The sequence below is a fragment of the Castor canadensis genome, chromosome 10 (assembly GCF_047511655.1).
Source record: "Castor canadensis chromosome 10, mCasCan1.hap1v2, whole genome shotgun sequence".
Taxonomy (NCBI): Eukaryota; Metazoa; Chordata; class Mammalia; order Rodentia; family Castoridae; genus Castor; species Castor canadensis.
In genome coordinates this window covers 13,456,611-13,744,968 of record NC_133395.1, presented here as the reverse complement: position 1 = coordinate 13,744,968, position 288,358 = coordinate 13,456,611, and the positions used below count along the sequence as shown (strand labels likewise).

The 288,358-nt window shown below is 40.2% G+C and overlaps 2 protein-coding genes and 1 long non-coding RNA gene across 13 annotated transcripts; 2 read left to right on the top strand and 1 right to left on the bottom strand.

The window, feature by feature from the left end:
- The first annotated feature begins 54,770 nt into the window (after positions 1 to 54,770).
- On the top strand, positions 54,771 to 199,002 carry Mbnl2 (muscleblind like splicing regulator 2). 11 transcript variants are annotated; one of them, XM_074043108.1, is made up of 10 exons: positions 54,771 to 54,981; positions 101,703 to 102,394; positions 147,587 to 147,751; positions 155,571 to 155,771; positions 158,550 to 158,813; positions 165,103 to 165,156; positions 165,811 to 165,967; positions 172,566 to 172,601; positions 173,856 to 173,950; positions 196,184 to 199,002. In XM_074043108.1, exons 2-10 carry the CDS (start codon positions 102,221 to 102,223, stop codon positions 196,196 to 196,198), a joined length of 1,161 nt encoding a protein of 386 aa, XP_073899209.1. In that variant the 5' UTR covers positions 54,771 to 54,981; positions 101,703 to 102,220; the 3' UTR covers positions 196,199 to 199,002. The 11 variants fall into 11 exon arrangements, with proteins under 11 accessions (XP_073899209.1, XP_073899208.1, XP_073899211.1 ...); XM_074043107.1 differs by lacking the exon at positions 173,856 to 173,950 and having other exon boundaries at positions 101,781 to 102,394; XM_074043110.1 differs by lacking the exon at positions 165,103 to 165,156.
- Positions 199,003 to 210,565: 11,563 nt separating this feature from the next.
- On the bottom strand, positions 210,566 to 245,272 carry LOC141411435 (uncharacterized). The gene is made up of 3 exons (XR_012436166.1): positions 244,937 to 245,272; positions 217,398 to 217,519; positions 210,566 to 211,555 (listed from the first exon to the last, which is right to left on the bottom strand). It is a non-coding gene; the product is annotated as an uncharacterized lncRNA (long non-coding RNA).
- Positions 245,273 to 246,042: 770 nt separating this feature from the next.
- Rap2a (RAP2A, member of RAS oncogene family) lies at positions 246,043 to 283,606 on the top strand. The gene is made up of 2 exons (XM_020163628.2): positions 246,043 to 246,624; positions 279,932 to 283,606. The coding sequence occupies exons 1-2, from the start codon at positions 246,311 to 246,313 to the stop codon at positions 280,167 to 280,169; spliced, it is 552 nt and encodes a 183-aa protein (XP_020019217.1). The 5' UTR covers positions 246,043 to 246,310; the 3' UTR covers positions 280,170 to 283,606.
- Positions 283,607 to 288,358: the final 4,752 nt, after the last annotated feature.

Below are 288,358 nucleotides of genomic sequence, written 5' to 3'. Positions count from 1 at the left end.
AGGGTAGGGTAGGTAAGGGAGGGGGTGGGAGGGAAGGGGGAGAAATGACCCAAACATTGTATACATATATGAATAAAAGAAAAATATATAAATAAAAACAACAACAAAAAAAGAGGTACCTGTTGAAGTCCTAACCCACTACCATCAGAAGTGACCTTATTTGGAAATATAGCAATGGCAACTATAACCAGTTAAATTCAGATGAGATTAGAATGGAAGTAGGTGGGCCCTTCACCCAATATGACTTGGAACTTTCTAGGGAGAAAATGTAGACACAGACAGGAAGAAGGCATCTTTGTGACCACAACAGGGGGGAGAAATTTGAATGAATCACTTACAAGCCAGCAATGCCCAAGGGTACTAGAAGCTGGACCACAAAGAAGGCTCCTCTAGAGACTTCAGAAGGAACAGGCCCTGCTTTGGTTTGGTTGGTTAAACAACAAATTCTGTTGTTTAAGCCACCCAGCTCACGGAAGTTTGTTAGGACAGCCAATACAGTAACCATTATCAAACCTTCTCTACACAACTCCCTGCGTGTGGAAGTGTTAAGATTTCTATGTCTTTTGGTGCTGCTAACTCATGATTCTTCCTATTGTCACTACTCTGCCATGTTACCTGTTAAGTCCTGGCACAGTGCCTGGCTCTTAGGGGTACCAGGCATAAATACAGAATAAACAGGTGACTGAGTGAACAATTGAGAAGGTTCATGCAAAAGGAAAACTTTGTAAATGCTTAATTACAGGCTTGGGAGAGGCAGCTGTCATGATATCATGGAAGATATAAAAATGGCACGGTAAAAATATCCTCACCGAGCTGTAGCCCAATAGGAACTTTTTATAAAGTATACTTTATTGCATTAATTTTTATATCCCCCCTCATAGAGAGAGCCAAATTTAGACACACTTTTTACCATTTAGTAGAAGATGTTTAGTTTTCCCTATTTCTAAATAATGCCAAGAGGAAAAGTACCTCTTAATTCTAGAGAAATCCAGTTCTGATTTTACCAACCTGATACCTGCCAATAACCTATTCTCCTTGACCACATAAAAAGATTTGGTAGGAGCCTCCAGGGGGTAAAATGTCCCCACACTTAGAAAAGTAAAACAAGCTCTATTTACAAAACAAACTTTAAGGGGTTGTGCAAAAATATAGCCTGAGGGTAATGAAGAGAAATGAGAATGTTTATAATAATCCCTTAAAGCGGGGTAAATGTCATCTTAATTTAATTGGGGCTTTGCTATTACATTTCTCTCTATCTGTGACACAGTTAAACTCTATTATCTGAAGCACTGACCCAAGATGAGCTACTTTTCCTCAAAAAAAAAATCTTGACATCATTTTTCCAATGTCTTTTGTGAATCCTTTGGTTCTGAATTAATTATTCAAAGGAAGAAAGAGTAAATCAGTTTCAGTTGGAAGGTCTGGGGCATGTGCAGATTGAAAAGCACATTCAACATGGTAATATACATTTATTCCTAGAAAGACAATTTAAATATTTTAATAATATAAATTATACAGACTAGTAAGTCCTCACTAATAAGGATACACAAATGGCAGACATGGGAACAGCTAACTCTCTAGCATCTTGGATGCCCCCTGCAAGGATGCTGGTTATCAGGACCTTGAACTTGAACCCACTGTGACATATTATTGCAACCAGCCATATGCTTTAAAAAAATAGATCACCCTATCTAATTTACTTTCTCTGCAAGTAATTAGTGCAGCTGTGGCACATGGAGTCCACCCCTAGGGATGTCTATTGTGAAACTGGGAGCTGTACCTACCATTTTGGGTAAATGTTCTCCACCATTGGCCTTGTACCTGCCTCCTCTATGGCTACTGTTTACCAGTGTCTACAGACAAGTCAGTAAAAGTACTGTCTGACTGTCAGAAATAGCTGTTATGCAAACACAAAGCAGCAACCACAATTTTTGGAACAGATCTAGCAGGAGTAGAAAAACTACTATAGAGTCTCTTGGAATATTAACACAGTATTCCAGGTTGGTTAAAGGCAATGCTATGTAATGGAACCTATAAAAGTTGTTTTAAAAAAAGGGGAAGGTGAAAAGAAAGAGTAGTAGAAGGGTGACTATAATCAAACTCCATTATATGCATGTGTGGAAATACCACAATGAAACCTTTTTGTATAATTAACATATGTCATAAAAAAAGACAAAGCTAGAAGCAGACATGATTTTTTTAAAGTCATGTGTATTGTTTCAAATGTTTCCTCCTGATTTGAGCAAATATTTAGATAGCTCATGAATCATATGAATTCAAAAATTCCTTTTAGAAGGTCTATTAACCTATTCATGTACTTAGAGTAGTGGGTACTTTTTATCTTCTTCTCGGTTCCAGGTGTGGATGAGGCAGGTAGATGAGGCATAGGGGACATCCACTGTGTAAGCTGGCGCTGCTCTTTCCTCTGCTGGGTAATTCTGGATCTGTAACACACAGAGAGGAAAACCACAATGACCCAAAGTTTGCACTCTCTCCAGGGCCTTGTAATCTGCCCTGATTCTCCCTATTGCTCTGCTCCAGTAATAAAGTTGAGATAGAGAAATGCCTTATGTGTCACCCAATCCATAATTAAGTGCTCAATAATATTTGAAGTAATGAAGACATGAACAGTAAAATATTAGGCAGCTACCTGACTACATCAAGAAACTGGTTTATAGAATGGCATAGCAAGGAGTCATTCGATTAGAAATCTCAGGAGTTGAACCCAAATAATGAAATAGATCAAACAGAACAGAATTGGGGGAGAATCTTCAGCTTAAAGAGATGGGTAAGTTGAATCACTGTCAAAATGGCTTCTCAGTTGTGGAACTCATCTTGTGCTTCACAATGTTGACAGTGTCATTGTCCAAACATGGGGAAGATCAATTAATGCTTTATGATTTTTTAAAAGATGGAGCTGAACAATAGGAACCATAAAGTAAATTATTATAGGAAACTCTGAAGAGTAAAGAAGATAAGGCATTTAAAAAAATTATAGGAAATGAGTCACTTACATTCCTACAAATGTTCACCTTACTATTTTCCAAAAAGTAAGATTAATCTCAAATTGGACTCATGTGCTATATTTTCTTTTTAAAAAGTAAACTGGCTTGTTAAACGCACTCACACAAGTTATGGCTGAATTTTGTAATTAATCATGAAGCTGAGTTTTAAAACGGGCATCATTCTAGGATAATAGATGTGGTCTTAGAAGTGCAGTAATGTTTTCCCACTCTTCAGAGTCTCATTGTCCCAGAAAGAAAGAACATTTTGAAAAATAGAAAATGAGGTCAGAAGAGTGAGGTCTTCCACTGTGTTTCAGAAAGGGTCTGTATTATCTGTCCCTTTTCCTATATTCTTATCAAATTCAACATTGACTAATACCTGCCACATTACCAATATCATTACAGGGAAAAAAGAGAAGTCTGGAAGTTTCTGGTGGCATATGCTCTTGTTAGAGAAAAAAAAAGTGATTTGAGAGTGTAAGAGGATCGACTTCAAAACATGTCAAGCTCAATTAATCCCCAAATTAACTTCCATTTCCCTTGTGGCTCTCCAGAATTATCAAAAAATGAAGAAGGAAGAAAGAAAGGACAAATATGTGAATAGATATGACTATGAAGACGATATAAATATCGCACTCCCATCCCTATCCCTTCTTCCTTTTTCCATTTCATTTTTTAATATTCTACATAAGTTTTACCTTTATCTTCCTATTTCCCTTATAGAAAGGAAATTCAGTGAAGGTGTGGATCTTGCCCATGTGTTTTCTGATGCAGAAGTGCGTAGTGCTTGGCACACAGCAGGCAATTTATAAGTATTTTTTGAGTGGAATAAGCATAAGAAAGCTTTAAAGATAAACTATAAACAAATGGTCACCCAAAATCCAAATCTTCTATCAGCATCCATTTAGAATAGAACATGTGGGTGGTATCTCTTCAAGCAGTCCCAAGTCATGTTTTGCAGAAATGATAAACTTAATTCATTTCTGTAGCACTTCAGCAATTCACAAGGTTCTGTTCCATGCATTGTCTCATGTGATCCCCCAGGACTCTCTTGGTAAGCTTTTTTCTAGTCTTATCATGTCACAAAGGAGGTGACTAGCCCTCAGTGAAAAGTCACTAAACACATAAAGTGCTGGATCCCAAACTTCAGGCTGCATCTTTTGAAAGCAACACTTACCTACTGTCCCTTCAGTTGCATGGCTTCCCAGTTCTGGACTTCTTCCAGACTTGTACACACACTCTGAGTCAGAGCAGCTGTCTTTGCAGAATCCATGTGAATGACCATTTTGGGGGGCCAATAACTTCTTATAAAAATATCCAGGACAGATTGCTGAGTGTTCCATTATCTGTGGTAGCTCCTACTTGAATACCTAGTTCTTATTGCTATTGGATAAGACTTTGCCAAATCAAATAGAGGACCTAATTGTCTCAATTGGTTTCATTTCCTTTCATTCATCTCACTGAACATGAATTGAAAACAAAGTAATGCAAAAAAGTGTCAGACACTCTGCTAGACCCTGGACATAAAGTGATCAACCAAGAAAGGTTTGAAGAATGATGGTTTCATTTCTTCCTCTCAGTGTTTGGGCTCTTCTCCAAATGTCTTCAGCCAGAGGTAAATTAGACTGGAAATTTCGTAAAAACAAGATTTCTCTGTAACTCATAGTTTTCTGAGAAAATTCAAGCTGGCTAAAGCCAAATATTTTATTGTACTTTAAAAGCTTTTTGTGTCCTACATAGCATCATGAATTCAAAATGATTATTTAATTGTCTTTTGCATTTCAAGATCCCCATCTTCCCCAGGGTTTATGGTTGTGTTTGCAAGATGGTCAAATTAGGAAGTACACGCTACTCCTGCAGGCTGACCTTTGTGTCTAAGCCACCTTTCCCAAACTTGTCTAATGTGTGGCCCTAGAAAGAGTGCCCCTATCTCATAGGTTGTTGATGGGGTGCCTTTCTGGAAGTTTATTTCTTTGTGGTGTGGCTACATTATTTGATGTAGCCCCTCGGCATGTGTCTTAGTCCATTTGTGCTGCTGTAAAGAATGTGAGACTGGATAATTCATAAATAACAGAAATTTATTTCTCACTTATGGAGTCTGGGAAGTCCAAGTTCATGGCACCATCTGGTTAAGTGCCCATCGATGGATCGTCTTAAGATGGAATCTTCATATGGCTGAGGTCAGAGGAGCAAAAGGATCCTAAACTGTTTTGCTCCAGGCATTTTATATAGCATTCATCTTTCACAAGGGTGGAGCCCTCATGACTGAGTCACTTCCCCGAGAAGCCCCACCTGTTAATGCTACCACAATAGGGACTAAGTTTCAGCATGAAATCAGAAGGGACATTCAGACAATAACAGCACGGAGCTCACAATGGCACATTCAATCTCATAACCTTAATCCCAGTGAGATGGCTGCAATTTAGTGCATTTTGCAAAAGAAATCCAGTTGCTACAGGGGGAAAGCATCTGGTCATTCTTTACTTACGTTGCAACCACATCCTAATAACTACCATCTTAATGCATTAGCCCTCCAAGGCTGAAGTGCTTGTCATTTTAAGTGGCTGGCTGCTCTGGTCATCTTGACACTGCATATCATAGGCTTATCCTGATTTCCTTTCACTTGGGGTATTTTTCTGTGACTTGGATGTAATTTTTCTTGCTTACCTGAGCTCATACTGCATCCTACATACCAGGAGACCATGTAGGTCTGTGATGATGCTTACAGCACATGTGTTTATGTGATTGACACTAATAATTATCACTCCCAATTATTGAGCAGTGATGATCCAGTCATTATGCTAGGTTCTTCACACAGGATGTCACATCTAAAACTCCCACTTAATAGTTGTGGGACATAATTGTCCCCAGACTAAGTAACTTGCCCAAAGTTGCAACATGGAATCACTGGACACCAAATGTCTAGTTACACACTGTCTCTACTCCAACCCTAGGATTTTTCTCCAGAGCTCAAGCATGCCCTTTTATAATAACAATAATAGTTAATACAGAGCAGTCACCATGAGCCAGGGACTGTCAATGCTTATGTATTATGTCACTTAATACTGATACATTAAATAGGAGCTCTTACTGTAGTTGAGGAAACTGAAGGAAAGAGTCAGTGGTTAAGGATTTTGCTCAAAGTCACCCGGCTTGTAAGTCAAGGAATTGAAGTTTGAAATCAGACAGCTTAGTGCTAGAGTCTTTGCTGACAGTCACTGTATTACATTGGCTTCGCAGCTTATTAAATACTTTTGAAGACAGTTTTGCCAAACTATTATAGCTAGGAAACTTTTCTTTGAAGCTACCTGTATTCAGGTGTACATATAATACACATACACACATGCTTGCACACTTCACTTTTCTTGATACCTTCACCCTTGGAATCACTTACTAAATATAACCCTTCTGACTACACCTAGAATTGCTCACCTCATTTAACACAGATTCCTAAGGACACCAAGCCAAGAAAATATGAAAGAGAATTGGCCTTGTGCAATTCACTGTTGGTCCCACCATTTTATGTTCATTGGTCCATTGAAGGATGAGGGCAGAGAGCATATTTTTATGGTACTCTCCAGGATCATGGAGGGCAGAGCAGTCCTCTGTCCCAGGGGACAGAGGGCTCAGAGCTTTGCTGATGCTAAGTCAAGTTTGTAAGCTCTAAGATTGCCGCACACTTTTCCAGAGCCCTCTTCCACCTAGTCCTGAGCGCACTCCTATCTCTTCTATTTTGTTCTCCAGGTAAAGTGCTAACAATCTAATTAGGGCAGAGCTCTGATCTGGACGTCAAATAAAACTGATTGATTTTATGTTTCTATAAAGGTCACCTCAAAAGGTGAAATGATTTCTGCAGCAGAAGAGCACCCATAAATCCAAGCTGTTTGTGACAAATCTGGTCCCACTGTAGGAAGATGGATTCTTGGATCTGCATAAAATGCTAGAAATGATACCAAATTTTCTGCTGGATTTGGTTTAGGAGCTCATAATCTTGAGGTAGTGGGAAAGTTTATGTATATTGAAACAGCCTGGTCAAACAAGAATTTATTGTCAGTGGAGCTTAAAGTAGAATTGCAAAGAATGAAAAATTAAATTGCCACGTTATTCCTGTTTCAAAATAAAGGACACCTGTTATGTTTTTTGGCTTCATTATCACCATCAGTTAAGGCCCCTAGGACATGAGGCCTCCAAATAACTTGAGAAGGCCAGTGTGTGCCTAGAAGATGTCTCTCCATCTCCTCCAAAGCCCCATGAAGGAGGGGCCTTTCTTCTTTGACAATTTTCATTTTGCTCAAAACTATACTTTTTATCCTTAAAAAATTAAGTTCAATGAATATATGAGTTTCATGAAATTTTCAATTCATCCTAAGTTTCTGGGTATCATCAAATGCCTTGCCTTGGCAATTCCTTGGTCACATGGAGGAAGGGAGCTTTAGGAAATGGGTGAATATGGTTGAAAACTGAAGGAGCGAAGTGTTATTCAGTGTGTATGTGTGTGTGTGTGTGCACGCATGTGCGCACACATCCTCATGTGTGAGTGTGTGTGTAGCATATAAAAAAATAAAGCAATAATGGATATTGGAGTAGTGATGTACACGGGTCTAAAGCAAGAAGATTTGATGTTGAACTTTCATTCCAATTTTCCTAAAACAATGACTAATCAAAGATAAGACACTGTGGGGGAGGGGTACTGGAAGTTAAGCATGGAATGAGGAAAGGAAAAAAGCTATTGCTGTGTGCCCAGTGCTACACTGGGCCCAGGTAAATTATGAGTGACCTCTGTACTGCATGGAACTAACCAGAAGACAGAGTCCATAGTTCTCACCTTGCAGGAAGGAGGATGAATGGCTCCATCCACACACAATCGGCTGCATGGTGCTTCTAGCCTAGGCTTTGGCTTCATAGGCTGCCCTGGATTCTTCTCAATTCCAGTGATCAATGAGAGCCTGGTGCAGACCCTCATTGCCACTTGCAGCCTGCCCTGCCCTCTCTTCAGTGCTTATAGCCTAAGAAACAATTCTAATGCCCAAATCACACAAGCCACTCCTCTTTTTTAATTCCCTGAGGGAACCCCATGGATCTCAAAGAGCCTATGGTTCAGCCCTGGCCCTCTCCCCCTCTTTTCTAAAGCCACTCCTAGCCTTCCCTTCCCCTTTCTGCCTCTAAGTTCCCTACTTGCAGCAGGGTATTTCTCACCTCCACAGGCTTGTATTCTACTACCTCTTTGTGGAACATCTGCTCCTCCTGTCTGCCTAACTTGGAATAATTCTGCAGCACAGTTAAAAATCTCAGTTCCTCCAGGAATCTTGCCTGGTTCCTGGGCTGATTTAGAGGCCCTCTTCTGTGTTTCCATGGAATTCTCTAATTCCTGTGCCATAAAAATTTACCACATTATGTTAAAATAGTCTTTTATATCATCAATCTCATAGTTTATAGGTATCTCATAGTTTATAGGTTCTTTAAAAATACGAGACAAATACTGCCCAGATCATTGCACACAGTACGTGTGTGTGTGTGTGTGTGTGTGTGTGTGTGTGTGTGTGTATGTAACAGAGAGAGACAGAGACAGAGTTGCTATGTAGTACAGGCTGGTCTGCAACTCATTATATAGACCTGGCTGGCCTTGAACTTGCAATCCTCATGACTCACCCTCAGGAGTACTGCAGTTGCAGGAATATACCATGAACCCAGTTCATCAACTACATTTTTTTAAAGATGCTTTTCTCTAACAGAAATACAAAGAAAGTGGAGATTTCTCATAAAATAAAAAATGTCATCAGTGAACTCTTCTATAATGACACTGCTGAGTAGCAGGGGGTATGAGAGAAGACATGCTTTCAATAGTTAAAATATAGTAGGACCAAAAACAAAGCAACAAAAAAAGCAGGAGGAATGGCCTCGACCTTCACCCCATAGCCACGTACTTGTCAGTACTCAGTTCTTTCCACCTTTCTTCTGGCCACATAGAAGAACTGGCCTTTCTCTTGACTAAGGTTGCATACATTCTTCACATCCACGCCCTCTCCAAAGTCCTCATTATCAACAGAGTAAGAAAATAAATCCCAGACTGAAAGAAAATACTTGCGAAACCCATATCTGATAAAGAACTGTTATCCAAAATATATAAAGAACTCTTAAAATCAACAATAAGAAAACAGACTCAATTTAAAGAATGAACAAAAGACCTGAGTAGATTGCTCACCAAAGAAGATAAAAAATATGATAAGTAATCATATGAAAGATGTCTGACATCATAGGTGCTAGGAAATTACAAATGAAACAGTAATGACATGAAATACCATTACACACAATTAGAATGACCAAAATCCCAAACAATGACACACCGAAGGTTGGTGAGGCTATAAGCAACAGGAGTTCTCATTTGTTGCAGGTGGGAATGCAGAACAGTACAGCCTCTTTGGAACACAGCTTGGAAGTTCTTCTAAAACTAAACATACTCTTAGCATCCCAGCAATTGCACCCCTAGGTACTTACCTACACAAAAACCCACCTACACATAATCACAGCAGCTTTACTCATAATTCCTCAGACTTGGAAGCAGTAAAGATACCCTTCAATAGATGGTTTATAGACTTTGGTAATCCACTGAATATTACTCAATGCTAAAGAGAAATGAGTGATCAAGCATGAAGAGACATGAAAAAAACCTAAATGATAAGTACTAAGTGAAAGAAGCCAAGGTGAAAAGGGAACACATGGTAGGATTCTAACTGTATGACATTCTGGAAAAGACAAGACTCTGGGGACAGGAAAAAGATCAGTGGTTACTATGAGTTAGAGAGGAAACAGGGATGAACAGGCAGAGCACAGAGCATTTTTAGGGCAGTGGAACTGTTCCATATGACACTACAATGATGGATACATGCAATACATTTGTCAAAAACTATAGACTATACAACACCAAGAGTGAACCCTGATGTAATGCATGAAATTTGGGTGATGACAATGTGTCAAGTTGGATTTATCAACTCTAACAAAAACATCACTGTGGTTGGGGACATCAACAGTGGGGTCAGGGAATAAGTGAGAACTCTGTACTGTCCCTTCCCTCAAAGTGAACCTAAAGTGCTTTTAAAAATAAAGTTTAATTTTTTAAAGACAAAAAAAAGAGAATAAAGGAACACAAATGATGCAATATCAGTAGAACAAAGAAAATCAGGAAAGCAATCTATAGGGGATAAGAAATGTCTACCACTTTGGAAAGTAGGAAGAGGATGGCTAGATGGCTGTTGACATAGCAGAGGAAACAGCTGGAAGCTGTGTGTCTGCACAGGAAAATGGTAACCAGAAGCAAATTGATTCATGCTGCAGACCTCAATAAAGATTGAGGGACCGGAGACATGGGTGCCTTGGGAGACAGGCTCACAGAGTGTGGTGAAAGCAGGACTGGATGTAGAAAGGGCAGGCTGTAGGCTCTATCTTCAAGCTTACAGCCAAGGAATAACCTCCCTTATTTCAGCATCAGAAGGTGCCTTCCTAGAAAAACTGAAGCAGACAGTCTCCAGTGACCAGAGGAGAGACCTGGTGAGTTACTGCCCTAGAAACAAAGGCATCCAGGGAAAATGTACTCACTGATGGTGGCGTCCTCGGTCATTCTCCCACTCAGCTCACAGACTGCAAGCAGCCAGACCTGGATCCTAGGAAGGAGACCATAGGATGGTGTCTAGGACCTCGTGCACACTAGGCAAGTACTCTAACCACTGAGTTGCATCCCTATCCCTAGGATTCTTCTGTTGAGAAATAACTACCTTACGTAACTACCTTGTAGTAGCTGTGAAAGTGCACCTTGGGTTTCCCTCAAGACAGTCTCTGAGGAATAATCACATCTAACAAATATGTCCCTGAGCTACATCTAACTAATGGCAGGATGGGTCTGAGCCCAACAGGGACTCCAGCAGGCAATCTTTCCTCAGAGTCTTCCCAACAACCTGGTGAAGACATTCCCAAAACTTCTCTGCAAATCATGGTCTTCTCCTGCCCAATCCCAACTTTCTCCTCTCCTGTCAAAGATGCCAACCAACCCTGCACTGAGGTCTGCAGGCTCCTCCCACCTACTCTGACTCCCTCTTCCTTTACCCTTCCTGGGCCTCTCCCCCCACTACTCTCCTACACATCTAGTCATGACTTGAGTTCTTCTCCTCAAAGGATCTGAGCTGACATAGTGGTATGAAGAGTGGATTGAGAAAGGTGGTACTGAGATAGGGCTTGGGGGCCAGCTCATTCACTTCCTCACTGTAAGGAGGACCCCATTCTCAGCCCTTCTCCGGATGGATCATAGAACATGGGTAGTTGCTGGCATGAGGTGATGGTCTACCCACTAAAGATCTCACTGACTGTTCCAGGAGAAATGAACACCCTTCCAATCACTTCAGCTAATCTGGCATTTAGAAGCTAAAAGAACAATAGCCACAACCACAGTGGAGTTGGCTGGTGATTGCTAATTTGTTTTGGCACCCTGCAGAGGGATGCTAAGAACCAGAGAGCAGTAAGCACACAATTAGAGGCTACATGTGAGAGCCAGAGGCCCTTCTCTTGCTGCAACTGAAGAACAGACACAGCCGAGGAGTAGACTCAGAACCTGAGAGAGATGCAGAACTTTACAGATGTCTAAATGCACCAGCCAGGAGGGATTGTTATACTGAGGTCAGGGTCGTGTGTAGGAAACTCCTAACCCAGAATGAAGACATGGCGGTGTATTCCTGTAAGTACTTTGGATCAGCACACACTCCTGACCACTCAGAACATGGTGAATCAGCACTCCCGTCCCTACTTAAAAGCATTTCTCCCGCCATGCTGCAGGATGCCCCTGGGCCTTTTCCTCTGCGAGGCAAATGCCTCCCTTCCCCTTCTGTCTGTAGGCAGATAACTCGCGTTAAATCCCAGTGTAATGGCTGGAGACCTGTTTAAGCCTCCAGTAGGAAGAGACTACTCGCCAATGAAGCTGAAAGAATCAGAAGGCATCAATTAGGAGGAACCAACAAGGGTACCTGAGATTATATTTGGAGCATGATTTGATCAAGGGACCAAAATATAAAAATACATAAACAAAACCATATTGCCCTAGGGGCACTTTCTTAGAGTACTGGATTAAATATTTTGCTCAATATCCCGGGGTTGGGGTCAACTCACTACTAGAGAAGCTTGCAATGCTTGGTCTATACTGACTAATGTGGAAATACCTGAATTTCCCTGGAAGATGGAGCGGGTAGAGGCATGCAGGCTGAGCAGTGCAGACCTGTTGGACTGGAGACACCATGTAAGGCCTGAAGTCCTTTCTGAGGATTATACTTTTTTGAAGGATCAGAGGATGCAGCACTCACATAGGCCTACAGGAATGGTCTGGCCAGAGGGTGAACACTACCATTAGGAAGTCAATCAGGGAGCACCAAAGTCAGAGGATGAAGGGTGGCAACAAAATGACTTCAACAACAGTAATGATTATGAAATGAATGGATTTATTTTTGTGTTTGACTGTACTGAAAGGAGTACTCAGTTCTGTTGGATATTTTGTGGAATAACAAATGACCAGCACAGAGAAATTTAATGAAAAAACAAATAAAGAAAAGCAATACTCGTATACTTTGTGGCTCAACATGAATAATAATTATAACAGAATACTGAATATTTATTTAAGTAAAAAAATTGTTGTATAACCATTTTGGGAAAACAGAAGAAATATGTGGGGGGACCATAAGATTTCTCCAAAGGTGCTTCAATCTCATCTCTCACAGGAGACAGTCAGTAGAAATGTCTAAAATGAACATTACTTAGAAATAATGATAGGTATCAAAATCACTAAAAAAAAAAAAAAACAAGCAGTTTAGTGAATTTCTGGGAAGTAGGTTTTGGGGTAGACAGTTGAGGCATGGAATGATATATTTATTCTTCTTGGACTTTGAGTTTGACTTTTTAAAATTTGGTACCTGTATTCCTTTAGACCTAATCACTTCCACAACAGGGAAGAACAGGGAGTAACTCACAAACTAAGCCCGTGCCAGTCACTCCCTTTTCAAAGCAATCAGCAGCCCACCTCCCCTGGCATTCTGGCCTCCTCAATCATACTGCTTCATTCACTTCTTAATCACCCAAACCCACTTCAGTGTGGGATCCTCTCTTTCTCTACTTCTTTCTGGCCACTAGTAGATCGACCCACCATTGTTACTGGATTCTTCGATGTTCCAGCTGGTGAATTCTCTTTCCTTATTTGACACTGTTAAGTAGTCTCTTTGGCCTTACCTACCACAATTTCTCCTACTTTGTTGTCCTCTGGTTGCTACTGCTCATTTTCTCACACCCCTGAAAGAGTTCTTCTTTCTGTATTTGACACTAGCAAACTCATTCCCTAGGTAGCATGTTGTGTTCTCCTAACAGGCTCCCCTCTGGACTATGTTCTGGGGAGGATCCTAACAAAGTGTTTTCCTCCTGCTTCCTTGGACTTACTTGCTTTCTTGCTTCCTCACCTTCAGTTATCTAAGATGAGCTCCCTAGATTTCCTTGCACAGTATATACCCAGAATTTCTCTGGGTCTTGGCTCATTTTTCCACCCAGTTCCCAAAGGCACAGTGAAAGAAGCCTTGGGAGGCCACAGAAGAGAGAGTTGAAGGGACAGCGACTAAGGATGCTGCTGGAAAGATGGGCAGGGGCCATACGATACAGCTGAAATTGAAGATGATAGGGACTGATCAACTTGCAGATTTTTGCCATCAAGACCAATTGAAAAATCACTGAATTGTTTGGAGCATAGACTACTTATTATCAGATTTTCATAAAAGATGAGATTGAATGAAAACGTAGATGTGGATGTATAAAATGGGAATGAGAGAAAAACCAGTTAAGAATGGCACAGATGAAAGGTATTTGTATTTGTATTGAGGTGATGATGGGGAAAGCTGGGGAAACCGAAAGAGATGTACAGTGTTAAATCAACAAGACTTGATAATGACTTGGCTAGGGATGATAAGGAGAAGGCAGTAAAGATGACTCCAAGTTTTTTTGTTGTTTTGTTTTGTTTATTTATTTACATGTGCATACATTGTTTGGGTCATTTCTTCACCCTACCCGCCTCCCCCACCTTCCCCTCCTCCCCTCCTCAGTTCCAGGCAGGTCCTGTTCTGCCCTTATCACTGATTTTGTTGAAGAAACGACATAAGCATAATAAGAGAGACAAAGCGTTTTTGCTAGGTGAGTTAAGGATTGGTATACAGAGAGATTCGTACTATGGCTTTCATGTACCCATGTGTTACGACCCATGTTGATTTAACTCTAACTGATCTTTACCTTGGTTCCTGATCCCCTGCTCATGATAACCTGTCTGTATTAGTTCCTCTATACCCAAAGAAATGCAACACAGGTTACTCCAGAGGCACCTGCACACCCATGTTTATTGCAGCGCTATTCACAATAGCCAAGTTATGGAAACAGCCAAGATGCCCCACTACTGATGAATGGATCAAGAAAATGTGACACTTGTACACAATGGAATTTTACTCAGCCATGAAGAAAAATGAAATCTTATCATTTGCAGGTAAATGGATAGAACTGGAGAACATCATTCTGAGTGAGGTCAGTCAGGCTCAGAAGACCAAAAATCCTATGTTCTCCCTCATATGTGGACATTAGATCGAGGGCAAATGCAGCAGTGTGGTTGGACTTGGATCGCATGACAAGGGGAGAGCACACACGGGAGATACAGGAATAGGTAGAAAACCTAAAACATGAAAGTGTTTGATGTATCATACTTAACGACTCCAAGTTTTTTACTTGAATAATTGAGAAGATGATGGTGCCATTCACAGATGAAGAGGACCAAGGGGGAAAAGTCACACATTTTTGAGAGTGATGTGTCTGAGGCAGCTTAATGATGGTTTTTAAGAAAAATCAGCAGTTTATGCAATACTGGAGCACAAAAGAAAAGTCCAAATTTACAGATAAAAATGATATAGTCGTGAGCACACCAGTTTCCTTGTGGTCAGAATCTATTTTAGTGACTTCAGATAACGCAGAGCTATTACAGTTCTACAGGTTAGCAGTCCAACATAGCTTTCACTTGGCTAAAATCAAGGTGTTGGCAGAGCTACATTCTATCTAGAAGATCAAAGGAGAGATCTGTCCCCTTGCCTTTCCCAGCTTGTGGAGGTCACCTAAACTCCTTGGCTCATGACATCTTCTTTCATGAAATCCAGCAGCATAATTTAGCATCTTCAGGTCTCTCTCTCTCTCTCTCTCTCTCTCTCCCCCTCTCTCTCTCTCTCTCTCTCTCTTTCTCCCTCTCCCTCTTCCTCTCTCCCACCCCCATTCTCTCTTTCTGACCTCTGCTTCCATGTCATCTCTCTCTGTGACCTTCACCTGTGGCCTCCTTCTTATAAGGATCTTTGTAGTTACACTGAGCTCATCTCAACATCCTTCACTTAATCATATCTGCAAAGTTCCTTTCACCATGCAAAGCAATAGATTCACAGGTTACCTGATTAAAATATAATGTGGAACCATTAGTCTGTGTACTACAGGTGTAGTGACTTATCTTGAAAATGTTTATTGAATAGGTGACTTTTAAAAAAGAAATGAAGTACTTTATTTTATTATTTATTTGTGTGTGTGTGTGTGTGTGCGCGCGCGCGTGCGTGTGTGTGTGTGTGTGTGTGTGTTGTGCTGGTGACCAAATCCAGGATCATGAGCATGCTGGGTGGCTCTTAGTTTATTCTTGCTGTGTAACCCAAGCTGTATTTGAACTCAGTCCTCCTGCCCCAGTTTCCCAGATGCAGGGATCACTGACTTGTGCCACCGCAGTGGGCTCAGGAATGAGGCAGTTTACATGAGATGTTGTTTTCCCCTAATCTAACCAAATAGAACTCAGAAAGACAGGGAATTATCATGGCTGAACATGGAAAACGATGAAATTTGTAGTATCATTGCCTCCTCTAGTACATCCAATGAGCTGTTTGTGAAGGCTTTTTTTTCCTGCTCCTGTAACTGGGATCCTGTTTTAGAGAACTATACTTCATCAGGGGATACAGAATGGTTCCCAAGGAATCTTGTAAGCTAGTTAGTTCAGCCTCCTCACACTGCACAAACAAGCAAAGAAGGATTAGAGTTTAGCTGGTACATTTGACCCTGACTGTCTGGGATAAACTGGGGCTGCCGCCAATGTGGAAGGAAAGATGTGTGGATGGAATTCCAGCAACCCCATAAGTGCTACCTCATGATACCATATTCACTGTGACTCACACAACCAAACAGATAGATCCACCTTAGAAATAGATAAATGGCAGAGCCCTTCAAAGGGAAATCAAAGTAGGAGGTGGAAGAAAGAAGGCATACTCATGTAGAAACTAGTGACAAGTACAGAAATAATAATTGCAGCTCTTACTCATTTTTCTCTTTGTAATGCATATACTAAATTTTATTTGATTTGCATTCTCTTCCCTCTCCTTTCTTCCACTGTCTTATATAGTGAGTCTACATCATTTAGCTCATAGGTAGAAGACTATTCATGAAAGATCGCGTTGGAACAAGAGGAGGAGTAGATATCGCTTGGCTAATCTAGACTTGGAGACAGATGGAGTAGTGGCCAGAATTTTGGTTATCTTTCTTCTGAGAGAGGAGATTAATACATTTTTGATGCAATGAGAGATTTAACTTATGTTAGCCTCTTTGGGACTTCAGACCACAACCAAGAAATGGACTTCATGAGGCAGCTTATTGTTTTTGCATGGTACCATTCACCTTTCAAAGAGAACCTTGAATTCTACCTTGGGAATGATTCTTCTCCATTATGTATTTGGTCTTGGTGAAGTCCTGAGTTCAAACCCCACCCAGTCTCACCAAAAAATAATTGGACATGTATTTGGTCTTGGCAAGGAAATTGGGTTGATCTTAGGAAGCAGAATGCAGGCTGACAGCTAAAAAAAAATGACTCTAATTTGTAAGTAAGTTGCACCAAGTCTATTACTATATTTACAGAATAATTAAGCTCAAGATTTTTACAATGTCAATAAATACAAATGTCTGATTTCACTATTATCGAACACCATTTCCTGTGTCATTACTATTTAGTTACATAAACATGAATGCAGGTGTATGAAATCAAATGTTACACCACAGGGCTCTGATGTCATTCAGTAAGGAATTCAGGAAATCTTAATGGAAACCTAACTTCAGCTAGTTCCCCAACTTGGTTTACTGTTCTGCTTCTGTTGTTCCACTGATCTCTGTACCTCTCAGTAATCCAAGTATTTGTTTCTTCTAGTAGAAATAGCAGCAAATTTCATCTCATGGTTATCACTCAAAATTCAGCAGTTATGTTTCTCAAATTCTAGGTACCTCTGTTTTTAATTACACAGGACTTAAGAAGATTCCTTCTGTTTCCATTGTACCCATAAAATTCCTTCCCTTTACTTAGCCTGAGTCTCAGGTCTCTCTGTTTGGGAAGTACAGTTTGGCAAACACCTTTTCACTGTCCCACTGATCACTCCCTTACCTTTCTAAGCCCTCTCCAATCTGCCATCGCACTCTGCCAACTACCTGGTGGGAGCCTCCCTCTGCCCAGATCGCCATTTGCAACCTCTCAGCACATAGCAGCAAACACCTGGTGTTTTACTGTTGGACAATTTCAAGTCCACAGTTGGGTTCACCTCAGAAAAAACCTGAGCCAGCTCTGACCAGCAGGTAAAAATGTGCAGTGTCCAGTGTGCCTTCACTTCCCCTCTTTTCTTTTATGGTAATTTTCAGTCCTTTGCCTAGGTGGATATTATGTGCTTATCTGCTTCCCAACATCAATAAGAGGGAATTTATTGTACTATCCTTCTTGCATTACCACTTTTTTTGTGTGGTTGAATTGCTTGCATGAACCTACTTCCAGGCAAGGGAGCTGATTGAGTATGTAGCCTGTGCAAGAATGAGACATTTGAATACGAAACCAAATCCCCAGCCTCTTCCTTCCCCATTATCATTCTCTGACAGTGAAACTAAGTCTGTTGAAATGGAGCTCAAGGCTTCCAAGATGGAAATAAAACATGACAGCCTAAGTGGTCATGAGAAACCATCTGAACCAAACCCACGTTTTAAAAATGAGGAACCTGAGGCTCATCAGAGGGAAGTTATCTTTCCTACAGCTAGTCAGGGAGAAAAAGAATGATTCTCACAGTCATTCTGCTACCAGGCATAGCGTCTCCTTCTCACGAGATACAAAGTGCGTCTTAGGAATACTTAGTGTATACTCAGTGTATCTAACACTTGTCATGCAGATCTGCCTAATGTTTTGGCAAGAATTAAGAATAATCTCTCTTCTCTTTAAAAAAAATAAAAATAAGAACAAACTAAAAATCTCCCAGAGCTTCCATGATGTTTGACCCTCTTCTTCCCTTCTTAAGCAATGGTCTCCAGGTCCTGTCCTTGTGGTCCATTTGTCATAGGGGCTGGTGGATTAGCTCAAGTGGTACAGCACCTGCTTAGGAAGCAAGAGGCTCTGAGTTCAAACCCCAGTACCACCAAAGAGAAAAAGAAAAAAAGATAACCCCCGTCATTTCACTGCATTCCCACCTGATCCCTGACACCGTTCCTCTACCACCACCACCCATGACCATCTGACTTTCCAATCTCATGACTCTCCATTCTCATTGTTTGTCATCTCCTTTATACAGTTAGCACTAATGACTAGTTCCTCCATGTCCTCCCTGAGTTAGACACTTAATTTTTATCCCGCCTTTTAAAAGCAATTTTAATTTTTAAAAATATTAAACAATGTTTGAGAATTAGAGGACTCTAAATTATAGAATATATTCCTGATTTTTAATGAAACAATTATTTGTTTAATGTATTTCCTTTGATCTAGTCTCACCTTTCACATATGTTATCTTAGTTATTTTGAGAGTGTCTGCATATTTTTATGCTTTTAATTGTTGTATCATATTCAATAGCATATTCATACTTTCATTTACAATGATAAGTGATAGCCAAGGTAAGGAATGAAGTTCATATCCATGACATCTTCAATTTCTCTAAGAATATTCCCCAAATGAGAGTTAAGTACAAAGTATGATAGCTCAAAGTTGACCTAAAATAAATAACTCAGTTCACAGAGTAAATAATCATTTTAAGGAAGAGATACAGACAATCCCCAGCTTACAATGGTTTGATTCATGACTTTTTTTTTCTTGGCTTTACGATGGTGCAAAAGTGATACACACTGACCAGAAATCAGACTTCATTTTTTAAACGTGGGTCTTTTACCAGGCTACCAATATACACTATGACACTCTAGCAATGCCATGTGGTGGCAGTGAGCTGCAGTTCTAGTCAGCCAGGCCATCAAGAATGGAAACAAATGACTCTATGCGATGAACTGCATTGCTAAGCTAGGATGTTTAGTATCAATTTACAATATTTTCAAGTTACCATGGGTTTATCAGGACACAACTCCGTTACAAATCAAGAAGCATCTGCATTTCTAACATCTGGAATGTCTTGGAATGGGATTCAGGTTGTCCAGGTTAACTCTACATCCCTACATTAGGCTGAACCACCACATCCCAAAGCCTGTGTTCTAACCCCTGTCACCTGTTACTGTGGTATCTTACATGGCAAAATGGAGTTGACAGATGAAGTTTGGGATCTTGAGATTAGGAGATGATCCTGAATTATCTAGACCCGGCTCAGTGGAATCACAAGGGCCTTTGTAAGAAGGAGGTAAGAGAGTGAGACAAGGTAATGCAACAGTGAAAGATGAGGTTGGAAGCATGGACTTTGAAGATGGAAGAGGTCATGAGCAAAGGAATGCAAGCACTCTCTAGAAGCTAGAAAAGACAAAGGAAGAGATTCTCCCTCAGAATCTGCAGGAGGAATACAGGGTTGCCAACATCTTGACTTTAGCCTGTAAGGCACATTCAGTTTAATCTCCAAAAGTACAAAGTAATCTACACCCATATGTGCACTTTAAGCCATTAAGTTTCTGGAAATTTGTTATAGCTGCCCCAAGAAACTAACACAATCCCCCTCCATGCTGAAGGCCAAGAGTTTAGGAGTGCCATAAACATACCTGTGACTTGGCTTCAGTGCTCAGGGTTTCCTGTAGAACGCCACCTCTCACCTGTCATTCCATCGCCTCTCCTCATTTTGCTAACTTTGCCCCATGCCTAGGTTTTTCCCTACACCCAACCCTTTTGGATTTGGATTAGTGAACAAGGTTGACTTAACTCAGATCTGCATTCTTGAAAACTCAGCTTTTCTCTCTTCAATGCCTGGCCTTCATACCTGGAATCCCACATTGAAAACAGTAGTCTGAGCTCAGCACTTGTCCAGAAGAGAAGATTACGTAAGGGTTTCCTGATCCATAAGCCATGCAATTTATCATTACTCCCAGGCTTCCTTGAAATGTAGGCCCATATGTTCAATCACTTATTGGATATATCTACCTGGATATTCCCATAAATGCTTAAATTCAATATGTCTAAAACTGAACTCATGACCTCACCACTCTTGTTTCTTCTTCTGGAACCCCAATTCTGCTATTGGCAACAACTAGTCATCACCTCCACGAACCTGAATGAATTTGCAACCCGCCATCTTCCTGTGCAGCATACTCCAATCCCAGACATCAATATGGAGAACTGCTCAGTTGCTTGTCTTGGTTATACGTGGTTTTCTGATTTAAGTAGATTTTAGCTACTATTTTACTGAATTTAGCTATTATTCTATTTTAGTAAATATGGTATATATTATATATTGACAAATATAATACTGAAAGCATTTTGTCAATTAATGAAAGAGGCTAGGTTGACTATCTAGCCATAGGAAATATGTAAATTCTTAGACATGTAATACTGTTGCTCTTCCTAACTAGACAATTATATTGGGCCATTGCTGGTCTAATCACAGTCTCTTCCCTCCCCAACTGTGGGCACTTTTCAACTCTTCTGGAAATCATAACAAATCATCCTTTTAAGATTAGTCTAGTGTTACAGGAGGAGTTATTCCTATTCTCCTGTTACGCTGATGAACATTAAAAATGATCACTCTCTATCATTAATATTTTGATCATATGCCATAAAAGAAGGGGTGACACTCCACATAGGTCATCTCCAGTGCTCAAAAAGTATTATCAGGTTAAGATGATATTTTGAAATTGGATCCCAGGATCTCCCCCAAGCGAACGCTCAAGGACAAAGACTTTTATTTTTGGTAGGGACCCAGTGGCTTTCATGACTTAGTTCCACCCTCAATTAAAAACAGTGAGAATTCCATCTGTAAACACTTTCCTGTCTTATGTGCTTTGTCATACCAGGGATGACACTCTTTTTTTTTTTTTTTGATACTGGAGTTTTACTCAAGGCTTTACACTTGTGAGGCAGGCACTCTACCTTTGAGCCACACACATCCATACGCATTTAGCCCTTTTTACTCTGGTTATTTTGAAGGGTCTCACTTCTTTTCCAGCTTCTTACCATGCACCAACATGCCCTACTTTTTTTCCTTTGAGATGGAAATACTCATATCATGTTCTTTTTGGAGGAACTAGAGAATATGCAATTATTTTATTTTTCAAAATGAGTTGCAATCTTATAGGTGTTTTTAAAAAGTATAGTCCCATTATCAAAAAAGTATAAACTAAGAATAGATAGAGATATACAATAGACACCATCTTAAACTCATCACTGAGATTTAGTCACTATTTATATTTGGTTTATATTCTTCCAAGAGTCTGTCTAAGTAGCAGGTAACACAAAGGTTTTTGTTTATGCAGGGGGTTGGGAGGATGAAACAGAGAAGCTAAAAGGTTCAAAAATAGGAAAAGCAATCTCCTATTTGTGCTGCGGCAGCAAATGTAAAGAATCAGAGCCCAGAGCCACACAGAATGCTCCCTAATGTAATTAGGAAGCCAAACCTATCTATTTCCCTCTGCCATTGGGAACCCTCAAACTATGCAACTGAAAAATAAAATGAAACAAGCACAATATCTTTCCAGAAATTCACCAAGACCCGAGGATCCCAACCTACAGAGGATTGATGGAGTTCTTGATTTACCAGCAAAATCTGCTGGGGACATTTTGTTTCTCATTGCCACCAGTGGCAGATTCATGCTTAGAGCAAGGCTGTTTTAGACTTCAGAGGGAATATTTTCCCTAAATTCACCCACAGAGTAATTGTCCTTAAAAATGAAGCTACAAAAGGTGAGCACATCCGTAGGAGGCACTTGGTCTGACGAATGGCTCAACTGGGGTCATGATCAAGGAAACAGAGTGGTCCCATCCTCTTGCCAGACCTCCGCTCTCTCCTCTGCACAGTGGGACTAGTCATCTATGTGCATGACACCCACAGAATGCTTCCCCAAATGATGGCCCACGAGTGGCGATAAGGACATTCCCAGATGAGTACATTCATGCACAAATACCAGGAATTAGCCTCACTCCTGGTGCCGTAATCATACCCACCATCTCAGGTGTTGGAAGCTGCTGGGGACCCACACACTTCCTCTCCCCTTGCATTTCTACTCAGCTCACAGAACCTACCATGGCCACAGGCAGATTGAAGTGTGCATAACCTGATCTCCTGCTTCTTACCGCTCTCCAAATCGACTGCCAAGGTGAACCAAACATCTGCGTGCACCTGATACATGAATAATTTCCTCAGAAGATCAGCACACATGAAAACAAAGCCAAAGAAAAGGAATCCAGCAGCAGGAGAATGCATATCTTCCAAGTGTAACTAAGTCCACCTTGATTTCCTTCAAGCAAGGGGTCAATGCTTTTTCAAGCGTCCAGTCTAATCTGCTTATCCTGACATCTAGTGTTCTCCTGTCCATCTCTTCTGTCTCATCCTTCACCATTCCACACTCTCTCTTCTTCCCCCAATCCAGGATTTGCTACTTCCTTCATTCTCAGTCCAAACTACCTCAGGTCATGAAGGTGGTTCCATATCTTTACCCACACAGCTCATCGCTGTCTCTCTGGGACACTTCTCCTTCTCCCCCAACATTATCTCATCCTCTAAACTCAAGCATCTGTTGATCTCCAGAGTCCACTCTTGTCACGCCGAGGAGGGTAGTGTGCTCTACACTTCCTGCTTGTACCAATCAAAACACCACCTGTCAATGCTAAAGGCCAGGCGACTTGCCTGTGTCTCTCGGCAGCCGAGGAAGGGACCGTGACCTCTAACTACCTTGTTCTGCAGGGACTGGGTGTGTAGTGACACTCAACAGATGCCGATGACAAAGAAGAAGGAAGAAGGAGGGACTGAGAGAGGGAGCAAGAAGGAAGGTCAAAGGTTTTGTTAAGATGAAACTGAATGTTTTAGTAGAAGCAGCGAAATAGTTTTTCTTATCTCTGTAAGGAAGAAAATACATATAGATAGATGTATATGAGTGTGTATGTGCGTATGAGCATGTGTATATATATATATATATATATATGCAAAAATGTGTGCATATGTATATATGTGTGTCTATATCCCTCGTATTTGTATATACACGTGTGTCCATATATATGTGCACTTATGTGCACATTTAAGCATGTGTGAATATGGATATGTATTTACTTATGTATCTTTGATCTGTGTACAAATAAATGTATGTATGTATGTGCATGTTTATATGTATATGTGTGTTTGTATGTGTGTGTGTCTATGCATATTTGTACAGATACACACACATACACATATACAAAATCTGGTCTTCCTTACTCATCTATCAGCCTATCTACAGAACCCACACTACACACAAATAAAATTAATATAATCCAACTTAAAGGGACAGATAAGGTCTTTTAACCAATTTTCAGCAAATGGTTATTGATGTTTACTTTTGGAACCACATGCACAGCATGTGCAGCTGGTGACGCTGTGTGGGCCACCTGCTACCTAGAGCTTTTTCAATCATGCTTGATTACAAAGACGAGGGAGAAAAATACCAGCTAGCTCAACCTGATATGTATTTTTTCATTCCATCTGCATTTGGGCAAAGGAGTTCAAACCAGGGGTGTCAGCAACATGGAAGATGCATGGGGCTCTGGCCACCTGCCACAGCAGGTCCCTGGCGTGGTGTCCATGTGCTCTGTTAGCCTGACAGAAAACAAAGTCCAACTGGCCGCAGTAGGTGAGAGGAGCCAACACTTAGCCCTTCCTGCAAGGACCCGGGCCTTCGCTGATACTGACAGTGTTTGAAATAATTTTCCAGTTCCCTTGTTCTGTGCAAATAAATTTGTAAAAAACAGCAATCAGCAGTGATATAAAAACACTTGATGAAGGCCAGCGAAGTTAACATTCCCTTCCCTTGGACAGCACTTCACAGTTTGTTCAGTGTCTTGCATGGAGCTTTTGTTTTTGTCTATCACAATAGGGGAAAGAAGAAGGAATGATTTTGGTTTTGTTTTCATAACAAAAAAAGAAGATGAGCTCAGAGAAGTAAAGTGGATTTCCCTCCCATAATTATGCATGATAAACCTTGAGAAGCCAGGTTTGTTACAGATTAGGTATTTATTCCCAACACAAGTACAGCCTAGTACAAAAACAACAGACTTTGAGGTCCCATTTGTCCACAGACAGCTACATAACCGAAACCAATCATTTACCTTCTTTGCATTGGAGGATCTCATGGACAAAATGGAAACACCTACCTTTTGCATGTCCAGGGAGATGATGCACTTAGAGTAACAGTGAAGGTTAGCCTGTGCCAAACCCTGGAAGGGGTGCTGCCACCATCCCTTCTCATCTGCTGTCACTTCTGTTGTTTATGGACCAGAGAGTTTGAAGCCCAAGTCTGGACTTAGAGTGTCACAGAAACATCAGAGAACAACAGGTTGCCACTTTGTGAATCAGAACCTGATGTTATCTTTCAATGTATAACTTATCAACTCTTGGCTAAAACTTCTGTTGCTTTGAATAGAGATTATAACACAGAGTTTTCATGAGAGCCAGGCACTTTCATTAAAAGTAAATCAAACAAAACTGAAAAAATAATTCATTTATTTGGAAATCGGTGTTTGTAATGAAGTCACAATATCATGTATGCCACAGGAATGATTAGCTCTGATAAAAGAACTGTCAACAGTGCTCTATGGCAGAGCATTTTCCAACTTACATGAGAGCCATGTCCAAAAGTTCACTTACAAGTTGGTTGTTTGAAGTTTTATGACTCAACTTACACAGAAAAACCTATTAACCAGGTTAGGCCAGCCTTCCCATATCTGTGTAATCATAGCATGGGCAAAATGTGAGAGTTATAATTCTGCTGTGCTTTGAATTAAAAAAGTTTCCGTGGACTGGCATGGCTATTTGTTCACTGTTCCTATTGGCCGATGTATCGACGAGTGGTAATGCAAGATGCTGTGAGTAGACAATCCCATTTTCAGGACAGCTGGGGGAAAAGGCAATGCTGCTGGTAAGAGGAGGCTGGGGACAGGAGGCTGCCCCACAGTTGTATTGAGCACTTGACTTCTGACTGGAAGGAATCACCCACCTTGAATCTGCTGTGACCTCTCCAAGAAGAAAAATAACATGTTCCAGCCAGGCGCTGGGTCCAGACAAGATATTCCTGAATAAAGGACACTTGTAATTTAGGTGTTTATAGGTCAGGGAGTGGCAGTGATGAATTTCCTAATCTTTCTTCCTTGCTATAGATACAAGCAGTCTTTAGCTGTAAGATCTATGACACAGAAATAACCTGACCCCAGGGTGATCAGACGTGTTTCTACGGCAGCTTGGTTGGCCTTTATAGATTAACATTCAAATCCTTAACAGGAAAAAAATAGTAAAGGAAAATATCTTCAGAAATTGAGAGAGAGCCAATATTAAAGGATATTTATATGGGAAAAAAAGAGAGAGATCATCTTCATTATTCAAGCTTTTGCAAAAAAAAAAAATACACCAACTATTAAATTTATCTTCGATCTGACTCTGCCTCCTGCATCTGCAGTGTTATCTTTGCTACTAGAATGGATATGACCCTGGCTAGAACTGATCCATGGGCTAAAGGAGATAAGATCAGACCTGGTCCACCTGGCAAGTGTCAAATGCAAACAATCAGAGGCAAAAGTGAGACCGAATAATTTACAGTTGAAGGCTAGGTGAACAGCAGTGCTTAAGAAAATAATTATTACCCCAAGGCTGAGACTAGTTGGAAAGCAGAGAGAATTGAACAATTCAGTATAGACAGAGGGCTCCGAGAATCACTGGATCTGAACCATCTTCTGAGTGACCAGGTAAGCTGCTTATTTACCATCCATGATTTGGCAATCAGAGGGGCTGGGAAGAGCCTTTCGACACCAAGGATTAGACTTACCCAAGTGCTTACCAAGTAGAGATTGTGACTCAATTGACTTAGGAACTGGTACACTGCACTTGGGAAAACATTGTATTGAGCAATGGTAACATTTCATCCCCAAGTAGGGAAGCTGCAAGTCCTTTAAAAGTGGAAGTGAAGAGGAAGTCAAGTCAAAGTGTGTGTGGGTGCCCAGTATCAACCAGACCTCTTACTTAAAGGCTGGAGCAAGTCAAGGAAGCTGCAGAGGAAGAAAAGAAATTAGTTTACAATTCTGGGCTTTAGTCCCAGGACAATTTAATCAAGAGACGTTTGGTGAATATATTGCTGTGATAACTCTGCCCTAAGCAGCTGTCCATTTTGCTATCCAAAGATCCCTGGCCATTTTTTTTTCAGTTGAATGGTTATACAGAGGCTAGGTACTGTTTTTGAGAGAAGGTGACAGGCTGGGACATGGTGTGCAGGGTCAGAATGGATGTAAATTGTCAGGACAAGGTTGGAAAAGAAGGAAAAAGAAGTCTAGAGATTAGGAAGCTACAATGGCTCCACTGTCCCAGAGAACTTAGCCATTCTCCAGCTACTGTCTATCCTAGATGTGCCAACCTTCAGACGTGCTCTATCAGCATGTGTGCTGGCAGGGCCTGAGTGGTGAGACTTCAAATGGTGGCAGAAATTGAAAGACATAGATAGATATTAGTGGTAACACTGATCTGTCTTCTGAAACCTATGTAGGTGACTTCTAGCTTGATGACCTGGACAACTTTGCCAATGGTGATTGACATTTTCAAAATAAAACCTTGCTGTGCTGTGGTAGATTTACTAAGCTTTGAGAGTGTGTAGGTGGCAGGGGGCAGGGAGTATATGTAGAAAAACAGGGAAACTTCCAAATACTGAAAGAATTTACATTCTAAATTTAAAGAGGCTGACATGACAAATGGGGCAAATTACTATGGTAGGGACAAACACAGGTGAGAGACAAGGAACCCAGAGTGGAAGTAATAACTGTGTGGAGACCGTGGAGGGTGTTAAGAAGGTTCAATTTATTTGTGGAATGGAGAAACAGGTGAAACTCCTGAGTGGGTGGGAAGAAGGGAGGTGGGCTATGAAGGAGGCAGTGAGTGAGCCCCAGGGGTGGAAATACTTAGAAGTCTGGCAATAAAATCTTCAGAGACCCTGGCAAGACTGGATGAATGGAGGTGGGTGGTGGAGTGAACGGTAGGTGAGGAAGGTCCAGAATAGAGTTGAACCTTTTAAGCAGCTTCATTTTTAAAGTGAAGTTGGGTTGGAGTGTGAAAACACAGAGCCATCCGAGCAGGTACATATGCTACATATGCTAAGAGGATTGAGTCAAGAGTCTGAGAGCGCTTGAGAAAAAAGGAGGGTGATTAGTAGAGAAAGAACTGAGAGGACAAAGAACAAATCCTTAATATAGCCATATCCATCTTCCATAGCCTCTCCCTCTAATTGCCAGTTACTTTTCCTTGCTTCTCATGTTTAATCCTCACAAAAATCCAAGATGTAGACTCTATAATTATCTGCATGTTACTGAAGAAACAACAGGTTCAAGTAGTTTGCCTGTGGTTATTCAAGCCAGGATGGGATAACATCAAGATGCCAACTGGGTTCATCTGCAGGACCTGCTCTCTTAACCACTACGTGGAACTCTCTCCCACTTGGTGGCTTTAGTCCCAATAGAAGCCAACTATCTTGTAGATCCCTGCCAGTCCAATGTCCAGCAAACATACCCTTCAGTGTCCTGCTTTTCCACCGTGCCTATCCCTTGCCTTCAGGTCCTACTAACATACATCAATTACAATGTGTACTTCTTTACTTCATTCAAATTATTTTACTTTCAATATCTACCACATCCCCTTTATAATCTAAGTTCCACAAGAATAGAGACCCTTTCCATTGGTTTATCCTTTTACCCTCAAAGTGTACCACAGTACCTGGTCCACAAGTAGTCTCCTTAAATACTTGCTAAACAGCTAAACTAATTAAAAATTTCAGTGATGCCCAGAGATTACCAGACACAGGTCAGACCCCCATTCAGCCCCTTCTCCTAACATCTGTCTGCATAACACTGGTATTGCAGCCATATCAATTCCTAGGCAACCTTTATATAGACATCCTTTCTTGGGATATTACTTGTACTTGGAACTTCCCACCTTGAGAACTGAGGCATTGTCTCATCTTACAGTTCAACCATTCCTGCCCACCCTTCTCACACCTCAGACCCCTACATACTAACGACTTCATGCTAACGACTGTATGACCTGGTTCCCTGATTGAAATTATTTATCTCTCCACAGCCCTGCTCTCCTTGGACTATGTGTGCCTCAAGGACATTTTATTTATCACTGTGTCACCAGAATCTAGCACCTTATATAGCACATAATTGGTGCTCAGAAAAATTTGTCAAATTAATATATGAATGAATAAACATGCCTTTCTGTAAGGCTCTTAGAGTAACTGCTTTAGACTACTCATTTTTTACTTTTCCTGCAATCAATATGTTGACAATTTTAGGCCAGAAATTCAATATGGCACACAGGGGAATTAGTATGCTGCAAGACATGGTACTAAAATTATATATAATAGCATAATTATACCTGGTATCAAATAATTAGATGTGATAAGTGACTTTAGGTGATGGTTGATTCTCGGTAATCTTGGACAATTTCATATTGTCAATTAATGGGTAACTTTGTGATGATCTGTTTTGGTTGTAAAAGTTCCTATTCTGCAATATGTTGTTTTTTCTCTAACGGCACCACAAGGGTAGTTTAATCCTTCATTACACTGGACAGCCTCAGTAGAAGGTGACCAAAGGATAACCTCCAAGGACTTCTACTGCCCAGCAAGACAAAGGTGTACAAGTGTTCGCTCAGCCCAGAGAACATTCATTTTTAAATTAGCTCAACCTTAAACTTTCCCATGCCATGCCTCATATCAGTTCCATAAAACAGGAACAAAGTTAACCCAGCTTTTTTTGTGCCCTGCAATGCTGAAACCCTGCACCTCTGTTACCCTCCATGGGCATGAAGGAAACCTCAAAGGCTGAAGCTCATATAAGAAACCAAACAGCGTTACAGATAGCCTGTAATTCACCAATGATTTTGTCCAGAAATAATAAGATTACACTACATCTGAAGTATCATGGAACATATTCTGTGGTCTATAAGACTAGACAGTCTCTACCCTTCAATTTTTCTTCCCCTCTTAAATATTACTTAGCACTCATGTCATTCAGGCAAGCAGAATCCACTTTAAATGGCTCAGAAAATTTTAAGGAAGGAGCTATGTATAGAGCGATAACAGAATAAAGGCAACCTATATGAGATACTGAGGCACCCAGAGATTAGTAACAGTGGGAGCCCCCATCTCCTTTAGGTCTGAAGAAGGGAAAGGAGGAGGTGCAGCTGAACCGTGGAGGAGGCCATGCAACAGCTAGAGCTACAGAGTCACAGTGACTGCCAAGAAATGAGGCTCAAAAAGCAGAAGCACAATACTTCTTCCTGATGCCAGGGCATTGAGCCCATAGAGGATCAACCTCTGGGCACAGATAGGTGGGGATGAGAGAGAAACAAAAGGAAAATAAGCAGTCAAGTTCCACAATTGCAACAATATGACAACCCCTCCCCCACTTTCTCCTGAACCTTCTTCATTTCCCAGGTATCCTTTGACACCACATGGTTCTGGAAGATCCATCTTTAGGAAGCAGCAGCCTACAAAGATGCAATTTAAATTGAATGTCCCTCTAAAGTCCCTTTTGTGATCTTTGTTATTCAGATTGTTTACAAAGACCAAGGGTCACCAATTACTTTGCCCCCGGGAGCTAGATTGTGGAATGCCAGGAAATTGCTTTCAGTGATACTGAAAATTAAAAAGCGGAGTGACAGAACCTCCAAAGACATTGATTATCCAGCCTGTGACTTGAAGAGGGAGGTCAATGCCTCCTGTATTAACTCTCCAACTGTAAACCCTGTGGAATGTTTTCTCTAGTTTGAGTAACAAAAATACACTTTATTTCTTAGGTAGATAAAGTGTGTTGATATTGTGACTCTACTTTTGTTAAAAAATTATTGATCTTTACACACACGATTGTTCTGCCTTCTGTGCTACACTTTTACTAGTCAGAACAAACTGTAGAATAAAGTTCATAATCTCTGCAATAAATTCCTATCTTTGAGATGACCCACCACACATCCTTGGTTAAAGAATGATTTCTGGTTCCTGGCCATTGAGTTCTGTATTTACCCATTGGTGTGTCAAGCTCAGCTTCATGTTTATTCATTTTCTTGGCACAATATTGGTAATCTCTCCAAGGTTTTACTACTACAACTTGTTTTCTTTTCACTTGTTCCACAGTTTTCATCTGTCCAAGAAATTTTTGATTAGCTATTTTTTCCAGTAATTGTGTTAATTTTCTAAGCTTTCTTTCTATTATTTAACTCTCTTGATAAAAATCACACAAATAATGTGTGTTCTTTGACCTACAAATGCACTACTACTTTATTTGAATTATTTATAATTCCCCTAATCTTCATTTCAGTAATGTACTGTTTCCCTAGAGAAAAACATTGTTGGGTGTTTGGATTATATTGGAATCCAATTAAACTAGTTAAAGTTATTAACTGCTTAAACATTCACCTGATTTTTGTCCTTAGGTTTTCCCTTTCTGTGGTTGTGTATTGAATTCTGTATTGTGAATTGAGCTATTTAGCACTGTCAGATCCTTATTTTAGTGTAAATAAGACTCCAGGATTGTATCTCTCTGCTGAACTTGAGGCTCATATTAGGTCACCTTCCATTGAACATCCAGCAGGCATCCAGAATTTTTCGTTTTATATGTCAACTTGAATGGGCCATGAGTTGCCCAGATATTTGGTCAAACATCATTCTGGGTATTTCTGTGAGGGTGTTGTTCATTGATATTACAGTTAATTCAGCAGACTGAAGAAAGCAAATTGCCCTCCATTATGTGGATCAGTTGAAGGACTAAATAGAACAAAAGACTGACCTCCCTGAGCCAGAGGAAATTCTGCTGGTGACAGTCTTCAAACTAGAACGTTGATTTTTATTTTTTCCTGTCTTCCCGCTTGAATTCACATCAACTCTTTCTGGGTCTCAAGCCTGTTAGCAATAAGGCTAGACCTGTCTGGATCTCCAGCTTACCAACTCGGCCTGTAGACCTTGGGACGTCTCATCTTCCATAACCACGTGAGCCAGTTCTTACAAGGCAGCCTGTCTTTCCCTCTCCCTCTTCTTCTCCCTTTTCCTCTTTCTCTCCTTCTCCTCCTGCCTCTCCCTCTCTTTCTCTCTGTCTCTACTTCTATCTCTATCTCTTTCCCCATCCCCTTCCCCACTCCCTCTCTTCCATGGTCCTTCCTGTCTCTATAAACGGTAACTCCGTCCTCCCAGGTGCTCAGGTCAAAATCCTTGGACCCATCCTTGGCTTCTCTCTTTCTATCACATTCCACAACAATCATTCATAAAGACCTGTTGGATCTATCTTCAAAACACGTGCAGACCCTCCACTTTTTGCCCTCTCCACCCCTACCACTCTAACCCAAGGCACCACTGTCTCATGTCTACTGCAACAATCACAGCTTCCTGATTGGCCACTTTCCTGATCATTGTCACCCATTGGCTATTAACATGTGAGTCATATCTGTCAGTCCTTTGCTTAACCTCCAGTCACTTCCTGTGTGACCTTAAAAATCACTTACAGAAAGCCCAGCATGATTTGTTTGGCTGTCTCTGTGACCTTATCCTCTTCAGCCCTCTGCCTTGCCCACATACACTGGCAGCACTGGTCTCTGCTGTTCCTCACGCAAGCCCAGCCCCTTCTTCCTCAAGCATTTGCTGTTTGCTTTTTCTAGATTCTCAAGCTCTAGAGCCCTCCTAGCTGGCTCCCTCCCTTCTCTTATGTCTCCACTCAAGTACCACTTGTCAGAAAACCCATCCCAAACCACCCTTTGGAAAAGGACAACACTCTCCCTGTGGCAATTCCATCTACCTTATTCTCCCCACAGCAGCTGTCACCCACACACAGTACCATACACTCTGATCTCCTGTCTCTGCCACTAGGATGTAAGTTCCAAGGAGGGTCAGGAGTTTGTTGACATGCTCCCTGCTGGACCTCCAGCATCAAGACATGTGCCTGGAGCAAACCAGGTACTTAGCAAATACTTGTTGAGTGAATGAATGATAGCATGCATAGGAGACCACTGCTGAATGCAGAATGCATAACTGATGTACAAAACTTATGGAAAAAAAACACTAAGGGCGTGAAGACGAAAGAGACAGTTTCATTCCCCAGGAGCAATTCTCCTTGCTGTGGAACGGGATGCAATGAGATATAAACAGAATGGGCTGCTGTCAATACAACACTTGAAAGCTTGGGCTTCCTCTCAGACAACCCTGGATTCAAGTCCTGACCCTGCCACTTATAAGGTCTTTGACCTTTGGCTAATCTCTTCACCTGACCCTCCATATTCTTCACTGGAAATATGAGCAATAATGCTCATTTCCTGAGGTTAACATGGGGTTGAAGGAACAGTAAGTGTCATGGAAACCAGGACCTGACACAGCAGGCAATCTCAATGCACGGTAGCTCTTGTTAGACAAGCAAAGCTGAGGGAGGCAGCTTTGTGTATGGAGGCCAAAGAAAAGAGTCCTTGGGCTGGGGGTGTGGCTCAGTGGTAGAGCACATGAAGTCCTGGATTTAATTCCCAGCAACGAAAGAAAAAAGAAATCAAGAAAGCACAGTGCTAGATGGGGAAGCAAGGAATGCTGCCTGTGATGAGACAAATGACTTGCTCTTTTTGAACTTGGTGGCTTCCAGAAGGAACATGAGACAACAGTGAAGCGTAGATAGTTGTGGCCTAACTGTTGAGGGACTGGAATGACAGCTACAAGTGTGGGTTTTATCCAAAAGCATCAAGAAATCCTGGAGATACTGAGTAGAACATGGCTGGAATGTCCCAGAGGAAATACACCAATGCTAACCAGTAGGAAGGAAGGACTGAGACATTCATGTGTAAGCTACACCATACTGACCATACCGAGGAATTTAGAGTAAGACAAATCTGGCTTCCAGCTCAGGTCTGCAACATTCTAGTATGTTATGAGACATCCCTCAGTCTCTTCATCTGCTTTTGGAGATAGGAATGGTGGTAGGAAAATTAAATGTGTTATTACATGTAAAAAGCTTAGGCCATTCTGACATACCAAAATTTCCCTAAGGTGAGATGTTGGGAATAGAAAGAAAAGAACAAATTCTTAGGAGTTTTTGACACATAAAAGCAACAGGACTTAGATCTTGCAGCTGCTTACAGCTGAAGAAAATTCTAATACTTTTCTCTTGCATACTCACATCAGTCAGCATCTTTGTTTACAATTAAGAGAGGCTGCCCTAGCTGGGCAGAGCTACTAACCCTACCTATGTAAGTCACACAGTCTTCACAGTGCCTTGAGGATCGGGTCTGGAGACTATTTAAGAGGAACAGTGCACAAAGCATACTGGAGAGACTCTCCTGTTGCCATGGAGAACAGACGCAATTCACACCTCTGAGCTGGGTAATAGGAGCCAGAACCTCTACCCTTGCTTCTGGGAAAACAGAAAACCTCTGATGGCCACCTCTGCAAGAAGTGAATTCTCAGTGGTACCTAATCTTGTCCATTAGTGTCCTCTAAGTGGAAGTCTGGTCTATTTCAAATTATAAGGACGTAGGAGGGATGCACCTCAGTGGTAGAGTGCTTGCCTGGTGTGCACAAGGCCCTGGGTTCTATCCCTAGCAACACAAGAAAACAGAGAAAAAAATCTCAAATGATGGGCATTGCCTAGGTCAAACTGTTACCAGAGCCCTAAGGCAACCGGGACAGAGTTTAAGGGGAACTGGTGATGGATGATGGCGGACTTCCCCAGACATAGGAAGGGATTGAAAAGATCCTTGGAGGCCATGAACCATATATGACAAGTACCGTATCACTTCCTGCTATTAGCAGAAATTGGGAAGCCAGGGAAAAGAGCACACTGACTTGGAAGTAAAAGAATGCTGAAAAGTTGACTTTGGGGTCTAGATCCCAGTAGAATATTCGGTAGGATCCATATAGCAGACATTTGGAAGTGATCTGGAAGTGAGGAGTGGTATTGCAGGGAAGTCATCCAAAAATGAAGACGGATGCTTCAGTGCACGTGCATACATGTGTTTGCTAAATTCTTGATGAGTGACTTGTATATTTCTCTCTCATTTTATTTCTTTAGCTTTGAGAATTTATTTATAGTTAGTAAAGAAAAATATACAATGAAGCTGAAATTCTATGATATTTGATTTAATTAAGAGACAATTTTATCTTCCTGTTAGCTTTGTAATGTCAAAGAAATTGAGAACCTCTAGAATTTTTAAATTTTTGATCTGTTAGTCTTAATGGACAGATTATTGATTAATAATTATGTTGGTGCATTGAGAAAAATCAGATAAATTTCATATTCAGTATTCTAATTATTTGTCAATTTGGGGGCCATTTATAGGAATTTTGAGGATATTTTTTCTTCATGTGCTGAATAAATTTCAGCTTTTGAAATAGTTTTCCTACTCACAAAATTATATCAGTCAAAGCTTGATCAAGAAGCAGTTACTCTCTTGTACAACATAAAGGAGTTATGGCAGTTATACCTTCATGCCTTTGTGGAAGTTGAGGGCGAAGCAATCCCTGAAGGCTGTCAGCTTTTTATGTGCTTTGTATGTGGAGCCTTTGAGTCTGCCAGACTGGTGTGTGGGGAAGAAAGCTGGATGTGGCTGAGATCAAGGGCAAGCAGGAGCCTGTCCTGGTGAACTAGAGCCCCACACAGTCTCCGAGGGTCTGTGAGACACACTGGAGCCTGCCACTCTTTCTCATGACCTCTAACCTGGATGCCTGTGGGACCTTCAGGAGGAGCCTGTGTCTTGCAGCACAGAGTTGCTCACTCACCTGCTCCAGCCTTAGAGAAGCTGAAGGAGCAGCTCTTGTGGGAGTTCAAGGATAAAAGGCTTGGGGTTCTGAGTCACACGACAGGTCAGCAAGCAGGTCAGCCATGATGGCACAGATTGCCACTCTACCTGGATCCTGCATCGACCTTCAGCATGTAGGAAAGATGGGTGGTGGGCCACTGCACATGATCTCATGTCAAATACCTATCGTAGCCAGCACTAACTTAGCACCTTGCAAGGAAGGGAATCTGGGGAATCACAGCCTCCGCTAGCTAAATTGACATACCACCTTTGTTAGAATTTCTACCCATAATATGTACATTTTATAACTCATCACTCCACACAGAATATTAATCAATATTGAACCACAAAATCCTCTTGAGTTACACTTTTCATGACTTGACTAGAAACAGCTTTAAAGAAATTTTAACTACATCTCTTAAAAATTTACTTAATCCCCCAAACATTGCTTGCATTTGAGTATATTCTTTAATATCCTAGCACCTACACACGCCACTGAGAGATGAATGGAGCCATTATGGAGTGTTTTAAACTAAATAGACGGCAGCGTTGCTTAGTGCTCAAGAAGCACAATATTCTGGTCTCAGTTCCTGGAGGCAAATTCCAGCTGCTCCAGGGAGGTGGACTGAGCGACTCCTTAGGGAACCTGGGCTGTCTGACCTTCCACCCCAGATCCTGCAGTAGCATGCTCTTACTTATTTCCTTTTAATCTCTACCTTTGCTTATGAAGATTCATTATCCATCATCCTGAGCTTTTTTTCCCTACTCATGACCTCAGACTCTCTCCTCTCTCTGAGATTTCCTCTCTCTCACTCATAAGGCCAATGGACTAACTGGGGGGGGGGTCTTTCCTTGAAAGCCACTTCTTTCTTGAAGTCCTTGAGTGATGAGCTTTTAATGATCTATCACTTTCTTCTTGGTGAAAGGAGGCTGGGGGTCAGAGTCAACTAAACACACAAGAAAAGTGGAACTTCAAAGGCCACCTTATCTTTAAATGCATTCAGGCCCTCCTGTCTGTCTCACCTGGGTCTCCAATTATTTCTTTTTCTTTTTTCCTTCATATCACAAAGCAAATCAATCATACTTTACTTTTTTTCTTTCTTTTTTTGGGGGGGCAATCCTAGGGTTTGAACTCGGGGCCTTGTGCTTGCTAGGCAGGTACTCTACTGCTTGAGTCATACAACTAGCCCTCAATCATACTTTTAATGTTATTCTTCACATGCTTGGTTACTTTGTGTTCTGTAAGACATAATAGTTTCTTACAGGGCTGGAAGTGTGGCTCAAGTGATAGAGCATCTGCCCAGCAAGTTCAAGGTCCTGAGTTCAAATCCCAGCAGTGCCAAAAAATTTAAGGAATAACAGTTTCCTTACATGTATTATTTTTAAAACTACTTATAGACAGAGACAAATCTTAGTATACATGTGTCTTAGTATATATATATATACTAAGAACGTAGATGGATGGATGGATGGATAGATGGATGGATCAATGGATTGGTGGATGGTTAAATAGACTGACCATCAGAACAAAAGGAGCTATGGGAAATCATTTACCTGTTATTCTTTTTGGGCACTGACAATTTCACTTTTGCAAATCCAGAAAGATTCATCCATCAAGGAAATTTTATTTGTTAAGTAAAATCTTTTGGAAATTTATCAGTAAATATATTGAAATTAAAAGCATCAGAAAGGTCTAGCCTTTGAAATAATTAAATTATAAAGCACTACTAATTCAAACTCCTCATTGTATGCATAGGAAGCTAAGACCGTAAAAGAGCAAGGGATCTGCTTGAGCATAGGAAATGTAACTTGAACTCTTTAAATCCTGTTGCTTTCTACTGTGCCAAGTGGAGAAATATTACACAATTTACATGTGAGCAGCTTCATTTGATCAAACACTGTTGAAGTGCAATGCCGGAATCCAAATGATGTGATTAGCGGGCTGCTAGATTTACTTTTGCACCTGAACAAAATCATACTACACCCACAAGATTACAGTTTTGTAGTTATACCACAGCTTGAGACTGGACCTTTGAACCTGGACACTGTTAATGAGTTGTCACTAACATTTTCTGATGTGAGAATGGTATTGTGGTCATAGTTCTTAAAGTTCTCTTTTAGAAACACACCCTGAGATGTTCACAAATGAAGTGGCCCGGTGTCTTGGATTTAATGCAAAATAATTTTGTGTTTGGGGTTGGGGGAAGAACAGAAGAAGCAGGACTGGCTTTATGTGATAATTATTGGGACCAGGTGGTGCATCTGTGAGGGCTATTACACTCTTCTCACTACTTCTGTTAACGTTCGGGGGTTTTCATGACAAAAAGTTCTCTGTAAAACACTGCTGTTGGAGCACTGAGGTGACAAGAATAAGTTGCAGAGTGCAAGACTGTGATTCTAGATCTAGGGGATGAGTATCCACCTTCTATGGCTGTAAAACTTAAATGAAATAATACACACGAAGTCCTAACCACAGCCTCTAGCACATTTGTAGTCACCAAACTTTTCCCTAATAGTCCATCACTTTCTGTCATTACCTAAAAAGATGCCTCATCTCTGTGACATTCTCACCCCCTCCTCGCCAACTGCAATGTTTAAAACCTTGCAGTGTTCAATCAACAAAACAAATGAACGCCATTGGTCTAGGCTTTGAGGTGAAAGAATGCTTACTAAGGTTTCCAGACAGCAAAGAAGTCAAAGTTGATGCAGAATGGAAGAGAAAGCACAGGAAGTGCTCCTCATGGAAAGAAGAACGGAACAATCATGTGACTTGCACTCCACTGAGGAGTGAGTGTCACCCGTGGATTTGGCCTGGGGCTGCCACAACTAGCAGCTTTTGCTCGTTCCCAACAAAGTTGTCCTATATGGACCCTCTTGGGTTCCTGTTCCTGTGTCTTACTTCACTTCCTTCCTTGGAACGCCTTCCTCTGATCTTGTCCTTCCTTTGTGGTGAAGTGACATGTTTAGAGTAGTGGGCACACAGGAAGTATCTGTCTACAGGGCTGTGCTGGAGATGGGTACACTACAGAAAAGGATGCCTTCAGCCTGAACTAAGGGGCCAGCAGTTATTCATAATATTGACCATTGTCACATGGAAAGGTCAAGGCCATTGCTTTATAGGTGGTATTCTTGTGGATCATCGGAATACATTTTAGTGTCCATTGATGACACTTTTAAATATATGGACATGGAAACAAACCCCAATTAATTCAATGGTAGGTTGGTAAATATTGATAACCTTGTGAATAGAAGTCAAAGTCTCCAGATATTGCCTGGGCCGAGGCACTGTGTGGAACACCATTGCCACCCAACATGGGTATTGGTCTGACCTCTTCTTGCCACTTCTATCCCCTCTCTGTTCTAGTAAGAAAGACTTCACCTTAAGATCTTTTCTGTTCCCTCCATCTCAAAGTCTGGCCTCCCAGGTGTTTCTCTGGTATGTTTCCTTATTTCCTCTTACTGTTCCATCAGGTAGAACCTTCTCCATGTGCCTTTCCCTGATGACTGACACTATCAGTCAATTGCCTGACCCTGCCTGCCTCGTCCCACTTCTCAACTTTACTGTTCTATGTGACATGTATCATCTTTGAGTACATTATTAATAAGTTAGTTGGCTAGTTAGTTGGTTGGTTAACCAATCTCCCCCTTCTCCATAAAGGCATGCATTTATATCTGTTTTATTCAATAGGTCCCCAGTATCCAGAACCCTGCCTGGCACATTGTCACCAGTAAATAAATATCTGTTTACTTGAATGAATGAATGATGAATGAATGAACCAATAAGGGGAACAAGTACAAAAATGTAAAACTTGTAATTACAAAGTGCAGCTTGATATTTTTTTCAGTATCTATTCATGTCAAAAACTCTTAACAAATTAGGTCTAGACAGAGCGTACTTCAACGTAATAAAGTGTATATATGACAGAGCCATGGTCAGCATCTTACTGAATGGGGAAATGTTGAAAGTATTTTCTCCCAAATCTGGAATAAGATGAAGATTTCCACTCTTACCACTTTTATTCAACCAGAAGCTCTAGCCAGAGCAATTAGGCAAGGGAGAGAAACAAAGAGCATTCAAATTGGAAAAGAGGAAGCCAAATTATTCGTGTTTGCAGACAACATGATTTTATATATAGAAAAACCTAAATATTCTACCCAGAAAACCTGTTAGAGCTGATAAACAAATTCAGTAAAGCTGCAGGAAACAAAATCAACATACAAAAATCAGTAGCATTTGTACACAACAACAATTCACTAGCTAAAAAGGAAAACAAGAAAGTTATCAGCCGGGTGTGGGGGCTCATGCCTGTAATCTCAGCTACTCAGGAGGCCGGAGCTTTGAGGCCAGCACAGACAGAATTTTAGCAAGATTTCAATCAACAAGCTAGGTTAGCATTGTAGTGGACCACTGTGTTCCCAGCTACCCGGAGGTATAAGTGGGAGGATCAAGGTCTGAGGTCATACCAGACAAAAATGTGAGACTGTCTGAAAAAAAAAAAAAACAGCTAAAACAAAAAAGGACCGAAGGCATGGTTCAGTTGGTAGAGCATCTGCCTTGCAAGTTCAAGACCCTGAGTTCAAACTCCAGTACCACCAAAAAAAAAAAAGGGGAGTGGGGGTAGAGAAGAAGAAAAAAACCAAACAAGTAAGTAATCCCATTTGCAATAGCTATAAGAAATATCTGGGAATAAAATTAAACAAGGAGATACAATATATGTACCATGAAAAATACATGAGATATTGAATATGACACCAAAAAAACAGAAAGACAGTCTTTGTTCATGGATAAGAAGAATAAATATTGTTAAAATATTACAATTATACAAAATATCTACACATCCAATCCCTATTTAAAATTTTTCATGGTATTCTTCATAAAAAAAAAACCCTAAAATTCATATGGAAGCACAAAAGACCCTGAATAGCCAAAGCAACACGGAGCAAAAAGAGCAACGCTGGAGGCATCATGACAACTGACTTCAGGACACGCTGCAGAGCTGGAGGAGCCCAACAAGTCGCTTGGTTTGAAATGGCAAAGTCCACATCCCTGCCCTGCCTGCCTCAGTCCTTCCTGCATTCAGCTGTCAGTCTGAGGATCCAGTTTGTCTCTGACATTGGCCACAGTGACACACGTGTCCTTTCTGGGAGACAACTGCACTGTGACCGTCTCCTGTCTGTCACACACACAGGTGATCATTTTCTTAGCATCGTGGGTCACACTTCCACATGGAAGACCACAGGTGGGAGGAGAACAGGTGCAGGAGGACTGGGGTTTCTCCACAGAGAGTTGCATGCTCTGGTTAACTGCCAGGCATGTTGGCATACACCTATAGTCTCAGCCATTCAGGAAGTGGAAGTAGGATCATGGTCTGAGGCTGGTCCCAGCAAAAGTACGAGATCCTATCTGGAAAAAAAAAAAAGACCAAAGCAAAAGGGGATAGAGGTTTGCCTCAAATAGTTAAGTGCCTATCTTGCAAGTGCACAGCCCTGAGTTCAAACTCCAATACATCCAAAAATAAGAAATAAAAGGAAGAATATATTAATCATAGAGCAATTACATGTTGGACCAACTTATTCAGGGAAGCTTTCTCAAGGAATACGAAGTGTGTTGCTGCCCAACCCATGCCAGCCTGACTGCAAATCTCCCTAGGAGCCCAGTCCTCCAAATCAAAGCAGTTGTCTACAAGGAATTCAGTGGTTTCTGCAGAGTAACATTCTGCATATAAAATAAAGGGCAGAGGCCAGGTGTGGTGGTGCATGTCTATAATCCCCACCCTGGAAAGGTAGAGGAGGAAGAATCACAAGTTCAAGGTTAGCCTGGGCTACATAGTGAGATCCTGTCTCCAAATAAGTAAGTAAATAAAACTGAAAAATAAAAAGGGTATAATCACAGCATTCTCTTGGAACTTCTTCCCTGCACTAACATTCCTCTGAACAGAAAGGAAGATCTGTAAGACCTGCGTTTTCCAAGAGTCTCCTGGTAACAGATTCTAAATAGGACATTGCTGTTGATGACAACTTGTGTCAATTTTTCTCTGTAAGAAAAGCCCCCTTCTAAGCAGTGCCTGTGAGAAGGTGACCGACCGCTGCTTGGGTTGGATGTAGCGTTAAATAAGTCCGTAAGTAAACAGTTCTAAGATGATTTAATAAAGCTCATTAATGCTGGTGATTGACACACAGCTGACCCAGATAGCATCACCACCCCACTCTGCACTGCAGTCCTGTGTCACCGACAACTGTGGATGTATTAAGTGCATTGCCAACATCCAACTTTAATTGTACATTTAATCAAATTGGTTAAGACAAAAACCAGAACCCAAAGGGAGAAATACGGGGAAATCTTTTACGTGTATTTCCATTGTTTTCTGACATGTCAAGTGTTCATTGCTGTTCATCAGGAAAGTAGTAATGGCTTCACTTGTACAATACACACACCCACACACGCAGTTATTTCTGAGATTAAATTAAAGCCGTGAGATCCATCAATAGAAGAGCCAAAGAGAAGGTGGATGGAGTGGGCCCTGGGCGGAGTGACCATCCTTCACCTCTGTCACTTGTATCCACCGTAATGAGTCACAGGAAGCATTTGACCCAGCAAACCTCCCCAACCGTGGGAACCGTGACCAGGCAGTTCTGCTCCTCAAATCAGGAAGGACATGGGGATGTCTTCTGTCCCCACGCCTGTCTCTTTCCCTGTGAGTTCACTGCACAGTGACTGCGGGGACCACGGAGGCGACTTCGTGGTTATGTGACTCATTTTTCATGTATTAAGCTTTCTCGGCCCTCTTTCAGCTTCGTGGGAGTGGAAAGGACAGGACTTATGTTTTACATTTGGTTCCAGCAGCTCCCGAAGGACTGCAAGACATGTAAGATATGAGAATTAAGCTATGAATGGCAGTCATAGACACGATTGCAATATTTATTGAGGATTTAGGATTGTCTGAACACAAAACAACCCTGAGGATGGCCACTGCACACTACAGAAAGGAAGAGATCTAGGGACAAGAAGCCCAAGGCAGTGTCTGTGCCAGTGCTCAGAGAGGTCAGCTTAACTCTTGACCGGAGTCTTCACTCAAGTACTACACCACAATGCCTCTCTGTTAGTCACTTTGATAACAATGTAATCATACACTAAATGTAATAAAGTGGAAAGAGTGTGGGGATTTGGGGTCGTCAATATGGGATCAGTTTTTTTTATTAGGATATATTTATTATACAGGAGAAGGATTCATAGTGACAATTCTAATTAGACTTATATTGTACATTGGTTACATTGACCCCCATCGTCTCTTCCCCTCAACTCCCTCCCCGCCCCCACTTAAAGCAATTGCAAGAGCTTTCTTTGTTCTATTTTATACAAGTATATGAAGTCCTTCAACCTTATTCCCTCACCTTATCTCCTTCCTTCACCCTCCTGCCTCCCACTAGTACCCCTCCACCCACACACACTGTACCTATTTTACAGTCCTGGTTTTCGTTATTAATATTTAAGTTGATGTTCAAAGGGGTGTCTCAATGTATGCCCTGTGTGGATGTGCTTTACTTTGGTCCATTCAACCCCTTGCATTACTCTCCCCTACTCATTTACCTACCACCCCCTATTTTTCAACAGCTTTCAGTACACACCCTTATATCCTCTACCTTCACATCTTATGTTTTATGATATTACTGAGGTCCTATCATTCTCTCTTCCTTTCCCTCTTTCTGGGAGTTCCATAGAGAAGCTCCCCTGTTACAAACATGTTCTACATCTGAGTTTGTACATGATCATGCTTGTTTTTGTGTATGAGAAAACAGGTGGCCTGGCTTACTTCACTTAACATGATGTCCTCCAATTGCATCCATTACCTTCAAACCCCATGTCATTATTCCTTGTGGCTGAGTAACACTCCATTGTGTATATATACCACACTTTCTTGATCCATTCATCAGTTGTGAAGCACCTGGGTTGTTTCCAAAGCTTGGCTATTGTGAATAGTGCTGCAGTGAACATGGGTGTGCAAGTGTCTCTACTGTATCCTGTCTTAGATTCTTTTGGGCAGATGCAACATGGACCTGGTTTACAGTTGTGTTCCAAACTAATCGCGTGAACTTAAGAGAGTTATAAAACTTCCCTAGGCCTTGGTTTACTCATATGCAAAATGGATTTAATAAAAACAAGGTCAAGCAACAAGTTGCCTTCCTTGGGTGCCCTTGGTCCCTCCCTGTGTCTCCTTTCCCTGTGCTCACCACCTTCTCCCTAACTCTTGACCCCTCTCCCCGTTTCTCCCCTGCAGGGGGGCAGCTGCACTCCAGCTCCTTATACAGCCAAGGAGCCTGTGAGTGCCTGTAACTGACTGTACATCCTGGAAGGATGCTGAAATCTAGCTAGCCAATGAGAGGGAGGCCAGTGGAGAGTCTTAAATGATGGAAAGAATATTGTTGGTTGAACTTACTTTTGGGTTTATTGTATAGATGTATTTCTCAGGGTGCATTTTTTACACAAATAGGAGTTACCAAGAAAAAGCAAGAAAGAAAAGAAAAAGTTTAAGGGTGAACGAAATTAAATTTTTCTCTCCTGCAGTACTTCCTGCAGAGCCTTTAGTGCTGTAATACAAAATATGAATCCCAAGGAAACATTCATCATTTAACATTTGGGATAGATTAATACAAACCCAAGGGGAATGTCTTTTTCATTTTCCCAGATGCTCTTATAGGATGGGTGTTTAGCAGGAACTATGGGAAAGTCTGGGGTTTGGGAGGTACCAATTGATACACACAGAGCTCAATGACTGAGTATTGTTTCTGCGATTTAGGGAATGAGCTGACACACCCCTGATCCTTTGAAGAGCCTTTTGAGGGACCTGCAGCCTGTCCCAGATAGGACAATAGAACTGATTGTTCAGAAAACTCTAGAAGTAAAGGAAAATTCATGGATTTAGCTCCTCCTAGGATAGAGAAGCTAGTTATGAGTACTTGCACTACTGGGAACCATGTAGAGAACTGCAAATGGTAGATGAATGTGGATCAGGGACCTGAGAACGATTTGAGGGAAAAATGAGTCAAGGGAGACACATGGCGTGAGTGTATCCAAAGGCATCTATCTAATGGTACCCATCCACCCCAACCCTTACCTGGAACTATCTACTGGGAAGATGGGTATGGAGAAGCAGGTGTGTATTGCACAACTCCAGGTGTGCACATACTTCAAGAATGTTGATCATGTAGAGAACTGCAAATGGTAGATGAATGTGGATCAGGGACCTGAGAACGATTTGAGGGAAAAATGAGTCAAGGGAGACACATGGCGTGAGTGTATCCAAAGGCATCTATCTAATGGTACCCATCCACCCCAACCCTTACCTGGAACTATCTACTGGGAAGATGGGTATGGAGAAGCAGGTGTGTATTGCACAACTCCAGGTGTGCACATACTTCAAGAATGTTGATTATGGAGGGATCACTATTACCTGAATAACATTCTGGATATTTGGACATACAACCTCCATGGTCTTAACATAGTGACCTTAGACATTAACTTCGGCAAAGAAGTAAACTGAAATTTGAGTCTTATAAAACATTATTTTGCTGTAACTTAACTGGTTTTCCATTAAACAGAATTCTTAAAGGTAAGGGCAAAAAAATCAAACTGACATCCCAAAAGACACAGTGAAAGAATCCAAACTTACATAAAGATATGGCTTGGATAAATTAATTAGATGTTAATTAAATCTCTGTTTCCTTTGGAGTATTTCAGGAAATTCTCTATATTTCTGCATTTTCAAGACAATCTCACCCCTTCTTATTTTTTTCTGAACAAGAGAACCCACCGAAATTTCACTCACCAACTTCCTGGGTGGGAATCTTTGCTGAGTTTTCTGAAGTAGCTTGTATCTGAATATTCATAGGCATTTCTCTAGAGACCCATGATTGCCTCCAGTGTGCAATCATTGCCTCAGTCTCTCCACTTGCAAAATGAAGGTAAAGAGAGTGACCTCCCAGACCAGGTGAACATGAAGTACTAAATTACTGTGAAGTGCTTTTCAAAAGAGAGTGGGCGATGAATACTTAATAATCTTTTCAGTATGGAAGACATAAAGATAAATTAGGCAGCCCTTTTGTCATTCTCTTTGCGAACATCCTTATTTGGGTGTCAGGCAGTCTAATTAAGGCAATAAATTCGTGTTAGTTGATTCTTTACTTTAAAAGGGTGCTAATTGGCCATTTGGTAAAAATTTATCATTTTCTACAAGTTTGCCAACCCTATTGTCAGCTATTTTCAATAATAAAAAGTCCTTTTAAAGAAAGACATTGATTTCTAACCAAAAGAAAATTTTCTCATTATATTTGAATATGAAATCTTAAGAACAGGGCTGGTCCCAAGTAACAGCTCAGTGATTTTACATATCTCAAAGTATGTATCTACGAAGCAAAGTTAAAAATGCTTAGTTATGTTAAAAATAACTTTTGAGCTTTAAATAGATTAAAACTATCATCTGCATTTCTTAATCAGGGACCCAGCAAATTGAGAACTTTAAAAATTCTTGTGCAAGCTGACAGTTCGCGTTTGTTGAACGCTTATAAAGGCGGTCTTTGTGTGTACACAGCATGTGGATTTGAAATCCCAGAGACTGTTTTGCCAAAGTATGATATGTGTGTGGACAGCTTCCTGCTCATTGATAGCAAATTTTTCCTATCAGTATATACAAATGCCTATGACTATAGGCATTATTTATTTATGACTATAAATAAACACAACTTAAATGATTCTACACAACTGTAAGTTTTTTAAATGCCATTTATATTGAGGTCAAAACCAATCCTGAAACTTCCAAGTTTCAGTCCCATTCCTGGGACCAGATGGGTTTCTGGCTGTGATTCAACAGTGTGGACACAGGCAATTTTGTGTATGGAGGACACTGAGGGTGGCAGAGATTGGGGGGATCATACCCCTCATTGCACAACCTGACACCCTTGAGGCTCTTCACTGGTGTTTTGAACCACATGCTTTTAGGGAGTCAAAATCTTTTCTGTCCTTTATAAAATCCAAGGATTGTATATCTGTTTGTCCTGCCTTCCAAAAAGGGGCGAGAACCTAAATGAAGAGGAAGGCATCCTCTAGCCTTACAATCCATCCTGGTAATCTCGCTGCTAGCCTCTCAAGATTGCACCACTTTGCACAATAAAATCATCCTGTTTGTAAGTGATGGGCTTGATGCAGGGTTGGGAACCCCAGGAGTGCGTGGGCACCAGCTAAGGAGAAAGGGGGCGCAGGCACAGGGGAGCACACAAGAGAGGGAGGAGGTGGAAAAGAACAATTGCCCTTTCGTTTTGCTGTAGAAGGGGGACCTGCTCAGATCCCAAGATGACAATGACTCAGTGAATATTTAAATATGGTTGTTCCTTCTTTTTTCCTTAAGCCTTTAAATACAGAAGTCTAGAAAGTGGTGTTAGAGATTTGAGAGGAAGAACACAGTGACATGAGAACTGAATGATGCAAGGTGATGTCATCTACATCTCATGTTGCCGCTAAGATGAACTGTTTCTAAGCCAGCTGGAAGGTGAAATGGCTGCCCATTTCAGGTAAAAAAAATTATTTATATATATATATATATATATACATATATATATATATACACATATATACATATATATATACATATATATGTGTATATATTTATACACACACACATATATATATGTATCTATGACATGATCCCTTTTTGGTAGCTGATGAAACAAAGCCAGATGCTTTCTAATTGCAAAAATTATTTTAAAAATAAAAACAAAAATTATTATTACAAGACATAACAATATGTCCTTGAGAGAACATTTAAAACATTTTCTGTAAGTCTGAAATTTTAATCTATGAGGAAGAGAATGCATACCAAGATCCAAATAGGATTGGGATTCTTTAATGGATCAATCTAATATCAGGGAGGAATTCCTGAATTTAGTGAAAAGGGTGATAGGGAACTATAAAGAGGTTTAAAAAAGAAAAAACTGTGACCTCATGGATGTTGACAGGAAATAAAGAGGAGGAGGGAGAGGAGACCCAGGTTATGAAGGACAAAAGAGACAGAAGCCCCTATATTATGGTATTGAGGAATGGGTTCTGCCACAAGTGCCCCCAGCAAGATCAAGGAAAAGATATAGCATTTAGTGACAAACCAAAGAGCAGAGCAGTTGAAAACAGAGGTCACTCCCACAAGAATACCTTTCAGAGTAGCTCATGGGTTTTACGTCCCCCACCTATGTCACACTTCTGTACACACAATCTAGGACCCCACAGATCTCTGCTTGAGAGGCACTTTCTCCTTGTCACTGGGGCCATGCAATGACTGTTTCCTGTAGCTCTGCCTCAGACACCTGGTCTCCCTTACCATCCCCTACCTTTCATGTTTTCATTTTTGTTTTTTTCTTAACACTTCATCATTTCTAATTTGCCAGATAATTTGTTTATTACATTTAGAGCTCTAATAGTTATCATAAGCAAGAATGAGGACTCTAAAGCATCTTCCTAGGACAAATGGGCTCCACCATTGACTAGTCGTGTGATGCTAGGAAGGTTACTTCATCACTCAGGTGATTTCTCACACATATAAAGTAAGGATAATAATAATAGCTTAAAGTGTGTGATACATTACCATACAACATTGCATGATGATCAGTATGTAACCATACAATATAAATTGTCTCTCCATGTCTCACTCCTATGGATGCTCCCCAGAAGCACTTGGCCTGAAGACTGTTGGGTGGAGGAAAAAGATGAGAAACACATTTTCCAGAAGTGGATGTTTTCATTGGAACATACAATTGAGATAGGGTTAAGATCTGTAAGGGAAGTTATAGTGCATAGGTCACTATCTGGCCACAAAGAGCCCTCTGCTGGCCAGAAACCCTGGGCAACTGGTCTGAGAAGACTGAGAAGATGTGCCTGAGGACTGAGAAGATTCGTGGCCAGGATATGTTGGAGACACAGAAACTTTCGGGGTAACTACGGTTCTGAGAAACAAAGAAGAAATAGCACTGAGGCAAAGCGGACACCTCACCCGTTATTGGTCACACTGAGGACCTTAAAGATGTCAGAAAGCATAGAACAGAGTGAGAGAAGTGAGCTGAATGAAGAAGGCAGATATAAGACCCAAAAAACAAGAAAGAAAAAAATGACCCAAAATGTATCCTCCAGAACACCATACTCCTCAGGTGTGTTGTAAAGAAAAGGATCTGTGGTAAAATTAATTCTCCAATACAGTGAACTAACACACCCGTCCTGGAAAGTCACAGGGCACAGTCCCAACGATGAGGCACTGAGAAGTCTTTTAGTAAAACACAGTTAATTCAAATTTCCAAGTTTTCTTGGATCCTTAGCTTTGGGAACATTTTGAGACAAGCGTCCATAGGTCTTGCTTTGGGGATCATTGTGTGGGACTTGAAGCTCCTCTGAGATTAGGTCTCTGTCACATTTATGTTTTTATCTCGAAGCCCTCAGTTGGGACCAATGTATTGTGTGTATCTGACAATTCCTATTCAAATGAGTGAAAAGCAGATGGAGGCAGGGTGGGAGTCCTAGAAGAAACAGAAAGAAATGGAAGAGAGAGGAGAACACTGAAAAGTCATGCAGTAAGGGACATTATATTTGAGGTAAATCAGTTGCATTTATTTTTTAAAATATAAGCTGGCCATCTTACATGGGGACACACATGACACACTTTATCCCCCACTGTCACTTTGACATGACAAGATCTTCTCCAGCTGATGGGTTCACATACTTTCACTGCCATAGGGACCCATCCATATCTCCCCAAGATCTTTTTTCAAACCCACTCACTTCTGAGCCTTTTGAAGATGTTATTCCCATTAAATTAAAGACACTTTCTAGGGAATGTGGCTGTCATCTCACATCAAAGCAGAAAGAACCAACTCTCAATAGCACACACTGTCCAGTGCACAAAACTTGCACTCTCCATTGAGAGTTTGACTTTTTGACTTTTCCTGGTTTTCAAACACTTGACTCTAATGACCTTCAGAAGCCTTATGAAGCGCACGTCCAGCTTTGATGCTTGGCCTTGGGTCTTAAGCACAATCTCCTACTAATCTTATACCATATTTTGGTAGTCCTAAATTTATTTATTTAACAACTTTTCATTGTTAGTCTCCTGAGTCAATACAACAAACAATGTACGAAGATCCCATCTTATGGAGTTTTGACATCCCTACAAGGGAGACAAACTATGAACAATACATATCTGGTAGATGATGGATTTTGGTAAAAGGTGTTAGTGCTAAGGAAGAGCAAGGGGAAAGGAGAGACTATATCCCCTTCTGTCTATCTGGACCCCTGCTCAGCTTGAACCCATCAGAAAATGGGCAAAAAGTTATAGGTGGAGAAATCTTTCCAGCAATCCCCTAGTAGGAAAATCATGCTGGCTATTCACAACATTTCCGAATTGGAGTGTCTCTTTTCCATCAGAAACAAAGCTTTGCTGTATGAAGGAAGACCTAGGGCTCCAAGAATACCCACCTTCTCTTGTAGGAAAAGGGTGAAACACAAGTCAACAGAGCAGCAAATGAGTGATACCTGGTGATCCCCAGCCAGCCTAGGAGTAAGGTGGAGATGAGCAGCAAAGATGTGTACAACCCGACTGAGATGAATAGCAGAGGAAAATGCTCAGCATTGCTTCCATTCTGCACTTACCTTCACAGTTTGGTATGTTGGGTAGCAAATGGTCATTGGCCAGCTCCCCAGTTGTAACAAGTGGCAGAGCCAGCTTGTTCCTTGCCTCCTGTTCTCTTTGGCCCATGGTCTTTTGCAATTTTGGAGAGTAACAGGCATCACCCACATCTCAAAGAATTGTAAGATTTCAAATGATCTCAGCTTCAGGGCTGGCTATGTCAGTAACTTCTGGCCTGACCTTTTCAAATGCCCTTGGGTACAAGGACATGAAGCATAATGCAAGTATCACTCTAGAAAAAACAATGAGACAAGTGGTGCTGGCCAACCGTCTGGGACTTTTGCTTTGGTGTCATGTTTTCGAAACTGTCTATCAGGCACCCTGGGGAAGTATAGTGAGCTCACAAGGGATTCTGAGGGATATTTTACATTCAGCTTTTATGTTAGATGTGCTTTCCTTTCTCCAGTACAACTTTAACATAAGTGTGTGAGTGTGTGTGTGTGTGTGTGTGTGTGTGTGTGTGTGTGTACCAGATCCATAGATCCATTATCTCTATTGATGGCTTCATTATTAATGTTTTCATTGAGACTTGCACCTGTTTTTGCCCTTTTCTATCACTAGTGCCATAATCAAGTTTATCCATCTAACAATTCAACTATTTAGCTTGTTATTATGTAACTGAATGTCTTCGGTACTAGAAATACTGCAATAGAATAAAAATTCAGCAAAATTTCTAAAATTAGTATGAAATGACTTTAGCTGGAGACAAGGAAGATGAGTTATCTTGGTACATTCAAGTGAGGAATTGGACCTAATTGTCAAAAGAAAGGAAAGGATTTATAGACTTGGAATTCATTAACCTGTAGAAGGCAACTGATAACTTCTGTTGGACAAATCAAAGTTGTTGTCTTTTATTTCAGTTCCTCTGGCCCCTCCTTTACTTTAGACAAAGTTGTTATTTTGTTTTTGGTTGTTGTTTTTCCGTGTTGGTGGTCAAATCCAGGGCTTTGCACATGCTAGGCGAGTGCTGTACCATTGAGCTACATTCCCCAGTCCTTGGGTTTTTGAGAGAGGATATCACTATGCAGCTCATGATGGCCTTGAACTCACAATGTAGCCCAGGCTGGCCTTGAACTCATGATTCTCCTGCCTCCACCTCTACAGTGCTGGGATAATAAGTGGTACAACACCCTGCCCAGCAATCATCTTCTTGATACTTGTTTTATGTTTGATTTCTCAACCATTCTCCTTTTCTACATAGCATATTATAGCCCAATAAAGATTAAGCTTTTTTGCACACTTTCAAGAAACTTCTATTGAGTTATGAAAAGAAGGAAAAGAAAGAGGAGAAGGAGGAGGAGAAGAAGAAAAAGAGAAGAAAGGAAAATCCACTATGGATCTGTAGGTCATTATATCAGTGAATTCTTTCATTTAACGTGCATTTGTCATTGATCAGCTCCTCCTATGTGCAGGGCACATAAAGATTAGATGTTGGAGAGAACTTAGTGACTTCTAATGCTAACAAGCTGACTGGGAAGGCAGCCCTTAAGTAAATAATTAACCAAATCAATGTATAAACCAAACCCCATAATAAGAGCTATGAAGTGAACAGCATCTATAAAATCTTGCTATTCAAAGAATTGCCCATGGACAAGCAGCATCAATATCACCTGGGAACTTGTTAGAAAAGCAGAATCTCCCTCGCCACCTAGGAGCTACCGAGACTGGATCTGCATTTTAACAAGATCCCTGGAGGACTTGCATTAAAATTTGAGAAGCATTGCTCTGGAGTGTACAGGGCTGGGAGTGAAAACAACAGGTGGACCTCAGTTCATCCTGTGGGCCAGGGAAGGGTTCCTTGAAAGGATGGTTTCTTATTAGGCTAAAGGCTCATGGGACACAGCCTGGGAGGCTAGTTTGAGAACTTTCATCTTTTTCCAAAGAGCAACTCAAAGATATTTAAAGGCTGTAGTATGGTCTGTTTTAGCTGCCATAACTGGGTGGCTTACACAACACAAATTTATTTTCCCATAGTTCTGGAGGCTGGACCTCTGAGATGAGGGAGCCAGCAAGGTCAGGTTCTGGGAAAGGCTCTCTTCCTGGCTTGCAGGCAGCCATCTTCTCACTGCGTCCTCATATGGTGAAGAGAAAGAGATCTCTTTCTAGTGTCCCTTTTTATAAGAACACTAATCTTATCACGAAGGCCCTACCCCCATGAACTCAAGAGCCTCCAAGGACCCTGGCTCCAAATACCAACATCTTGGGGTTAGGACTTCAACATCTGAATTTTGTGGGGGACATAATTCGGTCCATAGGTAAAAGTTTTAAGCAAAGGAGTGTGAAAAATACAGTTTGTAATTTTGAATTCCTCTTCTGGCTGAAATAAGTAAAAGGCCTGAAAGGAAGTCAAGGATATTTTCAGGACACCATTTAAGAGAGTATGTCAACAGTCAAAGAATAAGACACGGATAGCTTGGACAATGTCGTATGGGTAGAGATAGAACAAAGGGAAATATTCAGGTGTTAAACTTGACACACTTTGATAATGGATTTCAAATAATGGTCAGTGAAGAAGGTCAAGAAAGATGGACTGGTTGGCTTATCCAATTAAGTAAGTATGGTGTCAATTCTTAAGGTAGGAATCATGAAACCAGCAACTTTGAGCATGGCATCTTTCTAAGGACAATGAAGAATGTAGAAATAATTATGAGAATGGCTGTCATTTAGTGAACACTTATCACATGCCAGCCACTGAATACGTTTTGTGCACATTATTTTACACAATGTAGGACACAAACCTTGCCTTCTGAGAAGGGAAGGTTTGTACAGACAAAGATACATTATTAAGGTTTAAAATGGTCTGCTACAATGAACACCGTAGAACGCTTTTGAAGGAGAACAATCGGAGAAGCTGATATGGACAGGGATGACATGACAGAAGAAAGGAGAAGTAAACTTATGTCTACAGCTTGGGCGACACAGAAATAAACGTGGAAGTAGCAAGAGAGTGCCTCCATCAGAAAGTTCATTTATGAAAACAGCAGAGGCAAAGTTGAGTAGAAAGGGAGGGACCAGTTTATTGAAGGAACTTGAAAGTCTATAATTTGGGTTTTATGGAGGGAAGGGTTTGAGTATGAAAGGAACATGACTTTACATGACTTGGGAAAACCTGTCTGGCAACAGGGAAACCAATGGTTAAGGAGGAGGCCTAAGTTCCAGAGGCATTTGTATCGTTCAGGTAAGAGGTCAGAGTTCTGGACTGGCCAGGAGGAAAAATCAAACAGGACTTCATTTCTTTGAGAGAGAATGAGGGTCAAAGATGACTAAAGTATCAGGAATATTAGAGGAATGGGAATTTCAAGATCAGAATCAGAGGGAAACAGGGAAGAGGTGAACCATAAACTTGAGTCATTCTGGTGCATGTAGTATAAATATACTGATGTCTTTTTAAAAATTTCTACCTGTTTGACCACAGAGCTAATTTGAATTTCCAGAAAAATTATAATAGATGAAAACCTGCAAATTATGACATATGATGGATTTATATGGGAATGAAAAAGTGTAAGTATAAAAATTAAGAGGAATAACGCATAATATTCTATTGAAGAAAATAGTCCACGAGTCATATGCAATGTGTTTTTAAGATGTAGTTGGCAAAACAAAAAGGAACCATTACATCCCATCCTGTTTCTTCATTCCAGATGCACTAAACAGTTGCTTATAAACAAAATAGTGTTGGATTCAACTTTTCAGACAAATAGGGCCTTTGTTCCTGCCTCCATCTACTCATGGAGTCATCATACTTAATTTTTTAAATTCAAAAACTTGTATTTAGTGGAAGTAGACTGTGTGCCTATTGTATTTTCTAAATGCCATATGCAGAAATGCTGGTGACTGGGGAAAGAACAATAACTGTACCTAACCCTTCCATTTCTTTTTTCCTGCTTTATCTCAGGGAATCCCAGCACGTTCTGGGACACTTTTTTGTGGAGTGGGACCCTTGGATCACGTGCTACGTGTATTCAGCAGTGAACACCATCCTGTAATCACTGTTTTATTAATGACAAAAGTGGGCCACTGCGTGGTATTTATTAAATGACATCTCAGACGGTTAAGGCACACCTAACCCTCTTCTGGGTGCCTGCCAAGAGCACAAATGGGTAATACACAGATATCAATTTTATCGTTTAGCATTCCCTAATTGAAGGCCCCAGTGGTCTGAAAACACAGATGAAAGATATATGGGCCACTGTAGCTAACCCTGCAATGACAGCTGTTCTACAGAGGGCTCGTGTGCCAGGGCTCACAACCATGTTTTGATTTTGAATATATGCACTTGGGCGAGCCCATTCTCCCTCCATCATGGAAATGGTATGCAAATATTCTGTAAGGTATTCCTTTCCATGGCAGACACGGAATCGTTTTTCTTTCAAAATATAATATAGCTATCCAATGGGCATTGTCAAACGGTGTAAGGACTTCAGTTTCGGGTCCGATCTGGATGGATGTCTTTGAAATCTGCGGAGTTTCGTGTTTTGCAAAGTGTTTACTGTGCAGCCACTGGCTTGGGGGCTGGCTGTCTGCAAGCGTGTTTTCCTGAGCCACCCCTCTTCTGCGCTGCCAATTGTGTGCCACTTTGTCTTGGAGCTCTGATTGCTTTCTTCGGAGAGGGAAATTCCTCTTTCATCAGTATGGATGCACTGTTTTCAGACGCTGCAAGCGCTGTGTTGCTGTGTCAGTCATCCTATGAGGGCCAGTTTCCGACGAGGGGCACTGACGAGCTGGCCTGTGATTGGCTGGCCGCGGGGGGCGGGGCCTGCGGGAAGGCAGGGCTGCAGCGCACAGCAACAGAGTTTAGACTGTCTTTGCTTCATCATCTGAAGGTAAAAATTTCCAGGCACGGCAGGCAGGCGGCTTTCCGAGCACAGCACGGGCGAGGAGAACTGTTTGCACGCACATTGCTTCCTCATGATGCAGTGGAGAAGCCTGGGCCACTTGGTTTTGCCAGATGTTCCTGGGGTTACTGTACAGGGAGAGGACAAGCAGAGCTAAAGAAGGTAGGAGAACCCCCGCCCTCTTTTTTTTTGTTGTTTTTTTTGAGTGTGTAAAGAGTTTGCTGCAGTTTGCTGCATTCCATGTGTGTCGCTTAGAGAAGCCGGGGAGACTGGATTCCAGCAACTCCACGTAATACTCGCAGGCCAGCTTGGAGTTTTACGTAACATTTTTGATCTGAGAAGAAGAAATGGCAAAGCTTGAATCTGTGCCTCCTGTTTGGGGGTAAAGGCAGAAAGCCGAGTTTTTAGTTTAAAGACTAGATCCGCTTCGTATTTATTTATTTATTTTTTAAGAAAGCATTTGAAATCTCGGGAGCAGCACTCTTATTTTCTTGTTATAGAAAATGTTCACGCCGACATAAAGTTTACAGAGATCCAATTATTTGAAAATAGACTTACGATTAAGCATTTAAAAAAAAACTTCATGATAATCATCAGTTGAATGTTGGGGCCACAAATATGTCTATCTATTGGCAAGGAGGGACCTCCCCTAGGTTTTAGGGAGCATTTACAGTGCTCCGGCTTGATTTGAGTTTCAAAAGCACATTTTGAACCACCGAGCTTTCTGGCAAGTTTTGGATACTGTAGTTTCAATGTTTACATTTCTTTTCCTGGCACGTCTGAGCCTTTGTTTCCAGCTTAAAAGTGGAGCCAGTATACTCAAAAGTAAAGCTAGGTTAATAGTGCTTATTGCAATTATCTGATCTGTATGCATTTTTAATGAGAACACACAGCCAGCAGAATAATTTAATGAGAGCAGGCTAGCTTTCAAAGCTGGGTTTTCACGGTGCCCAACCATATCAACTTTCTTGCCGAGAAGCAGCGGTGAGAAATGATGGAGAAGATTTATTTTTAACATACTTGGCCCAGGAGAAGGAAAGGATGTATTTGTTAAAGAATTCTTTTTTGCCCTTTTCCGTTTTAAATTTCTGCCTGGCCGGCGTGAGGAAACTGCTTTTTGTTAGGCCTGGGGAGCATGTGTTTACAATAAACGTGTAACATTTTTAGAATAGTTAGCAAGCACTGAAGCGAAGAAAAAAAAAAAAAATCTGAGTTGCCTAACTGCCACCACGGTGTTTCAAAAGCATTACTGTCTCTTTAAAAGACAAAGGTTGAGGATAGATACTATTAATTAAGAATATGTGTATCAGAGGACAATATGGTAAAAAAAGCAGTGTAAGAGAGAGGACATTCTTACAATCTCTAAGCAAAAGGAAGTTTCTTCCACTCTCCTGCTTGGTTTGGAGGGGCAGCAGTGCTCACTGAAAGAAGGGCAATGCCACGTCGATTCTTCTAGACTCACTGTTTTTACTTTCAAGGAGAAGTGCAGGACACTAGCCCAGAACTTCTGACGTCATCCCCCAACTATTTCTGCTGGGTTTTCTTTTATTCGGCTTGTGGAGAGAAATAGTTCTTCTATGTCCTGGCCAGGAACATTCTCACTCCCGACTGGCAGGACCTGAGTTTTTGTCTTTGCATTTTAACCTGTCCTTTTTGTAAACCTGCAACCCATCCCCCTCAGAAATAGGGTACCTTTTCCCACCTGCCTCCCCCCCCAGCACAGGTTTTCTGCAGGCTTCTGGCTTGGCTGCTGAAAAGCCCTGGGGAGCTGAGCTCGGCTTTTTTTTCTGGCCTGACTTCCCCATGGTACACTGCCACCTGTGTGGACCTTCCCCAGGGCCTCGTTCCCACTTCTCCTGGAGCCATTATCTAGGCTCCAGGTTAAGCCACCAAGTTCAAGGGTAGTTGTGATGGTGGGAACAGCTGCTTTTATAGATAAAGCCCCAGGTCGTAGGGCAGATGGCCCAAAGGAAATAAAGTACAATTAACCCATGTCACAGGTGGCACTTGGTCTTGTTCGTATGGCTTGGGGGAAGGTTAGTGTTTACTAGGCCACCTTTGAAGAAAGAATTTTGGTTAGGACACAGTGGAGTTCACACTCCCACTTTCCCACCAATTATATAGCCTTGAGCAAGTGCCTACCTCAATTTTTCTATCTCTTAATAGAACTGAATAATACATGCTACACTTTCTCTCAGAATTCCATCATTTTAGGAGACCTTGACCTTGTACCAAAAAAAAAAAAAAAAAGTTGTTTGTCTCTTGGCACAATAAGCTATTTAAAGTACAAAGGGATGAACCTGGGTATTAAAAAATCAGTTGACATGCCTTGGGGTATTAAGATACATGTCATATATGAAACCCTTCACTCTGTGCTCATGGGAATTTTCTAGGACTATTTATCCCGTAGGCCAACAAATAAAATTTCCAAAGAAATCAGAGAATATGTTTGCATTTTCCCCATCAATCTAATATACTAGAAGATGCGTAAACCAGACCAGTCTTGTGAGAGGCCTCGTAGTGCCCAAAGCTTTTAGTGCTATTTTTACTTTGACTTTTGTATTAAATTTGTGAAAGTAGAGTGACTATGAAAGAAAACAAGAGGAAAGGAGAAAAATATGCTTGTGAAATATCCTGGTCATGTAGCCTTACTGCTTAACAGCCTGCCTTCTCTCTGCTCATTGTTTTAATTTGCTGTTGCTATGGTAAAAACAAATCAATATCACATGGCTGCCAGCCAGTCCTGTGCTCTGGGAGCGCCAGAGACATTCACGATCAGGTACTCAAGATTCCAAGCAAGAATTGGGAGAGAGGGTTTAGGTGTTGAGTGTAAGAGAACTCCTTAGATGAGTAAGGTCAATCTTGCATTTATTTTTCCCTTCCTTTCTTTCTGCACTCTCCTACTGATAATTAGAAAAAAGATGGGAAGAAAGGCATATTGATTTGTTTACATTTTTCAAAATAACAAAACAGTAGCCACACAGAAATAAGTAGGAGGACCTGGCAAGGAGTAAGGGGTTTTGATTAGTGGAAAGAAGCTATAAGTGCAAGACAAGTTGGCTATTGAAAACATAGTGTGGGGGGCCATTAGTATCTTCCAGTGTAGCTGCACATCAAAACTGCTTAAGTCAGAAAGAGCTATCAGGTCATATCAGGCAGAGAAACCTGGTAACTAGGGAGCAGGTGGGCAGTGGAGGTGAGGTGAATGGTGCTATGGAAAGGCAGGGGCCTTAAAATCACAGGAAAGCCAAGCCATAGGTCAAAAGTCAGGCCAGGTGAGCAAGAGCCCCAGAGGCAGGGCACAAAAGGGAGAAAAGACAATTCATCCTTTTCTCAAAAAGCTGTGGAGGCCCAGCCTGAAGGCCTAGAGAGGCACGAGGAGAAGAGGCTGTAGAGAGGAGTAAGGTTCATGAGCACAGGCGTACTTTCTGGAAGGATCCACTGAATTGGATGGACCTAATTGAATTACATGCTCACTGCTTTGTGGACCAAGTTACCTCACTCTTTGGAAGGAAGTCTCCTGGAGAAAGAAGCAGGAAGATGTGAAGACATAACCAGGCTTTGTAAATCATTTACAATACTATATTTTCTTCAGCTCTTAACTCAGCTCCATTTTTTTCCCCCTTTTCCTTCTTGGAAATGTGCACAAACTGTTCCTTGCAGCTGTGGTCTGAATTGTAGACAGTGTCAAAGGTGATACTTAGCTGGGTTTGCATTAGGCCTGTGCCTCCCACTGCAGGGCATTGTCTGTGAACACTAGGCCCCGCCTCTGCCTCTGCCTTGAGAGTGAAAACAGGTGTGAATGGTAAGGCCTTAGGCTTTCTTTTGTGGACTTGAGCTCAGAGGCTGGCAGACAAGTTTTCTGCTGGCCTATTCCCTTCAATACAGCAGAAAAACGCTAGGTAATAAAAGTGGGCTCAACAATGTACCTTAGTGTTTTGACAAAGACCGCATTGTCTAAGGCGTATTGGATCAGCACTTTCCATCCATCAGTCAACAAGTGTTTGTTGAACACCCTTTAGGCTGGTTCTTGCTGTTTAGTTAGAATACCAGATTACCTAGGGCCTGCCTTTGTGCGTGTGCACACACATGCACAGTACAGAATTGTAAGTTTCAAAGGCTTTAGCACCATCACTGTTGACTGATATTAATTTAGTGTTGTTGATCATCAGGTGTCGATTTTAGACTAGGAGGTGCTTTTGGTGTTGGGGGAAAAACAAGAGGAGGAGTTTTGAGGTTTAGATATCTGTGGTATATACATTGATCTTTTATTGTATTTCTCAGTGTAAGCATGTTTAAAATAACAGAGGTGCGAGACTAGCAATAGACCTATCAGAATAGTGGGAAAATCCAAAATTTAAGGCTATTGGGAGCAATTCCTGAGTCTCAGGAACCTGAGTTTCAGCCTTGAAGTGACTGGGAACCACAGGGGCACATCATTTATGAAGCCTTCAACGCCAGCCAGTCAACAAAAGGAAGTCTTAGAGCCTCTCCCACTTCTGAGCCATCATGAGGCTCCCCCAAGGCACCCAGTGCAATTAGCTCACCTTGTCCCCATCCCTGCAAGGAAACCTGATGCCTGACTCTGGAGGTTTATACTTCCCCACAAGTGGTTGTTGTTTTATTTGTATGGTGTGTGTGTATGTGTGTGTGTGTGTTTCTTCTTTAAAGCAGAGTTCATTATAAAAATTGATATCCTCTTTTAAAATTAAATTGTTTTATCGGTAATGGCTTATTTTGGGGTTCTTTTCTCTCTAACATATGAATTAACATCCCTTCTCTGAGCACAGACAAGTTGCAAAGGTTTAGGGACCTGGTTAGGAGAAGAGCTGAGGGGGAAACTGAGGATGTAGTTAAGAATTAAAGAATTTTTTTTTAGTCCTGGTTCATGGCAGACTGAAAAGCAAAGCCAAGGTTTTGAGCATGGGGCATGCTGGTGGTGGTTGCAGAGCTTGGGGTGGTAAACCACCTTGGAGGAGGAGGCAGCAGGCCACACTGACACACTGCTGCTTTGGTCTTGAGTACTCTGCAATCCACAATAGCTAGGGAAGGAGATACTTACAAACAAGATAAGAATAGTTAAGCACACAAATGCCTTCTGAAGGATAATTAACATATGTGGCTCCTTCTACTTTACAAAGGAGGGGCTTTCACTGGCATTATCTCAATTAACAGTTCAAACATAGAGTTAAAAAGCTGGAACCTAAAATTAGGGCACTCTGGCAAGGGTGTACTAACAGCCAAGTTATTACCCAGATTTTAAAAATCTTTAATTTGTTGATTGTTTTCCTGTGGTTAACTGACTTGAATTTTGAAGCACAGGAAAAACTTAGACATGGGCAGATGCATGTCAACATCTCCTGTCCCCAAATGCTTTCCTAGACAGCATGTCATTTTAAAGGAGGCTTTGGAATCCCAGGGAGCCTAAAAGCCAGGACAGAGCAAAAAGAGAGGGGGATTGCTCAGCTCGGAATGCTGGACAAAGCCAATGCTGGCTCCCAAAGCCATCCCAGCCACATAGCAGTGAGATGCTTCTAGAACATACCATTCAGCAATGGTTGTAAATGGCCTACAAACCTTCCTCCCCCACTTTCCACCCCGTGGAAATCCAAAGTCAGCAAGGAAACGAAAATTCAGAGCATCTCATAGAGTTTTCTTAAGTCTGCAGAAAAGTAGGAAAGAAATTAATATTTTAGGAACACGTGTTATAAACAAGGCACTTTGCACACATATTCTCATGTAATTTGAACCTTAGAAGAGCCAGAGGGCCCCTACAAATTACCATGATTCCCAGTTGGCTGATAGAACAAGGAAGTCTCCTAAAGACTCAGTGACACACCTGTGACCCCACAGCTGATACTTGGCCCAGTCACTGCTTAAACTCAGGCCCACAAGACCCCCAAGCCCTGTAAGTAGGCAGCATTTTAGTTTCAGCTGAACAAATACAATTGAGAAAGTAAAAACAATTCATTCATGGAAAGAAAGCAAAGCTGAAGTTGTGAGTGGGCGATCAATTATGGTAGAAATCTGAGATCTACTTTATATACTTCACATTATAACGTATCTTACACGTGTGTGTTATTTCAGGTTTTATGCTTAAAGTTCATAAACCCTCCCTCCTAACCCCCTCCTTCTGTTTTAATAACTTTTTTTGGCGGGGGGCGGGGGGTGGCACTGGGGTTTGAACTCAGGGCCTTGCACTTGCTTAGGGAGGTGCTCTACCACTGAAGCCACTCTGCCAGACCTCCCCTCCTTCTGTTTTACAAATTAAATGAAAACCGAACTTGGGAGAGGTTAAACAACATGCTAAGTCTTGTTAGCCAAAAAATGAAACGTTAGTCCTCAAACCTATGGGAAAGTATGCATATGATATTTAATGAGATAAATGAAATTACGCTGAAGTCTAACTTGGACTTTTCTTGTAATGCGTGTTGCATCGTTGAGTAGAGCCCAACCCTAGCAATTTTAGGAAGACAGTAATGTTTTTAATTAAGAGATTGAGCTATTCTAAAAATCTATAAATTTCTGGCATCCTAAATGCAAGCTTCAATTAATCAAACTAAAAGTATTGGTGAGTCATATATTACATAAATGATTTAGTGCTATAATTTTAATGTTCTGAGAGGTCAGGAAAGGAGAGCTGTGTTTAGGTTGGAGTAATAGATAGGGCTTCGTGGAGGAAGAGCTATGTCCTCTGGGTCTAAGTGGATATATTTTGTTCAGATCAGCTTTCTAATGTGGAATGTCCATACTCCCTCCAGGCCAGGGGCAAGATTTTTCACTGGTAAAGAAACAGTTGAACTTGCATCTTATATATTATTTAGCTTATCCTTTTTAAATGTCAATTTTCATGTATGTTTGATAATGTACAGAACATGTTAGTATTGTTATGCAAGCATACCATTGATAAATAAGTAACTTTATGATTTCTTTTTTCTGCTAAAAAGTGTCTGATATAGATGTATGGCCAAAAAGCTTAAAGAGCCAGTGGTCAAAATCCCAGGAAGGAGGACGATGTAGCCCATGGGCCCATGAGGAAGCTTGCCTTTGGAAACAGGGAGTACATATTAGGGAGCAGTGGGAAATAAGCCTTCATGGAAGGGCTGGTATCAGAATAGGGCAGAGATAAAAAGCCATGCAGCAGAGCTTAATGTCATTACCTATAACCTAAGTCTAATGCTTTATCAAGATTCACTTGGAACTTGTAAGATATGGTTAGCGGTTAGAACATTTATAACAGCGATGCCACTGGCCAGAAAACTTTTGCAATATTCTGGGTTTAATGTGGGAAGGAGGTGCATGAGGTTGGCTGGGGAAGAATGGGGGAGAAAATGCAGATCTAAAAGGCATCTTGAAGGAAAAATAGCAATGCTGGTAAGAGCTCGGGAAAGGCAAAATGACAGTTCAACTTCTTATTCTTTTCTTTCTTTTTTTTTTTTTTGATGGTACTTGGGCTTGAACTCAGGGCCTCATGCTTGACAGGCAGGTGTTTTAGACAGAACAATTTCTATCAGAAGATATATTGATGGTACCATGACTGAAATAGAGTAGACAGAATAAGAGACTGACCGATGGGAATAAGATTGGAGGAAGAAAGAGGATGAATTTTTAATTTGGAGCATGGTGTTTGTAACTAATAAAGGAACATGAAAGTGAAGATATCTTATAGACACTTGACAAAGTAGGATGGAGAACAGCATAGACACCAGGCTGCCAATGGAAACCTGAGACAGCTGTATTAACCCCATTTGCAGCCATGGATGGCCACAGCACATGGAAGAAGGCAGCCTAAAGATAGACAGGCAGATGACTAAGGATGAACCTTTTGAAAGGCAGCCAGTAGCCTTGAACAAACTAAGCTAGCAAAGAATCAGAAAAGCAAGTGCCTACAAAAGATTGAAGATGTTAAAAAAAAAAAAAAGTAAGCAATCCTATCAAGCACCATAGCCCAGCTTCCATGACCACATTGGAACTGTGGCCTCCTGCACTTAGTTTTCCCTCTCTGACATGCGTCTATAGCAATGGTTCTCTTAGAGACAAACACTGGTTCAGGGTCATTTGTAGAGCCACAGAATACTGGATGGATAAGGGAACATTTATAGCTGTATCTTCCATATGTATAGGTGCTGTTTGAAAAGTAGATCTTCACTAATAACTAAAGGGAAGCATGAAATAAAAACCAACAATTATCAAGACTTCTGCATTAATCTTTCAAAATCTGTTTTGGAGGGGAGGTTACTGGGTAAGATAGGAATTCTAGAATGATTGGAAATATCACTAATGTGGTCAGTGGTCATTGTGTTCTCCAAGACCCTGGGGATTCCTTTTTCCTGGATCTAGCAGATATAGATTGAACCCACCCATAAGGGCTACTCCGAAGGAAATAGACTTTCAGAATGAGAAAGTCCTTGGAAGTATTTGATACCCTCTTGCCAGACTCCTCTAGGGACTAAACCTGAATAGCACTTCTCCAAGGTCCATGTGCCTATGAATCACCTGCTAGTAAAGATATAAGTTCCAATTCAGTAGGTCTGGGGCGAGGCCAGTATTCTGCTTTGCTAGCAAGCTCCCAGAAGATGAAGATGATGGGGCTTATCCAGAAGGGAGGCTCTGGAATAATACAGTGACTGCTTTGCAGAAATGTACACAGAAGCAGGTAACTGGGTCTAGGATGGATCATTTGAGGACTCTGGGTAGAGCTGGAGGCCAGTACTTATGTCATCATCCAAGAAGCTTCTCCAAGCTACTCAGGCACTTTGAGGAATGGAGGTTGGACTGATGTCACCCACCAGCCCTCCTCCAACTCAGGTAAGGACAAAGGCAAGGATTTCATTAGTGTCAAGCAGCTCTGTAGCTATACATACACACCCAGTGTGTGGCTGTCCTCCATGCCCAAGGTGTCTCTTGTCTCTGTGAACACAGACTCATAAATTCCACCCCCCCAACAATTTGGTTACTACCTCCAGAGAAGGCTGGCGTGTTTGCACATCTGCTGCAGAGACATTTTTTCCCCCCTAAGATACATATGTGTTGGAAATCAGCCTTGAATACCCCTTTTCACTAGATGGTGACAGAGCCAGAGCCCAGAAGTCGAATGTGTTCTCTTCAGGCCTCACACCCTCAGTGAATGAATTCAGGGAACTCTGACAAGCTCATTAAGGTACAGATAATGCCTTTCTCCCCTCACTTTCCTCAAAGAATATGAAGAGAAAGCATTGTGTGGCATTGCCATTGCACTGGGTTAAACATGCCAGGTTTAAAGTCATTTAGTATAAATGAAGGCACCATTAGAGCAGATAACTGTCTAAGGTAGCAGACTCAGTGAAAGGCCCAGGCTTGATTGGAAACATCCAACATCGCATTGCAAGTCTTGTATATTGTGTGCCCATCTGTCCTCTCTTCCCTTGGGGGCTTCTCTTTCTGTGGCCCCCTCTTTCCTAGAGCCAGGAGTGGAGCTAGGCTGATTTGAAGGAAGTCTTCCCGCCCAGTTGCCCAATCGGTCCATACACAGATGGCTCGGGGTTTTAAGCTTTTTTAATTGACCAATAACCTTTGTGGAATGAGATGGAGCAAATGTTTATCGAGTTTATTGAATGCCTACTGTGTGGCAATCCATCCATCAATTCAGTTAGAATGTTTCACAAAGAAAGTGAAAACTCAGAGATACCTAGTGATCTGCCAAGGTCACACACTGACCTGTGACAGAGCAGAGGGAAAATATACATTGGTAGGATCCAAACACCCAGACCGCATCCAACAGTCCCTATTTGGGGGTTACAAAAAAAGCTGTTTTCTTTAGGAAAACTTTCACGGAAACAAGTAATGTTAGTTGAACTAACTAAATAAGTAGAACAGAACCAAGCAGTTACTGGCATACAGTGCCAGGAGTCCCTCCTCACAAAGGGACTTGGGACATGGCCAGAAGTGGCGAGGGCATCCTATTATTTCTGATTAGCTGGCCATTTTGTTACTTGTGAATCTTGTGTGCGTGTGCCTAATGAAACTTAACCTAATGGGTCTCAACTTAGAAACACCTGGAAGAGTTCATTAAAGGTTCATTATCAACTGCAAAGCCTTTAGAAGAGTGAGATGTTCTGTGCTGTCTTGACTTTGCTGTCTGAGGGAGTCTTAGCAATCCCTTTTCATCATCCTGGACTTTCCATCCCTGTGTGGTGTGCTTCCTTTTAGGCACCGCCACGGAGGGCATGCACTTCTCTTTAGCTGCCAGGGATGCCTGCTGCCCGCTCCTTCTGATTCTCTCCTGGCAGTCTTTGCCTGCTCCTGAGCTGACCCATGCTCTCCTTCCTCCTGTTCTGCACCCAGCTCCCAATCTGTCCCTAGCATCTCAGCTAAATGGCACACATGGATGCCCACATTTCTAGGGTTCTCTTCATACCTGTGTCTTCTAGGGTGCACGGGATGATTGATTCCCCGTTAGGAAACCCATCATTTGAGCCCCAGAATATCTGCTTCCTGGCAGCCACCACAAAGACCATCCCCTCCGGAAACAAAACAAGCCCTATCTGTAAAGTTTCCCTTTTTCTTTTCTTTAAAGTTCTCTGGTACAACTAGGCTGCAATTAAGAGGCAGGATCAAAGGGGCTGGCGTCCTCTGGAGCTGCTGGGACCAGCAAACAGCTTTGGTCTTTTTAACTACTTACTTCCCACGACTTGTATCCCAGCTGCCGCCTGGTTGCTCCAGGCGCTCAGGGACCAGTTCGGGAGTTGCTGCTGGGAAGATATGTTAGAATCAGTGGAAGAACTTTGCACACTGCACAGATGAACATCACAAGGGAGCTCTGAGTAGCGAGGTACCTGAGGGATCATCCAGCACAGGTCATGTCTACCCTCTGCCATAGCTGTGATAAGCAGTTTGGGACTGTTATATATCTTCCCCTAGTGACTGGACAAACACAGGCGCCCGACACAGGCAAGCCCAGCATTTGGTGAGAACATGCTTCCTCGTGCTGAAACAGGGAGCTCCCATGGCTTCACTTCTCATCCTTGTTCAGGACTTTGGAGTAACCCCAAGCAGGTCAGATTTTTTTTTTTTTTCCAGCAGGCCACCCCTTTGCAGTCGAGGATGTCCAGTTTCCTCCGACAGGACCAGTATGGTGCCTTTCTGACTCAGGCTATACTTCACTTATGCAATCCCAGACATGAAATTTTTCTGGCAGCTTTGGCCTGTCGTTGAGCCATTTTGAACATCGGACTGGCAACGAGAAAGCAAGGGGTGGGGCTCTGCATTTTCCCTCGCTCAGGCCCACAAACAGTGGGAAGAGCTGTTTGATAAAGATGGAGCGGGACAGACACCTTCCATACTGCAAGGGATACCTTAAAATTGCCTTCGGGCCCAATGGTAAGCTGTTGTCACCTCTAGAAATACCTGCCAGCTTGTTGCATATTGGTTTGCAAAAACCATGGTAGATGGACAGGTGACAGACAGACAGACAGAGATTTAGATAGATAGATAAACAGAGATGCATCATCACACAATTTGAATAACACAATGAGTTTTCAGAGACAGAGGCACGTTTCGGGTTTCCTTTTGCTTTGCTGTTCTGAGTTTCTTGACCCCAGCACAAGGTGATCATTTCCACAGTAGTACTTGGTCCTTCTGAGCGCCCCTGTGGCTCTGATCACTACACACTCTGCCATCAGTAGGTGCCAGGGTCACTCCAGGAACTAATTAATCGCAGCTACAGTCAACAGCGGGCTGCACTAACCTGCCCTCCTTCCTCCAGGCAGAGAAACCAGGAAGGATTTTCTCCCTCAGCTCCGCCCAGGCCCACTCAGGGACACCCTGAGCAAACAAAGGGAAGGGGAGGAGGGTGCCCAGCCGGTTCCCTGCTAGGGACCAGGTGGTAATCTAGTGACTGCCAGAACCTGGTCTGCGCATGCCTTTCAGACTTGCTCTGAGACAAGCTTTCTTAGGGAAATTCTCAGGTTGATATTTAACCTACAGATCCATAGGCCCTCCTCTCTCTTTCTCTTTCTCTCCATTGCTAGCTCTCTTAAAGCCCTATACACCTTGTCAGTGCTCTGCCATGTTGAAAACTTGCCTTTTTATGAAAACTGCCAATTTTCTAGCTGTTCACTAAAGAGCATGAGTTCCCCCACGTCAGAGTGAAATGAATGTTGTCTAACTCAAACCACACTAAATAATTGATCAGAACAAGTAACCGAGAGGAGGGGCGATTTCCGGAAACACTGAGAGCCAAGAACCCGAGATGTGAAGTTGGACCGTTTGACACCACGTACCTGCTGGGTGGAATGTTAGTCTCCTTGGCCAGATGCTTCTGGGTCTTGGGTTAATTTTTTTGTGGCTGTGGAGTTGTATCTGTTGTTCTGATCTCTTTCTACATTGCTCAGTTAGAGGATAAAGTAAGGAAAGCTATCCACAGACCTGCATGCTTGGTCAGATCAGCAAATGGAGTCCCTCTTGGAGGTACTCAGGAGTGGCACACAGTAGCCTAAGGTCCTCTGTGGTCCTTTCCTACTGGGCCTGAAGCTGCTTAGCCCAAGGGTGCAGTAATGGCCACAGGAATGCCTTTGTCGTTCAGTTTGGCAGAACCCAGTGAAATCCCGGAGTTAGATCGGTCTATGATACTGTCTTACTCACTGGTTAAACACAGAGAAAAAGAAAAGAGAAATCAAAACCATATGTTTCATACAGTATCAGGCTCCTGGTGAACGTGATAATAAATAATCCCTGGGCCCCTCTCCACACACTTGCACGTCATGGGCCCCAGAGGGACCTGAGCTGGCCAGAGCTGGAGAAGGCAAGGAAGGGTGACTGTTTGTGTCCTTCCTCAAAATGGCATGTGGCTGGAACCTTCCAGCCTCCAAGAGTCAACAGAACAAGGATGGCGGTGACTGACTTGTTTCCCTCCTGCATGTATTCCTTCTTCCCTCACATTTGCAGGATTGAAAATTAGAAACACTTTCTCCTACACACAAAATTACTCCCTCACACACACTTTCTCCCCCTGCTTTGGAATGGCAGTTGCTGCCAGAGAAGACTTCTAGAAGGAGAACACATGCTGTCCTAGAGGAACAGCCAGGGCCTCACTTCAAATGAGGCCAGCAAGGGTGTCTGCCCACAGGAGCATGACGACCCTTAGGGACCTCCAGGGACTCCCAGGATCCCGTGAATTTCTTATTTCTTAACCTGGGTGCAGCTTACACAGATGTGTTCGCTTTGTGAAAATCCAGTCAGCTGGACACTTAGGATTTGTGGTCTTTTCTGTTTTTAATAAAAAGTGTTTTTAAAAATGTGGCTAGCTCCCTTGTACTGGCCATTTTAAGAAAACTCCTGGGAAAGGCTGCTATAGCTTTCGTCTTCTTCCTCTCAGGCCTCCCAAACTCATCTCTTTCTCTTCTTTCCCTCTGGGCTTCTGGAAATGGGTGTCTTAGGTACCAGAAACATCAGTAATACCACTAATAACCAGAACAGCCAGTTTGTCCTCCCTAGCCCAGGCCATGGGATTTTAATGCACCCTTGGAACTTGAAAAGAAAGGATATTGCACTGTTAAATAACAACAACAATAATGGTGATGATGATGTTAATAATAATGGCACACTGTTACCAAATCACTTGGAACTTTATCCCCTTTGTATAAACTACAATGACGGTGTTCAACTCTGGAATTTTGGGAAGATTTGTTGAAACGAAATCCCGGAAGAGCCTTGCCCACAGTGAGGGCCCCTTTGTCAATGAGCTGGGGCTGTGGACATTGTCAATTTAATCTTGACCTGCTGTGCCACAGCAAATGTATTCTACTTAATATTTAAGTTTTTTCTTGGCTATAGGAAAATTTTCCAAAGAAAAATACCATATGAAAGGTATAGGAAGAGAGAAAAGTATTTCTTAAATCTTCCCATTTCCTGTTCCCTCATGGTATTTATTTAGACTCTAGTGTGAGGTGTAAGATGTGTGGATAAATTGCCACAGTGAAGGTCATCCTTGCCACAAGGATGCCTGTGAATAGATTACTACCATGTAGGCAAGGCAGGGAAGGCTTCCTGGAGGAGGCAACACTGATGTGGCCTTGAAAGATGGGTGAGATGGCAAGGAATGTCCTTGGAAGTCCTCATGCAGCCTTTCCGGAGCATGAGGGTTGCAGTTCAGGGAGCACTTGGTAGAGACTCAATTGTGGGTGACCTTGAATGTCACCCCATGGGGTTTGGTCCTCATTCAGAGTCCAGCAGAGAGCTGCCACATGTTTCTGGGCAGATGAGAGATGGGGTCAGATATAGTCCTGAAGGCAGGAGCTGGAATATGGCAGTGAGAGTCAGGCAGGAAGTGATGCCTCAATGCAGGAAACAACCAACTAAGAGCATGAAAAGTGGGACGCTGCAAGGTATCAGGAGAACAGAAAGTAAAACACTTAGAACACTTAGTTCAGTCGATGGAGACATGGCGGAAAGGGTTAGGATGAACTTGTTTGGGTTTGGTGGGGAGGAGGTGCTGAGCTGGCAGATGGTACCTGGCGCAGCTTTGAGCCTGAGGCAGTCACTGGGGATGGATGGGCTGAGGCCACAGGGAAGAAACTTTGTGAAAATTTGGAGGGGTGGGTTTGATTCTGCTTTAGAAAAAAAGATACAAAACATCAGATTAATTTGTAGGAAGGTGGTAAATTGAGGTCTAAATGCATCTCCGGGAAGCTACCAGAAGCTTTGTCTTGAAATGAGTTCTGCTTTGTTTTGAATAACTCTAGTGGGGAGAGGCCGACAGGCTGTGCCCATCCCCAGTCCTAATTAAAGACATGCTTTGTACCATTACAGGCTTAACTACAACACAGCAACCGCTGCTCCTTTCTAAAGTGTTATACAATGTCAGTCGTTGTATTTATTATCTTATTATTTTCCTTAGATTTTCGCTTCATTCCACTGGATTTCAACAAAGGATAATTCACAAGCCTAACCCTCTTCCCTTAATTCACAAAATCCACCACATATGGAATATTTAAAGTGCCCCATCGTAGCCACCCGTATGCAATCTAAACTTGAGCCAGTGTTTGGTAAGTCGTAGAATCTCAGTTCATGGGCTGCAGTGGAATGATTGAATTGTTTTATTATTTAGACAGGCATTTCTATAGATGATTATTATCCATGAGTCATACTTATAGAAATCCATAGTCCATCATCCACCCAGGGAGAGCCAGAATTTTCCATTATGATGAAAACAGAACTCATTTTCCCCCTGGGAGTGTAGACATTTCTCTGAAATTGTGCCTTAGTACTGAAGATAGGCCAGCTAAACCCCAACCCCTTCCACCAAGGATCTGGTTTCGTTTCAACTTCAGAGAAGAAGTTTGGCTGATGAAAGCAGGGGAAAGAGAGAGACTAGAGGAGAAACACATGAACTGGGAGTTATCTGGAGTGTCCTAAGTTAAAATAAGTTCTAGTTTCTTAATTGCTGTAAGATAGATACTGCTGGCTGTGTTAAGCTGTACAAAATGTACAGCACATCACCCAAAACGGATTGGCCTATTTCTTCGCCCTTGAGGGACCACTTGAAAACTAAATAAAAGAAAAGCACACCCTCAGTCAAGGCCAGAATGAGACTTGCAGCAAAAGGACAAAGTCTTATATTTGTACTACACTCACTTTGCCCAATCTCAACCCCAGGGTTGAGATTCCCTATACAGGGTTTTTTTCCATACCCAGTTCAAAAGCTTTTACCAGTGACTCCAAAAGTTGGTTTGGTTGTCTATACAAACTCATGTTTGGCCTCTGCCTCAGATTCAGATTTGGGATGTCTGAGGTGGGGCCCAGGAATCTGCACTTATTGCAAGAACACACAGTGATTAAGACACAAATTACTCACAGACCTCCTGGCACACAGGTTTAGAGATGATTCAAACCTTGCATTCAGATTCTGGCTCGATGCACAGCTTCAGGCAAATTTGGACATCTATTTGAACTTCAGTTTTCTCATCTTTGAAATGGGGATAACATGTACTCTTTGGGTGATGATTAGGATTATATAAATGAGAATTCTTATGTAAGGGACTTTTTATACTGCACAGAATAAACACTCACTGTGTAAGAGTTAAGATACGATTTTTTGGGAAGAGCATGACATTGTTGGAGGAAAACATACCAGCCATGCTGCAGGCACTCCAAGCAATTCCAGAAAGAGCAGCGACTTCGACATGAAGATTTTTGCAAATTCTTCAAGTCTTGTTTTCATTCACAGAGACCTTATTGTTCTTGTAGCAAAATGCAAAAGGCTTTACATTCTACGGAAGAATTTGATGCTAGACTTCTGGGAATGTTTACAATGGTGAGACACTGGATCATGCTATCATAGACTAAAGGGATCGTAGTATTGGAGGATGATTGAAATGCAGTTGCTTCTGAAAACAGTTTCTCATAGTGCATGTGTGAAAATGGAGCACTGGAACAAGCCTCCACAGTAGGCCATGCCTTGAGCTATTTTGGCACGGATAAAATTGATTCTGTCCTCACTCAGACTGATTTTAGGTTGTTTAAGCAGATGGTAATTGGATCATATTAGGACCCAACTCCTAACTTAAACTTTTGGAAAAAAATGAATGAATGAGTGGATGAATTTCCTGTGGGGCCAAGAAACACTCCTGACATCTGCCAGTCCACTCTTGCCCTTTGGTTTCTGAGGGAGGTCAGTGTCTTTGTTGCCCAAAGAATAAATAAGCAAAGATGCTTCCAGGTGCTTCCTGGACTCAGACCCCTGCCCCTCTTTTCCCCCTCCTCCCATTTCCTTCCTGGATGCGGTGACCCAGTTGCCTGTGTTGGAAGACTCAATGTCATATGTTCTTTTTTTTCCCCACTGAGAACCCATCAACAACAGAGAGACATTTACAAGTTAGGTATTTGCTGGAGCTCTGGGTCATAAGATTTGGGTCACACAGAAACAAGAGGAAAGAAGTGTGGCCTGGAGTCCATTTGATCAGCACAGAGGGAGAAATAAGAACAGAAAAGTGAAAGAGAAATTCAAAAATAGAAGAGGGTGTGAAAAATGGAAATGTATAATACTATGGACTCTAAATGTCTCAGATTCAGCTTTTATTTGGGAAGGATTTTGAGTTTCTCTCAGTCAAAATATATTTGCAAATATTCAGTCCATTATGAATATCTTCAAAAGGCTCAGTCCTTCCATTCAGAGAATATGGAGTAAAATCTGTGTGTCTGGTACACTGATGCTAGGTAAAGGAAGTAAAACAAAAGATGGGCACTCAGTAATCGAACTGAGAAGATTGGACAGATGTATACATATGAAGAGGCATGCACGGCTAAAGGTAATGGGGAGTCCTGAAGCTAACCCCACTTGGATTGGGTCCACATCCATTAAGCACATTAATGTTTAATGTGAGGTGGGAAAGAGAGAGAGAGAGAGAGAGAGAGAGAGAGAGAGAGAGAGAGAGAGAGAGAGAAGAAAGAGAGAGAGAAACCCCAAATTGAGTTGAGTAGATTGGTCATGATTACAATTAGGTAGCCTTTGCATTAGGTTTAGAAGGACGCAGATGCCTGAGTTAACTCAGGCAGGAGATAACTCGGAAGGAGCGTGGAATACATCCTGTGTCAAAGGAAACTGCTCAAACAAAAGCCAATAGGAGGAAGTGAGCTCTTACTGTGTACACACACAGGGTTCCTTGGAAAGGAAATTGCCTGACTCAGGACTCTTCGATGACTCCTGGAGCTACAAAGAAAGCCTGGGTGGATGCCCACAACCCAGAGAAGGTGTCGCTCCAATCCTGGGTCAGCTGTGAGGAAATGGGTAGGATTCTAGTAAATCCACCCTCATTCCTTAGAGTTCAAAAAACTTCATTTACAAAGTGTGTCTTGGGAACACCAAAGATAATTCCTTATGCTCTCCCTTGTTCTTTAGGATATTTGGATCTAAGATAAGTAGATGGTAGGCTCTTGGCTTGAATATCTTGCTCTCTTTACAGCCAGAGTTCGCCCATTCCTTTGGGTCCATCAGCTACCTGAGTATAGTGCATGCCTTGCTACCCATGTGGGTTGAAGATCAGGCCAAAAGGGATGAGGCCCTTTAATTGACTCCAAGGGGCTTTTACCTGCAGGCCTCTCAGCTAGACAATAATGGCATCAATACTCCATCACCTGTTGGAAATGTTAACGTAACCAGGAGCTTTTGATTTTGCGGGGCACAGTCTGGTGCCTGGGTCACATGGGAAACCCAGAGACACTCCCAGTTCCTGGGGACATAAGTGTATAGCAGAAGAACATACCTTCCAGTTTAGCATCATAGGAAATGGAATTTCCTGGGCCCCTGGAGTCCCAAGGGTAGATGGGGGCCTGTAATAGTCTTAAAAGTGCTCTGATGGAAAAGGACTTTTTTCCTCCTTTATGTTGATTGACAGTTTGAGCACAGTTAAGCTTGGATCTGTGGGATTGCTACGATAACTGGCATGGATGGTGGAGTCATTTTCCACTGACATCATTCTCTGAAAGTGGTTCTTGTGAAAGTTAAAAATGAAAATAGGCAGAAGAGGCTGAGAGGCTCCCGGCCTGTGAAGCAGGCAGCATCTTGCCTTCTGACTCTGTCTCCAGCTCAGGCTTGGTCTGAGCTCAGTGTTACCAACTCAGTCAACCTTCCCATATCCTACCCTAGGGTACTGGCTGCAGCCCATGTCTGTAGCAGACATGGGCAGAGTTTATAGGAAAGAAAACTGATCAAAAGACAAAACTTGAACCCATCAAGTTCTGCAAGAGAGAAGGATAGATGGATTTCCAATTTAGCCCAAGGCTAAAACAATCTAGGTCCTCCCTTTTTCTTATAGACTGCTCTTGGATGGTTCATTATTTAGTCAGTCAGCAAACCCAAAGCCAGTAGCCAACATGTACCAGGTGCATTCTAGGTGCTGGGTTAAATTGGCTCATCTGCTGGTTCTGAGGGTTCAGCAACAATGTCAACCTCAAAGAGATGAGAACTGTGGTAAAAGCAAAAAGGTCACAGTGGTCGGGGTCACAGCAGTGGCTCTCTGGGACAGTGGGGACAGGAGGCAGGACTCAGAATGATATTCCAAGAAGAGACATTTGAACTGGGCGCTGGAGGTTGCACTGAATACAGCAATCCAAGAAAGGGGACAAGAGTGTCACAATCCCAGTCTCCTCCTAATTAGCACGCTCCTGCTAATTAGTTGCTTCTGAGGCTTATCAAATCAAACTAAAACTAATGGGCAGTTGGGCATTGAACGGTTTTCTTTCTTTTTCTCTTTTTTGCTTGCTTTCTTGCTTCCTTCCTCTGCCAGGGAATACCACAGGAATTAACAGTTAAATTTGCCAGCAAAAAGCGTAATGTGATATGCAGAACAAGACTGTTATGCAGCAAGAATTGGGCCTGGAGATGTCATTTTTATCCTCTGTCACTGGTCTGGTTCTGGTACAGCAGCAAAGGGGTAGAGTAAAATTCCTCTGTGTGGATTTCTGCTTGTTTTTTCCCCACATTTCCATTTCGCACAGCATCAAAAAAGGCAAGCCAAGAAACCACACCCTTGTTCTTGGCCACCATGTGCACAGGATTTTACCCTCCCCTCCGACTAAAAAAGTGAGTAAATAAAAGACGACTTATCTCACATGACAGTGAACAGTGGTGGTTTCAAAAGTCCTCATAGTTTAAAGGCTAATTTACAGGATTAGGTCACAGGAATGCTTGTAAAATTCCAACATGATTCTTTTGTCCAGTTTATTTCATGTTGTACTAGCCACCAGAAATTTTGTAAAAATCCACTCCTAAAATATTTGCAATGATTTTGTGTGTCCTTGCATTTCAAACATGACTTCGGTAGCTGTCCTGAATAAACACACAACAAACTGGAGGACACAGAGAAAACTAGGCCAGTGCCCAATAACACTGCTGAATAGATCAGAAAACTAAGGAAAGCATAGGAAAACGTTTTCTGCTAGGAAAAACATGGCTAGGAAAAGAGAGAGAGGGAGAAGAAAGAGAGAGAGAAAGAGAGAGAGACAAGTCCACTTATATTCGGAATGATGTTCCAAACCATGGAAGTTCCCTGAAGACCTTGAAACTTTGACTTTTTCATGTATTAACAGTGCTTTTGTGCCTCCGTGTCACAATGTAGTCTGACTGATAACGTGCCTTGTCTCTCGTTGACTTTGAAATCTCATTCTTCGGCACACATATAATGGCCTGTTTGTTTTGCTGCCTGTACATGCTAGCCAAAGAATCAGACACTTGTTTCACAGTAACTTGTTTTGAAGATTCCAGTTCTGGGTACATCTTTACACTGCCCATAAAAACAGAGGCTTATCTGGGTGAGAGAAACGCCAGACCTGGACGGGGTAGGCTTACATTCACCCACCACGATGGAAAATGAAATTGAAATATAATCAAAGTTCATTTCAATCTAATTACTGAAGAGCCTGAATTATAGACTATTCATAAGGATGTACACTTTTATTAATTATAATGACATACAGCAATTTGAGCCGGCCAAGAGTATCCTATCTAATAATGACCCTTAAGAAACTCTTATTAATGAAGAGATAAGAATGATTTGTAAGTAGTACTAAGGTGCTTATATCTAAACAAGTGGTAATGAAACTCCTGAGAAGCTTGGTCTCGTAAGTAGGGTAAAAATATTCGAGTTAGAATTATGTTCAGACTGTTCATTTATTTAGCAAGCACACCCCTATGCCCTTTAATTTCATAAATAGCTCAAAGGTAAACCTGGGCCCAGTCTCGGGGTGGTTTCAACTCACAAAGGAGTTCTGATCACTTGGTGGTGAATGCCTGCCTGCCAGTCCAGGTTCACAGGGGAGAAAGCTCCAGGATCAATTAGTGATGCCTGCCATGGGCAGGAAGTGGGGAGGGCACGGTGTTCATTTGCTACCCTTGGCAAAGGCCTTCCAAACCATCCCAAAGTTAGGATTTCACAAATCATCCTCAGCCCTACAAAAGGAGAATAACTTCTATGCTGCTGGTAGCAAAGTTTCCAGGTGTCTCAAAATTCAACTGATTTCGATTCTTTCTACAACAACTATCTTAATTTGTTTAGACTGTAAGTAGGAAAATTAAATCAAATTTACTAAATGCAACTCTCTAAAATGTATTTTTGTTTTTTAAAATTAAGTTTGGGGAATAAAATTATTTCACAACCCTTCTTTCTCACGTATGTGTTATTTAGGCAGAGGGCACAGCTGTTATACTGGGATGAGCCCTTTGATAATGGTATTTTAATCTCAAGTACAACTATTATTGTAGTTTTTGAAATAAAGTGAATAAATCCTTATTTCTCTCCACTGAAATAAATCTGAAATTCCACCTAACCACACCATTTTCTTTCATCTTGAAGCCAAATGGCAGTGTACAGAACACAGGAAGGGACCTGTCATGTCCTAGGCACTTTGACTTTTTTATCAAAAAAATTTTTTTATAATCTAATACTCCCAACTGCTTGAGCGATACATAGTGCCATCCCATTTTATAGATAGGAAAATTGAGGCCTAGAAAGTCAGAATAAATTGGAACTAGATTCAAAGGTTAGCTGAAATTTCTGTTCAGAGGTTAGAATTTAGACACATGCTATTTGTCCTAATTTTGCACAGAATTCTCACAGTGATGTTTTGTGTATTGACTAACAAGACTTGGAGAAGTTTAGCATTTTGAGAGCCCTCCATAAATGTTCTCTTTCTCTCTCTCTCTCTCATTCTCAATACATACACAAGGGAGCAAATGCCTATTGAACTTCGTTTACTGAAAACAACTTTACCTTGTATTTCAGAAAGAAAACACGAATGCCTATTCTTTATGTCAGAAAATTATCTAAAAACTAGAAAGGGGAAAATTTTATAGGAGGATAAAGACTGCAAAGCATACAATAAAATCACCAGTGTGCATAAAAGTCCAGGCGGTCACCCTGACATTTTATACAGCATTTCAATGGAGCTTGGAAGGCAGCTTTCAGTTACCACTGTGAGGAAAACTCCTGTTTCTAACTTCTCTGTCTTTTGGTGGGAGAGGGCAATGGGGCTGGTGGTAGAGTCTTTCTCTCGGTCTCTCTCTCTCAGAAGCTATTTTTTTATCAATTTTTCTTGTTGAATTTTTGACCCTGCACAGAAAAAGCGATCTATTGTACACTGGAGAACAGGCTCCCCAGATGGGCGTCTTCCTTCCTCCTGAAGGACACAGATAACTGGCTTTATGAGCTGGTTGCAGCAAGCTTCATCACAAAGGCCATACATTTCCTTAATGTACTTATTGCTGCTCTGTAAATAGCACAGGGACGATCATGAATCAGAATCACTCGTGGGGTCACTGTGAGACCCAGCTCTAATCTTGGGAAGAAAGTGTTTAGTAGCATAAATAATCAAACTAGCAATTGTGTAGGCTGACAGCCTCAAAAGCAATCTGCTGAGTACCTATTGTCTACATCTGAAATTTAAGGAGATAAAATGTGCTAGAAGCCCTTTATTCACTGGGTAACACTCTGTATAAATACAGTTGATAATATTAAAGATAATAATTAGGTTAAATGAAGGCATGAAAAGACCCCCCCAAGATTGCCTGACATGTTTCTTTAAAAAGGTTATTCATTAAAATGGAATATGCTGTATTTATTTCTTTAACTGCAAGAATATTTAGAGGAATGAGTACTGAATCCTAGCTTTATATTCCTAATAGAAAAGCTTGCCAGGAGCAGACCAATTATTATTTATTTATATATATATATTTTTGCAGCACTGGGGTTTGAACTCAAGGCCTACACACTTGCTAGGCAGGTGCTCTTAGTGCTTGAGACACTCTACCAGCCCTTTCTTTGATGGGATTTTTCAAGATAGGTCTCACAAAGTTGAACCACCGTCCTCCTGCTCTCTGCTCCCCATGTAGCTAGGATTGCAGGCATGAGCCGTCACAGCCCAGTCACGCTATTTTTTTTTTCCCCTTTCAAATGCTATGCTACCTTGATTTTTTAAATTCTGAATTGCCCATTGATTCTTGTAAAAGCAAGACAGAAGAGCTGCCCTGTAAAGCGTAGGATTGGAGTCTGCTGACTTAACTATCACATCACTCTAAGACTCCAGGCTCTTGGAGAAGGCTTCCTTTTGCTCTTATACCTGTTCCTCCGGTTTATTGATTGAAGTTAATGGGACAGCCTGAAGCATTAGCACATGTGTTTCAGTGCCAAGTGTCATAGTTGCTAAGGCAGTCCTGTTGCTGATATTAAAACTACTTAGAACTCTACATGTTTTCTTTAATTCATTCATTAAAAAAAAACATTCAAAGCAGAACGGTGAGTTAATTAGCATTGTCACTCCATATTTTAAATCACGTTTAGGTTCAGTGGCATCCTTTTTATTTTAAACAGCTTCATAAGCAGTTAATACTCAAATCTGCAGACTAATTAATTGTCCTATCTGTGAATTTTCACCCTTAAATAGGTTTATGCAAATCCAGAAAACATTTAGTCTGGATCAAAGTATATTTGGCAAATCCTTCGTCACATGTTCTAACCTTAAAAATTTACCATCAGACAGCCTCATTCTAGTTCAGTGTTTTTATGCTGCACGAGGAACAATGTCTCTTGGCAAATACTCCTCGTATTTATCACTCTTGAGTTTAACATGTAATTATTGATTCTTTGCATAACAATTTACTTTTCACAATATTTTATAGTCATGGTTGAGGCTCTTGTGTGTGCTTGAATAGCTGAGTTGGTTGAATCACAAGATGATGCTCACAGGTTCCTAATACCAGACACTAATGTTTCATCCCAAACCTTGGTCAGCTGTCCCAAAGGATGTGCTATGGGTGACCACAGGGACCAAGCCATGGCACGCAATCTCAATTTAAAACATAAAAGGAAAGAAATGATGTGTTCATTATTTTAAGAGTAATAAAATAAGGTAAGTTGTTTTCTTAGAATCCACTCTTTTCTTCTAAAATCCTAGGAGAGCAGGAGGTAAAAGAGATTGGAGCAAAATCCTTCATGTAATGTTCAAAGTGTCACAGAGTCTTAGTGGTTAATTTTATATTAGTTATATTTTATTATTAGAAGCAATAATAAGCAGTTATATTTAACATTTTTATGCCAAATCTATGAAAAGTGTTACGCAAATTCTACTATTATTAGAAAGCTAGAATTTGCAAGCCATCGTCACTCTCTTCCTTCTTTTATTTAATCTCTTAAAAGTTGGACAGCTCCTCCCCCACCACAACCCACTTATTCCGAGTTGGAGTTATTCAAATTATCATCAAGTTGTTTGAATACGAAACTGTATTTTATCTTGTGACTTCTCAATAACATATAATTTCTGATCAACAGACAGTGATACTTAATTTGCCTATTGTCATGTCTAAATGACATGGTTCACAGCAACAAAGGTGTGTCCAAACTTAGTAAGATAATGCCATTCTCTATTCATCTACATTCTTGCCTTTGAAGATGTTCAATCTGGTATTCACATTTTATAAATGATAATCCCTAGATTAGAGTGACATTTGACCTACTGTTCAATTTTAAATGAGAAAATGACATGTTCACAAGCATAAAAGCCCCAGGGGCACTTTTAGAATTTTTGTCTTAGACTATTTTTGTTTTAATTTCTTTTCTGATGATAAAATATTTGCTTCCTCAAGAAAAATACTTAATGTCATATGGTAAGCATTTTGACCTGACATTCTCTACTGCTGGAACACATGTTTTTAAAGATCCTATGATACGATAAGATCATAATTTATTTTAGCATTTCATGTTATTTATTATTCACATTGGTTCTAGGTGTTTACTTTTATAAATGGTAGTGTGAGTAACATCCTGCATATAAATATTTTAATCCTATTTCTGATTTTTTCCCCCTTTAGGAATTATCTCTCAATGTGAAGAACTGCTATGTTTTTAACCCCTTGCATATCTGAGAATATTTTTCATTTTTATGTAGGAAATAGTGACTGATGTTGTGTGGACTATTCAGTTTCTCCCTCAAAATTCTATACACAGGCTTCTGTTTGCTTTCAGTGTTTTATGTGGTAAAAGAGAAATTGGAAACCAATGAGTTCATTCGTAGTGAAGTCTGTTTGGGGCAGAGGGGACAAATAATTCTGGAACTCTTCTGCTGTCCTTGTGGTTGCCGTGTTCTCAGAGGGCACATGTTCACAGAGCTTTCAGTTGGCTTTGCCCAGAACGCAGAAACCTCTCTGGGTCTTCTTTATCACCTCCTTCTTGAACCCTTCAAGAATTCCATAACTATCTTTTAATTATTGCTTCCATTTCATTTGTTCTTTTTTTTTCTTCTCTGCAGATCTCCAGTGTTTTGGTTGGACCTTTTTCTTCTGATGCCCATATCTGTCAGTGGTTCTAGATTGTTTTCATCTATTTTTCTGTGTTTCTTTATATTGTATGAATTAATCTCGAGTGCATTCTCCATCTTTGTACACTGATGGTACATTTTGCAGTATCAAATTCTGATTGTAATTTTGCTATCAAATGTTGGCTATCTCTCTTTCCTTACTTATGTCAACCAACTGCCAGTTTGTCTGTCTCTTACTTCCATTCCAGCTTGGTCTGTTGTCTTCTCATCTCTCTCCTTTTCTATTTCATAAATTCAGCTTTCTGGATCTTCACTGAAAACAAAATTAAGAGACTGTCTGAAAATTGCCTTATTATTGCTTTTGTAATGATAAACCTTGCGCTGTCCTCTTTACCCTTCTTTTTGTTTGCAAAATCTTCAACCAGTCATAGTAGATCTTTGTTGCATATCTAGCTGTTTGTTGTTCATTCATTTTTCTGGAATAAAAACATCTGTGCAGGCCTCGCTGTTTTTGATTCAAGACAGGGCAGATAAGTCTTTCTATAGCTCCTTGCTCACTACCTGTCAATAAAATCCTCCCCTCAAATGCCAAATGGAAGACCCCTGGATGCTTCAGTGGCATGACAGTGTGGAGGGACAGGGTGGAGGGACAGTGTGGAGGGACAGGGTGGAGGGAGTTCTGGTTGCAGTGTATCCAGTAGATGGAGATGTCATCTTTGCTGAGTTTCTTGTCATCAGCAGTTCTCTTCTGTGCCCAGTTTTCCTTGGTTTCCATTCCACTGGAATCCAAGTACATAGTCCATAAAAACCTTCTTCCTCTTGCTGTTGTCACTGTGCAGGGGAGAAGAACCACTGGACCATCACCATCAGTTTTTGAGTCACCTTTGCTAATGGGAAAAGTTGGGGGCTTTTCATTTTAACTAGTATAGAAATCATAGAGACCTGAAGACTTGTGCCTTATGTTTTTTCTTATTTCTAACACTCCTTCAAGTTTTCTTTCCACCGAAGATTCTATAGAGAAAGTTAGATGACTACTTGTGCTCAAGTTGATTTTGCATCAAAGTTAGAAGCTGTTAATGTAATGTCCTGAAACCCTTAAAGATTGACGTTTTGTTATTCTACTTTATTAGCATTATTTTTAGTCTTAGGAAACGTATGCCTGTCAGCAATGAGAGATTGCCTTTTTTTTTGGTCATTTGGTGGATTATCTTTTTAATCAAATCAACTGGTGAATCTGGTGGGGAGTAGCACAGCTGAGTTTATAAATTAATTTATTCTCAATTTTTTTTCAAAATTTCCAAATAATACTTATTGAACAAGTATTCTGCACAGGTAGTATTTATTATCTTGCCTCCTTGTATATAGTTTGGGATCTCTTTCCAGAAAATTTTAGTGAGTTCCACTGGTTGATCTGTTTCTTCAGCAGTAGTAAGCTGCTGTTTAGCTGTGTTGTTACGTTAACAGTGCGTGCATCCAGATGCGTGACATCCCATACACTGGGATTCTTTTTCAGAATTGTATGTCCTGTTCTCATCTGATTCTTCTCCAGAGAAATGCGAAATCATGTTTTCAAGTTCTTCCTCATATCGACAACAATCTCCCCCAACAAAATTTCTCTGAGATTTTATTAAAATCATATTGAGTTTATAAAGTAATTTGGTAGGAGCTAATATTTTTAAATGATAAGAATGCTGGGGCTGAGGATGTAGCTTAGTGTAAAGAACTTGCCTTGTGTGTACAAGTCTCTAATTTCAATCACTAGCACAGGGCGGGTGGGGGGCAGGGAGAGGGGGAGACCGAAAAAAAATCAAGTCCTTTACCTCTGAATTTTGATCCCAATCACCATAAGCAAAAAAAGAAAAAAAAAAGGGTAGGGGTTGGTATAATGCTAATCTACACATATCTCTAAATGTTCTTCAAATATTACTTTATCTCTGTCAAGTTTATTAATATTTATGCTTGCTCAATACATTTGAAGTTAGCATCATTCCCAGCTGTTATAAACAAAATATTTTTATTATCTATTCTACCTAATTATTGGTAGAAAGCACGACAACGATTGGCTCCATTTGACTTTATTTACTTATTTCTAGCAACTTAACTGAACTCTTTCCTTGTGAGCATTAAATTTAGTTCTCTTGAATTTTCTGGGTATATAATCATATCACTTGAAGTCAGTGATAACATTTTCTCCTTTCTTCCATGCTATGTCATATACTCCTATTATGTATTTATGCATTGGGTTCCCATTTTTTGACTTTTTGAAAATTTTGAGTAGCTTATTTCAGAACATTCTCAAAAATAAATGATTTGTGATGGAGGTCTCTTCATAGTTCACATCCTGTTGTGAACACAAGTTTCCCCAAGAGACTTTAAAACTAATCATAGTAGCCAACAACAGATTTTTCATCTTGCTAACTGAAAGCTAAGACATTTAAACATCTCATAAGTATTAATTTATATTAAAAACAAATTTTTAGTACATTTAAGACTGATTGCATATAAATTGCATTCTTTATTGAAAATTCAACTTTGATATAGAAATTTAAAATAAACAGTCCTTCTCTTTTTGGTTTCTCTCATCTATCTACCTACCCACCCATCCACCCACCCATCCATCCATCCATCCATCAATATTTATTGAACCCTGGGCTTGAAGCAAAGAAATGAGCAAGTGTAGCCCCATCCCTACAGACTCTCAGCCTAGCCTTATTAGAGATGCACAGTTGTGTCATTCACTTATGCCCCAAAATGTTCATCATTTGAATAAATGTTCTCAAGCAAAAATGTATATACTTATTAAGTTCTTATTCTAATTAAATACTTACGAGTTAAACCTCAATCCTTTGAGATAGAGATACCTGTGACAGGTGAGTTAAAACAGGCATCACTGGTGGAGCTGTTCATTCATTAACATACAAGAAGCCTCTCTAGCTTCTTATATGTGCTCATCAAGGTTTCTCATCTGAGGAAAGTTTGGAGCTCTATGGATAAGTGCAGAAAAATTAAACAAGTTTCAAGTTTGCTACTTTTCTTACTCAAAAAATCCTTTAGCTTATTCTTTCTTTGTGAAATAGTGATGCATAAAATTCTTTTTTGAGGCAGCAATACCATACTTACTAACACTTATAGAAGTGATCAGATGGTGTTCCTTGGAATTTACCTTCTAGAAAATGTGTTACATTTTTCTTAACAATTTTCAGTAAAAAATTTCCCAAATATGTAAAATTTTAACTATTAAATGCTGCTGGGTAAAAAAAAGCATTTAGACATTTAGATTGAAATATAACATTGAATTATTTCCAAATTTATTAATCTTTCTAATTTTTCTTCGTAAAAATAAACTAAAATTTATGCCTAAAAATCTGTAGAAATGACCAATTTGAACTTTTGATGCATGGTGATGGATTTTGTTACTCTGATTAAAAAGGAAGGTATTTAGCAATATTCTATAAGTGGGTCGTGAAAACATTGCTTGTAAAATTTCAATTAAAACAAAACTCAGTGCTGGTGGAGGGACTCAAGTGGTAGAGCACCTGCATTACAAGCATGAGGTTCTGAGTTCAGATCCCAATACTGCAAAAAAAAAAAGTCAGTATTATTCACTTACCCTATCTCTGAAAACAATTTGTAGAAAACTTTTGTAAATCTAACATCTTTACATCTAAACACATGATTTTGAACTTGCCTTCTGAATTCTCTTGACTCCATACCTAGCTTCCTTCCTTTTCCCCTCCCTTTTACATTTGATTTTTATGGTGTAGGGATATAAGATCCCCTATAATTGTCCATCTGCTTTTTAATTACTACATTACCTTCAGTCCTAGTGTACATTTTTAAGAACAATAATTTGATGGATTTCTTAAAGCAATAATGACTTACCAAGTATGAGCAAACACCACAGAACCCCTTGGAAGCTATTCTATAATGATATGAGCAAGTATTTATATGTTTCCCAGTACATAAATCAGTACATTGGATTTCCCAGGCTCAGAGGTGACCCTAATGCCAGAGTGTAGGCCTTGACCATTTCAAGTCTCACCCTGGAAAAACACTATTACCAAGGAAGGTAGAGATTTAGACAGAATCATTGGCCTAACGAACCCCGGCTTCTGCTCCACAGTTAACAAAGCGAGCCCCCATGGGTCACAGGCATCTCCCTCAAGATCCCTCTTCTACTAGACAAGAAATGCAATCTGTAGCATGTCCAAGGTAGAAGGGACCTTGGATCACTTGTTCAGCATTATCTCAAGGTTTTCCACTGTAGCATCCATACAGCGAAGGCATGAGGAGTCAGACTCGCCAGGGTTAGGAAAGTGAACAGGACTCTCCTGATTCATTTCCAAAAAGTCTTATAAACCTTGCTTTCGGCTCCATTATATGTGTTTGCTTTAATATACAAAATACATTTTAAATTACTTACCACTTCTATTATTGGCCTTTCTCTTTGAACCACCAACTGTTTAAGTAAAATTCATGTTTCCATAGCTGCATTGTGTTTGTGTTTGGCTGTATGTATAGTCTCGCACTCCCGAGTTTGAACATTGCTGCTTGGTCTTCTTTTAGGTTTGGGTAAACTGAGGCCTGGAAAGGAATTGGGACTCCCCCAGAACTCCAGCTAGCTAGTGACGTGCAGAAGCTAACACCCCACTCCTCTATCCCAGCTCTACCCATTTTCTGACAAACAATTAGACTACTCCCACAGGGTAGCCAACTGTGTGCCAGGGGACTTTTCCTTTTTCCACTTTGGAAGAAGAAATGCTGGCTGCCCTTTCTTTCTAGAAACTTCTGGGATCTCAGCGCTTCCTGTGCTTTGGTGGAGGAAGAGGACAGCTGAGCTAAAGCTCTATCATCCATATGCTCTTGGTAACAAAGGGCTTCTTTTTCTGAAAAAACAAACAAACACCAGTTTAAGAAAGACAGCAGCAGACCCTAATCATGGCCAGCTTGGGGACAGTGTTTTTAAAAGTATTGGAACTACTGTTTGCGAAGCTGGCTGAAACCTTGGAATGCCTCTCAGCTGGGTGATGAGGCACTGGTTACAGCAACGTGCCTAGTGAAGAACTCAGAGTCAGACTTCCTAAGTATTTGCAACTGATGAGTCATTCTTACTGGAAAAGGGGAAGCACACAGGGACATTCGTTCCCTGCCAAGTGCTGCAGAGGTGATCAGAGTGGCCTTAAACAAAATTTCCACCACCACTGTTGCAATCTGTGACTCGGCAAGGACCCCAGACAGGACAGTGCCTGGCTCGAAGAGTGGCTCAAATGGCAAAGCACCTGCCTGGCAAGCACGAACCCCTGAGTTCAAATCCCAGTACAGTAAAAAAAAAAAAAAAAAAAAAATCCCAAACAAAAAATAAACAAATAAAAAAAATACCCAGACATGATAATGCCTTATGTCAGCCTTCTGCTCTCAGACTTCTGGATTCTTCCATAACCCGAATATGGCCTGAGCCTTAGAAACAACCTAGTAGAGATAGGGCCACTGGAATTTCAAGTTCAATGGCTTGGCCAGGACGCATGGTATGGACTGACTCTAGACTCTTAGCACTGTGGATTTTAAGTAAGCATTTGATTTCTCGTTAGGGGTACCCTTTCATTAAATCTTGTAAGTCATTTTGATAACCACCAAAGAGACACATTTCAATGTGCAAAATGTCATGTACTGCAGCACACACAGAGAGTTCTATTATAATCAGCAATCATTTCACATTTCATCACTAGTTAAAAAGAGATGTATTAGCAAAATAATACTTTAAATACAAAACCATTACTGCACAGTCAAATTGCTTATTCTTCCATAGTGTGAACGACAAAAACCTCACCTATTGGCGTATATACGTCCAGGGTACTCCCCCGTGTGGTAATCTGCATATCACAGAAAGAAAGCTATTATTCAGTCTCTGCCCTTTCCCCCTCACTTTATCTTGTCAGGGTTGGTTTGATTCGAAGCCTTGGTTCTCCTAGAGAAAGAGGTCAGACCAGTTTGAGGAACCAGCAGCCTTAGCAGAGCAATTGAAGTGCGCACGTGGGAACTCAGATGATAAAATCATTCTGGAAAATAATGAACAAGTAACTTGAGAGTTTGTCTTGAGGGTGGTATCACAGGTTATGCCAGCTTATTAATTTTCCAATTCAACAGTGTACCTCTTAAAGAAACACTTAAAGGGAAATGGATGTGTTTTTGAGAGGAATGAAGTGGGTGGAGGGGGATTGCAAGGCTTGGTGAAGTTCACAAGCCAGTGGACCTGGAAAAGCAAAAACCACTTACATTTAAATAACAATCACGTATTTGAGAAAGTGTACAAAAGAGATATCAAGGACAATGGTGCTGAGTGTGCAAAAATAGATCCACGTGATACCAAAACACCAACCCTGGATGTCTGGAAATGGAAAACCATATAAACTAGAGGCATGGCCTCGGTGTGGGAAGTAGTCACTGACCTTGACACTTGTTCACAGGGTGTAGAAGAGCATTGCCTGTCCCTCAGTTTCCCCTTCTGTAAAATAGGAAGAAGCTCAGCACCCCAGAAGTTGCTTGTGACGAGGGGCAGAACAGCCTGTAGCTGGGAGTCTTCTCTTCTCCCTGCTTCTCTGTTGTTACCATGGTGACACAGCCCAGGGTGACGTTGCTTAGAAATAATGACAAGAGTTGGCAGCGGGAAAGTAGGGTAGTGATTAGCCCCTGAGGAGTGCCCAGTCTGGATGAAGAGGCAACAAAAGGAACTGTTCCCAAGAGAAGGAAGAGCCAGGGCACTCCCATCATCCTGCAAGTGACTGTGGTGTCACCCATAGTGCCTGGCTGTCCCTGGGCATCCATGTTACAGACTAGACTTTGTTGCCAGGGTCATTTTATTCTTCAGAGCTCAGGGGCTATAAACACAATAAATATTTGTTGATCTCCATATCTAGCAGTTAGTTCAATTTCCTGTGAGATAAGAGGAATTGTTGACTCATTTCTGCAGCCCACTTCATACTTGGGGCTTGACTCACTCCTTGTCAATGGTGATTCAAAAAAAGTATGGCAGGAAATTAATTTCTTTTTCCTCCCCTCTTCTAGGGTAAGTGAAATCACAACAAAACAAAATCTGTTTTCTAAATTGGCCTCTCCCAGATCCTGAATTCCTGATTGCTAGGCAGGTGCTCTACCACTTGAGCCACACCTCCAGTCCTTTTTTGCTTTAGTTATTTTTTTGAATAAGGGCTCAAGTCTTTGCCTGGGGTTAGCCTTGCACCTAGATCCTCCTACCTCCATCTCCTGAGTAGGTAGGATTACAGGCATGAACCACCATATCCAGTTTGTTTTTTGAGATAGCGTCTGGTAACTTTTTTTTAAGCTGGCCTCAAACCTTGATCTTCTTACCTCTGCCTTCAAGTAGCTGGGGTAACAGTCATGCGTCCCATGCCTGACCCAAGCAAGTGACTTGTCCTTCACTTCGCATATCCCATATCTGGTTCTGTTCCAGGATTACTGCATTCTGCACAGGTAGTGAGGGAGATGATATGGAAAGAGGTTGAGAGCTGGAAGTTTTTTCTCAACACAACATCTCTGGGGTGTCCCAAAACATGGCCTTTGGCCATGCCTCAGGGGACCAGACCAGAGGAGAGGTCTTCAGAGACCTGTTGACCACCTGCGGTATGCTGTGATCAGGGGCCAGGTTGCTCAGAGCTGTGTCTGTACTTGCTGGAGGAATTCCTCCAAGGGAAATGGGGACCCTTGGAGTCTGAACTTGTTAAGGAACATCTTCTTAGGCCTCTGGCCTCTCACAGCCGTTTGTGCTGGCAGTCAGAGGCTAGCACAGCTCCCATTCAGAAAACAGAGACCACTTATCCTGGTCTGGGCCCACAACAGCTTCTACTGCTGCCTGGTGAATACTGGGCCGGGTGCTGATGAGGTCCTGGCACACAGCAGCGTTTGCCATGCTGTGCTAGTGAAAGAGACCATATGAAGAAGAATTCCACCTGTGGCATGCCAGGTCCCTGGACTGTGTCCTTCATGCAGCTGGGGCCCAAGCACCCAAACACAGTCCTCAGTTTTCTTCATCCTGGGCCTTCCCCAAATGCTGACTGTACCGGTACCCCCCCTCCCCTCCTCCCTTCCTGGACCACCTCTGCGCTGCCCCCCTGAGTCTGCACACTGGAGCTCAGGTCTCCTCCTCCAGCGTAGGTGTCCCTTTTAGATTCCACAGCTCAAAGGGCCCGCTGTAACAAATCTAGGCCAAACCCAACCGAGCTGATAAGATTTCCAGAAGAGGTCCTAAAAATACACTTCTCCTTAAATCAGCCTTGCCAATCACTGCTCAGTCTCAGAACTTTAAGGAAAGAGATGGGTTTAGAAAGTGCTGGCCCCCTCCCGTTCAAAGCTCAGCAGTTGAAGTCCCAGAGAGCTGAATTAATAGCAAGAACAACAACGGCACTGAACATTTCAAGTCACATCGTGAAGATGGAATAAAGTGGACCAGAAGGGCAGGGGCAAGCTGTGAGCTCTCTAGCATATTCAGTCCTTTGTCCATTCATCCACTCACTCATTCAGCAAGTGTTTGTTGATTGCTCACTCTGTCCCAAAGTTAGGTGTTACTCTAAATGTCAAGGTCATTGTCAGACCACGTTCTCCCAGACATTCTGTTCTGGTTGGGGGAGAAAATGAACAGATTGGCAAGTAACTTTGTGAGTGTCAAATAATGCTAAGGACTTTGGAGGGAAATAAAAAAGGGTGATCCAGTGTGAGGAGGTAGGACTGATGCAATATGACATCAGGAATGACCTCCCTGTAGGCCGACATCCAGTGTTTGACTCTCCAAGAAAGGAGAGTTCCCAGGAGGGAGAACAGGGAGATCAAAGCTCAAAGGCAGGATATGCCTGACTGCCCAAGGACCAACTGAAGGTCAGAATGACTGGAGAGGAGTGAAGTGGAGAGATGGACAGAGAAGGTGTGAGGCCCACCACAGAAGTCAGCGTAAGATCTGGACTTTCACACCCATGAGGTGGCCAGCTATTGGAGGTTCCTGGGTAGGAAGGTGAGATGATCTGACTACATTTACAATGCTCCCTGGGGATAACTTGAGAGAGACTGCAGGGGTTCCGGTTGGTTTCTTAGATTGACTAAGAAGGAACCATTGCCAGAGCCAGGAGAGGTAAAGATGGCTTGGGTGATGGTGGTGCAGTGCAGGGATGATGAGAGGTGACCAGGTTCTGTATGTAGTAGGAAGGCAGAGGTGGTGGAGTTTGCCAGTGAGCCTGATGTAGGGTATCAGAGAGAGGAAGGGAGGGACAGAAGAAGAAGTAGGAGAATAGAGTGAATACAGATGTGGGAGCCATCACTGTCTCAAGCCATAGAATGACACAAGGAAGAAGCTGAAGTGCAGCCTGGTGGATTTCACAGCTGCACAGCCTGTGCTCCAGCTCTCTTCCCTACCTCCCTCATTTTCAGACACGCTACTCTCCTCCTCCTCCAATTAACATCGATATACTCTATGCTTGCTCTTGTCCTGGTTACCTTTCACCTAAAAAACCTATGTCAAATGCTTCTTGGAAAATGTTTGTTCTGAGCTTTACCCGGGCCTTATCTGGTCATTAAAGATGCTAACCCTGAGTCCCACACAGGTGGCTCTTATCTGTAATCCAAGGTATTTGGGAAGCTGAGATCAGGAGGATCAAGATTCTAGACCAGCCTGGGCAAATAGCTCACAAGACCCCATCTCCAAAATCACCAGAGCAAAATGGACTGGAAGTGTGGCTTAAGTGGTAGAATGCCTGCTTTGCAAGTACAAAGTTCTGAATTCAAACCTAGGTCCCACCAAAAAAAAAAAAAATGCTAGCACCAGGGTGAGGGATTGTGACCACTCTTCTTCCTCCAACACAGTCCAGCTCTTGCTTTCTCTCTTGTTGACACCCATGTGTGTTTCTTACTGCATTGCAGTGACTCCCATACAGGGATGTGCTGGCTCTTCACTTGTCTGCTGAGCACATGTGATATGATGAAGTGCTGAGCCCCTCTTAGTGGGGGTCACCAGCCATGCCCACTTCTGACACTGCTCACCACTGCTACCTGCTGTGTGCACACTCACACACACGTGCACACGTGGAGCTATTTCTGGAGTCACATGATAACACATGCAGGCTCCACCCAGGAGACAGCAGCCCTGCCACCCATCCCGTCGGCTGTGCTCACCTGCATGTGAACTCTCCTCAGAACTTCTGTTATTGCAAGCCGTCTCATCTCCAAGGCCTCGACTTTGGAAACGGCCATCTTCCTTCTTCTGCCCTGATCCAGTCAAGAGTAGGTGGAGACAAAAACACAGCCATCCACTTCAAAATGAAGAGCACTTCTAGGCTACTTGACATTCCGGTCTTTGTTTCCCTTGAGACAGGGTCTCAATAATCTTTTGTCTGGCCTAGCCTTGAACCACAATCCTCCTGATGTCTGCCTCCTGAGTAGCTGAGATTACAGATGTGAGCCATCATGCTGAGCTTGAATTTCTTTTTGACTAGTCTCTTTCCTGTTCTTCTTGTTCTCACTCTCCAGAGATTAGCCTTTATAAATGAGTTTGTATCATTCCTTGTCTGGAAGTGCCCTCCTCCTTCCCTCCCCACCGTTGCAGTATAATTTTTGCCTGGACTCTTCCTTTCCTCTTTGAGCAATGCTAACGCCTGTAACCAATCCCCCCTGCCCATAAGCTCTTTCAGGTCAAATGCATCCCAGGTAAGGCTTCCAGAGAGTCTTTTCTCCCATTGAGGTCCTGTCTGTGTCCTCCCAGGATTACTCAGTGTCTTCTATGATCATTAAGTGGACACACAAGTCCACTTAGACAGCCCAAGAGCCCCACTGTTCTCAGTGAAGACCATCCCACCCCAAAGGAGTGCCATGAAAAGTCAGGGAGCAGCCTTGGAACTCAGTGAGCAGGAGTAAAGGATTTTGGCATTTTGCATTGGATACATCTGCCTCAGTGGAGAGCAAGTCTGTGGGTCTAATGACTTTGGGTGTTCTGCTGGATAGTCATGGACTTTAAAAAATCAATTCAAGCTGGGTACAATAGCTCACAAATGTAAAACCAGCTACTCAGGAGGCAGAGGTCAGGAGGATCTCTCCATTTGAGGCCCGCCTAGGCAAAAAGTTCTAGACTTCCCCACCAACCTGTACCTTAACCAAGAAAAGGATGAACGTGGTGTCAGGTGACTGTTATCCCAACTACATGAGAAGTGTAAATAGCAGCCCAGGCTGATCCAGGCATAAGTGGGAGACCCTTTCAAAAAATACCTAAAGCAAAAACAGTTGGGGGCTGTGGCTCAAGTGGTAGAGCATCTGCCTAGCAAACGCAAAGGCCCTGAGTTCAAACCCCAGTACTGTCCCCCCCCCCCAAGAAAGTCCATTCATAATGGTGGGAGTCAAAGAGCTTAACTCTACTTACCTATTTGCAGCAAGATTTAATTTTACTTTTTCATTCCTGAATAGTGTCAGTATACTGAATTTTTCCAGAATGCAAAACGGTGTAGACTGAAGCAAGACTGTTCTTTAACATTTAGGACCTTCAACAGGAATGGCTGGGCTCTAAAAAACCACATCACTGGTCATGCCTGGGTGAGTCTGTGCCTGTGTCTGTCATCCGTACAACAGTGTCTTGTCCATGCAGGCAATGAACATCCCATACTGTACTACGATACGCTTGTGCCTAAGCATTGAACCCTTAAAATATGCAGTATTCATCTTGCAGACTTGTTTTCCTGTGGGATCTTAATTGTTTACAGTTATGATGATACATTGATTTTTTTTTAATTGTGTCTGTTGGCAACACTATTTATTTCTTTCATTTGGTGATAAAGTCATATGATAAAAAATGTGGCCAATAATGTAAAAGCCTTGGCATTTGTAGATGTTCAGGCAGATGGAATGGCCATTAGACTGCTTTCCAGAGAGAGGAAGGGACAAAGGTCAGTGGGAGGCAGTGTTGGCCAGGGAAGGAAATGGGAGTTCCAGCAGAGATTTTGGGGAACACAGGGCCGGGTCTCATCCTGCTGCTTATCTGTGTGGTCCTGTTTGGCTGCAGACATGGGTTTTTAGGACACCATAGTGCTGGGTCCATCTTAAATGTTATCTAGAACATTTGCTTTTCTTCTAATCCCAGTGCCTCCTGACCAAATTGTAAGCGCTTGGATAGAAAACACAGACAAAGTGAAAAAACATAATTTGAATACAAGTATGTGCTGAGCATATTCTCTCTGGCTGTGGTTTCAGGAGTATATTTAGAAATCTTCTCTTTTCTAATTAAAGATGGGATTTCTGTCTCTGCACATTCCTGGAATCAGCTATGAAAATAGATTGGAACTTTTCACATATTAAAATGAGCCCGAGATTTTATGAGTTTTTCCCTTGCAACTTTAAGGTATAAAATACATGAGTAATGTAGATGGTGTGAGTTAGATCAAAGTGTAATATATACATGTCATAAATATCACAGTGAAAACCCTTTGTAGTATGCTAATAAAAAATTTTAAAAGATAAAATAAATGAGAAAAAATTTTACTTGGAAATCTTTCCTTTTATTACCTTTGTTGGGAATATTGACCTTTCTGACCCATTGTGTGGCCTTGGATGCCCCTGTTTTATTTCAGTACAGAAATGTGTTGAAAAGTAAGCTTGAGTGAACCAAGTACCATGTGAAACAGTACATCATTCCCACATGACTCTTTCCCTACTCAGCACAAATGTTTTGAGCTGGTTTTACAAGAGGCTGTCACAGATTTGTGCAACTCACATTCTAGAAAGCTCTTCATGGATTGGATTGTACCTACCTTTGTAGAAAGAGCTTTTCGATTTCTTTTTACTTATGCATCACTGACTTTGGTGAAAATTATAACTTCTAATGGGTAAAAGTTCTTTCCACCTGTGATTTGTGTGTCTCTGTGTGGACAGACTGCCACAGATTTGACTGATGAGGCTGACTTTTGAATTTCATAACAAGTAAAAGAACAGTCCCACTGAGCACTGGCGGCTCACACCTGTAAGCCTAGCTACTCAGGAGGCAGAGTTCAAAGCCAGGGACAAACAGTTCATGAAACCCTATGTCGAAATACCCTTCACAAAAAAAGGGCTTGTGGAATGACTGAAGGTGTAGGCCCTGAGTTCATATCCCAGTACCACAAAAAAAAAAGTTCTGCTTTAATTGCATTCTTGAAAAAAATTCTATTATACTCACTAAGACTGTTCAAAAAATTTGAAATAATAATAGAACTTGATGGCACTGTCCTTGAAGAAGTGCTGTGGGTACCATTGGTTAGATACTGTAGACAGAGTACTTGTAACACATTAGCAATGTATTCTGGTTACAGTACCCATATTTATGGCTTGGGCGGGACCATCCTTTTCATCACAAACAAGAAAACTGCAGCCCTGAGAACTTAGGTGCCGCACAACTATTCAAAGATAGAGGAAGAACTGGAATCCAGAGTAGAAAAGTTGGGTTTTATCCCTCAACCAAGCAGAGCATTTAAATCACCATTTTATATAAATTAAAAAGAAACCAATTGAAAAGGACCTACAAAGAACAACATTGCAGTGCTGGGGATCAAATCCAAGACCTTGCACGTGGCTAGGTAAGTGCGCTACCACTGACCTACATCCCTGGCCCTTGGTTCTTCAACCCCGTATAGTTTATGCTGTCCTTGAACTCTCTAGGTAGCCCAGGCTGGCCTCAAATTCGTGATTCTCCTGCTTCTACCTTCAGAGGAGTGACGCAATCACGGGTGTGTGACACAACACCCGGCTTAGAAAGATACCATTTCTGCTCCCCTCGCTTTTTCTTTTGCATTGCATTCTCCATCACTCTGTGTTTTTCTTGACGCACTGAGGTTCCTGAGGGAGGCTCCTTTAGGAGCCTCTTCTCCACGGCTGTGACTACAGGGCAGAATCACACCCCATTCCTGCAGGTCAAGTGGCTCTCAGTCCCAGTGCTTCCGCTGGCGACTCTCCTGGCCTGGCATCTGCACGTGATCAGTTCAGGACTTGGCCAAGTCATCGATCAGTGCACAGAGCACATTAAGAGCTATTTTAAAATCAGGCTCCAGAAATAAAGGTAGGATGCTCAAACGTCAGGCCACTCGCAGGAAGGAAACATTGTTTTTTTTAAAGATGCATTTCAAAGAATTTAAATATTAAAAATAGGAAACCCAAAGATTCTAAAACTGAGAAACACAACAGCCAATGAGACAAGTGTTCTTGATTGTAATTAAGTTTATGCAAAATAAAATTAAAGGAAGCCTATAAATTACTTAATGGATAATGAGTCCTTGACTGTCTGACTCAGAAACCGGTTTGTTTTGCAAAGATCCTTTAATCAGCTCCCTAGGAGGCCCTGTCTGGCAGACAGCTAAAGTTCTACAGATGACCAAAGGTAAGCTCAAGAGCTCATGCTCTCTGTGCAGAGCTATCTCCCTTATGGCAGTCTTCAATTTTGATCGGTCTCAGCCTCAAGATAGAACATGATTGATGTATTTTTCCCCAGCAAAACTGTACCAACTATACACTAAGCATTGGTGTGGCAGAGAAACTTGGGTCCTTGGCCTGGGCTTGTCTGAGGGTGTGGAACCCAGGGAGGTCACCGCCTTCCCTTGCAGAGCTAAAGGCCCAGGGATCCAAACTCATCAGCTGCATAATTCAGAGACTGTCAAAGAACCCGAGCCCCAAATTCTCTTATAGTCAAAAGTCACAGCTTTCTGAAAATCTAACACGTAGAAGAGTTTTAAATAAGTTTTGAAAAAAATGAAGTGTCGTGTAAGTAAAGACCCTAAATACAGTTGAATGAAAAGGCCTTTGGCATTTCAGGAAAATACTACAGAATGTTGTTTCTTTATCCTTGAACTTGGATCTGGTCTTTAAGGACAGTCAGGTGGTGAGCCTGGGAGATCTGTGTAGCTCCCTGGCTAGAGAAGATGGGTACTTCACAGAGGAAGCCAACCCTCCCTCCTAAGGCCTGTCTCATTCTGAGGGAAAATACAGGGTTAGACTGTTTTCTCATCTTCATGGAAGTACTTTCCTGGGACAAATCTCACAGGTGTTTTCAGTTAATCTAGTTTGGTTCTCTAGCTAGCTAGCTAGCTAGCTATCTGTCTGTCACTATCTGGCCTCACACTCGCCAGGTAGGTGCTCTACCACTTGAACTATGCCTCTGGTCTTTTTTCATTTAGATTATTTTTCAGATAGGGTCTCCTGTTTTTGCCTGGGGCTGGTCTTGGACCCTGATCCTCTTACCTATGCCTCCCAGAGTAGCTGGGATTACAGGTATGAGTCACTGTGCCTGGCCCTTGTTTTGTTTTTATTAATGAAACACACAGACTCCCAGGCCAGCCCTCCTGCAATTGTCACTCTGAGAGTCAGTGAACTAAAAACCCACCAGGTGACTCAGAGCCGTCACCCTTATTCCTTAAGCATCGATCAGGATGCCTGGTATAGAGCAGCATGGCATGGAATGATGAGTGCAGTGGTTCTCAAACTTGTGGGTTGGTTGCCCCTGAAGGGTTTTTTAAAATAGGTTGCTGGGTCCCACTCCCTGTGTTGCTGATGTAGGATGTCTAGGATGAGAACATAGATCTGCATTTCGAAAAAGCACCCAGGGGCTGCCGCTTGTACCCGCTCAAGTACTGTACTTTGAGAATTACTGGGCTGAGAATTCTGGGTTTTAAGGCTTAATTCATACATCCTTGGGGCAGGTCCCCAACTCCAACCTACTTGGCAGGAGGATGCAGGTCCAGAGGTAACTGCTGGAATGTTCCTACAACTAACAGTGAAATTTCCTATTCTGATCATCATTCCTTTGGCTTAGAATTTGGTCCACATTAAAATGCAAATGTTCTTTGGAGGAGGATCAGGAGTTTATTCAACAAACATTTATGGAGAATTTTCTACAGACCAGACACTGAGCTGAACTCTGGGGATTCAAAATAATAGCCGGCGAGTATTATATACACAGAGCAAACCCTGTAGGAATTTACACCCCGGGGGTGGGGGAGTTGGATAAATCAGTATTTACAGTTCTTGTGAATTAAGTAATAATGGCATCTGCTTAAACACCTCCTTAATTAACAGGCAGCACTAAGAGGTGGGCTCTAAGAGAGGTCCTCAAAGGGGACTGAAGGCAGGCAGAGAATGGAGTGAGGTTTCAGGACGCAGGAGGGGGAGGCCAGCCGGATGTAACCCAACCAGACCTCAAGGTCAGTTCATCTCTTCCATGAAGGGCTTTGGAGGTCGGGAGGTTTCTGAATGCCCACGTCTCGCTTAGGTTCTGCACAGCGGGGAAGGGACTGATTAGGATGGGATGGTTGGGGTGTTGGCAATAACCCTGAATCAGAAGTCTAAAGGAAGTGAGGAATACAGGCCAATGGATACAAAGAAGCAGATGTGAAGGATGAAAAATTAGAGCTGAGTACATCTGGGGACTAAAATTAGGGAAATCGTGTCATAATAGGAAATTTAGCTGCTTTTGTCACAGAACAGGGGGCTTTGGGAGATGGTAACTTACGTTACCCTGCTTCACTACAATAGCCATTTTACTCTGTGTGTATGCAAAACATTAAGCTGTAAATCACAAACATGCACCATAATGCATATTAAAATTTTAAAAGAAGTGAGAAAAATGGACGCACAGCAAGTCAGTGAGAGACTTAAACAGAAAGAACTGGAAATAATGTGAGCAGAGATCTTGCTTTCCAGTGCAGCCCAGAAATTTCCAGGGAAGGTAAATAGTTCCTTGCACAAAATAGGGTTAATACTGGCATATCTCGGACCTCTTTGGGAATCAGGGAAAATGTGGCTTTTCCAGACAGACAGAAGTGCTACTCAGGAAAAGTGAGCTTGAAAACATGACCCCTTTCTCACATTCTTCCAGCCAGCAAGAATGGAAACTGTAGCCTCAACAGAAGTAGGTTCAAACTCCTGAGACAAGAGTGTTGGGACCATGATTCCCACCAGTGACTGCTGGGGTCCTGGTTGTGCTCCATCCACTTCCGGTTTAGCAGAAGATGGAGGCAGGAAACAGTCTGTCCTGAGAGTTTACAGTGTCACACTGGGAAACCTCTCTGGTTCTTTTGGGCTACAGAATAAGAACCTGGAGGTTGTTGTAGATAAGGGACCCAGGTACCCTGTGCAGTCAGGTCTTTGATCTTCAAAACACAGCCCTGCTCTCAGAATCCATAGCAGGGCAGCTGCCCTCAGACCTAACCCTGGCCATCCATACAAAACTATTGCAGAGGAGGCAGAGTCTAAGAGTGGATTTCATCAACAAATATTTAGAGAGCAGCTCTTTTGATCCCCCTTGTATTGAGACGCTACCGTTTACAAAGTCCTATATCTCTCAACCATCAGCCATTCGTGGTAGCATCTGTGTGAATGTAGAAGGGACCGTGATCAACAGCTTACAGATGAAGAAGGTAGATCTCAGCTCAGTTGACTTACCAATAAGTGACCAGGAACCTTGGCAAAATGAAGGCTAGAAGCTGGTTCTTAGGACCAGGTACTTTCTACCACTCCAGAAAATTCTAGATTGACTGATAGAAGATATGCAGAAGCCCAAGGTAACACTTTCAACAGAAATATAAGCCACATATATAATTCTGAATTTTCTAGTGGTGAAAAGAAGCAGATGAGATTAACTGTAGTAAGAGTTAACCTAGTATATTAAAATGTTACCAATTTGCCATAAATTAAATATGAAATAATATTAATAAGATACCAATTTTTCATATCAAGTCTTCAGATTCAGTGTATATTTACATTTAAAGCACATTGGATGCTAAATTTCCATTGGAAATACTTGATCTGTGTTTAGGTTTCATAAAATTTACCATTGAAAAAGCAGATCCATATCCTCAAGTTGGTCTGATAATACTTGAAAGTCTCCCAGTAACTGAAGTGAAAGTCAGTTTTAAATTGAATTGAAATCAATGAAGAATGAAGACTCAAAGTGCAGTGACTTAGTCACACTAGCCATATAGCCATATGTAGGTGGCTCCTGTACTGAACAGCACAGCCTAACACTTCACCCTTGTCTCCAGGAACTAGCAGTCTTGTAGACCAGCATTTACTTAACTCTGTGTTAGCATATTTTAGCCCTGACTGTTGATACCATGTTAAAATTTGGTCTTCTCCATCCTTGGCTGTCAACATTGCTCACCCCAACCTAATTCAAGTCAGCTCTCTCTTCCTCGTTCCTGTAACTGCCTGCTTGTACCCTCTTGTGACAGTCCAAGAATGCAGCGCCTTTGACAACTTGCTATACAACTTTTAGTCTAGAAAGAGAGAACAAAATGGGAGAAAGAGTAGATGCAAGAGAGGTTATGATAGCAGTGTGTGTATGAGAGAGAAAGAGAGAGAGAGGGGACACACGCTCCTTCTACAATGCCTTTGATTTACAGGTGACTCATCAGAAAGCTTGCTTGCCTCAAACTCAAAATCCTGCCTCAGTCTCCCCAGTCCTAGGATTATAACAGGTGTGCTCCATTAAGCCCAGCTACTACTCCTGCTCTTAAAAGCAAGTTTATATTAAAGATTTATATATGGATGGAATCTAAAAAAATGAGCTCAAGAGAGTGGAATGGTGCTAACAAGAGGCTGGGGCTGGGGGAATTGGGAGATGTTAGTCAAAAGATCCAAAATCTCAGACAGCATGAATAAGTTCAAGAGATTTATTTTAGGACATAGTGATCATAGTTGATAACAGGACATTATATTGAAAATGACTGAGAGTAGATTTTAAGTGTTCTCATCACAAAAGATGATAAATCTGTAAGTGATGTATATGTTAACTAGCTTATCATAGCAGTGTAAATACATGTTAAAACATTAAGTTACATTTGACAAAAATACACTACTGCTTTTAGTTGTCAAATAATATTTTAAAAAGCAAGTTTGTCCTATTAGGGCCTGACCATCTGAATTCTGGGTTGGTTTTTTATTGTAAGTAGAGATAGGAATCTCTTTCTCTAGGGGGAGATATCTCTTCTTTCAAGGCAGAAACCAAGGAACACACCATCACCCAGACTGCCTGGAAAGCCTTGACTCTGCATGGCTTTTAGGAACACCTGAGTGTTCTTGTGCTCTGTGCAGAAATGCAAATCTGTGCATGATTTTTTCCCACAGGATAAGCGTGTACTTCATCTTTGTTTGTCCTATAACTTACCTAGGATTGGGGACTTCATATATTTTGCAAATGTGAACTAAACATGTTCAGCCCATCATCTGAAGTCCTCTTGTCATTAGTACCCTATCTGCTGTGACACAGACAGAAGCACTTTGTTGGCCCTCGTTTCTCCCTTCCTTCTTTTCCATGCTTCCTTTGTTCTCCACTGGCTTGTAGGTGGGAGTAGAGGTAATAAGGAATGCAGGTCCAGGCCAGTCTATGAAACCTGACCCAGAGTAAATTTGGTTATTAAACTCATCTTCTGAAGCTCCCCTAACTGAAGCGAGCTGATGTGCTGCTGTGAACTCAGGCTGCCAAGCAGACAAGCGGGAGCCTGCCTGGCTTGCTCAAATATTTTATAATTGAAGTTAGATATGTGTCAGTTTTCAACGTTGCCAATTTCCTTAAATGCATACACATCTATAACTTGTGCAAACACTCTTCCAAACAAGTGAAAGAATTATGGGAATGGAGTAGTGTTTCCTACCAGTCCCGTGAGGAGGCTTGCTAAATGTTCCATGATGGGATAAGCTTGAATGACACCATTGTGGTCCCTTCTCTGTCAGAGACACTGTAGCACATGCAAGACCAGGAAAATCCTGATTACAAGGAAGTTTGTCTGATTTGGTTTGCCCAAGAGTTAACTAAATGTAGTCTATTTGGGGACCACTTTTTCACACTGCAGCCCATGTAAGAGTTATTACTCTGTGAATTTATTTAGTGTGCACTATTTTAAAATACAGTCATGCATCTCTTGATGGGTACCTTCCTGTAATCGTGTCAGCAGGTGATTTCATCGTTGTGCAAACACCATAGGTTGTACTTGTACAAGCCTAGGTGGTCAAGGTCAATCACTCAGTGTGGCCTCTTGATGCAATCAAAAGACATACTAAACACAAGCTAGTTGAGGCTGTTGATGTAACACAGCATACTGGTATATAATTAGCATGTTTTTAAGTAGAATGAGTACACTCAAATAATCTAGTAAATACAGAAAGCAATAACTGTCATTATTATCACCTAAGTTTAATGAAACGACTGTACATAATTACAGTGCTATATTTTATGCTCCTAGCAGTGCAGTGAGTTTGCTTACACCAGCATCACACAAACACGTTCCACAAACAAATGCTCTGTGATACACAGTTACAGTGACTAAGACCTCACTAGGCCACAGGGCTTTTTCAGCTCCACTTTAATATTAGGGGACCACTGTCTTATGGTCTTTGATGGTCTGTGTTCAGCATGACTGTAATCTACTTCCAAACTTTAGTAAGTTCTTTTAGCTCTGTTCTTAGGACAGTGGGGGTAAGGAAATGTGCAAACCAGCTTCTGTGGTGTATAGTTCCTGCATCTGATTAACTTCTATACTATAATCCTTTGTTAATGCTTACCTTACTACTGCTAAATTTTTAATGTTTTACTGATCACATAATCCTTGAAAAATTAAAACTCATGAAATGTGCTGACTTTAAAATCTGAACTAAATTATGTTTTTTGTTGTAGACATGTGTTTTAATTCCAGCATTCCATACAAGAGAGTATTTTTATATTATGTCACAATTAAACTAAACTGAGGGCTAGGAGTATGGCTCAAGTGGTAGAGCACCTGTCTACCCGTCTACTACTACCCCAGTGCTGTCCCCCAAAACCAAAAATCCCACTAAATTGAGCTCAGCTAAACTCATTCCTTTAGTCATCAATTAAATTGATCAGTAAACATTTCTTGAGGTCCTAATAGAACAGAAAACTACAAGGAATTGTCCTCAATCTAAACAAGTGAGGCAAACACTTTTCAAGGGAAAGCTAACACGAAGCAAGTAGTAAGGAGAGAGAGAGACAGTAGTTAGACCAGACAGTGTGTGTGTACAGGAAGACTGCTTACTCACCCTCAAGGTTCAGATCTCTGTGAACTAGAAAGAACATGAAGACTAAGGAGCCATATTTCATCCAAAATGACAGCATCTTCAGTGAATAGGAGCGACACATCCCAAATAATTGTTTATTGCATCCCCAACAATAAAAATCGATGGCCTAAACGTGAAATTAATTGAGAACCACAGTTCTAATACACTGTTTTGTCCATTAATCGCATTAGATTGAATTGTTTCAGAGGTCTAATTATTGTGTCCGTCACACTCATCTGTTGAGTCACTCCTAACTCTTGGACTGCTGCCTAGATCACTCTGCAGTACGATTTCAACTGCGTATTCCTTTTTCTTTTTCAATGCATGACTTTCCTCATTATACTCAAAGCTCTAACCTGCACTTTTGCAAATTCTAGATAAGACCTAAGTAGATCGTTCAAGTGTAAGTTGATGTTTCGTTGTGTTGAGCAGGTACACGATTTGAAAGCATCTGTGCAAAGTCACTTTTGCAGCACGGGAGCTCTTTTCTCTGTTCACATCTTTGTTTTTGTTTTGTTTTTTTTCAGTCAAATACACTTTACCTTGACCTTGTGAACGGATGAAGACACCTCAGTTGTTTGACTTTGCCAATTGTTTAATTTCAGAATTTACAAAGGAAGAAGGAAAGAAAATCCTGCTAAAATATGAACATCTGAGAGGCTTATTTTTCTAGCGTTATCCATAGCTGTGAGGTCATCACGAAATATTCTCTCAAGAAGTACCATGATATTGAAGTCACTTTATTAAAAAGAGCTATAGCTACAAAACGGTAAAGAGACTGGGACACTGAAAGCCAGAGATGACCCTGAGTGGGCTTGTCTTGCAGCCCACAGTCTTCAAGTGGGCCATATTGATTGATGAGTGACCGCTTGACGATAAATTCTCTCATTTCTCTGTTTCCTGGATTGGACTTCATTAACCAACTTCTCACTTACCTTTGGACTTACATGTGGGAGTTTTCACAGCAGTAATTTTGGAATCACTAAAACTTGGATTGATTTCATCACTTAACCAAAACTGACAGCATCCCAAGTACGTTCTCATCATGGCTTTGAACGTTGCCCCAGTCAGAGATACAAAGTGGCTGACATTAGAAGTCTGCAGACAGTTTCAGAGGGGAACTTGCTCACGCTCCGACGAAGAATGCAAATTTGCTCACCCCCCTAAAAGTTGCCAGGTTGAAAACGGAAGAGTAATTGCCTGCTTTGATTCCCTGAAGGTAAGAGAATGTGTCTTGTGTGTCATTTACGTGCTATTTTTCACTGACTTGCAAATACTATGCTTTGCTTGCAGATTTGGTTTTCTTGTTTGTCGTGACTTTTGGGAGATTTTCACTCAAATTTGTTCATATCGGGCATATATGAATTTTTTACACATCTATATTTAAATGAAAAATACAGGATGGTGTATTTCTGGTCTGCCATGACATTCATGTACCCAGGAGTTTTAAATCAAAGTCAGGCTTGTGACAACTGAAGATAAATATTGTATTAACATTTGATCTTCTAGAGGTTATACAAAGATGAAGAAATGGAAGGTGTCACTTCCATGTGCCAGTCACTCTGCCTGACTTCTTGAAGAAGGTTTATTCTTATGCCTTTCTTTCTTGACCAAAAGCTTCCAAAAATGTTTCTTAATTGAACTTTCATTCTCTTTTAAAACTTGGTTATTGCTATCAGAAATTATTAAGTACACATGCAGTACTGGGTATTCAGGAACCTTCTGCCTATCGGTTACATAAGGAAAGAAGTGATTGTGATGCAGATAGACCGTTGATGAGCTCATGTCTGGTTGGAAAATACACACATCAGCAAATAGGTACCGTGCAAGAAGAAAGACACATGCCTGACTGTGTGAATTCAGAGGACAGAGCTGGATTCCAGCTGATGGAAGAAATGGTTGTGAAGGCCAGGACACCCCAGTCTTATACTGATTTGGTAGAATTAGGGCTTGAAGAAATGGGTGAATTCAATACAAGATCTAGTTGAAAGAAGTGGAAGGATTTAACCCAGAGTGCTTTGGGGTTTATTTAGTCCTAAAATGATGGTGCTATGAGGTACGACTTGTCTCGGGCTGTCCCAAGGGCATATGATACCGTTCTCAGCATTTAAGACACTTTATTTAAATTTCTACAAGACTAAATACGATTTTCAAGCAGTTAAGAAAAGGTTTACTCGTGCTCTTGTGTGTGTGTGTGTGTGTGTGTGTGTGTGTGTTATTTGAAAATCCTGTGTTACGAGTTTACAGACCTTAGCCTGCTCTTGGGTAGTGGAGGGACTGGGTGTCTTTCGGAAGGATACCATCTTATATCAAAAATTATGTCTTAAAAGACTTGTAAGTCAAATTGTATAACTCTTATAAAATTTCAACCACATACGTATGTGTCTTTTAAAGGCAAATTTATGTATACACTAAAAGCAGGAGAATTCTTTTATAGCCTAACAGAGGCCTTTTAAAGGTAAAAATTTAACAAATTGGATACATTATGCATGCTATAAGCTACCTCTATTTATGCACTTTTTGTCATGGAGGTGAATTAGATTAGACTGAAATGAAATTGAATAGATAGATAAATCACTTTGTTTTTAGGATTAACAGTACTTACAACAGGACTAGTTAGAGAGGCCGAGAATAATAACTTGACAATTGTGAAGCTTTTAAACTTTATTTCATTTAATACAGATTGGACATTCCTAATCCAAAAATCCAAAATGCTCCAAAATCCGAAAATTTTTGGTCACTAACATAATCGCACAAGTAGAAAACTTCACACTTGATCTCTTGGGATGAGTTGCAGTGAAAACATTTAAAAAATCATTTAATACCACAGAATGTTTCTCTCAGTCTGTGTATAAGGAATATATCAAACATAAATGAATTTTGTGTTTAGACTTGGGTCCTATCTTCAGGATATCTGATTATGGAGATGCAAATGTTCCAGTATTTGAAAATATATCCCAAATCTGAAATACTTCTGTTCCCAAGCACTCTGGGTAAGGAATGTTCCCCCTTATATTCAAAGGGACAGTGTTGCTCAGTGGAGCCAGCCTGTAAAGGAGACTAGGCAAGCGCTCAGAGGTCAGACAGACATGATAGACCCTCGCTGAGCCAGAATGATGCAGTCATAACTTGTGTAGCTTATCTCCTTGACTTCAGTCACCTCCCAGATAAAACTGCTATAATAATTCCTACTTTGTAAGGTTGCCCCAAGGACCCACCATCTCCCACACATGTAACCCAGGGATGAGCATGCCAGGAAGGGATGGTGTTGATCTCGCCCTTCAAAATAAAATATCCCAGTGTACTCATTGATTCTGATGACTGACTTGAAAGGGAAGATGTGTGTCCAACCCTTCATATCTCCAAACTCAGAATCAACTGTGTGAGTGATAATAACTTCAGTCCTACAAATAGTCATGACATTTTAAGAAACAAGATCTGAGGCAGGCATTGTTTTTGTTGTTATTTAATTCAAGATATTTTCTGCAAACGCTGTGGGGTATTTATTTACTTATTGCGGTATTGCAGTATTGGGGATTGAACCCAGGGCCTCACATGCTAGATAAGCACTGAATCACTGGACTACAACCCCAGCTCTACTCTGGGGTATTTCTTGATACTGAGAACTGCAAGAGGGATCTATGTTGGCTTGTCAACACAGTGACAACTTAATCATGAGCTTTTTTTTCTTGTTATAAGTTATTTGTATATGAAGGTAAAGTTTCTATTAAGTACATACTACAACAAATTTGTGAGCAATCGGAAAGAAATTTGCAGAGATTTTTGAAAGGAGAATTGAACATATAAAAATCCTTTTAAACAAGATGTTTTAGAAGATTTAGCAAAGTTCTTGCAGTGCCATTTGTTCATTGTTCCCAACTGTCACCTTCTTTATCTGAAGCACACAGGAGCTGCTGACTTTGTTTAGAAAATTCTAGTATGATCTTGAACCCTAGGCATCCCTTGAATACTACAGAAGGCACAGTTATATTGTAAAACACTGTGTTCCACAAGTTATGTTAACTTGACAAAGCACAAATTGTTTCATGAGCAACGAACTCCCCTGCCTCAAAGGCTTTGACCAAGTTAACTCCATCTCCGAGGCCTCTCTGATACATAAAACGATTTCCCTCCCAGTTAAGATATGTGAGTTTTATCTTGTCAGATTCTTTTTCTTGTAACTGATAGGAATTAATCTGGGTTCTTTTGCAAATGGAAACATTTGGAAAAAAAAATACATGAATGTACTTCAATGCTTATTGAAAGTGAGGGCTTCAGTGTTTATCACTGTTCTTAGTATTTATTCACCTAAATGTTTGAATTCAGCTTTTAAAAAAGGCAATTTTTGAAAAAAAAAATCACATTGCTAATTTTGGTTGAAAATATTCTTAGAGTATTTGGGGAAATTGTTTAGATAAGTTTTAGAAATTTAGGTATAACCTTTCTTAATAAAAATTAGGACTTGAGGTATAGCTCAAGCAGTAGAGCACTTGCCTAGCAAACACAAATGTCTGAGTTCAAACACCAGTACCGCCAAAAAAAAAAAAAGGTAGTTCCACTTGGCATGGTGGCTCACACCTATAATCCCAGCTACTCCTAAGGCAGAGCTAGGAAGATCTAGGTACAGTTCCGGCGTGGGGTGGGGGAATGTGAGAGTACCTGAAGAATAACTAAAGTCAAAAGGACTAGAGATATGGATCAAGTGAAAGAGCAAGTGAAAGCCTTGAGTTCAAATCCCAGTACCTGGAGTGAAAATCAATTAGTTCAAAGAAAGACAGTGTGATTGTTTAACCACCTCAGTTAGCTGATGCCTATTCTCTGTTCAGTGTCTTCCAGAAGCTTCCTGTCTCATACAGAGACCAATGTTCACAAGGCTGGGTAGGCCTGGGTAGGTCTGCTTCCCACCCTTACATTGCTGACTGCATTTCTCCTGCTGTCCTTCACCCAGTCCACTCCTGCCACCCGAGTCATTGCTGACCCTTCTGTGTGGCCAGCAGGCTTCACTTTCAGGGGTTTATTCTTGGTCTTTGCTCAAGTTGCCTCAGTCGTGTGAGCAGCTTGGCCCCTCATTTCCTTTAGGCTTTTGATTAAAAAAAAAAAAGAGTCAACTTACTAAGGAAGCCTTTCTGCCAGCCTTAACCAAGAATAACTCCACCATTGCTGGGGTCCCTCCTGTTCCTCCTCCTCACTTCACCTTTCAGTTTTTCCTGATACCAGCACCTCTGTTTTAGGTACTTAGCTGTTTATTGGCTTTTGTTTGGGGGCTTTTTATGTGTCTCCTTCCTCTAGTCTACTAGAACAGAAGCTGCACGTGGCTGTGGTCATGTCCGTTGGCATGCCACTGGTGACCACGGGCCTAGAACAGTGTCTCACGTACTAGAGATGCCAACAAATTTTCTTGAAAGGCATAGAGTGCTTATCAGGTACGATTCAAGCCCTTCAGACAGGACCATCTGTCTGGTCAGACAGGACCAGATCATCATAACTTCTACTCAGTCCCAAAGACTGGAGGGTTTATAATTGTATGGTTTTGGGGCCGGGCATGGTGGTACACATCTGTATTCCAGGTACATATTAGTCAGAGGCAGGAGGGTCATGAGTTCAAGGCCAGCCTGGGCTGCCTTTGAACCAGATGTCTTGCTAAGGCACAGAACATGTGAACATGTAGGATTGCTCTCCTGGAGGGTCCCCACCCCCACCCCACAGTAAGATGCCTACATTCTAGTCTGTTTAAAATTGAGAGTTAGACCGGGTAATCTCTGTATTAGTTTCCTAGGACTGTCTACCACAAACTATGTAACTCAAAACAACAGAAATGTATTCTTCCACAGTTTTAGAGACTAAACCTCTCAAATCAAGGTGTAAGCAGGACCATTTATTTGCCCATACACTTTGAAGCCTACATACAGGGATCCTTCCTTGCTTCTGCCAGCTTCTAGCGGCTGCTGACATTCCTTGGCTTGTGGTAGCATCACAAGCCAAGAAGTCTGTACCTCCTCCTCAGATGGTATCTTCCTGTGTATCTCTCTTCCCATCAAACTCCCTCCGTTTGAGTCTGCATCTAAATTTATCCTTATAAAGGCACCAGTTATACCAGGTTAAGGGCTCACCTTTCTTTTGTATGACCTCATCTTGATGAATTACATCTGCAACAACCCTCTTCCCAAGTAGAGTCTGAGGAACAGCAGTAAGAAGTCAATGAATATTTTGGGAGAACACATTTCAACTCATAACAATAACATACAAACCTGAAACACACCCGAAACAAGCACTGTGGTCTAATTCAAATGCAAGGGACATGAGGAAGAAATCCCTCCAGTCTTTGGGACTGAGTAGAAGTTATGATGATCTGGTATTCTTCCATTTCAGCTTTCTGTGATTCAAACTTGTAATAATAAGTAAAAAGAACTCATGGAGAAAAGTGACACCTAAAAACTGATGAAGTACAATACTAATTTTAATTACATTTTTTAATAATTACATTTGTTTATTAGTCACTGTGCCTTGGGTTGTGATGCTAACTTTTGTTAGTCTGTATACCACTTCTGTGAATGTATTTCTCAATAATGATTGAGGAGAAACATTTGTCATATTAAAGAATTTGTTTAATATTCATTTTTTTCTAAAAGTAGAAATAGCATTTTGTCAGTACCCTTTCTCTTTTACTGAAACTTTTTTTTAACTTTAGGATTTTTGTTGGTTTTTTTGGTGGTACTGGGGTTTGAACTCAGTGCCTTGCACTTACTAAACAGCTGCTCTTTTTGGCTTTAGTTATTTTTTGGTTAGGATCTCACCTTTGTGCCTGGGGTTAGCCTTGGGCCACGATCCACCCATCTCCGTGTCCCAAGTAACTGAGAGTATAGGCATGTGTCACCATACCTGGCCATGTGTTAGGATTATTCTAAATATACAATGACAAAATAGGAAGTAAAGGTTTTGGGGAGTCTGAATCTGGGCTCTGGGCTCCAGGTGCCTCACCAATAAATACAGCTGGCTCTCCATGCCTGTAAGTTCTCCATCCAAGACTCAACCAAGCACAGATTGAAAATAACTAAAAAAAAATTGCTTCTATACAGAACACGTGGAGATCTTTTTTCTTTGTTATTCCCTAAACAATAACAGCCACACACAAAACATTTACATAGTATTAAGTATTATAAGTAAGCCAGAGATGATTTGTTAGTGGATGTGTATAAATTAGATCCAAACACTATACCACTTTCTTTAAGGAGCTGGAACAGCTAAGGAATTTAGTGTCTGAGGAGGTCCTGGAATGACCTGCCCTGGGCACCAAGGGATGTGTTCATTTATTTACTCATTCCATCTTTAACTAGAGGTGCAAACTGAAAAGGAACCAGAAATGCAGTATCAATTAGCCCCCCAGCAATCAGTGTTGGGGAGACTAAGAAATTGCTGGAAACAGCAGAAAATCAGCACATCACCCCTCTGAAGATGGCAGCTGTCACCCAAGAATGGACAGCTGTTGCGACCTTGTGATGGTCCAGGTGGTTTGCAAGAAGAAACAGGAATCTGAATTTCGATATGAAGTTTTCCAACTTCCTAATCTTGGCAATCCATTTGAATAATCTTAAACCTTGGAGTCCAGACAAAACATATCCACAGGCGACACTCAGCCAGTAACTGCCACATTTAACTTCTGAAATAAACAAGTCAAATTTTGATCGGGCGACATGCTACTCAACACTCCTTCCACAGAGGGCTGAGTGAATTTGTTGCTATCTCTCAAAGACTCTATTCACAACTTCAGTAATTCCCTCTCCTCTGGTTTTTGCTGTACCTCACCGATGACGCCTTCTCAGCATCCCTTCCCCAGACCCCTCCTCCTCCTCACTGCAGATACTGGTGTCTCCCCAAGCCCAGTCCTTCAACATTTTTGCATCTCTTCATATCCATTGTGGACACCTTGCCATTCTCTTACCAAGCATGTTCTTGCCTTGAAACCCTTCAACTTGCTGGAGTGCCTAACAGAAAACTCAACTCCCCAAATGTCCTTGTCAGATGCAGTGACCAGAACACATTTTCTGTCTGCTGAGAAGTTCTTGCTTTCTATCTCCAGCCCTGATTCCTCCCCTTCACTCTAGACTTAGGTATGATGTTGTTTACCTGATACCTCTGCTTGGATGTTTAAGTGACATTTCCAGTTCAGTATGTCCCCTGACGACTTCCTCCTTTCTGTTCTCATTCTCAGTGGAGGGTACCATCCATTGCATTAATTGAATCAAGCATTTTGAAGTCTGGCTTGATTCTTCTCGTACCATTTACTGCCATCTCCAATCCATCGTTAAGTCCATTTCTCTCTGTCTTCATATACATCCTAAATTGGAACAGTTTCATCACTTCTACCAGAACTATGAAGGGGTCTCAATGGTCTATCATAATAGCCATAGAAACTTTTGCTATGGCCAGACCCTACGCTTTTTCTGTAACCCTTTCAAATCGTAAGTCACAGTGTGCCACTCTCTTGCTCAAACCTTCCAATAGCTTTCCATCTCACTCATGAAATCCAAAGACCCTTAAGGTCATATATGATCTAGCCCCTGCTGTATGTCTGGCTCCATACACTGACCACTGTCCCCTTACCACTGGGCTGCAGTCACATGGGCCTGTTTGCATTACAGGGCCTTTGTCCTAGCTTTTCCCAAACCCTGCAATCCAGGTAACTATAAGCCTCAGTTCTTCACTTTAGTCTGATCTTTACTTAAATGTCACAAATCTACCCACAAAAGTACTTTGAGAACTTATCAGTTAAAATAGTGTTACTTATCTGTGTCCTTTCCAGTATCTATGTCCTTAACTAGGCTGTATAGCTGTGAGGCAGGCCTCCTTCTTGTTCCCAGTACCTGGATATTATTGGGTGCTCAATCTTATTCACATATGAGTAAGTATATTCTTAAGTCTTTCTTAAATTCTTAAACTAAATTCTTGAGTTGTTGGCTGTAACTGTACCAATAAGATTCAGGTCACTTTTCTGACTACCCATTATTCAGTTCCTCCCATTAATTCACAGACAGAAAAATATCAGCATTACAGACTTTGTACAAATAACGTTCTTTGGTTTACAACTCAAAAGCTATTTATGGGTCATATTCATGTCTATAGTTGTCCTGATAGGCAGGTCAGATCACATGGAGACTGACCACAAGCATCAGCTAAAAACTATAAAAATTCATGCAGTAGCTTCTTGAGCCATTGTGAATAACTCAACAGTTTCCAAAAGCTTGGCCACAGACCGATGCTGGTGTCTGATAAAATTTTCCCTAGTCTGATATAAAATAAGGACATTGAAATATGTTTTTCCTGTGAAGGTAAATTCATTCAATTTAAAGGTTATTTTTATTCTGAGATTGTTTCTTTTTTCTTTTTCCAATTATAATAATCCTTTCTTTTGCAAAGTGATTATCTTTGATGAGTTTTGTTCTTTTTTCTTGATGTCCTTACTCAGTATAAGTGGACAACTCCATGTCAGCTTTCTACTCTTCTCATCAAATATTAATAAAATTCAAAAGTACGTATCTGCCCATCTATACTACTTGAACTGAAATCTACACTGTCAGTCTCTGTCCTTTGAGTCATTCACTAGAAAGGTCTTGTCATAAGAAGGTCATTGTTGATCTACATGTTACCTAACAGAACTCTAGAAATTTCTCTGTTTCTCTCTCAGCCAGTAAGACAGCTTAATCCATCAAATAAGCTAATTTCCATTTGACAAGAGGGAAGACCTCCCACCTTGAGACTTGGAATGATTTTATTTCAGTGTACAGAGTCACGTCCTCAAGAAGCCTCAGGAAGCTATCTGACAATGCCAAGGTCTCTTCCCTGGCAAGGGGCACCATCCTGGGGCTGTGGAGACCAGGCTGCTCTGCAGGGGCTACACCAACAATGAACTTCACCTGTTTCACAATTGTCCCATGAGCTGACCCCACTAATACTAAATAGCATATTCTTTCCACTTGGTTTGACTCAATTTCTTCCAGCTCAAAGATTATATTCCAGTGTGCAGTACTCCTTCTCAGCACTGTCATGACCAAGAATAAAATGGATATTCTGAGGACAAATCTTCCCCCTGAGCCCTGACCTTTGGATTTGGGAAGTGAAGAGATGTTGACATATTTATTTGCAGTCAAACTTGACCTAAGCCATGCTGCCTGACCAACCAGCATTTTAGGAATGTGACTGATGAGACCATTTTGTTATGAGTTGAGGTGGTATACCCACACCAAATGTTAAGCCCTGTAGGAGATGAGATAGTTTCAGGGGAAGAAGAAAAAGAAAACATCTTAGCAACCTTAATCTAGTTGCAGCAAAACAAAATGGGAACATTCAGACTTTACAACTGGTTCATTTAAATTATTATCATCTTATTGGTGTATCCCTTACTCTTAAAAATATTGTGTCTAATTTTTGACTAAAAGATTGGTGTGGCTGCTTAAGATACATTAATCAATTTTAATATGAAACCTTACTTGGTGAAAAGTAGAAGATGGTATATATAAGTTTCTATTAAATGTCTATCCAGCTCACTTCTCAAATCTCACATGAAGGAATATTTCCAGTGCTCTGAGCCCTTAGGAAAACCATTAATGACACCAAAGAGATTATTTCCACACCTGCCATGAAACTCAGGCCTGACCCAGATGCTCAGGATCTAAAATTAATCAGTCACAGCCCTCATTCGAGACGCTAATTCACAGAGCCTCTCTTCCATTCCCATTGGGCACCCGACTGTTAACAGAAGCTGTGATAGCTGGAAAATATTGGGATCACAAAATTCTTAATGAAGATTTCTAGCCGGTCCACTGTGTTCTGAATGATACAGGAAGCCAAGGTGAAAGAAAATTTCACATTCTAGAGAACTTAAAATATCTGTATTCATTTAGTTATTGAGTGAAGAGTCATTTTGCCACTACAAGTGCCAAGCGCTATATCTGGTACCTGAACAAGAGACAGGAACCTTGTTCTCATGGAACTTGCTGTCCAGTGGATGAAGCAATGACATCAGTCACAGAGGGAGAAATTAAGGCAAAACAGAAACCACGCTTGAAGAATCTCTGAATAGATGAAACCAGTAAGGCCTCATCTGATACCAAAGAGATCACTTTTTGTATCTGTTTGTATTTCATGTAAGCATCATTTGCTTGAATTTAATTTTTAAAATTGAAATTGATCTTGAATTTTTGTAATAATGATCACATAATCATTATTAATCCTGAACTCACTATAATCACTCTTACAGTCTATATAACAATGTAAGGGATCTCTCAGTCCTTATTTTGAACTTTTATAGGGGCCTAACGTGTATGTTCTGACCCTCCCTGTGTCAGGTGATAGAATAGCACTAAAAGAGACAGAAATTCCTTGCCTCTGGTGTTTCCTATGAGCTAGGAACACAGAAATTAGTAATCCTTCTGGTCACATTGATATAATGCCTGTGCATTACTATCTAGAATCCCCAATGATCAAACTGCCTGGTCAACTCTGTCACTTACCTCTGGTGGCAGGCAACAGCACAATGCACAAGAAACTTCATTCAAAAGAAAAACACTTTCCTAATCTTAAACAATTCCAGCTAAGCCTCCCCTTTGGTTTTTCCTCACTCTGCTTCCAGCATCCCTCGCTAACCAATCAATGGCTGTGTTCAATATTGTGCCATATGCCTTGGGAGAGATATGGGAATTTAACATTTAATTCTTGTCTGTAGAGTTTTACAGACTAAGTAGGGAGACATAACCATGCAAAAAATAACAATTAGATATCATACTATTTGGTACTAATTATTAGTGGAAGAGGCTTTGATCAAACTAAATTGTATGCATATATGGAATACAACAATGAAGCCCCTCACTCTGTACAATTAATAAACATTAATAAAAATAAAATATGAAAAAAGAGATAAATGTGTCCATTGCAAAAGGCATCCAAAAACTGTCACATGAAAGTTTCATGGTGCAGGTGGAATTTAGCTGAGAGGAAAGACTGCTCTACATGTAGTCTACCCCATGTCAGTGGTCCCAAATGTAATTCCTGTAGGGACTTCTGGAGGCACCTACTAAGCAGGCCCAGGGATGTATCCCAGGAATCTGTATTTTTAGACACTCCCCAGTGATTCAGATGCATGACCAAATTTAGAAAACCTTACTTTGAATGATCTCATCACATACTTTGAAAGAGTTCTTATGTTGCATAAATCTATTATGTATCCCTGAAGGTCTTACTGGAAGTTTCCATTTGTCTTATAAGGTTCAAATAAGGCACAAAACTTTGTTAACTCATAGATAGCATTTTCCAAGTCAGGATAAAAATAGATCAAGCGCCTGCCCCACCCCTGACTTCTTATTCCTGTGTCAATTTGGATTGCAATGTCCATCAGTACAACACCCTATACATCATTAACTGTGACCATAAACTAAACAACAACCAGTCCCAGTTGATGCCAGTATGAAATGCTGTGGTGTCATTCTTCGGGAAGGGGAAGCAATGAGTATATGCAAACTGGGAATGAGTGAATGAGCTGGATATGCTCTCTGGAGAAAGAAAGATGCAGTGAAAACATGATAGCCCTGTGCAAATATTCAGAGTTGGCACAGTGAAGAAGAAGTACACTATGTCTACATAAAGAACAGAGCCAATGTGCAAGGCCTGTAGGAAGACACATCTTTGTTCAATGCAAGAAGGAAGTACATAAACACGCCTTGAGGATGAAGTTCCCATCTTGGGAGCTGCTCAAATAGGCGCCTGGGATTGAGTTTTGGATTAAGCGTCTTTTTAAGTTCTTTCTCTACCAGAGATACTAAGAGACCATCCCATGCAGAACTAATTACTAAAGCGACCAATCGTAGTTGGCCATAGACATTTCCTCTGGTGTCAGTGTTGAAATATTTGGTTGCCAAGTAACCAGTAAATACCTGTGATGCATTGGAACATCATTAGTTTGTGTCTTCCTAATGCCACACTTGGTTATTTTCACTCATGAGAAAGATTCTCATTATAGATTGTTACGTGTCCAAATGGTCCTGAGCTGCAACCTGCCCAGTTCTAATATTTGTCAAACACAAGCCTGCTGCCCAGCTTGGCTATAACATAAACAATAGAAATATATTTGATCTGTGCAGGAGATGGTGAGGGCAGAATAACAGTTTGAGGATCTGAAAAACTCTTAAATACAGCTAAATCCACTGGAGTTCTCAGAGTGCTGGTACAAGTTTAGTCATGAACTCTTCAACTTTGGAATTCTGTGAATTTTTAACATGTGACTAACACAAGCATTCAAGGTATAGAACAGAGTTTAAATATCTAACATACTTTAGTCATAACTTTCCATTCACAGTCTCCTAGGAAACCAACAAAATAGATCTGGATACTTTAAGAGGTTGATCTCTCTTATAAAGGGCTGCTTTACATTAGAAGAGCTAAGGAACTGTTATTTGTCAAACTTCCACATGAAACATCTGCCAGGATAGCTTATTAGGTTTTCTTAGTAATAATGACTCAGTACACACGATAAACCATGGAACCCTGTCAGATTCTATCCACACTAAATAATGGAGACACTCATTTCCGGTGCTTTGTCTGATCTCTCAAACCCAAATTGTAATTTTAAAAAGAGATTGATTTTGATCTATTTCTCTTTCTCCCCGAAAGATTTGGAACCTACCTTAGGTCTGCTTCTTATTAGCTAGTCCAAGACATTTGTGCAACAATATAATTAATCGCATTTTTAATGAAAATGATGGCATATTAATTGGTAATTTGGGGATGAGTGTTCTTCCTAATTACTTATTAACCTTTAAATCTGATATACACAAGGGAACAGAACAAGATTCATGTCTTTGAGTATCTGGAACTTTTTCAAGGTGCTTTTATATAAGGAATCCAGAGAAACTGTTTTCTCCCCCCTGAAGAAACTTAAAATTATTTCAGGAGCTAAGTGTGCTATGATGCTTAACACATTAATAAGCTATAAATGTTTCAGTGTGTCTGTTCGTGGCACATCAGTGACTCATCATTAATGAAAGTACGGCTTAATAAGATAGCAGAGAGGATGCTATCAAATTGTCTTTATCATTTAAATTTTCAGCTAGTTGCAAAAGATTCTGAAAAGAGAAATAATACTATTATTAGTTGAGATTATCTTTTTGAAAGTGTTAATATGCATACTAGAAAATGAAGAAGGCTAGATTTACAGACGATTTCTTGAACTTTGGCCCCAAACATCAAACCTGACTTCGTGGAGCTGAAAAAGTGCCATAGGTAAAGTTATGATGGGATCCTGACTCACTACCATTTTGACAGGAGGTCCATTTAAATGGTTGAATATGAAGTAGATGAAGGGACAGAGATAAGTGGATTTCAGAGGACAAGTGTCCATTTTTTTTCCTCTGTTGGGAAAAGGCATCCATTCTGGGGCATTGCCTCTGATTTCTGCTTGGCTTTTGTGAGTGTGGTGCTATTGAATAAGAGTTACCATCTCAAAGTCAATGTTACTTTTTCACTCCTTCTAGAGATTTGTTGTTTACCTGTGTCTTACCTTTGGAATTTTGCTTTGCTACTTCCTTCTTTCTCCTTCTGTCTTCATTCATGTATCCAAGGAGGATTTATGGAGGGTCTGATACATACAGGTTATATCTTTGGCATAAAAAGTGCAGCAGCAAAGATGCCACCCTTGCCTTCCGGTTGCAAACAGTCATCTGAGAGAATGTCAGGCAACTGCCATCCAGTGTGCTAAGTGCCAGAAAGGTATTGATGATCCTTGCAGGGGGTGTGATGTTTGGCAAGTGCTCTGGAAGCTCATTGGTTGGAAGAAGGTATAGAGAACTCAGACTTGAGGCTGGAAGAGATCAGGAAAAATGTCTCATTGGACTTGACTAGAAGAATGGCTTGGGAATAAGTAAGAGTTGACATCTCTGACCCTGCCTTCTCTAATGGCCTGAGGCCACCTGTTCTCTTAGCCACTCCATCTCTGTTTTTTATTTGTCTCCTTCCATGTTTTCTTGTTGGATCATTATTGCCTAAGACTAGCCCTGATGAAGCCCATCCAACAAACCCATTAGGCAACAATAAAGAATGACACATCAACTAAGAATGGCGGAAGGAGGATAAAGGAGAATGATTGAGGGGTGTGAATTAAACTAAGATATAAGCACTTTTGTAAATGTCACAATGTGCCCCAGTACAACAATAATAGGATAATAAAAAAATTTTAAAATGAAAAAAGAAAGAATAAGACATTGTTTAAGGGCCCCGCTGAAACTGACAAAGGTCTGAGCCTCCCTTCTCCTACTGTGGTTTGCCTCCCAGTTGCAAGGGGTCTGTGTGGGTCTCTGCATGCATTCCGAAGAAGCTGACACTGACAAAATCAGCTACAAAGAAAATATTAAACTGGGGACAGAGTAGCGATGAATAAAAAAATGCAAATGAGTAAATATAAAAATAATATATAAACAAACTTTTCATGAAAGAAGAGGAAGAACATAAGAAAGAAGATAACAAGCACAGTTGCTATTTACTGAGTATACACTGTACATAGTGGACTGTAGGAAACCTTTTCAGTACATATAATTCTTCAAACAACTCTGGAAGCTAGCAGGTTAAAACAAAACACAACAGAACAACAAAAACCTTCATTCCTGTAATAGTCTTTGGCATACAGTGGGAATTCAATTCAGTATGTTTCTTGAATAAATCTATTTTCTTGGAGACTGCTCCCTTTCCAGAATAGAAGCTGCTCAAGGGCAGGAACCTTGTTTATGCCTTTGCCTGTATCCTATATGTCTAGGCTGGAGGCTGCCATGTGGCCAGCACTCAGTGAGAATGCCTTATCTAAAAGAGGAAACAAGAGCTTCAAAACATTCAGTACTTTATGAAAATGACAGTAAACCAGGAGGACTCAGGACTTGCTCTTCTTCCCTCTACATAACCCCAACTTGACCTCTTCCTTCCTCCTCGCCACAACCATCTTTTAAGTATCTCAAGCTGGTCATATTCCAGATATATTTTTCTGTCTATAACCCACCCATAAGATTCTGTTTGAAGCACACATTGATGTGTGTCTTTTACAGTGGAAAGGGATGAATAGCTGTTATTCCATTTTGTGCTCAAAGAACATTAGCAGAATGTGTACCTGGAGGAATGTACCTGCAGTACATCCTTACTGCAGCAGTACAGTTTCAGCTGTGAAGATGATGCAGCTTGTTCTTAACAATGCAAAGACAAACTGACTGACACATGCCAGCTCATCCTTATGATCACCCAAGGTCATCGTGAGAACCTGGTGTGTGTAGGCAGCCTGGAATCCTGTAGCATACAATGAGCACAGTAAAGTGAATGACTTGGAGTCTACCTGGATGGTCTGGGAAGAAGGCAGAAAGAAAACAATGGGATGGTAGAGATGATAGGATTAGGACTGAAAACTGTGGTGATTGTCTCAACAGTTCAAGTGACTCCAAATTTCACCAAGTAATGGTTTGGGTACCTTAGAGTACTTAGGTTTAGCTACTTTGATTTATTTTTTTGTTTTTTTCATTCTTTCTGTAATAATTTCTTCTATTTTTCCCATGAGCTGAACACAATGTAAAGATTGCTAATATTGACAATGTCAATAGAACCTCAATAGAATTATGCACTCATGGAAGTGTAAATTGGCGTAGACTTTTTGGAGGACAAATTGTAAATGTGTATTATGTTCTCAAATGTTGATGCTATTTAACTCAACCATTTGTAGATATTTATTCTGGAGAAATACTTGTGTATGTGCACAAAGGAGCATGTACAGCTGAGAGCAGTGGCTCACACCTGTAATTCTGTCTATTTGAGAGGCTGAGATTGAGCAGATCGTGGTTTGAAGCCAGCCTTGGCACATAGTTCGCAAGATCCCATCTCCAAAATAATTAGAGCAAAATGGACTGGAGGTAGGCTGAAGCAGTAAAACTGCCTGCTTTGCAAGTGTGAAGCCCTGAGTTCAAACTCCAATCCCACCCAAAAAAAGAAAAGGAAAAAAATGTACATAGATGCTCAGGTCAGTATTAATAATAGTGAGAGGTAAAAATAATCCCAATGGTGGTTGGTAAGTAGTCTAGGGAAGGGATTGGTTAAGTGAACTGTACTTTATAAATATGTGAAATACCATATTCCAAACTAAAGTAGAATTACTGATTCTATCTATCTACCATCTATCCAGCTGCCTATCAATCATATGGGTATAGCAAACTGATACCCATATGATTTGTAATCTCCGAGCATCTAATTTAGTAGGAATGAAACGTTTGTTGAATACCATCTGTACTGAAAGCAGAAATGTATCTCTACAGCTACATACATAAGGTGTTAAATCAGGTAACAGCAGTTAAATTGTCAGAAGAGACCCAACAATGATGTGGCTTTTAGGCATACAATTTAGACCAATGAACAAGGAGCAGGAACTAGAGAAAAGGTTAGTTCAAGAAGAATTAACCTAGAAGGTAACACACACGCACAGGAAATCAATGTGAGTCAACTCCCTGTATAGCTATCCTTATCTCAACCAGCAAAAACCCTTGTTCCTTCCTATTATTGCTTATACTCTCTCTTCAACAAAATTAGAGATAAGAGCAAAATAATTTCTGCCTGGTAGCAAGGGGTAAGGGGGGGTAAGGGGGGAGGGGGAAGGGGTAAGGGAGGGGGTGAAAGGGGGGAGAAATGACCCAAATATTGTATGCACATATGAATAAAATAAAAATTAAAAAAAAATAATAAAAAAATAAAAACGAGGAGCTTTTTCTCTCTCATGATAGGATGGGGCAAGTGTTCCCCAGTCATTCAAGTTCCTTCCTTATCATTGCCATGCCATTCTTTAGGCCCATGAGCATTAGAACTGCAAGGTCATGTGTAGGTCACTACTACAGCCAGGTCCCAACAAGCCTTGAAGGAAAGAAGAAAATAGCCCACTTACTATCTTAAGGGCCCCAACTTGTGAATTACATATGTCACACCCATTCACAACTTATTAGTGAAAATTCAGGCAAACAGCCGTCCCTTATAGCAAGGGGGTTGGAAATTCAGGCCCTAGCAAGATGACCACATGTGCAACCACAGCTCTGTTATGGTGAGAGCAAAAGAGAGTACATTTTGGTGGACAGCTAATAGTCAATTCCACCATAAGCACAAAGAGGGGAACATGAAGTTTTATTCTACAGCAAAGAACAGGGCAGGATATCAAAGTAAACCATCACTTTATCGGTGTTGTTTAAATTGTTGAGTGTGAGGAGAGAGTATAACTTAGGTCATGTCCCATCACCTGCCAGAGGTTCTGTTTAATTCATAGTGGGCCTAGCTCCATGCAGCCCACATGACCCCCAACTGACCTCTCACAACTCTTGTATCCTTGTCTTTCCTTCCCTCTTATGCATTATCTACAATATCTTTCTCCACTCTCTGGTCTGCTAAAACCCATTGAAATGCCTCAAAAATTTGACTGCTCAACACCTGTTGGATTGTAACTATCCTTTACTCTCTCACTGGGATTTTCTGGCTCATTCCTTTGTTCACAAAAATATATCTGGTGTTTGTAATGATGATAGCTAGAGTAGGAAGCTGGAGTGATGAGCTAGGATTATCACTGACACTGGCTTCTCCTCCCCCACCCCTTGAGACCTCTATCTAATTGGCTGAAGAAGACACCAGGTTGAGTATAGATGAGTAACTATGGCAGCTAATGTGCCCAAGTTAGTAGAAAATCTATTAAGCTAAGCAGGACTTCAGGATGGAGGTGATGACTAGACTTAGAAGCCTTCAATGAAGGTTTCTTAATGAGATGAGACTGGAATTAGGCCCCCAGGCATATGTGATATTTGTCTAACCATAAAGACATTACCATGTAATGAGAACATTTATTGCATGCCTGCTGGATAGTGTGCCCAGAGCTTGGCATTTTATAGGCATTATTCCATTCATCCTTGCAATACGTCATCAAAATGAGTACCCACATTTTACAGATAAGGAAAATGAAGCAGAGAGAATATACACAATGATTCAGAATCACAGAAACTAGTACGTAGAAGAGTTAGGATTTGGGTCCAGATCTATCTTCTAGGTAGATCTAGACCTTTCTGGTTTCTGATTAACTCACTGGGAGCAGATAGGGGAAAAAGGCAGGAGAATGCAATGGTTCTGGTCTGTGGAAGAGCCAGAAGTAAAGCAGACTGAGTGGCAGGACAGTGTTCCGTGTGCTTTCAGGTTCAGGTCACCCTGGTGTCTGAGGTACTCTGGTACAAGAAGATTGAGTTACTTGCAGGAAGTGCTGTATCACTCCTCACTTGGCACTGAGTTCCTTCCCACCCCAGAGAGAAAGAAGCCCTACAAGCCAGTCCAGCTCCCTGGCCCAATTTAATGAGCCAGTTTAGATGAAGTAAGGTTTAGCTGGCAGAAAATGCCACCAGCCTATATTAGTTCTTCAGTAGCAGGACTCATGCAGCCTTCCTATCTTGTGAGCATCAGCTGCTCCCTGTCACTTGTGAGGGCAAGCCAGATCTTCCTGTTTTCAGAACTACATGGCCCCAGGAGCAATAAGCTCTGTTCCTCTAGATTTCTCCTGGTTGGACTCTTTCTCAGCTCTTCCTGAAGTGACTTCTAGTGTTTTCTCAGAGGTGACACCTATTAAAGCACACAGGGCGTCTGCAGCACTAATGTAGCACACCCTTGAACTTGAAGGTTGCTGTTTCTCTTTGGTGCTGCCGCCATCTTCCCTGCTTCTTTCCCACAAAGCCCCTCTTATCTGTAATGGTAGGACAAAAATTCTTTTTCTAGGCTATTTCCCCTTCATTTATTATTACTTTCTTTAAAAAAGAGCTTTTTCTGTAGAGATGACCCATTATTTTGATCAACCAAATGAGAGGAAGAGTTCTAGAGAGGAAGGAGGGCTCATTCCATGATATGGAGGGCCAGAATACCAAGAGGGGTTGTTTGTACTTTTTCTTGCAGGAATTTTTGGTTGTGGAGTGTGGTTAGGTAGGAAGGAAGTAGAGTTCCTTGGGAAGGAGAGTAGTAGGAAAAGAGAACACATAGGACCTACTTCAAGTAGAAAAGATGCTGCTTAGCTGCTATTAATATTAGAGTATTAATATACACCCAGCACCTTGCCAAACTCTGCCAACTCTAACCAGTGAAGGTTAGAGTTTTATTTTTCCTGGTACTTAGTAGAGTTGAGTTTCTCTCAGAGAATTTTGATCAAAATATAATAGGTATGAATATGTCAGGACAAAGGGGACAAACTTCCAAGGGACTCTTTCATAACCAGACTCTATTGGTTTCAGGAACAGAAATAAGAGGAAGGAACAGGGAGCTCCCAGAAAAGGCTCAGCAGGCTGAGCTGCAAAGGAAATGAAGAAGAGTGGACAGCACACTGACTCAGTGTCTTTCAGGCCAGCCACATTTCTGTGGTCACACCACCAACCTCCACAACTCCATACACTACCCATTTGCTGTTGAGGAGAGACAGGTTCATAAATCACTATAGCTCCCAGGTGACTGAGCAGGGATTAGAACCAGGTTGTGTGTGACATCTAATCTGGAGCACATGGCACTCTCTGGGTTGATTCAAATGACAGCTCCACCAAGGGAATGTCAACAAGTAGAGTCAGGAGGTCACTAGAGGCTGAGCCAAGTAAATGTGCCCATAATTAGAGGCCAGGAGAAGCCACAGAGACCAGCAAAAGCGATGGAGATGTAGGAACAGTCAGGACCATAGGGAAAAATAAACGGAAACCATGGTCAAGGACACTCAAAATGGAAGACATATAGAGAAGGCTCAGAACCCAAGTGCATTTCAGCCAGCAGGCTGTTGGTTTACTGTAACCTGCCCAGACTGCTACCATGATATTTTGAATCATGTCAAATTTATTAGGAATACATTACATTCCATTAAATGCTGTAACCATGAAGGACAATCAAGTATTTACTCTCTCAGGCATTGCTGCTCTGGGTAAGGAAATGCCCCATTTTCACAGTGGCTCTCTCTGACTGCTGATTGTTTTCCAATAAAGTATTTGCTGAACAATTGCCTTACATAAACAAATAGAAAAATAATAATAGTTTATGCTCCCACTGAACATTATAGGAAAATGCAGGCTTCCATTTAATGAGATTTGTAGACAGCATAACAATTTTGATGTCCTGTCAAGCTTGTTAAATTGTGAATCTACCAGGCCTTTACATTGAGCCAGAACCTGCAGGTCCCAGGGTATAAATTAGGCATAATTGCATATGCCCTGACTCCTTCAGGTCACTGGGATATAATTTCATGCTATAATTAAATAAATGATACTACTGTGGCCTGAGAAGCCCTCTCCCAAAACTTCTAGCCCACTCTCAGGAAGTGACTGGGGAGACTGAGTCCATTGTGTGACTTTTATAACAGAGTTTTCTAAACCTAAACCCACATTTGAAAAAACACTCCAATTCAGACTCATTGGTTTATACTTTCTATTGACGGGCATTTTAAAAAAGTTATCTGGTTAATTCAATCAGAAAGCATATTTCCAAAACACTGTGTGTGTGAGTGTGTGTGTGTGTGTGTATGGTATGAGTGTGTAGGTGTGTATTATTGTGTGTGAGAGTGTATGAGTGTGTATGGTGAGAGAGTGAGTGTGTGTTTGTGTATAATGTAAGTGTGAGAGAGTGTGTGTGTGTGTGTGTGTGTGTGTGTGTGTGTGTGTGTGTGTGAGAGAGAGAGATTCAGGGAGCAGTGTTTATTAACATATTTAATCCATCCCAACTTTATAGGGTTTACCTTAGTGGGACTGGGGCTGTGTATTTGGCCATTGCTAGCTCCATGTATTAGATAAAATTTGGGTTTAAAAGATTTACTTACCTTTTTACATAAGTCAAGACTATAGAAAACAGACTTGTTTAAGTTTTAATTCATGGTATTTGCTATTGCCCCTTGCTGCGCTGTCCACATTCTGCTATTCCTGGCCCCTAGGCAGGAGTAACGATCTGACCAGTAAAGGATGTTAAGAGTCTAGGTTGAGATTTTTGAACCCCAGGATCCAAATATTATAAAATCTGGGATTTTTTGAGCACCTCCTGATGCCACAGATTAAGAACTACACACCACAAGACTGTGTTTCATACGTCAAATTGAGAATAACATAAAATTACTGTTAGTCTGGGTATAAGGTACATATGAAACATAAATGAATTCTGTGTTTAAAACTGGATCCCAACTCCAATTATATCTCTATAGATAGACAGAGGTATGTAGATATACATATATACACAAACATATATGCAAATATTCTAAAATCTGAACTCCTGAACACTTCTGGTCCGAAACATTTCAGATAAGACACACTCAACCTGTGTGCCCTAGTAAAGGTTTGTAAAGAGCTGGCTCTGGACCCCAGATCTACTACCCACAAGGTGGAGGACCTTATGCATGCCATTTGCAGGTGGCCATGATAATAGCAATATTTGATCTGCGTAGGTCAAAGAATTGTGATTTAAAAAAAATCAAGTGATGTGATGAGATTGACAGTGCTTTGCAAACTGTTAAATGCTGAAAAACACAATGCACTTCTCCCTAGAATGAAAACAATAAGCTCTGTGATGTTACCTCCAGGATAGTCCCAGAAGATAGGAAGTTGAAAACATACCAGCTCTGCTTAATTTAGGCAGTTTTAAATTGTATGCCTTATATCTGAATTGTATATTGATCTTCTACCTATGGCTTCACTGGAAATCTACTGCTTTACAAAACAAAAAAAGGTTGAAAATCACTTTTCTGTGTTCTTAAAGCTTTCTGCCCATATTCTTCTTTCTTTTAATTCCTCCTCCACCCCAGCAAATTATTGCTCATTTTTGCCTTCACAGAATTGTCTAAAAGTTAACATTCCAGTTAGCTTCTGCCTTGATTTCTTATCAGAAGTTCTGGCTTAGTTAAAAACTAACGACTAATACGTATTTTCAGATTAATTACTATTATTCTCAAATTGTCTTTATACTACCCCATGCATAATTAAGAAATTGCTGTAATAGGAATTCTCTTCTCTGCTAATTACAAACTGCTACTTGGAAATACGAATGAAATCTAAGATGTACACATATATCAGGTAAATGTTAAGGTAAATAAGCAAACTGATCAGCCCCCCACCCTGTTCAGACAATATTGAGCTGATGTATTTTTAAACGAACTGCTTAAAGGCAGAATTCATTACATCAAAATCCCAAATCATATCTATTCAGGCTTTCTGGTTTTGGGTTTTTTTTTTGTCAGATTCTCATGGTGGGTTTCACATGAAAAGTTCAATACATTTGAGAGCAAGTTATCCAAGCAATAATTATTTCTAAGAGGAATTGAACAGAATGGAGGGGAGAGAAGAGATAGAAAAAGAATAGAATAAATGGCTTAACTCCTGCCACACACATGTGCATGCATACACACATGCATGCGTTAAAATAAAATGAACCAGATTCTTGTGGGCTCTCTCCACTCCGAGGGTAGAGACATAGTGACCTTGTCAATAGCAGCTTCCATGTCTAGTCTGCACATGATTCCTTTTTTCTACTCACACACTGAAAGGTGGAAAAATGAATTTTTTATGACTTTAGAAGCCATTTTCTCTCCTGTTCCCCCAATGTTCCTGACCAGAAGAACCTAATTTAATAGGCTATTTCAGATGAAAGAATGTTTGACCTACTTTCCATCACTTCCCAAGCCTAGTTCACTGCACTGAAATTTAGTTTCTGTTCTCTTCATTCTTCCAACATTGCCCTTGATAAGGATTTGATTGTCATATTTTGGTCATTTTTTGCAACTCTTAATTCTCCTTGACCTCTTCATAGTCTTGACCCTATTGAGAATCCTGGCTTTCTTACTTTCTCCAATCTTGACCTTCTCCTTTCTTTCTTCTTCTTCAAGACACATACTTCTGGGTCCCTCCATTACCATTTGACACAAATTTAGGACAGTCTCTTTTTCCCACCTTTGTAACTTAAATGACATATTACACTATATTGCTATTGCCATGATTTGTTGACACTATTGAGAGATTGGTGCTGGGCCACCAATGTGAATGCCTGGGACATTAATGAGGAACACACTCCTTGGCAATCCTCATTGACTTGCTCCAACTGAATGAGGAACATAGGAACAAATACTTCTAGAGAAGCCTGAAGAGATTCCTGGCACCATAAAGGAAAGGGGGAATTGGTGTCCTGCTTATTAGCTCATTTTCCATGTTGAGAAAACATGCATGGGAAGTAGAGAGCCTTTGGACATTGGTCTCCTGGGACTCAGTAGTGCGTAATGTTGGTTGCCAAGCAACAAGAACAAGACTCAAGGACTATAAATCTTGTCTGGGTGAGAAACATATCTGGATAAATTTTCAACAGAACTTCAGGAGTTGATGGAGGTTCATCCTTGGTTAGATCTTTTGGTGTTCATGAGGTCTTTCTGCATGCTGCTTAGGACTTATCAGCATAGCATTTTACTCATTTTTTATATGTATATCATGTAGGCTCCTTAGTTAAAGTGGAAAATGTTTTTGAAGGATAGAAAGGAAACATAAATCTTCCAAGTCCCATCGCCCAGCATCTAGTACATAATATATCTTCAATAAAACCATATGGATCAATTAGTTGACCTGCCATTCTAGTCAGCTGCAGAGCCCCTCCTTTTATTTTTCTTGCTGGACGAAAGTTTAGTGGCACTCATAGACAAGCATTGCCTTTCAACTTTTAACTTCCATTGATTTTTCCACTGTCTGTGCCAAAGCTTTAAATTGATTCCAGTTGCTTAAAAGAAATGTATATTTTTCTTCTACACATTTTCAGGGGAAAAATATTTAATGTATTTTCCCTAGACTAAACCAAAACCAGATAGTTTTTCCAGAAATGTATGAATGAACAACAAAGCAGAAACTTTGGAAGCTAAAATACCTTATATTGGATTTCAGAAAAGTCAAGTAATCCCATATTTCATGTGACTCCAGGTGAAAGAAAAAATATTTAGTAGGCAACAGGAAAGGGAAAAATACATTCAGAAGCTCTCTTGGGCAGACTTGTGATATAAAAACTGAAGAATTTAGTGTAGGAGCAATAAGGCAAATTATATTAGTCAGTGAATATGAATTGCATTTTAGACAAAAGAAGTATTCATGACATTTTTCTGTTTAAAGATAAAATAGTTCTCTTTATCAGAGAATCATAAAATCTGGGATCTGGAGAAGACTTTGGAGAATTAAATTATTTTCCATGCATTGCCAAGATGGTGACTCCGGAGGGCAAGGATCATGTTTTCTGCTTCCTCTTCAAAGTGTCCACAGTGCTGAGTTGAGAGCTGTGCCCCCAATTCCTTTAAATTACCATCAGTGCTGTGGATGCTGATGGGTCACAGCTACAGAAAGTAAAAAGAAAATCTCCTCCTCACCTTCTGGAATTGTATTGCTATTTGGTAACAGCCCATTTTAAGCCATGGCGCTACTGTAATAACAGGGATTATCTTTGTGATTTCCTCAGTGTCACTCATTAAAATCTCATGCAAAGAGCTGCACTGGTACCTTTGTGGCCTGAGAGAATTGGCCGGCTGCCATACTGCCTCTAGGCCCAAGTTCATAGAGCCCCCTGAACACTGACCTGCCCATTCAAAACCTGTTGTGAGAGCCTTACCATTCTATCACCACAGTACTGCGACTTACAAAGATTCAAGATCAGTACTCCAGGTTTGTCCAGGAAGTCCTACCAGCTGTCATGTAAGGGTAATTAACATCTTTCTCAATTATGCATGCTGGTGGAAGAAGAATTTCAAACATTTGGCTGGATAACAAATCCATCCCCTCTGTTAGAGAAAGGTCATCCCTCTGGCCATCTGGATGTTTACTTTCGTTAGAAATGAACTTGATGGAATTTTCTGTTGGGAGGGAAAATGGTGGGGAGAAAGGGAATTTCCTACTAGAAATGATGAAGTCCACATCCAACATGCCCGTTCCCACACAATGAGTCTTTGACTTATTCCACTGTATGTAGCATGCATCGTGTTTTGTCTGCACTCTGTTACAGGACAAGCTATTTCAGATACCCCTAAAATTGTGCTATTACCCATCTCAAAACAGAATGTTTCTTTTACCTCCTACATGTTCATAAAGAATACAAGAATCACTATGGGGAACTTGACAAGGAAAAGGTACTGAGAGGAGGCAAGGCTGGGTAGCTCCCAGACTTTAGGATACAGACCACCAATAGGAAACTCAAAAGTGACTGTAAGACAGTGGCCAGAAACCTTAATTACCAGCAAGATATGCAGAACAAAGCCCTGTGGTAGAGATATTTCCCAGACCTGGGACAAGGAAAGCACCAGGGAGCAAGGGGCATGAGAGATGGGCCCTGTACAGGTGGATTGAGAAAGGACAATAGGCAGCAAGCCCATGAATATGGGTTGGGGGCAGGGAAGCACAGGTTGTATTTGGAATCTGAGAGTAACACAGTTGGACTGCAGGGTAGATGGATAAGGGCATGTGGGGGATAAAAAAAAAATAGTAATCCCTTGAAATAGGATTGTGGGAGAACCTGAATGGCAAAGTGAGGAATTTGGACTTTATTTGGTTGTGGTCAGGAAGGATTTTGAAAATTTTAAAAAATGCCCTTTGTGACCAATTGAGGTTGAATTGCATCCCCTCAAAAATATTCAGAATGTGGCTTATTAGGAGACAAGTCCTTACAGAGCTATTCAAAGAGAACCCTGATTTGCTATGACTGGTGCCCATATTGATGGAGACACTTGGACACAGAGATTAGCTTAGAGGGAAGACAATATGAAAGGACATAAGGAGAGATTGGCTGCCCAGCCAAGGAGAGAGGCCTGACAGATCCTTCCTCACAGCCCTCAGAAGGATCCAGCCCTCTTAACACCTTGACCTCAGATTCCAGCCTCTAGAGCTGTGAAGCCATGCTCTTCTCTCATTTTAGTCACCCCAATTGTGTGTATTGTTATGGCAGCCCTGGAGCTAATTCAGCGTCAGGGTGTGAAGCGAGCTAGAGTGGGCAGGAATGGAATAGTGTGGACTTCACAAAGGATGGAAGACATGAAAAGTGTCAGAAAGAGCTTCATGGCCAAGCCCCTGGCAGAAATGTCTAGGTAAAATGCAAGGCATAAGGTTGGCAAGCCATCAGGCGCTCCTGCTCTGCTCAGGGTTCCACTTGGGTATGGGAAGGCCTGAGTTATAGTTAATTCTGGCTCTCATTCCAAGTACTTCTGCGATCCCTGAAAAGTTAGATTCTCTCTCATCTCAGTGTCCCTATCAAAAAAGGTTAAGATTGCTTAGATCATCTTGTGCAACCTTAGGTCATCTTGGATTGCAGATCGAAGACCATTCTGATCTGACAGTACTAATTATGTGAAGTTTTATGTTAGATACAATAACTACATGTCTATATATATGCCACTGTGTATTTGAGTAAGAGTTATAGCCCACCTATTCTTAAAAATGATTTGAGGGAACTCTTAAAGTTCAGCATTCTTTTTTTTTTGGTGGCACTGGAGTTTGAACTCAGGGCCTCTCACACTTGCTAGCAGGCACTGTACTGCTTGGGCCACTCTACTAGCCCAGCATCTTTTTAAAAAAACAAGAACAACAAAGTAGAAAATGGACCCAAAGGAAAAAAGAAACATAGTACAGGTCACCTGAGATGAACTTATTATTGGATTTGAACTTTAGCTCCAAGTTTCCTGGCAGTTATGGCAAAAAGAAAAACGTGTGCTTATTGTCTGATAAAAATCAGTGTAATATGATTAGTTCTTGAGAAAAACACGTAGATAGGCTGAGTGCTCAGATAAGATTACATTTAAGAATACACTGATTCAAGATACATTAAGAGCCATGCAAAAATCCATACCCTTTAATCCAATAATTCCACTTATATTGAGGAAATAAAAAGAGAGAGAGAAGACTATGTGTGTGAAAGTGCTTTTCTCAAAATTATTTATGAAAGTGCGCAACAGTTAAGAACCAAAATAGGGGGAATAGTTAACTCAATTGTGGTGCTTTCACTCAAGTGTGCAGATTGCTGGCATTGTAGACAAAAAGATTGTCCAGCAGCAGACAGAAACAAATTTTACGTAGGTTCAGTAAAACAGTCAGAAAATAAAACTGTTCCCCAATATCATAGCTATATAAAAATATGAAATGCAGAAGAGGGCTTTGAGTAGTAATTACAGTAGGATGGTATTCTTGAGGCTCACTTATCCACACACCATATTTCCCAACTTTTAATAATGTTTACAATTTAGGAGAACAAGTCAGCTCACACACCTGTGCCGCACATTTGAGCTATGCTTTATGGGATTACACTTTAAAAAGAGAAAGATTTCTGAGATGCAAAAGTAGCAAACCGAAATTGTATTACTTGGGAAGAACTTTATCAATCTCTTGAAATTGCTTTGGATTATTTTTTTTAAAACCATGTGGCTATGTGGAGGGTCCTCCTTGTTTGCTTTGAGGTCACTGAACTGCTGAAGCAAACGTGTGCAATGAAGGGGCTCATGATGGGGAGAGTCTAATGGTCCCCTGCTCTTCACGTGCTCCCATGCTTCCACACTTAGGGTAAATCTCTTCAAGGGACTTCCAGGCACCAGTACCCCTCCTCTTGCCTAGCCTGTCCATTCTCCTTTCCAGATAATTCTCTATGCCATTCTCTATCTTGTTATTTCTCTGAAATAAAGAAAGGAACTTCTATTCCTTGTCTTCATTTGAAAGAAAACAATTAATTATGACCAAGAACTAGATCTTAGTGTTGAGTTCAAACATTGTAAAGCTTTACACTTTTAAATCCCATGACATGTAAGAACATTCTAGAAATTATTCAGCCTAGGCAATAACTTGAAAAGAAATGAGTCATAAAATAACAATATTGGTGCACATGTCAAAAATTGACCAGCCTTGAGCAAAGTGCTTCCTAAGTACATGGAAACAGATCAATGCAATACACTGTGTTAATAGAGTGGGGGAGGGGTAATAGATCATTTCCATTGATGTGTAAAAAGTAGTTGATAAAATCCAATACCCTCTCATCACAGCAAAGACATTTCTTACCTACTTGAAGCACTCCTCTCATTTCACTTCCCTTTTCCGAGTTCTTTTCCTAATTTCATGTATTTTACACATCTTTTTCATGATTTCTACTATTTCCTTCCTACTCCAACATCCATCACTCTCCAGTGAAATGTCAAATGATTGACAGAGTCCTTGGCACTAAAGTTTTAAAGATTCTTGGATTATTTTCATTGTAAAAGCATTGATCCACAAAGAGTAGGAAATACCACCAAGCAATGAGTCCGTAATTGTGGTGTCAACCCAACAATTTAAGGAGACCCTTCAAATGTCTCTTCTTCCACTGGACTTCATAACTCATGGTTTGCTCTAATCACAGCCTGTGAGTTTACTATTCAAGAAGCAGTAGTTTACAGTTTCCATTCATTTTTATGACATTATTTGCTACTTACAGGTTTTTGAAAAATTAAAATTTCTTTTTTAACATTGAGAAATTCTCTCTGAGTCCCTGTTCTATGAATGATGGTTTTGCTATGTGTTGATTAGAAACACACCTTACAAAAGTTACTATGAATTTAAATAATGACTGTGTGTTTGAATCTGCATTCTGTTCCTCACAGTAGACTGTATAACTTTGGAAACTGTCATTTGTGTATTTCTAAGACACTTTAGTCTACAAGCAGTGTTCAGTGGTACAGGTGCAGACACATTCATCTGGTGGATAACCCCCATCTATTGGGTCATAATACCTACAGAGAGAAATACTGATAAGCTCAGGGAAGAATTAATTCTAGAAAATTTTTAGAAAGAATTGCATACATATGTGCCAAAAAGAAGTAAATGCCCCCAAATATCAGGACTATGGAAGTTCCCAATCCTGTGTCCTAATTTCTCAGGGCTCTTTATGGCCTAGTATTTGAGAGACTAAAGGCTGGTCCCATGTGTTAGTTGAAATCCTGAAAATAGAAATGAAGCTATCGGTCTGATTATTCTGAGGCAAGTGTTTAATGGTTTTCCCTGCTTTTCTTCTTTTCTGCACATCTAGCTGTGCTCCTGCCTCTCACAGCTCATGAGCCCTGCCCCTGCCCAGGGGACGGAGCAGGAAACACACAAATCCTAATCAGCTAGCATTCTCTGTGTGAAACCCTGCATCACACTGAAAAGGAAAAAGAAACTGGGTGGTGGGGATGTGAGGACTCCCTCCCTCTCTTGTGAGCTATAAGTTGGTAGTGAGCCAGGGCTTTTTCCTGTTCTGTCAAGGGGATCTCTCCCCATCTTGCTGTCCTCTGAGGAATATCTGTAGCTGAGACAGTTGCCATTGTGTAAATGGCTTTGCTTCCACTGTGCCACAGCCAGAGGTGGCTGCAGAGATGGCCTGGTCTCTTCCCAGATATTTGGATTTTAAGGCTGGATGAGGCTGCTGGGAAAGTCATCCCTCTCCTAAGGAAGAGACCTGGAGAAGTCTGAGGATTCACATCCTGGAAATCGGGGCTTCCTGTATTTAAGCCCTCCCTGCTCTTCCAGGCCTGACCCACTCCCTGATCACAAGGGCAGTGCTAAATGGAGTTCTGTATGAGATCAGCAATATTTAGTGATTGGAAGTTTGACATAATGCACTTGCTCATAATTTATTAAAGTTGCTAATACATTTAAGAAAATATGTGAAGAACATGGAAGAGCCTCTCAGTAATACAGTGCAGTGCATTAACCCTCCATTGATTTTGCATCTCAATCAGAGTAAAAGCCGAGGTCCTCATGATGACCCTTAAGCTTCAGCATCTAGTCACCCTCCCCTCTCTGAGATCAGTTACTCTTACCTTGCTCACTCTGCTCTAGTCACATGATCCCTGGTGGCTATTCCCAGAACTCTCTAGGCATGCTTCTGCCTCAGGACTGTTGCACTTCCTGTCTTCTCTTCCTACAACCTACCAGGCTTGCTCCCTGCAGCCTTCACTTCTCAGCATGGCATCTTCTCATTAAGACCTTCTTTGGTCACCCTATCAGGGGTTGAGAAGTTCTCTCTGCTCATATCTTTTTCCCTCCCAGATTCAGTTTTCTTCCCAGCACTTAACCACTGTATTCACAGTATATTTTATTGATTGATCTTGTTGAGTGTCTGTCTTCCCCTTGCTTAAAATGTTTTGGTCTTCCATGAAGACCAGGAATTTAGCCTGTTTTATTCATCGCCATAGACAAGAATCAATATGCTTTGAATGAATGAATAACTGGACACAATAGTAAATTCTGTCCAAAAACATGCCATGGTAGTTTCCTTCTGCTGCAATAATCAGCATCTTGAGTGCCAAGGTCAGCAGCTAGTTTCTGAAGACACAGGAAGGAGAAGGCCAGATGACAGAATGTGAGAGAAAATTTGTCCTTGGCTGTTAAGAGAACTAAGCTAGAACCATGACCCAACAGCTCCATGACCACTGACAAGCTACCCAACTTAGGGCAGGGACTTCTCTGGGCCTCAGTTCACTTGTTATGCAAAACAGAGATAATGATACCAAATTTCTGTTGTAAGAATCAGGATCAAAGTATGTAAAACATAGGACATATAGAAAGTTTTTATCCAAAGGAAGCCTATTTCCATATATATAAATGTGCATTATTGGTAAAGTATGAATACCTATCCTCATGTTAAACAACACACCAAGTCTACCTAAAAACTCTTTATAATATCATTTTTGGTTTTATGGCGGGGGCAGGGAGAGCCTCCTACATATACTTTTGGCAATGTCCAATAAGTGTTTGTACGCTGTAAGGACCCTCAAACAGCCAGAAACAGAATCTAACAGTTAAAACCATCTTCAGGGCATATTTACTCCCTGCTAGGTCTCATTTCACAAAGTTTACAAGGGTCATGCCTATGGACAACTGTGCCTTCCCAAAATCCATCTATTAAGCAAACATGGACTAAGGGTTTGCTCTCTCTGGGGCCATGTGCTGTACACTGCTGGATACTTGGAGTGGCATGAACGAACTTCTGCTCATGAGCCCCTTATAGAACATTCCCCAGGTGGGTCCAACATTGGTACTGGTGGTAGTTGTGGAAATAGCAAGCATCAGGGGTCAGATGACAAACTGGAGGAGCAGAGAAGGGAGCCATGCTTTCTCAGGATGACTGGGGAGTGGCTGGAGAGACAGTCAAGCCAAAGAAAGTCAACTAAACTGGGTCTTGAAGAGAAGTAGATTTGGACAATTCAAAAGGAGGGAAAAATAGAAGAGGCAGACAGTTCCCCACTCCTCACCCTCTGCTACTAAAGAAACTCCCTCTCTCAGCCTTAGGCCTTTTTAAGACAAAACTATGACAAATGCCTAAAATGCACACAAGCAAATCTTAGCTGCAGTGTTATCTATGCATACTTCATTTATGTGTCTGAAATCCGGGGGCCTCATCCTTGAAGATTTGGAGGACTTCTGATCTTTGGTAACAGGGCAACACTGAGGCTGCAAGTGGTACCTCCTTCTGTCCCAATAAATGAGAGTAGCTGAGAGAGGCCTGCTTTAAGCAACTATTCCTTTCAGTAATTAGGTAGATGTATTAAAATTGAACCATATTTATAAAATATATGTGATCACTTTAATTGGATTTGTAAAGATGCATGATTTATGAAATAGTACGTGGATCTTTCTGGCTAATATTATACTTAAGAATTACTTATTAAAATGGTTTCTTTCCTGTCTTCTATTCCTGTGGACATGGATGGCAGATCTATGTATCTAGAGTTTCTCAAAGTTGCATCTCTGTTTCTGCTCAGGCCTAGAACATTTCCAGACATATGGTAAGAGCTAATGATTTGTATTCAGAGCAGGTGGTGACTTTGGAGCTATACTGAGTTTGTTCAAGTCTGGGATTTTCCCCTTGCTGGCTGTGTGACCTTGGACAAGTTATTTAATTTCTCTGTGCATTCTCTCCACGTTGGAAACTAGCATCTACATATAGGCTTATTGTAGATGCTAATGAGATCATTTCTGCAAAGCACTTAGCATTGTGCTTGGCACATTGGGAAAATAAATCCAATTTTTTAATAATTACATGTTCATGTGAAAGAAGTACACTCACTAAGAGCAGTGACTCAGGGAGTCATATTGTCTGGGTTCTACCTCTTGCTACTTGCACATCCTAAGATCAGATCCTCAGTCTGCCCAGGCCGTGGTGTTCTCATCTATGTACCCCTGTTCTCACTGGTTTGGCTGAGGCTATGTAGGTGAAAACATTTAGCACAATGCCTAGTGTGCAATTAATAACAGGCATTCAATAACAGTATGCTGGTGTATATTCATATTCAACAAATGTTACCAAGTGTATTACCACATATATAATTCTTTTTAAAGAAAACATTAGACTTTGCAATAATGACCAGTTTATAAATCATTTTGACAGCAGTTTCTGGACTATTCTAAGCTTAAGTACCTAACAAGTACCAACAGGTGGGGAACTTTTGGGGTTTGTGAGGGGAAAAAACTTCTTCCACAGTTTCCTGGGAGGTGCTAAGAGGGAGAGGAAGTGATGTCATGCCTCCCTGTTTGGCTGGATTTAACCAAGAGTTAATTTTGCCCCAGGCCAAAGAGATGCAGGTTTAGAGGTCCACAGTGAGCTCAGGTGTGCTACTTCAAGGTCTGTACCCTGTCCTGGTGGTGAAAAAGGAGAATAATGAAGGAATGAACCAATTTGGAGTAAAATACATATATTTAAGGAAATTTCACAGTGAAACTCCCTGTAAAACCATCATAAACAAAAATGTCTTTAAAAAAAAGAACTGAAGTCCTGTCCAGGGGTTGGTACCAATGGGAAGGGGAAAGGCTTAAGGTTAGGATGAATATGGTGGAAATACTTTGTATTCAGTATAGAAATGGAACATTGAGACTTGTTTAACTGTTTTAAGAAAGAGCATGGGGAATAGAAAAATAGAGGGAGTGAATCAAACTAAGATATACTATTTGCACTTTTGTAAGTGTCATACTGTACCCCTTGTACAACCTGAATATTCTAATAAATAAAAAAAGAGACTGTTACTTCTACAGTAATAAAAATAGGGAAATACTTTGACAACAAGGCTGAACTTCATGCATTCAAAAACATGAAGTGGATACAAAGTAAAATAAATCTGTATCTCATCCTTGTCCTGGAACTCAAGTTAAAATTCTAGAGTGATATAGAACAATCAAAATTATTTCCATGGGCAGAGGGAGAATGTTTCTATCCTATCCGGGTCCATCTTGAAGAACATTCAGCAGCAGGAAGTCTGAGAATTGGCAGCAGGTACCCACTGAACGTGGGCCACATCGAGGCCAGTCAAGGGTAGTGACCTCAGAAAGTCTGTGAGTGAGCAAGGGATCCAACCCATGGGTGGGGCTTCCCAAGGGCATCTGGAATGAGTTAAGACTCAGACCTGGTGCCCAGAGGCAAAGGGAAAAGCCCTGTAGGATCCCCCAACCTAAGACCTGGAATATCCAGTGAACAAGGTCAAGTAAAAGGCAGAAATTTGGATCTTGGGGCAAAGCTTGTCTATCGAAACTAAGGTGCCTAGGCAGTATCAGCCAAGGGAAAGATCCAGGGTCAGCTCAGAATTTGTCCTGGGAATGTGGACCTAGATGTGGCACAGAGGAAAGGCAGTAAAGCCTAGGCCTGTAAAGAACAAAAGAATGGATTAGACAATGGGGTGATGGACTGAGTAGAGCAGGCCTCTTCTCAGTACCACTCATAACTTCACTAGCCAAACTACAAAACAGTATATCCAGTTTTGTCAGAGCAACTTCAAAATGCTGGCCAAATTTCTCCATTTTCTTTGACTTCCCTCCTACTTGATTGAATGATTCCCTTCCCCCATGCAATTTTAATATCAAGGACAATTTTTATGAAGTCATTCTCTGTAATCAGAATATAAAAATTATCCCAACATTTCTCTTTGAGAATGGATCTTCAGAGATTCAGTAGGCCTTTATGCATTACTAATGAGCTCTCGGTGAAACATTTTGTCTTTTACTAAAATAAATCTCTCCTTTTAAATCTTCCATATGAAAAACTGGATAGCATTTAAGCTGAATAGTTTCACTGGGAGAAAATCACTGTACTTGTTGAGGATTCAGAAATTGTCAGGCTTTATTTCTGAACAAACAAGGGGATCTTGTTACCCTTTGAAAAAAAATTAAAATACACATTCACAGCACAGAATCTTACTCAGAAGACACAGTCATGTTTTGCTACTGTAACCTCTGATCTCATGAAAGAATATATTATCCAGCATTTCTTATAGGTGACTGGTTCCCAGTACTGTTATAACAAATATCACAAACTGGGTAGCTTAGAGCAAAGGAAATTGATGCTGTCACAGTTCCGGAGGCTAGAGTTCAAGGTCAAGGGGTCTGCAAAGCCATACCCACCACAAAGATTCCAGAAAGGATCTTTTTCTGCTCTCTCTCTTTGTTCTGGTGGCCTCAAGTGTCCCTAGGCTTTTAGGTGGCCATCTCCTACCTGTGTCTCTTCCCACTATCTCTGTGCATGTGATTCTGTGTCGGAAACCTGCTTGTGCTAATAACACTAGTCATACTGGATCAGGGTCCATTCTGATGAGCTCATGTTCACTTGATTGCATCCTAAAAGACACTATTGCCAAAAAAGGTCACTTGTAAAGGTACAGGTCACTTTCAAGACTTCAACATTTCTTTTCAGGGAGACACAATTCAACCCAAAATACTGATCATCCAGTGTAACCTCCCTAAAGCTCATAATCACACAAGATCACTCACTGTGTTTTAAACCAACCTTTCCTATGCTGAGCCAAAAATCTCTTGCTTGATACCTTTTTCCTCTGTCCATCAGAGGCAGTGGAGAGGGTGCATGTTTTAGTAAGGAGGATGAGAATGCAGCCCAGATTGACTTTAACATGACCTTGGAACTCACCTTTAAATCTCTCTGAGCCTGTTTTGCCTTACCTTTAAATCGGGGTAACACATTACAAGAGTATTGTGAAGCTGTAATAAGATACTGTGTGTGAAGACTGCTTTGCAAGGTGTGATGTGAATGTTCCATTGTGAGTTTCTTAAAAACAGCTCTGCAGAGGGGTGACAGCACAGAGTCCAAGGCCAGTGCGTCTGGATGGAAGCCTAGCTCTTCTTGCTGCTTCCCAGCTGTATGACCTTGGAAAGCTATTTCCCATCTCTGTGCCTGTTTCCTCCCATAAAATGGGACTGTTAACAGTAGTACCTCTTTTAAGAGCTGCTAGTGAGGATGAAATGGAAATCATCTTCAAGTAGGATATTGAAACTGCCTGCTGCATGATACCTACAGTATTATATAAGGCTTTGTGGTTTTTATTAAGGTCAAGGCCACAGCTTCATGTTTTGTGTTCAGTTTTATCCCAGCTTCTGGCATAAAGCTATGCTCTAAAATCCACCAGATGAGTAAAGGGACAGACACAACCACTAACCCCCCAGGGTCTCCCTGTACTCTAATCAACGTCTCCCCCAACTGGTACAGCAACCCCATGCTGTGGTACAAGACACTTTGCCTACACTATCCCAGGCTGATTTTCCTGGACTACTGCAGCCTCCCCTGCTACACTTTGAGTCCACACGTCATTCCCAAGAAACCCAGTAATCCAAACCAGCCTGAGAGAAATGGTCATTTCTTCTGCCAGTCATGCATCATTTCCCCACCTTTGCCCACCCGTTTCCCCTGTCACTATCCATATATCACCCAAGCCTCCTCCCTCTTCTTCCTGTTAGCAGTCCCCACTCTGACACCAGCAACCAGGGCACTGTGGCTTTGTTACAAGTATATTTGTCATCAGGTATGATTTTCACATTGGTTCACCTTAAGTACCTCTCAGACGGGCAGCAGTCACTCAGAATGCACAGGAGCTGAGGGTGGGGAAGGGTTTAACTCTTTGATTTCTGGGATCCAGGAAACGGAGGTTTAGGATTTGGGGAAGGCACCAGAATGCCAGAGAAGTAAGGAGAACATTTAGCACCAGACATGTATGAGAAAACAGCTGTTTTCTAGCTGAGCAGAAGTATTTCCAGTGTTTCAATAAATGGCACAGGTGCACACTACTAAATATCAGCCTTTAAGACCAACTGCCTGTCTGTGTCTGAATCCCAGGAAACCTTCCAGGGAGTAGGTGATTCACTAGACAGTATTTCAAATCAGACTGAAAGAGTCTCTGCAGTAACAGACTGTGGGTAATAAGGTCATGCATCCCTATATAGATATCACTGACTCAAAAAATTGACCAGCCTCTGAACTGGTAATCACCAATGGTGGCAAAAATGGCAGCTCATATGTGCTTGGTTCCAAATGTTACATGAAGGTCTTTATAACTCTGGCCAGGAATTACCTCAGTTTGTTTTAACTCTCCGAATGGCCACCTCTTGCTCACCATCCCCATGTCCACATCAACTAGACGAGCTAATCATGACCTTAGATGTTAAATATCCCTTCCTCTGAAGTCATCCCTGACTCCCCAGCGAGGGAGAGCTCCTGTGATATGTTCACAGGGCACCCTGTACTTTCCCTCCAATGGCATTGGCCACTTTGTATCTTCATTATCCATTCAAGGTCACAGAGGTTGGCACAAGAAACAGGGTCAGTACATACTTACGGAAGGAGGGAAGGAAGGTCACTGGATAATACACACTGTGTGCCATTGTGGGAGGGTCCTGGTGCAGGGGGCCGTAGAGAGGGATACAGAAAATAGACAAGAGGCCTGCCCTTCTCACCAGGGGAATCCTAGAACCTTGATAGGAATATTTCATGGGACTTCTTGTTCACCTACAGCGCTGCACACATTCATAATGTGGTATCAGAAAAATCCAGATGCTATGAATTCAGCCTACTAGTCGGGGTTCATGTTAGATGATTTTGTAGCATGGGTCATGCTAACCAGTGTTGCACTGGGACTTAGAATCCACTTAGATTCTAGTGAAAGAAAATCATCTTCAAATGAAGCATTTGGTGCCCAAAGTTTGTTTGCTTGAACCTCTGGAGAACTGAGGCACTATTTTTGGTTTCTCCATTTTAACTGGCTCATTTTCAGTTTAAACACATAAATGAGGAGGGAAAGACAGGGCATGGTTCCCTTTGAACGGCTCTCACAGTGTGAGAAACCAAAGTCATATTATTTTTTAAAAGCCATATTATTTAAAAAAATAGGCTTCGATATGCTTTGAAATGGTAAAGTACAAGCCAACTGACCTTCTTTACTTTCTCTGCATTTATTCATTTTTATATTTGTTTGGTGGTGGTGGTGGTACTGGGACTCGGGGGTCTTGAACTCCGTGTCTTGTGCTTGCTAACCGGGTGCTCTACTATTGAGCCAAGTCACTAGCCCTTTTTGTGATTTAGTTATTTTTCAGATAGGATCTTGCATTTTTGCCAAGGCTGGCCTGGTCTGTCTTTTTATGCCTCCTAAGAGGCTGGGATCACAGGTGCATGCCACCATGATGGCTTATTGGTTGAGCCAGGGCTGGCCTTCAGCATTGATCTGCCCACTCCCGAGTAACTGGGCTTACAGACTTGAGTTACCATAGCAGGCCTCAATTTTATGTTTTATTTTAATTTGAACTGTTGCAAAATTAATTGCATGTGCCCATGTCAATAGTGTCAGGGGCGGGGCTGTTGCATTGGTAGATAACAAATGAGTCCCAAATCTACTCTGCAGAGCACATGTGACCTCCTGGCCTCAGGCTTTCTCCAGCCCTCTGATTATGACAAGCTGCCCTGAATGCAAATGCAGAGATAAGAAGATGAAGCTTTTGTGGCTCCCTCCAAGATGGGTGAAAACCTTGGCCTTGGAGAGCTTTGGAAGTCATCCCCACAGTCAAGTGCAGGGCAGTGATCCCCTGGGCCTTGTGTGGTTTTCTGGAAAGAAGACACACTACAGTCAAGCCCCTACCTGTGTATGCTGAACTCTGTTTTTCCTTATGCCCCACCAAGCTCACAGTCATGCAGTCTGGGCTGATACAATGGGAGGTAGTGATGACCACCTTCACATCAGCATTTGTGATTTCTCTCTTCCCACATCAGGCTCCTTTGCCAATCTTAATATCTTCCTGTGCATTTTCTCCATACCAAGGAAGCAACAGAGTAAAAGGAACACATTCCAGAACAGAGAAGATTGGAAATATTCCATTTTTATCTCTTTAATAAGTACATTTTATACTCTTTATCAAGAAATTATTGCACATATAGTCTATAAAAGATGAATTGTAATATAAATTGCACCAAATAACAAACAGAAAGGGCCTAATTTAGATTCAGCCATAATGTTGATGTCATGAGCAATCGTTCATTTTGATAGAAGTTCTGGTTATCATTTACTTATAATGATTCCCCAAACCTACAGCTTCCTTCTAATCTCAAAGCCCCTTATGTGGTTGTGTTTTATTTGGTATATTATGTAGTTGGAACTAATAATCCACAAGAAGCTCATGTGGCTCAATTAGTTTATTTAAATTCAAAAGAAGCCTAAAAGCTTAATCTGTCACTTGCTTACAGTAGAGCTATTTCAGGCCCATAGTTGATGTTATAAATTAAGCTCTGATGTAAATAACCATTTTATTCCCTGGTACTTTTACTTGCCCATATCCTTCCAAAAATGTTCTGGAGAAAGAAGAGGGGGTTCAGGACAAATATCAAACTCAGTCTTGGCTTCCCTGACTCAGATCCATAAAAATGATAAACCTATAAAAATCAGCTCCCCTGCCCAAATCACAACCTTTATTTTTTTCCATACATTCAAAACACTAGAGAGGTTTTGAAACTACAGGGAAACTGAATCTGTGAACATCTGTGTACACCCAACCAGTTGAATCATTAGAAAATATATCCTCAACAACATCCCTAGGAAAAGGACCAACATGGTAGTCTATTGGATGGAGTTTCACTTCTGAGCTGTGTATGCTGTCGGTACTTAATAAAGCTTCCTGCACTTAATCGATTTTGACTTAATTTGCTATTGCTGCCTCATGTCTGGCCACACTGACTTCTCCTAATTCTCAGAACATATGTGGACCATTGCCAACAGACATCTCTAGTGTCACTTTTTACTGTAACTGTTAGTTTATGTGGTTTCCTTCTTTTAGTAAATCAGGAATATTCAAGGGGAATAAGGATATGGGAAAAGCATATGTATCAATTGTATTTTTTTTTTTCTGAGCAACTTTATCTGTGTCTTGGGCATACAAGTAGAGATACAAGAATAGGATCACTCCCATTTTACAGATGAAAAAATTGAGGCACAGTCTATAAATTATACTATACATTACTTGTAAAAGTTTGCATAGCTATTTTGGGATGAAGCCACAACCATAATCCCAGGACTTTCCAACTGTAATACCTAGCTGCTTTAAACTTTAGATTATTCATGCCATGTTGACGAGCCCTGGCAAGTCTCAGCAGAGGAAATATTAGAGAGAAACAGATCTGAGGCTCTTTGAAAAGGTAAATGACCAAGGTTAGCACAGGGTATAAGAACAAGAGTCACAAAGGGCTGGAGAGCTTGGTACATGGGCCAGATAGAAATATAATAATAGAAAAGCTAAACAAGCATGAGGGTGCTTATTTTAAGTATGTATTCCTACCTAGTTTGTACAAAAGGGGAGTGATGGACTAATAATGATGATGACATCAATAATAATTATGATAATAAGGCTTAGCCAGGAGCTGTTCAAATGCTCTATATGAATTAACTAAGTCTTTATCAAAAACCTATGGCAGCAGGAACTATTCTCATTTTAGAGATGGGGCAACTGGAGGCCACAGTGTTCCCCTTGGCCAGGGTCCTACAGCAACAAGAGCAGAGTTGGATTTTGAGTCCCAGTAGTTTGGTTGTAAGACTCTTCACACTACAATACCTAGCTGAGCTCAAACTCCTTCTCCAGGAAAGCTCCCAGAGGGAACAGGCTTGAGGAACGTAACCCAAGGCTAGAGCATCTGTCCTTCCCACCTGGGCTCAGGAAGCGTGTGGCTTGGGAGGAATCTGAGAGGCTCCTCCCTAGCTTTTCCCTGGCCAGCCTTAGAGCCCAGAGCAGGCTCCATGATGCAATGTTTCCCTGACTGCCACTTGGGCTGCTTTTGGATCACATATCATCTATCCTTGATGGTTGCAGGACATCTCCCCAGCTTGCTTAAAAACATCGTATCACCTACTGAAAGTGTAAATGGCCAACATAGAGAAGGGAGAAGCAGAGTCCAGGTCAGGCCATAAGCTGGTCTTCACCTGGAATCCTTCTCCCCCAAAAGGGCTGTCCAGTGATGTGGCCCACACAAAGACACAATTAAAATTCCCAAGTAGAATTGTGCCAATATCAGGGGCCTCTTAACTATTTGGATTATAGATCCAGTACCACCTATTGCCTTCCCCGTGGAAACTCAATGGAATAGAGTTGTCTGTCAGCTCTCCTTTTGGGCAAAGGCTCCTATTGTGAAGGGGAGAGCCTGTAACAATCCTCTAATTAGTCTGTTTTCCTTTTTCTTTCCATATTCTAATTGACTTTTTCAATTAGGATCATACTAGAAAAAGACTGTCAGAATTACTTGTTTAAAAATAAGCAATTAGAAAATCTCATTTTCCTATTCCGTGTTTTCTTTCTCACACCGACCTGATTCTGAAATCTTTTCTTTGCCAAAGCTGCATTTTTTTCCCCATCCTGCACCATGTAATTTAATGGCCGTGTAATTCTGATAGCTCTGATTTGTTGTTCTGCCAAGTACATATTAAAGTTCCTTAGCATCTCTCTTCATCCTGTTAAGAATCAACGTGGGTACTCTTGTTTTACAATCCTTCATGGTTGCTTATTTTAATAAATTTAATTCAGCTTGAAATTCTAACTTGATTCTAACCATTGTCCCTAATCTAAATATTACTGGGGTAGAGACTGTTTTTGGAGGTAGACTAAGCCACACAAATCCAACGTGACTCTCACAATTCCATTATCATTTGTAATCAAGTGTTCTCCACAATTCAAACTACAATAAAATTAGAAATGTAAGTCTAATAATGAGTGCACTATTTAAATGTGCAATAATGCACAAATCTGATCTTTTTAATCTCCTGCTTAGAAATTTTCAAAGGCAATGAAGTTCTTACCTCTTAACTGGGCTCTCAAAGTTTTTATTATCTGGCTTCTGCCCACTACTTCCTGCTTCCTCTCTTAACCCTCCCCCAACTCCCACTCACATCCCCTCCAGACTCCAGCCTGAAAAGCTGTTTGCAAGTTCGCAGATGGGACATTCCCTAGCATGTTCTCCTCCTCTGACTGTTCTCATTTTTTATTCCTCCCCAACACACACTACACATACATACACAACATATGCACACACACACAACATACACAACACATACACCAAATACAACCCATACCAAACACATACACTACACACAAAACACACACCATAGACGTATAATGCCCATAATACACATATAAAACACACACACAGAGGTCATCCCCTATCTCCTTGCCAGTACCTATGCATCCTGCCACCCACAGATCTCCATTATGAGCCCCTCCCACTGATGTTTCTCAGCATTATCTTTTAGACCATATATCATAATTTACAATCAGACACTGATCTGTGGCATTACTTGGTTTAACATGGTCTTTCTCAATAGCATGTGTTTTTCATGAAAGGAGTCACCATATCTTGTTTTCTGGTCATCTTTGTTTAACTAGATGAGCATAAGGCCTGCCATGTGGTAGGAATACCTGCCAGATGAATGAACAAATGAATGAATGAATGCATGAGACCTTCACCTGGAAGTGTACAACCATCTGTCATTTCTACACCTGGCAATCCCACTCGCTGTGCGAAAAGGACTCTAATTAGTCTTTGATGTGAATTGATTCACTGGTCTTAGCCTGGGTCCCTGGGTCAAGTTCCTGCCGTACCCTTCACAAGCCCTGACATGGTGCTCTCCCACCTCCATCTCACTCAGCATTCCCAGGGCCTGGCCCTTATTTCCTTTATCTCTTGGGAAACAGTCTTCACCAAGAAACAAAAAAGAGGAAGCATTAAAAGCAAGCAAACAGGAAACAAATCCTAGCAGCCACAAGGCAGACTTTTCCAAGACACTTTTGTCTTTATTTCTTGGACTAAACTCAGGAGACACTCTTTTTGACACTCTTGTTTTGTTTCACAGTGATATAGAAAGATGTTTTACACTTCTGCACACTGCCCTCTCTCATTCAGTTATGACAACTTGCTTCGATAACCAACAGTTTTTATGCAATGACGTGTGTCCTGAGAAATCTTATGCCTTAGCAAAAATGTCCCTACAAATTGTTTACAGTATCAAATAGCTCACTATATTTTGACAGTAGCTTTTCCTTTAGGATTTTAGGATCCTGTAGGACCCCTTACTAAAATTCTGCTTCCTAGAGCCCCCAGTCCTTAACTGGTATGCCTCAGACATCCATGCACCAACATTCTTCAAAATATCAATACCAGATTGAGCAAGGATTCAAGGTTATTTCTTTAAGTATGAGTACTTGCAAAAATAACCTGTAGAAGGGAAACTAACTTCAAACTAAAAAACATTTGAATAAGTATAAGTAAGTAGCCTTTATCATGTTTTGATGTGAAAGTTCATTCTGTGGAAGAACCAGAGAGTCAATCAAAATATTACCAAATCAGTGATCCCACATTTCTTGGAAGCAAATATCATATACAAATATTTTTTCTTTCTTTGATACTAATAGCGATATTAACTCAGTAGTGACTATGTGCTAAGCATTTCTCTGAACCTTATTCATGTGTTAACTCATTTAATTGTCTAATAGCCCTTAGAGGAATTCACATTAATTATTTTCATTGTATAGAGGAAGAAAAAATTCAGTATTCACTCAAAGTCCTAAGTGCAGGAAAGAGTGGAGCCATGTTCTAGCCCAGAGCCCGGAGCAATGGGTAGGCCACACAAATAATTGTTTTCCAGTCCCAAGTCCACATATATGTATTTTTTTAAATATAGTTAAGTTTTTATTATGCATCCCATTATTTGGCAAGGAATAATACTAGATTTTTATCTTCCCTGGACTTAAACTATTTATAATAAATAGCTTGGTATGGTGCCGATATTGAGTCAGGTAGACCTGGATTTCAAGTCTAGCTCTACTACTTTCCAGGTATATGACATTGGAACACTTCCTTTTTCTTCTGATCCCATTTGCCATTTTGTAAAATAGGGATTATTACTGCTGTTGTGAGGAGAGAATAACATGAGTTACCTGGCACATACGAGATTGATACTATTCTTTATGTCAAATGTGTAAGGGAGGCCATTAGGAAGTTACATTAATTCTCATGAAAAGAAGGTGCCATCAATAAATTAAAAATTTGATACTGGAAATCATTTTCTATTAGCCAAAAATAGTTCTAGAAGGGTCCCAGTTGTCAGAAAGGATAACAGCATCGATAAGGAAACCATCCTTTTCAGCCAACTGAAATTTGGATGAATAGCTACAAAGAATTACATTAAAAGACTAGGGATTATATGCAGGAACATAATTTTGCCATCCTGGTGAACATGTGGGTGTGTCCCAAATTCCATCCCCATTCTTTGGAATTTTGTCTCCCCAGATCCCTCCAGTAGAGCCCCCTGCACATTTGTGTCCACAGACCCCCAAGAGCACCTTGTATTGACTTAGTTTCCTAGAGTCAGCTACCAAGTGCAGTGTTGTGGCTACCGAGAATTTGAACGGAGGTTACCAGAGAGGACAAAACCTGAGGTGGTTTAACCTCTTTGTAAGAAACATCTTTCTGTTTAATTCTTCTGTGCCCCAGGTGATGGGCAGTAGCTCTGCTTTGTACACTGTGGCCATCTCCCCTCACATGTGACAGATTGTATTTGGGCATCTGACATACGAGTAGCAGACACCATGTCTGGTCACACACTGCCTTGTAGGAGCTGGCCAGATCAGATTGCTGTCTTGGAGATTTGGTGTTAACACACTGGGAAACTGAGGCAATTGTGGAAGAGGGAAGAAAGAGATGCCTGAAGCAAGTTGACAAGGATGGGGAGACCCTGGGAAATAAATCACAAAGCTATAAGCAATGTTGGGATTTCAAAAAAACCAAACAAAACCAGCAGATTTGCAGAAAGGGGCAGATGGTGAGAGAAAGAGAGATTCCTAGATTTTTAATTTAGGTTAGTTTACACGAGAGCTCATCTTACCTGTGTCTTTACAAGTGACCTCCAATACTTGCCCTGAGATGCCCATTGTATACAGGAAGCCGAATGAAACACTCCAAGCATGAACTTGAGGCTATGGAGATACACTGGCAGTGCCCATCGCTTCAACTCTTTTTAGACATTTGTGTTCTCCTGGTGTCTTCGGCACCCACCTCATTGTCCTCCCCAATAGGATGATGCAACTGCTAATGCCACTCAGAGTGGACCCTCAGGACAGCATGGGTTGATGGTACAGACCACCAGGGCTGAGCAGAGGACCCATGGCTGCCCTCCCCATAGTGGTAAGGGAAGATTCGCACTCCAGAGAAGAAGCCGGAGCTGCCAAAAGTGCAGCTGAAATTAGTGGGAAGCACAGCAAAAGCTCCAGCTGTTTAGAATTAGAGTGACTATAAACAAATCATTCCCACAGATCCACCAAGCTTGCTTTTTAAAATTATTTTTATATCTGGTAAACAAGCCCACATTCTCTTTTCCCGGTTGCAAATGGATGAATTCTTCAGGGAATGATAATACCCAAACTGGTTCACACAGTTTGCTGTTCTTTCTCCACAAATTGCATAATTCACACATCGATATGATTTCCGCAATTGGTAGTTTTGGAAGCTTAGGGATTAGCTATAAACACTGCCATGTGCAATTACTCTCCAGTCTGGTTGCATGCACACCTGTCAGCTCCTTTTTATTCTGTTTTGCCAGCCTCAGTATCTAAATGTTATTGTGGCCATAAATACTCCTTCTTATATCACTTTGATCACGGGGTAGGGGTATGGGATGATAAGCTCCTGTGGAGCAAAGTACTTGGTCCCAGGTGCTTATCTGAGTCTATACCTGGGATCCTCTCCTAGGCAGGTGTCATTCAGCAATACCAGCTCCTCTACTCCCATTGCCTCCATTTCAACAGTGGAATTAATGTCTCCTCCAATCTGGAACACACACTTAAGACTCTTCTATCTCTACTACACATGTGGATCATGTATGTAATCAGTCACAGTTTTACGTTCACTCTACAAAAGCGTTCATAGCAAGCGCAAAAACTCCTTTTCGTGGGCCAAGATAAATATGTCCTTCTGATTGTGTTCCATCCTGTCTAGGAGAGGGGTCTTTTCTCTTTACTCTCAACAGTCAGCATATATTTGGTATATATTTTATAATATAAGTCCTAAACTTCAAATGTCCATTTTGCAGGGCCGCTGTTCAAGAGAGAACTGCAAATATCTCCACCCTCCAACACACTTAAAAACTCAACTAGAAATTAATGGGAGGAACAATTTGATCCAGCAAAAAACAGCAGCCGCCATGCTTGCTCAGCAGATGCAGTTTATGTTCCCAGGAACGCCACTCCATCCAGTGGTGAGTATTCCTCCCTACAGATGGGTGGGCCATGGGCTGGCTCTATGGGTGATGCCCCTGTGATCTAACATGACCTTCCCCTACTTTGTCACTAACAATTAGAGCAAATAACCTTGTAGCTTTAGATGCTAGAAAATAGCTGTTGGTGGTTGGTTTTTTTTTTTTTTTCTTTTAATTTAAATGGAAAGATGTATGTAGAAACAGGGACCAAAGACAACCTCCAGTAAATATCTGCCTCACTCCAACCCTTTCTCATCAGTAAACTCCACATCTGAACCACATGAGAATGGAAATGGCTCTACAATTTCATCTACAGTGTGGGCTGATCAGCTAGGCATTATTGAGGTTGTGATGTCTAAATTATTCTCAGCAATGTAGCAGCTAGTTTAGTTAGTTCAATGGCATCGTTTTAAGGATGAGGGAAGTAAGAAACCAGAGAAGATGAATCATTTCCCCTATGTCACACAGCTAATGAATTGTGAAGCAGGGCCTTGAACCTAGATGTGAGCTGGAGCCAGACAGCAGTCCTGGAAGAAGAAAGACAAGAGTGATGTCACAGATAGCACCACACCAGGTGGTCACTGCCTCCTCACTTCCTCACCTGTCTCTCCCAGGCCTGCAAAGGGTGTGGCAACTTTGACAAGGACAGCACGTTAAATATGCAAGGATTTAAGTGTAGGGATGTGTATGATGCAATGATTTTCCTGATTTCAGTGTTGGCAAGTCCTTCCTTCAAGGACTGCACATTGCTTTAAGATGAGGCCTTAGGGGAAGGAGTGCATTTCACTTTAGTGTATTTCACTTACATGTGTGAATTATTTGTCAAAACAAGCTAATTTAAAAAAAGAAAAGCCAAAATGAGTGAACTTTTTTTTAAGAAGTACATGCACAAAATACTATTGCAGAAAAACCAGCCTGCCCTGTAGGAAAAGTCTATGTGACAGAAAGCTGCTAAATTAAAAGGGAAAGCTACCAGTGGGTTCCAGTTTCTTTTTTTTTTTTAATTGTTTAAATTTATTTTAATGGCTACATCACCAGCCCATTAAGATTGTGCATATTTATGGATTACTGTGTGTTTTTTTTCTTTTATTCATTCATACATGCATACAATGTTTGGGTCATTTCTCTCCCCTTCCCCCCACCCCCTCCCTTACCTAATCCCCCCCACCGCCGTCCCCTCTACCCCCTCGCTACCAGGCAGAAACTATTTTGCCCTTATCTCTAATTCTGTTGAAGAGAGAGTATAAGCAATAATAGGAAGGACCAAGGATTTTTGCTAGTTGAGATAAGAATAACTATACAGGGAGTTGACTCGCATTGCTTTCTTGTGCATGTGTGTTACCTTCTAAATTAATTCTTCTCAAACTAACCTTTTCTCTAGTTCCTGGTCCCCCTGTCCTATTGGCCTCAGTTGCTTTAAGGTATCTGCATTAGTTTCTCTGCATTGAGGGCAACAAATGCTAGCTAGTTTTTTAGGTGTCTTACCTATCCTCACCCCTCCCTTGTGTGCTCTCGCTTTATCATGTGATCAAAGACCAATCCCCTTATTGTGTTTACCCTTGATCTAATGTCTGAATATGAGGGAGAACATACAATTTTTGGTCTTACACTTATCCCAAAACCAGTTTCTTATTGTGTCCTCTGTGAGATGGGATAGAGAAGGAGGCAGGGGTAGGGTGGGGGGTGGGGGGCAAGGGGCAAGAGTAGAGAAGAGAAACCCAGCAGGTTTTTAGCAATTAGGCTTGTCTCCAGCTCTCTGCACAAAGTAGTCAGGAACCTGACTACTTTATTTATTTATTTATGATAAATAAATAAATGCCAGGAGCCAGGGACTGTAAAATGAGGTAGACAAAGCCTTTGTGAATAGACCAAGGCCAGGTAAGACTTAGGTCCTGGAGAGGCTGAGTGGTGAGGAAGGCAGTCTCAAATATGTGCATCCTACAGGATTAGTGAGACCTAGTGGGTTTGTATGGACTTTTCACAGATATAGTTTGGAACACATTTACTCAAAACTAGGCATTTACATAGTTCTGCTTAAAACTAGGCACATGTATAAATTGTAGTTCTCCTTTGATGTGCGCATGTAAATTCTTTTATGAAATTACTTAAATGCGAAAGTAATACACTTATACTTATTCAGTAATGTCTGTGGCCATAAATTTTGAGCCAGCGAGGTCAGCACAGTAATAGTATGTTGTCTAAATTATATGTCTCACTTATTTGAATCATATACTTTCTATTTATTTAGAATTCATAAGAATTGGCCCTGGTAATTAATGGCAGTGTTAATACGAAAATACCATTTCTACTGTTAACTGTTAGTTGAACTGATGTTGAAAGTTATGTTTATGTATTTGCCTCAAATATTAATTAGAAGTTGATAATGACCTTTCTCTTTGAAAAAGGAATATTACATTAAAATATTTCAATAGAGGTTTTTAAACCCCCAAAAGTAGTAAAATTTAAAAGATGGCATGTCTAATAAGCATCAATTCTACCAGCAGATCCCCTCAGAAATGAGTTAGTACAGTGCGGTTGGTTGAATAATGGCTCTCAGAGGTGCCTGGGTCCTACACATGTCACTTTATATGAAAACAGGGTCTTCGCAGATATGATTAAGAATCTTGCGTTAGGTTGGTGGTGCACATCTATAATCACAGCTACTCAGGAGGTAGAGACAGAAAGATCTCTATTCAAGACCAGCCTAGGCAAAAGTTAGTAAGACCATATCTCAAAAAACAAACTAAACATGGTGGCACACACCTGTGGTCTCAGCTATTTGGGAGATTGAGACAGGAAAATTGACAAAGTTAGTAGGTGACCCTATCTGAATAACAAACTGAAAGCAAAAGACTTGGGGAGTGGCTCGAGTGGCAGAGCATCTGCCTAGCAAGCGGGAGACCCTGAGTTTAAACTCCAGTACTGAAACATAACAAAACTCTTGAGACTGTGTGATCCTCCTGTACTAAATGCAATCACAAGAGTCCTAATGAGAGAGGCAGAGAAAGAGTTGGCACAGATAGGAGAGAAAGCCAACGTGTCCACAGAGGCAGAGATTGGAGTGATATAACCACATGCTAAGGAAAACCACTGGCCACCAGAGATGGAAGAGACAAGAAATGGATTTTCCCCTAAACCCTCCAAAGGAAATGAGGTCCTGCCAACACTTTAGTTTGGCCCGGTGAAAGTGATTGTGGACTTCAGGTCTCTACAACTATGGAAAGATAACAGAGTGCTGTTTTAAACCATCAAGTTTTTGATAATTTGTTTACAGCAGCCACAAGCAAAGAACAGATGTGGAAATTGTTTAAGACAAATTGATGAACATAGAGAAACAAGAACCACTCCATTACTGGGTCTCCTTCTAAGTTTCATTTTTCTAAAGCACCAAGTGTATTTTCTCCACTCCTCCTTCCATCCCTGAACTTATCCACTTAACTCTCTCACCAGTATCCTCTCAATTACCAAACCAATGGTCACTTTTGCCATTGCTAAAGTCTGGGTGTTGATGTCTACCCAAAATTCATATGCTGAAGTCCTACCCTCCAAGGTGACAGAGGAGATAAGGCCGGCCTTTGGGAGGTCATGAGGGTGGAGCAGTTATGAGTAGGATTAGTGCCCTTAGAAGGAAATATACGATGTTGTCCTTCCACCTCAGGAGGATACAGCCAGAAACAGCCATCTATGAACCAGGAAGTGGACTCACTACAGGTTTAATCTGCCAGAGCCTTGACCTTTGACTCCCCAGCCTCCAGAACTGCAATATATACATTTCAGTCATTTAAAACCCACTGAGTTTATGGCATCTTATTATAACAACCCAGATGAATGAGTACAATTATGCTGAGCCTCCTGGCCACACTGAACACATGGCATTAGTCTCTCCTTTGTTGAACACGCCTCTCTCTGAACTCTCTCTCTGTGTTTCCAGTTCACGGATCTACTACATTGTGAAGTTTCTAGACTGAATATTTCTTCCCTCTTGTTCATAGCCTAATCCATTCCTGAAGCTATAAATTTGCAAGCTGAGAACCCCCCAAGTGCATGTTTCTGATCCAAACCTCTACTCTGAGCCCCAGGCACATAAATCCAACTTCCTACTAGATTCACCATTAAATTTCTTATAGGAACTTGACATGTTTAAAACCAAGTCTTCATTCCACTACATTCTCATTTCAAACCACAGTCTCCAACCAAAACCTGGCAGACTGTCTCACACACTCTCTGACATATGGTTCATCAGTAAGCTCTGTCATATTTACCTTCAAAGCCTTCTACTTCCCACCTCCCAGCACCCTCGTCTGAACCACCATCAACTTTTCTTGATATGATGTTGTAAGCATTTCCTTCTAATCTCTGTTTCTGCTCTTGCTTTACTCCAGTATTTCCAACATACAGCAATCAGAGAAATCTTTTAAAAACATAGTAAGACTCCATTAATCCCTTAAAACCTCTGAATGCTTCCCTGTATCACTGGAACAAAGCCTACACATTCAGCCTTGACTGTGACCCAGATGTCTTCTGTGTTGTGGTCCCCATCCAGCTCTGGAGACCCCAGGCCCACTAGTGTAATGTATTGGGAAAGTAGGGGAAAGTTGGAGACTAGGGAGAGGAACACAGGAACACACAGTGGAGAACAGAGGGAGGAACTAGCAGGACCAGCATTTCAGAAGTGATTTTCTTCAAGATGCTTTCTGCAGTTCTTGTCCTCTGGTCTCTTCAGCTGTGGGTTAGTTCCGAGAGATGACAGGGGCCAGATGGATGCTGTCTCTGACCCCTCTGCAGTAGCAGTGTGCAGAAACTGCAGGCTCATCCTGCAGCTGGAGTTAGGGTGCTGGCAGAAACATGAACTCAGACACCAGGACACCTTATTGGCTTAGACTCTATCTCAGGAGACACATTTCTGGGACCTGAGAGCTACTTTTACAAACCAGCAGGGTTCCCTGCAGCTGTTCAGAGCAGCCTACATCTTATCTGTAGCAGGTTCAGACCAATTGTAGAGCATGTACTCCTCATATAAACTCCAAAGGCACATGGGCAGCTGGTGTTTTTCTTTTTTCGCCTCTCCCTCTTTTATTCTAAGAAATTACCAACAAAATCTATGGTATGTCAAGCGTGAACATAGCCCCAGACTGGAAGGCAGGAGTCTGGGTGCTTTGCTTTGACTGGGCCTCAGCCACACTGAGTGGCCCTGTCCTTCAGTGTCTTGTCTCCTAACTGGCTCTGCCCTGCAGGCCTTCCGTTCCCGCTCAGTTGGGAATCTACACATCCATGAAAAATTGACATGGAGATGTAGGGAAGAGCTCTTTTCTGTACATGTTTACTTGATAATTCACCTCTGAGTTAAGCTAATTGTTCAGTATAAGTAGGGGTTTTTTAATAACTGTTTTCACTCCTCACTTATGACAGTGGTTCCCAAATTCAGTCATGCATCACACCAAGAGTGATTTTTTTTTTTTAATGAGAAATTCAAGGTTCCTGCCTAGACCTATTACGTCAGAGTTTATCTCTACTTTAAAATTTCCTCCCAGGCATTTCTGATAGAGCTGGTCCATTGTATCCCTCGTGTGTGATTTATGATGTTTCTAAATAGATTTTTAAAACAATCCTAGCATTGCATAGTCCTTATGGTATTAAGTAACTTGGTTTTCTCCAGTAGTACTAAATTATAAAAGCTGCAGCTACTGAAAAATCACAACTTTCTATAATTATGACTCTGATGAGTAACATATACATATAAAATTTTGTGGAAAGTCAAGGGAGAAAAAAAATCCTAACTGTCATCCATTTCCCATGGTGAGACCTCATGTTGCAAACTCTCCCAAAGCAAATTTTGTGTCTGAGCCATAAAGATGTACGAGCTCCTTGTGGAAGGACTGAGCAACGACCGTCTGAGATCACTAGAATCACCTTTCAGCCCTCAATAAAGACTTTCCGACCTCTCCAGGATCTCCCTGCACAAGCTTTCAATCATTTGCTGATTTCTAACATGGACCATTTAGAAGAGATTTTTTTTTCTGTTATTGTAAAGAAAAGTGTGTTTATACAACATGGATCAGTGTTTTTCCCATATGTTAAACACCTCATTTCAGTCATAGACAAAAGAATGTCACTCATGATGTATAAATAGAAAAGTGGCATGACACCAGTGACAACATAGTTCTGCTTAGAAAGTTGCATTGACATAGGATGGTAAATATTTGAAAACTTATCCTGAAAATAAATAAGGTTAAAAATTGTTTATCACTAAAAGTAAACCAACCAACCAAGAGCTATTCAGGTCCAAATCAGTGTAAAATTTATTCTAAGGAAAATATTTAGCATCTAAAATTTTTAATAAAGATTCTTTAGAGGTGAAGCACGATTTGTTGTTCTCTTCTATGTATTTGATTTCTTTTCTGAAAGGCAGATTTATTTACATATTAATAAGTGGGGCTTTTAAGGATAATCATCTCATCAACCTAATAGCTTATTTCTTCTTAATAGCTTATTTCTCCTGAACAAGGAGCAGTGATACAGGATGCATTTTTTTTTTTAGCAGTACAGAGCTTGGGCCTTGAGGCACACCCCCAGCCCTTTTAACTTTAGCTTATTTTTCATATAGTGCCTCATGCTTTTGCCTGAGGATGGTCTCTGGGATTACAGGTGTGAAGTACCATGCCTGACTTTTTTTATGGGATTTGAACTCAGGGCCTCACAAGTGCTTGGTCAGTGTTCTCCCACTTGAGCTACTCCACCAGCCCTTTTTTTTGTATTTGGTATTTTCAACATAGGGTCTCACAAACTATTTGCCCTGGCTGGCTTCAAACCATGATCCTCCTGATCTCTGCCTCCCTAGTAGCTAGGATTATAGGCGTGAGCCACTGGCACCTGGATCTGGCTTGTTAACTTTTTTTGCCCAGGCTGGCCTTCAACCATGATCTTCCTACCTCCACCTCCTGAGTAGCTGGGATTAGAAACATAAGTTACCATTTTGTGTGTGGGGGGGGGGTGGATGGGTGGGTATTGAACTCAGGGCCTCAGTAGGCAAGCACTCTACCACTTGAGCCACACCGCTACTCCTGAGAGTACATTTAATAAGTTACTCTATGCTTTTGTCACTACCTGTTGACTTTGTGACCTAGGAAACCAAACCAACTTTTGGTGGCCAAATGAGAAATTGGTCAGTTGAAAATTTCAGCTCTGCTCTCCAACCTCTTGGGAATGGAAGGTTGGGTTGAGACGTGGTTGAAATAGAGCAGAAAATAGTAGGTACATATGAAAACTGTGCATGAATTTGGAGAATATACATCCAGTAATGGAGGATGGTTAAGTCTGAACTAAATTAAGCCCCAAGTAAGCCCCACTTTTGGGAAATGTATAAATTTGGTCAACGTGAACGTATAGTCAAGAGTTATCCTTCTTCCCCACCTTTGAGAGAACTGTAAGAGAAACCAAAGGTGATCAGTTTATACCCCATAGCCTTGGTGTTCAAAGTTCAATAGTTTGGAAGGATGAGTAATTAGAGTGGAAATTATTTTCTTTGGTTGAGAACACTTTTATAGGAATGAAAGTTTAATTTGTCCCCGGTAACTAGGTTTCTATGGTGATCGCCCATGTTTTTGTATAGTTTGGGGAAGAAAGAATCTGTATGGTTTTCATTTTAATTAAGCAAAACAAAAAGGGGTGTTTACTGAACTTTTACAATTCGGTGTTGACTTCTGCAGCTAACAGAATATCATATGAAATGGATACCTTTTTGCTCAAATGACCCTTGTGGGTAATTGTTTAAAGTTTTATTCTAAAGAAATCCTTTTCTTGTGTTGTTTTCCTTTAACAGCCCACGTTTCCTGTAGGTCCTGCCATAGGGACAAACACGGCTATTAGCTTTGCTCCCTACTTAGCACCAGTAACCCCCGGAGTTGGGTTAGTTCCAACGGAAATTCTACCCACCACACCCGTTATTGTTCCCGGAAGTCCACCTGTCACTGTCCCGGGTTCAACTGCAACTCAGAAACTTCTCAGGACTGACAAACTGGAGGTACTTGGATTATGTTTGCATGTTGAAGAGGTGCATTTGTGGTAGAGGTATACTTCTCTATAAATGAATGCTTGTGAGGTCATTAGGTTCTGCGAAATGCTGTGCACACACCTACACACACATCCAAAACGCGTGTGCTCACAATTCTATGATTTGAAATTAACGCCAAGAATAAAGGAAATTAATCTGTGGAAAATAACACCTTTAATAGTAACAAAAATCAGCTGCATGGAATATGTTTAAGGGCAAAATGTTTACTTATCGATACAATTTTGAATCAATCATGACAAGCTATAGAGATGGCTCCAGGTCCTGACAGGCTCCCACTGTGTCCAGCATTAGCCCTTACTGGCTCTTCAAAAGTTCTGGAAATGGTTAAGAGCTGGGCATTCAGGGCAATGGGACACACCCAGGGACGAGGGTGGGAGTAAGTGGAACCGCAGATACTAACCAATTGGCATGATCATATTTCAGTACTTTCAGAACAAATATGACTTCTCTAGCATGTTCTAGAATATCAGGCTTAAATATTTCGCTAGAAAACAGGGAATTGGAGGCTGAGTAAATTTCGCTATTAATTCTTTAATGTAAATACAAATGTTCTATAAAATTCAGAAAACAAATCCATATATTTATAAAACATAAACTTTTAAGCTTTGAGTCAAGCCAACTCTCCTGTACTTTGTTGAGTAAGATTTCCCTCCAGTCAGAGCTACAGAATTGTCCTATTAACCTTATTATAATGTCCCTATGACATCCAGTAGAGCATTTTATAAGGTCACATAAACATTCTGAAAGATTTTTCAAAGACCTCCTTTAATTCCAGTACTGATTAATGCTTCTAGTGATCTGTATATACTCAGAACGTTGGATCATCAGGGAATATTTTTCCATTGTGTATTCATTTAGTTTTATCCCAGTAAAGACAGCAAAATGTTTACTGCTTAACCTCTTGTGAGTGTTGTAGAATTCAGAATGTCAAAACGCAAATAATTTTAAAGATATATGTTTCTTCACTCCGCTTCAATCTGGAGTATATGGACCCCTAAGTGAAGAGAATGTAAACTACTCACTACTGTTTTGAAAAGATCTAGCCTTTCCTTGTGACTGTTAATGAGTAGAACAGTTAATAGGCCTGGAAATGTTTTGGGCTCCACCTGCTGGGGCCAATGAATCTTTAGCGCTCAGGATATGACTGTATTCAGAAAACAAATTAAATTAGAAGAGTTGAGAACAAATAGTCTTTTCCCACCAGGGTTGGTAGAGAAAGACACATGTACAAATGATTCCTAAGGACTTTAGCAGAGCAGCTTCCAGTCCATTTCAAACCAGGAATAAACTCAGCTGCACCCCAGAAACCCTGGATCAATGCCTAGTCTCTCCCTTTGATACTGTCACAGGCAGTAGTCATTTATAGAGAAAGGATTACTCTGAGTTCTGAAAATATGTACTTTGTACATTTTATGAACTACAGATGAAATGTTAGCTAATACCCAAAGTAGAAGGAAACAATAAACAGCTCTGTGCCTTATCTTCACCTTTCAATCTCATCTGGCTACTTGTCAGTTTCTCGAGTGTGTTTGACTTTCACAAGACTTGAAGTTCGTCAGTGACCCTCATGTCACACCACTGGTGACCAGGATGAGAGCCACTGCTTCTCATGTGGCTGTAGAACTGGAGCCTAAAAAGAAATAAATAACTTGCAATTCCACTGGCTGCCGTTCCCTGCTAGTGATATTTAGAAGCAGGAAGGAGTTACATAATTAATTTATGTTATTTATCTTATTTCACATTGTTTATATTTGGAACATAATTAAGAATGTTCTTCAAATTCCAGTACTACTCCCCCCACCAAAAAAAATAAATACTCTTCAAATTCTAAAGAAATCTTTCTTTATGTAGTAAAATCTTATTCTATTAGAGGATGAGGAATTTTAGTTACTATAGATTGCAGGAAATTTAAGGATTAAACAAGTTAAAAAATAAAAGCAACACTTCTACTCCCTCCTTTTTCTCTTGCTGTATCTCTCCTTTTTTTATTTTATCTTTTTTTGGGGACGAATCAAAATAATACTATACTGACCTTACAATGAGAGATCTGGTGTCTGAGGTGTTGTAGCTCTGTGTAGAGCAGGGAGGAGGTCCTGGAGGTTAGACTGTTCCTGTTCCCTGGGCCCTGCTTCCCTTCCTCAGGTGGAAGAGCAAATGTGCCATTCTATAATTTACTGGAATTGTACACTGGGGTAGCTTGGTCTATACTGAGATTATTCCGGCAAGCGAAGAAACCTGTAGCATCTCCTTGAGTGATTGCAAAGGTGGGAGACTTGTGTGTGTGTGTGTGTGTGTGTGTGTGTGTGTGTATGACATATGTGTGTATATATATATATATATGATACTATATAAAAATACAGATAATGGTTTATATGATGGGTGACAGGTAGCTATGGTAAATTCAAAAGATACATGGAATGATAACCATGGACAATGATGACTTTGTTGATTTTTTTTCATTGTTATTTTGGCTAGATTTCAGATTATTTTCTCAATTTCAACATTCACCTTAGCAGAACCGGGCGAAACAAAACTCAAATCAGTTTGCTGGAGATTCTTGTTTCTTGGGTTCTGGAGAATGAAAGCTTTATCCTCAGTGGCACAAAAGCCACCAAGAAAGGAAAGGCCTGGGTCCCTTCGTCAAGGGCAGGTGGCAGTGGTGGCAGGCTGGGGAGCAGAGGCTGGGCACCAGGCTGGCTCTGCATGGCGCCTTCTCCCTTGTCGCAGGTATGCAGGGAATTCCAACGAGGAAACTGTGCCCGGGGAGAGACCGACTGCCGCTTTGCACACCCCGCAGACAGCACCATGATCGACACAAACGACAACACCGTAACCGTTTGTATGGATTACATAAAGGGGCGTTGCATGAGGGAGAAATGCAAATATTTTCACCCTCCTGCACACTTGCAGGCCAAAATCAAAGCTGCGCAGCACCAAGCCAACCAAGCTGCGGTGGCCGCCCAGGCAGCGGCGGCCGCGGCCACTGTCATGGTAAGTGCGGGGTGCGCCCGCACCGGCCCCCGGCCGCGCTTGGGGACAGCTGGGAGGCAAGGCTGCTATTCCCCTGCTCCGCTGCCTCAGTTCTGTTGTTGTTCTCCCTTTTCGTTTTGTTTTGTTGTTTTCCCCTCCTTCCCTTCTTCGGCACAATAATAAATCCCTAAGGTGCAGGGAACCCAAGGCCATCTGCCATGGAGCCACAGCATCCAGTCCTGCCTCGAGGCCACCCTGTAAGAAGTGGGGTCTCCCAAACAGAGCAGAGGGGCTGGGGCCTCTAAGCTTCAGAGCAGCGGGGGAGGAGAGCTGTGGCCTCAAGAGATGCCTAGCGACAAGTGAGAAATCGGGGACTGGCTTTTCCTATCCCCAGTCCTCCCTCTTCTTTCAATTGTCACAGGACTGTGTTGTTAACCTACCACCTCCCCAAGCGTGAAATTTTTTGCAGAACAGAAATTCATGAAATCTGAGAATGGAAGTGAGCTAAAATAAAGAAAAAACAAAAAGACCCCATAACCGAGGCCTGCCTCCCTGAGCTCCTTACTGTCCCTCAGGGACCAGCAGCTACACCATTGTCCTCACCTGGGAGCCTTGTTGCAGCTCCTGAATCTTTGGCCACAGCCTAGCGAGGCCTTTGAGATCAGAACTTGAATTTGAAAACAGTCCCAGTATTTCATAGGAGCGTAGGATGCCTTGGCTATGTTTGGGATTAAGTGACGGACTTGGGAAGGATCTAACATTGATCTCCTCCCCCAGAATCGCTCATTCCATTGTCTGGCATGGCTCAAGCAAGTGTCATGGCTTTGAAAGTTCCCAGGCGATTCCAAAATACATTAAAGTTCAAGAACAACCACCCCAGGCTCCAGATGTTTCTAAAAAGAGTGATCTGGCTTATCAGAAGTCTACTTTAGTAGATGGTAGACACCATCTACCCTTCACTGAAAACATTTAGAGACCAGCCAAGCACCAAGCTTGGATGGTGAGTAGGATAATAATAAATGAGGCAAGTTCCTTCCCCCTCCAGAAGCTTGGACTTGTCAAGGTGAGAGCAATAGTCCTCCTTAGTGACTGGATGGAAACCCATGGTGGGCCAGTGGGACACCAAGACTCAGTGGCCACTCCATCCTGGGGACACATAGATAGGACTTCAGAGATAAAAGCTATCATTTGAAAACAAATCGTTCTAGCTAGCAACCACCAACCACATCATACACTGATGACTGAGGGAAGTGGAAGGGTAGCTGTCACACCCAGATGCTCACTGTCACTCTACATTCTTCTCACAAGAGTTTCTGAAGGCTTCGACCTATGGTAAGTAATAGGGTTGCAGAAAGGCACCAAACCTGTGCTGACACAGTCATGTGTCACACAGATCTTCCCTATTTGAGCTTGTCTCCAAGCATCTTAAGAAGTGGGTCCTTCCTCCATCTCTTCTTTTTTCTCAGAGATCTTGTCCTTTAAGTGTTCTTGTTTCTTGTCCTTTTCTTTCGTAAGTCCTCAGGCATAAGTTCCTATCCATGTGGGGATATACATGTCCACACAACAAGGTTAATAAAAAATAGGGAATCTCTCTTTGAGTTCTAATGAAAGACAGACTTCCAAAACTCATTACAATTCAGAGTGAGAAAGAGGGATGGGAAGATGTGAGTCCATTGATACTTCAGAGTGGATGAAGAAGGAATTCCTCCAGGGAGCAAACATGTCCTTTATACATTTTTTCAGGGTGTGGAATCCATTGTTCTACCACTTAGCAAAGATCTCATCCTAGAAGAAGGAAGATTTTTTTCTTCTTTCAATCCTTTTTTCAGGCCAGTTCCAACTTGTTCTAATTGACAGTGAGGAAATGTTTTCCCATAGAATTCATATTCTACATCACAGCCAGGTACTCAGGGTATCGCCAAAGCAAGCCAGGGCAGTAGTAGCAAGGAACAAAAACCCAACTAAAGTAACTTCAATGACAAAGGATGATGAAGTGCCCTGCAAAGAAGAGAGGACAAATAAGACTCAGGAAAGGTCCAGTACAGTAACTTAAAAGCCAGTACGTCTCTCTCTGCTGACTCTTCTTTCTCTTCTTGTCTCTCTTGGCCCATCAGCTCTATTCTCTAAGGTCAACTTTTTTCCATGACACAGACTATGGCTTTGGACATCTATAGGAACACATTCTTAACATTTCTTAACAAGGGAGAAAACAGTATCCTCTATACCAGCTCTAATTAGGGGCAAAATCATTTAGTGTCATTTTGACATTTTGGTGGCTGTCCCTATAGTCAGAGTAATAAAGGAGCTATGAGCTTGAGTCATAATGTCTCACCACTGTAATATGAGATGAGGTTGTAGATATAAGAAAACACTAGTCCCTGTAATTCAAATACCTATTAAGACAAAGACTAGGACATCATAGTGACCCTAGTGCTGAGCTCTGGTTTTATCTGCACCCTGGTTTTAGCTGACTGTTTCCTAAAAGTATCAGCTCTAACATCCCCAATCAATTCAGATTTCAGTCATCAAAGGAACAGAATACCTGGTAGAGGTCAATGGGAGGTGGCCCAGGCTGCTGGGACTACAAACACAAATGTCCATTACACAAATAGGTCATCCCTCAGCCTCACAATGGGAAGCCGAAGTTGAGCTCGTCACGGGCCTCCCACTTCATGTACACGCATGGAAAAGGTTCCATGTCACGATGCATGAAGGTTGCACAGTAGGTGCCACAAGACTTAGTTACCATAGTTTCTGGGATTGTTACACCGTGCCCAAATTTGGAGCTCTGAGAAGTCAAAGAATCTTGCAGCATCTTTAGAGACAACCCAAAGGAATGTAGTTTCAGAACAAAAGCCAGCATCTTCCTGACAATGACATGAAAATTACTGAATCTGTCATGTTTTTTTAGTGGAAGTGGGAGACTCATCTGAAGCCAGCAAGATTACTCAGTGTACTGCAGCAAAAACTATTACCTTATTTCCTTATTTAAAAGGACAACTGGGAGTGATGACTACTGTTAGAAGGTATTAATATTCACCTGGCTCCCACATGTGCACCCAAAATATTTCGATAGTGCCATTTTTATCAATGTCCAGGGATTTCCCCCTTATTTTGATTAATCAGACCCTAAAATCAGAACTTAAATCTTTGACCCTGAAAAAAGAGACATTTATTTCCTTTTGAGCTTTATTCTTTTGTAATACCTCTTAAAACATAAGTATCACTCTCACCAGAATTTTTGAAATGTGAGAATAAGCCAGACAGAGCTTCTCTTTGGTAGTTTTAACACAAAGGGTGTTTGATCTTAATGCACACAGTCTGTGTTCACATAAACCAAAATGAGGCGACACAAGGAGAGAACTAGTTTGTGAAAGGAAACAGGACGGGCTGCCATGGGCTAGATAAGCATCAATTGTTCAGGAAACATGCCCAGAAACTTTGAATTCCATCCTGCCTGTCCATGTGCTTTTATCTCCATTAAAGTGGCAGTTCTGCTTATTTTTGTCTGGGTTTCCTGATCCCTCGGGTTTGTCTTTGCCTGTAACACTAGCACGGGTCCTTAGTGTGCTCACTTTGACCTGTGGTGGGGTGGTGCCTTGACCTAGAAAAAAAAAGAAAAGCCTGGCTGCAGATAGAGCCTCCTCCCACTTCCAGCCATATACAGGAGGCTGAAGGGAGTACCCAGGGGGCCAAGGAGTGTCAGTGAGACCAGCAAGAATGGGTGCTAGGTGTCTGGCCCAAAGTAGGAGCTCAATTAAAAAGAATCTTTCTCTCCACTGGAGCCTAAACAGTCTCCTAGCATGCACTGGGCTCCTCGTGTTTAAGATCAAGTATAAGCTTAAAGATCTTCCAGTGTAGAGAGATATGCTAGCAGTCAGTGTTATGTAAACCAGAATGCCTGTGTACCCAAAACTCTTATTGTCACATGATATCCATCCATACAAAAATCCGTGCTCCACACATGCTTCACACTGGGGGGCATATTAAGACCTTAACATGTATACCCTCCCCTGCAAAGCCTGTTTATCTTGAAAGAAGATATTTGCATCGAATAAACAAAACACACTATTCAGTGGAAGAGACATGTTGTCTCTTTCCTGCTCACTTTAGAGTTCTCAGTTTCTTCTCACTCCTAAATTATCCTAAATTCTATGGAAATTAGATTTCAACAAACTAAGAAAAGAAAAAAGAGAATATTAACTTTCTATATGATTATCCTAAAAAGAGAGACTTAGCATGTCTTACTCTAGTTGGAAACTTCATTCAATGATGCTTTGTCAAAGCAAAATTTTGTTCATACATACAAGTTGCTGGAGACTCTTCTAGACAGTATGTCAGAAAAGACCCACGCAATAGTAGATAAATTTTCTATAGACCCAGAGGACTGAGAAAAGTGAAGGTGAAAATTGAGTCTGGAAAGTTGACCAAAATGATTTTGCCTTTAACCATCCTGTTAACGTTCAGAGAAAGCTCTTAGGCTCTGTAGCCTTCTTTAGTTAATGCAGATTCATTTAAGCTCAAAAAACTAAATGAGCCCCACATTACTTACCCATGTGAAACCATGAAGGGATGAAAGATTTTAAACAAAATGGCATCATGGAAATTACATGATATCGAGCCTACATTGGAAGAACAAAATACCCAGAAGCTTTCTTATTGTTGAGCTGCTTGGGTTGTTTTTGTTTTTAATGTTCACGGTTTTACTTTCACAACACTGAATTAATATTATTGGATGCCTTGTATCAAAACTCCCCTCCAGAATATTTTCTTTGCTATTGGCCATTATAAATCTCATCTCTATCTACAGTTCTTCCTACTTTAATTCTCTCTCTTCGCCACTCCCTGATTCTTTGACTGTCTTGCATTGTACTTCTTTTCCTAAATTATCATTTAATGCTCAACAACCCTTTATTTGCCAAGGAAAATGTCATTAATTATTCCCATTTACCCCAACTAATTATTCCCAATTTTTTCAAATGCCATGGCTGAGAACTTTAGAATTTAAATTCTTAATTATTAGACAAACCTTAAGGATTTACCTATTGTGCTTGACATAAAAAAGGGATATTTCATTTCTCTTATTTGCATTGTAGCTATTCCTTTGAATTTCTTTATTTTCATAGAATTCCATCATTGAATTTTTCCATTTTTTTAAAGGCAATTAACCAGGAAGAGAAACATTTTTCATTACGGTCTAAATTAACCCACATTTGTTATTACTTCAGTTGTTTAAAATGAAACTATCTTCCCAGAAGTATGGTTATAAGTTAAAGATATCATTTACTTCTAATCTTTAAGCAGTTCTTTGCTATTTTTAGCTACTTACTTATTATACTTGTTCTACATGAGTTTCACTTCTCATTAGTTGGTTTAATCACTAATCTTCGCTAAAAGTACAAATATAATTACTAAGCAGAAATTATCTAAATACCCAAGGACACTAAATACCTTTTTAAAGGGTATTTTCTTAGCTTAACCGGTAAGTTGTTTGAAATAAATTATCATTTCAAATATAGTAGAAAGCAGAATGGATGATAAGTTAGTCACGAGAAGCAGAAAAATTGAGTAAAAGTGAGAAATTTTGGAAACTCACTGCTTAAATTCAAAATGTATTTGAGCTTGGAACATCAGTCCACATGAGAAGACCCGTACTAGCAGAGTGAAGAAAAAAATTGAGACAATTACTGACATGATTCAGACAAAAAATAAAGATCCAAACCCAAACAATTTTGCCTACATAAATCTTGTGTTTGAATATTTTTTTGCCTGAATTTTTTTGTCTCAGTTTGTCACTTCATTTTGTTAGGCTAGCTCTGAATTAAAAATTATCTTTATGAAAATTTTCAAGTTGGATTGGTGCTCAATGTCTTCCTTATTTTGTGTTTGAAAACTAACTTATCAGAAGTTCAATCCGATGGCCCTTGAAAGTGTTGCATTTTTTTTTCTGAAGCACTATAAAAAAAATGCTTATGGTGTGCAAGCTGCTGTTTTAATTAACTTTCCTGAATTTCAAACGTCTATATTTTACTCTCTTATATGCTTTGAACTAAGGTACAGTAGATGCATTTTTTGCTTCAATACTAATTTAAGGTGTAATATTCATTTCTTTAGAGAACATTTTTGTTGTTGTGCATGCCTGGTGTTTTGTACGTTGTATATTGCATTCAGAATATTTTTTTCCTTCTCACCTATCCACAATGCAATGCCGTTCCCATGATGCACCTCTGCTTGCTGTTTACCTGTATGTTAATTCGCTTGAATCCCATTGGCCCACTGCCATCATGTGCTCGCTGCCTGTTATTAAAAGACTCAGTCGACTGCCAAAGCAATGAAGCGACCTCTCGAAGCAACTGTAGACCTGGTACTTTGACCTTTCACCTTTCGCTTTGCATGTAGCTTTTCAGAGAACCGTGAGATTTGTATTACTTGTAAAATATTGGTTGCCACCAATCATTATTAGTAACTTAAAAATGGAAAAAAAAATTCAATAAGGTGTTTTGCCATCTCATTTTCATATGTAATCTGTGAAATAAATTAATCCTAACAAATTTTAATACCTTTTCCAAAAGAGTGAAGCAAAATTTACATTACTCGGCTCAGAAAATGCTCACTATAATTCTTAATAACCTTTAAATTCAAGAAATTGCCATTAAGATAAAGAATAGGTATTAATAATAACACAAATGCTTTTTTTTCTCCCCTGTAGAATAGTCTAACCCGTTTTAAAAGCTGATGCTATTTTTTTTAATTTTCGTTTTTGTTGCTTGATAGTTTTTCTTTTCCTTAGTTGAGATGCTACTGTTTTTTTGGGTTACAGAAATCATGCTTCCGCTCTCAATAACAAATTCTCACTCATTCAACATTGCCGCTGTTTAAATTAAGGTGCATGGCAGAGGCATCTCCTTAGCTGTCATTTTATTTAAAAAAAAAAAATGTTGCAATTGATGGTCTCTGTGGACATGGAAGGTGTGTTTGCTTTAAGTTAGACATATCTTATCCAATTCTTCATTTCTAGGCCTTTCCCCCTGGTGCTCTTCATCCTTTACCAAAGAGACAAGCACTTGAAAAAAGCAACGGTGCCAGCACGACCGTCTTTAACCCCAGCGTCCTACACTACCAGCAGGCTCTGACCAGCGCACAGTTGCAGCAGCATGCAGCGTTCATCCCCACAGGTGCGTGCCCTTCCCGACCATGTCTGTGTCCTCGTGCCCTTCCGGTCATGTGCTTTCTTCTCATTTCTTTAAGCTGTTCGGTGGCATCTTGTTTGCATCTAAAGGGTGCAATACAGCTGAGATGTATCATTGTCCTAGATACTAGATGTCTTGACCTTGCTTTGAAAGCTAAGGGCCGTTAGGATTCTAAAGCCAAATATTTTATAGGGCTAAGCGTCAGAGCAGTTAGGACTTTTGCTTTCATGTATTTACACAGCCCTGTAAAAATTGCTTATGTGAATAAGGCTTTATGTGTGACAATTTGTCCTTAACGCTGAATGATCTAAAAATAGCAATTCCAGTAAATACTAACCTTTTTTTCTATTTCTATTCAGAACACTAAAAAAAAAAAGAGGCTATTCCAATTAAAATAATTCTCTACTCATATTTTTATATCCATTCTCTCTCTCTCTCTCTCTCTCTCCATCCTTCTCAACATTCACCAAGTTCACAAATATATATGTATATATGTATGGGACTTTTCTCCTCCATTTCTGAGGCAGTGCTGATGAGTTGAGGTAGTATGGTACAGTAACTTCTCATTCCACTGAGAAATCAGTTATTTTAACCATAGGATCTCAGAGTTTAAAGGATTCTTAGTGATCTCCTCAAATAATTGACTATTTTACAGATGAGAAAACTGAGGCCTCCCTCAATGAGCAGGGACTTTCCAAGGTGGCACAGCTAAGAACCATCTAGAACCTGGTTCCCTGGGCCTTATCTAATTTACATAGCATGACATGGCCCACGGGAGTCCAAGAATGGATTCCACAGAGCTCTCTGAACAAATTAGATCAAAAAATCAAAAAGATTAAAGATCAAATAGATACATGTGAAGAAAAAAGTGCGTGTCAGCTCTCCCTGGTTTTTTACTCACTTCCCTGAACACAGACACAGATGTACACACACACACACACACACACACACACACACACACACACACACACACACCATCCACAAACACAGTGAGCTTAGCTTGGCTGTGGTTTTTGCTTTATACTCTGTGTTAGAAGCAGGACATGACTTCAACATCAGTGAGAATATCATCCATTGAATATTTTATTTCAAAAGTCAAAATTCTTCATCCCACAGTAGTGAGTGGAAGGTAAATATAGACAGATAGTAATTTCAGTGAAAGGAACTTATTGATCCTAATACATGGCTATTGTTCATTTTCTATATTCCAAAGCATATCTGGAGCAGGATCAGAGGTAGATAAATATTTCTGTAATATCCTTCTTAAAAAATGTATACTTTAAAAAATCTGTTAAACCTGTAAACAACTATATTTATTATATCAAAAATAAATCAGGTCAGCAAAATGATTTTTAGGGTTTAGTTTTCTTATTTTTAGGTCTGCACCTACCCTAAAGTAAACCCATAGACCTGTAGAGAAAATCTCTAATTCAGTCTATACCAGGGCTTCACTCTTGCCCTATTTCAACCCTAACTAGTGACTATGCACTGTTGTCACATAGAAGCATTAGTACTTGTCATGCACTTGAAAAAACATAATGGTGAAATAGTTACTGCAAGGTCAGCTTGCCCCAGGGTCCTGTGTGGTTTCTACAAATTTCTCTTCATAGACCTCTTGGCCACTAGATATTTTAAGAGCGATAAAACATGACAGAGAGGAAAAACATAAAAGACATGTTTGTTTCTGAAGAATAGATAATAGTGTCATGACCATGTGCTGGAACTCCTTATGACACCCTGGACCGAAGCCTCAGAGACTTACAAGCCCTCTTACACATGTGATACTCCAATCCAATGAAGCCTGAGTGGCAAAATCACTGAGAGAACCCCCCTCTCAGATGATTCGTCTAGAAGCCTCTGAAGTCTGTCCAAAGCAAGGGTGAAAAACATCCCTTACGCGAAAACCTGGCACATCTCATGTTAAAGACTGGTATTGGCTCTGCTGTGGTTGTGCACTTCCACCCTCTGGTGGATCCTCTAGGAACAGCTCAGATGTTTCAATAACCCTCACACAGTTCACGGAAACCACTAAATCCTAGGAATTAGAAGTGTTACCGTTGGTTACATGATGTAAAGATCTTAGGGGACCTACATGTGCATCTCATGTTCTGAAACGGTATTTCAGCTGCTAAGAAACTTTCACGTTCCTCTTAAGTGATGAAAGAGAGAAGAATGTAATTCAAATAAAATTAACATAAGCTTTCTCCCACTTAAAAGCTGTAGCAGAAATGTCAGTGTTTATGGTAGACTGAGTTCTTATTTCAGGGTTTCTTTCTTATAAACCACATTTTCAACCTTGTTTTGTAAGTGGTAATGATAATGATTACTCTGTGTTAATCCTGGTTGTTTTTAAACCTCTGCAAATCAAGTGATGATGTTCAAAACTAGTTTTGTAATTTAGCAGATGGTGGACCCATTGTTTTTAAAGGGATACATTATTTTATTTTTCTGTAAATGTCTTATATAAGCAATTATTAGAAATACGAGGCAAAAGCATTTTTTGTTCTCCTGAAGGGTTACCTTCTCTTGAAAGGCCATAGCAACATTTTTTAACATGCTACTAAAATTCTCCCATGTGAATTTGGATTTTAGGAATTCGGCCTCCAGGCCATAAAGATAATAACATAAAATATCAGAGAAAACATGGGGTTCTTCACCAAAACCATACTAAGATAATTGGCTTCCTGTTGATACCCTCGCACATTGGCAGTGGGTAGAATTTTTCCCTTTTTTTTTTTTCTTTTTTGATAGTTATACCTTTTCTTTGCTATGTTAGGAAAGTGGCAAAACCATACACACTTACAAAAAGAACAGCACAATCACTCTTGGCATTTCTCTGACAGGTTTATTTGGAGTTTCCATGAGTGTTCTTATGGACAGAATCTCATTATTCTTCAAGGTGCTGTAGTTCTGTTAGCAGAAAGCATAATTTGCATTTTGCAGATGGAAAAACTGAGACTGTGTCTATATTTAAAGTGGTGTATAAAGCTAATAGGTTTATCTAGCTAGATTTTATTTATCTAGATTTTTATCTAGATCATTCTGGCTCACAAATACTAAAGATGAAATATTTGGTGCAACTGAAGCAGAAAATAGTTGAGGAGGCTTGTTCATAAATTTAGCACCCTTGTGAATGTTTCATCTGGCCAGAACAAAGGCAACCCACAGGATTCTTCCCTAATTTGTTTTCATTACATTCGAAGCAGAAAATAAGTCATACAGGGGAATGTGTGAACCCCAATATTGCCCAAAGATGAGAAACTATAAATGTTACAACATGAAAGATTTAGCCATGTTTTGTACAAACTATGTTCACATTAAAAATAATAATATTTATTTATTCCATTCAATTCAGCAAACATTTCTTGGTATGTTCTGGGTTCCAGAGATGGTAATGAGAATGCAGTGAGCCAGAATGAGGTTAAAACCAAATACAATGCACAGCAAGAAGGATGAGCCAAGGGTTTGAGCATTGCTGTTTAAGGATGAAAGAGGGAGAAGCAATGTGTTTTTTCTTCAGCATGCAGCAGGTGGTGGTCCAAAGCATATGGAGAGAGAAGACTTTCCAAAGCAGGACAGAGTTGCTTAAGACTTAGAAAGAGAGATGAGAGTTTTACCATTGAGAGAAAAGCATTCCAGGCAAGAGTGGGAAGAGTGTCTTTGAAGAGTAGTGTGAAGGACTCTCAGGGTTTGGGGGGTAGAAAGGAGGAGTCGGGTGCAAAGCCTTGTGACTTGCAAAGAAGAGAAAGACCAGAATCTGGCATGGAGTAAGAGAGCCACCAACATGGAACAAGCTAGGTGTTTCCAAAATTCACATCTCTCTTAGGCTCAGTAGAGAGAGAGGCTCATTGAATTAGTTTGGGTGAACATTTCGCCACATCCAGGATCAAAGCCAGAGTGATACAGCCAGTACCAGTCAAGCATGGCTAAAAAGAGCTGCTAGTGATTGTTTCATTTCTGATGACATTCACACACGTTTTATAGGAAAGCACTCCCATAAAGCCTGTCCACAGTGGAACAAGGGACTCAGAGGGGATTCTGATCAGGGTAACTTTGAATCCAGCTGACTTTAAAGTGAAATCATTCACAAACAGGGTGCTTCAATACATTTAAGGGGCAAATTTCTCCCAACACACCTCTTACTGATACCTGAGAATATGTATCCAATATATGTGCCTAGTAGACCTAGCCAGACACGATCTCTGCCCTCCTGAGTTAACAAGAGAGGAGGAGAGATAGACGTTCAACAAACACCCATCTAAAAATGTAATTAATATTTAGAGCACTCTGAATGAAAAGGCAAGGTTAAAAAAGAAAACATTTAGATAACTTAGGGATATAGGTAAAAGAAAAGTTGGACAGTTTTTTGAAGACATGACATGTACTTCAAGACCTAGAAGATGAAAAGAGGGGGTTAAGTTTATTCTAGAAAGAGTGTATAGCTTGTGGAAAACTCAGAAATCGGACAAAAGTGTGATGTGTTAAGTTCAAAGCAATGAAAAGCTAATCATTCTGGATCCGGGTACCAGGGAAGACAAGTGTAAGACAGTCTGGGGAGGTAGTCAGAGCCAGGGCCTCAGGGGACTTCATCCCCAAAGAAGTAGAAGCCAGTGAGTCAGAGGACTGATCAGGCCTGCATGGGGAGAGATGGTCTGGACTAAGGAGGGAAACAGTGAGGACATTGTCACATAGCTGTGATTACAGATGATAGACTCTGGGGCTGGAGAAGTAGCAGTAGTGATGGACAAACAGCCAAAGGCAACCTTCATTTCAGAAGCAGGCTGAGTGTCTTGTTGGTGAGTTGGACCCAGGAATGTCACAAGGGGAAGTGACATCAGGCATAACTTTCAGTTCAGGCTGGAGTGCTGCATGGATGGTGACGTCCTCCAGATATTTCCTGAGGTGGACAAAGAGACTCTGTGGGAAAGAGCAAAGTTTGGAAATGTTAAATTGGGGACACTTGTGGGACCCAAGTAAAAGCTCCAGGAGAGTAATAAGATGAAGATGAAGTGACTCAGGGCTCAGAAAAGAGATCTGGAAAGAACACAAAATGTGGAAGCCATGAGCTCATTGACAGTTTTTAAATGTATGGGTTGAAGGACACCCCAGGGGACAACTTGAGAAGATGTAGAGATCGAGAGTTCTGGAAAGGACAAGGATCCAGTGGGAAGAAGTTGCCTGAAAGAAAAGTCTGTGTGTGTATGTGTGTGTATGTGTGTGTGTGTGTGAGAGAGAGAGAGAGAGAGAGAGAGAATGAGAAAGAGAGAGTAGGATGCGCTCACACGTTTGTTGAAGAACTCAGTAGTAGCCCTCTTTTCTTTCCAGGTAACAGTGTAGGGTGTTGAAGGGCTCAGCAGAGACAGTAGGAATGTGCACACATCCAATTCTTCTAGGTTCACAGAAGGCAGTTCTGAAACTTTAAGCGGATATGCTTTCATTCATAAGAACTCCCTCTCTGCTCTGACACCTACATATCATGTACTTTCTTCAGTTATCAAATCCATATATTGCCTTGGTTTTCATTCCAAGGAGCTGAACCAGTGGTGATAATTCCCCAAAGCTCTCAATAGTCTTCAGTCCTCCACAATAAGCATTACCATGCCTCGTCAGAGTTTTGTGATTCATGTACCTTAGTAAGACCACCCACAGGTGAGGCAAATCTTCCTAGGGAAGGGCTGAGATCCCTCTCCTTTCCTCCCACCTACCTACTTAGACACCAGCTTAAGATTTCCTACAAGTCTTGCAAAAGCCTCCCTCAGGGATCAATTTGCAGTCACCATGACAAAACCCCCTAGCCTGGGTCCTATCAGCCCCAAGTCTGCATCTGCATGATTTTGCTTCCACGAGGTTTAGACTGCATTGCTAGTGCCACTCCTTTATCACACCTACACTCAGAGCAGATGTCAGGCATCACAGACAAAAGTCCAGGAATCACACTCTGCCTAGGTTACTGACTTTCAAGCAGTAATCTAAAATTTCCCTGCCCAGCAAGCCTTTGAGTTGGAAGATATAAAATCTTTATTACAGTTCTTATTTTCACATTGATCTCAACACAAGTTGTTTGATAGTCAGTCAATCAATCTTTTAATGAAACAAGTGCAGCATCATCTAGTGATTGTAAAACCTGACTAGCGGTTAGGAATAGAGTTCTATTTATAGCTTTGCCCTTGACTCACACTATTCACGACCTTGGAGGAGTTACTATGCCTCAGATTTTTCATCTGTAAAATACCCATTTCTCTATCTTGGAGGATTAACTTGATAATGTCTGTAAAATATTTTGAGGTCTTAAAGGAAGGACACAATGGGATTATCATGTGTCATTCTTACAAGAACCATGTCGATGTATAGGAATAGAAAGTGTGAAAAGTAGTCTAAGAGCAAGCTTGGAATATTATTGGCTTAAAATAAGTCAGATATATTTGTGTCTGTACTGACAGTGTGAATGGCCCTGAAAAACTGTGTTAACTAACCCTACTTATTTCTGGTTGTGCTTCAATCTCACTTTGAATGTTAACTCTAAACCGCTAACCTGTTTCTTTCCCTTTATTCACTTTTTCCACCCACCATTGCATGACATCAGGGTCACTTTTGTGCATGACACCCGCTACCAGTATTGGTAGGTTTCAACCTTTTTTATTTGTCTTTTATATGATGTACAATACCTTCACTTGTTTGAAATTTATTTCAGAGATGGTAGAAATTCTTTAGGGAGTAGTAGATCTGAAGGCTTATTTGGCTTTAGAGTTAACATAGAGATTTCTTAAAGATGTACTTGTATATTTAAGAAAATGACTGTTTTAATGTGACTTCTTGTGTTAGAACAATCACTACTACCAAGACATAAAACCACAAGTACAGGTCTACTCTTTAATGATTTGTGTTTTGTTTCTCTTTATAGTTTATGGTATAGCATAAGGAAAACAGAGAGGCAGGCTGATTTCATCAATGTTTTAAAGTTTCATAGTGGTGTGCCCTTATCTCCTCTTTGCTGTGTGTTAGAGTTATCAGAGTTTCCCAGAAGTAATTATTTTTTTGAAAAAAAAATTATACATGGATGTATTTGGAAACAAAATGTCAGAGCTGCATTGCTTGATTATCTTTTTAAAGTGTTGACTGGTTTGGGATGACTTTTGTGTACCTCCACATTCCCTTAAATTTTCGTAGTACATTGCTATCCACTTATCAAAGCCATTGTGCAAACGTCTGTCGTTAGCACATATGGATTAGTTCTACTTAGAGTCCAAAAAAGCAAATGCTGGCACAATGTTATCTGGCTGTCTAAGAGCAACTATGTTAGAATTTACATCAAGGTCATGATTTCTGTTTTGCTGTTCATTGATCAAAATAAAACACAATCCATAGCAATTGCAGTTTAGATAAGTGACCCTAAATTGTTTTAAAAATTCAATTTAATCACAATAAATTCCAGAGAACATCACATCCCAAATTAGAACTACACATTGTGCCTTTGATGTTCTAGGATTTATGAATTTATTCTCTGTTTGATTATCATATATTTTCACCTCATTGGATATGACCTATCATAATTTTCAAAACTTCCATTATGATTTGGGAATGTCTGTTGTTTGAAATAAAATGTTTATAAATACATCAACCAAAGTAATCTGCTTTGGCCTTTCTGGGAATCACTGATTATGTTTTTGAACTTCCTTTAATTGTACTTGTAATAAGCTATTTTCCCTTTTTTATTTCTCTCCCATGCTTCCTTGCTTTGCATTGTGACTGCATGCCATCTGCTGGTTTAACCCATGATGGCTTGCTGCTCTGATATTCACCATGCCAATACCACTTCTCTTACCATAATGCTACACCCTCCTGTTCATTGCTCCCATGGTTCCCCTCCTGAAAGTACCCATGATGCACAGCGCTACGTCCGCCACTGTCTCTGCAGCAACAACTCCTGCAACAAGTGTCCCCTTCGCAGCAACAGCCACAGCCAATCAGGTTTGCTCCTTTTAAAGCTTTCTTTCACAAATCCCAAACTCTAAATGAGTGCTGATATTTAAAAAAAAAATTCTCACCGAGAATTTTTTTTTCATGTTTATCCATCAAATTTTATTTTTTTAATTAGTTTATAGCAAGCATTTACAGACAGGTTGCACTTATTTAGAGTTAACATTTACTGCAAATAATGATGTAGCTATGTTTTGTGTTGCACTGTTTGTTTTCGTACCTAATATTGTGTAATTAACCTGACAGGCTGACATTCCTTTTAGTGCAGCGTTTGTGAATTGCCACATTAAAAAAAAATAGTAGAGGCACACCCGTGGGTGCTCCAAAGCTGACTCTGCTTTGACTCAGTTCACTCAGACCTCATCTGTGGTGGAGAAAAGTCTCCCCTTTTCCCTAAGTGTCAAATTGAGGTCTGAATAATGCTTGTTAATACTGACATTGGTCACAGGTACCTCAAACTCACTCGACCACCTGTTCAGATAGCGGCATGACAGCCGTGCATCCTGGAAGGAAGATTGAGTGCCCCTGGGTTCAAAAGGCTGATGATAGCTGGTTAAGGGAGTTTAACCCTGTTGGTTTAGTGCATATGCCAGTAGGACCATGGGTTATTTCCTACTGTGTGGTCACAAGCTGACAGCATCCCTGACCCCACCAACCAGCTTACACACATGCACTGCAGGTCACAGGGAGCCGAGTGTGAGATGACTGAGCAGAAGCTCTTACCTGGCTTAGAACAGCCTTTACTGTGCATGCCCTCCCTTCAGAGAAGAAAAATTTTGGTTTTTTGTTTAGTTTTTGTGTTTTGTTTTGTTTAAATTAAAATGACTATGCTAATAAAAGATGGAAATAAGACTGGGGGAAAAAACAAAGGGCCAGGCTAAGAGGAAAATGGTAAGTTGAGTATTGGAGGGCAGGGTGTCAGCATAGATGGCACCCTGCACCCTGCAGGCTGGCAGAGCTGATCTGTGCTCAAGTGAATGTGGGACCCCCAGGTCCTAGGCTTCTTCACTAAAAAGAGAGGTGTGAATACATGGAACAACAGGAATAAATGCCTACAGTGCCCTCCAGGTGATGAGGAAGCAGGAGGTAGCGAGGCAGAGGTGAGTGAGGAGTCAAACAGGCAACACAAAGGCAATAGAAACTCCTTAATGACAGTCCTTCAGCTCTTCACTGCACTTCCTTAAAGTGCCAGTCTGTCCCCTGAGGAACACCGACAGCTTCCTAACCAGGAACACACAGGAAGGAGAAAGCCTGTTTGCATCCTTCCACTGTTAGATTCTAGCACCTGTTCTCACTTGCTTATTCTTTTGGGCTAAACCCAGGGCCTCAGGCACACTTGCTCAACAACTTGAGCCACGCTTAGAGCCCCCTGGTTTTTTTGTTTTTGTTTTTTGTTTTTTGAGCTAAGATCTTCCTAACAATGCCCTGGCAGACCTCAAATCATGGTCCTCCTGCTTCTACCTCCTGAGTAGCTGGGATGACAGGTGTGCATCACCATGCTTGACTTACCTGCTCATTGATCCAATTTGTGTTACAACAATCCCTTCCTGAGTGAAGAAGTTTGAAGTTACAATAAGACTCGACCTATTCTTTGTTGCAAGTTGAGCGTTTCTGATGCTTAGAGCCCTTTTCTAAGAAAGGAAGGGAGGCCATGATAAAGAAGTACTTTAATGTTTTGAGATAAATTCCTTCCTGTATTAAAAACATTTGCTCCTGTGTCATATATATTTTTCAAGCCTGGTGGTTCTTTGACTCCATTTGATAGAAAGAAAAAAAAAAAGAGATTGCAAATGTATGTGTAGGTTTTTGTATGTGTGTAATGAGGCAAAGATAGGAAACAGGGCTATTGAGAAGCTAAAATAGATCCCTTTTAGTGGGTATGATTGGTAAAAGAGTCAACAAGTTCAACTTCAGTGTAATTCAAAGAAATGTAATTCACAGAGTACCTGACTAGCTTCGAGAATGTTCTTTGCCATCAGTCACATGTGATAGTTGCTGCTGAATTGCACATATGTGATGAAAGTCCTGCAGCCACTCTTGATGAAGCTCTGCTTGCACACAAAAGCCACTATAAAATAAATCATTGCAAACGAAAATTTTCAGACAGGCTATTCTTTATATATTTTCAGCAAGTTTCAAAGAACAAAGAACTTAGAAATTCATTTAGCACCTGAGAATAGGAAAGTCAAAGATTGTTAATGACTGTGAAATAACAGGTTATTATCTTAAGATTTCACCCTTTAAACTCAAATTGGAATAGGTCCATGTGAAATACAAAAGTCATTTAAACATTATGAACCTCAAGGTTTTCTGTTTGTGAAAGGAAGAATAGAAGTAGATGGTCTCTGAGATGATGACTGTTGGGCTAGTCCCAAAACACACGGTCACAGAAGTAAACACAAATGGATGGAGAGTGAAGCTAAGAGTACAGAATGCATAAGATAAGCATCCTGTTTTCCTGTCCTTCCCGGAGCTGCCATTAGCACAAAATGTAGTTGGTCTTTGGCTGGTTTTGGGTTAATTTGATCCATTCAGATTGTCAGTTCAAATATTTCAAATCTCATAGGCATGAGAAAGAAGGTGGACTAAAACTGTCTATGGCAGCTTCTCTGGTCCAGTGTAATTTTTTTTTGTTTCCCAATAAGGAGCCACACAGAACAAGCAAGCAATGCATAAATCCATCCTTGGGTCAAATCACCAACAAAAGTTTTCATTGAATTTTTATAGGCTAGTGTTTTGAAATTAAATAAACAGAATCCAAAATACATCTGAGAAATATAAAAATAATTTTGGTAGTTTAGCCCTGGAAATATATAAACAAAAACACAATAAGCAAGTGTGCTATGATCTCTTTCCTGTTTTAAGTAAGGTCTTTTGAGTTTTAACATATAAACCATACATACCTCATAATAATAATAATAATATTAAATAATATTACAAGCAACTTATTATATAAGGCATGATTCTTAACTCTCTCATATATTATATATCATATGTTTGATTCTGCCATATACTGTGTGAAAGGATATGGATATATAAATATGGACATTTCTGGAATTCTTCCAGTAGTTTTATGAGATAGGTACACTGTTCATCATGCCCATTTCATGAATGGTAAAACTGAAACAAAGCTTAACCACATTAACCAAAGTTGCACAGTTAATAAATGGTCCTGCTAGAATTTAAACCAGAGGCCTCTTTCTTAACAACCATGATACACTCTATCCACTCTCTACATAATTATAAATACACCAAAGTCACTTCTTTCACATATAATACTGCCTGTTGAATGAAACTTGAAATCAACAAAGTCCGTGGCTATGGGAGAAAATGAAGATGTCTTGCTAATACAACTCAAACAGCTTAATTGAGAATGTGAACTCTATTTGATCATGGCTGCCATATACACATATAACAGCCAGCTCACATTTAGAAACTGTATAGTTGACCTTACTGATTCCGTGTGATATTATACTCAGTGGATATGATCAATTTCTATAGAAGAAACCTAAGAAAGAGTTAGTCATTGTTCTTAGTGAAGTACGTTCATGGGCACCTTTTGCCATAGACTTTATTCCTAACCTCTGCTAATCTCCAAATAGCTTGTAACAAGCAAAATCATAAAAGAAAAGTGATAGTAACAAGCCAGGTGCTGGTGGCTCACACCTGTAATCCTAGCTACTTCGGAGGCTGAGATCTAGAGGATCAAGTTTCAAGGTCAGCCCTGGCAAATAGTTCAGGAAACCCCATCTCCAAAATAACCACATCAAAATGAACTGGAGGTATGGTTCAAGCAGTAGAGCACCTCCTTTGCAAATACAAAGTTCTGAGTTCAAACCCCATTCCCACTCAAAAAGAAATGATGGAAATATACATGTAAATTAGTTTCGTCCCCCTAACAAAGACAAGAATGGGTAAATAGATGCCTATATTGAAACAAATTTAGAGTATACATTAGAAGATGTTGAGGTAAGTAGCTTAGTACATGGATTAACTAGTTTTTACATATTATAAGAAACTTCATGTATCAAGAATGCATATTAAATTCCTATAACTTCAGTGATTATAGAACTTCATGCTGTAATTGCTTTTTTAATTTCAAAAAATCCTTTAATTATTTCAAAGGGGGAGGGAATAATTTCCAAATAAGTATATTTTATGTTTTAGATTCTTCATTGAGATATGGAGATTATCCAGTTCACATGATAGCATCCTTACACACCCAAATAAAATACAATTTGTACTGAGTGTTCCCTGGGCCTTCTGCCCCTGCCAAAAGTACTTCTTCTATCTTCTGAATTCTACCAGGACTTTGGACATCCTTTAATCATCTTCATTAGATAGAAAGACAAGTGCAAGTGCAAAAGTTGGGGGGAGTATAAAGTTTAGCTGGAGAAGAGCCAGTGATCTCACTGGGCAGAATACCAGACTATGGGAGTGGCTCTAACGTGTGTCTGACTCTGACTGAGCAGGACCTTAATGGCCAGGCTGAAGGGTTCAGCCTGTTTGGCTACTGAAGGGTTTTTAAGCAGGATAGTGATGGAAACTGAACAAATTAAGACTGAGCAGATAGAGTTGAGGCAGGAGAGTCTACATAGACCATTAAAAGGATTTTTTAAAAAGAAATTTTTATTCTTTTATTTTTGGCAACACTGGGGTTTGAACTCCAGGCATTACATTTGCTAGGCAGGCACTCTACCACTTGAGCCATGCTCCCAGCCCTTTTTGTTTTAGTTATTTTTCAGATAGGGTCTTGGTCTTGCACTTTTCCCCAAGGACCCTCCTGGAACCTCAGTGTTCCTACCTACAGCCTCCCTGTAACTGGAATGACAGGCACCTGCCTCCACATTGGACTGTCAGTTGAACTGGCTCTTGCAAACTTTTTGCCCAGAGTTGGCCTCAAACTGCAGTCCTCCTGATCTCAGCCTTCCAAGTAGCTGGAATTGCAGGCATCAGCCACCACACCCAACCAGTTAGGAGTTTTAATAAGAGCCCAAACTGGGACAGCGACTGCTGGTAAGTGGCCTGCTTTGTCTTACTTTTGTCCATTACATAGGGAGACTACTTTTTGCCAATGAGAAAGACCAAACCATTTTTGTGTGTTAGAAAAACCTATCTAGCCAAATAAATGTCCAAATCTATCCAAATAAATGTCAGGTGGCACAGACTAAGATGTGTGCTGGCATGAAAGTCTTAGCCACAGGAAGTTTCTTCTTGGGACCTGAACTCAGTCCCAGGGTGATAGCAGGGTGGCCTCACTGGTCAGAAGCCTGTGGTATGTCCCTGGCTACCTCAGTGAAACTCGCAGCTACCCAAGCTCAAAGCCCCCCAGGCCTGTACTTGAAAGAAAATGTCCTTGACACATGAAGAGACTCCACACAGCCCATGTCTCCACAGTCCAACTTTCAGGACAGTGAGGGCCATTATCCATCCTATTCATTCTGCTTTGTGAACCTATGTGAGGAAAAAATCCCTACAGATTAGACATTGGGAGTCTTTCCGGAACACCCACACAGTGCCTTAAAAACTGCAAAGTCAGATGATGCTTCTGGCGATGTTAACAACCGTTAATCACATCTCCATAAGTGCTGACTCATGTGTACTGTTATGAGGTCACAAAGCCTTGTCACATCTACTGAACCTTTCTCCAAAGAGTCAGTCTATTCAGTAGAGGGTTGACTTCTGTAAAAGTTTATTGAAAATTACTGATAATATATTGTACACACGTGGCCAGCTATTTGAGTATCTGATAAGCCAGGAACTTTCAGTATACAGATATGGCAGATAGAGGTTTGCTATATATGATAATAAAATTCAACAATATCTTATTAGAAAAATAAAGTAATTAAAATAACCAGAATTATATCTTATGCTTTATCTGGCCTGCTATGAGTTAATAAAGAGGGAGAGAAAAATGTCAAAAGCATTCCACTTCATCACCCACTTATGCATGTGAGCACCACTTCAAAGCTCCTTGTATGTAAGAAATCCAAAAACGTAAGGTCACATTTTACTTACTGCACAACACGGTTTTATAAAATATCTATTATTCAAGACCATCTGTTGGGACTATATTCAGAAAAATGTAGGAGGTATTCAACATTCCCTGCTATTCACCACTTGACCCATTTTGGGGCTTGTGTTTGTTTCACTGGGTTCTGCAAGGCCCCAGTGTGGGAGGAGAAGCTTCCTTCACAACTTTCTCCTGAAATACAGGGCAAGTAGCCATCCTCTGTGTGATGATCGAACTGTGAAACACTCCTTTCCTACAGTCTGCTTGTCCCTGGGGGCAGAGCAGAGAAAGCAGCTCAGCCTCAGGTATATGTTCTCCAAAAAAAAAAAGCAGAGGCCAGAACTGTCAGAATCCAGCCCTTGCAAACAGCACTCGGGGCTAAGATGTCTCTTAATGTCATACTGCCAAAGCAACTGAACCACCTTGAACTTTTCACTTTTATTCTGACTGTAGAGAAAGGGTTTGGTTTCACAAATGGATCTGGTTGCATCAAATGAGGCAGAATTGCCTTGTCAAATATTTTGTAGAGAAGGCGAGCCTGAGTGTGCATGTGTGTATGTGTGTCTGTGTGTAATTGAGATTGAAGCATACTGTAAAATAAACCAAACTATTAAAAAATGCAGCATTTGCATTTAGTTAACATTGGCAGGTTTTCACTAGGCAGCCTGGTTTGGGAATGCAGATTTACTCCTAGTAGGGTCAAAGGAAAGTTGTTAAAGTCAGGGTGCTCTGCCAGTCTTCGGTGGACGTGGGTCTATAAGAACAACACACTGGCAGATGAATTTTTGTCTTTAAGAAATCAGAAAATAAGGCAACAATAGACCTTTTATTTTCCTGCCTCAGAAGCAGCTGCTTTTCAGGACTGCCATGAGGTTTAATTAATAAATGTCTTTGCAGATTCTCTAAGGAAAGGCTAAGTTATGTAACTGTTGTGATTTGGTCCAGCTTCATTTTTCATGAATAATTTATACCTTATGGTGAGAAGCTTGGGTAGAATGCTTTCAGATATAGCACCTAAAGACATAATATCAGTTGCAATTTTGTGCAGCTGAAGAGAAAAATGTCAAGAATCCTATGTGAAGCTTTCCAGCCTGGTGGCTTGTCCTACTTACTATACCTCAAGTCCCACTTTCTTTTGCATTTTGATGGGCTATGGGGGAATCTTTTTGGATTGAAAAGTCATATTCCCTCTAGTATTTTGGCTTTTGTGGATGGTAGTAAAGCCATGCCCCATTTCTCTAATTTTAGGGTTCCTACTTTGAGCAAAACAAATAGCTTGTGTATTATTTCCAGCTCTAGATTTGTAAGGGAAGAGAGATGTTAGCTGCAGTAATGGACTTCAGACCCATTTTCAAGGGTTGAGTGAGGATTGAGGTCTCATTCTTTGTAAGAGCTGCTGTTAGAATAAACATGCACTCAGAGCCACTTATACTCGTGCTGTGCCAGTGCTGCCTACCTTCTCGCACGTCAACTACATGCTAGGGAAGTGACCAGCCTTTCTGTGCTGGTGGGTGAGGACCAACTTCAGTTCCACTTATATGATGCCACTGTGTGTCATGGACAAATGGGCTTCAGGTCTGGTCGCTCAGCCCCTTCTAGCCTTCTCTCCGGGTCACATGGCTGGAAGTAGTGACTTCCAAGGCCAATTATATCTAAGTCTGCAGCTCATTCCAGAGTCCACTAGTTGGGGCTGATGCTACAGATATTCAGGAGTTCTCTGCCTCTTCAAAGATATGTGAATTGATTGGAGTAAGTCATTAAAAAAAACTCCCCAATATATAAATATCACTTTATAGGAAATAAGATCCATGGTAGAGCTTTATCCCTAAAATGGCCATGGACATGGCTCTGAGAAGTGTAGGAAGGACAGATACAGGCCAGTTAGTAATTTAAAGGGTAAAGATGAGGGTGGGGTCAAAGAAAAAGGGACCAGCATACCACTTTATACATGTTTTCGCCTTTATCTCTGTCAGATAGGCTCTGCTTTTCCCTTTTACACATAAAGAAAACAAATCTGAGACTTGGTCACAGTGCTAATTAGCAGTAAAAGCCTGCATTTGACCTCAAGTCTGTCTTATCTTGAAGTCTGTGTTAGATTTCCATCACTCTGACAAAATACCTGAAATGGCCAATGTAAAAAGAGGAAAGGTAAATTTTGTCTCACAGTTTTGAGAGTTTCAGTCCATGATCAGTTGGCCCATTGCTTTTGGGCCTGTGGCAAGTTAGAATATCATGGTAGAGTGTATAGCAGAGGAGGCTAGTTCACCTCGTGGTGGCCAGAAAAGGAAAAAGGGATCATGATAGCACTAGGGTCATAATACCCTTCCTGTGGGCACACAACCAGTGACCTAACTTCATTTCACTAGACTCCCACCTGTTAAAAGTTCTACCACCTCCCAAAAGCACCAAACCCAAGGACAGTCTTTAACAGCCTTTTGAGGATATTCCAGATCCAAACTCCAGCAAAATGAATGTTTTTCCCCTTGTCTTACATTCTTCCCCAATCATCTGTTGTTTCGAAATGAATTTCAGAATCTGTCTGGAACTTTATACAGACAGACAGAGTAGCAGTGGTTACATCAGATCTAAAGAGGGGACAATGTGGCTCTTGTGAGCTAAATGACTTGCTTTGGTCTTCATGGCCAATGAGTGGGCAGCACTAGGAGGTGTGGAGGATGCAGTGAGCAGTTCTAGAAAAAGCAAAAAGCACTTGAGTAGGTAAGGAGGAGTTCGGGTTACTGAGGGCCTTAAATGACAGGAAATATTAAATGAGAGACTTGGAAAATGAACATACTGAGAGTGAGTTTGGGACAGGCTGAGTGCAGGCTCACCAGTGACAGAGCTATTCCATCTATGAAGCGCTGAAATCAAGACTGAGAGAAAAGAGAAAATGAATGATCACGAAGCACAAAACCCAGAGAGGCTTCCTGGTCCTTTACTTTCTCTCTTCTGCTCACCCAAAGGCTGTCATTGGCCTCTGTAGTAGCTGTGGATTTCAGCACATTCCTCCTGTCTACCATAGTACCGTCCTTCAAGCCAATTTCTCCACTGGCTTTACTAGAGAGTGGTTATAGTCTACATAGCTTCACTTTGATTTGTACCAGAACAATTCGGTTGCATGGTAGTTTTTGACATCAGTTTATGAAAAACTAGAGCCATTTTGGCCATGAGAATCCATTGTGTTTTCCTATCACATATAAGATGCAGATGCTTTGGTGTGGCTTGTTTTACTTTTGGTTATCAGCTTATATAATTCTTCTCATCAGTCTGCTTGCTCTGTAGTCCTCAAAGATCTCAGCTTATGTTGATAAGATTCCTATTTTCAAATACAGACACTCGCCACTATGCAGCACAAGGCATTCTGGAGGCAGCAGCATTCAGCTGGTCCTTGTTAAATGTCACCCATTTTCCCCTGGTCACAGGTGTATCGGGCATTGTAGGTCTGACCCAAGACTAGTATCAACTAAGCCATATGAATGAAAGGCAGTAAGAGCTACAAGAACATTTTAATTTTTTATGATGCAAGTTACATTATAAATGGAACGGGGAGCCTCAATGGGCAAAGTTCGTTACCTAACTCCCATCAATAGCAAGTGAACCAGGACTTGAGACCGACTATCTGCATCTTTCCTAGAGCAATGGTTTTTCCCTTTCACCAAACGTCCTTCTGAAAAGGAGCCTTCAATGATCATGGACGGGCACCTAAGACCTCAGACAGTGCGAACTTCACTCAAGCAACTGTCCTCCATGAAGCACTGGCCATGTGCCAGACATGGTGCACAGCCTTGTGAAACCCACAATGACCCTAAAAGGGACCATTGTCATACCCACTGTACAGATGAGGGAACTACAATTTAGAAAAGCTGAGGGACTGGCTATTAAGTGGGAAAAGAAGATTTAAAACTAGTGAGAAGGTCCTAGAGGGGTGAAGTGACTTGCTCAAGGTCAGTCTTCTAACTCCGTACTTGAGCCTCTTCCCATCCACTGAGCAATGATTCAGCAGGAATGGGCTAGCTACTTTTTTTTTTTTTTTTTTGACAACTTTGCTTTCTCCTTAAAATGTAGAAAGGATTTTGAGGGATCAAAAAGACACCCAGGAAAGTTAAACTTGATCCCTTGCTTTCCTCCAAACATTCTTTTTCCAATATTAATCTCCTAACTGCTCCATTAGCCATTCTTTCGATATTTGCCATTGTTATACAGAAATATGTGAACGGGCCAGAGAACTGTTTTAGTTAGGAGGATTCCAGAGAGAAGGAATTGCTTCAATCAATTCCTGTTGTTCGTGTTCTTTTCTTGGCTCCTCTGACTCCTGCCACATGCAGGATGGCCTTGAACAAGGAGTGAAATTAAGAGGGAAATCTAAGAAAAGCATAAAGGGAAAAGAAAAAGTATATTCTATTCCTTAACCTTGGACAAAGGTGTTTTAAGAGCTGGTTGGGTTTGGGAGAGGAATTGTTTGTTTAACATATGCTGACAAGTTCCCTCTTTCTCCTTGCTGCTTACAGGGGAACCATACAAGTAGAGGTTTAAAGGCCTGAAAATTGAAAGGCACATGTTTATTAGACAAAACTGGGTACATGGAAGTATTCACAAATCCTCATTTACTCCAAACACAGTGATCTAAAAATTACTAATAAATATTATAACTTGTCAAAATATTTACATTTTGTGACTTACACTAGGAAATTAAAATGGTTTGAATTTTCCCATGTAATAATGGTAGCATTTATCATGAGCCTACTGTCACTTGGCACTTGTTAAATACATTGTCTAATTCTCACAACGCCCTATGACTAGGAACGATTTTTAATTCCCATCATAGAGATGAGGAATACAAAGAATAAAAAGTGTTTGAGGGATGGGCGTGGTGGCACTAGGCTGTAATTCTAGTTATTCTGGAGGAAGAAGATCTGGGTTCGAGGCCAACCTGGAGAAAATGCAAGACCCATTCTAAAACACATTAAAAGAACTGGGGAATAGTTCAAGTGGTAGAGCAGTGTCAAGGAAATGTGAAGTCCTGAGTTCCAGCCCAAGTACTAAAAAAAAATATGTTGAATAGTTACCCATGCTAACATGTACAAGCTGGGATTGTACCAGGTCTAACTAGATTGTTCCTCTCAGGGATGCCATGTCAACTTGCCTCTGCCGTGGACACTGATCAGTACATAGTGATGGTTCTCTGTGCTGTTGTCATAAAAGATTTCAGTTTGCAAAATGATTAATACAAATTGACAGTCACACTTTAGTGAAAAAATCAGAGAAATTCAGTCTAGGATAGTCATCACCGACAGCCAGAATGTACATAAACAGAAAGGGAACTAAATGCATTTGATATAAAAAGATTCTTAACCTCATCAAAACCAGGTGCATTTCCAACATACAGTATGCTATACAAATCCTATATTTAAATGCACAATAGTATTTATTTGAATGACTGTTTAAATAGAAGCCGAAACCAAATTTGATTTAGGATTATGAATCCTAAAATAATAGCCTTAGGGAAAGGAACAAACATTTCTCAAAAACACTATTACATATCAGACACTTTATATGCATTATTTTGCTTAATACGCAACACAACTGTGAAGTGTGTTATCCATTTTCCAGAAGAAAGCAAATCTTAGAGAAAATTGGCTTAAGGTTCAGGAAGGTGGGAAGCGACTGTACAGGTTTAGACCTCAGGCTCTGCAAATCTTGTTCACTGATGACTCTACAACATTAGAAAAGACTGGAGCTTGTGGTCAGTGTGGGATTGGGATGACCCTCTTCATACAGTTCTTTTAAGAACTCCTAACTACTGGACTGGGGATGTGGCTTAGTGGTACAGCACTTGTTTAACATGCATGAGGCCACGAGCTTGATCCCCATCACTGCAAAAAAAAACAAAACAAAACCCTTCCTAACCATTGCTTTTTAATTGTTTTAAGTTTTTGAGGAGTAGTTCTAGTGGCGGTAAGATTTTTTTTAAGCCCAAGTGCAATATCAGAAATGGCCTGAAATATTGTTGGTTGTAAGATCAATAAGGGAATTCAAATTTCAGTCCAGTGAATGAGGGCAGAAGACACCCTCCCCTGTATGATAAACTAACAGGTAATCCCGGCTGAAAAGAGTCAAGGACTCCTCTCATCCATGACTTTTACCTTTTTTATTTTTAAACAATAATTTAAAAAGAGAAAGTCTTTCTTCATTATCCCCATAGAACCTCATCTTCATATCAACCTCAGGTCAACCAAACATCACCAGTTATAAATGAATGCTTTGGGAAGCCTGCAGAAGGCAAATGAAAAAGAAGCAACTAGAACCTTAATTTGGTTGTAGATAAAACCACAGTGCTAAATTAGAAAATGGGCTGAGAACATGAGTGATTGTTTATGTGTACAAACAGAAGGAACCAGGGCACTTAGAAGGCAAAAACCTGGACGGATAAAAGGAAAGGCAGGAGGGAGGGAAAGAAGGAAGAAGAGACTGAGAATTGGCAAGAGAGGGAAATGGGAGGTAGGATTCAAAGGAGAAGTTCTAGAGATGGACAGTGGTGTTGGTTACACGATAAAATGAACGTATTTGTGTCACTAAGCTATACACTTAAAGTAGTTATAATGTGGATTTTCTGTCATGTAGTCTTCTTTGTCACAATTCTTTTAAATGGACAACAGATCTGAATGGGAATGTCTCCAAAAAAAAAGAGAAAAGATGAAGGACTGGCAAGAAACATATCTAATTGTATTTAGGCTTTTGTTTTATTAAATGTTGCATTGTAAGATGATTCTTTTCGTGATAAAAATTCCTTATCATTGCCTTCTTTCCCTGTAAGATTTCTCTTTTCATAAGGCAGGTTCAGAGGCCAATTCCTCCTCAGTGGTTCAAGCCCCTTAAAAGCAAGGTCTTTTCTGAGACACAATTCCTTGTTAACAAAAACCCTTTATTTACTGAGTGACAGTGTGCCTCCATTCCTCTTCTCAACAAATGTGTGTCAGAAGCCCACTATGTGCCATGTACAGTTCAGGCTTCTGGTAATACAGCCATGAAAACTAGTCCCTGTTCGTCTTTACATAGTGAGGGCACGAGCCACATACAAATAGACAAATAGTTACAAGTAATGGTTACGTGATGGGAGCATCTCAAAAACGAAGTGCCAATGCTGAAAGAATGGGCCTACCTGCTGAAACTTCATGGGGACAGTTTGTAATAAAGAAATAAAAGAGAATGTTGGCTCTGTCCGTCTATGTAAAGTTTTCTCCTCTGTTTCCCTTGGCCATTGTCACACAAGGATTCTTTGGCATTTCCTAGGGAGTAATTGGAAAGGACAGGCGGTAACTTCACTTACCACTCCACACCACACTGCACAAGTGCTAGTGTGATGCAAACAGAGTGAGGAAACCGAGGCTGGGGAAGGCCACAAATCTGGTTGATGGCACAGAACAAACTCCTGAAATCCCACTCAAGGGTGCTTTTGAATATTTCCTTTGCACCCTAATTTTATTTTTTAGTTTTTGGTGGGACTGGGATTTGTACTCAGGGCTTTGCACTTGCCAAATAGGTGTCTAATATTTGAGCCACACCCCTCCAGTCCATTTTACTTTGGTAATTTTGGAGATGGGGTCTTGTGAACTGTTTGCCTGGGCTGCCCTTGAATCTGTGATCCTCCTGATCTCAGCCTCCCAAGTCACTAGGATTATAGGTGTGAGCCACCAGAGCCCGCCCGCTGCATCCTAATTTTATATGCAATTAAGTGCTTTTGCTAAACTCTCTCTCATTCTGTTTGTGTCTGTCCCTCTGTCACACACACACACACACACACACACACACGAACTAAAGAAGGGAAGAGGGGAAAGAGACCTAGTTGTGCTGGAAATTTTCTTAGATGGCAGCGCTACCTCACTGATTTGAAGAATGTGTGAGATGGTTACAATACACAAAGACATACTTCTATGCCTGGTACATGATAACATTAATCTTACTCTTCCTTTTACTAAATTTTAACATTCGTTTTTCTTTGGTGTCTTAAAAGCCAGTTCTTACAAGGCTGAATTATATATTCTTCTCCACCGTTACAAGAGATAGTGCAGTAAAAATGTGCCAGGGATTCTAACTCTAGCACAGTGGTAGTGCTTACAAAAGCAGGGCATTGACCAGTGCTGTGAGTTTTTTTCTATCACTGTGAGTAAAATCCCATATTGGGAAAAAAAAAAACCCATATTATGTAAATAATTATTTTTGAAATTGCTTTGCAGTTGCTGCATGCACTGATTTTTTTAAATTCCTCATTGTTGCTTTCATTTAATTTTTCTTGGATACTTTGCATATCTAAAAATGTTTATTTATTTTTCATTCCTGAATTGGCAATTCATATCCTTTAAAAAGACTTAAAATATCTTGATGTCTAAAAATAACTATAAACAAAAATAAACACGGGGAAAATGTTGTGTTTTTACATAACAAAGTTGGTCTTAACTTATGTTACAATGAACTGGCTTTTAAAGATATAAACAAAGTTTCCTTGGATTCCACCTCTATGTCAGGATGCCCACTTCAGAGAAGCTACGTCAGATGTGAGAAGCCTGTTTAATCTCAGCTTCTATATATCTCACTGTAAATATTCTAAACACTTTAGAATATTTTCTTAATTAGTGCAACCCAAATATTATATAGTGTTTCTTGATATAGTTGAGGAATTTAGCCTTCTTCAATACAGACAGTTCAAAGTTCCGTGGTCACATGGTTTCAAACTCAGTTTTCCTATAGAGAGGGTTAGCTCTCCAGTTTGGCCTACACAAAGAAGTATTGAAAACATGCACAGGAAGGTGATTTTTAAAAGACAGACTCTGCACAATGTCCTTTCAGTGAATTGAACGCTACCAACCAGGGGAACTTTAGGTGAGTTCAGTTTTGAAAGTGCTTTGCAAATCTTAACTATCACAGGCCCTTTACTCTGTCACTTTGTTTAACACTCATGACATTCTTCATGGATAACACTGTGTAAGGACAAGACACCATCCATGTTCATGAGTGTTTCCTTGCCTTTGTGATTCAGGAAAGATATCAAAGCACTTGCCTAACCTAAATTTCCAGAGTGTGGGAGAAGATTCCTTCCTCTCTTCTACCTGCCTGAGTAGAGAAGTGATGATCCACAGTTAATTCCATAATTAAAATGTTTGCCAGGGCTGCTTTGTAGAGTAGGAATGTAAAGTACAGCATGGAGTCAAGCATTTCAGAAGTAAACTAGGAATATAAAATCTGGGACTTCTTCCTGGTAGCCACCAAACCCATTCACACCACCCTCTTTCTCATTTTCTGTGATGCTAGGGTTTGCCTGGCTCTCATGTGGCCTTTTCAATCCAGGATTATGTATTTTTTTTTCTTCTCTGGCAGCTGCTAAGCAAACATAGCTCCTCTCTTTCTGAATAAACATACAACACTCTTGAAGATGTTTTGTTTTAAACACTTCTCTAACACCAAGGGATAAGGCCAAGAATAAAAAGTCCTGCCTCTCAGATTCTTTACCTTCTTCCTCATTTATATCTTATAAGCAAAACAAAGCCACTCTGGGATGAAATGGTCTGGAAGATAGTTTCCGTGTGAAATCAAAGGAAATGACCCCAGTATCCCTCAAGATGAGGGAAGATAAAGCTGGGGTTGAGGAAGGAGAAGGGTCCTAACTCTGAGTGGAACCCAAAGAACTTCCCATTATTCTCACTTCCTTTCCTCTCTGTGGATGGGCCAGCCCTGCAACCCTACCTTTGAAGGGCAGACAGAAGGTGGCATGAGGAGAAAAGGGGGCTCCCAGCCCTGTAGGAAGGTTTAATAATAGTGGACAAGCCTACTTCTGTGAACACTTTCTGCCTGGGTAGTGGACCATCCTGCAGAGACTTTTGTCTGGTGCAAGTAAGTCAGAGATGACTCCTCTCTAGGTGGATCCAAAACCCTTCATTCCAACCAACCACATTACAGGACACAGATCTATTTATTTCACTTATATGACATTCAATAAAACATAAAGTCTATTGTTTTGGTTTTTTATGTGAATTATATCTGGTTCAGAAATCTGAAGCTACTTTCAGAAATATACTTCCTGACCTCCCATCTCCCTTAAAAAGTCACTCCGCAGTGGCCTTGGTTTTTAGATCATCTGAGGACTAGATTCCTATCTTAGTGTGAAAGCAACAGAAACAATCCTCAGAGAAGTTGGATTTGAGACAGGCTGGGGCTGGAGTGAAGAAGCAGGCCGTGATCAAAGTCTTAGTGTTATACAAAGTCTAGGTGTTTCAGCACATGACATGAACTCATGAAGAGTGGAATCTTCTTCAAGTCAGGAATTTCCAATTATGGATTTTATCCAGATAATAAAGTGGTCAGTGTGGACCCTGGTCAGTAGAACTCTCAGTGAAACTGATGTTATTGCTTTTCATGTAAACCTTAATCACTAATATTTTAAATGAAAGCTTTTCATATATTAGAATGTATATAAAACCTGTTCAAATATAACAGAGTAGGAAATATTGGACAAATGAATCATCAACAAAATAATGTCATTGAAATAAAGAATTTTCGATGTGAGCTTTGTATTAACAACATAAGGCAGAACGATAATTCTGAAAAAACTTCTCTTTGTGGTGCTATTAAATATTATGACTATTCCAACCAGCCCCAGTTTGCACCTTTGTAGGTCATATTTGAGAATTTTCTCCCAGGAGCCTAGTATGTACCTTTTCTGTATAAATAAAAATGCATTTGAAAAGCAGTCAAATATGCTACAACATTGCCTATCCTCTGAATGGTATTGCAAGGTGTCCTTCCTTACAGTACTAATTATCTCTGAGTTTCTTATTCAATTAGAGTTGATAGTCAGAAAATAGGCCCCAAAATGTGCTTGAAAATGTACATTTTTTTGATGTACGTAATTATAATTGCCTTAATTAATTACTCTATCTGAAACCATGTGTTCACCAAGAGACATGTGACATTTTCTTTGACTTCAGTAATTCATACTATGACTAAATGTCAAATTATTTGGAGCCAAAAATGTACAAATGTCCTTTTGCCTATGTTCAATTTTGCTTCACCCAAAATAGTCCACAGGTTTCACCCCTCAGACAAGATCAGGGAACCTCAGACAGTAGTGGCTGCCATGGAGAAGAGGTGTGGGGAAGTAGGGAAAAAATGGGAAGAAAGTCAAACAGTGGAGAGATGGAAAGAGGGCACATTGCAAAGGAAGAGAAGTAAAAATGGAACAGGCATGTGCCACAGAGCATGGAAAAGAAAACCGGGATGAAGAAAAATAGCGGGGCAAGGGGATAGCTCAGAGGTCAAGCATTACTTTGGCTTCTTTTACACTCTCCTTCATGAAGACTGGCTAGCTATAGTTCATGGTGCTGGTAAGTTCAAGATCAGTGTTTCAATTTCTGCACAGACTGTTTTGCTTTCAACTAAGTGCATTTCGCACCCTGATCAGCTCTTTTTCAAGTGATGGATGACTTAGCCTAAATCCATCATCATTAGGGAAGAGACAGGACGACATGCATATTTCCTAACTGGTGACTCAGTCCAGTGAGAAATGACCATGTTTGCTTTGTAGGTAGAGGGTGTCTGTTGGTCAAGAGCTCTATTCCTTAGAGTGAAACCCAACTCTGAAAGTTGCAGGATTGATTTTCCAGCAGACCTCCTGTCCTGATCCTTCTCAGTCTCCCCACGGCTGCCTCCCGGATCCTGCTACAACCTAGGCTGACGCTCAGCTCAGGAAGCAGCAATCCAGACTTGGTGGCAGTCTCCTTCAAGGAAGTGAGGCAGATGAATGCAGCAGTTCATAACTCAACTCGGCTCAAAGATATATGTGACCCCTACAGAATTGTTTTCTATAATGTGAATTGATTGCTGGAATTACAGCTTCTTTTGGAGAACAGAAGGTTAAGCAATTTACAGCCTGAATATTTGCAGGTAGCATTTGGCACTCTCTCCTAGCCTACTCATTTATATGCATTTCACCTGGCCCCAGAGGCTCAGTATTTAGTGGATACCTAACCTAGACCACTTCTTAATAAGCTTCACTGACATTGGCTGTGAGTCAATGATGAGCACATCACCAAAGATACAGGAATTATTAAATGACTACTCATAACACATTTGATGCTCCTGGGAACCATTCATGCCCAGTCTCCAATAATAAACATAGCGTTATTAGGAACTAGGTTCACACAGAGATCACTTAAGGATGCATGGTGAGCAAAACCATCAGATTCATAAATCCAGCTGCTTAGGGGAGATCGTTTCATTCATTTAGTATGATTTCCTTTCCTTATCAATAAGTAGACTTTGTTGCAACCAACTGATGTATTTGCATCACAAATACTCTGTTAAAACTAGAGGGCCACTTAAAAATTTCTGAAGGCACTGCTGGTTTGAGATCGAGTGTGTCTTTGTTTTAAAAAGTACAATCACAGATTTTGTGGCATCAGCTATTCTCATTTTTGTGTGTTCTCCTTTTAATGGAAAAAGTAATTGAAAAAATGCATGCAGTTCAGAATTTTGATTCACCATACAAGATTGGCTAGAATCTTAGTTAAGAATTTAACTTCCTTCTCCAGTCATGCTTCTCTGTTACATAAAACACTACTTGCATCAGGAAGATAAATAGAAATGCATCCTGTTCAATCCAGGTGATTTCCTTTCTACTGTCATAACTTCTTAAGCCAAGGTTTCTCAGCAGCTGAAGCTAAGGTTGGATAGGGTGTTCTGTTGCTGTGAGCAGACATGTTTTTAGCATCCATGGGAAGGTGCCTGGGTAGGATGTGGTTGAGCACTCAGGCCAGCAGTATCTACCGATCTGACTCCTCCAGACAGTCCCTGCTGTCTCCCATCAAGTGTACCAAGCTCTGTTTTCTCCAGGCCCCTTCCCTGATTCCCAAGCTCACAGGGTTCCTTTGAGCACCCTTCTCAGTTGGCATGGTAAGAGGTACAAACAAGCTTTTTATAACCACAGCTTCCATGGGTCCCATCTCAGACCACTAACTCCATGCTCTAAAGGGGCTTCACCTGCTAGAGCAAGCAGAGCTCTGGCTTGTACAAGACAATGAAAGTTGTTGTGTGGCCTTCCATAACCACAAAATAGAACTACAGTTCATACTTAGCTTATAGGGCTCTGGTAGAAATTCTCAGAGCCTATGAAAATCAAGGGAATATAAATGAGAATTCAAACCAAAACATTGATGCTTGAGAGATTTTTTGGAGACCCAGCATGCTAGCTGTTTCTCTGACTTATACACACACCTTTGCAAACCTCATGAAAGTTTTCAGTTGCCCTTCCAAGAACGCATGGATGGGAGTGCCTTGGCAGCTGAGTCAGGAACTCTGGATATCAGCCTCAATTTAGACCCAATCCGAGGCAGGAAAGGTGCTCTATTGACCTCTCTTTAATCTATGTTTTTAACCATTTATTAAATGGACAAGTTCAAGGTTAAGGTTTGTCCATATTAGCTGTGTAGTCTATGTGCTAGGGTTACAGATAAGCCTGGTATTTTAAGAACATATGTTTGGCATTTATACTGAAATATTCAGTTACCTTCTGAAGACTTCAGTCCTCTTAAGTACAAAAATGCAATGAAGATTGACAAAGTTTATTAAAAAAAAAAAAAAAGCTCTGAGGAGAGGAAGCAGGAAAAAACCAAAATGTGCCTGTTTGTCTTAAATTATGTTTCTTTAGTGTCCATTAAAAATATAATCTGTGTTAAAAAAGGGCAGATTAAAAACTAGACAGAAGAGCCCTCTTGCCCTCACAGCACTCCCTCTACCACCACCATACACACTCACTTGGGCCTCCTTTTCCCACCAGCCATGGCCTGATGGTAGTCTTCCAGCCTGGGCCATCACATGCTCCCCTGGGACCCTACGACCGCTACCTGTGAACCTCAGCATTTATCAAAGAGGCAATAGTTAAATAAGTAGTATCAGTTGGCAACTGTTCTTTATTTGGATTCTCGTATTGTATCTCAGAGTGCACTTAATTGCAACTGTACCAACAAGCCATAGTTCTTAGGAAGAAACGTGAAAATAAGTGATATGTTGAAGAAAAATATTGCCACCCCAAAGGGAAAAGTATAAGGAGAAATGCCCAAAGCTTTCCCAACTCTTAAGATCAAATTGTTTGAACTTTTTAAAGTTCACAGCTGCCAAGAGTGTGGTTCATTTCATACTGCATAAATATTCTACAAAACAGCCAAAGACACGGTCTACGGTAACCAGAGTTTTCTGGCCTCAGTCCACACAGCAGTGATGGCCAAAAGGCCAACGGCATCAGGGCTCATTTTCATCTGTCTTTATCTATATGTTGACTCGTGGGTAGGCTGAGGCAAAGGGGAAAAGCAATCGAGGTGAGCCTAAGTAATACTCTTAGTTAACTTCAGAACAGATTTCTAGTCCAACTTAACTTGGTGGTCATATATGTCTCTTTGTCATATGCAAGTTCAAAGCACTGTTGTAACTAATTTCTGTAATGCAAAGTCTAATTTTCCCATTGCTGGGCTTTCTGTAGGGTACTTTTCTTTCCAGGTTGGGAATTTCATTCTATTGGGCATTTTGATTTCAGTTAATAAACAAGAATGTAAATATAGTCCAAAATATGCACTATTATATATCAATTTAAGAAACTACAAGATTTTTTCCATAAATATAGCTAAATAAAAGAAAATAGAAAGCCACACATGATTTGATGTCATAGGCTACATTCTTGTATGAAGAACTTACAATAGCACAAAAGCTCCAGGATGAAGTTAGGAAAACTCCTGTTTAATAATCAAACTTGTAAATCCAAAAATGGAATTATAAACTCACCACTTGGAGAATATAAATATTTCCTAATTGCAATGCTCATATTTAATGATAATAGTGTTTAAATACTAGCTACTATGATGGTACTTACATATAAAAATTATACATTAGTTTTGTTCGTATCTATCAATATATGAAGCAAGGAATGTTATTTTCTCAATTAACTTTCAGTTCCAAGAATTTTTTTAGAAAACAAAGAATGATCTCTATAGCTAAAGTTTTGAACTTCCCTTTAATATGAATGTTTAATGTAAGTTCTTCTATTTTGATCAATTCTATATACATCAGTATGTCTCTGTAAAATAAAGAATGTGCATATTTATATTGTGGGAGAAACCATTTGACTGTACTAAAACTGTTCAATCTATATAAACTAGAGAACTCACTCAAAAGGAAAAAGTATCTCTGTGCAAATTCTGACATAAGGGTATAATAAATTGTTTGTAGAAATGAAACTTCTAATGTTGTGAGGGCATAAGCCCATACAGAATTTTTATCAGTTACTTCCTAAACAAAGACTCTTGGCCATTGAATAAGTAAGTAATTTGTTTGTTAATTATACAAAGTTTAATTAACATCAAAGCATTTTGCAAAAAATAAATGTTTTTCTTGGAATAGGTTAAAAACTTGGCATTTGAGCTTGACATCTATCTAATGGACTAATCACACAGGCCAAACCCCCTCTCCTTTGCAAAGGCACGGAGTTGTAAATAAACTTGGAGATCAAATTGCAAGGAGTACAGATTGCATTTGATAGCATAGCCTTATCTGTGCTTTTGGAGTTATTAAAGATGTTTTACCTGGTCGATTAGATTGTTACCCCTTTTTCACTTTAATATGTGACATTTAAACATACCCTAAATTTGAAAGTGGTTGTTGTTATGTCTTGGGAACAACATTACTTTCAATAGGAATATATCTTTGTATTATAAGTGAACAGGTAAATAATATCTGATTTATTAGAAATTTAAAATATTTATATTTAAGCTTACAAACAGCTTTATAAGTTTGTACAAATCCTGTACTTGGACTTTTGACCACCACAGCAAATATTAGGTAGGCAGTAACATAAACACACCGCAAAAAGATATAAAGCCAAATTTTTCAAAAAGAAAATAAGATCTAAACAGACCTCCTGGCCACATGTATGCTGTCACAGAAAACACTGCATTTGAGTCATCCTCCTTTTCAGTGGCCATATAGCAGAAGTGTTTAAGTGTAGATTTTCAGTATGAAGGGTAAGGATTTTGCAAAGTTATAATTGCATCCAAATGATAAGAAACTGAAAAAAGTTTCTACTTTCAAATGTCTGTTTTCAAAGAGCAAAGCTTGAAACGTTATTTTCTCTCGCAGAAGGAGGTCTAATTCATGCTCGTCTTTTTCTTTAACAGATAATTCTGAAATAATCAACAGAACGGGAGTGGAATGCCAAGACTCTGCATTGAGAATAACTAAACATTGTTACTGTACATACTATCCTGTTTCCTCCCCAATAGAATTGCCACAAACTGCATGCTAAATAAAGATTTAGTTCTTCTGGACAGACCACAACTCTAAGAAGCTAGTGCTGCTATATTATATATGAGTATTAAATACGGTATGCTTAGTATATTCCAACCTACAGTAGTTAGCTACCTGAGACCAGCTGTGATGGTTAAAGACACAAAGGATAAAGTGTACTTTTAAAGGGTTTCTAAACATAGTTTCTGTCCTAGGAATATTGTCCTAGCTCCATAACTATAGCTGATGCAGAATGTCCAGCCAATGCACTCATTTCGACTCAGATTATTTCAAAATTTAGCAATAAACAATTAGCATTAGTTTAAAAAACCTACTCCGAGGGTAGGTTCAATTCTAACTCCAATCACTGTCATTTCATTTCCTCCTTGGATCAAAGGGTATGTTTCACTTCTTGACCAGATGAACGCTGCAGCAAAGATGAGAAGTGAAGTAAAAAAAAAAAAAAGAAAAGAAAAAAAGACACCTGCTCTGCAGGTCTAAAATTTGAATGGAAGTTTAAGCACAAGTACTGGGGACACATCAAAGTGTGGGATTTGGTTTGCCTGGAGATGCCACACGATCTAGAATCGTGTGATTCTAGAATAACATTAACTAGATTGAAAAAGAAACTTTGCACGGTATGAGCTTCATACCCCACCCAACAAAGTCTTGAAGGTATTATTTTACAAGTATATTTTTAAAGTTGTTTTATAAGAGAGACTTTGTAGAAGTGCCTAGATTTTGCCAGACTTCATCCAGCTTGACAAGAATGAGAGAGGCTCATGCCAACACTCTAATCTAAGGAATTAGTCTTTGCAAACTCACCATCCAGTTGCCTGTTACAGAATAACTCTTCTAAACTAAAACGTAGTCAAACCAGGAACTTGTAGGTGAGGAGGTCTGTATAATATTCTAATTTAAGTAAGCTTGAGTTTAGTCACTGCAAATTCAACTGTGACTTTAAATGACTATGTAAACACAAAAGTAGGTAGTTTCACTTTTTAAAAAATCCATTACTGTTTTGCATTTCAAACGTTGGATTAAAGGGTTGTAACTAACTACAGCATGGAAAAAAAATAGTTCTTTTAATTCTTTCACCTTAAAGCATATTTTATGTCTCAAAAGTATAAAAAACTTTAATACAAGTACATACATATTATATAAACACATACATATATATATACTATATATGGATGAAACATATTTTAATGTTGTTTACTTTTTTAAATACTTGGTTGATCTTCAAGGTAATAGCGATACAATTAAATTTTGTTCAGAAAGTTTGTTTTAAAGTTTATTTTAAGCACTATCGTACCAAATATTTCATATTTCACATTTTATATGTTGCATATAGCCTATACAGTACCTACATAGTTTTTAAATTATTGTTTAAGAAAGAAAACAGCTGTTATAAATGGGTATTATGTGTAATTGTTTAAAACATCCATTTTCTTTGTGAACATTTTAGTGATTGAAGTATTTTGACTTTTGAGATTGAATGTAAAATATTTTAAATTTTGACATCATCACCAACTCTGAAAACTAGACGCATCAACCATATCATTTTTTTGTTTGAGAAAAAATGAAATCTGCATTTTAATTCCTGTTAGTCAAAGTCTAATTATTATCTATTTCTCTTATAGTGTAGATCTGATAACCCTATCAAAAGAAAATCACATTCTAAGTGTAATCTTACGTAGTGCTTGCATCGTTGCATTTGTTTTCATTTGTGGAAGGGTATTGTATCTAACTTGTATTACTTTGGTCGCTTCATCTTTATGTATTATTGATATTTGTAATTTTCTCAGCTATAACAATGTAGTTATGCTACAACTTGCCTAAAACACTCAAACTTGTTTCCTTTTTATTTTTCTTTATTTTTTTCATTTAAACTCATTGAAAACATAGTATACATTACTAAAAGGTAAATTATGGGAATCATTGAAATATTTTTGTAGACTAATTGTTGTAACATTGCCTTTTTTTCTTTCATTTCATTATTTTAATTTTTAAAATTATTAGCACACAACTATTTTCAGCCCTTTAATGATGGAGAATCAAACACATCACCTGTACCCCCAGCAAATATAGATGACTGTATTTTTTACTATGATATCCATTTTCCAGAATTGCAATTATAATATAATATGCACAGAGTCACAAATGCCATTTACAACAGGGAGGAGGCAAGGCAAATGCATAGATGTACAAATGTGTGTACAACAGATTTTGCTTTTTATTTATTTATAATGTAATTTTATAGAATAATTCTGGGATTTGAGAGGATCTAAAACTATTTTTCTGTATAAATATTATTTGCCAAAAGTTTGTTTATATTCAGAAGTCTGACTATGATGAATAAATCTTAAATGCTTTGTTTAATTACAAAATACAAAATCACCAATATCCAAGACATGCAGCTATCAACTCAACAAACACTGTAGTGAAGAGACTAACTGTCCACTTACACGGGAACTCCATTTCACTCTTGGTTTTCAGGGTATAACAGCACTTCACAGAAATATTATTTCAGCCATATACCACTGGTAACATTTCTACTAAATCTTTCTGTAACACTTCAAGAATTCCCTCATTCATTATCTTACAGTGTAAACAGGAATCTAATTTGTATCAATTCTATGTTTGGTTGTAATACTCAGTTCACTCACCCAATGTACAACCAATGAAATAAAAGAAGCATTTAAAAGGATTGTACGGTCTGCCTTCTTTTTTGTTGGTGGTGTTTTAGACAGATTGATAATTAGCTAAACAAAAAGGTTTTTCCATTCACATAAATACTGTTTGATGACTGCAAAGGAGACCAAACTTCAAATGTGAGATGGATGGTTTTTCTTTGGGTTTTGGCTTTTTCATAGCAAGAAAAGTAATTTAAAATGGTCATTTCTGAAGTATTTTTAAGGGCTGGGAGCGAGGTTCAAGTGGTAGAATTCCTGCCTAACAAGCTTGAGGCCCTGAATTCAAATCCCAGTACCACCAAAAATATTTTTAGTAATCTTTAAATTTAACCCTAAAAATAAATCTTCTTCATGATGTGATTGATGATGAGAAAACACAAGCACCAATAAGTGAAGGGGAAGGGGATATCAGTTTCATTAACATACAAGAAAGTGTCCATTAACCTGTAATGTGGACTTCAGTAAGAACTTACGTGTGAGCATGACTTAGGCCCGAAGCTGCAGAGAGAGGCAGAAAGATGAGTTCTGCTCCACGCAGAGGTCTAGCCTTGTGCACCAAGGATAGAACGGGTACCCTATCCTTGCTGCATCTTCAGTCGCCATTCTTCTCCTAAGAAGTGGGGTTTGGACAAAAGGAGCCCAATTTCCTTCCTGAGCCCTTGAGACCCAGGGTATTTCTCAAGGAAGATGCCATTGACCTCCTGACTGGTGTCTCAATCATTTTCTGTTGCTATAGCACAATACCTGAGAGTGGGTGATTAATAAGGTAGAAAGGTTTATTTTGGTTCACTGTTCTGAAGAATGGGAAGACCATGGCACTGTTAGGAACTTGCCTTCTGGCGAGCGCTTCATGCAGGTTCAACGATGACAAAAAGTGGAAGGGCAAGTATGCATGGGCAAAAGAGACAAAATGCAACAAGAGAGCAGCACACTTCCTAACAGCCTTCCCCCACAGAAGGAGTCTAATCCTGCCGGAGTGAGAACCCCCTGGCGTCCACGATGATCAGCAGTCCATGGAGAACAGCATGAATCCTACCGAATGGTCAGTCACCTCCTACAAATCCCACTTCTCTCAGTTCTGTTATATTGGCAAATTAAATTTCAATGTGAGTTTTGGAGGGGATGAACTGTATTCAAACTAAGCAGGTAGGAACGTTCCTTGTCACACTGGGTTTGGCAGAAGTCACCTCCTCTATGGGCCACAGCAGGAATTTTTCTCATGGTAGATTTAAAACTTCAGGCCTTCTGAGTGCTTATGGTCTCCTTCATAAAGTTAGAAAACACAGGCATTCCTCAGATCAGCTAAATACAAACAAAGGTGCTCGTCCCATCAGGATTTCCAAGATAACAGCACTTGAACATTTTGTGAGTCTATTTTTAAATTTCCTACATATTTGGATGAGCTTTTTTTTTTTATTGTAACACAAAAGAAAACCTATCCATCAGCCACTTCTCACAAAGAAATCCTCTGTTAATATAAAGTTCAAAGTGCCAAGTTTAGAGAGCAAGTTGTCATTTTAAGTAAATACCAAAAACAAACTATACTTAAAAAACTTCATCTGGTTTTATGAAGTGTAATTTCATCAGTAGACTGACTTTTTATGGTACTATATCAAAATCAAAAATGCATCTTAAACTTGAGATAATTTTTAAAAATGACATCTATTTTTTTGCCCTAAAAATATAGGTATAAGCTGGACCCTGGAAGCTCACACCTGTTATCTTAACTACATGGGAGGCTAACATTGGGACGATTGTGGTCTGAGGCCAGCCCAGGCAAAAACTTTGTGAGACCCACATCTCCAAAATAATCAGAGCAAAATGGACTGGAGGTGTGGCTCAAGCAGTAAAGTACTTGCTTTGGAAGTATGAAGCCTTGAGTTCAAACCCCAGTCCCACAAAAAAAAAAAATTATGTGTGCATGTGTATGTATGTATAAAATATCAATAATCCTAGAATCACCTTCCAGAAGAAAAGTGTTATTTCAATTTTGGGCTGTCCAAACTAAAAATAATATTTCAAATCCAGAAATACACTTTTATTATTAAAGACCTTTAACAACACGACAGATTTTAGAGGCAGCCAAGCAAACCAAGGTAACATTCAACAATATACAATAATATTTACAAAAAGAAGATACTGGTACTCTATAGCATGATCTCTCCTGTCCCCCCAAATATTCTGATGTCTTTGAAAAGTAGAGCCATCGGCCCTGTTGGACTGGTCCATCGCCATAGAAATGACTGAGTCATTGTAAGTGTGATTCATACAGAATGAAACACAGCAGTGACTTCCCTGTGCTCCTGGTGGGGGAGGTGGATAGCAGAGCTGGAGAGGACTGAACCTACCAAAGTGTCGCCCTATGCTGAATATTCTCTTAGGGTTCCAACAAGTTCATCCTCTGTCAATGAAGAGAATCACTAATGACTCAAAGTATGTTCCAACTGCTTCAGCGATTCCTACTCAAGGTACAAGAAACACATTCTGTTGTGAGAAGTAGCTTGACTCTAGATTAATACGACCTGTCAATGTCAACACCCTGGCTGACTAGATGATATATAGCTCAGCCAAAACCCTGTCTGGTGCGTCCCTGTCAATGACCAGCTGGCATATTGAGGCAGGAAATTGAGGGAGAGGACCCCAACCCAGGCCATGGGGAACAGATAACTTTCTCTCAGATTGTCCAAGGGGAGCAGGTGGCCTAGTTCCACCCAGAACTGCCCCCAAAACACTCCTTTGAAATAGCATTTTCATCTGGACCCAAATCTGGGCATGCACACAAGGGTCACTAGTTATAAAAAGACTGCTTGTCATCAAGTTCACACGTGCAGTCAGTCACTCCTAGGTACCACCCGAATCTCCGCTTGCTACCCTTGTAGTGTATAAATACCCCTCCAGATCAAGGCGCTAGGGCTCCTGAGCTACAAGGTGCTGCTCTTAAGCCAGCTCCCTAGACCAGTCCCCCCGCCCTTCCTTGGGGCGTGTACTTCCTGCTTTCATTCTCTCTCTCTCAATCTCAATAAAACCCTGCTACCACTTTAGAATCTGTGTATTTTACTACTTTAGAAATTTCTGTCCATTTCTTTGTTCAGGATGTCAAGGACCTGAGATCTTCTTGACCAGGGTCTTCTGAGATCACCCGCTGGTAACAATATGATTTCACTTTCTTCCTCGGTTTCAGCTGCTTTAAAAAATGCCCACCCATTTGAGGTGTCCTTTTAGCATCCCCCCACGTAAATTTCATATGTGCTAGTTGGCCTGAATTTTAATAAAACTGTTTCAGACATCCCCTCAAGCCCTCAGAGTTGTTTTTCATGAGATAAGTTATAAACAGAAATTAACTCGTTTGGTTCACGTTTTACATAATCCTTAGCGTTACAAAGGATCTATTATATTTATGAGACAGATGAGAAATCAAGCCTCATAAACTAAACAACTCTTTCCAGATCAGAGCTTCAAGCCCTGGCTTGCCCTATTCCTCCAACCATGTTGCAATAAGCTTTATTTGTGTCATCTTTGAAGTAAAATTCAGAGTAAACTATTCATCTAGGTTTAAGGTGAAGCCATAACAAAAACCTTTTATTTAAGATACATGGGTTTCCTTCCCAATCCCAAGAAATACTTCTAGATTTGGAACAGAACCTAATTCTTTATTAGGACAAGAGGTAACATAAGAAAAGTTAGATTGTGCCATCTTTCCAGTGTCACCTGGTTTTGTTTACTTTAAATGTGTTTTTGTCAAGCTTCCATACAGTTTGCCTGAAATAAAATACAAAGAAAGCCCTTGAATTTTCCTGAGTAATGATAAGGCATTGAGTCACGAGGCAGCCAGCACCACAGAAGCAAACCCTGAAAAGACGTCATTTGAAAGTCTGGGGAACAGGCAGAGGGAATGAATTTCTCAACAAGGTCACAGAAGGAATGCATTCCCCTCAAATCCAGTTGTGTCTAGAGAGCTGAGAAGCTGGATGCTGCCTGCTGTTTTCCTTTGTCTTATGACTTTACTGTGGGTCTTTTCAAGTCACTGATTTATATAAACAAAAAAAGGAGAATTATATCTGTTCTTGTGTTCAAACTAAAATGATCTAAATGAGAGCAGTCTAACTTTTCTTTTGCTAGAGAACCTCTCCTTCCAAGGAAAGTTCACCCTATAACATGCACAGCTGCCAAGTGCCCTGGATGTCGTGGGCTCCCCATTCCTGGTCCCTACTGAGCCCTGCACTGCAGAGATGGAAAGCCATGCATTTAAATAGAAAAATGCCTGAACTTGCAGAGGGAGAAAAATGTGTCCACAGTAGCATGACAGCTTAAGAAAAGCCTAGCTCCAAAGCTCTAAATATGTCTGAGCAAATTGATCAGATTTATGTGGAAGTCCCAAACATAATACAGAATGTACACATATTTAACACTCTTACCCACACATATTTATATGGAGAGTAATTCTAACACTTTTTCATTCCTAAACACAAAGTGAAGGAATTTTTTGATCTCCCAAAATGGAAAGATCCGAGTCTGCATGCCACAATAGTTTAATGGTTAAGAGCTAAGTTTCTGGTCATAGTATCCAGATTTAATCCTCACATGGGCATTTTAATAACCTCTGAGCATATTTTTTTTCGTCTGTCTGTCACCGATGAGGATTAAGTGAGAGAATACATACCAACCGCGTGGAGCAGGACCTGGCATTTAGCGCCATGGATTTCAGTTACTGCTCCTAAAATACTGTTGAAATAAACACTTACGTCTCCCGGTATTTATTGCTTTGTTCTACTTGAATATCTCTTGGCAATAAACCGGCACCTCTCTATTTCCTCTATGACGATGCTGATGGGTAAATTACAGCAAGTTCATAATAACATTAGTGAGCCATTTTATTTTTTGGAAGCCTCCAATTACTTCAACTCAACAAATACTCAGTGAGCCCTATCTAAACCCTCTTCAGCACTTCAAGGGTCAAGAACAAGAGCAAGGTCTAACCCTCTTCTCTCAAAAAGCTTCCTGTGTAGCAAAAGAGGACAAATAAACTTGTGAAAAACAGAGAAGGATGAAGAAGATGAGAAGAAGAATGAAAAGATGAGAAAGCATCACAAAGAAGCTATCTTGCAATAACAGAAATTGCTTAGCTAACAAGTCTAGAGGTTAGAAGTAAGAGATCAAGGTGTCAGGGTGGGGGGCGGGGAGGAGGCATATGCATTCAAAGACTCTGGGTAGAACCCTTCCTTGGCACTTCTAACTTCTGGTGGTGACTGTCATTCCCTGCATTCTTGTCTTGCAGTTGTATGGCTCCAGTCTGCGTTGGTTATCACGTGGCTTTCTCCTTTTGTGTCCTGTCTTCAGATCATCCTACAAGGACACCAGTCATATTGGATTAAGGCCACCTTAGTGACCTCATCTTAATTTAGTAATACCTGCAAAGATTCTATTTCCAAATCAGGTCTCATTCTCAGGGATTAGGACTTCCACATACATTTTGGAAGGATACATTTCAACCCATAATAAGTAATAATGGAGCTTGAATAAAGATTGCTTTGTAGGCCAGGAGCTGGTGGCTCACATCTGCAATCCTAGCTACTTAGGAGGCAGAGATCAGGAGGATCAATTGTGGTTCAAAGCCAGTCGTGAGTAAATAGTTTGTAAGACCCTATCTAGAAAAAAACCCATCACAGAAAAAAAAGGGGGTGGGGGGCTGGAGAAGTGACTGAATCAGTAAAAGCACTTGCCTAGCAAGTGTGAGTCCCTGAGTTCAAGCCCCAGTGCCACCAAAAAAAAAAAAAAAAAGAAAGATTAATTTGTTTATCAAAGTATTAATAAAATATTCTGTGGCTTTTTCAGCAAGTAAATATCACCTACATGAAATATAATGACCAAAGTCACAATCCAGGGAAGGCCTTGTGGATTTTTATTTGTTTTGTTTGTAAAATGAGGCAATTAGACTACAAGTTCTTGAGCTTCCATTCTGGATGCAAAGTTCTGTGATTTATCAACATCTAGCACATTTTTTTTAAAACTAGACTCAACATTTATTTTATCTGGTAATTCTTAATTGCAAATATATTTCATTCTTTGTAAGCTTTCATGGACTTAACTAATTTAACTTACTGTATATTACAGGCACCTTTCTTTCACTTTGCACGAGAAATTCTAGAAATTCTTGGCTCAGGAAGCCAAGTAGTCTGTCTGACCTGTCTGACCAGAACAAGAACAAATATATCTAACATCAGTGAGCCCTTATAGTGTGATAACCTCTTAACGTAATGGGTCTCATTTAATCTTTACAATAATTCTCAATAGCTGATTCTATTAGGAGCATCCTCATTTACAGATGAAAAGCTGAGGACAAGAGGTTAAATAATTTAACCAAAGTCATAAAGTTTGTAACGAAGTAGAAATTCAAACCCAGGAAGTCTGGCTGGAGATCCATAGTCCTTTCCTACCTCGTTACTCCAAGTGAAGTCCTTGGGACTTGCTAGAAATACAGAATTCCAGGCCTCACTCAAGACCTACTGAAGGAGAGCCTGCATTTTAATGAGATCCCAGGTTATTCATAAGCACGTTAGAGTCAGAAAGAAATGCTATTATATCCAAGGCCAACTCCCCCAATAGAGGCACTGTGGATTCTAAAAAGCAAAGAAGTAAAATGGGTGACAACCATTGGCCATTTGGATGCCCATCTTCAGAGGAATTGTGACTGGACACCATCTGTGTCTCTGATCTTACTCTCTCTTGTCTCTTCTTGATCCGTTCTCTATACAGCACCTAGTACCTTTATGAAAGAGAAATGAAACCGCCATGCTAATCAGAGGTAGGGATCCAGGTTTCATGGGACTTGAAGTTTACAAACCTGGAGGAAAAGGTTCTGAAAAAAAATGAGTCCCCCCAAACTAATGTAAAGTTAAATATGAAAGTAAATACATAGAAATAGCATGCCATTTTTATGAGTTACCTATTGGATACACCTCTGTTATATCTTTTGTTTAGATTTTTTACTATATCACCTTTGATTACATCATCTTATGAAATGCTTTTCTATTTTCTTTTCTTTCTTTATCTCTTTCTTTCTTTGATGGGACTGGGGTTTGAACTCAGGGCTTCCCTCTTACAAAACAGGTGCTCTAGCACTTGAGCCATATCTCCAGTTCATTTTATGCTGGGTTATTTTTGGAGAACTATTTGCCCAGGCTGGCCTCAAACAATGATCCTCCCAATCTCAATCTCCCAAGTAGCTAGGCTTATAGGTGTGAGGCATTGGCACCCGGCTATAATACCATTTCCAATACAGAGGGCAGAAAGAGAATTTAATTATACTTCTAGAATAATTGTTTGATGTGTGTTTTTAAAATCCATGTTTTTGTATCAATAAGTTAACATGCAACTTCACACACATATATTCACTGCTTATGATATAAACACAAGAATTTTGTGCTTTATTATCCTGACAGATAAGTACTAATAAAGACCAAATCTTCCACTTAGAATTTCATATATCTAATGCCTCGAAGAACTTCCCACGGTCTAGCTTCTACCACATTTATCTCAGCTCTTCTTTTCCACTGTCCAAAACTTCCAAGGCCAGGTGAAATCAGCTACATTCACACTGCGGTGCAAACCTATGACCTGCACCTTCATAATGCAACACCAGGTGTGCCGAGCACCTCCACTGAGATAGCAGTAACATTACCCATACACAGAAGTGGCTAAGCCAAGCTAAACGCATCCCCAATCAACTTCCTTGGAGAAAATCGCCAAAGTGACCATACTCCAAAACCATCCCTCAAAAGGGAATGTGATGGGATGGAAGTCAGTGTAGGAAAAATGAGTGCTCCTAAATAACTATGTATTTTTAGGGCCATAACCATGAACAGAGCTAAAACCTATCCCAAATCTTGAAGGGACTCAGGCAGGTTAGGAGGTCCTGAACATTAAGTATCATTAGTTCAATGGTAAGTCTGTGTCTCTCCCCTATTTTAAACAAACAAACAACAAATCCTCATTGTTCACTGGTTTCCTGTAGCTCTTTTGATAAAGTTGAAATCTTTTTCCATGGCTAACACCAAGTCTTCCCTTACCCTACAGGGTGCTCCCCTGACTTAAATACCATCCAACTCTGTGACCTCTGTTTCCCAAATGCATATAGTCCTCTCTGTCTCCTGAATTCCTGTTCCTTCTGCCTGGAGTATTTCTCTGTTCCTGATCAGGTTGAATCATATTCTTCTGAAGACACTACAACCTCACCCCCATCTCAAGTGGCTTCATCCACCTCACCACTGTGTTTCTGCCCTCACAGCACCTATCACAGTGTGTAATTATTTTGCTCATCTGTTTCAGTTGCATGATCTGTGTCTCTCATTGGAATTTAAGCTCCATGATGGCAGGTCCCTGTCTTGCTCTCCATCATATCCTGCTTAAAACACTGTCTGGAACATGGTAACATTCAGTAAGTATTTACAAGATAAATCACTTGTGGTGTCAGAAGATACAGGCATTGAAAAAAACATAAAGCAGGAAAATCAAGTTGTTTCTCATAACCTTTGCTATACCCAATCACCTTGGCCAAGGAGCTAGCCAGAAATTCATTTATTTAACAAATATTTTGAGCCTCTTGTGTATTATTAAGTGCTAGTAGACATGAAAAACTCAGAGCATAGTTCTTACTAGATTGCAAGCAATCAGAAATAGGTCATCATCCAGTTACAATCTAGTTAGAGAAAGAAAGAAGCATGCTGATGAAAACAAAATGCAAGCTGTCTTCTGAGGGACTTCATGATGCATTTCAAATCACTAGGACAGCAGTGAGACCTGGAGATGTCACAGAAGACCCCTTGGAGAAGAAGTCTCAGAGATGGAGCTGCAGGAGTAGTAAATGCAGAATTTGGCAAAGAACATAAGAATCAGAGTGAACCAAAATGCAGAGGTGGGTGATTAGAATGGACTGGGGGGGTCTACACACAAAGGAATGAGGGGCACACCAAACACAGCAGCGGCACCAGCTTTTACAAGACAGACAGACAGACAGACAGACACACACACACACACACAATGGCTCGGTGGGTGCTGCAGTGTACTATCTGGTCTTCCTTCACAAGGAAGCCCTTACTCTTCTTTTTCAATCATATTGACTGAAACAAGATGTCTGACCCAGTCTCTCTTCCTCTCCTCAGTGTGGTCCTTATCCAGGTGGGTGAAGGAAGACTATAAAATTCTATAGCCTTGTCCCAAATTGGGGCAACTCTGCAGAGTCACCCCCAGCTCCCACCGGGGCTGGCTGAGGCCCTGTCAAATCCAAGTTCACATTGCAGTCCCACTTCTTCCTCTGCCCAATCACCACCCTTCCTGCCTTCCCACCAGGGCTACTCCAGGCTTCCCCAGAAGTCCAAAGAGTGATCCGTAATTTACCAATCTCGTTATTCAAACACTTGATTTCCTTCTAAACTAATGCATGAAATATGTTTAAATTAACAATTTCATTCTGTTTTTGACAAAATTATTTGCCTGTGAGTGTGTCTTACTTGAGATAGCATTAAATTCATCACAAAAGAAAAAGGGGGAATATAAGAAGGAAAAAGTCAAGCTTGAAATTTCTACTCTTGCCATTGGTCTGTGACTGAAATGCCCTGGTTCCCAGTACCTGTACCAGGACACAAGGCAAAGTTCCTTTACTACCCCTAGCAATGGACAATTGACAAGTCACAATAGAAAAACTCCCTCAACCCTTACGAGGTCCTTTCTCTTCTATAAAATCCCCAGTCTGTAAGTGGCAGTGGGCTCTAGCTGTCTTGCCGCAGTCCCCCACTGCAGGTTTCTGCTCCTAAACTTGTGCTGATGGTGAACCATGTCTTTGTCTATCTCTATGCTTTTCAGTCTAACAACCCTCTTCACCAAAAAAAATTCAGGTAGGTCATGATAGGGCAAGTCTGTAATCCCAACTACACAGAAGACACAGAATTCATAAATAGGAGGACCTTGGTTGGAGGTGAGCCCCAGGCAAAAACACCAGACCCTATGCAAAAAAATAACTAAGGGCAAAAAAGGGTTGGGACTGTGGCTTAAGTGACATAGTGCTTGCTCAGCAAGCACAAAGTAAGTTCAAATCCCAGTACTGCCAAAAAAAAAAAAATTCCTAAGCCCCATAACAATACTTCTTTGAAAAGATACCAGAAAAAAAAATTACAAAATTAGTTCCCAAGTATCTTTGTATAAAATTAAAGCAAAGTATACTAAATTTGTATTTATATAATCTGGCCATCAGATTTGGCTGTAGAATCCAAGGGGTTATAAAATTACACAATGCAGTCTACTCTACCCATCAATTGTCATTTCAAAGCTTACTAAAGTGATTCCTCTATGTTATCACACATTGTTTGCACATTTAAATGGGTCACACTTGAGATTAATACGGTTGATATGTGCTATTGATAAAAGCTTCCATTAAGGCGACAAGGAGTAATTAAAAAAACATATAACATAGTCAATGTTCAGATTATCCTATCTTCTCCAAGACTCATAAATATGTTTAGATTGCAAACCACATATTAGGTGGCTTTGCTCTGGCAAAAATCTTTATAGCGATCAATTAACATACTTAGGACATGAATTGATGACTCATCTACAGGGGGAGCTCCAGAGGGAGGGGGACGGGGAACCAGGAGACTGTGGGATGGATCTCTTGTTGACCATTGCCTTGGGCGAGTTCTCACCAGACCCTCTTTATTCAGAGGCAGAATAACCTAGCGGTTCTGGGCATGAACTTGGCAGCCGAGCTAACTGAATTTAAGTCCTGGCATGTCCACTTCCTGCCTCTATGACCATAGGCAAGTAAATGAAGTCCTAGTCCCTTCTTCCTCCTCTGCAAAAAGAAGTGGATGATGATGGTCCTGGTCACCCAAGGTGGAAGTGAGAATTAAATGAGTTACTGAGCACAAAACTCTTAGAACTGGGCCTGGAATATAAAAGCAATGGCTATCCTTGAAACACAAATTTAGCTTTAAATGTTTTGCCATTTGCAGAGTGGCTCTCTGTGTGTGTCACTTCCCAGACAGGACAGCCTCCCAGCATGGCTCCTGGCAATGTCAGCTGGGACACGCAGGTAGCCTTGCAGTGGAGTGAGGTATACCAAGGGCCAGTCATCAGGTGCTGGCTTAGCTCAGCAGACAACTCAGCAATTTATATCTTACGGTAATGAACATTCCAGACTACCATTTCTCGGGGCACAAAAGAATAAATACATTGAATAGGTCTCCAGAGGAGAATAACAAAGACAGCCAGATAAAATATTAAAACTATTTTTTTCAATGCACTGTGGAACCCTCAGGAAAGGAAGGAAGGCTCAGCAGCTGAAAAAGGAGCAACTTCTTAACATGAGCTAACATCAAATCTACCTTCTGCCTGGCAGCATCTGCCCAACTTCAGTAACTTGGAGTCTTTACAGGGCACAGGAGACCAAATGAAAGACCTGTGGGCAGAGAGGCCAACAGAATGGGGCATGTAGCCTGAGCCCCAAAGGGCTAACACTGTCTGCAAGGCTGAGTCAAGGCTCACTAGCCCATCAAAGGTGTAGCATTGAAGGGGACACCAAACAGATCCAGAACTCAAAGAACAGTTTTAATACAATTTTTTTAAAAAAATCAGAATGAATGTAAACAGTCCATAATGCACATAAATTGTAAACAAAGATAGCTAGTGCTGCTTATTTGATTTGCATTCCAGGCAAAGACAGTAAAATTATGGGTCAATGTCACTAATAAAAATAGACATCTCTCTACAAGGGAGAAAAACCATATTATCTTCTCAAAAATACAAATGTATCATTTAACAAGACAATAATTTTTATGATAAAATCTTTTGACAAAAAGAAAGGAACACTCATATCCTGATAAGAGATATATACAAAACACCTATACCAAAGCACAGCAATTAATGATAAAATGTTAAAAGAATTCCCTTTAACACCAAGAGCAAGAAGTGGTAGAACAGCTGCATACCAAGTGTGAGGCACTGAGTTCAACTCTCAGTACTTCCAAAAAATAAATAAATAAAAAGCAAGGCAACTTACAAACATAGCTTCTCTTATTTAAAACTATACAGGACCTCTGGTTAATAATACAGTACAACAAAAAGAAATCAAATGTGCAAAGATAGGAAAGAAAATAAAATTTTTGTGTAGATAAATATTTAGATTAATAACTGTTCATATGAAATTGCCAGGATTAAAGTTAATATGAATTAATTAATACCATTTATTGGAATACTTACATCTTAGTGGCTTAATGAAAGAAAAAAACTGTTTCTCAGCAGGTAAATTCAATTTAATGGGGAACAGGTATGGGAGGGGCCCTACTCCACACAGTCACTTAGGACCCCAGCTGATATAGATGCCACCTCATTCAGCGTGAGATTTCCACAGCCCTTTGTCACGAACAACCAGCAGTGCACAGGGAGAGGGAAAGGAGGGGCTGTAGAGGTTCTTGTGAGCCAGAACGCAATGGGGTAGCAATGATAACTGCTCATATTCCATCTGTCAGAAGTCAGTCACATGGCCACAGCTAATTGAAAGGGAGACTGAGAAGAAAGCTGTATGGGTAGGGAGAAAGGCAAACAGTTTTAATGAAAAGCAAGGTAGTTTCTGCCACACAGTAAATAAAAATTATATAACCACACTCAACAGCAGTTTAAAAAATCTGCTTCTTAAAATACCCATGACAATGTCAAAAAAACCAAGTATATCACATCTGAGAATTAACATGATAAAAAACGTGTAAATGCTTTTGAAAATATTTCCAACCTTTTTGGAAGAATTTGATAAGCACAAACAGGAAATAAAGCAATATCATTAATATGTTATTTCTTCCCGTATTAATCTGCAGCTTGAATGTAATCTGATCAAAACTGCATTATGCTTTTGGATCAGAACTGCTTAGGATTCCTGACAAACTGATTCCAGAATGTATATGGAAAAATGAAAGACTAAGAAGAGCTAAAACATCTCTAGGAGAGAGTAAAGTAAAGCACTTTCTTAACCCTTCCCTGGACTAATAAAATTGTGATAACTAAATTAAAAAGCCAGAAACAGCACCCACTGATCAGAAAACTTGGTTCATGGCAGAGTGAAGTAGATGGATACTGAGGAACTGTGGGAGCAGGAAAACTATGCAACAAATGGTAATAGGTTAAAAAGTTTAGTTGGAGCCGGGTGCCAGTGGCTCACACCTGTAATCCTAGCTTTTGGGGAGGCTGAGGTCGGGAGGATTGAGATTTGAGGTCAGCCCTGGCAAATAGTTCTCAAGACCCCAACTCCAAAATAACCAGAGCAAAATGGACTGGAGATGTGGCTCAAGCAGTAGAGTGCCTGCTTTGTGACTGCCTGCTTTGCAAGTGCAATCAAGCCTTGGGTTCAAATCCTGATTCCACAAAAAAAAATCATCAGCTCCAATTAGATTAAAAGTTAGCTTTAACCTTTAAAGGTCAGATTTAAAATTTGGGGGAAGACAGTCTACAACATCCTGGGGGTAGAGCAAGATACAGTAAATGCTTAAACTCCTTTAAAGTGAAGAACTATCTATCTAGGCTCTAAAATAAGACACAGGCTAAAAGAAGATACTTGCTACATTTATACGAGATAAAAGGTTAGTATCTGAATATGTAAATGATTCCTGTAAATCAATATGAAAAAGACAAACAACCCAATAGGAAAATGGATGAAACACATGAACAGGAATTTCATAGAAGAGAAAATATGAATGTGAAATATTTCCTACTTCATTAATAATCAGGGAAACACAAGTTAAAAATCACAATAAGATACTAACTCACACCTATCAGATCACCAACAAATTTAAATGTTGAACAGGAAGTACTCTAACATAGTGTTATTGAGAGTTCAAGTTGATATCACCACTTTGGAAAACCGCGGGCATGACCAAGTAAAACTGAGTACGTGCCTGGGTAAGAGCCTGGGGTAGAGACCTAAGCCCCAACTTACCAGCAATAAGAACAGCTATGAGTGACAAAAGAGAATGCGACAGAATCTGCCCGCATCGGTAACCCACACCAATGCTGCATATCTTCAAATAGTGAAAGAGGAGCATCAGGGCGGTTAAATGAATGACGTAGACGTCAGATTGCAATCTCAGCCCAGTGACGTATTAACTGTGAGCTCTGGGCAAGCTCCTAACCTCACTGTGTCTCAGTTTCAGCTTCTATAAATGGGGACGATAGATTGAACATTTGATGAGTGCCATCGTGATTACAACCCCAATGAAAATGTCACTGGAGCTGAAGACCAAAGTAAAAGAGGTGAAGCTACCCAGTCTGGAACAGCCCCCATCAGAACACTTAGGGGTCACTTGTCATTGGGTTTATCTGTCCCTTAGGACTAGTAAGGGACAGCAGTACTGTCCCAGGTGAAGGCTCTGCTGAGTATATCTTTATTTCTTAGCTAGAAAATGGCATGTTCCTCCAATTTCACACAAGTTAGAAAAACCCACACATCCACGTCCAGCTTCCAAGCATAAATAGAGACAATGAAATCGCTACTATTTTGAAGCTAATTACCAGTAAAACACTTTCAGATTCACATTTCCTGTGAAATAAAATCCTGCCGTTGAAATAAAGGTCTCTGGCAGCAACACCTTTGTTCTAAGCAGGGATTTTTTTTCCTTATAGTACAGAACATACTGTACCCTACTCAGAAAATGACTGATTTAATTTTAAAGGGGAGACAATTAAAGCATATAACTGTTAAAGAACATTTAAAAATATCCATGCCATATCACTGAGAGATATAGATGTTGGTGAGCACTTTCATATGAAAGTTTTATGGTGAATACATATAATAAAATATGGGGAAATAGTTTAGTGTCTAGAATTGAACATGATAAACCAAATATCTGACCACAAACAATCTATATTTGGCCTATGGGTTTTAAGAGACTTTTATATCATTAAATATTAGCTTCTTTGGTTGAATGTTCCTCATAAATATTTTAAGTGAGTCAATATTTTCAACTTTACTAGGTCATTTTTCCATACTGGGATTTGACCTCAGGGATTCACACTAACTAGACATGCTTGAGCCACACCTCCAACCTTTTTTGCTCGGTTATTTTGGAGAGAGGGTCCAAGCCTGCTTGGATTGTAATCCTCCTATTTTATGCTTCCTGAAGTAGCTAGGATGACAGGCATGTATCACCATGTCTAGCTTTTTCTGTTGAGATGAGGTCTCAAGAACTTTTTACCCTGCCTGGCCTGGAACCATGATCCTTCAGATTTCAGCCTCCTGAGTTGCTAGGATTACAGGTGTGAGCCACCAGTACCAAGTGCCCAGGTCAACTCCAATAGTTTTTCTACATGTATATGATTGGTTCTTTTCAAAAAGGGAAATTACTTTGAGATAAAAAGGAATATAAAGGGAAATTATTTAGAGCTATTTGTTTTGTTTTGATTTAATGCAACAGAATTCTAGTTTATTACTGTTGTGATTCAGACTCATACTTGGTATAATCCAAATAGTTAAAAATTACTAAATTGAATATATTGAGCTTATAGTTCAAGTTTTAAATATTGTTTGGCCTATAAAATTGCATGAACTTTTGAATTCTTCCAAAGAATTTAGAGTGAAGAAATAGATGCATTGTCTTTCTTCTTCCCTTCACAGTAAAAAATAGGGGAAAATATTACTCACTCACCACCTGCATTTCCTCATCTCTAATCTTCTTTTATTGTAGACACCCACTATGCAATATGTAATCCATAAAAAGGCCAGCTGGGCACAAGTGGCTCATGCCTGTAATCCTAGCTACTTGTGAGGCTGAGATTGGGAGGATCAAGAATAGAAGTTCGAGGCTAGCCTGGGGAAAACAGTTAGACCCCCCATCTCAACCAAAAACTGCGCTAAGTGGTATGTGTCTGTCATCCTACCAACTGTAGTAAGCTTAAAATAGGATGATCGTGGTCCAGTCTGTAATCCAAGCACTTAGAAGGCTGAGGCAGGAAAGTTGTAAGTTCAAGGCCAACCTGGGTTACATAGTAAGTTCAAACCAACCTGAGCTACATAGTGAGACCCTGTATCAAAACAAATGAATGAAAAAAAACAAAACAATAACAAAAGATATAAAAAGGTATACAGAATAAAACAAATGTCATATAACACCTGCACGATTCATTACCAATGTATTATTTATAGCACAACCAAAAGTACCCATGAATGCTTCCTGGTTATACCGTTCTTCCTCAATTTTATGAGGTGTGCCTCCTCAAATCATATAACACGCCACTGTGAATATTTAAACATTATGTAAATGATGCCATAGATTATTACTTCTTTGGCAACTTGGTTTATTCACTCAGCATTATGTGTGGGACTCATCCACACACATCCGTGTAGATGGGTTATGTTCATTGTCACTGCTGCATAGCATTTCACTGTAGGAGCACGTGTGACTTCCATTCTCTCAATCTCTGACGGTTTCTATTGGATTTCTTTGCCTGTCTGCTATTCTATTGTGACTTCACTCACTTTTCTCTGCTCAGCAATACAAATAACCGTCTTTCCTATAAGTATCTGGTCATTTGAGTTTTTCTTCCAAAACTTGTTCTAGAACTGGAGATAGGGCTCAAGCGGTAGAGCACCAGCAAGTATAAAGCCCTGAGTTCAAACCCTGGGGCTCACAAAAAATGTTCATTTTACTATTTCTCTGTTTTTCCTTTTGCATTTTTCCTTCCTTTTTTCTTTTTTTAAAAAAAATTATTAAGATTATCAAATTTATCAAGCCTTTTCTTTACAGTTTAATAAATTCTTCCTTACCCCCAGGTTACAAAGATGTCTTCATAGATTTTCATCTCTCGTAATTTTGCTGCCAACAATGGGTTTTTATAGACAGCGGGAAGCAGGGATCCAATTTCATTTTGTTTTTCCCTAGAGGGTGCTGAATTGTCCCAGTTCAGATTGAATACTGTATCTTTCACCCACTGGTCTGCAACCCACTCAAGGCACAAATCAGCTTCCCATATGTACGGTGCGCTCCCCCTCCTGCCTTCTGGAAAGGCGCTTTCAGTTCTGTTTTTGTTGAAGTGAACTCCTTAACACTTGTTGCTGGAAGACTCAGTGACTAGTAATCTTTCTTAGAAACATATGCAAATATTTGCCTTTTCTTCTATGGCATTGAAGTGGATGTATAATTTCATGTTCCTCAGAATTTGGAAGGTCTTGCTTTGTCTTTTGATGTCTAGGACCACAGCGTAGGGATGACTGCACAAAAAGTTAACTCTCCCTCGGACTTGGTTCTTTATACATATCTTACCCCCAAAACTCTATATTTTTCCCTCTTTTAAGTTCTGCAATTTGAATATAAGTATCCTAGATTCAGATTTATTTATCTAGCATGGTGTTCTGTGTATCTTTTCAAATTTAGGATTTGGTTTTTTTTTTTGTTTGTTTTTTTTTGGTGGGACTGGGGTTTGAACTCAGGACTTTCTGCTTGCGAAGCTAGTGCACTACTGCTTGATCCACACTTCCAGTCCATTTTGCCCTGGTTGTTTTGGAGATGGTGTCTCACGAACTGTTTCCCTGGGCTGGCCTTGAACTATGATCCTCCTGATCTCTGCCTCCCAAGTAGCTAGGATTATAGGCGTGAGCCACGGGTGCCCAGCTAAAAATTTTTAAACAATTATATTAATATAATCTCTCTACCAAGCTCTTCTTCTCCCTTCTTTTTAACATCTGTTAGCTAGTCATTGAAGCTTCGTATTTATCCCGTATGTCCTACATTTCTTTATTTTTATATTTCTCACGCCCTTGACTCTCTGTGACACATTCCGTATGGCTTCATCAGGCATACTTTACCTTCCATTCATTTCCACTCACCTGCACCCACTCTGTTGCTTAAACATTTCCATTTTGATGACCTCCTTGTGCACTGCTTACAATGTCCGTATCCGTTATCATTTCCAAAGCAGCGTGCTCTTTCACCCTCTCCCAAATGTCCAGTTCTTAAAGCAGGGACCCGGCTCCTTTTATCTCTTTGAACATTTTAAACACATATTTTAAAGTCTCTGAAAGACCACACTGTTCAGCTTTAAAGTGCCTGTCCCCTGCAGGTGAGTCTCCTCTGTGCCTTGGGATTTTTCTTCTGAGATCCTCCTCATCACCAGTGACTCCTGTGGCATCTGTGTTGTGTCTTTCTAGCCCAGTGCCCAGGGCCCTTGGAGCAATGGCAGTTCCTTTAAGAGGTCAGTGGTGGAGTTCTGGGACAGTTTATTGGCTGCTGGTTCCCCCACTACACATGGGGAATTATAGACTTGACTCTGACTCCAAATGGGTTGCCTAACCCCAATTACTGAGGTATGTCTCCTGTCTAGGAGCTGAATAGATGGTTTATGGCAGCCTAAACTCTAAATTCATGCTCAACTTACTTACCCTTGGGAAATGCAATCACTTCTGTGGGACAAATAGTAATAGCTTCATGTGTCAACTTCCATTCATTATTTTATCTGAGCTCCTTCGTCACTTCTGACAACCAAAGAGCCTTCCACAGAGTTCTGCAAGATATTTGGTAAAATTTGTATTTTAGCCACCGTTTTCATGTGTCTAGATGGAGGCATTTCTCACTCCAGTTCATGCAACCATTCATAAATGAGAATTCTCCTTTCCTCCTTCCTTCTTCCTTCCCTCCCTCCCTCCTTCCTTCCTCCCTTGCTCTTCCTTCTCCTTCTCCCTTCATCCCTCCCTCCCTCCCTTCCTCCCTCCCTTCCTCCCTCCATCCCTCCCTCCATCCCTCCCTCCATCCCTCCCTCCATCTTTCCCACCCTCCCCCTCTTCTCTTCTATCACCAATCTCCACCTTTTCACTTTTGTCCCAACTCATAGCCTTTCCTTCTCATTTGTTTGTGCTAGCTTCTCCCTCTCATCACATCACAAATGACCATGGGCTTAAAGCTTCAGCCTTGGCTTTCCTCATTTTCCACATGCTCACTCTTCAAATCATTCAATTTCTTAATATAGTAATATGACAATGAGCAGCAAATCCAGGCCAGATATATCTCCTGAGCTCTAATCCCATGCCTTCACCTCCTACTGCTTATAGGTGCCTAAATCTTCATAGGCACTGTATTCCCAACATATCCAAAACAAATAAATTATTGGTCATGTAACTATCTTTACTTTTAGATTTCCCCATTCTTTAAAAGGCATTCCATTTATCTGTCCAGTCACTGAGGCCAGAGACCTGGCTTGCAAATTAACCCTTTCTCTCAGTGGTCACATCCAATCAACAGTACACCTCTACACATTCTACCCATTTGACCTTCACACCATCTTTTCTCCATCCCACTAGAATTGTCTGGGGCCTGCCTTCCATTCCTCTCCTCTGGACAGCCAGAACAGTGACTCAAAAACACCTGTGATATTCCATGACTTTAGTGGGCTATTTTCACCCTAACAGGGGCTGGTTTTCTCTCAGAATCCTCCATTTTAGCTTTCCAGTATATCCTAAACTGGATAACTGCTCATAACTCATAACTCATAACTGCTACCTAAAGAGAATATGGGAAGAAATGTCACTAGTGGTATTTACAAAACTAAAATAAACATCAAAATATTTGGGCGATACTGAGTCAAGAAAAAGAGCACGTACTCTCTTACAAGACAGAAAAGAGGTTACTTCCTCTTCCTCCATCACTTTCTGGGGGAGGTTCAAGATCCAGGGCCATTATTAACCAGGGCACTGGGCAACCAGCCTTTTCTCCAGATATGTTTTGAAGCAAACTGAGACTCATTTACCCCTCTTCTAGCCAACAGAGCCCAGGGCACCACCCAAAGTACACTCAGAAAGCCCCTAGAAAGTAACAGAACAAGACGTAAGGAGGACACTACAAAGTGGACTGGCCTTCCTATTGATCTCTCATTACCTCATTAGAATAGAATTCCAGCTGTTTACTCAACAAAGCTTACTGGAGGTCTGCCCAAGATAACCTTTCATGAGTAGGTCCTATCTACAGAATAAAGTCTGTCTGGTGTAGCGTTGTAGTCTTACTTAATTGGCTGAATTTTCCTTTATAATCTTATCTCTCATATTTCTAAATATTAACAGCAAAGGCCTCTGTATCCAGAAGAGCTTCAGCCTTGTGCTCTGGCCTGGAAGAATCCAAACAGAACACATGGGTGTAATGAAGGTTATTAAAAGTTAGGGAAGGGAATTTTCCTAAAAGGGTATGGTGGGACCAGGTGGAAACAGGAAGCAGAGAGTCTTTCTCTTTTCATGTGCTTTTAAAACTTAGGCTAACCTATGGGAAAGGAAGAACCTAGTGATTCCTGACCACCAGGAGGGAGGGAAAGAAGGAAAGGAAGAAAGGAAGGAAGGGAGAAAGGAGGGAGGGAGGGAAGGAGGGAGAGCACGGGAGGTCCCTGGCCCAGGGTGTGAATAACCCACACAGAGAGAAAAGAAGTCTCAGAGAAAAGAGAATCTGAAATACAGTATCAAGTTCTAGACGTTTTAAGAGTCCTGAACTTTCCCTAAATCTAGCCTGCCTCACAGACATTGGCAACTCCAACTACAAAGTAGTATTTTGTTTCAAAAGCATTCTCTGCATCTTCCCACTTTCTTGTCTAGGCTTCCCTTATTTCTTCTGTCTAGAAGACCCTCTTCTTTAAGCTCACTGAGATCTCCCCCATTATCAAAGATCCATCTTTTGAGATCCAAACCTTCCCAAAGTCTCTAAAATCCCTAATTTGGACTTAATCTCTTCCTCCTTGGCCTCCTGAAACACTGTCTTTTAACTTCTACTTTAATAGTTATCACTGTCATTCTTAAATTGCCAGGGACAATTTTGCTTCTCCCACTACACTGTGAATGACTTTTTATTAGCTGACACATGCCATAGTGCCTTCTTTATCAAAGATATGCAAAAAACAGTGTTGAGTTCATGGAAGATGAGGTGAAAATGATGAAGAGAGCTTCTCAATTTCACTACTCCACTTTATCTTGAAAACAATAGCCTAGTTTTGACACTAAACCAAGCAGCAGGCTGAAAAGAAACTAAACTTGAACTTTCTTTGCAGTTTTGAAGAGGAAATCCATAGGCAACACCTCTCCTGACAAAGGAAAAGGGGAAGGGTGAGCCTTAAGGTCATAGAACAAAAGGAAATCCCATTTTCTAGTCTCCACAAGCCAGTGGAGTTGCTAGTCTTCTCTGCTGCACTGTGCAATAAAACAGGTCACAGGGGAGTCCAGCAGATGCACAATAGTGGGAAATGCAGAGTGAAACAATTATAAGCACACGGAGTCCTTCTCAGAACTCTCTTCTTTCCTTATTCCAATTGAACCATAGAAAACTGGTGTCAGTTGAAAAGTCATTCAAACATCTTCCATGGCAATTTCCAGGTGAACCAGTTTTCTATGTGAAGGTTGACACTCATTTACCTAGTCAGCCCCGGCCTTAGCATACCATGGAGAAATTGTCCCCCTGATTGGTCTCAGGAGCACTGATTCCATGATGGTTTTGAAAAGCACAAAAGTTGTATTTCCATTCCTTTTTCACCAAATTCAAAGGCAAAGTTGATCTTCAACAAATATTAATCAAGGTTTTGCTATATTCTAAGTACTGAGCTAAGAACTAGAGGCAAAGTGACGAGAAAAAAGCAGGTGTGACCCCTGACCTCACGGAGCTTACTTCTCCTTGAGAAAGACAGACATCAGTAAGATAACTTCATAGTTAAACATAAATTTTACTGCTCTCAAAGGAAGTCTTGTGGAAAAGACATGAGGCTCTGCAACAAACCCATCAGGAGAGTCCGAAAACACTAAGATCTGGAGCTTGAGTCTTGGTTATGTAGGGGATAAGGAGAGAGAATGTTCTAGTACAGGAAACAGCCATGCTGCCTGAGAAATGGCAGTTAGGGACACTGCAGAAAAAACAGCTTTAAAAGCCAATCATCGTGTGTAACTAACATCAGTTACGTCTCTCTGCGTGTGGTTTGGTGGCCAAGGTTCTGGGATTCTACATAGCACCTGAGTTCATAAAAGTTAATTATTTAGCTTAAGTAATTAAAGCTTAAATGTAAAGACTGTTTAAGAATTTGAGTGACAAAAGTCTTAAGATGAGGAAGGGCAAAAGAAGTTGGGAATAGTTGATAGGTCCTAAAATTTTTGGATTCAGCTTCTTATCCCATAACCCATTCCTCCTTCCCTACCGTCCTCCTCAAGTCCAGAGCCATGGCTTCAGGTCTAATCTTCCTTTAGTCTGCACTTTGAAATGATGGGCAGTCATACACAAAATGCCCCCGAAAAAGATTCCATTATCAGCTTTTCTGAGCTCTCTGTCACTGGACTTGTGGACTGAGCAAATAGAACATTCTGATCCATTTTGCTTGAGGCTCTTAGGACAGAAATCAGTATTATGGAGGGGAAAAAAAAAGTTCAAATAGAGAGCATTGGTGAGTTTTGCACATCTGAAAATTCGTTTCTTAAAGTTTCCAAAGTTTGTTTCAGTGATTCAGAATGACTTTGGAAACCGTTATTTAATTCAATGTTTTCCAGCATGTTCTAATGTCTGCCTGGGCAGGGGTAATACATTAATCTTTCATAATCCTGACATGCAGGATTGGCACAGCATTCATTAATTCACCTTTCATTTAAATTGGGCTTCCTTTTAGCTGCACTGCTTCCAACATCCTAGACAAACCATATCTGTGTTTTTAGCATAGTATGAGATGGGGTCAACCTCTACTTCTGGAGCAGGGCTTAATAAATAAAACTAATAGCTGAGATTGATTACTCATTTAGACAGCAAACTACAAAACCTAAGATGGATTGTGTAATTTGCAGCTCCATGACATGCATTAAATTCCCAGCCCTAAGATAAATAATTCATGTAAATAAGTAAGAGAAGACACCCGAGAATAAAGCCTGCGTTTATCCTTTTACAGCAGGTGAAATAAATGGCAAATTTCATTAACTCTTGGCTTACGATGTCCTACAAATGCATCTTAACTAATTGCTGCTTAATTGAGGCTGGGGTATACACTAAGGAAATTCTGTTATCTATTATTTAACTTGAGATCTTTTTAATTAAGTAAATATCTAGCCTCCTCAAAAAGTGATCTCTATGTCCTCTCTAAAATCAACCTACTATGTTGTGATTTAGGGAATGACTGTCCCTCAGGTAACTGAGGGAGGGGAAAGAGACAAAAAGGTAGGCGTACCAAATTCTTTCTTTGGTGCCTACTGAGTTGAACCCAGTGGGTAAAATATGGGGCAAGTGTTGAATTTTATTTATGCTTTGTATATACTTAAATTCACATGCTTTTAAGTGACATAACCAGAGTGTCCCCTTCCGCCAGGTTTTTTAACTTATAAAATGGAGGTAAAAATGTCTACTTCTTCATTCAGGAGCTTCGTGGTTTGATTAGATTTGATGAAGCCAAGGGAATGCTGGGTTTTCCTGAGGAAGATGTAAAAATGAGAGGATGTTTTCACTGAAGCACTGCACCCATCAGCCCTGCTGTTAGGACATTTCTGAGCTATGGAGAACAGGCCATGTGACGAGGTGGCATAGCTCTCTGGTCCCAGGGATGCGACGGTAAGCCCTTCCAGATCCTCAGCTGCTCAGGGGTGCTTGCGTCCTGGTGCTGAGTGCTCGGCACTCAGCTCTAGTCAGTTAGGTCCTCCCTGAGTGTCTATCAGGCAGCAGGCCAGGTTTTTCTAGATTATTCCAAAGATGAAGAGATTCCCTGCTTTTCAAGATTCATGAGTTTGCAACATAAATTGTAAGCAGTTGACTTGAAGGTTTTTAATCTTTAGAAGACTATTATTATTATTATCTCCATTTTACACACAAGAAAGCGGAGGCATAGAGAAGTGAGTTTAGTGATTTTTTTCCAGGGCAACAAAAATAGTGAAGGACACAAATGAAACTCAGCCTCCAGCCTTCACCTATCTCCCTACCTGATGCTCATGGAGGCACAGAGACTTGACCCTAGGGCTGTCTTTTGTGTTCAATTTTGTCCTTCTCACAGGAAAAGAAGTGAACTAATCTTAACAGGTATAATAGTTTGAATCTTAGAACTTGGAGGAGGTGTTGGAAAAGAGGTAGTTGTGAATGTAAATTCTCCTGGGTAGCCATGTTTACTTTGGCAACAGTTACACAGCAAGGAGCCCTCAGTCCATATGGAATCAAATCTGTCTTTGACAGTTTTCTGTGGAGATTAGAATTGAGTGAAGATGTAACATTTAGAGTTCATTCAGACTAAAACACAGGCTGTACCGGGGGAGTTTGGTGGAGTTGACAGGTGTCTTTGAGCCCCTTTTAGCAGGTTGCAGCCACAACAATCTAGGGCTTCACCCTTTCCCCTTCCCCCACCAAATCTGAAACCAGCACCTCCAATGTCAAGTCCTACACTTGGGGCCTTTTATCTAGACTCCATCCCAAACTGTTGGCCTTTCTACACTGCTGACATCGCTGGCCCCAAGCCTGGAATATATGAGGCAAAAAGAAAACCCAGGCAACTGTGTCATTCTTGGGGTTTCAAAGTCCCCCAGAGAGTTTGGCTTGACTTCTTCTCTCCACCTTCCAGACTCTATGTTTATTTTATATTTCTCATCCAGACTTCTACGCTGTGCTTAGTCAAAGACATAAAGAAAAGGATGGCTATCCCTTTTTTCTGGAAGCAGAAGTCCCCTTGTCTTTTTATTATTATTATTATTATTATTATTATTATTATTGCGGTAAAATACACGTAACACAAAACCTGTTATGCTAACCATTTTTCTTCTTCTATTTATTTAATTTCTTGGTGAGACTGGAGTTTGAACTCAGGGCTTCATACTTGCAAAGCAGGCACTCTACTGCTTGAGCCACACTTCTAGTTCATTTTTCTCTGGTTACTTTTTGGAGATGGGATCTCTCAAACTATTTACTCAGGCTGGCCTCAAATGGAGATCCTCCCAGTCTCAGCCTCCCAAGTAGCTAGGATTACAGGCATGAGCCACCAGTGCCCACCTTATGTTAACCATTTTAAGTGTGTAGTTCCATGGCATTAAGTACTTCCACAATTCTGTGCAACCATCACCACCATCCATCTCCAGATTTCTTCCATTGCCCCAAACAGAATCTCTATACCCATTAAACACTAATTCCCTTTCCTTCCTTCCTTCCTTCTGTTCCTGGTAAAATCTAGCCTATTGCTATTCTATGAATTTCCCTATTCTAGCTATTTCATGTAAGAGGAATCATGCAGTTATTTGTTCATTTGTGATTGGCTTATTTTACTTTACATAAGGCTTATCCATGTTGCAGTATATGTTACAACTTCTTTCTTTTTCATAGCTGAATAATATTCCCTTAAATAGATATACAAGATCACATTCTGTTTATTCATTCTTCTGCAGATAAACTCTTGGGTTGTTTCCTAGTTTGTCTTTTGATGAGGTAATGTTGAGAGTTATGGTGAGGGGGAGACTGGGCACGTGTGAAAATCTTATCTTGGTTTACCCTTATTCTTTTTCTCAGTACTATCAAAGGGTTCAGAACAAAGAGTTTGACTCTTATGATGAAAGTTCTGGCATCCTGAAACAATCTTTCAGTCCATTTTCCTTTAGGGAACTTAAGTGAAGTTATTTTATAATTTATGTGGTTGGTAGTCTGCTGCTTACTTACTTTATTTAATAACCTTCAGCGTGATGAAACTTCGGTTACCTACTAGGAATCTGCTTAATTCTATAAATCGCAACAGGACTGTTTCTAGCAATACACGACACATCAGATACCACAACAGCATTCTCTTCAGTCACACATATCATATGGATTTATTCACAATATAATCTGACACTTTGTAAGTGCCAGAAAGAAAGAAAAATAAATAATGCTGTGAGTCAGTGCACATCCCTGCTCCTGGAGGCCTCGTCAGTCCCCGTCAGCATAGCCCTGCTCAGATTGCCCCGTGCTGTCAGAGCCTCAGAGAACCAGGCAGCCAAAGCCAGAGGGAAATCACAGAGGGAAACCCTCATGCATGGGTGTTTGTGAACACTTCTCCACCTCTTTGGATTTTGTAAGAAGACACAGTGAAGGAACCACATCCTATAATCAAGGGACCCCAATAAAAATCTTGCTCAAAGCGGACCTGAGGGACTGAGACCAGTGTACTCACCGACAGGAACCCTCACACTGCAAGGGTGAGTACACCTGACACACACCCCACATCCCTGGATGGCAGAGTTCATGTCCACCAAACTCCTTTTTTTTTTGGCGGGATGGAGGGAGTTGAACGCCAGGCTTAACACTAGTAAAGCAGGTGCTCTACCACTTGAACCACACCTCCAGTCCATTTTGCTCTGGTTGTTTTGGAGATGGGGGTTCCTCAAACTATTTGCTTGGGCTAGTTTCAAACCATGATCCCCCTAATCTCAGCCTCTCAAGTAGTTAGGATTACAAGTGTGTGGCACCGTTGCCTGGCTCAACCCAACTTCCTTGGTGACCCTCACACTTCAACTCACAAATGAGCAATCAACAAACAATACCGGACCTTTTGTGATTACTCCTGATGTTATGGTTTGGGTCTTAAATGTCCCCTAAAAGCCCATATGCTAAAGGCCTGGTTCCCAGGCTAGCAATATTGGGAGCTGGTAGAGGTCTTTAGGAGGTGGGACGTAGTGGGAAGAGGTCAGGTCATTAGGGGGTGTGCTTGAAGGGGATATTGTGACCCCAACCCCTTCTCTCTCTTCCTCCCTCCCACCCTTGTTCCTCTCTCTTCTCTCTCCTTCCCTCTGTTTCTTGGACCCTGGCCACCAAGATGTGAGCTGTGTTGCCATACCATGCATTTTCCACAATTATGCTCTTCTCTGCCTCGGACCCAAAAGGAATGAAGCCAATTAACCACAGCCTGAACCCGTGAGTCAAAATAAATCTTTTGTCCTTTTAAGTTGCCTTTCTCGGGTATTTTGTCACAACAGAAAGCTGACTAGCAAACGTGATAAAATAATCCCAGTTCTTTCCCTAAATTTACAATTTGTAATCTTGCTGCCATCAGAGCTTTTAATTCAAGATATTAAATATTTTAGGATAGGAGATGGTTTTGCTTTATTCTGTTTTCCTAAACAACCTGCAATATCATGATGGACTTTGAGATTTTGAATACTGGGTCTAGTTTCCTCTGTGTCAATTCTGTTCATGAGAAACATCAGACATGGTACTGTGGGAGATTCAAACACCAGGAGAAGTCAACTCCTCATTTATGCTGGGCTCTAGACACTAAACTGGTGAAGCAGGTGCTTGGTTCTATTCCAAACATTTATACGATGGTGAATATATCAACTGTAATTACATGGAAGTCAAGATTGGAAGATAGAGTGGGCAAGCACTGGGTACAGAAACAGAGGAGAAACTCAAGCCTACAGTTGGAAGTGGTAATCAAGGTTGAGGCTGTCCACAGGGCCATAGGACCCCACTATAAATCCTGGGTCTGGGAGTAATGAAGGTGGGTTGGAGTTTTAACCAGTGTTCCCACAGGTTACACCTCAGTTAAGGGCCTCAAAATCCATGGCAAGAGTCCTGAGGGTTCTCAGCATGCAAGCTACTCAGAAACCATGAATGTGAAACCCATGAACAGGGCGAGAATATCACCCAGTTTCTCTGGGTCAATTGCAAGGCCTGTTCTCCTAGGCTTATTATTGACAGCACCTCTTTATGCTCTCCAAATTCTCCATATATGGTTTGAGTTTCATTTTCGAATTGATTTAAAATTGGAATATAAAGCTATTTAAGAGGTGGCAGCAAGTTTACAAATGTGACCTAGACTGCCACCCAGAAGGCTCAAATCCCCCTCACTGTAGGTAAGACAATACTGAACTCCCTGAATTGGCAGGCGAAACTCCACCTGTTTTCTGGGCAAGTTAAGTACTGTCACAGAGAGGAACTAGATGATTTCATACATCTTTTCAGTTTCTCAACTGGAAAACTATTGTTGTATAAGAGTAACAATAAATGGTAAATTAAAGCAAAACAACTCCTATATTTGTGAATAGCTGAAAGAAATTCTTGGATCCTCCTGACTGTGTCCGCTCTGTGGAAGGCTGGCACCAGGCTCTATGCCTGGGTCTCTGAGATAAGCTTTGCATGACCTTCTGTTACCTGGAGCTCCTGTACTGTGTGTTATTATAATCCTGCATGAGAGAAATATTTCCACCATTACAGAAGGGGCAAAGGACCCTTTAACTAATACAGCCATGCAGCAGCTCCAGAAGGTCATCAGCTGTGTGCAGTTAGGTTCTGAGAAATGGTTAGCCTACAATATATAACTAATGCTGACAAAATAACACTAGAATGCCTTTCATTTCCAATGTAAGCCTACAGGGATGGAAGGGAACATATTCTAGCAGAATAACCTTGTTTTCATCAGGAGTCTAGCTGCAAGTATAGAAACCCACTGATACTAGCTTAAAGGAAATTTTAGTGTAAGGTTGGAACAGAGAGGGATCTCACATGCCAATAGTGGAAAATGCCTGGGCACCAAGTGAGATGCCACCACTGCAATAAGAAAGCCACCATTGCTTTTCTCTGACTCTCTACTAATCTACTTCATTGGTTTACATTTCTCTGTAAGTTGGCATTCTCTGATGGTTTATTTGTACACAGAGCCCCCAAATGTCTTTCCTAGTGTTGTTTTTCTTACTTCCTAGTTCAAATGCTCTGTGCTCAGGATTTCAGTTCAAAATTCCTAAGAAGAAATAAACCTGACTGGCCCATAAGACAGGCATGATGCATCAATACCTAGACCAGGGAACATGTGTCTACAAATGTGGTCTTCTGGTGAATGACAAGATTCTCCCAGGAACCTACAAAGAGATACAAATGGCCACGTGCATGTTTACTCAATGTCTTGGTACCAAGAATCCCCATTTCCCCAAACACATCTGGAAGTAAGTCAGGCATATGGCCACACAGGAACAAGCTCTAAGTAGTCATGGCATTTTAGCATACGCAACTGTGCCTCCGAAAACCTCTGCGTGGAACTGGATTAGAGTATCTAATTCTTGTCATGATCAGGGGTTGTCCTTGATCCAGGCAGCCAGTTGGACTCAGAGTGAGGAGGCTGGTGCTTTTTGTACTCCACCCTGTCTTCTGTCTTGTGGGAGCTCACAGAAGAGGTCACCTCCCATCTCTAAGCTTTCCTATCCTAACTTCACATGCCCCAAAGCTGGAATGAAGGAAGGGGTCCCTAATAAAGCGATTTGAGATGTAACTATTTCCTTAGCAGCTCATCCAAGTCCTGACGTTCAGACATCCTTGATTTCTAAGCAACAAGAAAATCTCCTGGAAGTTTAAAGGAACACAAGACAAAAACTATATCAAAGGTATGTTTAAGTTTTTATAAATTTCCATAATATTTTTAACCTAAATAACTCACACCTTAATGACTCATAATCTTCATGACTCCCTTAAAGCTCATTTGCCTTGGTGATCTGTTTTATTATCATCATTATTTTTTTACCTAACTTGAGTAGTCTAACTGGCATTTTTGCATTAAAACAGAAATTGATGTTCTTCTTTAAAAAATAATTTCATGTTCAATGAGAGAAAAAGGAAAAGCTTTCTAGATTTAAAATTTTCCCCCATTATGAATTTGCATTTTAGTATAACAATTTGATTAGAAAAATAAATGACTGTCTAAAAGACAGTGACTTGGGTGTGGTTCAAACCTAGGTGACTGCTCTTTAAAGAATTTAACTATTTGAGTTTTCACATTATCATTTTATCTGCTTTAAAGTTTAAGTCCAAAGTTGAAAAACACCATCTTTTTTTTGTGTGTGTGGAACTGAGGATTGAACTCAGAGCCTTGTACTTGTTAGGCAGGTGCTCTACCACTTGAGCCACTCTACCAGCCCACACCATTGATTTAAAGTATTATAAAAGTAGAAATAATATCTTTAAATAGGGAGAAGGATATAATAATTCAATAATTTATAAATTGATAATTTTGATACAATTTCATTTTTAATCTAATTAAATCAATATTTATTGATTTAATAAATAAAACATCATAGGAATTAGAAAGATGAAAACTTATAGCTTCTCTGTCCCCTAAACATCCATGACTGTATATCTAGGCTAAAGTGACAAGTGAAAATAAATATAAGACAGTGTAGATGCAGTAAATATGTGAGGGGAGGTATAAAGTACTTTGAGAATCTGGCAAGATATTAATTGTAGTGGAAGAGATATGTGGGGAGGTATAATTTAAGCTAAATTCTGCATTTGGAGTATGTAATCTCATTGCTCCATATTCTCAATTCAAAATTTCAGAATCACCACTTACTTTAAGTATAATTTTTACTTCAGAAAAACAGAAATTTTCAACCCACGGGGCAGATCATACTCACCTAGAGGATTTTGTTTAAAACACTCATGCCCAGTCCTCCTTTTCCCAGACTCTTGTCGTCAGTCTTGGGTGGACAGAGTGGAATTTGGGCGTTACCCCTCAGCACAAGCACGCATACAGCAAGTGTGCATGTCATGATGTAAATTGTTTACAGAGCTGTATTTAAGTGTGACACAACAGTGTATAGAGCAGCAGCTTTTTGTGGATATATCCCAAGTTACTCCACTTTTTATAGAGAGGCAGCTTCTCCTAGGTCACTCCATTTTGAGTACATATGTCAAGGTGAATCAGTTGGCACAGGACATGGTAAAAAATAACCCCCAGACGTTGTGAGTAACCAGACACACTCAAATTTACTGAGACATAGAGCAGAGCAACATACAGAGGTTGGACACACCAAACTTATTGTGCTTTTTCAGACTAAACCAGATATACATACGCATATACGGAGAGGCACTTCAGACTGCAGCACGGCACACTGGTCTATCACTTTTTCAGGAACCATTCTGGTGCACTTGTCACAGCCTCTACCTATGAGATTTCCAGGTAACGTACTCCCATCTCTCCCACACTGCTGTGACACTGCCTGCTTTGATGCTCTCCTGATCCTTTGCCTCAAGATCTCTATGGCCAGTTTGTTAACCAGGACCTAATCACCTACCTTGATTCTTTGCACTGATACCTTACATTGACTACTTAATTCATATAAGGCTCCCTACCCTTTTCTAACTTTCTGTAACCTCCTTAAAATGTGAAGAGAGATTTGAGTGTTATAGATATTAGTGATTATGATTGAATTGGAACACAGAATTTTTGGTTGACATAGTCATGATTTCAAGTGAAACCAAGAGTACTCAGTGAAGTAAAGCCAATGAAACTAATGTGACTTACAAATCTATTGACAGTCAACAAATTCTGACATAATGGAAAGACACAAACATGACAGTCTGTATTACTGGCATTGATTGCTCACAACACACAGTTCATGTAAAACCTTTTGTGGACAGATGATACTAAGGTTTCTTGGAAAGACCTCATTAGATTCTTAGAAATTTATCAATAAATATAATTTTTGTTTAAGGCATATATATTGAAGAACTAGTGTCCTGACTGGCTTAACATTCTCTATTTCTACTGTGGGAGGAGCCATGGTTTGAGAAGTAGGATATAAAAGCCCATCCTCACTCACACACAATTCTCCAAGCCATTCCAAATATCTTACTGATCCTTGGTCCCACCTCAACCTTATTGCTTACAGATCCAGATCCAAGAAACCTCTGACTTAAAACAAACTACAGCCCTAATGTACAGAGCAGCACTGAGTACTCAAAAATTCTGCAACTTCAGTATAAAAATCTTAATCATAGTCCTAAATTTACAAACCATAAATTGCTGATTTCAGTATTTTTCACTTTGTTGATGTGTAGTATAGAACTGACTTACTCAGTTTCAGTCTTGGAACTGATGGTTGTTCACATACCTAATTATGTCAACAGATTAATATTTATTTGATGATTCATAAATGTTGTAAAATATTTTCATTGGAAACATTGGCTTCCATAAGAAATAGCCAAAATCTTTGTTAAAAAATAAATACTAGTCACCAACAGAATATAGTCAAGGTAACAAGCATGAGAGAATAGTTTAACTTTGTTTGACTACCTAGTACACCAAAGAAAATAAAAAGGGGGGAATTCCAAGATGGCGGCTAGAGGTAGGAAGCAGAAAGCGACCCTCCTATAGTGAAATCTTGGAGAGACGCTGGAGACACACTTTGCAGGCATAATCACCGAGAAAAGGCATAACTTTGACCACTCCACATCTCCAGCCGGCGCAGAGAATCTCCACTTCACGTTAAACGGAGAACCGAGGAGGCCGGCGCCCATTCGACTTGGGAAGACGCGGACCAGGTGAGCTTCGCGGTACCGCGGTAGCCCCAGAGACAAGCCTGGGCCAGAGCAGCATAGCCCCCTGGACAGACTGACCTCCACCCGGGAAAAAAAGAGAAACTGAGTACTAAGCAATAAGAACAGTTAAGACACGCTGGAAAGAGGGTGGGGCGCCCTGAGCACTGAAGATTGGGGGAAGGGAATCCTTCCCGGGACTGTAAATAAACGAGCCGGGCAGGCCGGAGAGGCTCTGGCGGGAGCGGGGCGCGCCCAGCAACCAGGAGTGGGGACGCTTGTGAGAGGAAGGAAGACCCACTTCCCACGTGAACTGTAAATAAACACGCAGGCCTGACAACGGGGCAGTGTCACCTTTCCCAGTGCTTGGAAAGGGAAAAGCCTGTAGCAGAGGCCCCCCTCCCCCGCACAGGAGAACTCTGAGCAAACTAAGCCTGTGGGACCAGGTGAGTGCTAAGCTCACCCCAGAGATCTGCATAAATAACGCCTCCAGCTACAGGCTGAGAGCAGCAGGCAGGCAAGCCACAGTTGCAGATACCACTCTCAGAACTGCCTCGAGACGCTTTTTTTTCTTTTTCTCCCTACCTTTGATGAGAGAACAACCGAATTACACCTGCAAGCCGAAAAACTTACTGAAACTGTATTGCATTTGAACTGGGGACACTTGGTGGGGCTTTTTTTTTTTCTTCTGTGTGTGTGTGAGTGTAGTTTTGTTCTACTTTGTGCATCCCCTTTGATGAGACAACTACAGAACAACATCTGAGGCACCAACTCCAGGACTGGAGATTGAGACGGACATCCAAATTATTAAGACTGAAATTGCATTGCATATAAACTTGGAAGTTTTTTGGTTTTTTGGTTTTTTTTGTTTTTTTTAATTTTCTATTTTCCATTTTATTTTAATTCATTTTATAAATAGATATTACTTTCATATACTTATTTTTTATTTTTTTATCTTTGATTTTCAATCCTCTCTCTGTCACTCTATTGTCTGTTCAGCTTACTGTCGATTAGTACACTAACACTCCCTGTTTATACCTTTGAAACTCTCTTGTCTGATACCTTGTTCTGCTTTCTCCCTCTTGTCTGTATATTTGTTTTCCCCTTTTCTTTAACTTCTTGCTTTCCATCTCAGCTCACTCTTCCATTCTCAATATTACCATTGTTATTATTACAAGCTAGAAAATACTTAATTACACACAGTACAGGGACAGTAACAACACCAAGGACAATGACAGGAAGACAGAAAAAACAAGGAAACCAGTTTCCCCACAGCAAAAAATTAGTACAGGAACCAGAGGGGAATGAAGAGAACAGAAACTCAGAGCCAGACTCCAACAAAATGAAGATAAACTATGCCAAAGGACCCAATGAAGCCTACAAGAATAATTTAAAAGAAGACATACTACAAGTACTCAATGAGAATTTTATAGAGATGATACTGGATAGGGTCAACCAAAATGTACAGGAGACACTCAAGAAATTCCAAGACAATAAAAATAGAGAATTTGAAAAAGCAAAAGAAGAAATAAAGGAAACCATAGAAGCACTGTATAAACACCAAAGTGAAAGAGAGAACACAATGAATAAATGGATAAATGAACTCAGGACAAAAATAGACAACAATAAAGAAGAAAACAGCCAGGAAATGGAAAACCTCAGAAAAAAGAATGAAACAGAACTGCAAAACAAAACGGAAGGCCAATCCAGCAGAATAGAACAAACAGAAGACAGAATCTCAGAACTTGAAGATGAAATGGTAATTAAAGGAAAAACTGAAGAACTACTAATTAAACAACTCAAGACCTGTGAAAAGAAAATGCAAGAACTCACTGACTCCATCAAAAGACCAAACTTGAGAATCATGGGCATCGAAGAAGGAGAAGAGGTGCAAGCGAAGGGAATGCGTAATATATTCAACAAAATAATAACGGAAAATTTCCCAAATCTAGAGAAAGATATTCCCATACAAATGCAAGAGGCCTCCAGGACACCAAACAGACCAGATCAAAATAGAACTACTCCACGACATATCATCATTAAAACAACAAGTTCAGAAACTAAGGAAAGAATATTGAAGGCTGCAAGAGAGAAAAAACAAGTAACATACAAAGGTAAACCCATCAAAATCACAGCAGACTTCTCAACAGAAACATTAAAAGCAAGAAGAGCGTGGGGTGAGATCTTCCGGGCACTGAATGAAAATAACTTCAACCCCAGGATACTCTACCCAGCAAAGCTATCATTCAAAATAGATGGAGCAATAAAAGTCTTCCATGATAAGCAGAAACTAAAACAATATGTGACCACAAAGCCACCATTACAAAAGATTCTGCAAGGGATCCTGCACACAGAAAGTGACACCCAACTTAACCATGAAAAGGCAGGCAGCACCAAACCACAGGATAAGAAAAAGCAAGACAGTAGAGAGTAACATCAAGTTAGGTACACACAATCAAACCTTCAAACAACTAAGATAACTAAATGGCAGGAATCACCACATACCTATCAGTACTAACACTTAATGTTAATGGACTTAATTCACCCATCAAAAGACACCGTTTGACAAAATGGATTAAAAAAGAAGATCCAACAATTTGTTGCTTACAGGAGACTCATCTCACCGACAGAAATAAGCATATGCTTAGGATGAAAGGCTGGAAGAAGATTTACCAAGCCAATGGCCCCCGAAAACAAGCAGGAGTAGCAATACTTATCTCTGACAAAGTAGACTTCAAACCTACATTGATCAAACGAGATAAAGAAGGACATTCCATACTAATAAAAGGGGAAATAGACCAAAAGGAAATAATAATCATCAATCTGTACGCACCCAACGTCAACGCACCCAATTTCATCAAACATACCCTGAAAGACCTAAAAGCATATATAAACGCCAACACAGTGGTTGTGGGAGACTTTAACACTCCATTATCATCAATAGATAGGTCATCCAAACAAAAACTCAATAAAGAAATCCAAGATCTAAAATATGCAATAGATCAAGTGGACCTAGTAGATGTCTACAGAACATTTCATCCAACCTCTACACAATATACATTCTTCTCAGCAGCCCATGGAACCTTCTCCAAAATAGATCATATCCTAGGGCACAAAGCAAGCCTCAGCAAATATAAGAAAATAGAAATAATACCATGCATACTATCTGACCACAATGCAGTAAAAGTAGAACTCAACAACAAAAGTAAAGACAAAAAACATGCAAACAGCTGGAAACTAAATAACTCATTACTTAATGAAGAATGGATCATCGATGCAATAAAAGAGGAAATTAAAAAGTTCCTAGAAGTCAATGAAAATGAAAACACAACCTACCGGAACCCATGGGACACAGCTAAGGCAGTCTTGAGAGGAAAGTTTATAGCCATGAGTGCATATATTAAAAAGATTGAAAGATCCCAAATCAATGACCTAATGATACATCTCAAACTCCTAGAAAAACAAGAACAAGCAAATCCCAAAACAAATAGGAGAGAAATAATAAAAATAAGAGCTGAAATCAACGAAATAGAAACCAAAAAAACCATACAAAGAATTAATGAAACAAAAAGTTGGTTCTTTGAAAAAATAAACAAGATCGATAGACCCCTGGCAAACCTGACTAAAATGAGGAGAGAAAAAACCCAAATTAGTAGAATCAGGAATGCAAAAGGGGTGATAACAACAAACACCATGGAAGTCCAGGAAATCATCAGAGACTACTTTGAGAACCTATATTCAAATAAATTTGAAAATCTAAAAGAAATGGACAGATTTCTAGATACATATGATCATCCAAAACTGAACCAAGAGGAAATTAATCACCTGAATAGACCTATAACACAAAATGAAATTGAAGCAGCAATCAAGAGTCTCCCCAAAAAGAAAAGTCCAGGACCTGATGGATTCTCTGCTGAATTCTATCAGACCTTTAATGAAGAACTGATACCAACCCTCCTTAAACTGTTCCATGAAATAGAAAGGGAAGGAAAACTGCCAAACACATTTTATGAAGCCACTATTACACTTATCCCAAAACCAGGCAAAGACACCTCCAAAAAGGAGAACTATAGGCCAATCTCCTTAATGAACATTGATGCAAAAATCCTCAACAAAATAATGGCAAATCGAATTCAGCAACACATCAAAAAGATTATTCACCACGACCAGGTAGGCTTCATCCCAGGGATGCAGGGGTGGTTCAACATACGAAAATCAATAAACGTAATAAACCACATTAACAGAAGCAAAGACAAAAACCACTTGATCATCTCAATAGATGCAGAAAAAGCCTTTGATAAGATCCAACATCATTTCATGATAAAAGCTCTAAGAAAACTAGGAATAGAAGGAAAGTTCCTCAACATTATAAAAGCTATATATGACAAACCTACAGCCAGCATTATACTTAACGGAGAAAAATTAAAACCATTCCCTCTAAAATCAGGAACCAGACAAGGATGCCCACTATCTCCACTCCTATTCAACATAGTACTGGAATTCCTAGCCAGAGCAATTAGGCAAGAAGAAGGAATAAAAGGAATACAAATAGGTAAAGAAACTGTCAAAATATCCCTATTTGCAGACGACATGATCCTATACCTTAAAGACCAAAAAAACTCTACTCAGAAGCTTCTAGACATCATCAATAGCTATAGCAAGGTAGCAGGATATAAAATCAACATAGAAAAATCATTAGCATTTCTATACACTAACAATGAGCAAACGGAAAAAGAATGTATGAAAACAATTCCATTTACAATAGCCTCAAAAAAAATCAAATACCTAGGTGTAAACCTAACAAAAGATGTGAAAGACCTCTACAAGGAAAACTATACACTTCTGAAGAAAGAGATTGAGGAAGACTATAGAAAGTGGAGAGATCTCCCATGCTCATGGATTGGTAGAATCAACATAGTAAAAATGTCTATACTCCCAAAAGTAATCTACATGTTTAATGCAATTCCCATCAAAATTCCAATGACATTCATCAAAGAGATTGAAAAATCTACTGTTAAATTTATATGGAAACACAAGAGGCCACGAATAGCCAAGGCAATACTCAGTCAAAAGAACAATGCAGGAGGTATCACAATACCTGACTTCAAACTATATTACAAAGCAATAATAATAAAAACAGCATGGTACTGGCACAAAAACAGACATGAAGACCAGTGGAACAGAATAGAGGATCCAGATATGAAGCCACACAACTATAAGCAACTTATCTTTGACAAAGGAGCTAAAAATATACGATGGAGAAATAGCAGCCTCTTCAACAAAAACTGCTGGGAAAACTGGTTAGCAGTCTGCAAAAAACTGAAACTAGATCCATGTATATCACCCTATACCAAGATTAACTCAAAATGGATCAAGGATCTTAATATCAGACCCCAAACTCTTAAGTTGATACAAGAAAGAGTAGGAAATACTCTGGAGTTAGTAGGTATAGGTAAGAACTTTCTCAATGAAACCCCAGCAGCACAGCAACTAAGAGATAGCATAGATAAATGGGACCTCATAAAACTAAAAAGCTTCTGTTCATCAAAAGAAATGGTCTCTAAACTGAAGAGAACACCCACAGAGTGGGAGAAAATATTTGCCAATTATACATCAGACAAAGGACTGATAACCAGAATATACAGGGAACTTAAAAAACTAAATTCTCCCAAAACTAATGAACCAATAAAGAAATGGGCAAGTGAACTAAACAGAACTTTCTCAAAAGAAGAAATTCAAATGGCCAGAAAACACATGAAAAAATGCTCACCATCTCTAGCAATAAAGGAAATGCAAATTAAAACCACACTAAGATTCCACCTCACCCCTGTTAGAATAGCCATCATCAGCAACACCACCAACAACAGGTGTTGGCGAGGATGCGGGGAAAAAGGAACCCTCTTACACTGTTGGTGGGAATGTAGACTAGTACAACCACTCTGGAAAAAAATTTGGAGGCTACTCAAAAAGCTGGACATCGATCTACCATTTGATCCAGCAATACCACTCTTGGGGATATACCCAAAAGACTGTTACTCCAGAGGCACCTGCACATCCATGTTTATTGCGGCACTATTCACAATAGCCAAGTTATGGAAACAGCCAAGATGCCCCAGCACTGACGAATGGATTAAGAAAATGTGGTATCTATACACAATGGAATTTTATGCAGCCATGAAGAAGAACGAAATGTTATCATTCGCTGGTAAATGGATGGAATTGGAGAACATCATTCTGAGTGAGGTTAGCCTGGCTCAAAAGACCAAAAATCGTATGTTCTCCCTCATATGTGGACATTAGATCAAGGGCAAACACAACAAGGGGATTGGACTATGAGCACATGATAAAAGCGAGAGCACACAAGGGAGGGGTGAGGATAGGTAAGACACCTAAAAAACTAGCTAGCATTTGTTGCCCTTAATGCAGAGAAACTAAAGCAGATACCTTAAAGCAACTGAGGCCAATAGGAAAAGGAGACCAGGAACTAGAGAAAAGGTTAGATTAAAAAGAATTAACCTAGAAGGTAACACCCATGCACAGGAAATCAATGTGAGTCAATGCCCTGTATAGCTATCCTTATCTCAACCAGCAAAACCCCTTGTTCCTTCCTATTATTGCTTATACTCTCTCTACAACAAAATTAGAGATAAGGGCAAAATAGTTTCTGCTGGGTATTGAGGGGGGGAGTGGGAGGGGGTGGAGTGGGTGGTAAGGGAGGGGGTGGGGGCAGGGGGGAGAAATAAACCAAGCCTTGTATGCACATATGAATAATAAAAGAAAAATGAAAAAAAAAAAATAAGACCCTCGATCCAATCCCAATTACCACAAAAAAAAAAAATATATATATATATATCAAGCTTCTGGGAATATGTGATTCATTAACCCAGAGTGCGATGTGTTACTGACAATGGTGTGCAGTGAGAATGACCTCCCACCTTTATCACTGCCATTTGCATGTTCGGACCTAAAATACAGAACAAAATGATATAGTCACCCAAAACTGTCTTCTTTGGCCAATCACCAGCTATCACATGTTGGTATTTTCTAATGTAGTATAATGATAAATAAGAAAATAAATCAACTCTATATGGGCAAAAAAAAAAAAAAAAAAAAAGAAAATAAAAAGGTTACTATCCCTGAAATGTTTCCTTCAGTTCCTCATTCAAATGTAGACTATACCCAATTTCACCATCAGGCCCAGGGAACAGAGACAGCACTTGACAAACAAACAAGACTTACCTTTTTCAACTAGTGCCACCATTTAAATGGAGTTAGTGATGCAGTAAGTGGCTAATATTTGTGAGGCTGGGTAAGAAGCATTAATGAGGATAACAAAACATCACATACTGTTTTATAAAAGCTGAAAACTGATTTTTGAGGAGATAACATGGGGAAAAGGGTGAATAACCTTCCTTGCCAAGATAACTGGATGGCTGCTGAGAACAACTGTTTGAGCCTGCCCCCTGTGACCCTGCTCTGTCTTCTCCAAGGTGCCTCAAATCACTGGTGAATATAACAGTATGAGAAGCAAAGCTAAATTAGGGAATCAGATGAGTGATGCAACTCCAAAATTTGGAAAGTCTTATAATCTCCCACAATAAAGGAATATTTGCATCAAGCTTAATAAGCTAGTAATTGTGAAGGCTATTGTTGTTCATGTTAGACTATGTGAAGAGATTATGCTTATCATTGAAATACATAAGTATATGACACAAAAGACGGTAGATTCCTATGACCTGTTGGTGGTCACTCTGGGCTCACCACTCATGCATGACTGACACCCTGTTTTAAATTATTCCTTACTATCTTGTTTTCTTGTCTCTAATAGCCAGGTAAGCATAGCTGAATGCCTCAAAGTTGACAGAACAATAGTGAAATTTAACTGCATATCTCCTACTTACATTTTAACTGGGAGGGGGACCCTTTTTACATCAAAAGACTGGCATCTTAAATGCAGAATTTCAAACAAGTCCGTTAACAAAAGAGAAGAGATGATTTTTCTTAACTTTTTCCTGGTGCTCCTCAAATCCAGGCCATGAATGGCCACCCACCTTGCCTACTGCAGACCTATTCTTTTTGAAATGGAAGCTTTCTTGGGTATAAGGTCCGCTTTATAGAACATTTATCTCTCCTTCATCTTGATTTTGACAAAATCTCCATTCTTTTTTACTTTGCTTTCATCTTCTTTGTGTGAAAAAAAAAAAGATATTTAAAACAAGTCTATCGTAAATTCAAGCATTCGTTTATTTACAAACACTTTATGCATTCCCACAATGTTTTAGGCAATGTGCTGAGTACTGGCAAAACCAAAATGAACAAAGTCCTTTTCTAGAGACAGAGCCATCATGAACTACCCTTGAAAAACAGAAGTGTGTGTACTCAGTGTTACACTTGGGGGTCACAAAAAGTGAGTGGAAAATTCTATTTCCTACTGGAAATAGATGTGTTTCTATGCCTATTGTAGCACAGATTTTTAAATTCTTTCTTGTATTTGTACAGAAAATAGCATTAGAAAAATCACTACAACCATACATGACCAGAAACCATGTAACACCTAACAAACTTCTGATGTATAGTATAAGTTTTTATTATAGTTGCTCTACAATTACATTTGACACATCTATAGGTTTTTATTCTTCAGAATATTTCTCTTATTAGTAACTTTGTATTCATAGAGTTTTTCTGTTGGAGAGATTTTTCTATAGCAAGGTTCAGAAATGCATTCTAAGGGAAAACATTTTAAATTACATTGTTTACGAAAAGACCACCTTTATGTATCACTTGTCTATTGAAATGTTTCCTTTCAATCAAATTCCATTCATTCTGCATAAGGCATGTCAATAACAGGTACCACGAATAATAACCATAAGCAAAACTGTTTTCCTGTCTGTCTTCGTTTTCCACGGCTCGTTTTTTTTCTGTTTTTATTTGTGAACGTTGAATACCTCCCCCTCATGCTCTGCGTCCATTACTTCTTATGACAATCCTTTTATGACACCCACATTATAAATTATTCATTATTTCAAATAACACCTTAATTTCAAAAGCACCGTTGCATTCCTACTTTTTCTTCTGCATTACTTTTCTGTGTATTAGTTTTCTACCCTTCATAATCTTGCCTGGAGACTCTGAATTCTGAAATTTTCTTGAGTGACATCACTAGAATACCCTTGCTACTAAAGGATCGAGTAATTTTGTATTTCCCTTACTTCACTCTTCATTCCACTTTCGTTCTTTGCTTTTTCACTTCCTAACACCTTTCCTTCTGCTCTGTCTAGCCTGTCCTTTGGTCACTTTCTCTAAGATGTGGTTCCATATTAATTTTCTTCAGCTAGTTTTCTTTGACCAATCAATTCCATTTTCTACCTGTTTCTCTCTCTCTCTCTCTCTCTCTCTGGTGGTACTGGGGTTTGAACTCAGGATTTCTTACTCCCTCTTTCTCTTAACTTCTATGAATTCATGTGTAAATTATATACTGTGTTATCAGATACTTGGAAAGTGTTTGTTTCTATAATTTTATTCAGTTATTTAGTTATATATTTGCAGTATTTTATTATTTATATTTTATTACATACACTTTCTAATCTCTGATTTTTCCTTATTAGCATTAATTACAGCTATTATTACATAATGTAATTGGTTACTTAATGTCTGCCTCTTCTGCTAGAATATAAGCTCTTTTGGCTAATTGTTTACTGTTGTATCCAAGAACTCTGTAGATGCTCAAAAATATAACATTTTTCATACAGCATTCAGAATATTCATATAATAAAAGTGCTCACTAATGCTTGCTGATTTTTTTTTTGCAGTACTAGTTTGAGCTTAGGACCTCATGCTTGGTTGGCAGGTGCTCTACCACTTGAGCCACTCTACCAGCCTGTTTTGATTTTTTTTTAAAACACTTTCTTTTCTGGAGTTTTTCACACTATTTCTAACAATTAGGATGTATTTGAATGCGAGGTGCAAAAATCCTGACACAGACTTAAATCAAAGGACGCTAGTTGTTTACTTTGCCACAGCCCAAAGATGGGCATTTCCAGTGCTAGTTTGATAGTCCAGTGTTGTCAGTCAAGACACAGGGTCTTCCCGTCCTTCTCATCCAAGGCTGGTTGGCTTTTACCTCACCTAGAAGGTGTCACAGCCCCAAGAGGGAGGTCACCCTCTCACAGTCCAAAGTATGCTATCAAAACTAGAACTATCTTTTCACTCCTGTTGGATTCCCAGAAATCCCCAACCCTAGCAGCCTTCTCATTCCAATGGGAACTGAGTCACGTGTCTACCGGGGGATGAACCATACACAGAGGAGAAAGCACTGCTATCAGTGGTCAATTCCGATTCATCCCAGCTTCCTTAGCAAAAATAAATGGAGACTGCTGGGTATGCAGCCAACACTGCACCCGCTCTTCTGCTGCTACGTGAAGCACACTAAAGCTCAGTGTCCCACAGAACCTCACTCTTCAGATTCCTTGGGCTCTTTTCTCTCCTGACATTTTACTCATAAAGGTTTTTCTTTCATAAATACTTCCTCCTTAAAGTTGGCTTTTGAAATATTTGCTTTCTCAACAAATAGGTTTTTTTTCACTGACATGCTCAATGTCTGCACTCTTTCTATTTTAAAAAGCACAAGGCACATCCCACTTTCTTAAAAAAAAGTTGGTTTTGTACCTTCTTTTCCATCTTTTATATAAAACATAATATGTACATAATCTTTTTCCAACTGTATTAGGAGCCTCAGAGGCCAAGAAAATTCCATCTGTTCCCTTTATAATTGCCAGCAGCATTTCACAGGTGCTAAGTGAACTTGACATGTCCTTCCCTTATGATTAACTGGAGATATCCAGAATTTAACAGGAAGCAAGAGGAATCAGGCTTTTATAGCCACAAAAGTACTGGTCATATTACAAATATCTTCTACTACCTTGTTTATATTAACTTCTGTGCAGATTTGCTTCTGGCTGGTATCAGGAAGTCCTAGAACACACTGTCCTTCCCACTTCATTCCACCCTTTCCAACATCTTTCACAGAAAGCAAGGAGCTGGGTTTCCATGGTAACCCAAGTGTGACAATTGAGGATATCTGGATATAGGTGAGATAACTCTTTTCAGATCCAGTGGGGAGAAGAGAAATGAAGTTTTCTTTCTTTTATTTTTCTTCCCAGAACCAAACCAAAGGGACCCTGTTGTGTATGTGTACAGCATGGGGTTTTCACTATCCCATGGATTTACTGCTCTTGGGAGAAAATTCAGTTTTGTCTTATCTCATCTCTTATCTTGTCTTTCTTATAAACAAATGAATAAAGATTTAAGACATCATGTCTGAAAACACTTCCAGAATAGAATTTATGCTAGCATACAAATGAAGATGATTAAGGTATCAGGAAATACACAATCATCTCTCCACTAATTTTTCAAACTTTTCTACCTGACATCCTCTTAAAGCAGCTAATATTTCAACCAGTAATTCACTTACTGCCACAAAAAAAAAATCAGATTTATACCATCATCCAAACCAGAATAACTAAGGAAGTTACACAACCGTTGTGTATCTTTTGCTTCTTGGTGGTGAAAACTCCCTTCATGGCAGTAGGAATTAAAAACTGAGGCCCGTCAACATGAGAAACATAAGTGCATGTCAACTACCTCATGAACTGTGGTCTTTATACTTTCCTTATCAAGAAAGTTGATGAAATGTTGGAGAACAAAGTCTGAGAAATGTCAAGAAGTTCTCCCACTCTATTGTGCTAGGTGGAGTAACTAGGGAGCCAGTCACTATTTTGTAACAACTTCTGTTGGGTAAACTTCAATCCAGAGCCTCCCAATTTTGGGAGACCTGGGGGTAAGGAAAATAGTTGCTGAGGGTCACCTTCTGAACTCACAATCCCAATGCAAATTTCTTCATAAAATCATTGAACCTTTATTCGTTGCAAAGTGAGTGGATCTTCAGCTCCACCATAAACCATGGTGTTAGATGTGCTGTTGTCATCTATACAAAGAAAATTTGATGCTTTGTGGCTCTACTTAACCCCCCAAAGCCTAAGAATTTCCTACCAGCAAGATGCACAATTAGGGTTTCCCAAGAGACAGTCTGCCTTTCTTCAGAAAGACTAATTGTCAAAATGACTAATTTGTAGCAATCACAGGTAAGCATACTAATTTTACACAAAATATGAAACTTCTAAAATGATACCCAACACTGTATTTACCTATAACACCCTCTTGAAACATCCCTGCCAAATTAACTCAGATATGAAGCATCCACGTCAGCTCCTTCAATGTTAATTCACTTCTTTACATTCCTAGCTTAGATTGACATGATATCCTCTTCAGTTGCAAGTTTCAATTCCCTTAAAACATTCCTAATTCTTTCCTTTTTCTTACAGTTCTTCTCCACTGCTCATTCCAGTAGCTCTGATTTCATTTCTCATATTTTGGTAACATGTAATCATGAAATAGTGACTGAGTTATACTTCAGCCTTCTAACCATGGGTTCTGCATCTATGAATTCAACCAACTTCAAATCAAAACTTGGGGGGGAGGATATAATTGTGTCTGTGCTGAACCTGTACATTATTCTCTAAACAATACACTATAGCAACTATTTACATAAGGCTTACAGTGTATTCGGAGCAATCTAAGATGATTTAAGATACACAGGACGGTGCACACAGATAACAGGCAATGGGTCATTTTATGTTAGGGACTTGAGCATCCAAAGATTTTAGTATGGGGAGGGCATCCTGGACCCAATCTGCAGATATGGAGAGACAACTCTATTATACTGAGACAGAAGCAACTGTAAATTACACTTTAGATTCGACAGGACACTTACCCTAAATTATTTTAAATGAAAACTTGGCAGTTACACTATAACAAGATAATGTAAATATGAGGTATCCAATCTAATGCAATGGACTAAAAGGGCAGTAAGTAACAACACTGCTACACTGCTACATCAGAGTACATTTCTGCAGTTTGAGAACTGACCGAAAAGGTAGCAAAAGAATACCTGGCTTTTAGAGGAATTCAGTCTAAATCCTTTCTACAATGATCTCGTGGGAAAGAAGACCGGTGGAGAAGTACACCATGATCTAACATTGGAGCTACAGAAATATATTATTCTCAAGAAATGCAAGGTAGTACAAAACAGCCAGGAGTGGCCAACTCAAAAAGGATACAGTTTAAGGAAGGCAAATGCAATAACCAGCTACTGCCAAAAAGAATCCAGGATGTTTGAGGATGTTATGGGGGCAGACGTTGTGTAACTAAGATCTAATGCAGAGAAAGAACATTACGTTTTGAAACTGAGTAGAAGAAAAAGAGATTTAGGAGACATGCATAGAGGACCGATGCAAATGCTACAGGATGTCTCCTTAAGGACCGGAAAATTTCTCGCCCTATAGACAACAGTCCCTGTTTTCCCGATTCAGCCCACGATCCAGCCCACTTCCATGCCCATCATCTAGGCAGAATGCCACGGAGACGATGTTAAAAGCAGAATTCATCACTCTCGCCTGCCAACGCACCCTGTTCCTTTGCCAGAACAGGGCACAGCGTCTAGCCCTTCCATCTCCACCCCTCCCAAACCCCACCAGCCCAGCCCTGTCTCCATACCACCCGCCCCGGAGCCAAGGGAATCGCGAGTTCTGGTTGGCTCAGCCCAAGCCCTCGTCATTCATCAGCTCACCTACGATTGGTTGGCAGAGCGTGCATAGGGGCAAACGCCCAGCCTGACGAGGTTCTGGGAGGTGGGTTGGCAGAGTCTGCGACTAGACATTTTATTGATTGGTTGAGGGGGGGGAAATCACGTGGTATAAGAAGTCTTCCTATTGGTCATAAGTGGTACCATGGGGTCCAGAAATGTGATTTGATTGGCTAAAATGAATTTTAGTTTTCTACTAGATGTCTCCAGTACGCTGTTGCTATGAGGTGTTGCCGGGTCTTCCGGTTGTCGCTGAGACTCTACTCTCCAGGTTTTTCATGCGCCCATGGCTGAAAGGCATGGGAAGAGCTCAACTTCAGTAGAGGACCTCAGAAGGGCGGGGCTGAGGGCAGGTGGGCGGGACCCTGGCTACGTCATCGGGCGTGGACCCTGCTTGCGTGCTGTCTGGGCGCCGCTGACTAGCCAGCCCCTGGGGCATGCTGCTGCAGGGACCTGTCACCCTTCCCAGGATGTTCTGACATTGGAAATCCAGCTTCATTTTGCTTATGCAACCTCAGGCAGGCGCCTCAAGGAGCCCCTTAAAATAAGGCTCACGTCGTTATTTTTGTGCAACATAAAACCAGAGCTCCCTGGAATGCTGACAGATTGAGTGGTGTCGGGCAGAGGTCCTCTAGCCAAGGGATCCCCTTGGACAGTGCGCATCTTCACTCCCCGTCTCAGGCGGGAGCCTGGACGATGCCCAGACCCCTCTACCACGTAGTCTCTGCTAAATTCAGAGCGTGGGAGCGACGATGCGCTCGCCTCACGCGCACGCGCAGTACGCAGGCCCCGGAGTTTGTCGCGCGTGGAGGGTGGGGTGCTGCCGGGCGGTTGCGGAGCTTGTTTATGTAAGCGCGGGCAGCAGCTTCCGCGCAACGCAGGGCCTCTCGGGAGCGCGCGCGGCCGGTCGCCTAGGCGACGGGGAGCGGGGGCGGGGCTGCGTCCTGGCTCCGCCCCGGCCTCGGGCCCCGCCCCTGGTCGCGTTGCGGCTGGGACTCGGGCGCGCGCTCCAGCGCCGGGGAAGCGGCGGCGGCGGGCGGGAGCTGGGCGTGGAGGCGCGAGGGGCGGGGCGGTCGGCACTGCGGGCCCGCGGCTCGGGCGGCTCCGGTTCCTGCTCGCCTTCAGTCCCTGGCGGCGCCCGCGGGGTCGCATCGCCGTGCGGCTCGGCCCATGCCCAGGGCCGCTGCTTTTTTAGCTGCCGCCCCGCCGCGGGCGCCCGGTGGGCCGCCGCGGCCCTGAGGTGGGGGCGGCCGCAGACGGAAGGCGGCGGGGCCGCCGGCGGACAGGATCCGGGCGCAGCTCAGCGCAGCGCGGCGGGCGGAGGTCTATGTTGCGGGCGGCGGCGGCCGCGGAGGGACGATGCGCGAGTACAAAGTGGTGGTGCTGGGCTCGGGCGGGGTAGGCAAATCCGCCCTGACCGTGCAGTTCGTGACCGGCACCTTCATCGAGAAATACGACCCCACCATCGAGGACTTCTACCGCAAGGAGATCGAGGTGGACTCGTCGCCGTCGGTACTGGAGATCCTGGACACGGCGGGCACCGAGCAGTTCGCGTCCATGCGGGACCTGTACATCAAGAACGGCCAGGGCTTCATCCTCGTCTACAGCCTGGTCAACCAGCAGAGCTTCCAGGACATCAAGCCCATGCGGGATCAGATCATCCGAGTGAAGCGGTGAGCGGGCCGGGGGCGCGGGCTGCGCGGGGCTGGGCGGCCGCACCGAGCCCCGATCCGGGGCCGGACTCCCGCGCGGGCGGTGGGGAGTGGGCGCCCCGCGTCGGGCTCCCCGCGATCTCCTCCCGCAGAAGCTCCAGTTGTAGGCTTTGTTTCACAACTAAAATTTGGCATCCCGTTAACCCACAGCCCAGCTCTTTGTCTGCGGGATATCCTCAGTAGCAGTCGTTCAGATCCCCGTCGGAAACAAAGTTTAAAACTTACTTGCAGGGGGAACCGGGGTGGGTGGGTGTGCGTCGGGGAGAGGGGAGCTGTGCAGGCGTAGACCTGCGTTTGCTGACTGAACACATGCACAAAGCTACCTTTGCAAGGTTTGACAGCAGAAATTGCACACACTTACTGGGAAATGTCAGTAGGAGAGGAAGGAGACCGTTCTCATCTCGGGGACGATTTAGTGCTGCCAAAGCGTTTTGCAAAAAAAAAAAGCTCTTAATTTGCTGCGAAAACTTTAAAGACAGATTATCAAATTATTTGAAGACATCATAACAGCTCAGTGGGAATGTGTGAGTATTGGCATATAGGAGCCAAATATGTCATCCACTTTAGAAGAATGCAGCTTCACTGTGCTCTTTTAAAATCTAGCTACTTTTTCTCCTTAAAAAAGAAAAAGGCGTTCCAGGACACAAAACAAGTTTCTTCAAAGGTGTGACCCACCCTTTGAAATTTAAAGTTAATGTAAATAGGCTTTTTCCTGATACAGACTCTTTTGAAGTACACATTTGGAAAAAAAATGGCTGATAACTTAAGTGCTTTAAAATGTTTTTTTCTTAAATTGATGGAGTATATTTTTCCCTGTAATTTTAAGCATTTGAGATAACATGTTATTCCAGACTTTTGGCCAATTTTTGTAATTTTTCTTAAACATGACTGTTTTGTCTGGTCTTTATCAGTTAATCCTGCTGATCCTTCTACTACCTTATTCTACCTGTAACTCTGAATTGAAGGCATTTACTGAAAGTTGTCAGTGTACTGTAGACAATCACGTTATGAGTCACTTTGAATCTACTGATTTGAAAGATGCAGGACCAAGTCAGTTGCATTCAGGGAATGCTCAAAAATTCATTACAGGTAATAGATTTGGCAATACTAGGATTTGAACTCAAGGCCTCACTCTTGCTAGACAGGTGCTCTACCACTTGAGCCACTCCACCAGCAAGATAGTAGACTTTTAGCCTTTCCACAAGTTTAATAGCTAAACTAAAATTTTGGATGTTATTTCTTGTGTTAAATTTCAAATTAGTATACAGTGAATATTTTCATGGTCTGTCAGTTCTTAAAATCTGTGAATTTGATAGCTTTTTACCTCTCCAATCTCATTTTGTAAAAGTTGTTTTATAGTTAAAAGATGAATGGTTTGGGTGTTAAACTTTGTATGTGGACATTTATAGGGCTACTTTTAAGTAACCCAAATCCTTAATTATTACCCCCCCACACACACTTAATTAAAAAGCAGCAAACTACAGAACAGGATAGTCATGTACATTTACCACATGTCAATTTTAGGCCAAATACATCAAATACACATTTAAATATGCCTGCAGATAAAGCATACATGCTGGGCTAACTTTTTTTTTTGCAGTATTAGGGTTTGAACTCAGGGCCTACACTTTGAGCCACTCCACCAACCCTTGTTTTGGATGCAATTTTTCCAGATAGGGTCTCATTAGGTCTCTTAAACTGTTTGCTCAGGCTGGCTTCTAACTGTGATCCTTGATCTTTGCCTTCTGAGTGGCTAGGATTACAGGTGTGGGCCACCAGCGCCTGGCCTGGGCTAACTTCTTGACACAAGGGAAAAGAACATGACAAAGTTTAGATAGGATGGTGCGCAGAATTTTGTAGTTTCTTATGATTTAATCTAATTTATTTTTCTGTTATAATAATTAGTTATTCTGTGTTTGAAATAATTTATTTGTTTGCACTATGACCCAGAAAAAGGAAATAGAATAAAATTCTGCTTACCTAGATACCATTTTACTCATAGTCTCAATTCTTGATGTAAAAAGACCACTCATAAGGTGAATCAGAGTTCATAACCTCTCAACTTTTGTATGCCTAAGAACCACTTGGACCCTTACTTCTTCCTCCTGATTTTTGTTTGTTTTGATTTTGGTTTTGGGGTTTTGGTTTTTTGAGGCAGGGTCTTGCTGTGTAGTCCAGGCCAGCCTCAAGCTCATGGATCCTCCTGCCTCAGCCTCTAAGTTCTGGTATTGCAAGGCACGCACCCCCACGCCTAGTATCTACATCCTGTTTTTACAGGATGTTTTATACCTCACTTGAACTTCATTATTCAGCTTTCCAGCTTAGAGCATCCTACAAACAAATTAAATTATCTCATAATACGAGATTCAAGGTATACTATTAACTTAAAACAGGAGTGTTAACTGCTCACACTTAGAACTAAAGCATGACTTTCAAATATGTGAATTTTCTTCTCTTCTGACGGCCAATTTTTGAACTTAACAGCTGGTATAAAACAGTAATGGCTTCTTCTCATTTGTGTCAGCTAGCTGCTTTGCAATCATACACAATAGTTGTTTGGAGATACTTGATGTCACCACAATGCAGATGACCTCCCTGAAGTGCAAAGAGATTTGGTATGTTACCCAAGCCCATTCATTGATGGGGTGGACATTAAACTAAGATCTGCTTGAGTCCCTGGATCCTGTTCTGTGCCAGTCTGTCTTTCAGTTTGGTGTCTGCTGGTCAGTTCAGTATCCAGCCTGTGGACTAGGTCAACAGTATTGGATAGAAATAGAGTGTGAACCACATGGGTAATTGGGATTTTCTAGTAGGTGATTAAAATAATTAACACAAATAGGGAGAATAATTTTAATAATACTTAACCCACTACATCCACAATACTGTCACTTCAGCACACTATCAATATTCACACATTTTGAATGAGATACTTTGCTTCCTTTTTCATACTATGCCTTTGGGATCTGGTATGTGGGCTTTGTAGTGTGTCTTGATCAACTGGCCATTTTTCAAGTGCTCAGTTGCCACATATGGCCATAGGCTGCGATACTGAACAACACAGGTCTAAGGTGCCTATGGTTTAGGAAATGCTTGCTTATTTCTATAAATCTCAGCCCCTCTCAGAGTGATTAGAATTAAATGAGTTAATAGGTATTAAGGTGTTCAACATTGTTCCCAGTACACAGAACTTGTTCAAAATATTCTAGCTGTCATTCTTTTATTAATAATTTTGTAGCCCTAACTTATTCATCTTTACTCTTGATGTCATTGTAATTTTTGAAGAAATAAATTTGCAATTGCATTTTGAGATTCATTATCTGCTATACACAAGATGAGACCAAAAGCAATTAGTATTAAAATAATTCTTTAAAATATTGTGTTATTTTCTTACAATCTTTTCTCTTATGAGGGATCTTAAGAAAAAAAAAAAAAGCAAGAAAATGACCCTTTAACTTTAAGTACAGCACGAATGTATAGCCAAACAGTGAAATGGAGTTTTTCATTGGATTGTTAATATTTGAAATGTTTCCCATTTAAAAATTTAAAACTGGCTTGAATTCCCTTACGTGTTTATAGGTACACACATAGATATACATACATCACCTCTTGTCAAAGCAAGCGGACCAACTGAAAGTACATCATAATTCATATTCTTGTTTTTTTGTCGACTTGACTTTACATGAGATTGCATACACAAAGAAGACTTGTAGGGGTACAGAAAATGTTTCAATTATAATAAAACTAGAATTCTTTGTGATTTTGTAGTTGCTTTTTTCTTTCTTACCCATCCAAGGCCTAGCCATGGGACTGACCTGAAGTATCTTAGAACATGCTGTTATTTGTTCTTAGGCTAAAACCCCAAAAGCTTTCAGCATGACCTTTAAAGTCTAGCATGCTCTCATCCCTCCCTGCCTTTGCAGGTTCACTCCTTGGAGTTCTCATTAAACTCCCGTATCCTGGCCTTATTTTCATTATGTGAAATTGTCTTTCCCTGGACTCTCAGAGTTAATTCGTACTCATTCTTTCACATGTGCTTGAAAGATTTTCCTCCACTGAGGGAAACCCTATGTCTTTTACCAAACTGAATTAATTCCTTTCCTCTCTCTCACACTAGACTAACTTCATGTCTTAGCCCTTCCCTCCGCTGCACAAAACATAGACATCAGTGCACCTGCCCTTTCCCTTTTCTCTGTAGCACTCATCAACAGTTACTGGTTTGTATGATTCATGTGCAGTCAGTCTTCCTTACTAAACTCTAAGCCCATGTGGCTGACGTATTTCCTGGGAGGAAGGAGATAATAAAGGTAAGTTGAAATTGGAATGTTCAAAAAGAAAAGTATTTGCACTGTCCTTTGGTCTCAGTTTTCCCCAAAATTCTAGTGTCTCAAGTTAATTTTACAGATAGAGGAGATAACTCTTCCTTTTGCTCTTAGCTCCTGTAAGAGCACTTTCAGGTTAGCCAGCAAGAGAAAGGGTAAAATTTAAAATGAACCTTAGAGAGTCAGGAGGAGAATGATGTCTTCCAGATGGTGGGAAATGCATGAATATGTTTTCTGGATGTCAAGTAGACCAGATTGGCTAAATAACAGACTGTATAGAAGTGAGAGAAGAGGTAAGGTGAAAAATTTTAGAGCTTAATTATTGAAGATTAAAGACTTTGGGCTCGATCATGTAGTCAAGGACCATAATCAAATTGCTACTATAGAAATAGTAGTATGGAGGTGATATGATACATGGCTTCATGGTAACAGACCACTCTGTTTTATAATAGGAGAAATGGTTGTAAATGTTATGGCAATATGGTATTTATATGAAGTGTAAAGATTCTGAATTAGCCTGGAGTCTGTAGGCATAGAGAGGAAAAATGCAGGTAGTATTGAAAAGAATGAATTTAGTTGAGCAGTGGGGGAGGGAGAAGGAAAGATCAAATGTAACCTTGACATTTGATCATGAGAGAATATGATGATAGAGGAATAGCTGGGAAAGATTATTTCAGTTTGGGGGATGATAATCATAGCTGTACCTAATAAGTAATTAGAATATTTCAATAAAGCCTCAAAGGTCAGGTTATATATGAATAACTCAGGATCATCTACATAGCTCAGATTGAAAGAGTAGATGAACCAGCTGGGAAGAATGTAGAGCATAGAAATGAATGGATATGGTGAAGAGTAGAAATTAGGGATGAGTAAACAAAGCCAAGGATAGAACTTTAGAGCTGCAAGATAAACAGTGGAGATTATACATTGCATCAGGCTAGACATGAGGTGTTGAAGATTGGTGGAAAAGGCATTTGATTGCACTACCCAGAGTAAACTACTGCTTTTGGAAAACTATTAATATTTTCATATCTTTTAAATGATCCTTTCTCCTCATAGTAAGTAGCAAAAAGGAAAAAAAAAAAAAAACACCACTCTAAAACAGAAGCATGCCACCAGTTGCTATGGATTGATCTTTGGCCCATAACCAGTTAGTGCTGACTGAAACCAGAGAGTATACCAAATGCTGTTTATGCCAGTTGAGTGAAATTTCTGGCACTCCACAACCGTTCCTTCCTCCACAGATACCGCCTTCCCTAGGATCCAAAACTTAATCCAAAGCTGGGCTGCCAATGTACAGAGCCTAACAACCACAACTTACTTTCTTAACATTAATAAATACAGATCATGAAAAATTATGACTGAATTCCTGACAAACAAAACAAGCAGTTCAGTATGGAGAAAAGCACTAATGGTGAGAGCTGTATCCATTTAAATACAAAACTAAGGTTAAAAAGCTATAAGAATTATGGTTACAAATAAGAATTATTAGTGTAAAAGCCATTAACAATGCAAGGCAAATGCGATAGCTAATAAATCAGGAAAAAGGAAAAAAGTATAAGTGCTCAATTCCTTATTTCACTCTAGAGAAATTCAGATGGTTAAAAAATGAAATTTGTTTAAAATTGATTCTAAGAGCACAATGTTTTTCTTAACCTTTTTGCCTTTTTTGAGCATTACTGAGCCATGATTAACACATGAAGCTGTACTTTCTTAATGCATACAACTTGATTTGTGAGGCTGGTTTTAGAGCTTTGTGGTAGAACAAGTGTTTAGCATGTGTGAGATCTTGGGTTTGATTCCCAACACCACAAGGATAGAAAACATCTATGTCTTGATTTGTTTAGAGATAAGCATACACCCATGATACCATCACCCCAATCAATGTCATAAACCTGCCCATTACCTCCAGAAGTTTCCTCCTGCCTTGATTCTTCATTCATTTATATTTTATATAATAAGAACACTTACTGTAAGATCTATTCTCTTAGCAAACTTTTTAAATGTAGTGTGTGTGGATATACTGGAGATTGAACTTAGAGCCTCATCTTGCTAGACTAAGCACTCTATCACTTGAGCCACACTCCCAGCCCCTTAGTAAATTTGTGTGTGTGTGTGTGTGTGTGTGTGTGTGTGTTATTGGGGTTTGAACTCAGGGCTTCCTGCTTGCAAAGCAGGGACTCTACTTCTTGAGCTACACCTCCAGTCCCCCTTAGCAAATTTTTAAATATAAAATATAGTATTGCTGGGCTGGCAGAGTTGCTCAAATGGTAGAGCGCCTGCCTAGCAAGCACAAGGCCCTGAATCAAACCTCATTACTAACCCCTAAAAAAGCAATCTAGTATTGCTGACTAGAGACACCAAGCTGTACAACCATCTCCAGGGCTTACCTGCATAACCAAACCTTCATATCTTGAGACATGTTTTATGATCCAAAGTTTTTTCCTGAAAGGGAAACTTTTGTTTTTGCTACATTGTAAAATTAGAACATTATAGTAGTTTTCTCTGCCATTCCAGTATTGAACGTTTTAAAACTCACTCTGTAGATTGGGAATAATCTCATTTGAGCTCTAACATTCTGAGAGCACTTCTTCCTCCAGCTGAGGCCTGAGAGAAGGATTGAAGTTTAATTACAAACCTTAAAGAATCAGCAGCTTGTGACCTTCAGGCCTGGCCTAGTTAAGATCTGATGACAGCTATCAATAAAAATCCGTAACCAGAGGAATCCTTATCATTTTTTTTAAACAGAAGAGGAAAAATAATTTAATTGGCCAACCACTGTACTACACATGAGCAAAATATATGAACTCTCCCTGAATATTGATCAGTCCTCTCAAAAGAAGAACATGTAGACAATTTGAAAGGTGACACGGCTGTCCTCTGAGTGGGAAATATTCAGTCCATCAGCAAGTGCATGATGTTGACTGTCTTTTAGGAAAAGTCAGATAATTAATTAGTGAACATTAAGGAGGAGGGAGATGGAGTGGTAATGATGTCTCAGTGATCTAGCCAACAGGAAGAGCCAATAAAGTTGGAGTCTTATTTGCTAATGTTTTGTAAGTAACAGTAACACTTGAATGATTTAATTGCTGTGGGAACTTCTAAGAGTTATGTATGGTGCATTGAAGTGCATTTGCTATACATTTATGCCTTTTTCTAAGCAAGAATCGTTACATAAAACCTTATACACTATAAGAGAATTTTTTCACTCCAGTGGTAGAGGGCCTGCCTAGCAAGCCTGAGACCCTGTGTTCAAGCCCCAGTCCTGCCCCCCCAAAAAAAAGAAAAGGAAAAAAAATTGCCGTAAGAGAATTTTTCAAGGATTGTTATTATTTATTTATCTGTTTTGCACAGCTTTTCTCTTAGTTGTCATCCTCAGAACCCAGGCCCTTGGGAAAGGGTGCGTAGCTCCACTCAAGGGTTTTTTTTGCTTCTGTTTCAACTTTTCCTGTTACTTTTTTCTCTCTATCTATTCTTACCTACAGTTTTCCCTACATGCTTAGATTTTTCAGGCCTATGGTAAAAGTTGTCAATACCGTTTGGGAAAATACTGGAATTTAACTGTCAGTAGACTTTAAAAGAAGGTACAACTTACAGAGACCAAATAATAACAAAAGTAAATACATAGGCATATTATTTGTGGAGGAAATTTATCATGAAATTTTAGTGGTATGCAGAAATTTGCCATATATTGTCTGGTTTGCCTTTGTATTTGTCACTTTGAGCTGTGATTCTTTTCATTAAAAAATTATTGTCAGCCTGACAGAAGTTCAGTTTCTCACGCCTGCCTTTATGCTTTACCATATCCAGCTGAGCCTTATAGTAGCGCTCACCTCAGTAATGGTAATGGTAGGGGTTAGGCACCTGCATTTCATTGAAGTATGTGAAGCCTGAATGTGTAGTTTAAAGCAATACAAAATGTCTGAAAAGAGAAGATTGCAAGTTGCTAAGATTTCTCCCATGCTCTATACTGTGTACTAAATAGATTTAGCTTTGTTCTTCTAAAAGATTGAAACCTCTGGGAATATTGGGCCTGCTAGTCCAGCTATTTTGTCTTTTATTTCCTTATGAGAAATCTCATAAAAAGCAAACACGTTAGCCTGATTTTTAATAAATTTTCTGTTTAACTTGAAGGTCACTATTGAGATACAATGCTTTTAGTGCTGGAGATGTGCAATGCTCAGTGATAGAGTGCTTGCCTGGTATACACAGGCCCTGGTTCTCAATCCTCAGCACCGCCAAAAAAAAACAGGGAAAAATATTAAGTATATGAGCCAGAGTAAAGTTGTTGGGTGTCTGAATCAGTTGTCATTGGCATATTGTCTTAAAGTCAGAGTTTGGAAAGTCTGATAACCAATCAACATGAGAAGTCTTTGATGATTTAAGTACTTAAATTATGTTAGAAATATACTTCTAATCACAGGTTGCTAAAAGCTCCATCTGAATAAACTATTTAAGGTAGATAATAGTTGGCAAAGTAAGCACACGTTTATATATTTTTCTTCATAATGCCAAAATGTATCCACTGGCAGAATTGAAAAGGTGGATTTATTGCTTTTTATGATTTTTTTTAAGATTTTAAAACATAAAAAAGTATTTTAGAGAGAAATAGAGTGAGTTAGCATTTTTTTTTTGCTTTTTGATTGTTATCTGTCAAAACCCAAAGTATTAAAAAAAAACTCTACGTCTTTTGGGCCACTCAGAGGGGCCCTCAGTAAGAAATACATTTTATATTGTGACACAGTGTACGCACAAGCATAAATACACGTAGCAGAAACCAGTGTTTCATGGAGCAGTTAAGCCTGCTAAGATGCTTGTAGTACATTTCCTGTGTATTCTTTCCTATTTCATTCACTGTTTTTAAGTGCTCCCTATGGCCCACCAGTGAGCTCATCACCATAATTTAGAAGGTGCTGCCCTGGATTGTTTTACTTGAAGAACACTAACTGGAGTATCTGTTTACTATTATAAAACAATTCTTATCTTTGCTCTCCTGTTTTGCCAGTTTCCTACAATGCTGCGTAAGACTGTGGAAATTAAATAATTCCCAGTGTGAGTTAGTAGATGGTACCTGTATTACAGAGAAAGATAGCATTTAGTCACCAAGAAAAAGATGTAGAGTGTATCTTCTGAGGAGGCACTTAGTACAGTTTGCTGTGTGTACTGGAAGTGTAAGGATGCTATTGCTAGAATGAACTCTTATTCATTCTAGCAAGGAGGGATAGCCCTTGCCTTGTAGAAGCAGAATGGAGCAAGGGATGTGAGTGTCCCTAATCTAAAAGTTTGAAATCCTAAATATCCCCAAATTTGAAACTTCTTTCAAAGCAACACAGTGCCACAAGTGGAAGATTCCACACCTGATCTCATGTGATCAAAGTCAAAATGCAGGTGTGCTAAAAATGTTGTATAAAATTGCCTTCAGTCTGTATGTGTAAGGTGTACATGAAACATAGATGAATTTCATGTTTAGAGTTAAGTTCCATCCACAAGATACGTTATTATGTATTTGAAAATATTCCAAAATCTGCAATCTGAAGCACTCTAGTTCCAAGCTTTAAGATAAGGGATACTCAATGCATAGCAACACTCAGACTTAAAAGCATGATTGCAGACATCCTCTACTACATCTAGTTGCCATAGAGATTTAGTCCAGGATGATATTGATTCAGTAAAATAGATGAATGCCATAGTTGGAGATATTTTTAAATCACTGAGTAAAATTACCCCCAGGGAAACACCATAGACCTTTACTTAAAACATTTAGTGTTATTTCTCATGCTTCCCATCCCCTTAAAAATTATTAATTCAAATGTGGAAATCCTACATATTAATTATTCAATACATATTAGTATTTTCTTCACTAGATGGCTACAGATCTCTATAAATGAAATCTTTAGGGTGGTTTTTCTCTATAGTTGGAGAATTTTGTTCTAAAATGTATCCATCTTTCAGTTTCTCACAAATTCAACATATTTTTATATGTACACACACACACATATATATACAAAATTCCCCCATACTGTATTTATTTTTCCTTCTGAGCTAATTTCCTCAACTTTGAAGATAGTAAATGTTAACATGTTTAGGCCTGAACTCCAGTACTTACTAGTTATTAGGAGCAAGTTAACATTCCCTGCATTTTAATTTCCTCATCTGTAATATGGGTACATCATAAAATGGATAATGAATATAGATGTTCTTTACATAGCAACCCTAAATATCACCTAAAAACTTTCAACAAAAGTCACAGAAATGGAAACGATACCCAAACATTTATCTGACATTGTAAGTCAATCTACTGCCATGTAATTTCTTAGGAACTAGACTTAATTGCCTTACTATAGGTAGATGAATATCACATTTCAGTTGTTTTCTCTGTGTTTTAAGCAGTCATGCAGTGTGTTTTAGAACTCAAAACATAGACCTGGAGTACTTTATGCCTTAACCTGCCCCTAGAGACCTGAGTATGGTGGCTCTAATTGGTGGTAATATAACAGTGATTTTAGTACACGTTTTAAGCATAAAAATGCATCTTACATATTAACCTGGTGTGGTAGCTAATGCTTATAGTCCCAGCACCGAGGAAGCTGAGGTAGGAGGATCATGAATTCAAGACTAGCCTGGATATATAGCCAGGCCCTGCCTGGGAAAAACAAAACAAAAAAGAGCTATATAAAAAAAAATCAGCATATAGTATTAATATTTTTTAAACAAATTTTTTTAAAAAGTTGATAATGATAGTAGACCTTTCTATGAATACCAAAAACTGTTCATGGGATAAAGATAATTTTAACAGATGTATGACTAGTTAGATACAATAGAGTGTTGACAGAGCTTTTTATTAAATCAATTCCAGAAAAAGTTATGTGTCTTTGTATAAAAATCATCACGGTCAACATCAAATAATATGGTAGAAGCTACCTCATTTGCATAGCATTGCTCTGGGACTATGCAAAATAAGTACATGATACTATCTTTATCCTTCTGATACACCAAAATGTACTTTTCACTGAATATGCATTTGATATTGTTGACTTATACTGAAGTTCAGTGTTTAAAACAATTTGATTGCTATGTTTCAAAGTATCATCCCCCAAAAACACTGCTTTTCTAAAAAATATTTCATTCAATATAAAAGGTCAGGCGTTTGCCTATAGGACTAAAATAACAATTATATATTTACTTTGGAATTATGTCTATTCCATTCCGACTGCTATAACAGCCTAGGTAATTTGTAAACAATAGAAACTTACTGTTCATAGTTCTGGAAGTTAGGAAGTCCAAATGAAGGTGCGAGCAGATTCAATATCTGGTGAGGGTCTGTTCCTCATAGATGGCACCTTTTGCTGCATCCTTTTGATGGAAGGGACAGAATCGCTCCCTGAAGCCTCTTTTTTAAAGGGCATTAATCTCTTTCATGGAGGTGGAGCCCTCATGACCTAGTCATCTCTTGAAGTCCCCACCTCTTAATTCTGTTACACTGGGGATTAGGTTTCAACATAGAAATTTTAGCTTAGAAAAACATTCAGACCACAACAGTATATTTAGAACATTCTTATCCTCCCTATCCAAAAGAGAATTTCTCTCTCCCCAAATGACCCACATAGACTTTCACACTGGTTTCTTTTCCTGCTTTGGGACCCACCAACCCAAACAAACTTTGGCTGTCAGGAATATAGGTGGTAAAGTGAAGGGCTGGATATGCCATGTAGTTAAATACATACATGCATGAAAGCTCCCAAGAAAGTTAACTAGTAAATTACATACATCCATGAAAACTAACTAGAAAATTACCTAGACTTAACTTCTTTAGTTTATTTTTCAATGGGTTATTTAATCTTCATAAAATAATAATGACATGAAAAACCTTGTGTTCAGTGGTCTGGCATTAAGAGCAGTAATATTTGCTAGGTCTGCTTGGGCTCACAGTGGCCACAAACCAGCTTTGGGGTGCTGTTACCTTATTGAAGAAAGATATATGCAGAACCTCATCTTAGTAGATGGAGCTGCTGCTAGAGCACTGTGCCAGCAGCATCCTGCAGAGGATGTGGGCTCAGCAAAGAGAACGCTGTGGTCCTAGCAGCTTTAACCTGAGAGGGACCCCCAGGGTACCACCTAACAGCACTACCTTAATTATGGCAGGATTCGTGCCAGCGAGCTTTACATTTTTAAAAGCTGTTCTTGATGACAGAAAATGGTTATTGCTAAGGCCACCCAAACACATCATCTGTCATTTTTGAAAGAAATACTTACACCTGTGTGGAAACAGGGACTATTTAGGTAGGGAGGTTTCTTCCATTTCTCTCTTCAGCACATCCTGGTCCTGAAGCTTTCAGTTGTAGGCCTTGCTGAGTGGTTTCAAACAAGCCCATGTGTATTTCCCTTGAATAAGTACCACTGCTTTGATTCCCTTTTCTCCAAAAGTGGATTATTTAATGCCTATTGTCCTGAACATTCATTTATAGTGTCCCTTCATATCCCAAAAGTGTTGCAGTTTGGGCAATAAATGAGATGGTTGCTCTTGATTCTGACCCCAAATTTTATGTTTTTAGAATCTTGACAATTTAAATCCCCTTTTTCCATATAATTTTGTGTTGTCTGTTCTAAATAAACTTTCTCTGAGCTGGCCAACTTCCTTACTGCTTTTATTAATTTCGTTAATCCTCATGAGCTGGAAATTTTGCTCACATTTAAGAGAGGATACCTTTTTGGCTAAATGTGAATCTGATGGCTTCAGATTCTTTGACACAATTTCCATTGAGAAAGAAGGATCTGCAGGCTAGCCTGTTGGGCAAAAGTGATGCCAATCCAGTTTAGGGATTTGTTTTGAAAGCATCTACCGCATGTGAGAAGTCCAACTCCCCTACTGGAGAACTCATGAAGAAGCCCTGAGACTGTGGAAGGAGGAGGGAGCTCTCTTCCAACCTTTCCTACCAGTGTGGCAGGCTCAGGTGGAGCCATCTTTGAAATTCCAGCCCAGCCCCACCCACCCTAGCTGAACACCTGTGAGTGACTCCAGGTAATTTGATGTAGAACAGAAAACTCGCCCGACTAAGTACTGCCCAGATTCTTGAATGCACAGCATCAAGAAATACAGTACAATGTTTACTTGAAGCCATCAGGTTTGGGGAGAGTTCTTTATACAGCCATAGTTACCTGGAACAGTAAGACACTTTTTAGATTAACAAGTTGTTATTTTAGCAGTTGTTTTAGTTAAAAAAAAAAAAAAAGTTCTACTGACCCTTTGTATTTCTTTGTGAAGATCTTTTAGACTACTGAAGATGAGTGATAGGTGAATGAATGAATATAGCTTTAAAAATTGGCAAGTTAACAGCACTTACCTTCTGCCCAGTGTCATTCTACCACCCTCGCCTGTGCAGGATGATACTTTCAAGTTCACCTTTAACTTTCTTAAGAATATGACATTTTTCAGGTTAGTTTCAGCAGAAAATCTGAATAAATGTATATGTGTATATCTTTTGCAACTGCTTATGATAATAGTTTGTCTTGCCTCCTCCCCTTCACTCTTCCCATTGTGTATGTTGTTTATAAAAGTAGCTGACATATACTATCTACTTTATGCTAACAAAAAAAGCTGCGTCCTTGTGTTTGGCGATACTCTATTCCAGTTTTGACACTCAGCACCTGGAGCATAGGAAACACAGTAAGTATTTGTGGAATTTAGGAATAAAGGTCCCTTAAAGTCATTACATTCTGCATTATGACCACCCCACACCCCCAGTCTCTGAGAACCTGTATACCTCAAATCAGTTTAAGCATTTTAGCACCTCCTACAAGGCATAATTTTAAAAAATAATAATAAAGCTTTCTACAGATAAGCACTGTTTCAGCCTGGTAGTCACGGACATGTCTGCATTGTCTCAGTGATATTTCTGTTACTTGAAACACTATAGTTAATGTGAGAAAACTTCAGATTCAAAGGTTGTTACTCCATCAATTCATTCTACTTTGTAAGTCTACAAGAGTCAAGAACCCCTTCCAGCACTGGGGACACAGCTGCAAATCAAACATTCATGGCCTTGCATTCACAGGTCCCAAAGGTCTTCAAAGGTCACACAGCTGGTTATGGCAGAGTTGTGTGATTTTTTTTTTCTTTCCATCCTTTTTTTAGTCACCCCACATTGTCTTACTAGAGCTTCAGAGTGCTGGTTCATATCTAATGACTTAGTAATCTTTGAAGCAGGAAAATTAATAGAGTAAGGAAAGATACTTCCTTGTGGAAAAAATAGTAAACTGTCAACTTACGTATGATATTAGAAGGAATGGTATCCATCTTACCTTTGTCAAATCTTTTCCTTACAGATTAATGGTTCACAGACTAACTAGTTAGATTTGGCCAGGGGAATGAAAGCCAGAGACAGGATGTAAAATACTAAGTAACAGTTTTGGTACATTTTTACAGCTATCTCACTACAATTAAGATTCTAGAACTGACTTGCTAACAGATGGCTTGAGAGAACTTAGAAAAGAATAATTAGCATTTCTGTAGTATTTTACAGTATCCATAATTCTTTAATGGATAATTCATGTAAATCGCTTCGTGCAGAGTCTGGCACACATCAGGCCGTCCATCCGTGTTAGCTGTTATTAGTAACATCATTACCATCATTTCCTTACTGTTACATATTAACATTTTTGTTTCACAAAGAAGGAGCCTGAGGCTCTCAAAAGTCAGATGGCCTGTCCAAGGAGGCCAAGCTAAGACTTATTCCTAGGTCCTCAAAATCAAAATCCAGTTCTACTGACTGGTAGGCACTCCATCTTGATTTTTACCAGTGACAAAACTGTAATTGGTCTTGACTGTTATCTAGAGGCTGGCCTTTATCCAGGCACTGTAGGGCCACCATTTTTATCGGGTAGTTCTGGGGACAGGGAGGGGACTATAAGAGCAATATTTAAGTTAATTATTGTAGAAAAGACATACATGATAGAGGGGTGAGAAGTAAGAGATTAGACCAGGTAGGAGACTGTTGGAGTAGCTCAGGTCTGAGTTGTCTTGGTAATGAAAGTAGGGACAGATTTTCTCACATTCAGTATTTCCTGCCCTGCTCATCCCTGTAATCACTACCTCACTAGACCTGTTGTTACAGCCGCTCACATCCCATACCTGATCATGACCAGACACCACTGGAGACTTTCGGCTTACCACCCACTCTGCTTTGCCTCACAGTAATTTCTCCTAACTATCTGCTTCTAATGCTTTTAATTGAGTGTTGACTTGAACTCCGTCAGAATATCCGTAACATACATTCTCGATGTGCTTCTGTGGGGGACCCCCGCTCTCTGCCAACAACGATGGACGCCAGGTCCTTTCCTCACTGTGCATTTGTCTTCTTCTGCTTTTTCCATCTGTCACCCCTTACTTCTGGTTCAAATCTAAAGACCTTTTTAGTAGATAACACCAATCAATCTCACACCAGTTGACCCAGCCAGGTATAGATGCCATGTATAATCAATGTTGTCTTCTTCCTCTCCTGAACTGCTTATTACTGTGGAGAAGAAATGTTTATTTTTTTGTTGTTAAAACCTTAGTTTTCTAGAAATGTGGATTACAGAAAATCATTTCAGCTTTTTTGAAAGTTTTATTTGGGGCATTTTGTACATAATGATTTGGAAAAGAGAACTATTTTAAGGTCTTGTGACAATAAGAAAACTCCCAGATATTCTTCTGTTCATAATTTAAAAGCTCCTAAAAGTTTTAGCTCTTCTGTGTTTTGAAGCATCTTTAAAACTTCTTAATTCAAAGGTTGCTTTTTTAAAAAGTAGTTGTAATTGAACTTTGTGTATCAGATACATGTGAATTCTCATTCATGAGCATTTTTGCCAAGGATTCTGAAATAAAGGGGTGCTGAGAAGATGTGCACTATAATTTAATCCAGCTGCCAATGTAGGTAGCAGTTCAAATAGCTTTCATATTCCAGAGTGATCGAATCAGTTTAATTTTTTCAAGTATAATAGTTGGGCCTGTCTTAATGCACAGTTCCAGCTCTCACTAAAGATAAAAAGCATGCCTTATGTCTGAACACCTTTGCTTCTTTGATAGATGAAAGTTGTGTGAACTTCTTCCTGCATGAGCCCAAGCTTGATTTTTCCTTGCTGCTTAAATTGTGTAAAGAGAAGCACACTTTGTTGACAGATTTTAAAAATGACATATTTTTGATTTGTTGACTGAAAGTACATTAAAATGTAGCCTCACATGTAAGTTTCAAATATAGATCAACAGCTGCTTCCCTTTACCTTATTTGGATGTCTTGGATGTGGTTCTTTAAATAAAGATAATAGAATCAACTGGTTTATTTAGACAGTGTTTGCATTTGGTTTCTAAATCACAAGGTTTTAGCTTCTGGTTGTGAATACTTCCATAACCTCCACTTCTAATATGAAAAGGCCACATTAAATGTAGTCACCATTCTCTTTTCTCTTTTTAATGTGGATTTTTGAGGTAGTATGGCATCTTGATACTCCTCAAAGGAAATGTGGATGTACTTTATCTGATAGTGAAAAAATGTTCATAATTGTTATGTTTATTTCCAGTGACATGCTGTGCTTTAGTATTCCTTATGCTTTTAGTCTTTAGCCAATTCTAGATATAAATGAAGCAACGCTGGACTTGGACAGGAATTTAAAATTGACAGTGTTCATGTGAGTAATAAACTGACTGTTGAAACATGAGCTGTGCATCATATGCTACGTAAACATCATCACCCACATGCACATGCCCTCGATTTGTCTTAGAGCTTATTCTGCTTTTCCTGTTCTAATAAGCAGATTGTTTAATTATCTTATTGATTTTTTGTTTCAATTTGTTTTTTATTGAGGTATAATTCACATGCAATAGAATGCAAAAATCTTAGCTACACAGCCAGGTGCATGCACTATGTAATCAAATCCCAGGTGAAAATGTTGACCAGACATTGCAAGCAGCACAGCAGGCTCCCTCATGTTCTGTTCCAGTCATGTTCCTATGCAAAGGCCACCATAGATTAGTTTTGCCTATTATTAAACCTGTGATTGTGTCATTCAGTATCCTCTTTGGGAGGCTCATCCTTATGTGTAGTGGAGGTTAATTTTCTTTAATTGAAGACCAATGGGCCCCTGAGCATGCCATGATTTCATTTCCTAGTCTGTGGGTGGCATTTGGATGGTTTCTAGATTGGGGGTCCTTGTGAATAAGGCTCCTGTGAACACTCTAGCATATATCTTTTGGTGGGTATTTGTGCACTTTCTGTATGTCTCAGACTAGAATTACTAGTTCGTAAACACAAATGTTCAACACACTTCCAAATGATTTCCAAAGTAGTTATAACCAGTTTACTCTCCACCAGCTATAGCTCCAGTCCTTTAATTTTGACTAATCTGATAGGATTCTAAGTATCTCACTGAGATTTTAGATTTTGTTTCTCTGGTAACTGATAATGTTGAGCATTTGGGTGTCTTCTATTGGGAAATACCTATTAAAGTCTTTTGTCCATTTTAAAAACTGGATTGTGTTTTTTGTGATTTGTAGAAATGCCTTTGTATAATCTGAATATAAGCCTTTATCAGATACATGTCTTGCAGACACCTTTCCCAGTCTGACTGACCTCTTCACTTGCTTAGTGGTGTATTTTAATGAGACTAAGTTCTTGATTTTAATGTTCAATTTAATCTTTTATGGTTAATGGTTCTTACTGTCCTATGTAATACATACTTGTCTACTTCAAAGTTATGAAATCCATCGTCCATATTTTCTTCTAGAAGCTTTTTAATCTCACTTCGTTTTATGATCTATAGTTACTTGAGTGGTATGAGAAAAGGGATCAAGGGATCTTGTGTTTTTGGGTTTTGCCTATGACTGCTGGTCTGTAACATTTATGAAAGAGACCCTTACCCCAGTGAACTGCAGGTGCACCTTCATCCTAAATCAGGCAGATCTACACATCAGTGTGTTCTGACTCCCTTTTGTGTTCTGTCTGCGTTTCTCCCACTTGGGCTAGCTTAGATACTTTACTTCTCTTTATGGTCCTTTGCATTTTCAAGAGTCAGTGTGTCACTTCTCATGAAAACAACGGCAGCTACTACTACTACACAAAAACCCCACTGGCGTTTTCATGGGGATTGCATGTGAGCTGTGATTCAGTTGTGAATTGACACAGAGAACAGTGCTGCATATTCCAACCAGCAAGTGCAACATACCCTGTCTTTAGGGCTTTTTTAATTTCTCTAAGCACTGTTTTGTTATATTGATTGTAAAAGTGTTTGACATCTTTGATTAGGTTTTTCCTGATATTTGATATCATCTCGTACTTTTGTAAATTGTCTTAAATGGATTTTCTCCTTGTTTTCTAGTTCTGTGTATAGATTGACCTTATATCCACAACTGTGCCTTTTAGAACAGTTTTTAGGACTGGAGATGTAGGTCAGTGGTAGAGGGGAAGAGAAGGGAGAGAGGGAAGGAAAGAAGGAGGGAGGGAGGAAGAAGAAGAAGGAAGGAAGGAAGGAAGGAAAGATGAAGGAAAGAAGGAAGGGAGAGAGGGAGGAAGGAAGGGAGGAAATAGTTTATGAATATGTTTTTATTTATTGTTTGTGTTGCTTTTTTGTCTCTTTGCTGTGGTTGGGAACTTATATTTAAAGTTTCCCTTCTTAATCATAAGAACCTTTTTATTATTTCTCTTTAAACCATAAATTATGTAAATAATTACCTCACCTGCTTAAAATTAATCATTTATAATTGTAGAGTCACATGCAATTTTAAGAAATAATGTTGGGGCTGGAGGTACGGCTCAAGCAATAGAGCTTCTGCCTAGCAAGCATGAAGCCCTGACTTCAAAGCCCCAGTACACCAAAAGAGAATAGGAGAGGGAGGGAGAGAAAGAGACGGGAAGGGGCAGAGAGGGAGGAGAAGAGGGAGAGAAATAATGGATTCCATGTGCAACTTACCCAGTTTTCCCCAGTGTTAGCATCTTGCAAAACTATAGTACAGTATCACATAATATTGGCATTGACAAAGAATATTTGCCTTGCCACAGGATGGCTTATGCTACCCTTTTATAGCCACTCATAATTCCCTTCCAGCTGTTTCCTCTTCCTATCCTTAATCTGTCTTTTTCTATAATTTTATCTTTTCAAGAATTGTGTATACTCACAGTCATATGAGATGTAACTTTCTGGGGCCAGCTGTTTTCACTCAGCTAAATTCTCTGGAGATTAATCCAAGGTGTTATGTGTATCAGTGTTCATTCCTTTTTATGGCTAAGTAGCTTTCCCAGGATGGATTTACCACAGTTTTACCATTCACTTGTTGACAGATATCTTGGTTGTGTCAGGTTTTTGTCTATCATGAATAAAGCCGCCAGTAAACATTTGGATGCAAACTTTTATGTGAACATAAGTCTTCATTTTTCTGAGACAAATGCCCAAGGAGGAAATTTCTCATTCATATGGTAATTATAGGATTAATTTTAAATCTGCCAGACTGTCTTCAGAAGTAGCTGCTCCATTTAATATCCCATCAGCAATGCATGAGTGATCCGGGTTATTTGTGTCCTTGCCAGCATTTTAGTATTGTCACTGTTATTTATCTTCGACATTCTGGTGATGATTTTAATTTGTAGTTTTAATTCACATGTCCCTAGTGGCTCATTGTGCTGAGCATCTTTTCATGAGCTTATTTGCTGTCTTGTCCTCTTCAGTGAAGTATCTGTTTATGGCTTTTGCCTGTTTCTAATTGGATTATTTCTTTCACTGATCAGTTTTGAGGTTCTTTATGTATTCTAGATATTAGTCCCTTTTCAGCTACGTGGCTTGAGAATAGTTTCTCTAAATCTGTAGCTTGTCCTTTGCCCCTTCTACAGTCTTTAGCAGAGCAAGCAATTTAAAGTATGGTCAAATCCACACTTTTTTCTTTCTTTTTAGTTTTGTTTGTGTTTTTGAGACAGGGTGTCACTATGTGACCCAGGCTGTCCTCAAACTCAAGCTCCTCCTGCCTCAGTTTCTTAAGTGCTAGGATTACAGGCATGTTCAACCACAACTGGCTCTGTCAGTTTTCACATTGTGGATTAGGTTTTTAATGTCAAATCTAAGAAGTCTTTATCTAGCCCGAGATCATGAAGATTCTCTCATGCTTTTCTCTAAAAGTTTTTTCATTATGTCTTCATGCTCAAATCATCCACTTTAGTTTAATCATGACTAAATTGCTCCAACTTTTTTCTTCCTTCATTGAATTATTTTTTCCACTTTGTTAAATATCAGTTGGGGATATTTGCATGGGTCTATTTTTTAGGTTCTCTATTCTGTTTTATTGATCTGTGTCTATCCTGCAAGCCAGTACCAGGTAATCTTCATTACTGAGCTATATGTGTGTGTATATGTATTTGTGTGTGTGTGTGCACTTATATATAAAGTAAGTGTTGAACTTAGGTGTACTGATTTCCCCCACTTTATTCTTCCTTTTCAAAATTGCTTTTCGTATACATTAAGAAAAATCTTGCCTTTACTTAAAAAAAACAAAACTCTGTTGGGATTGTGCTAAACCTGTGTTGTCAGTGTTGGGAGAACTGAGTCTGCTGTGCTGAGTCTCCATGAACATGGTGTGTCTCTTCATTTACTTAGCTCTTCATTTCTTTTATCAGTGTTGTGGAGTGCATGGCGTACAAGAGCTGTACATGAGGTGTTACATTCATGCCTGTGTATTTTTGGAGAAGTTATTAATGGCATGTTTTTGTTTCACTGTGCATGTTTACATTGCTGGTATGTAAAACCATGATTGATTTTTGTCTGTTTATGAATCTGAACTCACTTATTCTAGGAAAGTCCCCCCCTTGAAATGTGTCATGGTCGTGTCACCTGCAAATTACAGTTTTTTCTCTTCCTTTCTGTTCCTGATGCCTTTTATTTCCTTTTCTTGAGTTTCTGCTTATTGCATTGTTGAGTGTTTCCCATACATTGGACAATAAATGATGACAGTGGATATCCTTGCCTTGTTCCTGGTTTTTACCTTGAGGTCTGATAGTAACTGTAAGGTTTTATAGATGTTTTTTTAATCAAGCAGAGGAATTCCCCACTATCCTGGGGGTTTTATTTTAACAGGTATTGACTTAGTTATACATGTTTTCTCTGTGTTAGTGAGATCATGTGGATTTCCTTTTTTAGCCTTTTAGTTTGGTAGACTACATCATTTGATTTTTGAATATTAAAGCATCTTTGCATCACTAACAAAAATCCCATTTGGTCAGACTAGGTACCATAAATCTTTCCCCACCTCAAGCCAGGACACAGCTTGCTTTTACTAATTCACTGACCTCTTGCCTTACTCCTGCTCCCCCAAACTTTATTTTTTACATTTGATTTTAGCCAAAAGGCCAAGAGGCAGTTCATCTTTATTTTTTAAGTTGGACTGCTTGGCCTGAGGAGAACTAATGATGAGCAGGCCCCATGGAGAGATAGAGCACAAGCTGGGGAGATAGCTCAGTGGGAAGAACAGTGTGCTGCATGCACAGGCCCTGGGTTCAACTCCTAGCTCCACAAAAAGAGCCCTACAACACAATAGGTACTTTTTCCTTTTTAAACATTGTTTATTTTTATTTTTTGAGGCAGAGTCTGTCCATGTAGACCAGGCTGGTCTTGAACTCTTTTCTCCTGCCTCAGCCTCTCAAGTCCTGTGATTATAGCATGTAACACCACACCTAGCTGCTGTTTCTTTCCTAAGAGGACCTAGGAAGACAAGGACAATGTTGAAGTTTTTATTTATTTATGCTTACCCTTCTATTTAAAAAGATTTGCAGCTCCTTCTTAATCAACGTAATATTTTTTCTAAGACTTCTAAAGACTTTGTTAAAATAGTGATTCTGAAATAGGTTTTTTTGTTTTGTTTTTTGGCAGTACTTGGGTTTGAACTTAGGGCCTCACACTTGCTAGGCAGGCGCCCTACCACCAGAGCCACGACTCCAGTACTTTTGATTTTAGTTTGAGTTTTCCTGGGCTGGTCTTAGACCAAAATCCTCCTACCTCCAACTTCCCAGTAGCTGGATTTACTGGCATACCACCAAACCTGGCTTGTTTTTCATATGGGGGTCTCACTAACTTTTATCCAGGCAGGCCTTGAACTGCAGTCCTCCTTTCTCCACTTACTGAGTGGCTAGAATTGCAGACATGCCACCATACCTGGCACATGTTAACTTTTTGAGGTTTTTATTTTTGTATGTTATGGATATTAGTCCTCTGGGGAGTTTTTGAACTGTGTTCATGAAGGCTGTTTCTCTATAATTTTCTTTTTTTGTTGTTTTCTTGGCTTTAGAGTAATAATGGCTTTATTAGAATGAATTTGTAAATATTCCCTTCACTGTGTTTTACAGAACAGTTGGAGGAGTGAGCATTAGTGGTATGTATGTGTGTGTGTATGTTTGCAGTACTGGGGATTGAACCCAGGCTCTTGCACCAGGCAAGTCTCAATTTCTTGAACCAGGCCTCTGGCCTTAGTGTTGGTTCTTTAAGATTTGATACCATTCAGCTGTGAATCCATCTGGACTTTTCTTTGTGAGATTAATTATCGTAGTTTCGATTTCATTGTTATTGATCTACTTAGATTTTTTATGTCCTCTTACTTCAATTTTGATAGGTCATATGGGTCTAGAAATTTATTCACTTTTTCTAGATTTTCAGTGTGTTGGCATGTAGTTTTTCCTATGGGCTTCAGTGGCATGTGTTGTAATACTTCCTTTTTTGCCTCTGATTTTATTGATTTGTGAATTCTCTCTTTTTCTTTTGGTTAGTTTAGCTGATTCTTTTGAAAGAAGCAACTCTTTATTTCATTGATCCTTTATGTTGCTCCTTTAGTCTCCATTTCATTAATTGCCAACCTGATCTTTATTAGTTATTTCCATGTACTAATATTTGGTTTGGTTTGGTTCTTGTTTTGGTAAGATCTGAGATGCATAATTAGGTAATTTATTTGTGTTTGTTTATGTCAGCACTCCTACCTATAAACTTCCTGCCTTAGAACTGCTTTCACTGTATCTCACAGGTTCTTTTAGGCCATGTTTCCACTTTCATTTGAAAGTGTATTGTTCAATCTTCATGTTTGTATAATTTCTGCAGTTTTTCTTGCTGTTGATTTTTGGTTTCATTCCATTATGATCTGATGAGATGCAAGGAATTATTTTGACTTTTTTTTTGTACTTGGTAAGACTTGTTTTATGGCCTAAAATACCTGTTTTGCAAAAAGTTCCATCCACTGATGAAAAGAACCACAGTTGGATAGAATATTCTATAGTTAAGTCTATCCATTCTCTATTAGTAGCAATGTGTGAGTATGCAGAAAGATTGTCAACAAAGTAAAATTTGAGTGATGAATGGTTTTTATCTTAAGAGTTTGTACCTGGAAAGAACACACATCTTTTTAAAAAACTCCAAGGTAACCCTAAAAGTATAGATGGAAATTCAGAAGTAATACTAAGGTAAACATGACATGGGTTAACTTGACTAACATATAAAAACTAAACTTCATTTATTAAATTCCTTCTTTTTTGGGGGGTAGTGCTGGGGTTTGACCTCAGCTTCATGCTTGGTAGGCAGGTACTCTAGCCATGCCTCCAACCCTATTCATCTATTAAATAATTCTTTTCTATACAAAAATAATTATTGTGAAATTTAAGCTGAGATTGTTTTTAATGTTTAAGAACACCATGATACATTAAATGTTTCTTTCTAAAAAAAATGACTTGGATAACAAATGGAGTTTTTAAACATCATACTAAAGTGTGTTAGAAACAGCAGGTAATAGCAGGTATACAGTAAGTAGTTCCCTTGGGAGGGGTCTAACATTTTTTTTTATTGTCGTACTGGATGTGGGTACATTGTAGCATTTTAAAGGTTCTTACAATGTGTCAAACAGATCATATTTGAATTCACCCCCTCCACTGCTCTCTTTCATCTCCCCGGTTCCTGCAACAGTTTGAACAGGTATCATTTTTGCATTTACATACATGCGTACACATTGTTTGCACCATATTCATCCTCCTACCCCTTTCCCTGCCACCTCCCCCCTCCCACCGTGCCAATCGCCCCCACTCATAAACTGTTCCGCCCTCCTGTTCTCCGATTTAACATTTTTAATCTTAAGATAAAGCAATATTTAAAATATGTAAAATAGTTACCTGTGAATTATTTTTTTATTTCTCCTTTTTCAAAGCCACAACTTACACTCTTTCCTTCACCCGGTCCATTTTCATTTCTTTGTGTGTGCTGCCTCCAAAATATAAAGTCATACAGCCAGTAACGATGTTTCGGTCGGTGATGTTCCACATATTCCGCGGGTACACACTGCGCAGGCGGTAGTGGACTGCACCAGCTGCGTTTATGGAAGTACACGCTATGATGTTTGCACAACGATGAAGTCACCTGATGACACCTTTCTCTGAACATGTCCCCTCCAAGAGACATGTCTGACTTCCTTCCACTGTCATTATCCTCACGGCAGCCCAAGTCGCCATTGTCTCTTGACTTGAACACTGCATCGCTGCCGTACCGCTTCTGCTGTGCGCCCAGAATCCATTTTTCATCAGCCACGCGACTCCTTAGCGCATGGGCCGAGGCACTGCCGTGCTTCCAGTGGCGCTCTGTCCTTCCACCGCACGCTTTGCGTTAGCGGGCGAGGCCTGTCCTCAGTCACTCGCAGCTCCTCGCATTTCTCTTCAGGCTGAAACTATGCGGCTCGTTTTGTTTCTTGAAGAAGCCTCGCACCTTCTTTTGCCTGTCCTTACTTTACTTTTTCGACTCCTTGAAATTTCTTTTTTTTAATTTCACCATGTTTGATGGAAACCACATGTAATAAATCCACAAATAAGCAAATAAGGTAGGTTTACTTCACTCAAGAAATTAATTAATGAAAAATGTTTGAGTACCAAATTCTCATGATGTAAAATTTAAATAAGAATTCGAACAATTGAACCATCTACGAGAGTCAGCGATAATTTTAAAGAGAGAGACTTTGACTTAAGCCCTTCCTGGCAGTTAGAATTTGACTGGTGGGAACCACTGTCCCCAGAAGATTAGCAACAGCTTTAACCCAGAAGATGCTTTTTGCAAAGTGACAGGAGGTAAGATCGGGTTGCTGTGTGGGGCGAGGATTTGGCTGAAGAAGCCAAACAGGGTTCAGATGATAGATCGGCAGTGGGCAGCTATGTTAGCCCTGAGGAGGCAAAAATGGAACTATCCTAACTGTTTCAAAGGCTGGTGCTTTTCACCATGTGTTATTTCAGGGGCATGTCCTGAAATAGTTTATAGTGATTTCACGCTTTCATTCTGATATTTTTTCCACGTGTCCTTTTTTTCTTCATCAGTTTAGTTAGAGGCTTACCACTTTTATTGACCGCAGATAACTAGTTTTTAATTTCATTCATTTCCCACACTGTTTTTCTGTTTTGATTTCTTTAATTTTTTATGATTTCTTCCTTCTTAATTTGGATTTCTTTTGTTCAGATTTCAGAGGGTTTTTTTGCTTTGGAATATTTGCATAGACTGTACTGGTTGAGTATCCTTAATCTGAAAACCTGAAATCCAAAATTCTCCAGTGTTTTTCATAGAGTCTCAGATTTTGGAGCATTTGTATTTTAGGTTTTCAGATTAGGTATGCTGTAATAGCTTCTTTAGGATCTGTTAATTTCAGTGTCTGGGTCATATCACATGTATTGTTTGGATTAGTCACATTTTCCTGGTTCTTTCTGTTTGGTAATTTTAGCTATTATTAAACATTTTTAGTATTATTTTGCTTAGAGTCTGACTCTTGTTACAGCCCTCTGGAGAATTTTCTTTCAGCAGGAAAACCAACCCACTTAGATTCAAACTAAGCTCTAGCTCCCCTTTTTCAGGATCCATAGTGCTCATGTCAGGTGGGTTTTCAAAACTTCCCTGTGCTGCCTTGTGCACGCCACTCGGGCTAGTCTGAGGCCTGCAGTAGTTTAAATTGTGGTTCAGTTTTCACAGGCTTCACTGTACTCCTTTGGTTCTTTCCATTCATCTGAAGCTCATATGAACTTGTTTATCCACACACAGAATTAAGAAATCCCTTTCTCTGGCCCATCCTCTCTGATTCCTCCCACACTCTTCAGACCACAGAGGCACATTTCCTAACCAGAAATAGGATGTTTCTCTCAAAGCATTCACTTTCTATTTATCCTCCACAGAGTTCTCAAAGGTGGATTCACCTTCCAGCTAAAATGTAGAGGAGAAGAACAAAAAGAGAGAGAAGGGGAAAACACCTGGAATTTCCCCACCCCCTGGACCTTTTGTTCCTTTAGTCAGAAAAACAGATTTTAGTATTTTTTTTTTTTTTGTATTTTGTCCTGAGTTTTTATTTTTGGTAAGCAGGAGATAGAGACTTAGTGGACCTCCATCATCTTGGCCACACAAGGAGTCCTGCCTGTGAATCATATTTCCATCAACAGTTGGTCCATCACAATCAAACTTAGGAATCTGTTCTTCTGGTACATTATCAACTCTAGTAATTTCTATGAAAGCAGATTATTTTTACTTACATTAGTGTGGTATCTCTCATAGCTCTGAGTGTCTTCTTAGTATCATTATTCTCTTTGCATAATTTTTACATTGCATTTACAAATTTCTCTCTGTTCTTCTTCAGTATGCATTCTGAAACCAAGAGAGAATGAAAGCAAAGACTGTGGTTTCCTTTCATTATTCAAGTGAAATTACAAAAAAAGAAAAAAAAAGCCCTTTTAAAATTAAGTATTTATTTGGTTCAAAACAGGTCCGTTCAGAGGAAGAAGGCAGCCTTACTTTGCCCACAATTCCCACCCTTAAAGAAGTATTGACATGTCATGCTAACAAGCATGGCGTGGAAGGAGCCTCCAAGTCCTACCAAAAACAATCCTAGAACACGTTATTGGAAGATTAAAAATATCAATCCTGAAGAAGGGGAGGAAATAGGCATTCTTAAATTTTGAGCACTTTCACTTGGTAAAAGTCTCTGGATGTCCACTGAGACATTGTTGTGTATGTGTGTACACAGCAATCTGATGAACTAATCTAGAAATGAAACTTTTGGTTCAAAGGGCATGCAAAAGATGTACGTAGGGTTTTTTTTAACCCTTTGACTCAGAAATTTCACTTTTAGATGTGTTCCTCAGATTGCTATTTATGTTAGGCCCATGATAGTATGGCACTAATAAGGAAAAAGTAAATTATACTGTAGTTTTGGTATAGATTCTATAAAATGGAATACTGTTTAGCCAGTAAGATAATATATGTTATTTATTGAAGCAGAAAATCCCATATTATTAAGGAAAAATTGAGGCCACTAAATATAATTGATAGGGTCTTTTATAAAAATTAATGTCTTTTTATATAACTATGAATAGGAAAATAGTCTGGAAGTATATATGCCAAAATAGTTACAGTGACCTTTCTCATATAGGTGAGCTTATGAACATATTCTATTTGTTCCTTTCCCATTCAGGTATTGCTAGGAATTTATTTTTTTAATCTTGATGTATTATTTAATTTGAGATAGGGAAGAAAACCTGTTTTCATTTTGGAGAAAGGCAAAAGAACTAGGCCTGTGAGGGAGACAGTGTTACAGATCACAGTTCATATATATAGGGGGAACTTTGTAACATTGATGTTTAACAGAACTGACAGAAAGGACGAAGCAGGTTGGCTTTAGGTATGAGTTCTGCATCACTAAAAGTGTTCAGATAGAAACTACACAGCCAGTTGGCAAGGTTGACGGGAAAGCGATTGAAGTGTCAGGTGTTTTGACATTTTTGTCTTGAGACTCTTAGCAGAAGAGATTGTAACACCGGTGCAAAGTTGAACAAGAGGACTTATAAGAGCTTTTCTGATTCTCCTCTGGATTCAAAGAGAGTTGTATTTCAACCTGCTTATGACTGAGAATGTAAGCGCATGATCAAATTCCAGGAAATATGACTGCCTTTTAATATGCTACAATACAACACCCTCAAAAGGAAAATCAGAGGACTGACAGAAATGATGTCTGACCACAGTTTATCACTGATGAATAAACGAAGGGAAGGAGGAATTAGTTGTGTACTTACCACACTTTAAAGCCATAAACTATGCACATACAGTATTATTTGAGGTCACACAGTCATAGATGAAGCCAGTGCTTCCTCAGCTGTTGGAAGCTCAGAACTTATGTACATATACAGTTAACATAGGTCTAGGTATGTATTTTTAATCGGCATTTGATCCCACAGATTCAGATTCTATAGCTTTAGAGGGGGCCCAGGATCCGTATTTTTAGTTCTCATGTTGTTTTAATGATGGGTCAAGTTCAGTCAGTACTGTAATAAAGTGTACACAGACGTATTCCTAACACACATATTAGGACAGTTACAAGAAAAAAATGGAGTCCGTTGGTGAACACACTAGATGCTCTTGAGCCATTGCTGCTCACAAAGCTGCTGTGAATGGAGAACACGCCATCAACAGTCTGCAGCTATACCGTGGTTCTCTCATTCAGTCCATTAAGCACAGTTGCTTAGTTATTCATATGTTAGCTGACGCTCACAAATCCAATAAACAGTATGGAAATTCACGTCGATGCAGAGTATCGCCAAAATGATTGGAGCCCACCAGCCATTGTTTGACCCTGGTCATGCTCCCAAAGGAAATATCAGGGACAGGACGCTGTGTTGAGATGTGAGAAAGGTGGTGCCCTACTCACGATCAGGTTAACACTAATACATGAATCATTTCAGAATTTTCATTTTCAACTTCATTCCCAAACAGCATGTTTAGAAAAGGGGAAGTGAAGATCACCCACAAAACTGATGAGAGTAGAACATGAAAGTAACTGCTGTCACCTACCGACCAAGTACCTTGTCTTCCTGATTAATAGAGCCAGCCTGCCACTTTTGGCACCCAATTCTTCAGTTCTATTTTACCTCAAGTGAACAGGTGTCCTGAGTGTGGGAATCCTGTGGGGGTTGAGAGAAGTCTACAAATGAATCCCACAGGCCTGTTCACTATTGCTTGAACCACCAGGCATTCCCCCACCCAGGCTCCCATGTGGTACAGTCCATGTCCCACTAGAGTGCTCTCCCTGGTACCTACTTGACAAACTCCTTACCCCCCTCTTCTTAGCTCACATGCCAGCAGGGCTGTGATGGTCTTTAATTCTCAAGTTGAGAATTAAAATAAGACCTGTGATCCAGCCTGCTCCCAGATCTGCATCTTTGTTCTTTTTGCTTTTATGTTCTAGTAAACATGACTTACTTATGTTGCTAGGTCTATTGTTGACATCTGTGTCCTCTCCTAGACTACACTCACTGTGAGGCATCTTTGTTTCACTCCTCTACCGTAAGTAGAGACAGCAGTACCTAGGACATTGTAGACTCTCAGCAAATAAGTATGTGCTGAATGGGAGGCTACATATACATGATTCATTAACTGTTAACTATTAGCTTTCTACTACCAGCCTACAACTGCTGCCACACAAGGCAGTTTTCAGTGCAGCCTTTAGTATTCACATGCTTAAAACCATCCCAAAATTTATGTGGGAACAACGCTGCCAGTTAAATGGAGCTGCTTGGGTCCTGAGTGCATCTTTCCTCCTTCCGTGAGTCAGTGTGCCAGCAGTACCGCTCCGCCAATGGAATTGAGAATGTCTGCTGCTTGGTGCTATGGTCCCATGAGGTCTCACAAGGTTTTTCCCCTGCATTTTGGCTTTGTTCCTATGACTCATATCTCTTCCAAAGATCAGCCTGTTGTCTTCTTAGAACAGTGCCAAGTGCTCAGCCATTGACCTGGTAAATGATAGGTGTTGATGGTGGGTGTGGTCCACCATGTCTGTTGTGATCCTTAACTTCAGAGTTTAAGAGCACCTTGGGAATTATCTACTCCAGCTCACTCTAGACATCCAGGAAACTGAGGCACCAAGAAATTAAATTAATGTAAATTCACAGAACTAACTAGAGACAGTTCTGAGAATGAAGTCCTGGTCTGGTTTTGGGTGGGTTTTTTGTTGTTAAAAAACCCCATTGCAGCAGCAGATGGTCACTCTGTCAACACAAGGCTTTCCTCTTTCCCTTGTCTTTCTCACCCATCTGTGGTGCAGAATTAGGCTCCTCCAACTCTTACTTTTAGGTGAGGACCCTACTTTATCATTGCAACCCGAAGCCGTCCAAGATTCCCCTCCCCACAGGCATCAGTGTTTTCTCCTGTAGGAACCCCAATGTTTTGGGAATGCTTTTCTGATTTTCTTGTTCCTTGTTACCATGATGCTCAGTCTTAGACAGAGAAAAACTCAGCCAGTGTCAGTAGCTTTGGTATTTCTTTTGACTCTGTCTCTGTTTTGGTGGTTTCTATTCCACACCCCCAGACCTGGCCTTGGTTTGCTTCTTCTCAGGAATTCTCTACTTCCATCAGGGTCTCCTGCCTCCTAAACACTCCATCATTTCTCAAGCTGTGGAATTGCATGGGGGGAGGGGAGCACAACACAGATGACACTACCCTGTATTTATCTAGTCTTGACTTTCTTTGTATTATCTCATTTGACCTTTATAGCAACCTTGTGTATTATGTGGGAACAGATTCTCTCATTCCTTTCTTACTGACAAAGATGAAATGCAGATTTGCAGAGGAAATGAATCGCTCAGCTGTTGTGCAGCCTCTCATGCACAGGACTGGAAGCAAAGTCTCCAAATCATAGTTTAAAATATTTTCTACTGTCCCACATTTTAATGTTAACAGAGAGACAAAACTTATCACCATCTGGTATTCTAAAGTGAACATAATTTTTCTCAAAATCTTAGTTTTTAAAAGGATATTAATCTGTATTTCTCTAGCATCTTTAGCTTGGTTTTAAGAAAGATCACTGATAATTCAGCAAATGATAGATGAGCAGGTTCTCAGACACTGAATTTTCCTCTATTATAAAATGTTACCAACACTTATTAATTAAATGCTGTATTTGCAATGTTCTGGTTGTCCTTTTCAGGATCAGACTTGGTAAAAAATGTATTCACATTCTTGATTTAAACAGTGTATCATCCAACTGTTAATAATTTTTGCAAGTTTTAAAAATTTATGCATTCTAATAACTTCTGTACTTTTCAATTCAAAGTAGAAGAAACATTTTTCCTTGAAGTATAAGACATGATATAGTACTGTATTTGATCTAAAAACTGTTCCTTAAAATAGTTGTTTTACTATAGAACATTGTTGTCTTTCCAGTTTTCTTTTTATCATTGAGTATTGCTAGCAGATTTAAATATTTAATATTAGATTTAACTTAAATTCAACCCAATATATCTTGCTGAATTGTATTAATGTTTATAAGTTACATCACTGACAAGCAGAGTGTTTTAAAGCACTTTGTGATGTGTTTACTCCATGGAAAAGGAAATGTAGTTATAGCTTTGCAATTGATACAAATTAGAAACTGACATTGTCCTGATGTTGTCCGGACATGGCTGGCAGTGTCAGCTCCCTCCAGGCTTCTCTGTACCACAGGTCAAGAGGGCTGATATGCAGAGCTGATGAATGGTGTTTTGTAGTGCAACTTCATTTGTCCTCCCAGAGGCCAAAGGTGCACATGAGAGTTTGTATGTAGTAGTCCTGAACTAAGGATGTGAAAAGTCCTTGTGTCGTATGCTCAGAGCTTTCAGTATGATCTAAGGCCTTGATACAGTTCATACAGAGTCCTTTCATAGACATTGGAGTTGTCCATTTCCTGCAAGATGATAATATCCAAATTCTAAATTTACCCTTAAACTCATGTTTAAGTTGTTAGGTTTCAGTGGCACACTGCCTGGAGTATGCCCTTTTGTTGAGACCATTCTTAGTTTGATTTGTTGCCAAAGAAAAAAGTGAGTCTGTTGGGAATATGGTAGGCTTTACAAGTTAGGGTAAGTAGAGAACCAATTTGTACACAAATTTGCTTTACCTCCTTTAGAAATCAGGAATACAGAGGAAAACACACACACACACATACACTGGTTTACACTGAAATCACAGAAAGTACAAAATACTTGAAATGACCTTGAAAGTAAAAATGAAGGTCTTAAAGGAAAATGATAGAGGGGGTGAATTCAACTATGATGTATTATAAGAACTTTTGTAAATGTCATAGTTACCCCAGCGTAACAATAATAATAGTAATAAAAAGATGGTCTTGTGAAAATATATTAGTTACATTTCTTTGAACAGTAAGTGTTCAGACCAGCATCAGGTATTTTTACACCAATGTATGTGCTGTGTCTTGGGCTACATGGAGCAGCCATTGTAAGGGCATCATCATCTTTAAGTACCAGAATGATTTAGGAACTCTTTCTTTGTTCTTACCACTTATTAGCTAAAGCTTTCTCCAAATGTATTTACTCAGAAGCACCTGGTCTACTTAAGATGGAAAAGAGATAACGTCAAATAAAGCTAATGATTGAAATGTTCAATTCTTACCATTGTGTAAAGACCAAAATTATTTTTTTCAACTGCCTAAGAGTTTCATAAGGGGGTAGGGTATGGTTGATGGTGCGCATCCTTTTTCCTATTTAGTAACTTTTTCTCATTTAGGAAATACCTCTTATTTTCTTCTTACAACATGATTGGTTTTATATACTTATTGCGTACAGCATTTACTCAGTAGAGCTAATTATTACATGAGCAGCTGAAATTTTGAGTAAGCATCTCTTGGAATAGAAAATTTTAAATTAACCTAAGAGGAGTAGGTCCTAGATTCTGAGAACAAATTTCCAAGTATATCTGAAAAGGTCAATTGATTTTAAAGGATGCATAACTGATTAATTTAAACATCATTTTGGAAAACCCATTTGTGACCCACTGAAAGCATCTTCAAAATGCCCTTGAGTAGGTGTCAAGCCAACTGGCACAAATAATATATAGCAAAAAAATAAAATACGTCTGCCCTGTTTTAACTGTGTGCTATTACAGTATGTCTGTTTATTCTTTTATAGGTATGAGAAAGTACCAGTCATCTTGGTTGGGAACAAAGTGGACCTGGAGAGTGAGAGAGAAGTATCTGCCAGTGAAGGCCGAGCCCTTGCCGAAGAGTGGGGCTGCCCTTTCATGGAGACTTCTGCCAAGAGTAAAACAATGGTGGATGAACTCTTTGCAGAAATTGTGAGGCAGATGAACTATGCTGCTCAGCCTGACAAAGATGACCCATGCTGTTCCGCCTGTAACATACAATAGCACCTGAGTGAGGCTGTCCTGAACAGGATTTGCCTAGTATTGTGGGCGATAGAAAACTCGCCTACTCTGATTCAGTTTGCAGGATGTGTAGTACAGATCTACCGTGCACTGCAACCCTTATTCAGAAACGAGCAGTGATGTCAGCTGGTGTCTCTGCGTACATTTGGGTTCAGTGACTTAAGTTTTCACCATTGTCCTCAGTCTCCTTAATACATCTGCAACTTGAAGGCACAGGCCATCAGTCTACAGGGTGATCTCATTTGAAAGTGATGGTGGTATTGCCACTGAGCTGAAAGAAGCAACTGTTGTATAAATTAAAAATAATCATGAGAGAGAAACCAGAAGAATTCCTATGACCACTTACAATTAAAATATTTTGTTGTCTTTAAAAAAAATAAGTAAAGGAGAAATATTTTCCTACAAGAGTACTGAATTTCAAGAATCGGGATAGCGACTAACCAGTGCATTCCATCGAGTGAGACACCGGCTGGCTTGCCATCAGGACTGCAGGGAAAGTGCTGAGCTGCCACGGTTCTGGTTTTCAATTGATGCTCAATTGTAAATGCTGTTCTGATTTGAACCCTTGATGGAGAGTCAGAGCAAGGTTGTGTGCAGATAAAATCTGGCTTTAGAATTTATTAAGTCACCTGCTTTGCCACAGACAATGGAGGTTCTCCCAAGGGTTTGATGAGAATTTAAACCGCAAACCCACCTCTGTTAGCCAAGCAAGGGATGGTCTTTTGCTTACTGAACAAGAAGGAAGCAACTGAGATGGAGTAGTTGCCTAGCCTTATTAACAAGGGCGCTCTAGTAGTTTACCTACTACCATCACGTAAGGAAAATGAAGCCATGTTGCGTGCACACGGTCCCGTTTGCAGAACCTCACAGGACAGGACAAGTGTCTGGCATTTTCATGTTTGTTAAAGCAGCAGCTTCCTCCTCGCCTTCAAGGGCTGTGGTTGGGATGTGACCCTGGGCTGACCTGCTTTGGAAATCCAGTACTGTAGCACAGCTTTATTGCAGGCATTTCAAAAGTTGAATAACCATGTGAAATAATTTGGGCTTAAAAGTAGAACGTAAATTACAGAGTGGAAGGCAAGGGACAAAAAAGCCTTTTATCTTTAATTTTCCTGGAGAATTACATAAAGGTTTTCTTGTAACCGTTTTGCCCTGATTACTGAAGTGGCAAATAAAGCTGGAGTGAATATTTTGTTTTGAAAAGGTGCTCAAGTTCTGACGTTTTGGGTTTTCATAGCCGTGAAGTATTTTTCATTTGCATGAGTAATGGCACAGGAAAAACCGATTGAGAAGTTTTATAATCAAGGGTAGAAGGGTTTCACCTCACTCTAGAGTTACAAATGCTGAAGAGATTGTCTTGAGCCCACCTTCTGGAGATGAATTTGGCCTTCAGAACTGCAAGGTCACCAAGCCTGCGATACACTTTCCGCTCACACTTGCTTGGTTTCACAGTCTCGTGCAAGTAACCTCTGTCTTACGCGTGTAACTGGGAGAAGAGTGTGTGTTTGTGTGTGCATGTGTGTCTTACTGCTCCTAAGAATTTGGCACAAGTCAGAGATAATTGCCTATACTGAGAATCTATACTGCAGAATATAGTGTATCAAAAAACATTTTTTCCTTTTGTTTGTCTTTTTATATACCACTGAAATCATTGGTAGCCTCTCCTCCCCAGTGTTTAGTAACTGGCATTAAGATTAAAGGATAGAAAGAAAGGTCGGTAGTATTTTTCATAGGTGAGAAAACTGAAGAAATATTGTGGGTAAAACCAGGTCATAGTTGTTAGAAAAATCTTTGAATTGTGAATATTTAGTCTTCAGTCTAATTTTTTTAAATAATCTTCTGCTATGAAGCACCTTGTTTGTAGGACAAAAAGTTTTAATGAAACAAATTTTACTATGTTAATGCTGATTTGACTCAAACATCTAGAGAAATCAAAGAGTCAAGAAGTATCACTCATCTACAAGAGTAGAAATATTTGTTAGTGAATTGGTTGAGTTTTAAAAGCGCCATCCTCTCAGAGTGATTCTGATTTTTAGAATTCCATAACTGATAACAATTTATGACAGCTCAGATCGCCTATTAGAAACGCTGTACAGATTCCACCGTTTTTGCTGTGCACACATGAAGAATAATGTGAAAGGGTTGGCAAAACATAAGGTGGAAGAGATCATCTAAAATTTGGGGTTTCGGTTAGAAATGTTTGTCAGACAACAAGGTGGACTTTTACTGTAAAGATGTTACTAAGAACTGACTTGGCTACCTGATCAGTGTCTCCACACAACCCTACATACGTAGTGACCAGGCAACAAGACATCCCAAACGGGAAACCCTCCTGCACCCTCGGCGCTCCTCCGGCATGAAGCTAACTCGGCATGAATGAGCGTGCTTGCCCATGGTAGCAAAGGTCAGGAGCAGGAAGAGGGTCCTTGTTGGCATGGGAAATAATAGTGGCTGTGGAGGCGGCTTGGCGACTTGGGAATCACTGTTTATTTCATGCCCTGGTCAGACTAGCAACTAAATAAGTGAAAGTTTTTCTAACATGCCTTAAAAATATTATGGTTTGATCCAAAGACCCACTTTTTCTTTAGCTTTTGGGTTCTGGTTTTGTTTTGTTTTTTATTTTTATACACAGGCAGCATTTTTTTCTTAATTTTTTTTTTGATATTGCAACTTTTGGTTCTTCTAAGCTGTGATCGTGATGGTAACTGATGCCTTTCATTTTGTTCATCTTACACAAGACAAGCCAGCATGTGATCAGAAGTATTACTTAAAATCTTTCCTTAAACTACTGAAAGGTGCTTCGATGATTTTCCTCCTTTGGTTTGTAGAATTAGGACTGAACTTTGACTCCATTGCTCCGGTTGCCATCACTCTTTGTGTTAAAACTACTGATTTGCTTTTCTTTTGTGTTTGGCATTTGATTTCCAGTGTGAATGTTGTCACTGTCTGTGTGGATGTGAAAGTGCTGTACCTAGCTTGTGGCTCCTGGCTGTCTGTCCTTTGGTTTTCGCTCTTATCAGTAGTTCTCTGTTAGCACTGGGTAACCTTCATTGTCTCCTTAGCTTATCAAATGTTAAAGACTATGGGGTCTTTCTTTTCTTTTCTTTTCTTTTCTTTTTCAACTTGTTATGTGCATCTGTTCAATCTTGATCAGGGTTTCAAGAATGACTGCAGTAGGTTTCGAAAACAATTCATCATTATCGATTTGGGGTTTCCCAGACATACAGTTCACAGTTAATTACTGAGCTCTAATACAACTTACCATTTAAAATTGAACAATAGTTTATTGTTTTGTAACAATGTCAGTTGTTAAATCTTGACATTTCAATTAAAACATGAATTATAGATATAACTCAATGCAAATTCAACAGTTGTATTTGGAGTTAAATTATTTTAACAAATAAATTTATTTAATGAAACTTTGGATTTTGTTTTATTTTGTACATATTCATGAGTGAGATGTATTTATTATGTATAAAAACAAGTAAGAAGTACCACGTAATGAATTTTGTACTCTTCATACAGAAATATATAAGCCAAATGAAATTGAGAATTCATCATATGAAAAAGGAGGCCAATGGATCAGTTTCATACCATTGAAAAGTAAAAATAGCATGGCAAAGATTTTTAAATCAGCTGTCATAAATGTAAACTTCTCCCTATAAGTGCTAGTTGACACTTTTTGGTAGCTAGTTTATTTGGAGCCTGATGCTAAGGTTACCAGAATCCTTCTAGATGGTGAACTTTCACTGTTGCCTTACGATCCTGCTCCCATCACTGAAATACGGCCTTCAGTGACGGCTTGAAGCTGTCTTTGTCTCCTGCCTTGTGAGACCAAGGTGCCAGCAGCTGAAGGTTTCTGCTCTGCAGGCTGCAGGGCCTGCCTGTTCTATATGGGGCCCTTCAGCTGCCTTGATAAGGCACCCATTCATTCCCTAAGCCTGTTGAGAGGATGCCTCAAACCCCTGGCAGCCTTCTACCAGCTGAGAAGCTTCATTGTTTGAGAATATAAGAATAATTTAAATGAACATAACAGAGGCACTGTAGACAGTAACTCTGCTATTTAAAGGAAAACAAGCCTATATTTTAGTGATCAGTTTCTACTGAGAAGCTTCATGATCTCATTTGGAGTGCTTTCACCTATCAACTGACAGAATGTCTTTGAGGCTGAAAAATAGTATTTCAGAAATTCTCTCAAGTTGTTCATTTATTGTCCCCTGGGGGGTCCATGAATAAAAATATAAATGGCTGAAGGAATACGTTGCTACCCAATTTGGAGCTCCGCTGACCTCTAGGTCCTGTGAAGTAGAGGATATTGTCCCAATCTCCCTAGAAAAGCTGCTGACCACTTGTTTCTTAATTTAAAGCAGCTTTGTGGCCATGTAAACTCTTAACAGTGGCTTTTCATTACACTGAGATAGCTTAAACTGGTTCTGTTTTTCAATATTACCTAAATGGCTTGTGTTTTCACACTGCACCACATACACAAAGTATTGGGTTTTAAGAGACTTGCAACTCTTCTAGGTATAGTTATATATTACTTCTTTCCATATTTTCTTAGAAAAAGTAATCTGCATATCACCTTCTAAGGATTTCTCCAAGACTTTTTAGCAGAGGAAAAGGTAGAAGACAGTCTGCTGGTAAGAGTGAATACAAAGACACCTATGTATCTTGAATTAGGGAAAAGAAACCCAAGGAACAATACTTTTTTGGTTGATGGAGATTTTTTTATAAGACCCTCCCATTCCAAAGACCAGAACCATGAGAGTTCATTGTGTTATACATTTATAACCTTATATTGATACTATTTGGGGTATGATTTACTTTCTTACCTTAAAAAAAGAAATAGGGGTTAGTGAAGAGATGAAGGGAAAAGTCACCCCAACTTCCAGATCTCCAGAACAGCCACCTTCTCTTTTGACACAAACTACCCTCATCATCTCTGTGCTTATGTGCAGATGCAGGCACAGACACACAGGGTAGAAGATGAAGAACCTGACCTTACAAGAAATGGTGGCTCTGAGAACTAAAAAGGTCACCCAACTACATATCCAAGTTCCTCACTCTCAGTTCTTTGACTTATACTGAATTTGCTCCTTCCGGGCTCACTCAGCTCTTTATTTATGGAGGTGATACCTCTTTCCAATCCTGTGCAACTGCAGACACGTGCATACACTAATATCAGAATCATCCCAGGTTTGTCTCCCTGCCTTTCCTTTTTCTCTCAAGGCAAATACAAATTAACCTATTGGCAAAAAATATTTTTTACCATTTCTACATGCCAAGAATGCAGTAACCCAGCTGAGGCAAAGTCTTAGGCACAGCCCACAGGAGGGCTGCTTCTTTCCAAGGTCCACATTACTGACTGGGCCAGTCCACTCTGGGAGCTTGAGGTATCTGCTGTAGCAGGCAGGGCTGACTTAAGGGAGAATTCAAGTTAACACAGAATCTGCAAAGGACAATGGGGACACTGGGCAGTTGGGGCCAGCAGCAAAGCTGAGGTGAGCAAAGAGAGCTATATATCAGACACAGTGCTAGATCCATGCCTACATTTTAATATTCGATGTTACTAGCTTTTAGTGAGATTTTTAGTTCATCAGGATTAGAAAATGTTTTCTAAGACCCTCCTACAGAGTGAGAGTTGAGTGACTTACAAATATATAGAGCAATTTAAAAGATTGTTTAGTGGAAAACTAACACCAATAAATTAAATGCTCTTAGTGGAAGAACAGTAGAATTTCTGAGAAGAATTTTTTTTAAATCTGAGTAAGACAGTAAGACAAAAAGTTAAACAAAACCAAACACACTTAATTTAGTCTTTTGTTAATTGTGTCTGTGTGGAGAGGTGAGATAGCCATGATGTTAGAATCCGTGAGTCCAGCTTCCAGAGGGAGATCTGTCAACAAATGTCCAAGCAAGTGGACACTCTACTTCTTTGGTTGAGATTATTCCAACTGTGTTCCAAGGAGGTCTTATGCCATGTAAAGTTTTGCAGAAAATGATTTTAAAGTCAAGTAAGTTTGAGAAACCCTGCTTAATATATCTTACATCTTGGAAAAGCCCCAGAGACATTCTAGTGGTGTTCCAAAATTACCCTGACCTTGGAACACTTTCTTCAGTTTATACATAACAATGCAATCTGGAGCAAAATCTGAAAAATGTTGCTATTGTGTATTAGTCTCTAAACCCTGCAGTGGTCATCTGTCCAGGTGTGGTGATTTAGATTGTGAGTCTGAGAACTTTTCTGCCCCTGTCTCAAGGCAGGGCAGGGAGACAGGATGACGCAAAGAGCAATCTGCAGCGAGTTGACATTCGGGTCATTTTCCGTTTGGATGTATCATGAAAAAATGCTATGAGCATTCTTGTCTGTGACTTTTACTAATAGGACACAGCAATCTTTTCTAGGTCAATTGCGGAATTGCTGGTTCTTGAGGTTGGACTTCGGTGGACGTGGATGAATAGTTTTCTCTGAATGGTGGTTACCACTGTACATGGTGTGTGAGAACCCCAGTTGTACTATTTCCTGGCATGGGTTGCCTGGGAAGCAGGCTGGGATTCAGAGTGTGGCGTGCACAGTGCTTTTGGACTAGGAAGAAGTAAGATTGGACAGGGGAGGAGCTGAGCAATGCAGGGCCAACGACAACCTGGCATTGGGGGTGGGGAGGCAGAAGGACCTCTCAGAAGTACCTAGAGTTGGGCTGAGATAGCTAGTCCCCTGCACCCTCCATCCCTTAGGCTCTGTGTAAGCTGGGACAAGATGCAGCCAGCACAGTCTCCGAGAGATCAGAGAGGGAAGCCATCAGCACTGCCAGCAGCTGAGGCAACAGTCACCTGATAGAAGGGAGACCCAGGTGATTCCTCAGTCATCAGCCCCACTCACCCCCATACATCAGCACTGTCAGTCTTTATCCCTTTCCATTTTAGGCATTCTGGCAAGTGTAACATGGCATTGTGGAGTTTAATTCATGTTTATCTAGGCAGTAACATTTGTGCTTGGTGGTTGGCCGTACTCATTTGCAAAGTACATGCTTATGTCTTTTGACTACTGCTTAGCTGACTTTAACAACTCAAAAAAGATGTGTTTGGTCTTTTTCTTGTACATTTGTAGGAGGAGTTCTTTAAATTTTCTGAATTCATGTTTGGAAATACACTGTCCCAAACCAAAGCTTGCCTTTTCACACTCCCCTCGGTTTCTTTGGCGGAATGGGGTTTGAACTCAAGGCCTCACTCCTCCAAGGCTGGCACTTTTACCACTTGAGCCACTCTGCCAGCCGAGCTATTCATTTTTATCAGTCTTTCCTGTAATGATTAGTTGTTTTTGTATTCTAAGAAATCTTGCCTACTTTAGGGTTGCTTTTGATCCCAGTGCCATGATGAATTAATCTTGTGAGTAGAATAATTATAGAATAACTATTAAGGGAAGAAAACTTAGAATTTTCCCAGTTTGAACTGTTTTCAAAAAGTCACATGAAGGTCATGAAGAGGATTTCAGGAAGATCTCAGAGTGATGTAAATTTAAGTTTGGGGGTGGGTGGGCAAAGGTGTGGCCCTCTGTGTTAAAGAATAAATCCCTGAAGTTCATTGCCAAAAAAAAAAAAAAAAAGAGTATTTTAATCAGAAGATGTTTTGAGCAAACGTTGATACACATACCATTTTTAATCATTCTTTGTTTCATATTTTTAACCAAATATTTAAACATTTAAAACTGACTGGTTGATTTTTGGCCACTACTTCTCCAAATGTATTTCATCAAGTACTAAGTCTGTACTGAATAGGAAAAAAGATCCCAAGGTCAAATAAGTTTGAGAAGCACCTGGTTAAACAGTGCTAAGCAGGTTCTTGCAGTCTTTGGTGTATTAATGTGGATTATGTCATTTCAGGAGAGATGATAGATAAATTATGTCCCCAAATTATTTGTCCATAGAATGCTTTTTTTCCTCAGACCATTTCACAGGACTAGTGTTTCACATTTTGATAAATGTATCTCAAAACAAAGGGTAAGATGTTCAATAAAAAAGAGGTTAAAAGAAAACTAAATCCAATAACGCATAGTGATAATTAAAAAATAACAAGGAGCATCAGCCATTTAAGGAAGGGTACTAGTTAATAGATATAGAAAGGCTGATAGACTCAAGAAATCATGGTTTTGAAGTCCTCCACCTAAAGTGATT

Coding starts and splice junctions, on each gene's coding strand:
- Mbnl2 (XM_074043107.1), top strand. CDS start 102,221: ATGGCTTTGAACGTTGCCCCAGTCAGAGATACAAAGTGGCTGACATTA. Junction 147,752..155,570: donor GAACGCCACTCCATCCAGTG/GTGAGTATTCCT, acceptor TTCCTTTAACAG/CCCACGTTTCCTGTAGGTCC. Junction 172,602..196,183: donor GACACCCGCTACCAGTATTG/GTAGGTTTCAAC, acceptor TTTCTTTAACAG/ATAATTCTGAAATAATCAAC.
- Rap2a (XM_020163628.2), top strand. CDS start 246,311: ATGCGCGAGTACAAAGTGGTGGTGCTGGGCTCGGGCGGGGTAGGCAAA. Junction 246,625..279,931: donor CAGATCATCCGAGTGAAGCG/GTGAGCGGGCCG, acceptor ATTCTTTTATAG/GTATGAGAAAGTACCAGTCA.